Here is a 288,358-nt window from a genome sequence, read left to right as displayed (position 1 = left end):
CCCTGGGAATCCTATCTGCCATTATGGCACAGTGCACAAATAATTATAACTTATTAGCTGTATTAGGAGCTTTAAATGTACTTGCGACTCTTTGCTGAACTATATATTGAAGATTGTGTTAATTTATCCTTTGTGCAAAGTGTATTCCTATGATTAAATTATTTTATTGGAATGTAGATAAAGCTACACTAATCAAGCTATGAAAGATTTCAGTACTGCTGCATTTCAAATATAGACTATAGTGATTAAAAGGATCTCACCAGACATTGGCATAAAGCCAACAATAGTTATTCATTTTTGTGTAAATGTGGAGAATTATCTTCCCTGATTAAATACAGCATTTTTGGGTTAATCTTCTGCCAATCATCTGTATTTCTAACAATGTGACTGGAAAGCCAGAGACTATTGTTCAACTCCATTTTATTATTACTAATATAAAAAGAATAATTGGTATCTCAGAGTTGAGTAACTCCCATTTCCTTCCCTTGGGCAATTCTCTTTATTCTATAACCTAAGTAGTTGGTAAATTTTATTTTTTGCTTTGGTAGTTTTTATTTAGGGGCCAGGTTGCAGAATAGAAGGGAAATAACATATGATTAGATACTTATGACTAATTTAATGCTCAATTGCTAACACTCATCATTGAAGCTGTTTCTTTCAGCATTTTAGTTAGCTATAATATATTTTGTGTATTGAAATTATTTTATAAAGCAATTATTGTCGATCAAATTACCTAATCAGAATTGGAGGGAAATAAAATGAAGTAAGAATAAAGTTGAAACAAAACTTACATTTAAATAATTACATGTTTGGGTGATTTATATTGTGAGGCCACAGTATGACATTGCAGAATCTCAGATTCACAGATCCAGCTACACCTGACAGTCTGCTTATATTCTGAGTAGCACTTTTGTCAATATGTTATTACCCTGAAAGTTGTGCAATAAACAAGCTTATCCAGTAATCACATTCTTCATGGAGTAACCAGTGGTAATCATCAATGTTGTCTGAATCATTCTGGTAGTAACACATTTGCTTAATTCATGGGTTTAAGGAAGTACAAGGGAGAAGAATTTCCTGATCGGTACTGATAGGTATGCAGCATGCAGGCCTGACATTCTGCACATGAGATTTTCTTCTCTTTTTTTTCTCTGGTTAAATTATCCCGCTGTGAAATTGTATCATATTGCAATAAGCCACATAATTCTTCACTATTTATAAAGCTGCAAGGAGAATCTGACAAAGAAATATAACCTTTAATTAATTTGTGAGGCCTCCCTAAAAGTACAGATTTGCTTTTTGTGAATTCATTTTTTTATTTAAGCTGATACAATAGCACTCAATCTAGATGAGAAGTATTACCATGGACTGGCACGAATGGTACAGCAGTGACCCTTCATACTCAGCTGCAGAGTGTTAAGGGGAGTTTCTCATCAAATGACTTCAACTTGTTCTTTGTTTGCATTGTTAATAGTTGAGCATTTCAGCTATAGTTTTCTGGTTGAATCAGCATGTTGGGTTAATCTTCAGCAACTCTATTTCACTCTTACAGGTACTCACTGACCTGCTAACTACTTTCATTGTCAGAGAGAATTATAGCATGATAACAGACCCTTTGGCCCATCGTGTCCATGCCATCAATCACCCATTGACACTAATCCTATATTAATTCACTAAGAATGTTGTACCTATCATTGAAAATGCTACTTATAATTTTAAACTCAAGGGAAACTGTGGGTGCAGTCTGCTTAACAGCTCAGGGCAATCCTCTACCATCCTAGAAATCAATCTGGTTAATCTTCGCTGCATTCTCCCGATAACCAGTATAATCTTCATTAGGTGGGAGAACAGATCTGTACAAAATGAATCAGGCGGGTTCTCACCAGGGCTCAAGAGCTAAAGCTTGTATTATAAGCCATGTTGAATCTAACTTTGTTGCATAGCAGTAACATACATTAGACTAAATCACTTACAGAATCTCTATCTTATTTGGAAAATAATATCAATGGAAATATTTCATTGAAATGTTCAATTAAAATAACATCACAAATTGCTGACCAATTATACATTGTGTATAATTGAACATTGCTGCAAGATCATTCTGTTCTGTGTAACCCAAGACAGTGGTGTGGAAGTAAACCTTGCACTTTTATCCTGTACTGAAATCTTTAAAACTATGTATTTTTATACAAACTTTTACTCACTATACATGTCCCAAAGCAATTTACTGACAATCACATACTTTAGAAATGCAAACAGTGCTGTTATGTGGAAATCCTGGTAGTCAATTTATACACAGCAAGTTTTAACAAATAGCAAAGAGAAAATGGCTAGATAAGATATTGGCTTTTTAAAATTAAATTTATTGCACTTAATTGGAATTTAATTTGTTGACCGTAATTTGTAGTGAATAAAACATAGTTTGTGTTTGGATAGATCTCAAGGTTACCCAGATTCACGATGGACCATTGTGTGAATATGTTGTGTAAATACCCAGCTGCTCTCTTATTCAGTGTTCTGCATTCTGTGGTCAGTTACCCCAGTCCCAAATGCAACCCATTTATTTTGCTTGGAAGCACACACACTGCAATCTAGTGGAATGACAAAGGCAACCTTCTTCTGAATTAAAAGAAAATCATAGGTGATTTCCTCAGGACATTTCAATTTAAACTAATGTGTATTTTTTTAAATCACTTAGAAAAAGTGCAGAATTTGATACCTTCTCACATCTATTTATTCCTGAAGCATTCAGTGGTAATAGCAATAGACATCAAGAATATAAATATAAATAGTACAACTTGTGTGGGAAAAGAATTCTTGTTAACACATTATTTTCAGGAACAAAGAACAGATTCCTGTAATGTGGATCTCCCCTGGAGACAGCAGAAACATACTTTATTGATCTGGCAGCCGAGGATGAATAGCTGTTGAAAGATGAAGTGTTATTGCAAATCACGTCATTAAGAAGATCATTAAACCATGAATAGTTCAATAAGATATGAACAGCATACTCAACAGAAAGTGGACTGACTTACATTCACTACTCTTCTTTGTTATTTTTGAACCATATGTCACAGACCATGTCAAAGTGATATTATCATGCACCTTTGCAATTATGTCTTCTACTGGAGTTGCTTGTGAAGAATTTTAGGGAAAGTGAACAAGAACGTAGCAACTATGGTCATGTTAGTAATGAACATAAGATTGGTGAAGGATCTTAAGATCAGAATGTATTCCTGAGAAAGAGTATCACATGGAATAAATATTAGTCTGAACTTTGAGCAGCTGCTTTCTGATGTTATTTACTTAAGACTATTGCCCTCTAGAGGTGATTTGTGAAATGAAAATGTGTCCTTTTATTCATTCATTTACAATAAGTAGACTTTGCTGGTACAACATTTATTCACTATCCATACTTTTGAAGTGGTAAAGCTGCCTTCTTGAGCTGCTGCTGTGAAGATACTCCCATTGCTTTTGAGGATGGAGTGCTAATCCTATTTACCAGACTTTGGTTCCATTGCCTTATATGCTTTGACGATTCAAGGGCTCAACTAGTTACAAAACCTGACATGCACAGCTCGTGCATACGAGCAAATGTTTGGGAGACCAACGGGATGCATTTGTCAGCTGCTACAGGACCTCTGGAAACTTCTAACAGTTGGGAATGGGGTATTTCCATATGCCTTCTCTCCCTCCCCCTTTCCCTCCCGACCTCCTCCCCTCTGCTCTTCTCATGCCTGCTTGCACAATTGTCATGGTTGTTTTGTGATCCTCTCCCATACATTGCTTTTGACTTACAAACAGTAAGTACTTACACAGCATCTCTGGAGAAAATGGACAGGTTATGTTTTGGATCAGGACTCTCGACCCGAAACATCACCTAAGCATTTTCTCCAGAAATGCTGCTTGACCCGCTGAGTTACTCCAGCATTTTGTGTCTGTCTTTGGTATGAACCAGCGTCTGCAGTTCATTTTTATTACATCTCAGAAATGGAACCGCATCATTACCTGGGGAGGACCTGCATTTCTTAAATATTGAGAGCATCCAAATTCCAACCAGGTGAAGAAAATCATCCTTGTACCACTTCTAAACGTATTACTTCTTACCTTATACCCTCTAGTTATAGATGCCTCTGCTATGGGGAAAGGCTAACTATTGTCGACCATATTTATACTTCGTAATTTTTGTACGCCTCTTTCAGGGCCCGCTTCAGCCTTCTTTGCTCCTAGGAAAACAAGACTCAGCATAACTGCAACGTTCCATCTCATGCTGTGTAATAGTAAATCTCTTCAACGGCAATCATGTCTTTTCTCTACTGTGGTAACCAAAAAGCCAAACAATATTCCAGATGTGGTCTCACCAATGTTTCAGAAAGCTGCAACATACCTTCCTTACTCTTACATTCTGTGCACCGGCTAATCAAGGCTAGCATTCCATATTACTTCATTACCACCCCATCATTCTGTGCTGCCACCTTTAAAAAACTGAATTTATACACCAAGGTCCCTCTGTTCTCCATACTCCCTCGGACCCAACCAATCACGGTAATGATGATGATACTTTATTGTTACTTGTACCTAGCTGGGTACTGTGAAAATCTTTGTTTTTTCATACAAAGTACACAAAAGGATCACCATAAAGGAGCCTAAAAGGTTACAAATAGTACTCATCCCTTCTTCCCCCTCATCAGGTCCCCCTTAGTTTTTGGCAGCTCCCCCACTGGGACCCTTTAATTTTTGGCTGTTCCCCCACTCCGGGTCCCCCTTAGTTCTCAGTGATCCCCCCCACACAGGATTCCCTTTGTTCTCAGCGACGCTGCCCGTCAACTTCAGCCTGACGGCGTCCTCAGCCCGTCACGACTTCGAGGCTCCTGCCCGACCTTGTCCTCGGCCCAACTCGACCTCCGCTCTTCGACCGCCTCGCTCTGCGCTGGCTTCTCCGTAGGCCACGGCGCCCTGTCTGGGCGAGTTAGGTCTGTTTGCCGGGAGTGTCCCGGCCCACTATTTCCATGCCCCACTCACATTTGATGTCCCAACATGTATAACATTGTACTTATCAAGATTAATTTCACCTACAGAGTAGCTTTGTTTTTACTTTATTATACATTTCATTGACATTATTGCTATTGCAATACAGTTGAAAATCTATTATTTTGCCAAAGGTTGACACAAAATGCTGGAGTAACTCAGCGGTTCAGGCAGCATCTCTGGAGAGAAGGAATGGGTGATGTTTCGGGTCGAGACCTATCTGGAGCAATAATAAAAAAGGAAATATTGTATGTTTGCGAGAGAAGATATGCATGCACTTAAATGGACATGGGCTGATTAGGAATAGACAACACAGTTTTGTACGTGGAAGATGATATTTCACAAATTTGATTGAGTTTTATGAAGATGTGACCAAAAAGGATGATGAGGGCAGTATGTATGGATTTCAGCACGACATTTGACAAGGTTTTGCATGGTAGGCTGCTCTGGAAGGTTAGATCACATGGGATCCAAGGAGAGATAGCAAAATGGATACAAAATTGGCTTAATGGAATGAAGCAGAGGGTTAAGGGGGAAGGTTGTTTCTCGGAGTGGAGGCCTATGAATAATGGTGTGCCTCAGGGTTCGGTGCAGGGCCCATTGCTGTTTGTCATCTATGATTTGGATGAGAATGTACAAGGCATGATTAGCAGGTTTGTGGGTGAGATTGAAGTGGGTGGTCTTGTAAATAGTGAAGATGGTTGTCAAAAATTGCAGCAAGGTCTTGGTCAGTTGGGCAGGTAAGCTGAGGACTGGTTGATGGAATTTAATACAGAGAAATGTAAAGTTTTGCATTTTAGGATATCTAACAAGGGCAGGACCTACACGGAATGGTAGGGCTCTGGGGAGTGTTGTAAAGCAGAGAGATCTAGGAGTGTGGGAACATAGTTCCTTGAAAGTGACATCACAGGTGTCAAAGTGACATCACATAGGGTGGTCAAAAAGGCATTTGGCACATTGGCATTCATCAGTCAGAGTATGGAGTATACTGCAGAAATTGGGCAGTCATGTTACAGTTGTATACAGTTGTCACATTGGTGAGGCCACATACAGAGTAATGTGTTCAGTTTTGGTCACCATGTTACAGGAAAGATGTTGTCAAGCTGGAAAGAATGCAGAGAAAATTTATGAAGATGTTGCCAGGACTCAGGACCTGAGCTATAAGGAGAGGTTGAGCAGGCTAGGACTTTATTCCTTGGAGTGCATGATGATGAGGGGTGATCCCATAGGCGAAGCACGGGGAGGTGGGTCTTGTGTAGATGGGGCATGTTGGTCAGCGTGGCCAAGTTGGGCCAAAGGACTTGTTTCCACGCTCTATGATTCCATGACTCACTGAGTAGATATGGAAAAACAATTTTCTCATAGAATCATACAGTTCAGAAACAGCCCCAATCATTGTTTCCTGTGGTATACCACGTTGCAGATTTCCAGTCAAAACATATCCACCCGCCACAACCTGCTGCCTCCTATCATTGCCAATTTTGGGACCAGTTTGCCAATACACCACAGATCCCTTGTTCCTTAACTTTCTGAAATGGCCTACCATATAATGATAATAATAATGGATGGGATTTATATAGCGCCTTTCTAATACTCAAGGCGCTTTACATTGCATTATTAATTCACTCCTCAGTCACACTCGGTGGTGGTAAGCTACTTCTGTTGCCACAGCCGCCCTGGGGCAGACTGACGGAAGCGTGGCTGCCAATCTGCGCCTACGGCCCCTCCAGCCACCACCAATCACTCACACACATTCACACACAGGCAAAGGTGGGTGAAGTGTCTTGCCCAAGGACACAACGACAGTATGCACTCCAAGCAGGATTCGAACCGGCTACCTTCCGGTTGCCAGCCGAACACTTGGCCCATATGGGACCTAGTCACAGCCTACCATATGAGACCTAGTCAGAAGCCAATGGTTCAATGGTGCTTTTATTGTCAAATGTGTAAACGCTTCTTTCACAAATAACGTGAAATTATTTTCTTACGTACAGTCCAGTATTGCCATATCTAAGCCCAATCCCTGATTAGCAAAGTGTACAGAAATAGTCTTCTCAGCCCGCATGCATGAGGCGCCATGCTGCAGGCCTCCAGTCATCGCCTTCCTTGGATGTGACGGCCCTCTCATCGCCCGTCCACTTTTGTGCCCCGAGGTCACCTCTTGCAGATGACCCTGAGGGCATGGTAGGCCAGAGCCCAGTTCCCTCTCCTCATCTTACCGGCCTTGCTCCTCGCATATCGTCATCGTTGATACCGGCTCCATCCTCCCGGTCTTCAGGGGACGAACTAGGGGCCGGCTCGGCAGCCTCCAACATGCAGGCCACAGTCCGCTGGGTCCTCCGAATCGGCAGCTTCCCTGCAGGCCGCAGCATGCTAGGAGCTTATGTCTATGTAAACCTCATCTACCACTCTGCCTTCATCAATTTTCTTTCCACAAATACTCAAACAGATTTGTAAGACATAATCTCCCCTGTATAAAGTCCCCTGACTCCTTCTGCTCAGTCCCTGTCTTTCCAAAATGAACATAAATCCTTTTCCTTAGAATATTTTCCAGCCACTTAACTACAGAAGTAAAGCTGATCAGCCTGTCTTGGATAAGCCAGGCTTATCCCTACTACCCTTTTCGAGTGCGGAATAATTCAGAGAAACGGACATGATCTTAAGCTAGACGAGGGATCATTCAGAAGTCATGTCAGGGAGCATTGCTTTACCCACAGGAGGTCTGGATATCTCTAAATGACTGAAGGTCTATTGACATTTTCCAGAGTGAGATATTAGATATATGTATTGAGGGATAAGAAACAAAGGCTCTAAAATGTTGTTGAGGTTTAGGTCAGTCATGGTGTGATTAAATGAGAGGACTGCTCGGGGAGCTTACTAACAGTATGAACATCAAATTCCCCAACTTTGAGTAAACCACCACACCACCCCTCCCCCCCCCCCCCCCCCCCCCCCCCCCCCCCCCCCTCCTGCTCTTAGGAAGGCAAATGGTTTGTTACAAGAGGGTTGAGTACATGAGCCTGGTTAGAGCCTAGGTGATCTGGAGTTTTGTGTCCACTCGACTTGTTCCTGAGGTGACAGTACTGATGGGAGATTTGGTTGATTAGGTCAGTGTTCACTGAAGTAAAGTGAATATTACACTGTCCAGTATGGTACAGTGAATATAAAGTACTGAAGGGAGTGGATCTCGCAGAAAACTTTAAAATTCTTACAGGGCCAGACACAGACCAAAGGTGAAAGACAGGTGTTGCATTTTCAGTGGTTGAACATGAAAAGTGCCACACAACGGAATGGTACACAGGCACGGAATTTCTTTGGCGGTATATTGCAATGTCGTCTTCTCTACAGTAAAAAGTCCAAATAAGATTGGGTTTCCACTTTTCAGAGCACATCCATTCCAAAGGATGCCATGAGGTTCAGATGAAAGATCAGCAAACAAGTCACATTAACTTTATTTTTCTATTGACAATTTTAATGTCAGGGCCCAAACATTGTAATTCGATGATTTTCCAGATACTGTATAATCCTGAGACGGATTGAATTATGCATCTTTCAGCATGTACTCCTTCACTTCATTCCTTTTTGTATTGCAGTTTCCCTGTGCCCCAGGTTTAATGGAAGCTCTCCTGGAAAAGATGGCAGAGAAAGAGAAACTTGATAAAGAATATGCATTGCTCCCAAAAGAAGACGTCTGACAGTTTTTTTGCCTTATCGTAGACACACAGCAATGTTCTTTGGCTGCTGGGTTACAACAGAATAAAAAAATAGTGTGATGCTAAAATCAGAACAGGCTTTGTTGTTTTCTGCAATGTCTGATCCTGTGATAATACAAAATACATCGAAAAGAATGGAAACATTTTTCATTGGAATATCTATTTTATTCCCCTAAAGTATAGAGATATTAATTTAATAAATCGCTTACTTCCTCATCTCTTGCTAAAAACATTTATTACATTCGATATTAATATTAAATAATTTATATTCAGAGTATTTTTTGATGAACCTTAAACATTAATTGTCTCATATATTTATGCTTTGAATGTGGGGAGAATTCATTTTTTGAACCTCATTAAATGTATTATTTTTTAATTCATAATTTATAGTACTGTTTATTTTGAAATGTAACTAATTTAAGCGTGTGGTTGTCAATATCCTATCATAGATTTCACTACAAATTAATTTGGTATCTTTCTGCCCATTTTACAAGAAATTACTTTATTGCTTGTAAGAAAACATAGCTCAATATGCAGTTGTATTTAATAAATGTTTTAATTAGTTTCTTGCCTCATCCTTTTCACGTTTTAATTTTTTTCAACTTAAAAAAAAAAAATCTTAATCTATTATGTGAAAGTATAAAACTTGTTAATATCTTATTACTGATTTGAACAGTTGTGAAATTGGTGTCTATGTTCCGTCCTTCCGTTGGAGAATGACCAGAAAGAGAAATTCCAAGCTACGAGCAGTTTCATGTTTACATATTTCCCTATTATGGGACAGTGTCAACATGAAACGTGTGGCTCATTATTACCTTAAAAATATTGTAACCTGTTTTCTCCTCCGAAATATGACCATTTGATGAATGATCACCAGAGAATGATCATAGTTAAGGTTCCATTTTTTGGAGAGAGCCTAAGCAAATCAACTCTGGAATTTTCATTCAGGTACAGAGTTTATGGTTTCAGGTCCCACTGCATAGGCATGAGCATAAAATCTAGACTGATGCTCCCAGTACCCCACTTTCAAATGGATAGTGTTGAGGGAGATTTGCGCTACCTGACAGGAAGTACTGAGACCATCCCAAACCGTCAGAGGAGCAGTGCTCGGAGAATACCACAATGTCAGTGAGGCTAAACTCAGGAAACACCACATTGTTGCAAGAGCAGAATAGGGGGATTCCCTATGTCTGAAGATTTGGAGCAAATTTAAAGCACATATAGTTTTCCTTCTTCCGTCGACAGTCAGTAAGTGTTACATGTCAAGATTAAGTTTCTGTGCTTGTTTCCAATTTGTTAGGAATTTTCAATGGAAGTAAAACAGGTTTGTTTTTACTCTATGGTGGGGTTTTTTCCAGAATTGAATTTTATCGCTTGTAAAAGAGACTGTGTTTCAGTAGTTATTTTCTTTACAATCAGTGCAAGTATTTAGACTGTTGAGACCTTAGTTAGTTTTGCGATCTAGAAAAATCTAGGTTCAGGTAGCAAAATTCAAAACTAAAATGTTAATGTGTGTGTTCTATGTCGGTAAATTTGCGTTTCCTTTGAAGCTGAGTTCCATTACCATTTTTAGAAAACCATATGTAAAGGATTTACTTTAAAGGAATAAGATAATTTACAAAACCTACACATTTGTTAAGAATACTATCATCTCCACGATATTAGGCTGCCCTGCAGCAAAAAGAAAATGACACAAACTTTCCCTTAAGCATTTTTATAAAAATTGTGTCATTTTTTTCTTTCTTTTGTCTAATAAAGGATTAGCTGAGATCTCAAGCTCTCGAAGCACGGGGACTAATTTACCCAGGATCTAGCAAGTTTCCCCAGTGGTTAATTAACATTAATTAACATGGTTTCCATCTTTTCCCCAGATCTACATTCTATTATAAATATGCAAGTGCACAAACTCCTCGGTTTTTATTTCCAATCAAAAAATAAGTTTTAAAGTAGGTCAAGGTGCATAAACAGTTTAACAATGCTGTGTTTCCAATGAAAGCAGTGACATATGTTACAGGAGTCATTCAATTATCAGATATTACATTTTGTCACAAAATGAGTCTTCTCAATATGCCTTGCAGGTTTCAGCAAGATGCTGACACAGTACTATTTATGTGACAAGAGGTACTCAAATCTCGTTCTGGTTCCCTGAGGTTTAATTAAACAGTTCCCTTAATGTTGAAGTACTGTGAACAGGTTAAACAGATCTCAAACAAGTACCTGATGGAGCCATGGTGAAAGGAGGCCTAATTGGACACCCTGTGCAACAATGAAAGCTAAATCCAATCTACCTAAAGACCCAAACGTTTAAAATATCACTGCAAATGTACACAGTGTTCGCAAGTGCAAAATTCTTGACTGCAAATAGGCAGTGATTGACTTAAAATGAAAACCTTTTCTAAAATTGTGTTGAACCAAGATTTATTAACATGGCGGAAGTGTTTCAACCTTAATATGAAAGAAGCAATCTCTTCTATTAAAATCTGTTTTTCAAAATTGACAAATATTTGAGGTAATATTCAATTTTGCATAATTTGTATTAAAATATATTTGTTTCATCAAAAAATGTGCTACCATATATAAATTAACATTCAGCTCAAGCTGATTTTAGGCTTGATGTAAATTAATATTTGCTCATTTTAGTTGAGATATGTGCCAATTTTGCACCTATTGAACATGATGATAGACCATATACAATGTAAGTATATTGTATGTTAATCCTTGTGATTTAATGACAACAAGCATCTCCTCTTCCTGTCTGAGCATGGAACTAGTATTATTGCAGAAAAGGAAAATGTGTTCCCAGATGCATGAGAAAGGCATTACTTGAGTTGGCTTCATAATGAATTCTTGTGTGACTGGTAAACTGGAATGTCTTTCAGTGGCATGCAAATAATTTTCACCTGTTATTGAAAAATTGTCAAAGATTATTATCTTAACGTTGATATGTTTTTTTTGCCTTCTTATTAATGGTTTGGTTATTGTCAGTGGAATAGTTTGACAGCATTCCTACAGTTTGGGGTTGAAATAAAATGCCAAAGTCTAACAAACGCTTTTTCAAACTTGTTTTTTCTCTTTGCATATTTTAGTGCCATTTTCTTTCATGGAAACTTTGAGTTATGGACGTCATTGCAGTCGTTTGTTAAAGTGGTCAATATTGTACAGTTATTCGCTTGTCACATGCCCACAATTGTGGCTTCAAGAAATTTACCTTTTTTGTTAGGATGACGTTGATGGAATTTTCCACAAATGCTCCAAAGCCCCTTTTACTGGGGCTGTGAGAAGGGGTTGTTTTGTAGGCTAGAAAATATATATTATAAGGTGAACAAAAAATGGAATTTCACGGGGGAAATGCACGGAACTTAACATGTTCAGACTGAGGACATGGAAACAAGAAATAAGAGATGGCTCAAGAAACGTAAGCCTGTCATTTCATTGAGCAACTTAGCAACTGTAAGGGGAAAACATAGCTACGAATAGAAACTTAATATGGACTTGAAATGTTAACTGTTTCTCTTTCCATACTCGAGCATTTTCGGTTTTATAGTAGCACTCGGCTGAATGATCAGCCACAATCTTACCAACTGATGGAGGGTGTTCCAAGAGCCAAACCCCCTACTTCTCATGTATTTCTTATGATTTCTAATATATACAGGCCGGGGTGTTCTTATGTGAACTAGACTGTTCAGCCTGTGGTGGAAATTCCCTCCTACGATAGAACTGTACTGCTGGGCAGCTCGTGGTCAGAGTAATCTGTATACTTTTAGATTTCCCTGATTAGTTCCAAGTTCGTTTTTACATTGTTTTTTAGCTCTCCCTGTAGATCATATTGGTTTGGATGAGCTGGGATTCTCCTCTCTGCGACACAATGGGTTATTGACATTGTGTGGACAAGCTGAATGCACTAGTTGTTCTAATTCCTGTTCTGTGATTGTTTATTATGTTCAGCATTTCAACGTGAACATGCCTCCATGGCGTATCCATGACAATCAAATACAAGCGGAGACTCTGTGTTTCATGATTTGTGACACTTCCTGAAGCTAGTGTTGCAGGGAAGCAGGATCTTATCCTGCAGACAAGGAACTACAGATGCTGGAAACTTGCGTAGAACACTAAGTGCTGGAGTAACTCAGCGAGTCAGCGAGCAAATCTGGAGAGCATGGGTAAGTGACATTACCAGTCGGGACTCTTTCACACACTGACTGCAATAGGGGGAAGAAAGCTGGAAAAGAGGTGGTCGGACTTCTCCTGGAGCCTGTGTATCTTCTCCCAGGTCATGCACGTGCAGGTGAGAGGTGAGTGACTTTTTTCATGATATTAAACAGATTCAAAACCTCAGTATTTACCAGGCCATTCTAGTCCTTTGCAGAGATGGCCAGAGCAGGATTGAACACTGATGCAAGGATGAAAGGAAAGGTGAGCACAGAACAAGGCCATTCATGTTCCTGTTGTATGAACATACCAAGGTCAATGCTGGTATTTTCCAGACTCCATGGCAGAATGTTTTGCCACATTTTGCTCCAATCCAACAAACAGAAACAAACCTATTCTTAATTTATACAGAATATTTCAACAAATCTGTTGCTATTTATAAAGGTTTCACGACTACTAAAGCCACATTAACCACGTTGCCTAGAGGCTGGAACGTTTAAGGATTGGGGTGAGTGAAGAATACATGGGTGTAATCTTCTGCTTAAAAGCTGACTGTTCGGCTCAGAACTGTTGACTCTCACCAACACAACCTGGCTCAGATTTCTGCTCAGCTGGATTCCCACACTCTGCAGATTGAGGCTTAACCACTGAGTTCCTTGAAAACAGAGTAGAACAAACATCCAGAGATTTCACAACATGGATTAGGAAAGCACCCACGGAACCTGGAGAAACTCATTTGGCATTTTGACGGTGGAGTCGCAGGTAGATTGGGCAGTTAAAAAGGCTTTTGGCAACTGAAGGCTATGGTATTCAGTATAGAAGATAGACACAATAGACAATAGGTGCAGGTGTAGGCCGTTCGGCCCTTCGAGCCAGCACCGCCATTCAATGTGATCATGGCCGATCATCCCCAATCAGTACCCTGTTACTGCCTTCTCCTCATATCCCTTGACTCCGCTATCTTTAAGAGCCCTATCTTATAGAAACATATAAATTATTAAAGGACTGGACAAGCTAGATGCAGGAAAAATGTTCCCAATATTGGGCGAGTCCAGAACCAGGGGGCACAGTCTTAGAATAAAGGGGAGGCCACTTAAGACTGAGGAGAGAAAAAACTTTTTCACCCAGAGAGTTGTGAATTTGTGGAATTCCCTGCCACAGAGGGCAGTGGAGGCCAAATCACTGAATGGATTTAAGAGCGAGTTAGATCGAGGTATCAAGGCTAGTGGAATCAATGGATATGGGGAGAAGGAAGGCACGGGTTATTGATTTGGGCCATGATCACAATGAATGGCGGTGCTGGCTCGAAGGGCCGAATAGCCTCCTCCTGCATCTATTTTCTATGTTTCTATCTAGCTCTCTCTTGAAAGTATCCAGAGAACCAGCCTCCACCTCCCTCTGAGGCAGATAATTCCACACTCACAACTCCCTGTGTGAAATAGTGTTTCCTTGTCTCCATTCTAAATTCCTTACCCCTTATTCGTAAACTGTGGCCCCTGGTTCTGGACTCCCACAAAATCGGGAACATGTTTCCTGCCTCTAGCATGTCCAAACCCTTAATAATCTTATATGTTTCAATATGATCCCCTCTCATACTTCTAAATTCCAGAGTATACAAGCCTAGCCGCTCCATTCTATCATCATATGACAGTCCCGCCATCCCGGGAATTAACCTTGTAAACCTACGCTGCACTCCCTCAATAGCAAGAATGTCCTTCCTCAAATTAGGGGACCAAAACTGCACACAATACTCCAGGTGTGGTCTCACTAGTGCCCTATACAACTACAGAAGGACCTCTTTGCTCCTATACTCAACTCCTCTTGTTATGAAGGCCAACATGCCATTCGCTTTCTTCACTGCCTGCTGTACCTGCATGCTTACTTTCATTGACTGATGAACAAGGACCCCCAGATCCCATTGTACTTCCCCTTTTCCCAACTTGACACCATTTAGATAATAATCAGCCTTCCTGTTTTTGCTGCCAAAGTGGATAACCTCACATTTATCCACGTTAAACTGCATCTGCCATGCAAATGCCCACTCACCCAACCTGTCAGTCAACCTGCATTCTTCATAGCATCCTCCGTACAGTTCACACTGCCACCCAACTTTGTGTCATCTGCAAATTTGTTGATGTTACTTTGAATCCATCTAAATCATTGATGTATATTGTAAATAGCTGCGGTCCCAGCACGGAGCCTTGCGGTACTGCACTAGTCACTGCCTGCCATTCTGAAAGGGACCAGTTAATCCCTACTCTTTGTTTCCTGTCTGCCAACCACTTCTCTATCCATGTCAGCACTCTACCCCCAATACCATGTGCCCTAATTTTGCCCACTAATCTCCTATGTGGGACCTTATCAAATGCTTTCTGAAAGTCCAGGTACACTACATCCACTGGCTCTCCCATATCCAATTTCCTAGTTACATCCTCAAAAAAAATCTAGATGATTAGTCAAGCATGATTTCCCCTTCGTAAATCCATGCTGACTCGGACCGATCCTGTTACTGCTATCCAAATGTGCCGCTATTTCATCTTTTATAATTGACTCCAGCATCTTCCCCACCATCGATGTCAGGCTAACTGGTATATAATTCCCTGTTTCATCTCTCCCGCCTTTCTTAAAAAGTGGGATAACATTAGCCACCCTCCAATCCACAGGAATTGATCCTGACTCTATAGAACATTGGAAAATGATCACCAATGCGTCCACGATTTCTAGAGCCACTTTCTTAAGTACCCTGGGATGCAGACCACCAGGCCCTGGGCATTTATCAGCCTTCAGTCCCATCATTCTACCCAACACCATTTCCTGCCTAATGTGGATTTCCTTCAGTTCCTCCGTCACCCCAGATCCTCTGGCCACTAGTGCTGGAGTAATTCAGCGGGACAGGTGGCATCTTTGGAGAGAAAGAATTGGTGACGTTTCGGGTCGAGACCCTTCTTCAGACTCAAAGTCACGGGAAAGGCACATCGCCCATTTCTTCTCTCCAGAGATGCTGCCTGTCCCGCTGAGTTACTCCAGCATTTTGCGTCTATCTTCAGTTTAAACTAGCATTTGCAGTTCCTTCCTACACATATTCAATGTAGAGGTTGGGAGGTCATGTTGCAGTTGTATAAGACATTGGTGTATTGTGTTCAGTTCTCGGCACCATGTAACAGGAAGGTGTTATCAAACTGGAAAGGGTACAGAGAAGATTTATGAGGATGTTGCCAGGACTAGAGGGACTGAGCTATAGATAGATCTTGAGCAGGCACGTGCCGTCAGGGTAGGTAAGGTAGGCACTATAATCTAATTATAAAATGGTAATTACTAAATTATAATAGTAAAGGCATGGGCGAATAATGCCTATCTAAGAGACCGATCTCTTACGTAGGCATAATTCTCCGTGCTTTTCAACCGCAGCACTTGTAACACGCGATGGTCTGTGCAGCCCACGTGCCATCAACGCTGCTTCCAGCCGTCAATGACAAGCGGGGCTGAAGGCAGCTGAAATTCTTTATTTTTACGGAGAGAACAATCTGCGAATGCTTTTTTTTAAAAAGCCGACTGACTGCCTACCCTGAGTAATCACTCACGGCACATGCCTGATCTTAAGTAGGCTGGGACTCTATTCCTTGGAGCGCAGAAGGATGAGGGGGTGATCTTATAGAGGTGTATAAAATCATGCGAGGAATTGATTGGCTAGATGCACAGAGTCTCTTGCCCAGAGTAGGTGAATCGAGGACCGTAGGTTTAAGGTGAAGGGGAAAAGATTTAATTGGAATCTGAGGGGTAACTTTTTGACACAAAAGGTGGTGGGTGTATGGAACAAGTTGCCAGAGGAGGTAGTTGGGGCTGGGACTATCCCAACATTTAAGAAACAGACAGGGGCACACATGTGTAGGAAGGAACTGCAGATGCTGGTTTAAACCGAAGATAGATGAAAAACGCTGGAGTAACTTAGTGGGGCAGACAGCATCTCTGGAGAGAAGGAATGGGTGACGTTTTGGGTCGAGACCGTTGTTCTGTCTGAAGAAGGGTCTCAACCCGAAACGTCACCATCCCTTCTCTCTAGAGATGTTGCCTGCCCCGCTGAGTTCCTCCAGGTTTTTGTGTCTAGACAGGTACATGGATTGGACAGGTTTGGAGGGATAAGGACTAAACGAGCAGGTGGGACCAGTGTAACTGGGACATGTTGGCCAGTGCAGTCAAGTTGGGCTGAAGGGCCTGTTTCCACATTGTATCACTCTATGACTATCCCAAGAAGAAATTAAAATCACTGACTCAAATTAGAGAAACTAAGTTACCAATGGAGATGTCTTTCATTCTGCATTATGACCAGAAATCCAGAAGATGGCAGTGTGCAGCTTGTTGCTGCATGATTCAAAATGTATCTTTTGATTTATTTTGTGGAGGAAGGAACTGCAGATGCTGGTTTAAACTAAGGATAGACACACAAAGCTGGAGTTGATTTATTTATCTCCATTGAGTAAATGTGCACTTCATAAAAGTCTGTGCTGGGAGAGGAAATCGACAGACCTTGGTGTGATTTCAATATAGAACAGTACAGTGCTGGAGCAGGCCCTTCAGACAACAATCTCTGTGCCAAATATGATGCCAAGTTAAATACATTTCCTGTGCCTGCACTTGATCCACACTCCTCCATTCCCTGCATATCTATGTACCTGTCCAAAGGCCTCTTAAATGCTACTATCCTATCTGTCTTCACTATCACCCTGGAAGCACGTTCCAGGCACCCACCACCCTCTGTGTATAAAACCTGCTCCGCACATCACCCACCACCCTTTGCCCCTCTCACCTTAAAGCAATGTCCTCTAGTTGTTGTCATTTCCACCTGGAAAAAAAGTTTGTACTGTTAACCCTAAAGATGCCTCTCATAATTCTATATACTTCTATCATCCTCCGACATTCAAGTTTGTCCAACCACTCCAAAGCCTCCACATGCTTCCAAGAATGGTGTGAGTACAACTGCACACAATACTCCAAATGCAGCCGAACCAAAGTCTTATAGAGCTGCATCATGACTTCTTGATTCATATATTCAATGATCCTTGTCTTGAAAGCAAGCATACCATACACCTACTTTACCACCCTTTTTTTCTTGTGCTGCCTGCCACCTTCAGTGAGCTGTGAACTTAGACTCTAAAGTCCCTCTGCACATCAATGCTGTTTAGGGTCTTATCATTAACTGTATATTTTTCTCTAGCATTCAACCTTCCAAAGTGCAACACCTCACACTTACTTGGGTTAAACTCCATTTGCTATTTCTCTGCCCATTTTTTTCCAGTGCATCGATATCCGGCTGTATCTTCTGAAAGACTTTCTCACTGTCTGCAGCTCCTCCAGCTTTGATGTTGTCAGAAAACTTACTCACCAACCCATGAATCTGAATCTGAATCTACATTTATGTCCAAGTCATTGATATATATATATATCACAAACAGCTGAGGTTCCAGAGCAGATCCCTGCAGAACTCCACTGGTCACAATCTCCAGCCAGAATATATTCCTTCCAACACAGCTCCCTGTCTTCTATGAGTAAGCCTGTTCTGAACCCATACAGCCAAGTCACCGTGTATCCTGGGCATGTTAATCACAAACACACAGGTCCGAATGTCAGCTGGAAATATTTTTATCTCAGATCTCTGTAACCAAGAGTTACTCAGGCAGATGAGGGATGTAGAAGAAAGATTGTCCAAAAAATAATCCTCTGTCATCAAAAACAAGAATCCTTTTGGGTGTGTTGCCTGTCACCTACTGGGTTCAGGGATACCTCATGCAGCCGGAGAGGAATTTGGAGTGGGGAGGTGTCCTAGCCCACATTCCAAATAATGGAATGAGATAGTGGGAGGAGGTCCTGCTGAAAGAAGAGCAGAAATTAGTTCTAAATATAAAACCAGGAACCCTAGTAATGATAATCTCTGCCACAGAAGCAGACAAATTAAAATAATTAACATGTGGTTACATGTGAAGAGCAAAGCACACGGTCCAAAATAGAGTAACCATACTTTGAATGTATCCAAGGATAGTAGGGATTATTGAGACGTGGCTGCAAAAATATCAGGAATGGGATTTAAATGCTGAAGGATAAAGCATACTGGTAAAAGAGAGAGAGAGGAGGGGGGAGAGGGAAGGTGAGGTGTTTATTAGCAATAACCAATGAAGCAATAAGAAATGTTGTAATGCAGTGGAAACAAGAAATGGAGCTGTTAGGCAGATAAAAACAAAATTCACATGGGTAGAGATAATAGATAATAAATGAATAATTACACTAATAACATGCTCTAATAGTGGAAGAGTGATTCAGAGAGAAATATGCAAACATGAAAAAATGTGTTCAGGGATTGTTTCTACCCTAACATGTGAAAATGGGAGGATTCACTATTTAATGTAATAATGGAGAATGAAGCACAGCAGATAAAACTAGACACAGGGGAAACATTTTGGTAATAAAAACCATAATGTAATGTTTCCTAAGAAAATAATAAAGAAGGACAAAAATATTGTGAGAAACCGGGCTAATAGGTCAGAGAAAGTCCAGTTTTCAGAGGTTGAACATGGAACATGGGTAGAAAAAGGCCAACAACACTGGCAAATAATGAAGTGGAGTAACAATGGTAACCGTTTTAAATAGTGATCAGAGTGCAGGAAATATTTTCCTCTAATAGGAAAGTAACTAAAAATATGTTATTAGCTGGTAAAAAGTTGAACAGAGTGACCCTTAGGTAGTTGGAGCGAATCCCTTACTCAGTTATAGCGAACAATTGGCAATAACACACCATTCCCCCCATAACGTCCATTGTAACGAGCTTTATCTGTATGCCACAATGAGTCCTAACATGAGGTAATGAAGTCCAAACACGAGGTTAAACTAGTGAAGAAAGCCAACATGGGTTTATGGGTGGAGGAGCAGAGAGTGCAGCCTCCACTCACCCCATTGTGGGGAGCTTGAGTTGTGGAATGTTTTGAGTTTTTGGCCAGGTGATCCAGCTTTCATCATTTCTTCATAAAGTTATATTAGCTTTGCTTGGGAATTCACAAGCAATTCTTAACAGCTAGCCAATTGTATTTGGCTGGAAATGCTGCCGTGTAAACAAAGGTGAAGATTAAAATCTTCACACGCTGACCTAAATTCTTTGCTCCATACTTTGAGAACCTGAAACAGACAGGAGCAAACATATAACCATATATAACCATATAACAATTACAGCACGGAAACAGGCCATCTCGACCCCTCTAGTCCGTGCCGAACACATAATCTCCCCTAGTCCCATATACCTGCGCTCAGACCATAACCCTCCATTCCTTTCCCATCCATATAACTATCCAATTTATTTTTAAATGATAAAAACGAACCTGCCTCCACCACCTTCACTGGAAGCTCATTCCACACAGCTACCACTCTCTGAGTAAAGAAGTTCCCCCTCATGTTACCCCTAAACTTCAGTCCCTTAATTCTCAAGTCAGAACAGATTACATGTAAGAAATGCATACTATTGCCGAATAGTTTACTATAATTGCATCCTTTAAATTTTGAGCATAAAGTGAGTTAAAATTCCCTTAGAATTCAGCAATCTGTTTAGATAGGAATAAAATAAAAGAGTGTAAAACTCATCCGTGCTTGGTCTCTGATGCTTTGCTGAGGAGACTTTAATTATGCAGTGTTAACTAATTCATCTGTCTTGTGTTAAACCTGACATACTTTTACCAAGGTCTATGATGGAGTTAAAGGGAAAGGGAAAGGGTTTCTTAAATGTGTGAGCGTAGAGACAGAGGGGTGTAAAATGAGGGTAGAAGCAATAGGTAGCAAGGTGAAAAGTAAAAGTGGCAGGCAGACAAAACCAGGGCAAAAATCAAAAAGGGCCACCTTTCAACAAAATTGTATAAGGGGTAAGAGTGTTGTAAAAACAAGCCTGAAGGCTTTGTGTCTCAATGCAAGGAGCATTCGTAATAAGGTGGATGAGTTGAATGTGCAGATAGCTATTAATGACTATGATATAGTTGGGATCACGGAGACATGGCTCCAGGGTGACCAAGGCTGGGAGCTGAACATCCAGGGATATTCAATATTCAGGAGGGATAGAGAGAAAGTAAAAGGAGGTGGGGTAGCGTTGCTGATTAGAGAGGAGATTAACGCAATGGAAAGGAAGGACATTAGTTTGCAGGATGTGGAATCGGTATGGGTAGAGCTGCGAAACACTAAGGGGCAGAAAACGCTGGTGGGTGTTGTGTACAGGCCACCTAACAGTAGTAGTGAAGTTGGAGATGGTATCAAACAGGAAATTAGAAATGCGTGCGACAAAGGCAAAACCGTTATAATGGGTGACTTCAATCTACATATAGATTGGGTGAATCAAATTGGCAGGGGTGCTGAGGAAGAGGATTTTTTGGAATGTATGCGGGATAGTTATCTAAATCAACATGTAGAGGAACCAACGAGAGAGCAGGCTATTTTAGACTGGGTATTGAGTAATGAGGAAGGGTTAGTTAGCAGTCTTGTTGTACGTGCCCCCTTGGGCAAGAGTGACCATAATATGGTTGAGTTCTTCATTAGGATGGAGAGTGACATTGTTAATTCAGAAACAATGGTTCTGAACTTAAAGAAAGGTAACTTTGAGGGTATGAGACGTGAATTGGCCAAGATTGACTGGCAATTAATTCTAAAAGGGTTGACGGTGGATATACAATGGAAGACATTTAAAGACTGCATGGATGAACTACAAAAATTGTTCATCCCAGTTTGTCAAAAGAATAAATCAGGGAAGGTAGTGCATCCGTGGATAACAAGGGAAATCAGGGATAGTATCAAAGCGAAGGATGATGCGTACAAATTAGCCAGAAAAAGCAGCATACCGGAGGACTGGGAGAAATTCAGAGACCAGCAGAGGAGGACAAAGGGCTTAATTAGGAAAGGAAAAATAGATTATGAAAGAAAACTGGCAGGGAACATAAAAACTGACTGCAAAAGTTTTTATAGATATGTGAAAAGAAAGAGATTAGTTAAAACAAATGTAGGTCCCTTGCAGTCAGAAACGGGTGAGTTGATCATGGGGAACAAGGATATGGCGGACCAATTGAATAACTACTTTGGTTCCGTCTTCACTAAGGAAGACATAAATAATCTGCCGGAAATAGCAGGGGACCGCGGGTCAAAGGAGTTGGAGGAATTGAGTGAAATCCAGGTTAGCCGGGAAGTGGTGTTGGGTAAATTAAATGGATTAAAGGCCGATAAATCCCCAGGGCCAGATAGGCTGCATCCCAGAGTACTTAAGGAAGTAGCTCCAGAAATAGTGGATGCATTAGTAATAATCTTTCAAAACTCTTTAGATTCTGGAGTAGTTCCTGAGGATTGGCGGGTAGCAAACGTAACCCCACTTTTTAAGAAGGGAGGGAGAGAGAAAACGGGGAATTACAGACCAGTTAGTCTAACATCGGTAGTGGGGAAACTGCTAGAGTCAGTTATTAAAGATGGGATAGCAGCACATTTGGAAAGTGGTGAAATCATTGGACAAAGTCAGCATGGATTTACAAAAGGTAAATCATGTCTGACGAATCTTATAGAATTTTTCGAGGATGTAACTAGTAGCGTGGATAGGGGAGAACCAGTGGATGTGGTGTATCTGGACTTCCAGAAGGCTTTCGACAAGGTCCCACATAAGAGATTAGTTTACAAACTTAAAGCACACGGCATTGGGGGTTCAGTATTGATGTGGATAGAGAACTGGCTGGCAAACAGGAAGCAAAGAGTAGGAGTAAACGGGTCCTTTTCACAATGGCAGGCAGTGACTAGTGGGGTACCGCAAGGCTCAGTGCTGGGACCCCAGCTATTTACAATATATATTAATGACCTGGATGAGGGAATGGAAGGCAATATCTCCAAGTTTGCGGATGACACTAAGCTGGGGGGCAGTGTTAGCTGTGAGGAGGATGCTAGGAGACTGCAAGGTGACTTGGATAGGCTGGGTGAGTGGGCAAATGTTTGGCAGATGCAGTATAATGTGGATAAATGTGAGGTTATCCATTTTGGTGGCAAAAACAGGAAAGCAGACTATTATCTAAATGGTGGCCGACTAGGAAAAGGGGAGATGCAGCGAGACCTGGGTGTCATGGTACAGTCATTGAAAGTGGGCATGCAGGTGCAGCAGGCAGTGAAGAAAGCGAATGGTATGTTAGCTTTCATAGCAAAAGGATTTGAGTATAGGAGCAGGGAGGTTCTACTGCAGTTGTTCAGGGTCTTGGTGAGACCACACCTGGAGTATTGCGTACAGTTTTGGTCTCCAAATCTGAGGAAGGACATTATTGCCATAGAGGGAGTGCAGAGAAGGTTCACCAGACTGATTCCTGGGATGTCAGGACTGTCTTATGAAGAAAGACTGGATAGACTTGGTTTATACTCTCTAGAATTTAGGAGATTGAGAGGGGATCTTATAGAAACTTACAAAATTCTTAAGGGGTTGGACAGGCTAGATGCAGGAAGATTGCTCCCGATGTTGGGGAAGTCCAGGACAAGGGGTCACAGCTTAAGGATAAGGGGGAAATCCTTTAAAACCGAGATGAGAAGAACTTTTTTCACACAGAGAGTTGTGAATCTCTGGAACTCCCTGCCACAGAGGGTAGTCGAGGCCACTTCATTGGCTATATTTAAGAGGGAGTTAGATGTGGCCCTTGTGGCTAAGGGGATCAGAGGGTATGGAGAGAAGGCAGGTACGGGATACTGAGTTGGATGATCAGCCATGATCATATTGAATGGCGGTGCAGGCTCGAAGGGACGAATGGCCTACTCCTGCACCTAATTTCTATGTTTCTATGATGGGTGTTATTCCTTCGGTAGAGGTTAAGTGTCCAAAGTTTCATCCCCAATTGATAACACTAAATGATTTCACAGTCAAATTTGCAATTCATACTCTGCCTAAAGTGTTCATTTCACTGAAGTCAAAGGAATGTATTTGAGGGGTGGAGCACAAGTGCTGGAGCAACATTTCAGCCAGTTAGGGATATCTACCAAGGATGGATGTTGAATACTGAATGACTATTTATAAAATAAATTATTTCTCAGGAAGATTTCAAAAATGCCAAGTTCCACAAGGCACCTAATCAAAACTGGGACAAGTGATTTGGAAAATATTCAGGAGTTGTGATCAATTGACTTTGGACATGATGATCCAATGAAAAGCCACAGCCCAGGAAGGTTTATAAATGGAGTATTAACCTTTGATATATTGGTATTCATGCATGATGAAGTCTCAGCTCAAATATTGAAAATAATATTTCCACACTTTTTCTATATGAGTGAGCTAATATATAAGGGATGTGAGGAGGATGCTAGGAGACTGCAAGGTGACTTGGATAGGCTGGATGAGTGGGCAAATGTTTGGCAGATGCAGTATAATGTGGATAAATGTGAGGTTATCCATTTTGGTGGCAAAAACAGGAAAGCAGACTATTATCTAAATGGTGGCCGATTAGGAAAAGGGGAGATGCAGCGCGACCTGGGTGTCATGGTACACCAGTCATTGAAAGTAGGCAGGTACACAAAAATGCTGGAGAAACTCAGCGGGTGCAGCAGCATCTATGGAGCGAAGGAAATAGGCGACGTTTCGGGCTGAAACCCTTAGGAGAACTTCTTCAAAGTAGGCATACCTTGAGGAGATATCGCAGTGGAGTAGACAAAGTGTTCAAGAAGGAACTGCAGATGCTGGAAGCATGCAGGTGCAGCAGGCAGTGAAGAAAGCGAATGGTATGTTAGCTTTCATAGCAAAAGGATTTGAGTATAGGAGCAGGGAGGTTCTACTGCAGTTGTACAGGGTCTTGGTGAGACCACACCTGGAGTATTGTGTACAGTTTTGGTCTCCAAATCTGAGGAAGGACATTATTGCCATAGAGGGAGTGCAGAGAAGGTTCACCAGACTGATTCCTGGGATGTCAGGACTGTCTTATGAAGAAAGACTGGATAGACTTGGTTTATACTCTCTAGAATTTAGGAGGTTGAGAGGGGATCTTATAGAAACTTACAAAATTCTTAAGGGGTTGGACAGACTAGATGCAGGAAGATTGTTCCCGATGTTGGGGAAGTCCAGGACAAGGGGTCACAGCTTAAGGATAAGGGGGAAATCCTTTAAAACAGAGATGAGAAAACCTTTTTTCACACAGAAGAGTGGTGAATCTCTGGAACTCTCTGCCACAGAAGGTAGTTGAGGCCAGTTCATTGGCTATATTTAAGAGGGAGTTAGATGTGGCCCTTGTGGCTAAGGGGATCAGAGGGTATGGAGAGAAGGCAGGTACGGGATACTGAGTTGGATGATCAGCCATGATCATATTGAATGACGGTGCAGGCTCGAAGGGCCGAATGGCCTACTCCTGCACCTAATTTCTATGTTTCTATAAACTTCCCAATGGGGTGAACAACTCTCCAAAGCAAATCTTTCTCCATCCAGAGCTTTCAACACACTCATACATTTCCATGTTGTATCCCTTCCTCGCATGTGGGCTTGCCACCAAACTGAGACCCTTGATCCATGCAGTTAGTTAGTTAGTTTAGTTTATTGTCACATGTACTGAGGTTCAGTGAAAAGCTTTTGTTGCATGCTAACCAGTCAGCAGAAAGAATTCATGATTACAATCGAGCCATTCACAGTTTATAGATACATGATAAAGGGAATTACCCTTTATCATGTATAAAGGGAGCGCCGCGGCAGCAGTGAGTGAGTTGCTGGCATGATCCCCAACCCCCTCCTTCTCAACGCTCCTGCCCTTCCCGCAACTTTACCCCTGGCCAGACTCACCACATGCTGTGAAAGGAACTACCCCCCAATTGGTCCCTTGAACTAGTATTGTAATTCAATAAGATCACAACTGATTCAACTTATCCCGGTGTGCTCCCGTTTTTCCCACCATCTCTCCACCTTCCGTTACCCTCCACCTCCCACCCATTCAGTAATTCAGAATGAAGGAGATTTGGAAGCCTTGGGCAAATTAAATTGTTACTTTCTTTATTTGTATTCTTTATTTTTACAGAGAGGAGAACAATCTGCGCATGAGATTTTTTTTAAAAGCCGACTGACTTGCCTACCCTGAGTAATTACTCACGGCATGTGCCTGTTCTGGAGATGTGCATTTTCACACTTCTATACCTTTTGCCCGATGGGAGGGGAGAAGAGGGAGTGGCCAGGGTGCGACTCGTCTTTGATTATACTGCTGGTCTTGCCGAGGCAGCGTGAGGTATAAATTGAGTCAATAGAAGGGAGGTTGGTTTGTGTGATGGTCTGGGCTGCTTCTCTGCAGATAGACAATGGTTTACAAAACTGAACACAAGATCAAGGAGCAGTTAGCCCAATCACCCACCTATGGAATTTGGAACATGCACACTGTGAATGTATAGCATTCTGGTATATTCACAGTGAATACTATAATAATTGAACAAAGGACATTGTGGATCAAAACATTGCTAATAGATTTCAGCTTTATTGTGCCTCCTTCTGATCATTGTTCAGAAGCTCCAGGTGTTCATGTGACTTGGGTTTACCGCTCCGACCAGTTGTATGCAGCCAAGTGAATCAGATACTTATCACTGCAAATGGTACAGACGATAGAGGATTTTCCAGGATTGGGGGTGAGGTCTTGTTTAGGGCACAATATCCATGCGTTAATCTGCTTCCACCGTCCTCTCAGGCAGTATGTTCCAGATTACTGCAACTTGCTGGGTGAAAGAATTCTCCTTTTTCTCCCCTCCAATTTTTCCTCCAGTCACCTTTATCTGTGTTCCCATGACTGAACCTTGTGCCGCTGAAAACTATTTGTCCTTACTAACTCTTGACGACCTGCTCATAAACCTGGAATGAGATACATAGCTGGCTCGGGGCGAGACTACTCCAAAATGCCACTGAAATGGAAATATTTCACGTAACAGTGCATGGTGACCCTAGGTTATGAATATCATAAATTGGAGGGAATTTCTGTGATAGGATTGTTTGCACACTATTTTAGTCTGCAATTCTTCAAACTATACCTGTAAACCATGCTTCTCTTTCCATCAATGTTGACTGACCTGCTGAGTACATCCAACATCTTCTGTTTAGTGCTATTCAGCCCATTGCCTAATCTGAAAAAGCCCAAGAACAGCATTTTCACACAGAACATTGGGGATATTTTACGGGTGCATTGTTGACAAACAGCTGAGCACAGACCAGAAAAGAAACTGGTCAACTTGCTTCAGTGAGCATGCAATGTTTATCTTCACTCAGCACTGAATGTGTTAATCAAATATGGGAATCAGTGTATCTCAACGCTGAACCTAGTGTAACTGGGTACATATTAGAGTTAAGTACACTACCTTACATTAGGGAGCATTGAGCACATAGAACTACTGATAAATCGCCATGATATTTGATAACACTTCTTCCTTTTATTATGGTTTGGTTCTAGTTTTCTGTGCCTTACTTATCTGATAGCAGGAACACAATGCACTGCCACAGAATCTATTGCCCCATGTGACCAGGTTATGACATTTTCTGAGCTGGAGACATTAAGCATATCCCACTGGTGGTCAATCGATCTTCTCAAGACAAGAGTTGGGTCACTCTCACGGAGGAAGAGAAACAATAGCAGGTATGGAATATTTGACAGAATTGGGGCAGGAATGTGAAAGCATTCACAGGAATCTGACATTCAGAATAATCAAACATGACGGGAAACATTCTTCATGATGTTAAAGCATTACTGATTACAGGACCGTGTCAGGAGAATGAAAATATGGCCTGGCACACTACAGAGCCTGTAGAAGTTGTTGCTGCCAAATGTAATTTAATCTGTGGCCAGGACTAGTAATTACTACATTGGTTATTTATCACAATATAGAATGCTATTTCTTCTAAGTATCTACTTTACCCGTTTTTGTTGAGAACATTACCTCAGACAAGAGCAGTAAAATTCAGGTCTATGCAAAAGTGCTCCTTCATTTTATAATGTGCTTTAAACCTCAGCATCATAAGAATTTTACTCTCAATGGATGAATGTGCCCCAAATATCAATACCAGCGATAGCTCATGTTCAATTCTACTGGTCTACCGAGCTCTTTACATCACAATAAAATCATAAAACACTCAGGTCATTGTGCAAAGTGGAAACAGGAACAGTTGAGGTGACAGCTCTGAAATTGGAGGCCAAGTCAATGAATATTTTTATGGCAGAGATTAATAGATTCTTGATTAGTATGGGTGTCAGGGGTTATGGGGAGAAGGCAGGAGAATGGGTTTAGGAGGGAGAGATAGATCAGCCATGATTGAATGGTGGAGTAGACTTGATGCGCCGAATGGCCTAATTCTGCTCCTATTACTTATGATCTTATGAAACCGTTTAGCTTTTGAAAACTGCAGGTATTGATATTTAGGGTACATTCATCCATTAAGAGTAAAATTCTTATGATGCTGAGGTTTAAAGCACATTATAAAATAAGTGAAACCAAACCAAAACGGGGAAAGACAGAAAACAAGTTAGTTTTCAATAGTGGAGAAAGTAGGGAGGGATAGGTAGAACAAAGGGAATATCTCTGGTACGCTGTGACAGAACATAAAAATCGGAATTGCAGTTAGGATCAGATTATTGCTCTTTGCGTTTGTAACTTGTTGCTAATATCAAGGTTATGGAATTTACCCAGCAGGACAAACTATACAAATAAAAAGAAAAGCGGAGCCAAAATGATGACATGCGGAAGTGCTGATACAGAGAGAAAAAAAGTGCAAGTTACCCAAAGTTGGAGAATTGGTTATTGAATCCTAAAGGCTACAACGTGACCTGTGGGAAGGTGAGATGATGTTCCTCAAGTTTCAATTAGACCCCATCGTAACAGTGCAGGAGGCCACAGACATAAAGGGCAGTGGGGAAGTGGGATGAGAAATTAAAGTGGCAGGCAATTGAAACTTAGGTCACTTTGGCGGATGGAACATATGTTTCCCCAGTGTAGGCAGCCCACACCATGAGCCCAGAATGTAATACACTAATTGGAGAATATGCGTAAATTACTTCTTCTGCTGGAAAAACTCTTTGGTTTTCTGGATAATGGAAAGGAGGGGGGGGGGGGGGGGGGGGGGGAGGGTTGAATGGACATGTGCTGCACCCCGCGATTGCATGGATGTGTACCACTAGGTGAAGAGTGGCAGATGGGGAAGGAAGGAAGACTAATGTGCCTGTCCCACTTAGGCGACTGCAAGAGACGATGCAGTCGCCACATGGTCACCAGATGTTCGCGAGTGGTTGTCGGGGAGTCGCCTTCATGGACGTGAGGAGTTCCTGCATTCTGGGAACTACTCACGGCCTCGTTATGGTAGTCATGTTGAAAAATTAGTGGCGACCAGAATGAAGCTGCCATGGAGAGTAGCGAGAATTCTCGTGCCAAAGGTGGGTCACCAGGAGGTCCTAGTGGGTTGCCTGGATGTCAAAGGTTGTCGTAGGTTCTTGTAGGTTGTAGCCGGTGCTGACCGGTGAATTTCATTGGCTCATTGGGAAAAAAAACGTAAGCAGTAGTTTTCAGAACCAATGATAACCGACCGGTAATGTTAAATGTCCGCCGAGCTTCACAACCGTGTATCTCTGGTTTCTTAAACGTTGTCTCCACTCTTTTAACCCCCCTTCTCCCTCTTTTCCCTCTCTCCCCCCCCCATCTCCCCCCCCCCCCTCTTTTATAGGACTAACCGTACACTGTGCTTTCACTGTCTTAATTACAGCGCCAATCTTCCTGTTCATCATGTGTGTCTGTATCACCTTGGCTTTGCACAGTGTGAATTTCTATCAAACAGCGCTCCCCCTTCTTGCCCTGTCCCCCGCCTGCATAACGGGCTGGTGGAGGAAGCGATGTGTGTGTGTGTGTGTGTGTGTTCCACTCTGACAGTTGCCGGTTCTTCAGGCGACTGCCGGTAACTTGACAGTCGCCTGAAAAATCGCCTAAGTGGGACAGGCCCATTAGGATTTACAAAGGGAGCGATCCCTTCGAAATGCTGAAAGAGATGGGGAGGGGAATATTGTGGTGGAGCGGGCAACTATTGAAAAGGGTAATATGTTGAATGCGGAGAGTAGTGGGGTGAAATGAGAAGAAAGCTGTTCGTGCAAGATCTGCATTCTTCTCCTTTCACCCCATTAGCCTCCGCATTCAACATATAATCTTTGCAATTTGCAGAAGAAGGGATGAGACAGAGATGTAGGATATAGATGAGATGTGGTTAAGGAAGTTGTTTACTATGGTAGACCCACCACATCCCCTCTACCATGCTGAATGTTTACAGCATTTTCTGCTTTTACTTCAGATTTTTAGCATTGGGAGTTTATTGGCTTTTGTTTTCTACAAATTTAATTTGGTTTATTTTTTGGTGTGCTGTTCTGTGGATTCTCCAACAATTACTTGCTGGGGAAACTCCATTGAAGCAGTAGAAATAGACAATTTCAGCCACTTATGATGTTAGGTTGGGACCTCCACCAGTCATTGCTGGAGATTGGGAGAATGCCAACATAATTCAAGGATAGTGATAATTTTAACATTTTAGCAGAACCTATAGAACTGCCCATGAGGATTCCTGCTGCAGTGTCCTGGAGCAGAGATCAATCTCCCCCATTCAAAGGAATCATCTACCTTTGTACTAGCAATGACTCCATCAAGGTGCAGTCTCTTCATCCTCATTAACTTAACTTTTTTCCAAAGCTCCAGAATTGGCTTCAACCCTGACTTGGTGTCAGGATCGTCACTCTTACTGCGGATGTACAATCTACCTCTTGTCCATTTTTGAACCAATGGCAAGATGAGAACAGAACCTGAGAGGCCCCAGTGAAACACAAACTAATGAGCTAGCATTGCTTGATAGAACCGTTAAGCCCTTTATCACTTTTAGTTGAGTTTAGTTTAGAGATACAATGTGGACACAGGCCCTTCGGCCCACCAAGTCCGCGCAGACCAGCGACCGCCACACATTAACACTATCCTACACGTACTAGGGACAATTTACACTAATACCATGTATACGAACCCAAGCCAATTAACCTACCAACCCGTACGTCTTTGGAGTGTAGGAGGAAGCCAAAGGTCTCGGAGGAATCCCACGTGATGACAGGGAGAACGTACAAACAGCACCCGTAGTCAGGATCGAACCTGAGTCTCTGGCGTTGCAAGTGCTGTAAGGCAGCAACTCAACCACTGTGCCAGCATGCCGCCCTTAGCTGAGGAGTGAGAGCAGATTGACGGGAACATTTAGAATGATTCAAGTTGTCTACTTTCTTTGTGGACTGGCAATTTTCCTTGTGTGGTTCCCAATGTTGTTACAGTGTGGACCTACTTTCCCAGCGGTGTTGCCCTTTATGCACTAAAAGGAGCTGCTCCCTGTGTAAAGCAATACTTGACAGGAAAATAGTGGACACCCTTTTCAATCCAGCAAACAAACCATTCAGCTGGATCATTCTTCCTGCTGGGTGAAGGGCACTCAGTTGGAGCAAATGCAGTGATCCAAATGTAGCCTTCCACACAATTATCTTTCTTAATAGTTTATTAAACTCTCTTTGAAGTTGGTCAACATGTGTAACCATGGCTTAGGAAATTCTTATTATAATGATTACTTTTAATTCCATATTCAGTACCTCTAAAATGATTCTGTGCTTTTCCTGTCCTGCATAGATTTCATTGTTAGGTGATGATTTATGATCTTCTTTCATTGTCCAGGGGGTCTTGGGATCAACATAGTAGCAAATAATGATAAATGAACAGTTATAATGTGGAGAGCGTCATTTGATCTCATTGCTACTTTGTATGGTTCACCCAGTTCAGATACTGTACGCTATTCAGGCAGCAAGATTTTTATGAGCTGTTTGAACTCACCCAGCACTCTTATTTCATTGTGAGTGCTATGATTTGATTAAAGAGGCAATGTTTAAAGTGATTTTTAGAGCTTTGATTCATCAGAAAGTGAATAAATGGGTGGTGAATAAACATTGAGCTTTGCTCTGAAGTTTGCTGTTCTGCCATTCATTCTCATATTCCGCCCTTTAAGTAAATGGAAAACACTGTTTAAACTGAATCCCTCTGATCAAGATGACGGGAGAAACAAGTTAGGGATAAGGGGAAAAAGCAAGGAAGTAAGAAAAGCAGCAAAAAGGAAGAACAACGAAACAGCATCAAAATGCGCTCTTGCCCTGTATATACTGTCCATTTTTGATGTTGTTTTGGTTCGCAAAGGTTATCTAAAGGTATAGATCAGATGGAAAGTTAAGTGGAGCATTGGCAGATGGAATTTAATCCTGACAAGTGCAAGGTGATGAATTTTGAGAGGTCAAGTAAGGGTTGGGCAGAGTAAGGCACTAAGGAATATTGATATACAGAGAGACCTTGGGGTTCAACATAGTTTCCTGCGTGTGGCAAAATAGGTAGATTAAATGGTGAAGAAGGCAGATGACATTCTGGTCTTCATTGGTCTTGGGATAGGATGTAAATGTTGGGACACTACATGCAAATTTACAGAACATTGGTCAGGCTGCACTTGGAGCATTGTACACAGTCGATGGAGTTGGTGCACGACACAGGGTGTGTAATTGTGCTGGAAAGAGTGCAGTCGAGATTCACCAGGATGTTACCGGCATTAGGGGACTTTAGTTAGGGAGAGATATTGGATGGATGGGTTGGGTTTTCCTTGGAGAGGAGGAGTCCGAGGGGTGACAAACAAGTGCTTAAAATGATGAGAGGCCCAGATATCAAAAACAGAAAAGCAGGTTTAAAATCAAAGGGTTTTTTTAACCCAGAGAGTGGTTGGTATCTGGAATGTGCTGCTGAATGACGAGGTGGAATCTAGGCAAGGCAGAGAAGCATATGGACAGAGTGCAGGAAAATGGAGTTGGTGTAGGTGGGCAGAAAGGTTGGTATGGTTGTGGTGGACCAGAGGGCCAGTTTCTATGCCGTACAACGATGACTCCATTATATATAGGTGTTGAGATGTTATAGGAAATTCTTTAAAGGTGAGTCAGCCCGTCTTCAGGTCCAGTAGTTGCTTCTCCAGCCACACTATGTTGGTGAAGATGCACACAAAATGCTGGAGTAACTCAGTGGGACAGGCAGCGTCTCTGGAGAGGAGGAATGGGTGACGTTTCGGGTCAACACCCTTCTTCAGACTGAAAGTCACGGGATAAGGGAAACAAGAGAGATATAGATGATGATGTAGAGAGAGATAGAAGAATCAAAAAAGACCACCAGGGGAACCAGGGAGATGGCAGCCCTGCTGGCAGTCTGTTCATTTTTTCTTTCTTTTTGTTATTTTTTTAATGCGTTAAAAAGTTTGGTTTAATGTTCTTCGGTATGTTTTACGTGGGGGAAGGGGGAGGGGATCGGGGGAAACTTTTTTTCAAGTTCCTACCTTCCCGGAGATGTGATCAATTTTTGGATCACATTCTCCGGGCTCTGCGGCCTACCATCGATGGAGCTGGAGGCCTCCTCGAACTGTAGTGAGCCCCACCACAGGGCGCGGACTTAACATCGGAGCTGATCCCTTGCCTGGGAGCGCTCCCAAGGGTTCGCAGTCTCGGGTGAGGCTGAGTCGGGAGCTCCAACGCCGCGGAAGGTTCGACCAGCACCGACGCGAGGTTCGATCGTCCAGCTGACAACCCCACCGATGCAGGAGCTGATCGCCTCGACGCGGAGGGCACGAACGCCACCGGCTACGGGAGTCAAGATCGTCCCTTCAACGGAGGCTCGAGGCCCACGGCCGAGGAAGAACAAAAGGAAGGACTTGAACTTTATTTCGCCTTTCATCACAGTGAGGAATGTGTGGGAATCACTGTGGTAGATGTTCATTTTAAAATATGTTTTTGAGAGCGACTGAATGGGGGAGGGACTGAGAGAGAGAGAGGAAATGCCGGGGCTACTTGAAGTTAGAGAAATCAAGCAAAATATGAAATGCTGCTCCTCCAATTTGTGTTTAGCCTCAATCTGACAATGGAAGAGGCCTGGGACAGAAAGGGCAGCGTGGGAATGGGAAGGAGAATTAAAGTGTTAAGCAAAGGGGAGATCAGGTAGATCCAGGTGGACTGAGTGAAGGTGTTCAGCGAAACGATCGCCCAGTCTACGTTTGGTCTCTCCAATATATAATAGTCCACATCTTGGAACACAGATACAGTAGATGAGGTGGAGGAGGTGCAAGTGAACTTCTGCCGAACCTGAAAGGACTGTCGGGGTCCCTGGACAGAGTCGAGGGAGGAGGTACAGGGACGGGTGTTGCATCTCCTGCGGTTGCAGGGGAAAGTACCTGGGGAGGGGGTGGTTTGGGTGAGAAGGGATGAGTTAACCTGGGAGTTGTAGAGCGAATGGTCTATGTGGAAGGCGGAAAGGGGTGGAGATGGGAAGATGTGACTGGAGGTGGGATCTCGGAGGCGGTGAAAATGTCGGAGGATTATGTGTTGTATGGGACGGCTGATTGGGTGAAAGGTAAGGACGAGGGGGATTCTGTCTCTGTTGCAACTAGGGGGAGGGGGAGCAAGGGCAGAGTTGCGGGGTACCGAGGAGACACGAGTGAGGGCCTCATCTATGATTGGAGAGGGGAACACCTGTTCCCTAAAGAATGAGGACATCTCGGATGTCCTGGTATGGAACACCTCATCAGTGAACTTACGACGTTTAAAGGGAGCATGGGAACTGGTGAATTTAAAGTGAGGGAGGAAAGCCCAGTGAGTCAGGTGGAGCAGTCCGAATTGGGACCCCGGAGAGTCAGAATGGACCATGGGACTGGCGCCCGCAGCAATTTGGAAGGGATCATAGCAAACATTACCAAGTGAGCAAGCTGCCAAATCATCACAATATCTAAAAGATTAGATAATAGATTAAAGGAGTTTCATTGTTTATCAGCCTTTCAGCATATTTAGTCTTTTCATGTCCTCTACAAATCACTACATCTTTGATATTTTATATCAGCTATCAAACCTTCTGTTTGATCAAACTCGCCCACTAAGGAGTAATGTCCATTGTCACCCTGGACAGCATGCTTTAAACCCAACTATAACCCAGCCATGCATAACCCAGTTCCAACCACAAGTAAATGCTGCCAAACATTTGCTCTGCCTGTACACAAACTGCCACAAGCCAACCCAATGTTGAAAATATCCTGACCATAAACCATCTCCGTGGATTGTCACTTTGTCATGGTGGAGAAGCTTGTGTGGTCCTGAGATCCTGAGAGCGATGCCGTCTGGAGCTATGCTCCTGGTAGGGCCACCCATGGTGGTAAGGTCGAGGGGGAGGACTCTGACAAAGAGCAATCCAACCAAGATCTAAACGGCGGAACAGGCGGAGGACGATGGCTGACCTTAGTGGAGCGTCACAACGGCTGGGAAGGCGGATGAAGGCTGCAGAAAAGTGTCTCCAGTCGTCTTGGACTCCATGCCACTGGATCCTGACCCAGATCTGTCAAGGACCTTGTGGTGATTGTTTGTGCACCAGTCTCCCCACGTCAAACAAAGTCATGCACAGGTGTCCTCCAATCCTGGAGCCACCCATGGTCAGCCATAACCGAGGGGGGCCAAAGAAAAAACAATCTTCATCACACATTGGCCCTTATTGTGTAGCCCAAAAGCCTACTCTTTTTTTCTCCCTGTTAACCAGCCCTTAAGCCATTGCTAATAATTGACACAAGTTCCATGTAGTCAAATGTTGTCACTAACATCCTTTATGGGATTTTATCAACTTTGCGAAAACCCAAGTATACAATATCCACGATTTCCCCGTAGCTATTCAACCAGTCATGTCCTAAAGAGCCCCAATAGATTATTCAAATATACTTTCTTTTTTATAAATCCATTCTGACTGTGTGACCCTGTTGTTTTCTGAGTGCCTTGTTGTCACACTCTATTATAAATTGCAACATTTCTGTTCTGCCAAAGATAGGTTAGCAAGTCAACAGTTCCCTGTTTCCTCCCTCTGTCCTTTTAAATGTTGGACACATTCATTCCACAGGAACCATTGAGAATCTACAAAGTTTTGGGAGGTGAGAACTGGTATCAACAATCTTCATTTCCATCTCTTTCAGAATTCTGGGTTCTTGGTCACCAGGCCCTCAGCTTAACAGTTTTTTATTCACTAACCTCAAATATAAATTGATTCTATTTCCTCACTTTCACTAGACCTTTCCTTTTTTTCCCCCAATGTTGTCTACTGAATTCAGTGCACGCAATGTGGTTTCTTCAGCATCAGTGCGTGAGAAACAAGAGCAGGAGTACCTTAGTCATCCCTCAAGCCCCCTCTGCTATTCCAAACCATAGTCGATCCAATCTTTCCCACTCTCTCAACATATCCCTTGAGTCCCTAGCAACTAAATATCTATCGGTCTCTGCCTTCAATGTCTCTGCCTCCATGGTCTCTAGGGAAGAGAATTCCAAAGATTCATAATCTTCAGAGAGAAGAAATTCCTCCTGATCTTTGCCATACACCAATGATACACCACCGCATTGGTCGGTGGGGGCGCTGCGAGACGGCTGCCCTGCCAGCAGCGTGTTCGTTATTTCAACTTTTTTGTTTTTTAGTGTGTCCAAATGTTTGTTTTAGTGTCTCCTGGAGGGTCTTGTGTAGGGGGTGGTGAGCTGGGGAAGGGGGGGGGGGACTGCTTTCAGTCGCCTCCTCGCCAGAGAGGCGACTTTTTCCATGTCGCCTCCCTCGCAGCCTAACAGCATGGATTGGAGCAGCCTTTCCCGGAGTCGGGCCCAGAGTTTCAGCAGCGGGCGCAGCGTGGACTTTTCATGGTTGAGTGGGCGAGCCCTTGCCGGGTGTCACCAGAAGCGAATGCTCCGATCGCTGGCCCACGGCCTATAACATCCTGAAGCCGCGGTCTGCGGAGCTTCTAGCCACGGGTGCGGCGTGGACTTACCATCCGCAGCCTGGGATCCCTCGCCGAGGATACCCGGAGAAGAACTCCAACCGCCGGCCCGCAGCCATTAACATCCTGAGCCGCGGTCTGCGGAGCTTCTATATGCGGGCGCGGCGTGGACTTACCATCCACAGCCTGGGGTCCCTCACCGGGGATAGCCAGAGAAGAACTCCAACAGATGGCCTATGGCCTGCAACATCCTGAAGCCACGGTCTCCGGTACGAAAGTGCCGATTCGGGACTTCCAAGCCATGGAGTGTGTTCGACCGTCCCGACGAGAGGGCTTGTACATCCGGCCATCCGTAACGGCGACTGCGGTGGGTTTTATGGCCCCGACCACGGGTGAACAAGAAGGAGGACTGACTGAACTTTGTTGCCTTCCACCACAGTGAAGAATGCTGTGGTGGATGTTTGTGTTAAATCTTATTGTGTATTATGTGTTCTTCTAATTGTACCGCTGCTGGCAAATTCATTTCACTGCACCTTCGGGTGTATGTGACAAATAAAATTGACTATTGACTACTGGCTATTGAATGGTGGGATCCATTGGAGGAATTGAGGAATGTCCAAAGATCCTTGAAGGTCTCATCAGCGGCAGATAACATGGTTTAGAGGGCATATAGGATGCTGACTTTCATGGGTTGGGGTGTGGAGTTGAAGAGCAGGGAGGTCTGACAAATTTCCAAGACTTTACAAAATATTGTGTAGACATCAGCTGGAGTACTGCACCAGATGATGGAAGTGATGGAGCTGGAGAGGGTGCAGATGAGGTCTGCCACAATGTTGCCTTGGATGGAGCATTTCAGTTAATAGCAGAGACTAGTGGCAAGGTCTGCTTTCACTGGAGAAGATGATGTTCAGAAGGGACATGATTTGGACGTAAAATGATGAGTAGTGTAGATAGGGTAGACTGCATGAAACCTTTCCCCCTATCAGAGATATAGATAAAGGTGAAGGACATAGATTTGTCGGGGGTGGGAGGGGGGGGGGGGGGGGGGGGGGGGTGAGGGGAGATTTGAAGGGGACCTGGGAGGGGACATTTTCACCCAGAGAGTGAGTGATGGGCACCTGGTATTTACTATCTAGGAGAGTTGCTGACAGCAATTAATAATTGACAAATGAGAACTTTAACTTCCTTTGCATAGAAAGCTATGGACCAAGTGCTGGAAGAAATTATTAATATGGAGCAGTCCCATTGGTTGTTGTGAACAGGGTAGGCTGAATGGCCTATTTCCATGTTGCATAAATACATCCTGAGTGTTTCAGTAAAATCACCTTTAATTCCACATACCAATGAGCATAAGCTCAACCTTTCTCCACATTCAAGCTCTTTGTTCCATGAATAAACCAAGTGTATCTTTACCAACCGATCTCCGTGGAAGTACATCCTTCCTCAAAGAAGGTGACCAGAATTACAAATAATACACCATGTAGTCTCACCTATGTCAAATAAAATTACATCAAGGCCAACATGCATAAAGCACACCATATCATTGGACTTCCTACCCTGTGCAAAGCATTTCTTTCGGCCACATTTTGTAGTCTCAGTCCATGAAATAAATTTAGTTCAGTCTCTCAGAGACACAGCATGGAAACAGGCCCTTCGGCCCACCAAGTCCATGTCAACCAACGATCACCCGTACACTAGTTCTAACCTGCGCAATAGGGACAATTTACAGAAGCCAATTAACCTACAAACCTGTACGTCTTTGGAATGTGGAAGGAAATGACCCGAGCCTCTGTCGTTCGAACTCTCCTCCCTGCACCTAACACTGATCTGTCTGTCCTTGGCCTTCTCCATTGTTAGAGAGATCAAACAGAAATTGGAAGGAAATTATCTCATGCTCTGCTTGGATAGCTTACTACCCAAGGGTATGAAATGTATTTTCCAATTTCAGGTAACCCATACCCCTCGCATTCTATATAACCATATAACAATTACAGCACGGAAACAGGCCATCTCGGCCCTACAAGCCCGTGCCGAACAATTATTTTCCCCTAGTCCCATCTACCTGCACTCAGACCATAACCCTCCATTCCTTTCACATCCATATACCTATCCAATTTATTTTTAAATGATAAAATCGAACCTGCCTCCACCACTTCCACTGGAAGCTCATTCCACACAGCTACCACTCTCTGAGTAAAGAAGTTCCCCCTCATGTTACCCCTAAACGTCTGTCCCTTAATTCTGAAGTCGTGTCCTCTTGTTTGAATCTTCCCTACTCTCAATGGGAAAAGCTTGTCCACGTCAACTCTGTCTATCCCTCTCATCATTTTAAAGACCTCTATCAAGTCCCCCCTTAACCTTCTGCGTTCCGGAGAATAAAGACCTAACTTATTCAACCTTTCTCTGTAACTTAGTTGCTGAAACCCAGGCAACATTCTAGTAAATCTCCTCTGTACTCTCTCTATTTTGTTGACATCCTTCCTATAATTGGGCGACCAAAATTGTACACCATACTCCAGAATTGGTCTCACCAATGCCTTGTACAATTTTAACATTACATCCCAACTTCTATACTCAATGCTCTGATTTATAAAGGCTAGTATACCAAAAGCTTTCTTTACCACCCTATCTACATGAGATTCCACCTTCAGGGAACTATGCACAGTTATTCCTAGATCCCTCTGTTCAACTGCATTCCTCAATTCGCTACCATTTACCATGTACGTTCTATTTTGATTTGTCCTGCCAAGATGTAGCACCTCACACTTATCGGCATTAAACTCCATCTGCTATCTTTCAGCCCATTCTTCCAAATGGCCTAAATCTCTCTGTAGACTTTGGAAATCTACTTCATTATCCACAATACCACCTATCTTAGTATCATCTGCATACTTACTAATCCAATTTACCACACCTTCACCCACACTCACACATCCGAAGAAGCTTCCTTCTCCCTTTGTTCACCTTCCCCCACCTGGTTCCAGCCCATTATCCCCTCCCCATCTGGTACCAAATTATCAATTTCCAACCTCTATTCCACAACCTTTTGTACTGATACAGAAGTACTATCTTTCCTCTTCATCTTTATTCCCAATGCAGGCTCTCAACCGGAAACATTAACTTATCCCTTCCGTCTTCATAGATGCAGCTTGACCCGTTGAATTCTTTCAGCGTTCTGTTTGTTCTGCATGTTCCTTGAATTCTTCCTTCCACTGCCACTGACCCACACTCTTTGGGGTCTCCTACACTGTTCCAACAAAGCCTACCTTAAACTGAAGGTAAAATCAACTTTTCAGATAATGCAAGTTACAGCCACGAGATTCAAATAGACTTTGATGATAAGTAGTCTTTTCAGTTTGTATCATCAACCTTCTCATCTTAACTCTATTTTTTTTTCTGCCTTGCCAGCAGAGTGTTTGCAGCTTTCTCTTTAGGTTTCAATTTCCAATATCTGGGATGAACAAGCTTTCACTGCCCCCTCACAGCCCACACCACAAATGCTTGTGTCATTCAAATTTATCTCCATTTCTTCTGTATCGTAGATGCTCTCTGTGTTCTCTCGCCATTCACCTTTTTAGTAAACAGACCAGCCTTCAACTTAAACCAACCTTTTAACTGAAGACCAACTCAATCGACGAGCCTTCATGGGCTGGTCATGTTTGGTTGTACAGTTCATATTTCTCTAAACCTTTTCTATCCATGATCATCCATGGAACTAGCTCTGCCCACTAGCTAAACATACTTCCAAACGAGACCTATCCATCAAATGCAAGAGGAAAATATGCAGTAAATAGCAGGAGCAGCATTGATGTTCAGAGGTATCTTGGGGTGCAGGTCGATAGCCCCCTGAACAAGGCAATCCAAGTGGATCAGGCGGTAAAGCATGTTTGCCTTCAATTATCAGGGTATTGAGCATTGAGAGTGGTAGTTGCCTGGAACGCGCTGCCAGGGTCGGTGGTAGAAGCACCAAGATAATAATGTTTAGGAGGGTTTTGCATGGACAGGTGAATTTTCAAGGAGTGGAGAGGTATGGATCACGTACAGACAGAAGGAAGTATCCTGTTTAGTGCAGACATTGTGGGCCGAAAGGCCTGTGCCTGTGCCTTACTGTTCTATGTTCCAAAAGTTGGTGAGTCGTGGTACTGCAGCCTTCCATTTTAGTTCGACCATATTTGGAGTCTCATGTGCATTTCTGGTCTGTAAATGATAGAAAGGATGTGGAGCCTTTGGAGTGAGTGCAGAAGAGGTTTACTGGGATATTGCCTGGATCGGAGAGTATCAGCGAGGGATGGTGCAGCAGATGTGATGGTCTCCAAATCTGAGGAAGGACATTATTGCCATAGAGGGAGTGCAGAGAAGGTTCACCAGACTGATTCCTGGGATGTCAGGACTGTCTTATGAAGAAAGACTGGATAGACTTGGTTTATACTCTCTAGAATTTAGGAGATTGAGAGGGGATCTTATAGAAATTTACAAAATTCTTAAGGGGTTGGACAGGCTAGATGCAGGAAGATTGTTCCCGATGTTGGGGAAGTCCAGGACTAGGGGTCACAGCTTAAGGATAAGGGGGAAATCCTTTAAAACCGAGATGAGAAAAACTTTTTTCACACTCTGGAACTCTCTGCCACAGAGGGTAGTTGAGGCCAGTTCATTGGCTATATTTAAGAGGGAGTTAGATGTGGCCCTTGTGGCTAAGGGGATCAGAGGGTATGGAGAGAAGGCAGGTACGGGATACTGAGTTGGATGATCAGCCATGATCATATTGAATGGCGGTGCAGGCTCGAGGGGCCGAATGGCCTACTCCTGCACCTAATTTCTATGTTTCTATGTTTCTAAACATATAAGAGGCATTGAGACAAACATATGAATAGGCAGGAAATAGGTGAAGACTATGAGCAGGTAGATGGAGTTAGTTAGACTGGCATCATGGTTGGCACATACATGGTAGGTCTGTTTCTCTCCTGTACTGTTCTATTTTACAAGCTAATCTAAGATATAATATTTTATCCAGAAGGTGGTTGGAATTTGAAACATGCTGCCTAATTGATTCTCACAACATTGACTTCATCTTGTTTGTAAACTAATGCTACTTGCATGAAATAGCTTCTGTCATAAACTAATCTTCCTGTAATCCTGCCCTGCCCTTAAGCAGCACGAAAAAAATTTGCCTGTAATTTAATCCTTCCGGCAATTTTTTCCTGTCCATAAATCATTTGCATCTGAATACTAAACTGACATGTACACTGGTTCTGCCCATACATTAGTCCTACAATAAACAGATCCCAACCATAGCCTGGCCCTGCTTGTTTTTGAATTTCTATAGCTTTGGAGTAAATTATATTAAAACTTGAAAGGATTTCCAGATGTATGCACCCAAATGGCAAGGTGGAATATGTTGATTTGGTTTGGCATCTGCTGGAACTGTTTGTTACTCTTGTTTTCGGTCCAGCAATATGACTGTGGATGGAATCTTGCCCCTCAGTGAATGTGATTACAACTACGTAAATGTTTGCACCATCCTCTGTAACCCACTGACAGCCATCGATCCATGGATTCTCCCACGCTGTCCATGGTACAACCATCCAGAGGTCCTATACCCCAAATTACAAGAACAGGGGCACATTCAGTGATTAGGAGACCTGGATGTCCTTGTACATCAGTCACTGAAAGTAAGCATGCAGGTACAGCTGGCTGTGAAGAAAGCTAATGGCATGTTGACCTTTATAATTAGAGGAGTTGAGTTTAGAAGCAAAGAGGTCCTTCTGCAGTTGTACAGGGCCCTGGTGAGACCACACCTTGAGTATTGTGTGCAGTTTTGTCTCCTAATTTGAGAAAGGGCATTCTTGCTATTGAGGGAGTGCAGCGTAGGTTCACAAGGTTAATTCCCGGGATGGTAGGACTGTCATATGATGAAACAATAGAGTGACTGGGCTTGTATACTCTGGAATATAGAAGGATGAGAGGGTTCTTATAGAAACATATAAAATTATTGAGGGTTTGGACACGCTAGATGCAGGATGCTAGATGCTAGACGCTAGATGCAGGAAACATGTTCCCGATGTTGGGGGAGTCCAGAACCTGGGGTCACAGTTTAAGAGTGAGGGGTAGGTGTGATGTTTGGTGGACTGTGTGGGGTGGGAGGACCCGTTGCTCCTCCCATGCAGCAGGTGGCGCTGTACAGGACAAAGGGTGATGTTTTGTATATAGATTTTTCCTGACTAGATAGTGCGTGTGCAGCCATTTTGAGTTGTCTTGCTGCCTGCTCCGCAATTGTCGAGTGATCATTCCGACGGAACTGCGATCGCAAATTCTGAAATTGTTGCACAAGACGCACATTGGAATTGTGTGAATGAAGGCGCTTGCCCATATGCATGTGTGGTGGCCGAATACTGAGACCGATATAGTCAACCACTGCCAGGACTGCACACCATGTGGCGAAACTGCGCCGAATCCGCCAGAAAAGACCTCCGCATGGCCCGTCCCCGACCAACTATGGCAGCGAATTCACATAGATTTTGCAGGACCGTTCCTGGAGGACATGTGGCTGGTCGTCATGGACGCCCATTCGAAACGGCCACATGTTATCCAAATGAATAAGTATCCGACCACCAAAACAACCACTTCTGTTCTCGATGATTTGTTCGCCATTTGGGGATTGTCCTTAACAATCGTAAGCAACAATGGACCCCAATTTGCCTCGCAAATGTTCGGTGACTGGTGCAAATAACAGTCAATCGTGCATCTGACATCAGCACCTTTTCATCCACCCTCAAATGGTGAGGCAGAGCGGCTCGTCGGCGTTTTCAAGCAGGCCATGAAACGTGCTGTAGGAATTGAAAAGAAATCGAAACGATTGCCATTGCGTGATTTCCTACAGCAATATCGAACCATTCCAAACTGCACTACCGGTCGAACTCCAGCGGAGATGATGCTCGGACGTCAAGTCTGCTCTTCCCTATCAATTTTGAACCTGACCCGTAACTCTTATACAGCTAACTAAGTTGAACAAGTCCAAATTCGCCATTGGCGACTACGTATATCACCGCAATTATACGGCCAAGCAAAGCAGATGGTGTGCTGGCAGGATCATGGCTCACATTGGAACCAAAATGTACACCGTCCAAGGACAAGAAGGACAATGCTGACGGCATGATGACCAATTAAGAAGTCGCGTTCCTCCAGCGAAGATTGCACAGAACCTGACTAGAACCAAGCAGTCGGACAGCCCGGTGCCGAATTGTGTGGATACTGGAGTGCCTGACTTTGACGAAGTTCCGCCAGACGAACTTCCCGCCGATCTGCCTGTGGTCCTTCACCGATCGACACGTTGCAATCGTGGTGTTCCCCCAAGGTGACTCATTCAGGAATAGAGACGTTCAAGCCAAAGATCTTAGCGCGGAGCAAGATGGTCCACTCCTACGAAATCCAGTGTGTAGTACGCACCGGAGCATAACTTCCGCCATTTCAGTAAACCCGACCCGATCCGACTTCAGTTATGCCTCTAGCAGTGTAATGAGTTCTGAGTTCTGCTTTCCCCTGACTCAGTCTTAAGACAGGTCTCGACCCGAAATGGCACCTATTCCTTTTGTCCAGAAATGCCACCTGACCTGCTGCATTTTATCTCTATCCTTTTATTTCTCAGCCTGATATAGCAGAATCTCCTTGAATTAGCTTGCCGCCATGACGGAACCCGGTTACGGAAATGGTGCTGAAGATCACCCATCACCTCCTACGGCTTTTTCGCTGAGTGAACCATCTTGCTCCGCTCTAAGATCTTTGGTTCAAACTGGAATGGGGGAGTGTGATGTTTGGTGGACTGTGTGGGGTGAGAGGACCCATTGCTCCTCCCGTGCAGCAGGTGGGGCTGGAGATGTTTTGTATATAAATTGTTCCTGTCTGGACAGTGAGTGTACAGTTATTTTGAGTTGTCTTGCTGCCAGCATTAAAGACTTCTGTTGCAAATTGAAGACTCTCTGTAGATCTAGAAAAAGAACACAAAAGTAGGGCATTTAGACTTAAGATGAGGAAAACCTTTTTCACCCAGAGAGTTGTGAATTTGCAGAATTCTCTGCCTCAGAAGGCAGTGGAGGCCGATTCACTGGATGCATTCAAAAGAGAGTTAGATAGAGCTCTTGGGGCTAGCGGAATCAAGGGATATGGGGAGAAGGCAGGAACCTGATTGTGGATGATCAGCCATGATCACATTGAATGGCAGTGCTGGCTCGAAGGGCTGATTGGCCTACTCCTGCACCTATTGTCTATGTATAAAACCCACCTGCCCCTTCCCTGTAGGTATGTTGCAAAACTTACCTTCAGCGTCGCTGCAGATCTGTCACTGCCCGTGTGTGCGATTTTTGCGCCTTTGAGAGGGGGGGCGGGTGTAAAATGCGATTTTCTCTCGGCTATTCAAATCGAGGTTGTTCAGCTTACTTAGTTGCTGACGAAAAATCGCTGCGACATTAGTTCGCTGCAGCTATTTTTAAACTAAATTGGTTTATTTAATTGTTATAGTAGGTTAAAAATAATCCTCTAAACCCGCGACCGCCGCCAACGGGACAGATCTCATGTAGGGGACAATGCAAGGTAGGCTGTTTATTTTTACATTAAAAAGCGCTTCTTAGGATCCCTTTATACAAAATTTTATGTTGCGAGTAGCTGATTTGGGGGCCCATTAAACCCCGCAGTATTTTTCTGGTCACGTGGGGTACAAATTTACCGCAATGGGAACGTTCCAAACCATCGCGTTCCACACGATCCCACTTGAAAGCTGATTTAAATGGCCATTAATTTACAGCAAATGAACACTAAATTCCTTCCATTTGGCCTATAAATTAATGTCAATGAGATTTTAAAATCATGTTTTATTGTGAATTCTTGTCTGAATGTTCTTTGGACACTTAGGCTATTTAAAAATGTTAATCTTTCCTTAAGAAATGGATAGATGTTTAGATCTAGTAATTGAATTTTGGAATTAGCTACAATTGGGTAACTAACAAATTATATGCTTTAATTTCAGGTCATCCAAGTAAGATTGGTTAATATTTGTTTCAGATTGCTTCAATCTATAATAACTGAAAATTTCTTTCAGTTCTCTTAATTTTTAATAAAGTTATGGGCTTTAGACTGTCCTCGATCACAGCTTTTGTGTTAAGTCAATGGAAAATCAATAGGGAACAAGATGCTAATTTCCAAGTATGAAAATGGCCATAACTTTTTTAATACTGAAGATATGAAAGTGAGTTAGGTGTCAAATTAAACTTCTTTTTATGCTTTAACTGATGGGGTAAATTGCAGACTTGATTTTTAAAACATTGCTATTCCCTGTGCCCCACCTGGACACACAACCATATCTGCCCTCCCCATCCACCAATATTCCTTCCTCTGGCTTCACAATTCACACTTCTATCCTTAGCTTACACCTTTTGTCTTTTCATCTCTAGCCTTTGTCTAACCATCTGCCTATCAAAAACCCCCTCACCTGTAACCATCAATAGCTCATCCGACTTTGTCCTCCTTTCCCACCACAATGAGTTTGAGGAACGGTCCTGACCTGAAATGTCCTAAGTTCATGTTCACAAGTTATAGGATCAGAATTAGACCATTCGGCCCCTCAAGTCTACTCTGCCATTGAATCATGGCTGATCCATCTTTCCCTCTCAATCCCATTATCCTATATTCCCTCCTGACACCCGTGCTTATCAAGAATTGATTAATCTCTGCCGTAAAAATATCCATTGATGTGGCTTCCACAGCCGCTGTTGCAATAAATTCCACAGATGCATCACCCTCTTACTAAAGAAATTCCTCTTCATCTCCTTTCTAAAGGTACGCCCTTTGATTCTGAGGCTATGGCCTCTGGTCCTAGACTTTCCCACTAGTGGAAACATCCTGCCCACACCCACTCTATCCATGCCTTTCAGTATTCAGAAAGTTTCACCCAGCCATGTTCTCCAGAGATGCTGCTTGACCACTGAGTTACTCAAGTGTTCTTTTTTTCTCTCCATCTTTCCTGTCCCAGTACTGTGGCTCCCCTTCAACAAGCTTCCTGCTAATCTTTATAAATAAAGGTAAACTGGTCAGCCATGGTCAGCTCCACTCCAAAAAAGAAGGTAATTCAATACAAAGCTGTGGATTACAGGCAATACTTCTCTGAGCACATGTTCAGAAGCTGAGTTCCAAGTCAACATCAACTCTGTGAATCAACACAGTCACTCACCAACTGCAAAACAAAGGTCATCTACCAACTCTACCACTGCCATCCAAAAGTGGCCCCTCCGACTAAACACTACAGTGAAGGCACACTTCAGTGAAGACTGTGAGGAAGACTTCTCCTTTCCGTGAAGGTACACATCGAAGATCAAATTCACTATAGCCATTGATGCACCCGCACAGCCTATGGCCACCAGAGATAAACGAGTCCATGCCGACCAGCAATCACCGATGCACTAGTTCTATCCTACACACTAGAGACAATTGACAGTGTGTACGACAGAACTACAGCAGTGGTTCTATCTTTCTTCCCACGTAACTACAGTAGTGACCCTACATTGCAAAGACAAAAACATTGTGACAGTGTAGGTTTTCCCCGGGAGTTCTCCTCCCCACTTCCTCCCTACCACAAAGATGTGTGGGCTTAGAGCACAACTGACCTCCGTGATCTGCATGAACTGCCATCCTCGAGCGTAGAGACCCGGCCCGGACCCCCCACCTCCTCTCCCCACCCCACTTCCTCTCCCCTCACCCCGGTTGCCCCCTGCCTCCTCTCCCCCCACCCTGGGTACCCCAGCACACCAGCTCAACCTCACACACCACAATGTGTAGGATTTAACCAGCACAATGGAGCACCTGAGGCCAGGATTGAACCAGGGCCTCCATGCGCCCGGTGCCACGACGCAGCAGTTCCACCAACGACCACAGAACCCGCACAACCCACAGAAGCCAAACATACCACAATCCACATGACTGCAATGCGGGAGAAACCGGAGCACCTGAAGTCAGGATCGAACTCAGGTTTCTGTCACTCTAAGGTAACAACTCTACCCTGGTGCCACTGTGCCATCCCAAGGTATTGTGTACTTTGTGTCCTTTACTGTTTATTGTGTAGTGTATGTTTACTGGCTTTCCATTAGTACCCTACATATTCTGGGTGGCACGGTGGCGCAGTGTTAGGGTTGCTGCCTTACAACGCTTGCAGTGCCAGACCCGGGTTTGATCTTGAATACGGGTGCTGCCTGTCCAGAGTTTGTACGTTCTCCCTGTGACCGCATTGGTTTCTCCGAGATCTTCGGTCTCCTCTCACACTCCAAAGACGGACAGATTTGTAAGTTAATTAGTTTGGTTTTAGTATAAATTGTTCCTGGTGTGTGTAGGGTGATGTTAATGTGCGTGGATCACTGGTCAGCGTGGACTCGGTGCTTTTTATTTAACCCTCTTATTCGGTTATAGCGGACATTGGTAAAAACAGATGCCATCTCCCCCGGAGTGGTCGTTTATTGCAAAGGTTTACTGTACATTTCATTAACTTCATGCCTGCCTACTAGTTACGAGTGGCCAGTTGTGCTGAAGTTCTGTAACTGCTAGTCCCAAATCAGCCAGCAGAGGTCTGTAAACACCACATTTTGTAGCTGAAGACCTTTATTTTGAAGCCCTTTATTCCAGCAAACAACTCGGTTTTAATTTATTCCATTTGTTAAAATTATTGCCCCATCAATTAAATATTGAACTTCACATTTTGTTTAAATATGCTTAATGCAGAAATGTGGAATGAAGTACATTGGCCTGAAGGTTGTGCAGGAATTATGAGATCTGGGTGCTTTTGCAATTTAGTCACTGAAGGTGGCAGAACATGTTGAGAGAGTGGGTAAATACACAAATAGGCTCCAGGATTTCAGAAAAGGAGGCAATGGGTGTAAAATCAATCATGTTACATTGCCGGGACGCAGATAGTTTGGTACCCATTACCGGTCACCACAATTTATGAAATACCTAGAGAATGTCCTGGATAGGGTGGATGTGGAGAGGATGTTTCCACCAGTGGGAGAGTCTAGGACCAGAGGCCATAGCTTCAGAATAAAAGCATGTACCTTTAGAAAGGAGATGAGAAGGAATTTCTTTAGTCAGAGAGTGGTGAATCTGTGGAATTCAGAAGAATGAGGTTGAGAGGAAAAGATAGATCAGCCACGATGGGCCGAATGGCCTAATTCTGCTAAAACTTGTGATCTTATGTAAAGAATTACAAGGATAGTCTCAGATATGATACACAAGAGAGGCTGGGATTAATCACTAGAGAACAAAGAAAGTTCAAGGCTTCCTTTGATTGATGTGCACTTGATCATCAAGATTCTCATGAAAGTGAATGAAGGGAAAGTATTCCCTTCATTCACTTTCATGAAATATCTGGTTCATCACAAAGAACAGACATGAGTTATGGAAGTGGTAACAGTCTTTAAGGGATTCTGAAGAGAAAACAAGCACCTGCAATAAAGAAATGAATGGACTGAACACTCATTCGTAACACGGGAATACAGAAAATAGGAGTCGACCAATTGGCCTCTCAGGCCTGCTCCACCTTTCAACAGGAGCATGGCTGATCTTCCTCTTTAGTACCTGTTCCAGCTTTCTCTCTGTACATTTTACAGTTAGGATGAAGAGCTATATCTAACTCTTCAACAGATAGTAACATTCTGATAATTTGCTGTTCAATTATACAGAAATACTGATAGTTGTGCATCTGCCCCATCAGTTGATATTTCCCCTGCTCCTTTTAAACAAAAGTTTAGTTTAGTTTATTGTCACGTGTACCAAGGTACAGTGAAAAGCTTTTGTTGCATGCTATCCAGTCAGCAGAAAGACAATGCATGATTACAATCAATCAATTTACAGTGTATAGATACATGATAAAGGAATAACGTTTAGTGCAAGGTAAACCCAGCAAAGTCCAATCAAGGATAGTCCGAGGGTCACCAACTTACCAGATGCTCATTTCCTACATCTTTAAACTCACCAGGGCCCTTTTCCCACACTTCTTTGAGACACTGGGCACCATTTCCCATGACCCCTTCAATCTCAGGACCACTTCAATCTCAGAGCCCATTCCGTGCCTCATTTAAGCTCACTGGGTTCACTAGAACAATATTATACCTCTGTAACATCTAAAAAACAAAGTAAAATTCCTATCTTATCGTCTGCCAGTCCTGCACTACCAAAGTCCTGAGCATGCTGAATTAATGTAGTTTTACAGTATTTGAATATATTTAATATCACATGTAGAAGACAAAGGACAAAGGACATTTATTGTCACATACACCATTCTGGTGTAGTGAAAGTTGAGTTGCCATTTGCAGCACACCAGTAAAGAATTTAACATAAAACATAAAAACATCCTCCCACAATGGTTCCCACTGTGAGGGAAGGCAACAAAGTCCAGTCCTTTTCCTCTTGTTCACCCCGTAGTCGGGGCCTATTTGAGGCCTCCGCAGTCACCACAATGGCGGCCCGATGTTTCAGGCCCTCTCGCCGGACGATGGAGCTCCGGCGTTGGGAGAACACTCTTCAGTGGCTTGGAGTGTCTGGACGGCCGCCTGCCGCCAGCTGCCGAAGTCCACAGCCCGAGCTGGTCGGAGCTCCGACACTGGCGATCTCGGCGAGAGATCCCATGCTCCGCGGTGTTTAAAAGTCAGCACCGCCGCGGCTGGACTTCCGCAGACCCCACAGCTCCGCGATGTAGGAGTCGGTGGTCTCAGCACTCCGGAGCTCACCATAAGGCGACCCGGGTAAGGCATCGCCCGTTCCGCGATGGTGCTTCAGCGCTGCTCCACCGCCGAAGCTGAAGTTCTGGCCAGTCCCGGCAGGAAACGCCGCTCCAGGCCTGTTAGTAGGCCGCGAGGAAGGGGCAAAGATACGGCTTGGAGAAAAGCCGTATCTCCGACCAGGTTGGGACTGAGAAATGCAGTCACCTCCCCCCCCCCCCCCACACACACACACATAAAAAAGATTAGACCTCCAAGACTAAACTTTTTAACATACTAAAAAGTTTTTTAAATGGTGAAAAGACGGACAGCTGCAGGCTGGGCAGCCATACTCGACGGCGCCCCCACGTCCATTTATAAAGCAACATGATTAAATGTAATTAATGCTTTATTCTCCTATACATTATGGCAATCTATGGAGGTACCAATATCCTGGCCATCAGGTTCACTGGTGCTACATGGATGGGTTTAAACTAGATTTGCAGGAAGGTGACATCCAATGCAGGTGAGAGGCTAGAAGTTGGCATGGATAATGATGGTGATGAATGATATATTCCGGACAGCAGAATGAATAACAACTTACATGCAGGCTGCCTGGATCACCAGAGAGATTTATTACCCAACATTCCCTACTTATATACAACACCAACTCATTAGTATATACATGAATATGCATGAATACATTACACTGCTCTCCATTTTATAAGTATTAAATCTAAGTACACAGTTACATTTTTGTTGTTGTGATACTTGATTTAAACCAGTATTAATGAAATTCTAAATGATTAACATAATATATTTATTTTACATATTTACACATTTTCATTTTACTTATACAGTAAATTAGTTAACTTACAAACCTAACCTGACTACTGGTTTAAGGATCCTGACTGATCGTCTAACAGTAACAGGTGTAACAGGTTTAGGTGTTGACTCAACTGTTGGCTTGTTTTGCTCTGTTTTAGTACCCTGACTTTGACCAGAGGAATCATTTGATCAACATGAACACTTTTGATCCTATCTCCAACTTCAACTAAGTATTGTTTTGTTCCACACACTTCCACTATTTTCCCAACATCCCAGTTGTCTCGACTGGACTTGTTGAGAGGACTGAGAACACGAACCTGCTCATCTGGCTTGAAGTATCTCTCTCTCTGTTCGGTGTGGCGGCGCCTTGCGGCAGCGGCTCGACTGCAGTCCATCCATTTTCTCTTTCTTTTTGTCTCGTTAGATGTTTGTTTTTGGTTTTATTTTTTAGCTGTGTATATGTGAGAAGGTGGGGGGGGGGTGGGGGGTTGGGGGAAACGTTTTAATTTCATCCCTGTACAGGGACCCGACCGTTTCCCTGTCGGGTCTCCGTTGTCGTTGGGCCTAACATCATGGAGCCGGCAGCCTCCAACCAGAACCAACCTGAGGGCTCCAGTCATGGAGCCTGCGGACTCACCATCGCGGAGCTGGCTGACTTCGGAGCGTGGAGAGCTGTGGTGGCGCGCGGCTGCGACCCAACTTTGGAGCTTTGGAGACTCCGGCTGCAGGCCCTGTGGACAGTAACATCGGGAGCTTGCAGGTCCCTGGTGGGAGACCGCTTTTCGGAGCTCCCGCAACGGCAACTTCTCCCGCCCGAATCGGGGGTTAAAACGACCCGGAGCGGAGCCTAACATCGCCCCGCGCGGCTTTAACGGCCGCGGGACTTACCATCGCCCGCCGGGGCTCTAACATCAAGTCCTGGAGCAGGGCCTTACATCGCCCCGCGCGGCTTTAACGGCTGCGGGACTTACCATCGCCCACCGGGGGCTTTAACATCAGGAGCCCCGGTCGCCTCGACGCAGCATTTGGACTGCTTGACCGCAGGAGAAGAATAAAGAACAGGGAAGAGACAAGACTTTTGCCTTCCATCACAGTGAGGAGGTGTTTGGAGATTCACTGTGATGGATGTTTATGTAATTTGTGTTAATTGTGTGTCTTGGTTTTTTTTTTTGATGTTATGACTGCAGGAACAAAATTTTGTTCGAACCATGACAATAAATGGCATTCTATTCTATTCTATGCTATTTTTGTGGGAGTCAAAATGGCGTTTTTGTTCAACACCCAAAGCCAAATTCAGTTGAATTGGGTTGAACTAGACTTAGGTTTATACTTAGCCTTCTCTTCATCAACAGCTCTGCAGGTGAGTAACCCGTTGTTGTGTGGTTCTGTACTTCAGCAAGAAACTAGCCAAACGATGTTTCATGCTGAGCTTTGAACTACCCTGCAAAACCTTTCCTGAGAGCATCTTTGACAACTCTAACAGACCTTTACGCTGCCCCATTGGAGGCTGGATGGTATGGGGGAACAAGTGCGTGTTTTACACCATTCCGCTGCATGAACTCTTTGAACTGTTCTGAATGAAACTGAGGCCCGTTATCAGAAACAAGTTCTTCCGGTAAACCATGGCATGCAAAAATGGATCTCAACTCATCTATGGTACGCTCAGAAGTAGTGCTTGACCCCATAAGCTTAACCTCAATCCATTTGGAATGACCATCTACTAGCACCAGAAAATGATCATTACCCTTTTCACAAAAATCTACATGAACTCTCTGAAAATGTCTACTTGGCCATGACCAGGGTTGCAGTGGTGTTTTTGGTGGTGTACTCTGGCAATTTTGGCAGACGCTACATTTGCTCACCAGTGACTCGATGTCACTGTCAATACCAGGCCAATACACAAAACCTCTGGCAATTGACTTCATGCTTACTATGCCAGGATGTTCGGCATGAAGTTCGTTCATAATTTTGTTTTTCAAAGACTCTGGTACAACCACTCTGTAACCCCACTTAATGCATCCCTGCTCACATAATAATTCATGGTGCCGATTGTGGAAAGACTTCAGCTCTGAGTTCAGAACTGAGTTCAATCCACTATCGATTTCAGTCCAACCAGTCAATGTCGGTTCATAGACCCACTTCAGCACATTGTCTTTCATTGTTTCTGCTGCAATTTATGTTGCAGTCACTGGAAAGTCTTCATCTACCACTTGCATTGTGTAGATTGAATTCTCACTTCCCACATCAGAGTTCTCATGGGGCAACCGGGACAACGCATCTGGAACTGCGTTGCACTTGGAGCTTCTGTACTCAACCTTGTAGTCATACTGGGACAGCAGAATTGCCCAGCGCTGCATCCTTGATGCCGCCATGGAAGGTATAGCTGACTTGGGACCAAGTATCACTAGTAGTGGTTTGTGATCAGTCACGAGGGTGAAGGGTCTGCCGAGAAGATGGAATTTTTTGATTCCGAACACGATGCTGAGTGCTTCCTTGTCTATTTGTGCATAATTGTGTTCACATGATGACAGGGTGCGGGATGCAAAAGCAATAGGCTTTTCCTGTCCATCATTCATTATGTGGGAGATCACTGCACCTCCACCATAACTTGAAGCGTCACAAGCAAGTTTCATCTCGCGTGTCGTATCATAGTGAACAAGAAGTTTGGCACTTGTCACGTTTTCCTTGCAGATGTCAAATGCACTTTGCTGTTCCTTTCCCCACATCCATTTCACATCTTTTTGTAGCAGATGATGAAGTGGCTTTAGCACAGTTGCTAAATCTGGAAGGAATTGTGCATAGAACTGCACCTTCCCAAGGAATGATTGTAGCTCTGACACATTGTTGGTTTTGTAGCATTCACTATTGCTTCCACTTTCGCCTTCACAGGGTGAAGTCCATTGGCGTCTACTTTGAGTCCAAGGTAGACCACCTCTGACTGCGCAAATGCACATTTACTTTGGCGCAGTTTAACATTGTGGCAGTTCAGTCATGTGAGAACTAGCTTGAGGATTTCCAGATGTTCTACCATGCCCTCTTGGAATATCAATAGGTCATCCTGGTTGCACACACAGTGCGGAATGTCTTGTAATATTTGGTCCATGACAGACTGAAAATTTTTCGGGGAGGATTTCACACCATAGGGCAGCTTTGTATATGAATACAAGCCCTTATGTGTGTTGATAGTCAAATACTGCTGACTTTCCTTGTCAACATTGAGTTGGGCGTAAGCGTGAGACAAATCCAGTTCAGTGAAGACTCTTGCTCTGCTAAGTTCTGCGTACAGATCTTGCGAGGTTGGTAACGGATATTGTTCGTCATCAACGGCTTGGTTGATTGTGACTTTGTAATCACCACATAGTCGAACAGTTTTGTCAGCCTTGGGTACGGCCACAATTGGCGTTGCACAGTTACACTGGTCTGTCTTCACGAGTACTCCATTCTGTTCTAATCTGTCGAGTTCTACCTCCACTTGTTGCTTTAGTGCATATGGTACAGGTCTTGGTCAACAATACACAGGTTTCACATCTTGCTTAAGTCGAATGTGTGCAGAGTACCCTGTTATTCCCGTGTAACTGTCAGCAAAAATGTTTGCATGTTTGCTTATGACGTTTTCAAGATGTGATTTGGACAAATCAACGCTAAAAATGTTCTTCCAGTCTAATTCTATTCTACTCAGCCAATCCTTTCCAAGGAGGGTTGGTGCATTTCTGTAGCTGGCTACTATGATGGGCAGTGTTACTGACTGACCATTATGCTGAACTTTACAGTTCATTTGTCCACGTGTCTCCAAAACTTCGCCCGAGTAGGTTCTCAGCTTGACCTTACTCTCAAACAATGGTATCTGTGGGAACTTTGTTTCATACAGCTCTTTGCTCATGACGGAACAATCTGCTGCCGTGTCAATGCACATATCGATTAATTGTTCATTAATCAATAGTTTAATTCGAAAGTCCTTGCCTTGGCTGGTTGTAGGCTTATAAATGCACTATAATGTAGGTTGCATAAATGGTGTACAACCCAAGTTCATTTCCATCAGGGTTCATCTCCAAGTTATGAACTCCTTTCTGGTGTTGTCGCTTGTTTCCCGCAGAATGTTGGTTTCCTGTTTTATGCTTGGCCCGACATGCTGAGGCAATATGGCCTTTCTTCTGGCAGTTATAGTACTTGGCCATTTTTAACTGACAAAATTGGGATGAGTGATGACCGTTGCAACGATAACAACTGGCTGAACTCAGCGCCACGCCATACTTCAGTTTTGCACCTCTTGGTTTGGCCATAGGAACTGCCTTGTGACTGTAAACGGCAACTGCAGTCTGTGGTGGGCGAAACTCGCGAGCATTCTTTGATGCTATCTCCATTGTGGTAGCAATCTTGCATGCTTTCTCAAATGTAAGATCTGGAGTGTTTGTGAGTTTGGACTGAATTTATTCATCCACTAGACCACAAACAAATCTGTCACGTAGTGCACATCCGAGAAAGGTTCCAAAGTTACAGTGTAATCTTAAGTTTTTCAAGGCAACAATGTACTCATTGATTGTCTCATTCTGCTTCTGGTTTCCAGTGCCAAATTTATAGCTTTCTGCAATTTCCAAAGGCTTTGGGTTGAAGTGCTCCTCCAACTTCTTTATAATGTCATTGAATGGCACGTCTTTTGCCTTTAAGGGTGCAAGGAGATTCACGAGTGTGCCGTACACTTCAGGACCGGCCTCCGTGACCAGAATCGCTTTCATGCGTTCGCAAACAGCCTTATTTGTTTCAGTCACTATCTTCCCTTCACCACTAATCTCCAATATATTGTTTGCCGTGAAAAAATAGTTTGCTCTCTCCATATGGAAGCTGAACGGCTCTCTACTCTTGTCAAAAGTGCCAAGGTTTCCGATGTAGCCTGTGGACGCTGCCATCATGTCGTTCTCTTTTTTTTTAAAGTCCGTTCAAAAACTCAGAATTCCTGTCTGTTCTGGTGTAACAATTCACCTAAAACTTAGCTGTATAAAGACTATACAGCTTGAAGAACTCGACAAAAAAAACTCAGTCTAAAATTGTATAGAATCCCAAGGACGACATCTTGCCACGTAGACACAACATAGAGATAGCCTGGGTACACAAAATTGCTGGGGAAACTCAGCGGGTGCAGCAGCATCTATGGAGCGAAGGAAATAGGCGACGTTTTGGGCCGAAACCTTTCTTCAGACTGATGGGGGGTGGGGGGAGAAGGAAGGAAAAGGGGAGGAGGAGGAGGAGCCCGAGGGTGGGCGGATGGGAGGGTGGGAGGAGACAGCTAGAGGGTTAAGGGAGGGGAGGAGACAGCAAGGGCTAGCAATAGCAATAGCAAGGGCTAGAGATAGCCTGACAAACTCTTGCCGAGTTGTCAGCTGCTGTTTTAAACTACAGTCCCCTGCATAGAAGGATCTGCGGCCTCTCGTGTCCAGCTCACAAACAACTGCGACACAACTCCGTATTTACTGTTTAAACTGTTAAACAGTACTACGTGTTGCAAAACAGTCCTGCACTGTATTTAAAGGATGAGTTCGCAAACTCTATCCCATCCTCGTCGCCAATTTTGTTATATTCCGGACAGCAGAATGAATAACAACTTACACGCAGGCTGCCTGGATCACGAGAGAGATTTATTACCCAACATTCCCTACTTATATACAACACCAACTCATTAGCACATACTTGAATATGCATGACTACATTACAATGAAGTAAAGTTCAGTGGACAGAATAGGCAGGAGAAAGGCAGGGACGAGGAAGAACTGTCGGTTTGAATTGCATTTATTTTGAAGCGAGAGGTCTGACGGGTAAGGTAGATGAACTCAGGGTGTGGATACATACATGCAACTGGGCCATTGTAGCCATTAACCTGGTAAAGAGAGGGACAAGACTATCAGCTTAATGGGTATAGATGCTTCAGGAAAGAGAGAGAGAGATGGGGAAAAGAGGAGGGGATGTTTCTTCATTGAGTAAGGAGGATGCTGTGGCAGTGGTCAGAGATTACATTACTGATGGTTCATCCAGTGAGGCTGTATGGGTGCTGAGAAATAAGAAAGGGATGATTACCTTGTTGGGAATGTACTAGAGGATCTCAATAGTCAATGGGAATTAGAACAGCAAATATGCCAGGAGATTTCAAACAACAGCTGCAGAACTAATATGGTTGTTGTAGTTGGGGATTTTAACGTTCCCAATATTGACTGGGATTGTCATGGCGCTAAACGTTTAGATGCGGCAGAATTTGTCAGATGTGTTCAGGAAAGTTTCTTCAGGCAATATGTCGAGGGCCCTACATGAGAGAGGAACCAATATCTTGGCCATCAGGTTCACTAGTGCTACATGGATGGGTTTAAACTAAATTTGTACTGGGGTGGCATCCAATGCAAGTGAGAGGCTAGAAGTCGGCATGGATATACAAGAGAAAATATGGCCCCTCCGGAATCAACACAGTCAAGTCTGTTGAGCCCCAGGTGATGGGAAAGGTCCCCAATGAGTATTTCTCCTTTGTTTTTACTGTGCAGAAAGACATGAGGAATGGGGAATTTGGGCCAGTCAATGGAAGTATCTCGAGGGCAGGCAGTATTATGCTCAAAGAGGTGCTGAAGTTAATTAAGCGTATGAAGGTAGACAAATCGCCTGGGCCTAATCGGATATATCCAAGGACATTGTGGGAAACTGGATCGTGAAATACAGGTGAGGTGCCGGAAGTCTGGAGGCTGGTAAATGTTGTCCCTCCATTTAAGAAGGACTGCGAGGAAAAGCCTGGGAATTATAGGCCAGTGAGTCTAACACCTGTAGTCGGAAAGGTGCTAGAGAGTATTCTGAGGGATTAAAAATACTTGCATTTAGATGAACAAGGACTGAACTGGGATAGTCAGCATGGTTTTGTACATGTGAGATCATGTCTCACAAATCTGATTGAGTTTTGTGAAGAATGATCATAAAGGTCGAGGAGGGCAGAGCAGTAGAAGTTGTATATATGGATTTCAGCAAAGTGTTTGACAGGATTCCGCAGGGTAGGCTGCTCTGGAAGGTCAGATCACAGGGGATCCAAGGATAGCTAGCGCAATGGATAGAAAATTGGCTTCATGGAAGGAAGCAAAGTGTGATCGGTGAAGGTTGTTTATCGGACTGGAGGCCTGTGACTAGTGGTGTTCTAGGACCATTGCTGTTTATCAGGTGTGTCAAAGATTTGGATGAGAACGTACAATGCATGATTAGTAAGTTTGAACATTGCATTAAAGTGGGTGCTAATGTGGAAGGCCAATGTGCTGAAAGCCTTCTTCACCATCTTATCTATCTACAGTATGACGCCACTTTCAAGGAACTATGTACCTAATGTACATATCATTTTGAAGGTAAAGTTTCTTGTTCATATCTCCCTCATCTTCCTGTACCATATCTGAATGAGGTTCCTGTTTCTAGTCCCTACCCAAGTCAGTGACAGGTAGTTACTTAAAAGTGGACAAAAGTCTCTACCCAAGAATTTCTAATTCTCTCACACCAGTGTGGCATGGATCAGGAAGAATTTTTAAAATCTGATATTGCTTTGACCTTTGGTGAGACTTGCACAACTATTGGCCAGGTACTTGGCATGATTGCACCAAGTGCAGCAGTTTCCTCAGCAACGCTCATCGTTTGGGATGCACAATTGTTTAATTTGCTGGTAATGGTCGAAGAAACAAGAGAACGAGTAGAATTTGTTGGCTGTTTGCTGGACTGTAATCGATTTAGTGAACTATATTTAATGGTGGGGTTAGTATTTTGTCAGAGCTTACACAAAAAGGGCAGACTATTGTTAGTTTTGCCTGGTTGGGCTTGTGAATGCCTGGTTTTCTCACTGGCTGTTGTGAAGGCATATTTTAACTGTGGGATAGATGCTGCACAGAGATCAGTGGCAGATTGAAGTCCAGCATTACTATGGTTACAGATGGTGCTCACTGATGCTCAGACAGAATAGATCGCTGTTGTTTTCTGGTCCAAAGTTGGTTCATCAGCAGGAAGTTCTGGTAAGGTTCCAAAGTGGAGAGAAGAAAAATGGAGCGATTTAAAAAAAAATTCTCATAATTTTTATTCATCTACTATAAAAATATTGGTCTTTGAGGAAGAATAGATGCATGACCGACAGTTGACAAACATATATCCAGTACGAAGGACCTGCGTTCTTTGCAAATCGTACAGAGAATGTGAAGCAGCACAAGGGAAGCAATCAGCTGGCTGAAGGTGGGATTGTTGATAAGGCTCTAAGAGGATACATCTGGCCGGCTACCCATAATCTGTGTGTGGGAGTGAAGGCCCACAAAGGTACAACGTGCAAACATTAACAAGACAATTTGGTTTTGAAATGAAACGGAAAATGCTGGCAATATGCAGCAAGTCAAGCAGTGTTTATGCAAAGAGCTCACGGGTAGTTAGATTGTGCTCAGCACAACTCGCCCTCACTCAATCCCTCTACAACACCAACAGCCACTCAGATCTTTTATGGCCCTACAAGTCTAATGAAACTTAAGGCTTGGATGAGTGAAGCCACCTCTGAGTGATGACTTGGCCTTAGGCATATCGAACATGGAACGGAACAGCACAGGAACAGGCCCTTCAGCCCCACAATATTTTGCTGAGCTTGATGTCAAATTAAACTAATCTCAGCTGCCTGCACATGATCCATATTCCTTTAAACCTGCAGATCTAAATGCCTGTCTCAGTCTCTTAAACCCTAATATCATATTTGCTTCCTCCACCACTCCTGGCAGTGTGTTCCGGGCACCCACCACTCCTTGTTTAAAAAAGATTAAGGGCCTGTCCCACTTTCACGACCTAATTCAGGACCTTTTTTACTCGTGGACATTTTTCATCATGCTAGAAAAAATGCCCCGACCTACTTGATGCCACGAGTACCTATGACTAGCATCACGGCCTGCTACAAACTACCTACGACCTAGTGACGACCATGCTGCGAGTATGAGTCAAGGACAAACTCGGCAGAGGTCGTGAAAGTGGGACAGGCCCGACCCACATCTCCTTTAAACTTTGCCCCTCTCAACTTAAAGCTATGCCCTCTGGCCTTTGCATTTCTGGGGAAAGTGTTCTGACTGTCCACCCTATCTATACCTCTCTAACTGTATGTACTTCTGTCAGGTCTCCCCTCAACTTCCGGCATTCCAGAGTAAACAATCCACGACTGTCCAATTTGTAGCTAATACACTCTAATGCAGGCAGCATTTTGGTAAACCTCTTCTGCATCCTCTCCGAGGCCTCCACATCCTTCCTATAATGAGGCGGCCAGAGCTGCACGCAATACATACACCAAATGCAGCCTTATCAAAGTCTATAGATCTGCATCATAACTTCCTGATTCTTATATTCAAGATTTAGAAAACGCACTGCAGAAATCCCTGGCCTTCACAAAGCCTGTGCTGTTAATGGCCTTTTCAACTGTTCTAAACATCTCTGCTATTTTAAAACATCAGAAACATTTAAAAACAGCTGGCATAGTTTGAAACGATTAAAAATGTCAATACAAAAATTGAAACAAAATTTAAGATACCAATATCATTAACTAAAATTGTTCATATTAACTAAATGAACTAACAAAACCTTCACTTTGCTTATTTGTTCAGGTTGGTAAGCATATCTGAGGTAGCTGTGAAAAATATCCAGCTCCTTGACTCTGCCTTTGGTTCAGTGCTGAGGCCAGGGAGGAAGCAGGAGCTGAGATACATCAGCATCCACGACAACATGCAGGAACGCAGATCAGGAATGCAGATCAGCACAATGATGTCAGCCAGCGATTCTCTCTAGAACTGTGAGCTATACTGTGGACCCTTCTTTATACCAAACAAACCAACACCAATGACCAGCGATCCTCACACTATCCTACACACACTAGGGATAGTTTACAATTTTTACCGAAGCCAATTAACATACAAGCCTGTACGTCTTTGGACAGTGGGGAAAAAAACAGAGCACCCGGAGAAAACCCTTGCGGGTCATGGGGAGAACGTATAAACTTCGTACAGACAGCACCAGTGGTCAGGATCGAACCTGGGTCTCTGGCGCTGTAAGGCAGCGGCTCTAGCATTGCGACACCGTGCCACCCCATATTAGGATGTGGGGTGAGATTTATTGATCATCCCTTGTTGTCCTCGAGAATGTGGTGATGAGCTGCCTTGATGAGTCATAGTCATACAATAAAGGGCATGTCCCACGAGCATGCAACTGCATGCGACAAGCGCGACCAAACCGGAAGCGGGGGCCGCGCGGAGGTCGATTGATCCCCGTTCAGGGCATGTCCCACCAGCATGCGGCAAGCGCGACCAAACCGGAAGCGGGGGCCGCGCGGAGGTCGAGTGATCCCGTACGAGTTGATGTGAAGTTCGAGCGAAGACGCTGCGTACGGAGTCAAAACGTTGCGTACGGCGTCGAGACGCTGCGCACGCCCGTCGAGGCGGTGCGTACAGCCTCAATGTGGCTGCGGGCCGGCAGGCCGTTGCCGCGCGGAATTTTTGGACAGTGTCAGTTTTTCAGAGCCCAGCGCGATGTCGGGACCAGCTCCGCACAACTCCATACGGCTCCGGCGATCTAAGTGGGACCGGCCCCGCGAGGCCGTACGGCTTAAGCGACAACGTTAGGTCGCGCTTGCCGCATGCAGTCGCATGCTCGTGGGACAGGCCCTTAAGGAAAATGACCCTTCAGCCCAACCCGTTCATGACAATTAAACTGCCACTTCAGCTAGTCCCATTTGCCAGTTCATATTCCTCTTAACCTTTCCTCTCCAAGTATGTCCATATGTCATTTAAATGCTGTAATTGTACCACCCTATACAACTTGCCTTTCCACATATTCACCACCTATGTGAAAATAAAATGCCTCTCGGCTCTCTTTTAAATACTTCCACTCTTACCTTAAACTCATGTCCTCCAATTTTAAACTCCCCACCCAGGAATAAGACTGACCATAGAAACATAGAAAATAGGTGCAGGAGTAGGCCATTCGGCCCTTCGAGCCTGCACCGCCATTCAATATGATCATGGCTGATCATCCAACTCAGTATCCTGTACCTGCCTTCTCCCCATACCCCCTAATCCCTTTAGCCACAAGGGCCACATCTAACTCCCTCTTAAATATAGCCAATGAACTGGCCTCAACTACTTTCTGTGGCAGAGAATTCCAGAGATTCACCACTCTCTGTGTGCAAAATGTTTTTCTCATCTCGGTCCTAAAAGATTTCCCCCTTATCCTTAAACTGTGACCCCTTGTTCTGGACGTCCCCAACATCCGGAACAATCTTCCTGCATCTAGCCTGTCCAACCCCTTAAGAATTTTGTAAGTTTCTATAAGATCCCCCCTCAATCTTCTATAAGATCCCCCCTCAAAATTCTAACGAGTACAAGCCGAGTCTATCCAGTCTTTCTTCATATGAAAGTCCTGACATCCCAGGAATCAGTCTGGTGACCCTTCTCAGTACTCCTTCTATGGCAAGAATGTCTTTCCTCAGATTAGCAGACCATCAGGTTGGATCATAGCTTGTTTTTTCCTCTGCCCACGACTGTAAGAAATTGTAGATATTTGTGGATGTCCATCACACAGACCGGACTCCCCACCATTGACTCCATCTATACTTCACATTGCCTCAGAAAAGCAGCAAACATAATCAAATTCTTTTCCCACCACAGTCATATCTTCTTCTCCCTGCTCCAATTGGGCAGAAAATACAGAAGCTTGAATGCACACACCACCACTCAGAATCAACTTCTGAACAGTCCTTCCATAAGCGAGGGTACAGTCCAGTGACTTTGCCACCACGAATGTTGGGTTCACTGACCAAGTAAATTTCTTGTTTGTCCTCAGCCTTTTGGCTAAGATCAAGTGTGGGTTGATCGTTGTGGACGCACATGCGTGAGAGGAGGCCAAGAAGGAAGACAGCAATGGCTGTCAAAAATTGCAGATTTTGATCGGTTGGCCAAGTGGGCTGAAGAATGGCTGATGGAATTTAATACAGAGAAATGTGAGGTGTTGCATTTTGCAAAGTCTAACATGGGCAGGGCCTCCACAGTGAATGTTAGGGCTCTGGGTGTGTTGCAGAGCGGAAGGATCTAGAAGTGCAGGTGCATAGTTCCTTGAAAGCGTCACAGGGGTGATCAAAAAGGCTTTTGGCACATTGGCCTTCATCAGTCAAGGTACTGAATATGGACGTTGGGAGGTCATGTTGCAGTTATATAAACGTTGGTGAGGTCACATTTAGAGTATTCTGTTCAGTTCTGGGCACCAGGTTATAAGAAAGATGTTTTTAAGTTTGAAAGGGTGCAAAGAACATTTACAAGGATGTTGCCAGGACTCGAGGGTTTGAATTATAGGGAGAGGTTGTGCAGGCTGGGACTCTGTTCCCTGGAGCACAGGAGGATGAGGGGTGATCTTATAGAGGTTTAGAAAATCATGAGAGGAATAGATCAGGTGAACGCACAGTTTCTTGCCCAGAGTGGGGGAATCAAGAACCAGAGGGCATAAGTTTTGAGGTGAAGGTTGAAAAATGTTATAGGAATCTGAGGGGTGACTTTTTCATGCAGAGGGTGGTGGGTGTATGGAACGAGCTGTCAGAGGAGGTAATTGAGGCAGGGACTAACGCGTTGTTTTGTAAAGCATTTGGACAGATACACGAGAGGACAGGTCTAGAGGGATATGGGCCAAACGCAGGCAGGTGGGCCTAGAGTAGATGGGACATGTTGATCGGTGTGGGCAAGTTGGGCCGAGGAGCCTGTTTCCATGCTGACTGACTCTATGACCCTAAGGGCTCTTTGTGAGCAAGTGGCTGCATGATGAGACATTAACCTGCTAACTTTAATGTGGATTCAGGCTGAATGGGGAAACAATCTAATACTTATTTTTAGCAGCCTCTTAATGTGGTCAGTCAGCAGCTTCACCTGCACCATTTCCCACAGATTATAGTCACCAGAGATTGTGGATGTTTCCCTGATCTCCCACATTCTGCAGGACTGCCGTGACTGCCATCTTTAAAACACCAAGACTATAATTTGTAAGCGTGGTATTTATATGGTTGGTCCCGTTTAGTTTCTGGTCAATGTTAACCCCCAAGATGCGGTAAATATGGGGATGCATTAACAATAATGTGGTACAGTGGGTGAATTTAAAGATGATGTTGGAGCTGTGTCTGACTATACAGTCATGGGTATCGAGAGAGTAGAGTAGGGGACTGAGAACACAACCTTCAGATGCTCATGTGCTGATAGTTATCATGGAGGAAGCGTTGTTGCAAGCTCTTACTGATTGTGGTCTGCCAATGATAAGTTTAGAGGGGATGGTTATGTTAAACGCCGAGCTGTAGCCGATGAACAACAGCAAGATGATGTGGTCCAAGTAGTCCAGTGCACAGTAGAGAACCAGTGAGATTGCATTCCCTGGTGATCTGTTGAGGCGGGTGAATAGTAATGGGTCCAGGTTCTGACGAAGGCAGGAGTTGACATGTGTCAGAACCACCCTCTCAAAGACTTCATCACCATGGACATTAGTGCCAAGGGTCAGTAGTAATGATGCATTTCATCTTACTCTGCTTAGTATTATTTATGTTCTTTTAACACATGTTCTTGGGAACCTCAGACCAAAGTAATTATAGGTTGAAGATGTCCACAAAGACTCCAGTCAGTTTGTCCACTCAGGTTTGAAGAACATGGGCTGTTGCACCATTGGGGCTGAATACTTTTCAAGGGTTCACCCTCATCAAGGATCTTTGACATCAGCTTGTGATTGAGATAATAGTGTTGCCAGGCATTAAGAGGTCCTGAGAAGGTATATCAATGGTCTCCTTATCGAAGTAAGTGTAGAAAGCATTGACCCGGGAGTGATGCCTTGCTGTCACCTTGGTTTTGCCTTGTGGAAAGTGATGACGTGCAAGGCCTGCCACATCTGACAAAATCCACCTCACCCTTCAGCTTAAACCACAAAGGTCTTTTTGCTTTTCCGATTGCCTTATTGAGGTTCCACCTCGACTTCCTATATAACCCAGAATCGCCAGATTTGAATGCCCAAGATTCGTTCAGAACTGCTGTAGATTTGGGAGCAACAACAGCAGCAGGAGTTTAGCAAGAGATACGACTGATTGGCTCTAGCCCAAGTGGGAGGAGAGAAGTGAAAACAGTTAAAGTACAGGTCAAGGACAGGCAGACTTGACTCAGAACTGCTGTAGTTTTGGGAGCAACAACAGCAGCAGGAGTTTAGCAAGAGATACGACTGATTGGCTCTAGCCCAAGTGGGAGGAGAGAAGTGAGTCAGTGCTGGGAAAACAGTTGAAAACTGAGGAATTTGGTTTGCAAATTGGTAAATCAGGCAATTTATCAGTCAATTTAAGCAAGACTGCTCTTAGCGAGTGGCAGTGAGTGAGCGGCCTTGTGAGGGAAGTGCCCTGTGAGAAAAGTGTGAGTCTTTGGCTCGAGAATCTTCGGAGACGAAAGAAGGAAATGTCAGGCAAGCTGATTCAGTGCGATGCTTGCAGTATGTGGGAGGTCAAGGACACCGCCGGTGCCTCTGGTTGCTACAAATGCGAGAAGTGCATCCAGGTAGAGCTCCTGAAGGGCCGTGTTGGGGAACTTGAGAAGCAAGTGGATGACCTCCGGTTCGTCCGAGAAATGGAGTCGTTCCTCGACAAGTCCTACAGTATGATTGTTACACCTAAGGTACTGGAAGAGAGAAGGTGGGAGACAGTGAGAACAGGAGGGAAGCATGGAATGCCAACGTCCCCGGGTGTTGTACCTCTTGTGAACAGGTTCACCCACATAGAAGCTGTCGGGACAGAAGAGGTGTTTACACTGGGCGGCGGACTGGCTTGTGATGCGAATAGGGCTGTTGAGCCAAAACCAAAAAGGCCTAAGGCAGGCAACGCCATTGTAGTGGGAGACTCCATTGTGAGAGGTACGGACAGGGGTTTCTGCGGCAACAGACGGGATGCGAGGATGGTGTGCTGCCTTCCTGGTGCCAGGATCCAGGATGTCACGGACAGAGTGCAGAAAATCCTCAAGGGCGAAGGTGAACATCCGGAAGTGGTAGTGCATGTCGGCACAAACGATGTCGGAAAGAAGGGGATGAATATTCTGCAGCGTGACTTTAGAGAGCTCGGAAAAATGCTGAAAAGCAGGACCTCCAGGGTTGTTATCTCCGGTTTGCTTCCCGTTCCTCGTGCTGGCGAGAGCAGGAACAGGGAGATACGGGACCTGAACGTGTGGCTGAGGAACTGGTGCACGGGGCAGGGATTTAGATTCTTAGATCACTGGGATCTGTTTTGGGGTAAGGGGGAACTGTACAAAAGGGATGGATTGCATCTTAACAGGTGTGGGACCAGCATTCTGGCAGGCAGGTTTGCCACTGCTACACGGGTGGTTTTAAACTGAATAAGGGGGGTGGGGTGTCGAATGGGCTAGTGGAGGATGGAGTTAAAGGGAAAGGGTTTCTTAAATGTGTGAGTGTAGAGACAGAGGGGTGTAAAATGAGGGTAGAAGCAATAGGTAGCAAGGTGAAAAGTAAAAGTGGCAGGCCGGAAAATCCAGGGCAAAAATCAAAAAGGGCCACTTTTCAACAAAATTGTATAAGGGGTAAGAGTGTTGTAAAAACAAGCCTGAAGGCTTTGTGTCTCAATGCAAGGAGCATTCGTAATAAGGTGGATGAGTTGAATGTGCAGATAGCTATTAATGACTATGATATAGTTGGGATCACGGAGATATGGCTCCAGGGTGACCAAGGCTGGGAGCTGAACATCCAGGGATATTCAATATTCAGGAGGGATAGAGAGAAAGGAAAAGGAGGTGGGGTAGCGTTGCTGATTAGAGAGGAGATTAACGCAATGGAAAGGAAGGACATTAGTTTGCAGGATGTGGAATCGGTATGGGTAGAGCTGCGAAACACTAAGGGGCAGAAAACGCTGGTGGGTGTTGTGTACAGGCCACCTAACAGTAGTAGTGAAGTTGGAGATGGTATCAAACAGGAAATTAGAAATGCGTGCGACAAAGGCAAAACCGTTATAATGGGTGACTTCAATCTACATATAGATTGGGTGAATCAAATTGGCAGGGGTGCTGAGGAAGAGGATTTTTTGGAATGTATGCGGGATAGTTATCTAAATCAACATGTAGAGGAACCAACGAGAGAGCAGGCTATTTTAGACTGGGTATTGAGTAATGAGGAAGGGTTAGTTAGCAGTCTTGTTGTACGTGCCCCCTTGGGCAAGAGTGACCATAATATGGTTGAGTTCTTCATTAGGATGGAGGGTGACATTGTTAATTCAGAAACAATTGTTCTGAACTTAAAGAAAGGTAACTTTGAGGGTATGAGACGTGAATTGGCCAAGATTGACTGGTAATTAATTCTAAAAGGGTTGACGGTGGATATGCAATGGAAGACATTTAAAGACTGCATGGATGAACTACAAAAATTGTTCATCCCAGTTTGGAAAAAGAATAAATCAGGGAAGGTAGTGCATCCGTGGATAACAAGGGAAATCAGGGATAGTATCAAAGCGAAGGATGATGCGTACAAATTAGCCAGAAAAAGCAGCATACAGGACTGGGAGAAATTCAGAGACCAGCAGAGGAGGACAAAGGGCTTAATTAGGAAAGGAAAAATAGATTATGAAAGAAAACTGGCAGGGAACATAAAAACTGACTGCAAAAGTTTTTATAGATATGTGAAAAGAAAGAGATTAGTTAAAACAAATGTAGTTCCCTTGCAGTCAGAAACAGGTTAGTTGATCATGGGGAACAAGGATATGGCGGACCAATTGAATAACTACTTTGGTTCCGTCTTCACTAAGGAAGACATAAATAATCTGCCGGAAATAGCAGGGGACCGCGGGTCAAAGGAGTTGGAGGAATTGAGTGAAATCCAGGTTAGCCGGGAAGTGGTGTTGGGTAAATTAAATGGATTAAAGGCCGATAAATCCCCAGGGCCAGATAGGCTGCATCCCAGAGTACTTAAGGAAGTAGCTCCAGAAATAGTGGATGCATTAGTAATAATCTTTCAAAACTCTTTAGATTCTGGAGTAGTTCCTGAGGATTGGCGGGTAGCAAACGTAACCCCACTTTTTAAGAAGGGAGGGAGAGAGAAAACGGGGAATTACAGACCAGTTAGTCTAACATCGGTAGTGGGGAAACTGCTAGAGTCAGTTATTAAAGATGGGATAGCAGCACATTTGGAAAGTGGTGAAATCATTGGACAAAGTCAGCATGGATTTACAAAAGGTAAATCATGTCTGACGAATCTTATAGAATTTTTCGAGGATGTAACTAGTAGCGTGGATAGGGGAGAACCAGTGGATGTGGTGTATCTGGACTTCCAGAATGCTTTCGACAAGGTCCCACATAAGAGATTAGTTTACAAACTTAAAGCACATGGCATTGGGGGTTCAGTATTGATGTGGATAGAGAACTGGCTGGCAAACAGGAAGCAAAGACAAGGGAAACAAGTAGAGTAGCTATGGAAACTATGAGGATCAAAGAAGAGGAAGTACTGACACTTTTGAGAAATATAAAAGTGGATAAGTCTCCAGGTCCGGACAGGATATTCCCTAGGACATTGAGGGAAGTTAGTGTAGAAATAGCAGGGGCTATGGCAGAAATATTTCAAATGTCATTAGAAACGGGAATAGTGCCGGAGGATTGGCGTACTGCGCATGTTGTTCCATTGTTTAAAAAGGGGTCTAAGAGTAAACCTAGCAATTATAGACCTATTAGTTTGACGTCAGTGGTGGGCAAATTAATGGAAAGAATACTTAGAGATAATATATATAAGCATCTGGATAAACAGGGTCTGATTAGGAACAGTCAACATGGATTTGTGCCTGGAAGGTCATGTTTAACTAATCTTCTTGAATTTTTTGAAGATGTTACTCGGGAAATTGATGAGGGTAAAGCAGTGGATGTTGTGTATATGGACTTCAGTAAGGCCTTTGACAAGGTTCCTCATGGAAGGTTGGTTAAGAAGGTTCAATGGTTGGGTATTAATGGTGGAGTAGCAAGATGGATTCAACAGTGGCTGAATGGGAGATGCCAGAGAGTAATGGTGGATGGTTGTTTGTCAGGTTGGAGGCCAGTGACGAGTGGGGTGCCACAGGGATCTGTGTTGGGTCCACTGTTGTTTGTCATGTACATCAATGATCTGGACGATGGTGTGGTAAATTGGATTAGTAAGTATGCAGATGATACTAAGATAGGTGGGGTTGCGGGTAATGAAGAAGAGTTTCAAAGTCTACAGAGAGATTTATGCCAGTTGGAAGAGTGGGCTGAAAGATGGCAGATGGAGTTTAATGCTGATAAGTGTGAGGTGCTACATCTTGGCAGGACAAATCAAAATAGGACGTACATGGTAAATGGTAGGGAATTGAAGAATGTAGGTGAACAGAGGGATCTGGGAATAACTGTGCACAGTTCCATGAAAGTGGAATCTCATGTAGATAGGGTGGTAAAGAAAGCTTTTGGTGTGCTGGCCTTTATAAATCAGAGCATTGAGTATAGAAGTTGGGATGTAATGTTAAAATTGTACAAGGCATTGGTGAGGCCAATTCTGGAGTATGGTGTACAATTTTGGTCGCCTAATTATAGGAAGGATGTCAACAAAATAGAGAGAGTACAGAGGAGATTTACTAGAATGTTGCCTGGGTTTCAGCAACTAAGTTACAGAGAAAGGTTGAACAAGTTAGGGCTTTATTCTTTGGAGCGCAGAAGGTTAAGGGGGGACTTGATAGAGGTTTTTAAAATGATGAGAGGGATAGACAGAGTTGACGTGGAAAAGCTTTTCCCACTGAGAGTAGGGAAGATTCAAACAAGGGGACATGACTTGAGAATTAAGGGACTGAAGTTTAGGGGTAACATGAGGGGGAACTTCTTTACGCAGAGAGTGGTAGCTGTGTGGAATGAGCTTCCAGTGAAGGTGGTGGAGGCAGGTTCGTTTTTATCATTTAAAAATAAATTGGATAGTTATATGGATGGGAAAGGAATGGAGGGTTATGGTCTGAGCGCAGGTATATGGGACTAGGGGAGACTATGTGTTCGGCACGGACTAGAGGGGTCGAGATGGCCTGTTTCCGTGCTGTAATTGTTATATGTTATATGTTATATGTTATAAAGAGTAGGAGTAAACGGGTCCTTTTCACAATGGCAGGCAGTGACTAGTGGGGTACCGCAAGGCTCAGTGCTGGGACCCCAGCTATTTACAATATATATTAATGATCTGGATGAGGGAATTGAAGGCAATATCTCCAAGTTTGCGGATGACACTAAGCTGGGGGGCAGTGTTAGCTGTGAGGAGGATGCTAGGAGACTGCAAGGTGACTTGGATAGGCTGGGTGAGTGGGCAAATGTTTGGCAGATGCAGTATAATGTGGATAAATGTGAGGTTCTCCATTTTGGTGGCAAAAACAGGAAAGCAGACTATTATCTAAATGGTGGCCGACTAGGAAAAGGGGAGATGCAGCGAGACCTGGGTGTCATGGTACACCAGTCATTGAAAGTGGGCATGCAGGTGCAGCAGGCAGTGAAGAAAGCAAATGGTATGTTAGCTTTCATAGCAAAAGGATTTGAGTATAGGAGCAGGGAGGTTCTACTGCAGTTGTACAGGGTCTTGGTGAGACCACACCTGGAGTATTGCGTACAGTTTTGGTCTCCAAATCTGAGGAAGGACATTATTGCCATAGAGGGAGTGCAGAGAAGGTTCACCAGACTGATTCCTGGGATGTCAGGACTGTCTTATGAAGAAAGACTGGATAGACTTGGTTTATACTCTCTAGAATTTAGGAGATTGAGAGGGGATCTTATAGAAACTTACAAAATTCTTAAGGGGTTGGACAGGCTAGATGCAGGAAGATTGCTCCCGATGTTGGGGAAGTCCAGGACAAGGGGTCACAGCTTAAGGATAAGGGGGAAATCCTTTAAAACGAGATGAGAAGAACTTTTTTCACACAGAGAGTGGTGAATCTCTGGAACTCCCTGCCACAGAGGGTAGTCGAGGCCAGTTAATTGGCTATATTTAAGAGGGAGTTAGATGTGGCCCTTGTGGCTAAGGGGATCAGAGGGTATGGAGAGAAGGCAGGTACGGGATACTGAGTTGGATGATCAGCCATGATCATATTGAATGGCGGTGCAGGCTCGAAGGGCCGAATGGCCTACTCCTGCACCTAATTTCTATGTTTCTATGTTCATCAGTAGATTGTGAACCTCCTGGTTCAACCAGGGCTTCTGGTTAGGAAACAACCGGATGGTGTTGGTGGGAATGCACTGCTTCACACTTTTTCTTAGTCTGCAACAAGTGTGGTTCAGGTCCATTACTGGGTCCTTGAACATTGCCCAGCATACCTTACCCCAAGCAGTCATGAAGTCATTCCTATACAGCCCTTGACCAGTTTTCTGCAATTGTTATTAGTGGAGCTATGCTCTTCAGTCACTGCCTGACGGCATCTTTGATGGTGGAGTAGTAATGATTGAGAGTATTTGCTCCTCTAAGAGTATTTGCTCCTCCAGTGTGAACTAAATGTTTTGGGGGATATGGAGATGAGCCATTCACTGCACAGCCTTGGACTTACTTTTGTCACCACAGTATTTATGTGTCTGGTCCAGTTTAATAGTAAGATTAAACGAGAACTTACCAGTTTGAAGTTTGATCTGTATTTTATGAGGAGTTACGATGAGGGATTACGTGAAGAAGCCCGCCAGGACGCATGCGTGTCATTCTTCAAAGCAGCGGTGTGAAATCACAGATAACTGTAATGACTAAACATAGTAAGATTAGAGAAGAGATACCAGTTAAGTATATGATCAAGGGTGGGAGCGGAGGGCACGTAATCCCTCATCGTAACTCCTCATAAAATACAGATCAAACTTCAAACTGGTAAGTTCTCGTTTAATCTTACTATTTTACTTCGGAGTCACGTGAGTGACTACGTGAAGATTTTAAAGCTCTGTGATTTCATGCCGTGGAAACGAGTCCATACATCACGTCTGCCTTGATGACTGTAGGAGGAATTGTGTTAACATAATTTGGACATGAATTCGACATTGAAATCATAAAATTTGTTAACACAAAATTATAACCCCTTTTTATGGGTTTAAATTAATTTACAGAACTTAAAATTGTTTCTGCAAACGTTCCAGGTTTCATTACTGGTTTGTTTTAAAATAATTGGAATGTTTTTTCCCCAGACCATCCTGCTGCCTAGAGGATTTGGTCCACTGGTACATCCAACTGTATCGCTGCCGATGTAGCTGCAGCCCTGGTGGAATGAGATTTTAAAATATTAGTATCCACCCCAGCCTGTGTTAGCACCTGTTTCAGCCATCTTGAGATGGTCTGGACCGTCACTCTTTTGTGTGGTTGCTTGTGGCTGACCAAAAGTGCCTTCTCATTGCCTCTTAGGATTTTCGTTGTCTCCATGTATAACGACAGATGTCTTACTATACAGAGACGGTCATCTGTTGGGTATGACCTAAATTGTATATTGAGGCCTGCTGATCCCTGTCTGTTCTGCTTTACTAACTCATAGATATGAAACGTAATATTTTCTGTTGAGGAAGTCATGTTGTCCAGTCTTAGTTTATGCAGTGACTGTACCCTCTGTGCCGTGACCAATGCCATTAGCATGACTGTTTTTAATGTCAGTCTGTGTAGGGTCAGAGCTGTTGCTGGAGACCAATTCCTGAGCATCTTCAGGACAATACTTACATCCCATGTTTGGAAGTACCTGGTTCTTGGGGGATTAGTATTAAAAATTCCCCTCATAAGTTTTGTTACCAGTGGGTGAGTCCCAACAGAGTAACGCTCTGTCCCCTGCCATAGGTAAGTCGATAGGGCACTTCTGGTGCAGTTGATGGCACTGTAACTGAGCCCCTCATCATAGTGGAGGCCTGCCAGATTTTCCAGAATAGACGGGATGTTCATGTCTCTGTAGGTTATGTTGTTTTTATGGCAGTACATCTCCCACTTCCTGATATAGACCAGATACTGTTTTTTGGTTGACTGTCTTTGGGCCGCCGAGATCATGTTCACTGTTCGGTCCGTCAGTCCCAGTTGTAGTAGAGGTGTTTTTAAACTCTACAAATTAATAAGTTCAAATGTTTATGGCATGGGTGGCTATCCCTTGTTACGGGATGTAGCAATAAATCTGGTCTATGTGGGATGGTGATACATGGTTCTAATACCATGTTTAATACCACTGGGAACCATGGTTGAGTAGGCCAATCGGGTACTACCAAAATACCAGACGCAGAGTCTTGTTGTATTTTCCTTAATACCCGACTGATGAGGCAGAAAGGAGGGAATGCGTAAATAAACAATTTCCCCCCAATGCAGCGAAAATGCATCTGCCGCCGCTGCCCCATGAAACATAATTTGATAACTGGTGGTTAAGTCTGGATGCGAATAGATCGATATCTGGTGTTCCATATTTTGCTGTAATATCAGCAAATACTTTTTTATTCAACATCCATTCGGTGTTTTCATTAAATTTGCGTGACCTGGTGTCTGCCACTAAATTTAGTCTTCCTGGTAGGTAAGTGGCTGATATCCAAATATCTCTCTGGATATACCATTGCCAAGTTGTATTAGCCAGATTGTCACATGATGTCGATTTGTTTCCACCCATGTGGTTAATGTATGCTACCACGGTGGTATTGTCTATCTGTAGTCTAACATGCTGGTGATATGACCCAGTACAATATGACTTTAGGCCATGGAATGCACCCAACATTTCCAGGTAGTTTATGCCCAGTGTGAGTAATAATGATGCCTCCTGAGCAGTCCATCTACCTCCACAACTGGTGATGGTATTGGTGGCTCCCCACCCAAGTGCACTGGCATCAGTTTGTAGTACCATGGAAGGGTTACTGACAATGATTGGATTGGAACAAAGCCAGATCTATCCACCATTTTAGTTCCATTTTAGCTTTGATTGGTAGTTTCATAGGTCTGTCAAAGTGACCTGCATTAATTTTGAGTGCTTGTATTTTTGCTCTCTGTAAGTTTTGGTAATGTAGAGGTCCAAATTGTGTGGCTGGAAAGGCAGCCACCATTTTGCCAATTACGTTTGCTACCAATCTGATGGATGGTTTGCTGATGTCAATGAGGTTATTGCAAGCCTCTATTAAATCTCTAGCCTTTCCCTTAGGCAGAGTCACCGACATGTGAACTGAGTCAATGGTGAACCCCAAATAGTCCATAGTAGTGGAAGGCGTTAGTTTAGATTTAACTGGATGGATAATAAATCCCAGTTTTTCAAATAACTGTTTTGTGGCTGTTAGTTTGTTTGGCCAATTCCAAAGTTTTGCCCACAATGAGTATGTCATCTAAATATGCCATGACCATGTGTTTACGTTTCCGTAGAAACGCTAGGGCTGGTTTCAAAATTTTTGTGAACAGCCTGGGGGCTGATGATAACCCATTTGGCAGTGCTTTATACTGCCAGAGTTGTCCCATCCTGTTGAATTTTAAGTAACATCTGTGGTCACCTCGTATAGGCACTGAATAGTAAGCATCTTTTAAATCGATGCTGGCCATGAAGTAATCTTTGGAAATTAATTGTTTAGCAGTAACAAAGGTTTCCATTTTGAAGTGAATATATTGTACAAATGTATTCAATTTTGTCAGATCTATGATGATGCGACAACCACCATCTTTTTTGTTTTTGGTAAATATATTGGACACGAATTCTAATGGTTCGTGTTGAGTTTTCTCAATTACACCTTTTACGTAAAGCCGCTCCAGTTCAGCTTGCGCTTTTGATTTTTCTTTATCAGAAAGCACGAACATTGGGTTCGGTATATGTTGAACTGGAGGGCTGTACGTGTATAAACTCTATTGTATATCCCTGGATACTGCTTAAGATGTAAGTATCGGTTGTTAACATGCTCCATGCATTCAGAAAAGAGTGTAATCTCCCCCCAACCTCCATGCTCCCTGTATTTTGTAGGGAACCAGACCCACCTACCTCCATAGTTACCAGTGGCAGGTTTACTTCTTTTTTGTAGGTTCTTCGCTGCTGTTGTTGCGCTGGTGTCTGGATTTTCGGTTTGGTTGGCGTTGGAGGTCCCCGCATCTTCCAAGAAGGCCGGCCTGGGCCATGGCCTAAAAAGACTCATGTTTTGAGTACCGGGCCTTCGAGCTTTCACCAGTTCTGCTGGTGGGTGCGTAGGGGTGCTGTCTTTGGCTGTAGTGGGTTTTTGTTGGGGTCCCTTTTATTAGTCCAAGGGTTTTTGCTTCCTCATCGAGCTCCTTGACCTGCTTCGATAGGTTGCCTCCAAACAATAGTATTGGTGGTTTTATGGTCCCAGGTTTGCACAGTCCCTGCACCCCTTGCACACTTGTCTTTCCTTCTGCGGACCCCTCTTCCAGGTCAGCCCAGAACTGACCCGCAATGCTCCCCTCTGATGAGGTAGAAGCACTGTGCAGCCCTTCAAGACGTACTGCTGTGGGTTTATCATAGGGCCCACAGTGACCCGACTACATCTCCCGGAGTCTGTCACATTGGAGCAAATGCTCCACACACCGCTCCATCCGGCTCCAGCGCTCTCGGTCGCTGGCCGCCCGCGGTTGTTCAAAGTCGGACTCCTCTGAGTCCACGATCTTGTTTGTTTTGTGTCTAGTCTTACCGCCCGGCCGCGTGGATCTGGCCGGTGCGGAGGCGACATCGGGCACAGCTGATCCCATTATCGGTGATCCGAGTGCCGCTGGCTGCTGCTGGCTGCCCGCTGCTCCGCGGTCCTCCCTCACCAGCTTTGTCGCAGCCCGTTGGTTTCTCCACCTGTAATCAGCATGGGAAAACACAAAAAGACCGCAGCTCTTACCTGCAGGTCCTGGTTTAAATTGTCGCTACGGGGGAACGTCGTTCCACCCCGCCTCCTGCCGTTTTCGACTTGTCAAAAGTCGACGGCCCCATTCTGAATAGTCTCCCGCCCGGCCGTGGTGTTCTGGCCGGCGCGGGACAAATATTCGGCACAGCTGATCCCTTACGGGGCTTGTGCCTTCAGCTGCTGCTGGCTCCCGCAACTTCGCGGTCCTCCCCAGCCAGCTTTACTCGCAGCACTTGTGGACACTATTTTGTCCAGCTTCCCCCCCCCCCTGTGTAAAAACAGCGCGGGGACAAAAACTACCACAGAGTAAATCACTTACCTGCAGGTCGCGGTCCCTTACTGCTGTGGGGGAACGTTCCACCCTGCCTGTCGTTTTGCAAGCATGAAAGCGATATGACACGCATGCGTCCTGGCGGGCTTCTTCACGTAGTCACTCACGTGACTCCGAAGTAAAATTTCTGGTCCACATTGACCTCAAAGATGTTGATACTGGGTATCTAATAGCAATGTCAAAGGTGGTTGGAAATGATCATTGAATGGCACTTGAATGGAATTAAACATTTGCACATTTGGACAGTACAGTGGTGCAACAGGAAGAACTACTGCGTCACAATTGCTGAAACGCAGGTTCAATCCTGACCTTGGGTACAATTTATGTGGAGTTTTCTACACTCTCCTTGCGACTGCAGTGTTTTCCTGTCAATGCCCCGGTTTCTTCCGGCTTCGCAAAAGTATGTGAGTTACCAGGTTCACAAAATTGCTGGGGAAACTCAGCGGGTGCAGCAGCATCTATGGAGCGAAGGAAATAGGCGACGTTTCGGGCCGAAACCCTTCTTCAGACTGATGGGGGGTGGGGGAAAGAAAGAAGGGAAAGGGGAGGAGGAGGAGGAGCCCGAGGGCGGGCGGATGGGAGGGTGGGAGGAGACAGCAAGGGCTAGCCAAATTGGGAGAATTCTATGTTAATGCCATAAGGACGCAAGGTCCCCAGACGGAATATGAGGTGCTGTTCCTCCAATTTCCGCTGTTGCTCACTCTGGCAATGGAGGAGACCCAGGACAGAGAGGTCGGATTGGGAATGGGAGGGGGAGTTGAAGTGCTGAGCCACCGGGAGGTCAGGTAGGTTATTGCGGACTGAGCGGAGGTGTTCGGCGAAACGATCGCCCAACCTACGCTTGGTCTCACCGATGTAAATCAGCTGACATCTAGAGCAGCGGATGCAGTAGATGAGGTTGGAGGAGATACAGGTGAACCTTTGTCGCACCTGGAACGACTGCTATCTGAGTTACCAGGTTAATTGACTGGAAAATTACTGGTGATGTATGGTAGAATCTGGAGGCGGGGGTTGGTGACAGAGGAGGGGAAGATGATGAGAATATGGGCGGCTCAACAGCATCAGAGACACGGGTTCGATCCTCGGTACGGGGTGCCTTTTGTACGGAGCTTGTACGTCCTCCCTGTGACCGGCATGGGTTTTCTCCGGGAACTTTAGTTTCCTCCCACACTCCAAAGATGTAGGTTAATTGGCTTCGTAAAATTCTAAATTTTCCTTAGTGTGTGTAGGGTAGTGTTAGCATGTGGGGATCGCTCATTGGCGTTGACTCGATGGGCTGAAGGGCCTGTTTCCGTGCTTTATTTCTAAACTAAATTTGTTTTAAATGGGATTAACAGGGTTAATGTCTGGTTGATGGTCATCTTAGACTTGGTGGGATGAAGGGGCTGTTTCCATGCTGTATATCTCCAGATGGGCACAAAATGCTGGAGTAACTTAGTGGGACAGGCGGCATGTTGTCAGGACTTACCTCCTTATCATTGATAGTCATACCTAAGAATTAATGAAACTGGTTTACGGATATTTCAGTCTTGCTGAGAGTTTTAGTCCTCTTTTAAAGTCATAAAATAATCATTTTGTAATTCCTTAAGCAGGAACTTCAATGAAATTCAGGGATGGCAGGACTTTCATATGAAGAAAAACTGGATAGACTCGGCTTGTACACGCTAGAATTCAGAAGATTGAGGGGGGATCTTATAGAAACTTACAAAATTCTTAAGGGGTTGGACAGGCTAGATGCAGGAAGATTATTCCCGATGTTGGGGAAGTCCAGAACTAGGGGTCACATTTCAAGGATAAGAGGGAAGTCTTTTAGGACCGAGATGAGAAAATCATTTTTTACACAGAGCTCTCCACGCATCTGAAGGTAGAAGTACAGGAGAAATGCTATGATCTGAAGAAAAGATATGGGGTTGAAAGAGCTTTGGAGGCCTTGCAACTGATTGACAGTCTGACATGCACAGAATAGATTCTTCAACATTCAACTCCGATAGCCCAAACACCCAAGGCTGCAATCCAAGGTCAACATATCACTCAGACACGAAACACCCAACACTAAGTTCTGAAAGCTAATTTTCACCTCAGATCCTGGAAAACATGGACCATTTGTATTTCTTCCAAGATGCCTCTCACTGAAGTTGGGTGTTGATGACGAGTTTCAACATTGTCAATGCACCTGCACTCTTGCTATCTGAGGAAAAGAGAGATCACAAAGCTCCTTATCTATCAGGCAGAAGTAATCTCTGCCCTTCTGCTCACCCCTGGAACCTGGAGAAAGTAAAACATGAGGATCTACTTCGACATTTTAACTGGATACACACGCATACATCTACGGATCTTGTGGCGTGTGTATCCATTTATGCCTATGAATAAAATAACGCATGTATTAATGTGTAACCCGTGTCTGTATAATATAACACGTTGGTAAAGTATATGATGCGTCTGGGTGGAATGTATGTACATACAGTGTGGAGTGCGGGCAACACGGATTAAGGGCATAGTTGGAAGGGGTACATAGAGGTGGAGTGTGGACAACACGGACTGGGCTGCCACTGGCCCGGCATCTGTCTCTCTCTCTGTCTCTGTCTCTCCACAGACTGTGTCTTTAAGAGGCTGACGTCAGGTTGTCCGGATATCCTGGCTTTGTGGAGAGCCATTCAGTGGGGAGGGAGATGAGCTGCGGTTGATCGTTGGTTGAGTTCGGGCGCCGCTGCAGCTGCTGTGGGACCATGTCTGTGGCAGGGTTTAAGAAGCAGTTCCACAAAGCCACACAGGTAAAAGGGAGAGGCTGTCTTCTCGGCGCTGCCAGTAGGTCCTGCTCCCCGTTCCCGCTCCTCCCCAGGTCTCCGCTCACCCCGCCGGGATTTGCCGCTCCACCGAGGCGCACTGCGCTTCCCCGGAGATGCAATGGGGTTTGAGAGCTCGGTGCCCGCATCCGACCGTGTGAAAGCATCGACAGAGCAGCGAGTACCCGCGCCCCCAGTCCCGGCGGCTGCACTGTCTGCACAGCCGCTTTCCCTGTATGTGTTGGACGTGGTTGCAGATATTGTGCACGGAGCGGTGGTGATCTCCAGCTCTGGGTACACGGAGCGCTGTTAACGTCCAGTGTGCATTGTTGGTGTGTATTTCCCACATACGCTGCGCGGTGTCGATGTGTGGTCCAGGATGCATTGTGGTGTCGATGTGTGGTGTTCCTGGCTACACGGGGAACGGTGGATGTGTGTTTCCATGCTAAGTGGTGCATCACCCGAGTCTGCTGTAATGACGTTGTACAGTGCCCTGGAATTCAGATTGAATAAGGAACACATTGTTGGTGAAACATTGAAAATCATTCAAAACAGGGGTTGAATGTTGATTAGTAATGACAAATGTTGTGGCTAAGTACATATGAATAGTTTGATCAAATTGATGTATCCAATGAATCACTTGCCAGTCTGGCTCTGAATGCATTGTCTGCAGGTGATCACTAATACTGCCTGAATTTTGACATTCTGGCATTACTCTGTGTGAGGGCTGGATGAATCCAAGACCCTTTCAAGTCGGGCATTCTCACCGTTGTTATCAGATGTTTCAGCCTTAATGCTACAATATTGATAGCGTGAGTGTGTTATCGACCACATGATTTGCTGTCTATTTAGCGTGCACGTGGGTTTACGGATAGTTAGTATCCTCATGAGGGGAGGGAAATGATTTATAGTGGGGGGCAACGGGTATGAGTTATGTTGGCTGGAGAGGGGGCGCTGAGCTACAGTACATGAGCTGGAGGTGGTGGGAATGGACTGGAAGTTGCAAATGTCAGAGGAAACGCAAGCTTCCAACTGGGAGATGTGAGAAGTGAGTCAACAGATAATTATGGACTCCTGAAAATGAAGCAGCAGGCACATCACAAGTTCTTTCGAACATCTGGATAAAAATATTTATGGACTATGACAGTCCCAATGGTTTGTTACTGACTTAGCCGATACAACAAAATAATAATGTCAACACTTGAGCTGAAATCCTACCAGCCATTGTGCTCCAAATCTTCTTTGGCTGTAAAGCAATTATAAAAAGGATGCGTATGGTGCTTTTGTTATTTTTTTCAGTTGAGAGATACAGCCTTTGGCCCATCATTGCTTACCTCTTGAAATGCTTTAGCCCATGTGTTGTATGTACTCCAGGAGTGCAGATAGGGGGGTAGATCCAAGCTTTGAATCTGACATCAATGAAGGCTCAGTGATACATTTTCTTTCATTCTTTATTCATTCACAAGGTGTGCACATCATGGGTATTTATGGTCCACCTCTAATCACCCATGGAACGAGAAGACAGTTAAGAGTCAACCACATTGGTGATTCTGAAGCCATAGAGGCCAGATTGAATAAATATGTCAGATTCCCTTGCCTGAAAGACATCAGTGTACCAGATGGATTTTTACAACATTTATTATTTCATCATTACAGTTACTCCAACACAATTTTGCTTTTGAATGCCACATTCATTTAATTACTTGAATTTAAATCCAAATGTTGTGTGACTTGGACGAGAACCTGCAAATGGTGGTAGACACAAAATGCTGGAGTAACTCAGCGGGACAGGCAGCATCTCTGGAGAGAAGGAATGGGTGACGTTTCGGGTTGAGACCCTTCTTCATTCCTTCTGTCCAGAGATGCTGCCCCGCTGAGTTACTCCAGCATTCTGTGTCTAACTTTGGTTTAAACCAGCATCTGCAGTTCCTTCCTACACATTCCGCCTGCAAGTGGTGGTCTTCTCTGAACCTGCTGCTTTTGCTCTTACTGATGAAGGTTGTGGGTTTGGGGGTGCTGTTGGAATAGCCTGTGTGCACAACTGCAGCGCCTTATGGAGTTAGTACCCACTGCAGCTATAGGGGTGGAGGGAATGAATGATTGAATAAATGAAAGATCATCTCTAGGATAATTTGAATTTTTTAAAATCTTTGCAAAACCTTCTACTTAATAAAAATGTTTTCTTTACCATTTTAAGCAATAGTGTAAACATGAGTGATTATTTCAGCAGCGATTGTTTATGCCAATTCTATCTGCATCTTCACAAGTCTGTAGTGAGCAAATCATTGCAAGAGATCTCTGCAAAGTCATCTCAAAGATGCCTGGTATAACCATATAACCATATAACAATTACAGCACGGAAACAGGCCATCTCGACCCTTCTAGTCCGTGCCGAACACGTATTCTCCCCTAGTCCCATATACTTGCGCTCAGACCATAACCCTCCATTCCTTTCCCGTCCATATAACTATCCAATTTATTTTTAAATGATAAAAACGAACCTGCCTCCACCACCTTCACTGGAAGCTCATTCCACACAGCCACCACTCTCTGAGTAAAGAAGTTCCCCCTCATGTTACCCCTAAACTTCTGTCCCTTAATTCTCAAGTCATGTCCCCTTGTTTGAATCTTCCCTACTCTCAGTGGGAAAAGCTTATCCACGTCAACTCTGTCTATCCCTCTCATCATTTTAAAGACCTCTATCAAGTCCCCCCTTAACCTTCTGCGCTCCAAAGAATAAAGCCCTAACTTGTTCAACCTTTCTCTGTAACTTAGTTGCTGAAACCCAGGCAACATTCTAGTAAATCTCCTCTGTACTCTCTCTATTTTGTTGACATCCTTCCTATAATTAGGCGACCAAAATTGTACACCATACTCCAGAATTGGCCTCACCAATGCCTTGTACAATTTTAACATTACATCCCAACTTCTTTTTTTTTTTTTTTTTTTTTTAATTTTATTAGAAGTTAATACAATACAAAACAATACAGTGGCACCTAATTTTAGGTGCCAACTATGTCATACTGTAATCCATTCTATGTACAACCTCTAGTTTTATGTTATGAGTAGGCAAGACAAGAAAAAGAAAACAATAGAAAGGGGAAAGAGTGGAAAATAGATGGTAGAGAGTAGAAAAATGTGAAGTGTGGATATAAAAAATAAAAATAAAAAAATAAAATAAAAAAGAAAAGGTGGAAAGTAGAAATAGAAGAAAAGGCCCCTTAAAAGAGAATTTTTCAAATCTATATTCGGAGATGTAGATCTATCCACGTCATGAACTGAAATCAGCAATCCTTATGGTACCGCTGCATCACATGATTCCAAAAAGTCGATGAAAGGAGACCAACTCCTTAAGAATTGGTCATATTTATCTATTAGTCGGAGTCTCATTTCTTCAAGGCGTGCTATGTCCATCATATTCCTAATCCACATTTTAACAGTTGGTATGGTTGTATTTTTCCAAAATTTAAGTATCAATTTCTTTCCAATTATTAACCCATAATTAAAAAAAACATTTTGGTCTTTATTTAAATTGGTATCTTCTCCTATTATTCCAAATATAATCCATTCCATTTTGGGTTCTATTCTTGACTTGAAGAGCTTTGTAAATATATCAAATATATCACTCCAAAATTTATTCAACTTTGTACATCCTACAAATGAATGTGTTAAATTAGCGTTTTGAAACAAACATTTATCGCATCTGGGAGAGACGTTTGGATAAAATTTATTCAACCTCGTTTTTGAATAATATAGTCTATGTAATAATTTGAATTGAATTAAATTATGTCTTGTATTAATAGAACAGTTATGTGTATTCATCAAATACTTTTCCCATCTATCCTTCGAGATCTTTATCATTAGCTCATGTTCCCAATCTTCCCTTAGTGCTTCTGTTGAGGGTGATTCTCTATCTAATATATTATTATAAAAGTATGAAATTAATTTTTGTGAATCAGCCTTAATATTCATTGCTTCTTCTAAAGGGTCTAAAAATATAGTTTGAAATCTATGTATATATTTCTTCATAAAGTCACATACCTGTATATATTTAAAATATTGATTATCCTTCAATTTAAATTTTAATTTTAATTGTTGAAATGATAACAGTTTGCCCAATTCATACATATCCCCTACTTTCCTAATCCCCAGTCTATCCCATTGTTGATATGTGTTGTCGATGAGAGAAGGTTTGAATGCGGGGTTGTTCAATAGTGGGGTTAGTACTGATAAATTATTTAATTTCAAGGATACATCCCAACTTCTATACTCAATGATCTGATTTATAAAGGCCAGCACACCAAAAGCTTTCTTTACCACCCTATCTACATGAGATTCCACTTTCAGGGAACTGTGCACAGTTATTCCCAGATCCCTCTGTTCACCTGCATTCTTCAATTCCCTACCATTTACCATGTACGTCCTATTTTGATTTGTCCTGCCAAGATGTAGCACCTCACACTTATCAGCATTAAACTCCATCTGCCATCTTTCAGCCCACTCTTCCAACTGGCATAAATCTCTCTGTAGACTTTGAAAATCTACTTCATTATCCACAACCCCACCTATCTTAGTATCATCTGCATACTTACTAATCCAATTTACCACACCATCATCCAGATCATTGATGTACATGACAAACAACAGTGGACCCAACACAGATCCCTGTGGCACCCTACTAGTCACTGGCCTCCAACCTGACAATCACTGGCCTCCAACCTGACAACCTGGTATGCAGGTGTTTCTATTACAGACAGGTTGGGGCAATTTGTATGCTGCAGAATCATGTTACACTTGGAAGGAGCAGCTAAGCGAGGCTTGTTTAAACACTGAGACAGTTGTGTTGGCAGTGGCATCAGCAGAGAACTCTATCGCTTCCTTTGGTGTTGATGTCCTCACTGAAATCTGAAGCACTTAGAAGGAATGAATTTCATTAAGAGATAATTGAGCAGTCGCAAATTACGAATATACGCTGCCAGAGCAGGTGTAGTGTATTTCGGCTGTAGCAATAATTTACTGACTTGTAACTTACTGGACAATACCCCAGGCAGGCAGAGAAAACGATCTTAAAATAGTTTTTGCATCTGAATATTAACTGGGACAGTATGATGAGTATGAAATCGTGGCTGCTCTTGCATAATGTCTTTTATTACAAAAATTCTTTGAACTTGAGTTGCTTGATTCTGCCTTAAATAAACAATTACAAATGTTTGGGTAGTTTCTAGACATGGTGCTAGATCTCTGTGTCTGTCAAATGCTCGGAGCTGAAAGGGCTGTCTTAAGTATTAACCATTTCCTTTTCCACAGATGCTGCCTGACCTGCTGGGTCTGCTTTTATTTCAGATTTCCGGCATCAGTGTTTTCTTTTATTGTTAGATTTTCATTATTATCTTAATTTTAACATTTGAAGAAAATGCTGCATCAATGTATTGTTTTGTTTTGATACCTTTAGTATCTGAGCTATTCCCAGTGTTATCTACCTATGTGTGCTATTCTTGGCCTAGCTGACACCAGATTATCTTTGCAGATACCAGTAAAAAGGAGTTAAGATGGTTTATGGAACAATTATTTTAACAATTGTTGTTCAAAGATATGAAATTCTTGAAGGACACTGAATATAAGCCTCTGTTCAGTAACCAAATAGCAACAGCTCAACACCACTTATCAATGCTATGTGCGTTTCGTCCTTGTCTAATTTAGATTTTTTGCCAAATATTGATTTCAAATGCAGAAACATTACTGTCAATAATTTTTTTTTGATATATAACTGTTTTGGGTTTTTATTGGATATTAGCTCCATGATTAAGTGATAAATTATTTTTAAAAAGTCATTATAGTTAATCGGCGTGAATTGTAATAACATAAGATTGGTTAATCAATAAACCCTACGAAGAACATCAATGGAAGACCAAAATTAATTCCTGTAATTCATTTGTGCATCAAATTACAATTTCCATTCATCAAATTGGAATTAAAATGCATTTCCAAGCTTTGTAAGATGCCTAAAATTTAGCTTAACCTTTATCTAGCCCTTAACTGTCGAGAATCGTCAAATATGGATCAAAATAAAAATGCTATAAATCAATTTGTTTCATTGACAAATTTAGGTTCATAATAATTTATTTGGACGTTTATTTCTGGCCTTGAATATTTGATTGCTTCATTAATGTGTGGTCAACTGCTTGCCCTTAAATACTGCTCTTCCTAAATACCTCAACTTTGTTATTAAACATTAAATGCTTCTTAAAGTCTTAGTGTATTTGACTTCTTTTGGTCACCCAATAGCATCTCTTTATGTCACTCTGATGTTTAACACTATTCCTATGAAGCAGTTTTTGTTGTTTATTATGCCAAAGTTGTTGTTGCTTATCCAGAGCTTGCATTTAAAGGTCAGAATATGAGGATGGTGAAGCCCAAAAACATTTAAATATATTTTGTCATAGTTGTGGAGGTACATTACAGAAATAAGCCCTTTAGCCCATATGTATGTGCTGACCATCTAATATTCATTTGCGTTTACACTACATTAATTCCTTTTTTCCATATTGATTTATTGTTTTTGCCAATTTTATCTGCATCTTCACATCCATATTTTCAATAATTCCTCCCAGATTCTGCCACTTACCTAAGCAATAAATTAATCAAAAGTGCATTGATTCCCTGCTCTTTGTTGAAATCGCACCATGGGATCTTTATTATCTGCTTGTGAGAGCGAATGCAATGCCGGAGACCCGGGTTCGATCCTGACTACGGGTGCTGTCTGTATGGAGTTTGTACGTTCTCCCCGTGATCTGCGCGGGTTTTCTCCGAGATCTTCGGTTTCCTCCCGCATTCCAAAGACGTACAGGTTTGTAGGTTAATTGGCTTGGTAAATGTAAAATTGTCCATAGTGGGTGTAGGATAGTGTTAATGTGCGGGGATAACTGGTTGGCGCGGACCCGGTGGGCCGAAGGGCCTGTTTCCGCGCTATATCTGTAAAACTAAAACTAAAACTCTCTCACCTGCACCTTGTACTCAAGTGTTTGGAATGAGACATGATCCTCATTATCCCACGGCATTGCGTGGTACTTCATATTTCCAAGGACCAGGATGTGCGTGACAATGTACAATGGCACCACGATTCATGTGGCAGCGGGGAAATAATCTGGGTGGATCCGATTGGAGATCACATTGCATTGAACACACATTATTATCTCCCTGAACTCCAGCATCTCAAGAAACCATTCATTGGCATGTGTGGAATTGATCATGGTATCTGTCTCAGCACAACGTTTGAATGTCTTTTACAATTTCAGGGACATTCACAATCTTTTGCAATCTTTAGTGGCTGATTAACCTAGACAGCATAGGTTAGTCGTCTGTTCGAATTTACCGTGTTGTTTTGCCAGCAGGGCCTATTCTGCCTCCTTACAAAGCCATTGCTTTTGAAGCGACTTGTCATTCAGGGTCGGAACAGAAGATGCCAGCGATTTGCCACTGCAAGTTTCGGCTCTCAGTGATAGAGGAAATATTGAGGGTTTTAAAATAATTTTCAGAATGGAAGCAAAGGAGCAAATTGTGGAAACTTTGACCATTTGTTTTGAAGGAAGGTCATCCACTTCAAACTTCAACTCTGTTTCTTGCTCCAAAGTTGCAGCGTAAAATTGCTGACTATTTCTAGCACTTTTTTTGTTTCAGATTTTCAGCATCTGCATTTTTTCAATTATTTTCTTATCCTCCTTGTGATATGTGTGGTGCTGAATGATTGGAAGAAGCTGAAGTGGTATTGTTCACAAAGAAAGAAAAGGCGACTCGGTAAAGATGCTGAAAATCTGAAATAAAAGCAGAAAATGCTGGAAACACTGCAGACCAGACAGCCCAACTAATATCTGTTGTAGATAAATTAGGCCGACTAGGGCTGTATAAGATGGCCATCTATGATATGTTCAACATCCCGCATTAGTGTCGGTTAATTGTATTCTGTAAATTGTCGCTAGTGTAGGATACGAAAGGGGGATAGCATAGTACTAGTGAACAGCTGATCGATGGTTGGTGTGGACTCGTTGCGCTGAAGAGCCTGTTTCCATGCTATTTCTCTAAACTATAAGCTTGATGTTTATTTTTTTGGAAGTAGGTGACATACCCAGCATGATTTTCTAGGCGTCTTTCTTTTTCTGAAATTTGCAGCTCCAACATTCTTTGTCTGTCCCATCATCTATCCTCTCACTCTCAAATTCATTGACAGATATGGTCACCTTTGGGTTTATCTTATCAGAGACATCCCACCCCTATCTCGCTCTTCAATGAATGAATTAATGAATGCTTTATTGTCACATGTGATATGTCACAGTGAAATTCTTTGCTTGCATACCCAAGGTATGCAATTAGTCACCAAATAAAGGGCGCTGACATAAATTACAAAGTAACTTGCTTCAGCTTTTGGTGTCTTTCTCAGTTCGGAGAGTTTTTGTCCTGAAATGTTAACTCTGCTCCTCGTCACACAGACACAGCCCAACCTGTTAAGTATTTAGAGTCGTAGAACAATACAAAATGAAACCAGGCCCTTCAGTCCAACTTGTCCAAGCCAACAATGTTAGCATTCTGGGCTAGTCCCATTTAGCCTAAATCCTTCCTCTCCATATATCTGTGCAAATGTATTTTTTTATGCCAGTTATGGATTGCCCCCGGGGTTAAAACTTTCTCCAGAGAGCTCTCTTAAATCTCCGCTCTTCCACTTTCAGCCTATGCCCTCCAGCTTTATAATTCTCTACCGTTGTAAAAGACTGAGTGTTCACTTTATCCATGCCCCTCATCAGCCTCCTATGCTCCAAAGAAATAAATCCCAGCCTACCCACTCTCTCCCCATAACTGAAGCCCACAAGTCCAGGTAAATCTCTTCTGCACCTTTCCAAATTAATGACACCCTTCCTATGGCAGGCCAACCAGAACTGCACACCAAGTGTGGCCTCGCCAACAACTTGTAGAGCTACATCATGATGTTTGGTTCTTTCTGATTTATTGTTATTGTTGCATGTACTGAGATACAGTTGGAACTTTGTTTGCATGCTATCGAAGCAAATCATACCATATATGATTACAAATAAGATATCAACAAGTAAAACAGGTAGTGCAAAGTGAAAAATACTTGAATATAAGGTGCGGCAAGGTAGTAGAGTTGTTGCCTTACAGTGCCAGAGACAGAGACCCGGGTTTGATCCAGACTATAGGTGCAGTCTGTACTAAGTTTGTACGTTCTCCATGTGACCTGCATGTGTTTTCTCCCACACTCCAAAGACATAAATGTTTGTGGGCTAATAGGCTTGGTAAATTGAAATTTGACCCCAGTGTGTGTCGGATTGTGTTTGTGTGCGGGGATGGCTGGTCAATGTGAACTCAGTGGGCTGAAGGGCCTATTCCCATGCTGTATCCCTAAACTAAACTAAACTAAATAGCATTACAGTTATGGAGAAAGAGCAGATAACAAAAAAGTTCCAGAACCACAATGAGGTCGGTTAGGAGATCAGAACTGCACCCGTAGTTTTTCAGTGGATCATTCAATAGCCTGGTAACAGCCGGAAAGAACCGTTCCTGAATCTGGTGATACATGTTTTAAAGCTTTTGTATCTTCTGCCCAACAAGTGAAGGGAGAAGAAAGAATGATAGGACTGTAAATGGTCCTTGATTTGGAAAAATGGATAACTCAGTGGGTCAGGCAGCAGAGGCACCCTTTTTGGGTCAGGACCCTACTTCTAATTTTGAAGAATGTCCATGACCTGAAATAACGCCTATCTATATTCTCCAAAGATGCTGCCTAACCCCATGAGTAACTCCAGCACTTTCTCTCCTTTTTGGGAAAACCAGCATCTGCAGTTACTTGTGTCTACTGGTCCTTGATTGTGTCGGCTGCTTGCCAGAGCATGAGGTGTAAATGGATTTGATAGGTCGGAGGCTGGTTTGTGTAATAGACTGGGCTACTTCCACAACTCTCTGCAATTTATTGTGGTCTTGGGCAGAGCTGTTGCCAAACCAAGCTCTCTTGCGTCCCGAAATGGAGCTTTCTACAGTGCATCTTTAGAAGTTGATGAGTTGCTGGAGGCAGGCCAAACTTCCTTAGTCTTCTGAGGAGCTCGAGGTATTGGTGAACATTCTTGGCTGCACATCAATGTGGTTGGTCTAGGACAGATTGTTGATAATATTTATGCCTCATAGCTTGAAACTCTCAACTATCACAACTTTGGAACCATTGATGTATTATGCGGTGTATTTACCACCTCGCTTCCTAGTCAATACCCTTGGCAATGAAAGTATGTGAGCCAAGCGCCTTCTTAACCACCTGACTCACCACAAATAGTGAACCATGTACTCCTAGGTCTCACTTCATTGTCAACTGCATTGCCTTTCAAATCGTTAATGTATAAAACAAACGGTAGTGGACCCAACACCTATGGCACACCACTGGTTACAAGCCTCCAATCAGAAAAACAACTCTTCACAACGACTGAAGATAGACATAAAAAGCTGGAATAAATCAGCGGAACAGGCAGCATCTCTGGAGTGAGGGAATGGGTGATGTTTTGGGCCGAGACCCTTATTCAGACTGGTTAGGGATAAAGGAAATGAGAGATACAGACGGTGATGTGGAGAGATAAAGAACAATGAATGAACGATGTGCAAGAAAGGAAACAGGCCATTGTTAGCTGTTTGTAGGGTGAAAATGAGAAGCTAGTGCGACTTGGGTGGGGGAAGGATAGAGAGAGAGAGAGAGAGAGAGAGAGAGAGAGGGAATGCCGGGGCTACCTGAAGTTAGAGAAATCAATATTCATACCACTGGGCTGTAAGCTGCCCAAGCGAAATATGAGATTCTGTTCCTCCAATTTGTGTTTAGCCTCACTCTGACAAGTGAACCTCTGTTTAACTTGAAAGGACTGTTGGGGTGCCTGGCCAGAGTCGAGGGAGGAGGTAAAGCGACAGGTGTTGCATCTTCTGCGGTTGCAGGGGAAGGTACCTGGGGAGGGGGTGGTTTGGGTGGGAAGGGATGAGTTAACCAGGGAGTTGCGGAGGGAACAGTCTCTGCGGTCTCTAGGTGTTGTATGCAACGGCTTCTAGGGTGGAAGGTAAGGACTAGGGGGACTGTCTCCGTTGCGATGAAGGGGAGCAAAGGCGGAGCTGTGGGGTACCGAGGAGACACGAGTGAGGATCTCATTTATGATGGGAGAGAGGAACTCCATTTCGCTATAGAATGAGGACATCTCGGATGTTCTAGTATGGAACACCTCATCTTGTGCGCAGACGCGGCGTAGACGGAGGAATTGGTAGTAGGGGATAGAGTCTTTGCAGGAAGCAGGGTGGGAGGAAGTGCAGTCAAGCTAGTTGTGGGAGTCAGTGGGTTTGTAATAGGTCAGTCAATAGTCTATTTCTTGTAATGGAGACTGAAATCAAGAAAGGGGAGGGAGGTGTCGGAGATGGTCCAAGTACATTTGAGTGCAGGATGAAAATTGGTGGTGAAGTTGATGAAGTCCATGAGTTCTGCACACGTGCAGGAGGTAGCACCTATGCAGTTATCAATGTAACGGAGATGGAGGTTGGGGATAGGGCCAGTGTAAAGTGTTTCTCCCACAGCTCTACAAAACGGCCATTTGACTCCCTCCTCCAAGCCAATTTTGAATCCAATTGAATAACCCGATTTGGATTCCATGTGATCTCACTTTCCAGACGAGCCTAGCATGCTGGATCTAATCAAAAGTTTTGCTGGAGTTGATATAGATCTCTGCCGTTCCCTCATCAATCGTTCTTTAAGGTTCATGAGACACTATTTCCTGTGCACAAAGCTGAGCTGACTATAATCAGTCCTTGCCAATCCAAATGTAGATCCTGTCCCTCAGAATCCCCTCCAACAATTTTCCCACCAATGTTGACCTGACTAATCCTTGTTCCCATTCTTACATAACGTACAACATTAGCTACCCTGCAGTCTTCTGGAACTTTGCCTATATGCTGTGTCACCTGGCAGATGATGCAGGAGCTTAAATGGTGACCAGCAGGTTCAAGAACAGTTTCTTCCCAGCAACTGTCAGGCTCTTGAACATTTTGCCACACTAACCCCCGTAACTATCGTCTTCTATGAACTGTCTTTGGTGCAAAATGGCCTTCAGTGTAGCACTTTATGGTTACCTAGTGTTATTGTTATTAACTTCTTGTATCATTGATTATTGTATATTTATTTATGTAGCCTTGCATTAATGGGACTGTTAAGCTGCAGCAAGTAAGAATGTTATTGTTCCAAAGCTGGTACATATGACCATTAAACTTTTGTGATTCTTGCCAGATCCATTTTGGGCCCTCGTTTTGCCCCCCTGATTGCCTTCTTAAGTGTTCACCTACATTTCTTAGACACATTTGCTTGATCCCATCTGCCTAAATCTAACATATGCCTTCTTTACCCTGGCCAGAACCTTAACATCTCTCGTTAACCAGAATTCTTGTGCCCTTCACCCTTGCAGGAACATGCTGTCTCTGCACTCTGGTCAACTTACTTTTGAAAATCTCCTGCCTGCTAGACATCCCCTTATTTGCAAACAGACTCGGCCAATCCACCTCTGCAAGTTCCTGCCTAATGCCTCCAAAATTTGCCTTGCCCCAATTTAAAACCTTAACTTGTGGACCAGTCCAACCCTTCTCCTTAACTACTTTAAAATTAATAGAATGAATCCCTAAGGGCTCCCCCACTGACACTTGAGTCACTTGCCTTGTTCCCTGAGAGGAGGTCAGGAGTTGCATCGTCCTTAATTGAGCCATCTGCATATTCCATCTAGTCCAAGACTCTTAAACTATGGAAGCCTCAGTCAACATTAGTGAAATTGAAATCTCCCACTAGTACTACCAAATTATTTTTTCCAGCTATCTGCTCCTCTAACTTCTGCTAATTATTGGGGGACCAATAATAGGGTCCCATCAATGTGATCATTATCCTCCTGTTTCTTGCATTCTATCCATATGGCTTCACTGAACAATTCTCCAAAGAATATCCACTCGGAGTGTAGTTATATCTTCTCTGATTAAAAAGGGAACCTCCTTCATCTCTATAAGGCCCATAGGATCTGTGTCTTGGAATATCGAGCTGCCAGTCTTGCCCTTCTCTCAGCCATGTTTGTGTTACGGTTATTAACATAGCCAAGCCAACCCATAGTCTGCCATCATCCTCTCTCTCCAAATGTTGATTTATGCTGTCCCTCATACATTGTTTTCCAAAATCTTGTCCATTTCCAGTGTTGCAGTCAAAGCATAAAATCTGAGATAAAAAGATAACATGCTGGAAAGGTTCAGGTCAGGTGGCATCTGTTAAGAGAGGAACCAGGCTAAATTTTCAGGTCCTTTTCTTTTCAGACAGAATGTTGTTCAACTGAAAAGTTAACTCACTTTCACGAGTGACAGGCTGCTGGGTCTCTGGTTACTTTGTCTGCCTCCTACTCCTTTTCTAAACAAGGGTACCACATCAGTAACCTTTCTGTTCCTGGGCAATGGACCTGTAGCCAAAGATCACTGCAAAATGATGGTCAGAGCCGGTGCTGTTTTTTCCTTGCTTCTTTTTTTACATCCTGGGATACATCTTTCTGGGATCGGTGATTTTCCATTTTAAAGATGTCAGATTTCTTTAAATGCCCTCTCATTTTTATCATTTCCAATATTTCCACATCATTCATTAATGGCACTGCATACACCATTCTATCTTCAGTGCAAACAGGCTATTCAGTCCAAAATGTCTGTTCTGAACATGATGTCAAATTAAACTAATTCCTTCTGCCTGCCCTTGATCCTTATCATTCCATTCCCTGCATATTCTTGTATCTATCTAAAAGCCTGTAAAATGCCTTTATCTGCTTCCAACACCAACCCTAGCAGTGCATTCTAGGCACCTACCACTCTCTGTGTAAAAACAAAACTTGGCTCAACTTTCATCCTCTGATCTTATAACCATATAACCACATAACAATTACAGCACGGAAACAGGCCATCTCGGCCTTTCAAGTCGGTGCCGAACCAGGAAAACTTTAGCTAAATTTAAGCTTAAAGCTAAGTATTTGACATTTCCGCCCTGTGAGAAAAGTTCTGACTGTCAACGCTATCTATGCTCTCATAATTTTATAAACGTTTTCCCCGTCTCCCCTCGACCTCCAGAAAAAAATATCCAAGTTTGTCATCCAAGTTTTCATTCACTTTCTCATTCAGACTGCTGTTCTGATCACTAATAGGTCCCACTCTCGCCCTTTCTTTTTCCTATCATGAACTTGTAGAAAATCTCAGGCATTAAATATATGATACTTAATTATTATCACCAATATTCTTTCCACACTTCCTTTTTAGCTTCCAAATGTCACCTCTGCACCTTCTTGTCCACCCGGCTCTCCGTATCTGTCGCGAGTTTCTTCATTTTTACTATTTTCTACCTGGTGAGTTTCTGGATATCCAAGAGAATTAGAAGTGGAAGGTCCACCCCTCCTTGGCCCACGAATCGCCCATTGCTTTGGCTTACCCCTGCTCATCTCCTCTTTACACTGGCTCTCTCTCCCACTTCTCACTCATTGATGCGGGGTTTTGACATGAAGCATCGACCATTCCTATCCACCAGCAGATGCTGCTAAACCCGCACAGTTCCTCCAGCAGATTATTATTGTTCTAGATTCTCGCATATCTCCAGAATTTAAAGCTTCCTTTTTTTACTTCTGTTGTAGACATACAGACATATTTATTGTGAACAAATCTATTGAGGGATTTCCAGATTTAGACCCAGAGACGATGAAGGCTTGGTGATATTTCCAAGTCGGGTGATGTTTCACTTGGTGGGGCACATGCAGGTGGTGGTGCACCTGTTGTCCTTTTCCTTCATGGTGGTAGATGTTGTTGGTCTTGGTAGGTGCTTTTGGAGTAGTCTGGATGAGTAAGCGGGTGGATATTCTCCCAAATGATTGTTGACAATCAACCGGGCTTTTTGTCCTGCTTGAACTTATTGAGAATTATTGGCATTGCATTCTGCAAGTGGAGAGTGCTGCATCATGCTCTTGATGGTGGAAAGTTCCTAGATGTCAGGAGACATGTCTTTACTGTTGAATATTACACATGCTTTGTTGTAACATCCCATCATCAAATGCATTGTGTTAATGCATGTGAATATATCCATGTAACAAATGCTGAAAATAACAAAACATTTTAAAACATAGAAAAATTAAAATGAGTTTCGTGCCAGCTGGAATAAAGCCCCTGTCCCACTTTCACAACCTAATTGGCGACTTCTGCCGAGTTTGCCATTGAAATGCAAACATGACATCATGTGAACATTTTCCACTCGTAGCTAGTCGTAGTTGGTCTTAGGTGTGGAAGACCGAGTCGTAGGAGGTCTTAGGCATAGTCGTAGGGGGTCATAGGAGGTCTTTTACTTTGGTGAGTCCACACGACCGTGACATTTTTTTCAACTCGTCTAGGGCTTTCTAAACTCGTGGATTATGTCGTCCAAGTGGGACAGGCCCTTAATATGTTCCACGGAAAAGCAAAAGTGAAATAAATAATGACAGAACACTGGATAACTTCAGCAAGTCTGGCAGCAACGATGGAGGGAGAGACAGAGTTAATATTCAGATCAGTAGATCCTTCAAGGGAATGGACATAAAGCTGAAATGGCAATGTGATTCCATTCTCCACAGATGTTGCCTAATCTGCTGAATTATGTTTTATTATGAGACTTAAGCTGGAATCTGATGCCAGCGTTAACGGTGTCAACATTTTACAGGGACAGCCTTTGGGTTTGTACGGTTCCCCCTTCAGTCAGCAGTGAAACCCGAGGCTTGTCTTTTTTGTCCTTGACGTGTTCGGATTAATCTGACGTATCCGCATGATGGAAAGGAGTGTGCTGTGTTTGAGCATAAATCCCTTGGCTTGAATGAAACTGCACCCTGGGCATCTGCAATGCAGTCTCACCGATCTGGATTCAGCACCGTTTTATGCAAGCAAGCTGCGTTAACATTCTCATCCAAGCGACATGAAAAATCACCGCACCAGAAGGGCAGCCTTTTATTTTATTTCTGTCCCTTTGGTCAGATGGCCATTGCTTGCAGTTTAATGTAAGTCCCTCTCCTTTCTTTTAAGGCTTTTAAATGCCCCTCTTCCTAGAGTTAATTTTAACCTAACATACCGAGTCGGAATCTGTCATGCAGGGAATGAGATTACAGCTTTACTCCCACATTACATTTCCCTCCAGGAGGCGATGGTCATTGAATCTTTATCAGTTGCCATCAAGCAGATTAGGATAAATTGAGCCCTTCAATCTGTCTTTCTCTTCCTTCCTCTCTTCAAGTGCATTATTTGATGGAAATTCTTAAAGAATAATGGGCCATAGTAAAAGGTACATCTATGGAGCGAAGGAATAGGTGATGTTTCGGGTCGAGAAGAAGGGTCTCGACCCGAAACGTCACCTATTCCTTCACTTTCTCCACCATTTTTATCTACCTTTGATTTCTCCAGCTTCTGCAGTTCCTTCTTAAACATGGGGCATAGTAAAAGTGCATTTACTCTGCCCTGGCCCCTCCGAGGACCATTTGCCAGAAAAAAGTTCCTTTGATTGTCTTCCTGCTCCTGCCATCCCACTTTCCTCTCAACGTGGTTCCCAAAAGATAAGCAGAAAGGCACTGTGGTATGGTTGGTGGATGATATGGAGATGGCTAAGGAGAAGCTCAGTATGCAGCAGGGCAGAGAGAATTCAGAGATTTGCGGAGAGTTAGATGATGAGTAGGAGGAGGAGTGGACCGAAAAACTTGCTTGGGACACTTGGTCTGTTTCTGCAATGTACCTCCTGCTAACTTTTAAAATAGTGAAGATTCGCTGAGTTTAGATGCTTTGGTGGAACAGGAATGGAGATCGGTTAAACTAGTGGTACAGTGAGAGTAACTGTAGTTGGAAGAATGGTGGCTATTGTTTTTTAGCCACATACTGACAAACGTCAGTGGAAAGACAATACATGATTACAATCGAGCAATCCACATTGATATCTACAACCAATCCATGATTAAGGGAATAATGTGAATAACTTTTAGTGCAAAATAAAATCCAGTAAAATCCGATTAAAGATAGTCTGAGTGTCTCCAATGAGGTATATAGTAGCTCAAGACTGCTCACTAATTGTTGGCAAGATGGTTCAGTTGCCTGATAGCAGCTGGGAAGAATCTGTCCCCGAATCTGGACGTGAGCGTTTTCACTTTTCTATACCTTTTGACTGATGGGAGAGGGGAGCTTGTTGACGTCGTGAGATGTAGGACTGGACTAATTTTGTTGTGAATTTGCAGAGGCTTGAGTGGAACTGGAGACGTGAGAAACTGCAGATGCAGGAATCTTGAGCAAAACGCAAAGTGCTGGAGTAACTCCAGTGGGTGAGGCAGCAACTGGGAGGGAATGGACAGGCAGCGTTTGGGACCCTTCAGTGATTGTAGTAGGGGGGAGAAAGCTGGAAAAGAGGTAGGCAGAAGAATGCCTGGCAAGTGATAGGTGGATATGTGTGAGGGGGTGGGGGGATTATTGCAGATGGGTGGAATAATTGACAAAGGCTAGAGATGAAAAAGACAAAAGGGCGTCAGAGAGGAGTGAAATGTAAAGCTAGAGGGAGGGATATGAGTGGAGGGACGGCGGGGGGGAGATAGTGGGCAAAATAGGTGTGCACCGATGGAGAGTATGGGTGGGGTACGGCGCATGAAACACAGAGAGAGAGAGAGAGAGAGGGAGGGGAGGCGATTGTTACTTAAAATTGGCCAACTCAATATTTATGCTGTTCGTTTGTAAGTTACTGGAATGTGAGGTGCTGTTTCTTCAGTTTGCATGTTCCATCTGGCATTGGAGGAGGGCCAAGGCACAAGAATTGTTATGGGAAGGAGAGTTACATTCACGGGATATGGGGAGAAAGCAGGAACTAGGGTACTGGGGTTGGATGATCAGCCGTGATCATATTGAATGGCAGTGCTGGCTTGAAGGGCCGAATGGTCTACTCCTGCCTCTATTTTCTGTGTTTCTATGTTTCTAAAATGGTTAGCTACCAAGAGACCAACAGGCTTAGGTGGACCGAGCACAAGTGTTCGGCGAAACAGTTGCCTGGTCTGCACTTAGTCTCGCCGATGTAAAGGAGGCAGCAATGGGAGTACCAAATGCAGTAAACTGAATTTAACCAAGTGGGTGCAATCCTCAGTGACTCCCCTTCCCATTCCCAGACTGAGAGCAATGTTATTAGATTGGAAAGGGTACAGAAAAGATTTGCCAGGATATTGCTTGTAATTATGGGCTGGAGTAATTTGGAAAGGCTGGAAAGACTGGGTCTTTTTTCTTTGAAGTGCAGGAGGCTGCGGGGTGAACTGATTGAGGTGTAATATGAACGCTCACAGCTATTTTCCCCAACTTGAAGATTCTAAAGCTAGAGGGCATAGGCTTAAGGAGAAAGATTTAAAAGGGATATCAGGAGCAACTTTTTTGTTCAGAGGGTAATCCTTGCCTGGAATATGCAGCCACGTGACCTGTTGTGCTTTTCTGTTCTCTACAGCTCTGACTTGAGTTTTACATGTCTGCATATCTGGAACAGCATAATGGCTGCTGGATCATAATAAGGTTGATTTTTATTCCACTGATGCATTTTTGTTCCTCGCCCATGGTGTTAAATTGGTCAGAGTGTAACATCCTTTCCTCTATTAGTGAGAAATAGTGTAACACGCAACAATGACAGCGGATTAACGAATGAAGAGTGGCAGATCCTTGCTGATGTTACCCAATGTCATTTGTTGTCGGCTCTTTGTTGTATCAAAGGGCTGGGAGCCAGGATAGGGAAATATTCCAAGTTGGGCACCATCCCCTTCTTGAGCAGGTAGATAGCATGCGCCACAAGAGGATGTTTAAACTGCTTTCATAATTTCCTTTTCATACACACAGGTTGGTGCAAGTTGGAAGTAGCTCTGCATATTTGTCTTTGGAACCTTGCAGCAAAATAAAGGTCATTTGGCATATTGGGTCAGTGCAGCCTCTTGCTCTTTTCTCCATTTCATACTTCAGAAAGCTTCACTACTTTGTTAACTGTGGGATTGTGTCTGTGACGAAATGTGTTTTGCGCAATTTTGGTTTACTGCTTCCTCCATTTCCCAATCCTCATCTATATTTCGTGCTTTCCATTGTTCATTTGTTTGCACTGAAGCAAACTATGCTCCTTCCCTTTGCCGATCACCCTGCAACTGCTTTCCAATTCCTGTTTTGGGCTTTTTGTTTTCTGCAATTAAAGTTTAAAAAAAAAAAAAAACCCCAATATCAAGTGAAAGAAAGGGTGGCACAGTGCGCAGCTTGTGAAGCCGCTGACTCAATGCTCACCTCTGGTGCTGCCCATGTGGAGTTTGTATGTTCTTCCTGTGTCTGCGTGGGATTCCCCTGACGATCTGGTCCCTTCACCCATCCCAAAGACACGCGGATTGATAGATTACTTGACCACTGTAAATTGCGCCTGTTGTGTTGGTGAGCGCCAGAATCCGAGGCAAATTGATTAGGATGTAAGAAGATTTTTTTTAAATGGGTTGAATGTAGTATCAGTGCAAATAACTACTGCTATGCTGTACATCTCTATGAATATTGATTTATAAAATCAATCAATGTTTGAGCTATTTGTCCAAACACATTAATTGTTAACACATCCTATGCAATTTGTTGTGATGTGAAAGCAGTTTTGAAAGATCGCTTAATAGAGAGAGAAAAAAGAGAGAAATGCTTATCTGTTTGGGTTATTTCACTGAGTTAAACATAAAGAGATAGTCATTGTCATTTCAGTTATCAAGATCCTTCATGGTCTGATTGAGGCCTGGGGTTAAACCCAGAATTAAGGCGTTTGGCCCATCGAGTCTACTCTGCTGTTCAATCATGGCTGGTCTATTTTTCCCCCTCAACCCCAATCTCATGCCTTCTCCCTATAACATTTGAACCCCTCATTAATCAAGAACCTATCAATCTCAGCTTTAAAAATACCCAATATCTTGGCCTCCATAGCAGGCCTGTGCCAATGAATGCCACAGATTCCCCACCCCCTGGCTAAAGAAATTCCTCCTCATCTCCATTGTAAAGGTATGTTCTTTTATGCTAAGGCTGCGCCCTCTCCCATTACTGGAACTATCCTTTCCACATTTGCTCTATCTAGGCCTTTCATTATCCTGTAATTGTCAATGAGATCAGCCCCCATCCTTCTAAACTCAGCAAGTACAGGCCCGGAGCTATCAAACACTCCACATGCATTAACCCAATCATTCCCAGAATCATTCACGTAAACCTCCTCTGGACCCTCTCCAACACCAGCACATCCTATGGACGATGGTTCAATCCTAACAGTGGGTGCTGCACTGTGTGGAGTCTGCACGTTCTCCTCATAACAATGTCTGTTTTCCCAGGAGGATCCAGATTTTCCCAGGTCGCAAACCATTCATCTGTAAATGAATTGCCATCTGTAAATTACACCATGTGTAAAGCAGCAAAATAATCAATGGGGAGTTAATGAGCATGTAGGAAATCTTAAAATCTACAGTATTACAACAAATAAAAGAGGAGGAATTGGAATACTGTGATTGCTTTGCTGAGAGCTGGCATGGGCATAGTGGGCTGAATGGCTTCCTTCTGTGTTGCATTAAGTAAGGGTAAAGAGTGCAGGAGCAGAGACCACAACATGGCATAACCAGAATCGTCTGCTGTTCCATAATGGTGTGTCAGCCAAGACTCAACTAGTCACATTCTCGCATCCGAGGCCAAGGGTTATGGGGTTCAAATCCTATGTCAGAGCATGGAGGGGACGTGCCTCACTTCAGGGCAGCAATGTAAGAACATTGCAAGGTTTGGAAGGACCATCTTTCAGAGGAGATGTTAAGCCAATGCACCTGTCAGTTCTCTGAGGTGGATGTGAGATACTATGACTGTACTTGGAACATATAATAACTTGCTGCTGATATTTGTTACTCAGTCCCCAATGAATTAGATTATATGGTTCCTGCACGCTTAATGATATGCCGTATTTCCTGCATGTCAATAGTGATGACCAGTTAGAAGTATTGTCCATGTAAATACCAATTTTCCCAATTTGTTTCTACATTAGCAATGTATAGCATTGTAGAAAGTTGCTGAATCCCCAGTGGTTTTGTACTTATCCTGTCTTTCAGAGTGGAGCCCAGCTCATGCTACACAACAGTCGGTGGAGTAGGCGGTGGGATTTGGTGGGGGGGAATGGTGCAGGGAGAGAGAAAGGTGCAGTGGTCAGTTTAATCTCCTAATCCTTATCGTTTGTTCCCACTCATCTTAGAATATTTGGTTCTGGGTGGTGTTGCTAGAAGTCTGCATTCGAGTTGGTTTTTGCAATTGGAAAATAAATTGTATCTAAGTTGTACCTCAGCTGACATACAGTAATGTGTGAATCCACAGATGCAAAAAAAAACATTCTCTCTCCCTTTGGTGTGAACCTCGGATGAATCAGGACATTAACAGACGGATGGTGTCATGTAAAAAGCACTATTTTTGTATTTTCAATACTTTTTTCTCACCAAATGACTGGTGCTGAGAAGAATTCATAGGGAAAGGAATTGGTGCAGAGCTGGTATCTCCTTAAATTATGCAAGAAATGGAGTGGCTTTCTGCTTAAGGTAAACATTTCCACTGCTGTTTAATTGAAATTATGTCTATGGAAAACGCGTACTGTGAACATCAAGAAAATAGTTCTTCGTATTACATTGACCATTGAAATTTCTTACTATTCACATGAGTACAGCAGACAAAATGTGTCGGATAGAACTACAGATGCTGTTTTAAATCGAAGATGGACACAAAATGCTGAAGTAACTCAGCGGGACAGTCAGCATCTCTGGGGAGAAGGAATGGGTGACGTTTCGGGTCGAAACCCTTCTTCAGACTGATGTCCGGGGAGTGGGCGGTACAGAGATACAGAGACTGGTAGAGAACAGGAAAGAGGGAGGGGATAGAGAGAAAGGAGAGGGAGGAGCTATTTGCAGTTAGAGAAGGCAATGGTCATGCCACTGGGGTGTAAACTACTCAAGTGAAATATGAGGTGCTGTTCCTCCAATTTGTACAGCATCTCCTCCTGCTCTTACCATTGCTATTGAGGGAGTGCAGCGTAGGTTTACAAGGTTAATTCCCGGGATGGCGGGACTGTCATATGCTGTGAGAATGGAGCGGCTGGGCTTGTATACTCTGGAATTTAGAAGGATGAGAGGGTATCTTATTGAAACATATAAGATTACTAGACCAAGTGCAGACCCGTTGGGTCTGTTCCCCCAACGTGCGGTTGTGGGGGGGGAGGCGGCATGCGGAATCACACACTAACTACCCCCTCCCTCCCGCACTCACGCTAATAGAGGGGAGGAGGGGGGAGAGAGAGAGAGGGGGGGGGGGAGGAGAGAGGGGGGGAGGAGAGGGGGGGAGGAGAGGAGAGGAGAGAGGGGGAGGAGAGAGGAGAGGGGGGGAGGAGAGAGGAGAGGGGGGAGGAGAGAGGAGGGGGGGAGGAGAGAGGAGAGGGGGGAGGAGAGAGGAGAGGGGGGGAGGAGAGAGGAGAGGGGGGAGAGAGAGGGGGGAGAGAGAGGGGGAGTGCTGAGGGGGGTGAGATGAGGGGCGGGGGAGAGGTGGGGAGCAGGGAGGGGGTAGGGGTGTGTGGAGGGGAGGGGGGTTTAGGGGAGCGACGGTGGGGGAGGGGGGAGGAGAGGGGGGAGGAGGAGGAGAGGGGGGCGGGAGGAGGAGAGGGGGGGGGGAGGAGGAGGAGAGGGGGGGAGGAGGGAGGGGAGGGGACGGGAGGAGAGGGGGGGGAGGAGGAGAGGGGGGGGGGGAGGAGAGGGGGGGGGGGGGAGGGGAGAGGAGAGGGGGGGGAGAGAGAGTGCCTTTTTACTTCAACCCAAACAACCATTTGCAGGCAGTGCTTTTTTACCTCTAACCATATTTTCATTTTCAAACCAAATTAAGGGTACTCACAGTGCTGTAGACAGTTATCAGTGTCATTCAAAGCTCTGATTGAGGCACACCACTTGCAGAGACTGATTGAGGCACACCACTTGCAGAGACTGATTGAGGCACACCACTTCCTGGTTTTATATTCCCTCCCTCTCCCTCCAGCGGGGGCAGCAGAGCGAATGGGGAATGTTGTAAAAACATTAATATCTCTGTCAATTTTCATCGACAGGAAAAATCTTTGGCACACATGTGGCACGGGGGGGGGGGGGGCTCTGAGCGAGGTGGCCAAAAATGACGGCCGTAGGTGGCGGCGTACTCTCGGAAACCGCAGCACAGATTGCCAAAACCGGTCAAGAACAGAGTTTTAGTAATATAGATAGATAGATAAAGGGTTTGGATACGCTAGAGGCAGGAAATGTGTTCCTGATGTTGGGAGTCCAGAACCAGGGGCCACAGTTTAAGAATAAGGGGTAAGCCAGTTAGAACGGAGATGAGGAAACACTTTTTCTCACAGAGAGTTGTGAGTGTGGAATTCTCTGCCTCAGAGGGCGGTGGAGGCCGGTTCTCTGGATACTTTCAAGAGAGAGCTAGATAGGGCTCTTAAAGATAGCGGAGTCAGGGGATATGGGGAGAAGGCGGGAATGGGGTACTGATTGGAGATGATCAGCCATGATCACATTGAATGGCGGTGCTGGCTCGAAGGGCCAAATGGACTACTCCTACACCTATTGTCTATTGTCTGACGAGTTCTGCTTTGATGTTTGGTCACTGGGTAACTGATTTTGCTTGGACTGGAGGTAAAGAGAATGAACTATGCTCAATGACTGTTTGCAGAGCCTCCAAAGATAATGCAAGGGCAGCGTCGGTTTGATCCTAGTTCTCCAAAGCAGAATCCTGCCTTGCTCTATAGAAGTCAATAGAAAGTTACAGATTTGACAAGTAGGTAAGAAGGCGTATGGTATATTGGCCTCTGTTGCAACAGGGCTTTAGTGAGACCACACCTTGGGGTACAGTGTGCCTATTTGCTCCTTGCCAAAAAAATAATACATACTGGTCAGTGAATGTCCAGCTGTGTGGATTCTAGGAGGATATATCAGGGGAGATTGAGTCATCTACTCCTGAGATGCTGAGAAAAATGAGAGGGAAGGTAATTTAAAAGTACAAATGCCGATAAGAGTTATTTGGGCTTAATGTGGAGAGAATACTCTCCTGACTGAGGTTTTTATTTAAAATTGTGATTTCTTCACTGGAGAGTGAAGAGCCTGTGGAATCCTCTAGCACATGACAGAGGAAGCCAAGGAATTAAATATATTTAAAAATACAGTAGATGGATTTCTTGACACAAAGCATCAAGGGATATGCCGTGGTGGGTATAAAATCAGCCCTGATTCCTAATGAATGGTGGAGCAGGCATGAAGGATTGAATGGTGCATTTTGGAGGAATGGGTGGCACTAGTCCAGTGGTCCACATACCATTTAAGTGTGTGTGTGGGGGGGTGGAGATTGTCCAAGGATATGGTGCTGGAGAACGTGATGTGGAGAATGAGCTAGGGTTCCAGCTTCAACTTGTTTCCGTCATATGTCCTTCACTGGTTAGAAAACTAGGGGCACGAAAAATGTCTTGATGATATAGCTGATACGAGGAAATGATCACCAGCAGTGGGTCTGGTGTGGACATATCAGAGAAAAGGGCATGTTTCTGATATATCAGGGGCTAAGAGGATCAGAAGCTGGACTGAACATAGTTATTAACTCTGGAGTTATGTGTACATTTTAATATATTGTATAGTATATAATTGTTGAAGACTAGAATTGATTTGATTATTGTGATGCAATGATATCTCTTGTTCATATGAAGCTCACAGAGAAAAGAGTATACATGATAATGGAAGATTTAACAATAAATGCAACCAAACAGTAGAATGGTACAAAGATTGTAGTGCAACCTGAAGTTGTGTTAAAATGCAATACCTGAATATCAAAATGAACTGGAGTTAAGAGTAAGAATATATGGTAGCAATTCTCAGAAGAGAATGTGGAAGAGGTGATTAGTCAGGAACCTGACAGCAGTACAGAAGAACCTGTTCTTAAGTATGATCCTGTACCTTCACCCAGAAGATAGAAAGAGAAACGTGAGTGGCTAGACTGGCAAGCATAGAGTCAAAGAGTCATACAGCACGGAAACAGTCCCGTCAGCCCAACTTGCCCATGCCAACCAACATGTCCCATCTACGCTAGTCCCACCTGCTCATATTTGGCCCATATCCCTCCAAACCTTTCCTGTCCATGTAGTTGTCCAAATGTCTTATAAATGTCACTATAGTACCTGCCTCAACTACCTCCTCTGTCACCTCGTTCCATATACTCACCACCCTCGATGTGGAAAAAGCTGCCCCTTAGTTCCTATTAAATCCTCCACTCCCACGTTAAGCCAGGTTCTTGATTCCTACTCTGGGGTAAAAAGACTCTGTGCATTCACCCTATCCAGGGCTCTCACTTAACTTTTTTCTCTGATGCCAGCCGGGCAACCTAGGCAGCTTTTAGATTGCCAAATGACAGTTTAGGTGATCATTTAAATCGGCTTGCATGATGCGTGCGATAATGTGCTCGGACGAAGTGCGTAGTTACCAATCGGAATTATGCTCAATGAAGCATTCGCATATTATTACTGCTTCAAATAACGTCATAAACTAAACATATTCACCAATCAAGACATGATATATACCACAATGACATGCAGCAAAATTATAATACAGTATCTCAACTCTTTTTACACGATGCAATGAATGCAATTTCTATTATTTCTTTCCACTTCCAAACAAAAATGTGGTTGGATTATTCAGCGAATGATCAACCTCGGTGAGACCAAGCGCAGGCTTGGCGATTGCTTCGAACAACCCCCCCCCCCCGCCGACATCAATCTGAAGAAGGGTCTCGATCCGAAACGTCGCCTATTTCTTCGTTCCACAGATGCTGCCTCACCCGCTGATTTTCTCCAGCTTATTTGTCTACAACCCATTCACACAAGTTCTGTTATCCCACTTTCCTCACCCACTCCCTACACATTAGGGGCAATTTTACAGAGGCAATGCGTCTTGCAGGGAGAATGTGCAAATTCAACACAGTGTGTCCGAGGACAGGATCGAACACAGATATCTTGCATGTGAGGCAGCAAGTCTACCAGCTATGCCACTATATTTTGTTTTCCAACACGCAAAAAATTATACGTTGATAACTTTGGTTACTAAAAAAAAAGAAACTATCAATTTTCAGTCTTAAATCTCTAAGTGACGCTATGTCCCCCTTTGCAGCTACCGTATGTTTTAATTCAGTTCAAGGCTATGGGGCAGTACATTGGTCATAAAGTTGCTGCCTAAAAGTGCCAGAGACCCGAAATTGATCCTGAATATGGGTGCTGTCTATATGGAGTTTGCTCCTTTTCCCTTTGATCGCATGGGTTTTCTCCAGGTGCTCTTGTTTCCTTCCACATTCCATGTGTGCAGAAACTTTTTTCAGAACCAACCCCAAACGTAATATTTTCCTTTCGTCCAGAGATTCTGTCTGACCTGTTGAGTTACTCCAGCTTTTTGTGTCTATCTTTGGTGTTTAAACCAGCACCTGCAGTTCCTTCCTACACTCACACGATACTATACGATAGAACTTTATTAATCCCTAGGAGGGAAATTGTGTGTGTGTGGGTATATATTATACACACACACACACACACACACACAGCGTTATACATTCATATATAAATATACACTTTTGTTTTCTCGTGTATAACATTGTTTACAAAGTACTATGTTTAAATATTCTGTTGTGCTGCTGCAAGGAAAGGTAGTCGGCGTGGACTCGGTGGGCCGAAGGGCCTGTTTCCGCACTGTATCTTTAAATTAAACTAAAAACACTAAAACCAGAGGGAGTCTAAAGAAGGGTCTCTACCCAAAACGTCACCCAATTTCTTCTATCCAGAGATGCTGGCTGCTCCATGGAGTTCCTCCGCACAATTAAAGCATGGAATAGTCTTCACCCTACCTTAGTTACCCAGCAGACGCAACTAAATTTAAGGTAGCCAGAATGCTTCTTTGCTTAAGTCCACGCTCCACCATCTCCAGTTTAAATTCCATTTGGAATATTTTTGGAGGACCAGGAAACCAAGTAGCAAGAGTTACCCCAGAAAATTACTCCAGCTCCAGTGAGTGACTCTGCGTTGGGTTTCATCGATCCCGGCGAGGTGGTGACCGGACACCAATGGCGGCCAGATCTCCCACAATACAAAGGGAGGGAGAAAGTGCCTGGTGCCGACCAGTGGCCATGGCAGTGCGCATGTGCAGGGCGGCCGATGATGTGCTGGCCGTGGCAGTGCGCATGTGCAGGGGGAGGATGTGCAGGCTGTGGCGGTGCGCATGTGCAGGGGGAGGATGTGCAGGGGGAGGATGTGCAGGGGGAGGATGTGGTGGCAGTGTGCATGTGCAGGGCATCCGTGGATGTGTTGGCCGTGGCAGTGCGCATGTGCAAGGCGGCCGGCCGTGCCAGCGGATGAGGAGCAGCCGGAGAGCGGAGACACGGATGGCGGGCGGAGACAGAGAGTGTTAGAGAGAGGGATAGAGAGGGGGGGGGCAAGCCGGGCAAAATGACACTCCTTTTATGTTGCCCGGTGGGACTTTAGGTGGCCATTGGCAACCGGGCAACGTTAATTTTCAGCCCTGCCGCTATCCTATTCTTGATGATACTAACTACCTTCCTGTTGCAAAACACTATTGCCACACCAGGCAGGATATTTTCTACAATGCATCTGTTGGTTTAAGAAAATCCTCTTGAAGATGCTGAATCTTTTCCATTGACTAAGAAAATAAAGTAAATACGTTACTGCACTTTCTTGATAACCGCATACCACATCAGTGTGAAGAGAGAAGGTTAGGTTGCTGGTGACATAGAGTCTGGGAACTTGAAGCTGTTGCCCATCTCTACAGCAGTTCAGTGTGGGAAAGAACTACAGATGCTGGTTTAAATCGAAGATAGACACAAAATGCTGGAATAACTCAGCGGGTCAGGCAGCATCTCTGGAGAGAAGGAATAGGTGACGTTTCAGGTCGAGACAGTTCTGAAGAAAGGTCTCAACCTGAAAAGTCACCTATTCCTTCATGCTGCCTGTCTTGTTGAGTTACTCCAGCATTTTGTGTCTATCTACAGCAGTTCTGTTGATAAGGAGAGGGATGACTTCAACCACTCCTCCCTGCCCCCCTCCCTCCCAGCCAAGCTTCCTTGGGGTCAGGGTTGCATGGACGTCAATGTCACAGTAACTTTATTTATTTATTTATTTAATTCTTTATTTCGAACAGAATAAAAGAATAAAAAGCAAGTGTGAAACAGCATACAAAAAACAAAACAAGAATATTTATAAAGTGTCATAAACAATATCTATAAATAAATGAAATTGTATGTGTCCGAAACACTCCGAGGATTTCTTTAGTCCCTCCACTGTTACTCATCCATTCTCTGGTTTATTTTAGACCTTCAGTGCATGAAATACTGTTTGGTTCTTATATTCTACAAATAAAGTTGGGGCTTATGGTTTCACTTAGAATTCACAGTCCTGAAGTAAGTAAGCATCACTGGAGGACGTGAATAGGTGACCCAAGATTTCAGCATCTCTAGTTCCTTATGTCTATGGTTTCACTTTCAGATTAATGTTGTAGCTTAGAGATACAGCACAGAAATAGGCTCTTGGCCCCATTGAGTCCGCATCGACCAGCAATTGCCCTGTACAATAGCACTTTCGTACACACTAGGGACAATTTACAATTTTTAGGGAACCCAATTAACCTACAAACTTGCATGTCTTTGGAGTGCGAGGTAAACTGGAGCACCCGGAGAAAACCCATGCGGTTACGGAGAGAACGTACAAACTCCGTGCACACAGCACCTGTAGTCAGGATTGAACCTGGGTCTCTGGCGCTGTAAGGCAGCAACTCTACCACTGCACCACTGTGCCGCCGTAATCCTCAGCTAATGTTCAGTGTTATGAGCCCTGTGCAGGAGTGAGACACTGTTGATGCGGTGCCTGTAACTGCTTTGCTGCCTCCAGCTATAACACGGCAGTAAAGTTATTGAGATTAGTGAGGAAAGGGTAGGAACAATGATAAGAAGAACAAAAGAGCTGTTGTAACACTGGAGCTTCCGTGAATGCAGAGTAATAACGACATCTGACCACACACATTACCGTCCCAGATATCATCATCTCACTGGAGGAAGGGGGGAGGGAACTAAACTCTGAATCTGCCCCCCACAATGCATGGATGACAAGTGTAATGGAGGAATTGGAGTTCTTTTATTTGGAAGTGTCTAGGAGTGAGTGGATGGTAGCTGAAGGGAGAGAGGACACGGATATGGACATGAGAAATCGGATCAGGGAATAGTGAGGGAGTGAAAAGGGCGAGGGTTGGAGATAGGAGGAGGAATTGAAATGGTGGGTTTAGAGGGACGGGAGTGGGGGAGCAGAGTGAGTTTGGGGCGAGGAGGGGTTACAGAGAGCAGCAGAACGGAAGAGAGCAGTGGATGGTTTGAAGAATGAGGGAGAGCAAGGGAGTGAAATGGAAGAACAGGGCAAGGCTGGGTCAAGAGTGGGTTTTGGTAAAGGGAAGGGAGAGAGAAAACACAGATTGAATTTAACAGATTGAAAAAGGGACGCAAATATGCTCAGAGGAAATGTATGCAGGATTGAGGTAAGAACTCGGGGTGGTGGGGCCTAGTGGATTGCTTCCTCTGGAAAGCCACCACAGTCCCGAAGGGCAGTCTGTGATCCTGGAATATTGTCAAATGGCTCAAGCGACTGATTTGTCCTGATCCTTTTCCCATGTGGCATGAGGAACAGAGAGAAATCTTGTATACCATCTTCATCTTGTTGCAGAAGGATCCAGCTGTGGTAATTTGATGTGTTTTAATCCTCTCAATGAAGGAATAACAGTACAGAGATTGAGGTCTTCAATGATGTTCCACAATGATGCTCCTGTGTGGAGCAATGCATTCCTGCTGTGGACCTTGCACATCACAGGACAGATTGTGTGGGCAGGCAAGAATGCTCATGAGATGAGCTGCAGCATGTATTCTGTGTGTTGTGTGTGTGTCTCATTTGTTGTCTTTATTGATGTTCAACTGAATTCTCTTCTGCATTTCATGTTGGCTGGTTTGCAGTCTATTAAGCTCAAGTCTGCTGCTGGGTAATGTCATTAGTTTTGGTCTTCAGGGAGGATTGGATAAAGTCTTGAACATATGAGTATTACCTCCATCAATTTCTTGCAGCAACACTTTTCCATAGAGGGCCTTAATTAACAGAGGACACGGATGAAGCCATTATTTCTCAAATACTGTATCAATTCCCTTCAGCATAACTTAATTGAAGCCCACTGTTTTACACAGTAATACACCAATGTATTTGAAAGTACTCAACCATTTTCAGAAGCTGTGTTGACCTCTGTTTACATTTATTCTTCTGGTCAGCTACTACCATTGTGCCAGGTATCTGGGTCCTCACTCGGGCAGAACAAGCCCCCTCAGCACAGTGTAAGTCAGTATCTTCACCGTGCTGTGAATTTTCTGCAGATTTCCCATAAGGCTGCATGCTGATTATTTGTTCCATCTTGCATTGAGCAAGATAATATGCTCCTGTAAATCAGAAGAATGGGAGCAAGGTAAAAGGTCAAGTCTCACAGCTGGTGGTCTCAGTTGTCAGAACTTCCCTTTGAGAACGGGAGCGATGTGAAAAGGCATGTCCCACAGGCCGGCTAGTTGCCAATAAAAGGAAAGTAAGCTGAAGTGGTGGCCATAGTAAGAGCGGCCATTGTGGGAGTGGACAGAGTAGGGGCGGGGCATTAAGGCTTGAGAGGGGGCTGTCAGTGTGAGGGGCTTTGGCTAGGGCAGGATAAGGTTTGGTCTATCGCTTTCTGTTTGTTTCAAAGTGCAACTTGGTGCTGGTAAAGTGGGATGGAAGCTCGTGCTGTGTCGTGCTCAACTTGTGGGAAGTGGAAACTCAGCCGGACGTCCTGTGTCACTGAGGACTACATCTGCAGGAGGTGTGTCCAGGTGCAGCTCCTTAAAGGCCCAGTTAGGGAACTGGAGCTGCAGCTCGACGGCCTCAGGCTCATCCGGGAGAATGTGGAAGTCAGAGAAATTAGCTCTCGAGAGATGGTCGCACCAAAGATACAGACAGGGAATAGATGGGTGACCACCAGGAAAGGGAATAGGAAAAGAGCACGGGAATTCCCAGTGACCATTTCCATGCCAATAAAACCCCTCAACCTGCATCCACCCACCACTTGCCAGGCTTTGTCCCCTCCCCTTCCCACCCAATACAATCTGAAGAATGGGCCCAACCTGAAACATCACATATCTATTCTTTCCACAGATGCTGCCTGACCCGCTGAGTAAAGCCCTTGTCCCACTTTCACGACCTAATTGGCGACCTCTGCCGAGTTTGCCCTTGACTCATACTCGCAGCATGGTCGCCACAAGGTCGTAGGAGGTCTTCGTAACTCTTCCTCATGCTCGTGAGTGGTCTCCGCGTACTCGTGGCCTCAAGAAGGTCGCGGCGTTTTTTTCAAGCCTGATAAAAAATGTCCACGAGTAAAAAAAGGTCGGCATGGAAAAAATTGATACTTATTACTCATAGGTAGGTCGTAGGTAGGTCTCAGTAGGTCGTGATGGTAGTCGTAGGTCGGTAACTGGCCCGAGAAAAAAAAATGCAAACATGACATAATTTTATCATGTGATAATTTTCCACTCGTAGCTAGAAACATAGAAACATAGAAACATAGAAATTAGGTGCAGGAGTAGGCCATTCGGCCCTTCGAGCCTGCACCGCCATTCAATATGATCATGGCTGATCATCCAACTCAGTATCCCGTACCTGCCTTCTCTCCATACCCTCTGATCCCCTTAGCCACAAGGGCCACATCTAACTCCCTCTTAAATATAGCCAATGAACTGGCCTCGACTACCCTCTGTGGCAGAGAGTTCCAGAGAGTCGTAGTTGGTCTTAGGTGTGGAAGACTGAGGTCGAGGGGGGTCGTTGGAGGTCGTAGACATGGTCGTAGGAGGCCGTAGGCATGGTTGTAGGAGGTCTTTTACTTTGGCGAGTCAACACGACCTTGACATTGTTTTCAACTCATCTAGGGTCTTTTAAACTCGTGGATTAGGTCGTCCAAGTGGGACGGGCCCTTTACAACCAGCACTTTGTGTGTTACATTAGGGGACTTAGCTGTATGGCACAATTATAGTCAACAGCTTGAACTGATTTTTGCAATGTACTTTATTTCCCTGGAAATCAGTAGTAGATGCCCAGAAGTGGATGCCCATCCCTGTGTTTGTAAGTTCCATAAGCTTTGTAATTCCTTGTGGATCATTGGATCCATGTGTTCAGATAGTCACCCATTCAATTTTTCCATTGTGTTTGGGAAGCAATATTTTATAACCAGGGAGCTACTCCTAGTTGCCAGTGGAGTCAATGCTGGATTCAGGATTCAAGGGCATTTTAAGGGTAGAATGGACTTAAACTCGCATTAAACTTAAATTGGATTTAAGTGTTGAATGTTCCAGCTGCATAGTTATGGTGGTGAGAAGGCAGTGAGATAAAGCTCTCTGTTGGGACCTACACAGCTCCCCTATACAATCTGTTCTCTTTGTTTTGCAATCCGGAGAATAATTACTATATTTTTATTACATCCCCGCACGTTAACACTATCCTACACCCACTAGGGACAATTTTTACATTTACCAAGCCAATTAAGAGGTTATGGGGAGAAGGCAGGACAATGGGGTTAAGAGGGAGAGATAGATCAGCCATGATTGAATGGAGGAGTAGACTTGATGGGCCGAATGGCCTAATTCTCCTCCTATCACTTATGATCTTATGACATGATCTTTGTGCCCTTCCATATATCTCTAGTTTCCCTCTCCCCTGACTCCCAGTCTGAAGAAGGATCTTGACCCGAAACGTCGCCCATTCCTTCTCACCAGAGATGCTGCCTGTCCCGCTGAGTTACTCCAGCGTTTTGTGTTTATCTTATCGTATTGTTGGATGCAGGCATCCCAGTCTCTGGTGCCATTCCCAAAAGGGGAAGCTTGTTGGGCATCTCAGTGGGTGGTAGAGTCTGGTCATTGCTGTGAATCTGGCACATCCTAGGTCAGATAGAGTAATGATTCCCTTCATTCAGCAGAAAGTAGATCGATGTGACTAACTAGCAGTGTGATGGCTACCATTGCTGATGCAAGCTTTTAATTCCAGATTCATTTTAACTATTATGTTCCTCAGCTGCTGCAGTAGCATCTGTGCATATTAGTTGCTTCAGGTTTTACCCTCACCATGTGGATATTGCTGGCAAGCTTGCAAGAAACAAGAATGCAGTAATTATATGCTTACTATTGCAGAGACCAACGTTAATTCCAGATTTATTTAAATTACTTGAATGCAAATTGCTCAGGTGCTATGGTGGGTTTTGAACATCCCTCGGATCAGTGATCTGGAAGTCTGGCCTCTGGTTTGTTTTCTTAACCAGTGCAGCACAGTACCCAACAAGTGAATACATTATAAAGGCCAGGTAGGGCTGAGTTACTTCATGAACAGCTGCTATCTGTGTCATAAGGAATAGGAGTCGAATTAGGCCATTCAGCCTATCAAGTCTACTCCGCCATTCAATTTGGCTGATCTATCTCTCCCTGATAACCCCATTATCTTGCCTTCTCCCCATAACCTCTGGCACCTGTGTGGTGCATGCGGTGCTACAGTGTTGTCGGGTAGGTGAGTTTGAGGTGATCTGCTGGGACATCCTGGAGCAAGATATGAGGTTACTCTAACTATATTGGTGTCGGTCTCCAGTCACATGCAGTCGAGGCAGTGAAAGATGGATTATTTCTGAGGTTTTCTAGGATAATACGAAAGTATCCTGCTCATTTATGGTGATAATATTTCTTTTGGCCTTTCTGTACATTTTGCTATTTTGCACATTACACTAACATACGTTGGGGCAGTAGTTTCTGGACTTTGGGGAATCACTTTAAACTGTGCAAAACACCTGCAAGGTTTGCTGGGGCAAGCTGCAGGGGACAGCACTCCCCAACAAGGGAAACTTGAACAAAGTTCAGTCTTAGATTAAAAGGTGAGCCACTTGGGTAGAAGTGAGAGAAAACCTCTTCAGCAAAATCAGGGTCATGCAGAGAGGAAACAATGCCCTTCGGCCCAACTTATCCACGTCGACCAAGATGCCCCATCTATGCTTGTCCTTTCTGCCTGCATTTGGCTCGTATCCCTCCAAACATTTTCTATACATGTACCTGTCCAAATGTCTTTCAAATGTTATTGTCCCCTGCCTCAACTACCTCCTTTGACAACTTGTTCCATACACCCACCACCCTCTTTGTGTGTTCCAAAGAATTAAGTCCCAGCCGGCTTGACTTCATACGTTTGTAACTCAGGAGCAGCAGTGGGCCATTCGGCCCATCGAGTCTCCTCGGCCATTCAATCATTCAAAAGGCAACACCTCTCTCTTACCTGCAGAAAACTCCATTAACCAATCCTCAGCTCTCTTGCCCAGCAGATCAAGAGCCTGCTGTAATTTTTGATAACCGTCTTCACAATCTACTACACCACCCACTTTAATGTCATCTACAAACTTGCTAATCACGCCTATGTCCATCTATGACCTGACATGCTTTGGCCTGCCACTCCTCTCTTCCAGCTTTCTTTATGCCACCCCTCTACAATTGGTCTGAAGAAGTGTCCCAAGCTGAATTGACACCTTTCCACACTCCTTATTCTCCAGAGCCAGAATTGCATGACCCACTAAGTTACTCCAGCACTTGGTGTCATTTTCCCTATCTAGAGGGGCAGTTCTCCTTGGATCTGATGTGATCTAACCTTCCAGAGCAGCCTTCCATGCAAAACCTTATCAAATGCCTTGCTGATGACCAGATAGACACCGTCAATGGCTTTGCCTCGTTAACTGCGTAACCTTCAGTTACCTTCTTTCTCTTAATGTGCTTTCATTTAGTCTCTTTAATTTTCCTTACTATTATCTGCCAGAGCTAACTTCTTCACCCTTTTGAGGGTGATGAATGTTTGAGATTCTCTAACCAAGAGGTCTGAAGAATAGCTCAGTATATTCAAGGCAGAGTTGCATTTTGTGAGAATAAGAGAATGAGGGCAGCCAAAAATGCTGGAGAAACTCAGCAGGTGAGGCAGCATCTATGGAGAAAAGGCGACGTTTTGGGTGGAAACCCTTCTTCAGACTGATGTCGAGGGGGGGGGGGGAGAGAAAGGAAGAGGCGGAGACAGTAGGCTATGTGGGAGAGCTGGTAAGGGGAAGGGAAAGGAGGGAAAAAGCAAGGACTTCCTGAAATTAGAGGTCAATGTTCATACCGCTGGGGTGTAAACTACCCAAGAGCAGGGGCGGAAAACCCGGGGGGGGGCCAGAGGGGACACGTCCCCCCCATGTTTTGAGAAGTGGGCGACATCCCCGCCAGGTTAACCTGCCTGGGCTTGCAGGAAATATGGCCAGCGCGGAGAAGCAGCACTGGTGTTCCATCAGTCCAGACATGGCTGTAGTTAACCCGGTGAGACAGGCAGTTGAGCTGCATTTAGCGCTGGATTGAGCCTCCGAAGCCTCGCGCGCGCGTGTGTGAGTGTGCGCATGCGCGCGCGGCTGCCAAAAAATTGTGTCCCCCGTCCCCTCCATGTTTTGATAGTGAGTTCCGTTCTTGCCGAAGAGAATGAGGGGTCAGTGCATGAAAGTAACACTGAGTTGATAGATCAGCTGTGAAGAGCCGAATATGTAAGAGGAGCTGAATGGCCTATTGCTTCTATTACTTATATTTTTAGATACACCTTGCTGCATAATGCTGGATGGTTCAGCGGCATGTATCCAATATTTTAATTATATTGCCATTTGATTAACCTTGTTTCCCAAATTCCCCAAGAATTAAGGGGGTTTATTTTCCAAATTCTACAAAATGCCAATCCAATTAAAACATTGGCTTTGCTGTCAGTTGGTGATTGTAGTGAATCGGTTAATTTACATTCACAGGAACATAAATATCTAAGAAGGTTTGGTGCTGAAGCAGAGAGAATGGCCCTCCATTGAAAGGCCTTCTGCAATCTGCTAGTGTTGCAGTGAATTTTTTTTTTTAGGTCAAACTATTCATGTAACAAAAATTATATCAGCTGGCAGCACAGTTTAGCTGACAGTGCAGTAATTTTGTTGTAGGTCATATTGAGGACATAAGAGACTGCAGATGCTGGAATGATGAGCAAAGAACAAATTGCTGGAGGTAGACACAAAATACTGGAGCATCTCAGCGGGACAGGCAGCATCTCTGGAGTTTCGGGTCAAGGCCATTTTTCGGACTATCTTCAGTGTAAACCAGCATCTGCAGTTCCTTCGTAAACAAATTGCTGGAGGTGCTCAACGGGACAGGCAGTGGAGATAAATGGAAGGGTTGAGATCCTCCTTTGAGACTGGTGTAGCAGGGAAAGCTGAGAAAGAGGTAAGGGAAAGGGCAAGAGGTGGAAAATGATATGTGGATGTTGGTAAGGAGGGGGCCTCAACAGCCCTTCCTGGTGAGACAGTGGTTCACATGCAGTTCCTCGAACCTCATCGACTGCATTTGGTGCTCTCGATGTGGCCTCCTTCTTCCAGAGTAAGGCAAGGCACAAACAGGAAGAACAGCATCTCACATTCCACTTGGGCAGAATGTGATGAACATTGAATTCTCCAATTTCTGGGAAAACAACCCATTTACCACCTTCTCATTATACTGCCAAAAAGCATCTTAGATTCTCAGAATTGATTTTAGTTTTGTAGAGCCTCAAATCGTTAAATTTAAAATGTTTCTGTGGTGCCTTAACCAGCAGAGGCGCTGTACGATTGGCAGCCCCACCAATAATCTGTTTGTTTTTTCGTCTTTTAAATTTTTTTTACTGTATGTTAAAAGTTTGTGTAAATGTTTTCCAGTTTGTTTTATGTGGAGGGGAGGGGTCGGGTCGGGGTCGGGGAAACTTGTTTCAGTTTCTTACCTTGCCGGAGATGCGATTAATTTTCAGATCGTATTCTCCAGTCGCTCTGCAGCCTACCATCGATGGAGCTGGATGCCTCCTCGGACTGACCTTGGGACCCCACCGCGGGGCATGGACTTGCATTGGAGTCGATCCCTTGCCTGGGATCACTCCAACTGCGGCCTGCGGTCTTTACATCGGGAACTCGCAATCTTGGGAGAGGCCGTGGATGATGGGAGCTCCAATGTCGCGGAAAGTCCGACCAACCTCTACGCGAGGTTCAAACGTCCAGCGCGGGGGAGCCGATCCCAATGCAGGAGCTGATCGCCTCGACGCAGAGGGCCAGCCGCTGGCTCCGGGAATCAAGATCATCCCGTCAACGGAGGGCTCGAGGCTCCCGACCGCGGGAGAGCAAAGGGAAGAGATTGAACCCTTTTTTCGCCTTCCATCACTGAGAGGAATGTGGAGGAGTCTCTGTGGTGGATGTTTATGTTAAAATGTATTTTGTGCATTCGGTTGCTTTTTATTTGTCTAACTAACTGGACAAATGAAATTCCTCGAATGTTGCAAAACATACTTGGCTAATAAAGTATTATTGTGATTGATTGGGTGATTAAATCTGATCTTTTGATCTTTTTCATCATTGTTTTTCACGCTGTCCCCAATCTCATTTTTTAATCATTTATTTTACTTTGATTTCTGTAAATGAAATGAGCTTGTAGTTGTTGTATTAGACTCTGCGTCTTTATGCAGATACTTCAGTTTGTTGAAGGACCTTGTTGTGCTTAGCAGGCTCGCATACACCATGGATCCTTGTCAACATCCCTCTGCCGTGTCAGGTTGCTGAGGCCAGCAGATTGTCGCAAATGTCCCTAACTGGTTGTCAATCTTTTGCAAAGGGAAATAAAATGTATTGCTGCTAATGTTGGTTAGGAACAGGAGGGAAATAAAACTGGGACCACTTGAAGACAGAATTTCTTTTTATTCTGGGAAAGATTTACTTCAATTTTGTCTTCAAATGCAGAAATTATTAAAGTGGAAAAGAAGGAAAAAAAAAGCTTATTCATATTTCAGGGTCTGGTTATGGGCAAGGCTAGTGTTTATTGCTCATCCATAATTGCCCTTGAGATGTTTTTAATCGATGGTTACCCAAGGATGTTGATGGTGGAGGATGGTAATGCATTGAGTGTTGGCCAGAGTCATATCAATGAACATCAACGTAAGTGATTGGACTCTTTCTTCTTGGATATGGTCATTGGCTGGCACCTTTGCATCAAGAGTGTTGGTTGGTGCTTATCAGCCAATACCTGAATGTTATCTATGTGGCTGCATGCAAACATGAGCTGCATCATTTACTAAGGAGTTGTGAATGAATTTAAAAATTATGCACTGTCAATATTACCACGTCCGACGTTAAGATGGAAGGAAGGTCCTTGATGAAGCAACATAAGACAGGCCAGCAACCTTGCATTGATGTCCTCCAACAACCACAAGTAGTTTTCATTGTGCAAGGCATATCTCCAACCATTGGTTCATTATTCCCTTTGGCTTTACCAGCGTTCCTTGATGCCATACTTGATCAAATGCAGGCTTGACATCAAGGTCAGTCATTTGGACCTCACCTGATATTTAGGTCTTTGATCCATGTTTAGACCACTGCTGTGATGAGGACTGGAGCAGAGTGGCCCTGCTGAAACACAAATTGGGATTGACGAGTTGGTTATTAGTGAGTATTTGTATACAATTAAAACACAGGCTGTTGGTGCTGCTGACAATTTAACACCAATAGTTACTCAGAAATTTTGTTCTAAGGGGATGACAAATCACTTCACATTCTCTGGCTCTGCCAAAATTCATTGACCTTACCTCTGTTGTCCAGATTGCAATGTAAAGCTCCCAATAGTGCTGCCTCTCTCAGAGTAAATCCAGTTTAAATGTTCAATAAAAAGCTTCAGTGAAGCCCATCACGATTGGATTAATTTACCCTGATCATAAAATTAAGGCTGTAACCTCTAATTTATCCGTTCCACAGCACACGCACACACACACACACACACACACACACACACACACACACACACACACACACACACACACACACACACAGAAAGGCACACGCACAGAAAGATAGGGGGAGAGAGAGATGCACGCAGCGACACATCTGTGTAGTTCGGTGCTTATTTGGAGTATGTAGTGTTTAATGGCTGTAGAGTGGAAGGTGTTCCTGAACCTGGACATTACAGTTTTCAGGCTCCTATATCATCTTCCCAATGGCAGGAATGAAAAGAGTATGTGTTCAGTAGGAGCCTGAAGACTGCAACAACCAGGTCCAGGAATAGCTACTTCCCCACAGCCATCAGGCTATTAAACTTGGCTCGGACAAAACTCTGATTATTAATAACCAATTATCTGTTATTTGCACTTTATCAGTTTATTTATTCATGAGTGTATATATTTATATTACGGTATATGGACACACTGATCTGTTTTGTAGTAAATGCCTACTATGTTCTGTGTGCTGAAGCAAAGCAAGAATTTCATTGTCCTATCAGGGACACATGACAATAAACTCACTTGAACTTGAACTTGGCCAGGGTGGTGTGGGTATCTGATCATGTTGGCTGTCGTTTTGAGGCAGCGACTCGTGTAAATCCCTTCGTTGGTGGGGGAGGTCAGGACCCAGGATGGGCTGGGCAATGAGCACCGCATTTTGTAGTCTTATTAGCTCCTGGGTGTTCATGTTGCCGAACCAGGCCGTGATGCAACCAGTCAATATGCTCTCTACTGTACACCTGTGGAAGTTCAAAAGAGTCCTGTGTAGGAAGGAACTGCAGATGCTGGTTTAAACCGAAGATAGACACAAAAAGCTGGAATAACTCAGCGGGACAGGCAGCATCTCTGGAGAGAAGAAATGGGTGATGTTTAGGGTCGAGACCCTTCTTCAGAGTCCTCTCTGACATACTGGGTGATTCAAGTCGGAATACTGCCTGCATATTTGTTCTGCCTTCTGTGCTCTCTGCCAGATATCAGTAACTCTTGTCCCCAGTTTAGTCAGTAATCAGAACCCTTCACTGTCGGCATTATCCTGGTGAATCACCCCAGCACCTTCTCCAGTGCAATCCAGCCCCTCTTGCAGTGAATCAACCAGAATTCTGAACAGTACTCTAGCCGTGGTCTGGCCGATGTTTTATGTAGTTCTTCAGGCCCTGAGGATTCATCCACTCATAACACTTAATTAATACCTCCTCTGGTTTTAATAAAACATGTTCCAGAATTTCATTGTGGTCTCCCTGAATTTGCCAAATACGATCTTCTTCTCAGTGAACACAAATATGTCCTCTGACTCAATGCACCTTTTGTCCCTTAATGTGCCCTGCTCTTTCCCAGGTTATTCCATTGCTCGTAATATGGTTGTGACTGTGAATGGGCCACATTGGAACCAGAGCTGTACATGTCCAAGATACTTTGTTCAGCACAAGCAGACATTCTGAAGGAGATCAAATGGAAGACCTTGGGAGATTCTTTCAATAGGATTTCACTAAACTCAAAGCACACAGAGTTTCTAAACACTTTGGAACAAAGATAACACCAGCTGATGGAATACAATTTCAATAGTTATAGTTACATAATGACAAATGAAACAGCATATGCTGCAATCTGGAACCTTAAAACAGATTGCTGGAAGAACGCAATGCGTGAAGCAGCATCTGTGCAGATAAAAGATGCAAGAGGATGTTTTGCGTGAGGATTGATGCAGGGTCTCAATCAAAACCGTTGTCTTGCATCTTTTGCCTGCACAGTTGATGCCTGACCTGCTGACATGGCTGTTGCCAAGAAAAGTAAAGTGACCTGCCTCTAACTGCTGCCCAGTATCTCTAATATCAATCATAATGAAGTGCTTTGAAAGGTTGCTAATGGCCACATCTGCGCAGGTCTTCTGGACAATGTACGCTCCTTCCAATTTGCATACAGGAATAATGGGTCAACAGATGATATCACCTCTCTTGCATTACATTGAGCCCTGGACTACTTTGACAATAAGAACATCGGATGCACATGGACTACAGGTCCGCCTTCAACACCATAATACTGAATAAGCTCATCTCTAAAGCTCTGCACCTTTGGTACTTTAACAATGTTTAAAAGACATTTGCGGGGGTACGTGGATAGGAGAAGTTCAGAGGGATATGGCCAAATATGAGGGCCTTCAAGCGCTGCTTTTGCGGGCATTTGGGCTCAGCAGCTGGAACCATGCGGCGCGGCACCTATGGACAGCCTCGGCGATCGCAAGCCGCCAGAGCTGATGAGCGAGATGCTCACCCTAATGGATGGCCTGCTCTTTGAGCACACCTTCCTGGAGCAGATGCCAGACGACATCCGCCTGCTGCTCGCCGGTGAGGATTTTGCAGACTCGCTGCTGCTAGCAGAGCGAGCCGACAAACTGTGGCAAGCCAAGCAGCTCCATCGATCGATCGGCCTTGGAGTGCCTAGAAATCAGGCCCTGCGCCCACCGGGAGTCCAGCTGCGCCAACTGCACCGAACGACCCGGGTGAGGGGAAACAGCGCGGGGGTCCCGCAGCCCGTCAGTGCCGCCCGCCCTGCTCGTATCCGGGAAACGCCAGGGCCGGCCGGCAGTAGTCACTGCTGCAGTTGGCCTAAAACATCGCCTCTACGCGTGGGATCGGCTCTCAGGACAACGGTTCCTGGTCGACACGGGTGCGGAGGTTAGCGTTTTACCCCCCGTCGGGGATGGACACTCGTTCCGGCAAGCGGGGGCCTTCTCTCACTGCAGTCAACGGCAGCTCCATATGGACGTATATAGTTTGCACGATTTCGCTCATCTTTGGCCCCTGCCATTTCACCTGGACGGTAGCTGACGTCTCCCAGCTATTGCTGGGCGCAGATTTCCTCTGGGCCCAATCCCTGTTGGTGGATGTGCTGGGGCAATGCCTCGTTCATGCTGCCACAATGGAGCCGATCTCCTTATGCCTCGCAGCATCCGCTACGCCACGCGGCGACCCAGTGTCTTCTGTGGACAATGTCTATGCGCAGATATTGGCGGAGTTCCCGGACATTTTGACCCCTCAATTCCATTCAACCAGCCCCAAACACGGTGTAGAGCACCACATTCTTACATCAGGCCCCCCCCCACTGCACTCACGGGCCGGCCGACTTCCTCCTGACAAGCTCTGTATTGCTAAGGAGGGGTTCTGCCAAATGGAGGTCTGGGGGATTCGGACAGTCCGTGGGCTTCCCTCCTCAACATGGTTCCTAAGGTGGTTGGCGACCTTGTGGGGATTATCGCCGCCTCAATAATGACGCGATCGCTGACCGATCCCGCATATCCAGGATTTCTCCGCCCATCTAGCTGGGGCCCATTTATTTTCCAAAGTGGACCTGATGCGGGGCTACCACCAGATCCCAGTACGCCCTGAGGACGTGCCCAAGACGGCTATCATTACTACCTTCGGGCCTTTTCTATCCCTGCAAATGTCTTTCGGCGTGAAGAATGCCGCGCAGGCTTTTCAGCGCCTGATGGACATAGTGAATCGCGGCTTGGACTTGCTATTTATTTACCTGGACGATATTCTCGTTGCTAGTCGCATTGACCAGGAACAGTATGCGCACCTCCGCCTTCTTTGCCAGCGGCTCAGCGAGCATGGCCTGGCCATCAACCTGGATAAATGCTGGTTCCATCGACCTCCTGGGCCATCGGGTTACCCAGCCTGGTGCAATTCCGCTGCCAGACAAGGTGGAGGCCATTCGCTGGTTCCCGCGGCCTTCCACGGTGTGGGGACTACAGGCGTTCATGGGTATGGTCACCCTTTGCCACCGCTTTGTACCTGCGATGGCTCGGATTATGCGGCCGTTGTTTCCGTTTCTGGCCAGTAAGCAGCGGGACATTACGTGGAACGCCGAGACCGTGGCCACGTTTGACAAGGCCAAGGGGGCGCTCGCTCGCGCCACCATGCTGGTCCATCCTCGAGCTGCTGCTCGGACCGCTTTGACTGTCGACACCTCGGACCCGCAGTGGGGGGCGTGTTGGAGCAGTTCCATGATGGGCGCCGGCGGCTTCTGGCCTGTTTCAGTCGGCAGCTCAAGCCTGTAGAGCACAAATACAGCGATACATTCGATCGAGAGCTCCTGGCGTTGTACTTGGCGGTGAGGCATTTAGTTATTTTCTCAAGTGCCATTCTTTTACTGCCTTTACGGACCACAAGCATCTCACTTTCCCGTTTGCGAAGGTGTCGGATCCCTGGTCTGCTCAGCAGCAGAGACACTTGGCGTACATCTCCGAGTTTACCACTGACATCCGCCACGTCGAAGGAAAGGACAACCGAGTTGCTGACACATGTCTCGGCCTGCCATTGGTTCTGGATGTCGCCCAGGGATTGATTTTTCCTCCTTTGGGTAGCTCAACTGGAGGATGCCGAGATGCCCGCCTATGCACTGCCATCTCCGGGCTGGTATTGGAGGATGTCCCGTTTGGCCCAGCACAGATGCCCCCCCCCCCCCCCCCCCCCCCCCCCCCCCCCCCCCTATATTAGGGCACTATAATGTTTGGGACTCAGCAATGTCATGCAAATGAAAGTAGTCATGTTTAGTATTTTGTTGCACATCCTATGCATGCAATGACTGCTTGAAGTCTGCGATTCATGGACATCACCAGTTGCTGGGTGTCTTCTATGGTGATGCTCCGCCTGGCCTGTATTGCAGCCATCATTAGCTTATGCTTGTTTTGCTGGCTAATCCCCTTCGGTTTTCTCTTCAGCATATAAAAGGCATGCTCAATTGGGTTCAGGTCGGGTGATTGACTTGGCCACACAAGAATTTACCATTTTTTTAGCTTTGAAAAACTCCTTTGTTGCTTCAGCGCTATGTTTGAGATCATTGTCTTGTTGTAGAATGAACTGCCGGCCAATGAGATTTGAGGCATCTGTTTGAATTTGAGCAGATATGATGTGTCTATACACCAGAATTCATTATGCTATGACCATGAGCAGGTGCATCATCAATGAAGATAAGTGAGTCAGTACCTTCAGCATCATACATGCCCAGGCCATAACACCCCCACCACCGTGTTTCACAAATGATGTGGTATGCTTTGGATCTTGGGCAGTTCCTTCTCTCCTCCATACTTTGCTCTTGCCATCACTCTGATATAAGTTAATCTTTGTTTCAACTGTCCACAAGACCTTTTTTCCAGTACTGGGGTTGCTCTTTTAAGTACTTCTTGGCAAACTCTAACCTGGCCATCCTATTTTTGCGGCTAACCAGTGGTTTGCATCTTGCAGTGTAGCCTCTGTATTTCTGTTCATGAAGTCTTCTGCAGACATAGGTCATTGACAAATCCACACCTGACTCCTGAAGAGTGTTTCTGATCTGTCAGACAGGTGTTTGGGGATTTTTCTTTATTATAGAGCAAATTCTGACATCAGCTGTGGATGTCTTCTTTGGCCTGCCAGTCCCTTTGCAAGTATTAAGCTCACCAGTGCTCTCTTTCTTCTTAATGATGTTCCAAACAGTTGATTTTGGTAAGCTTAAGGTTTGGCTGATGTAATTAATAGTTTTATTCTTGTTTTTCAGTCTGATAATGGCTTATTTGACTTTCATTGGCACAACTTTCGTTCTCATGTTGGTAAACAGCAATAAAAGTTTCCAAAGGTGATGGAAAGACTGAAGGAAATACGAGGTGCTGAGAGCTCTCTTATACTTGCATTAAGGACGCATTTAAACACACTTGAGCAATTACAAACACCTGTGAAGCCATGTGTCTCAGACATTATGGTGCCCTGAAATGGGGGGGACTATGTATAAACACAGCTGTAATTTCTACATGGTGAAACCAAAATGTGTAAAAAATACCCTTTAATAAAATCTGACAATGTGCACTTTAACCACATGGAATTTTTTCTATTATAAATCTCAAATTATGGAGTACAGAGGCAAATAAATAAATGATGGGTCTTTGTCCCAAACATTATGGAGGGCACTGTAGCTATGACGTGTAGTGTAATCCTTTGTGGTTCAATCTGGACATCCGCATATATTTCTGGTAACCAGCGATTGTCACATTTAATTAAACAGGATTTTGAGGATTAAAAATCATTGCAAAGTCACTGAAGGACATCATTTCTGTGATTCACTAAGAGTTCTCACATGGATGGCAATGTGCTGCTGCCGCACTCAGATCATGTGCTGTCAGAAATCATTGCTATTAACCAGAATTACATACTCTCCCAGCACTGGTAGGTTCCATAAACTCTTGATGGAATTATTGAAGTGTTGAAATAAGTTCCTTATGGTGTTCAGACGTATTGCTTCAACTTTGTCTAAATCTTTTCTCAGCCCTGGGGACAAACAAAGGGGGATTCATTTTTACAGGATTGTCAGAAGTCATCACTATTAACCAGAATTATATACTCTCCATGACCTGGTAGATTCCAAAAACTCCATCTTAGTGTGCACCAGCTCTGCTACTCTGTACGGGGAGGTGGCCAGGATAGTAGTGTATCGCTATTGTGGATGATAATTTTCTCCCTACTTCTGTCAAATCAGATGGCATAGTGTTAGTTTGGGGAACAGTTGTAGAAACCAGGGACATGAGAGTGCAAATAATGGAACCTTAAACAAAAAGCAATCTGCTGGAGGTAGTATATTGTAGAGGGAAATGGGCAGACAAAGTTTCAGTTCAGGACACTTTTTCAGTCTAATCTTTTTAAGACAGAACATTAGTCCGAAGAAGTGTCTGGACCTGAAATGCTGTCTGCCGATTTCCCTCCATGGTTGCTGCTTGACCTGCTGAATTCCCTCAGCAATTTATTTTTGGCTCCGTTGCAGAAAATCATGTTGACACAGGTAACACAAGATCTGGTCCTGACACTCTGCCCTCACAGTCATGTTGATGTTAACAGTTACTGAAAATCAAAGAACTGCCATGCTGGGAATTGAACTAAAATCAGAAAGCGCTAGAAACATTCAGCAGGACTGGCGGCATCTGTAGAAAGAGAAAAAGAGTTCTGAAGAGAGGTAAAGACCTGAAAAGTTGACTGTTTCACTCTTCACCGATGCTGCCTGACCTGCCGCATGTCTCTGTTTTCATCCCGATGCTTGTTGACTTCATTGCATCTTTTAAGAAGAATTTGTGAACTTTTCTACAGAAACCTTTGTCATCATTTCGATGATTTATGCATTCGCTATATCGTTACTGTAGGCATTCCCACACTGATTTTTTTTAGTGGCACATAACAATTTATGCACATAATAATTTACGGTAATTTGAATTTCAAATAAAAGACCTTTCATTGATTTCGTAGCCAATATGGTTGAAGCAAAGATATATTGGTCCTTTATCAACTTCATGGGATGGGAGATTGCAACCTTCACGTGGTCCGCCCTGTTTCGATGAATGCAATCAACCTGGCGTGCACAATCAAATAAGATCAAATAGAACAAGTTGTCCTACAATGTTAGGCCATGTACGCCATACGCAAGAAGAAGATCAACTTCATTCAAGTTTGCTCTGCCTGGAGCTTACTGTTCTATCTATGTACCAAATAAGTAACACACATGAATAACTGAAGCCACGTATCCTTCAGTGAAAATTCCATGCTTGTGATGAAAACCCAGATGATAATAAATAGGGGTCTTTCAACCACATTTGCCATCCATTCAACAAGATCATTTAACTAAGCGTCACTTTCGTGCACTAGCCTTCATATCCCTCCCCCCCCCCCCCACAATAAATAAAAAATCTATCTCAGTGGAGGAAAGAACTGCAGATGCTGGTTTAAATGTGTCGGATAGAACTACAGATGCCGTTTTAAATCGAAGGTAGACACAAAATGCTGGAGTACCTCAGCGGGGCAAGCAGCATCTCTGGAGAGAAGGAATGCGTGATGTTTCGGGTCACCCATTCCTTCTCTCCAGAGATGCTGCCTGTCCCGCTGAGTTACTCCAGCATTTTACTTCTAAAATCTATCTCTCTTTGCCTTGTCAGTGATTAAGGCTCCGCTGTCCACTTGAATAGAAAATTCCAAAGATTTGCTGTCTCTGTAAAAGGAAATTTCGCCTTGGCTCTGCCTTCAGTGGCTTACCCCTAATGTTGAAGCATTGTCTGTTTGTTCTAAGGGCACCAACTAAGAGAAACAGCATCCCTGCATCTACTTTCATTCAGATGTGAGAGTTAACTAAAGGACCTGGGAAAATGCGCAGAGTTGGGGCGAGAAAGTGCAAACTGCACTCTAATTTACTACACTTTTAATCTGCTTTTCAATTTTACTCCAATGGTATTTAATCTATATCCGTGAAGAAGGAGATCGACTCGAAATGTTGCCCATTCCTTCTCTCCAGAGATGCTGCCCGAGTTGCTCCAGCATTTTGTGTCTATCTCCTATTTGATATTGCCTTTTTGTACTTTTCACTTGTTTCTTTCAGTCCATATACACATGTGTCAGAGTATTTGGAAGGGAATTTTGTGTTTCATGAATGTCTTCACAGCCTCAAGATATTCCAAATGCAGCAGAAACAATGAACTCTTGTTGACATTTAGTCATATTGTTGTATCGAGGTATGATCATTGGTTGATGTGCAGGGCAAGCTTCTGTAAATAGCAAAGTTAAATGGTGAGTTAATCTACTTTGATGGTGTAATGGGCCATTTCCACTTAGGCAACTGCAGGAGACATGCAGTCGCCACATGTTCGCGAGTGGTTGTCGGGGAGTCGCCTTCATGGCCGTGAGGAGTTCCCGCATTCTGTGAACTAGTCGTGGCCTCATTATGGTGGCCGTGAATTTTTCAACATATTAAAAAATTAGCGGCGACTACAATGAAGCCGCCATGAAGAGTAGCGAGATTTCTCGTACGGTAGATGGGGCGCCAGGAGGTCGAACTTTCTCAAAGGTTCTTGTAGGTTGTAGCCGGTGCTGAGCGGTGAATTTCATTGGCTCATTGGGGAAAGAAAAAAACGTAAGCTAGTAGTTTTCATAACCAAGGATAATCGACCGGTAATGTTAAATGTCCGCCGAGCTTCACAGCCGTGTATCTCTGGCTTCTTAAAACATGAAATAACCAATCTAGAGTTGTCTTCACTCCTCCCCCCTTCTCCCCCATCTCCCTCCCCTCTCCCCCCCTCTTTTAAAGGACTTACCATACACTGTGCTTTAGCCGTCTTAATTACAGCGCCAACCTTCTTGTTCATCGCGGTGTGTGTCTGTATCACATTGGCTTTGCACCTTGTGAATTTCACTCAGGCAGCGCTCCCCCCACTTGCCCTGTCCTCCGCCTGCATAACGGGCTGGGGGTGAAGGAAGCGATGTGTGTGTGTGTGTGTTTTCCACACTGACAGTCACCATTCCAGTTGCCGGTTTTTCAGGCGACTGCTGGCAACTTGACAGTCGCCTGAAAAATCACCTAAGTGGGACAGGCCCATTATGATTAGAAGAGCAGAAAGAAAGTTCTGCCCAATGTGATGACCAATAATTACCCCCTTGGAAAACATCACTAAAAGTTAATTATCTGCACTACATCGCAGGGCTTTGCTGGGTGCTTATTGGTGGCACATAGACCACTGCATTTCGTACTTTATGGTTATACCACAGGATGCATTTCACAGGCTATGGCGTGCTGAGGCTGTGAGTGGCTTTGTAACAAAGCACGTCTTTGTATTTTTTATCTTGTACTTTTAATAGTTAGTGATTGAATTTACAATTTGTCAGGTCTATAAATCCCTCTTAATGTTTCAGTCCTGCAATACTTGAGTCATTAGGTGAGTGTAGTAGATAGTTGATGTGGTAACTCAGGGGCCGGCACAGCGGTGGAGCAGCAAGGTTGAATCCTAACTACAGGTGTTGTCTGTATGGAGTTTGTACGTTCTCCTGTGACTGGGTGGGTTTTCACCGGGTGCTCCGGTTTCCTCCCACACTCCAAAGACGTGCAGGTTTGTAGATTAATTGGCTTAGGTAAAAATTGTAAATTGCCTGTAGTGTGTATGATGCTGCTACTGTACGGGGTGATTGCTGGTCGGCGCGGACTCGAAGGGCCTGTTTCCACCTCATATCTCTAAACCCATTTTGGACTAAGACTGGAGCTAAGATTCCACCACAATAGGTTGAGAACTTGAATGAAGTTGAAATTCTGGAAACAAAAAGCTGGTTTCAGTTTTAAAAAGTTGGCCTCAAAGGTGTAGATGGTGATAAATCCAAAGGGATTCCTTAATGCCCTTTGCAGGTTAGGGAATCTGCCATCATTATTGTTCCATCCAATGTGCGACTCCAGTCCCACACCACTACCATGGCGCCTAACCCAGCACACCACACAATGGGCAATAAGTGCCAAGTAAACCAATTCCAGGAATGGAATAAGATGAAAATAAAGAAGCATATTTGTGATCCAAATTATCCTGTCCATTTGTCCTGGACGAGCTCACCAGATTCCTGATCTGGATTGTCCTTTCCCTTTAACCAGGGCGAGCTGACCAGAATCCTGATTGGATTGTCCTTGGGGAGTGCAGTGCAGTAAGCCTGCAGTCCCTCAGCTTCTGCACTGCACCAGACGTGTGAAGGGCCACGTTATCATGGAGAAGCCCTCTGCAATGTGTACAGACCTTGAAGGACACTGGAATGTAACAGACTGAATCCTTTCCACACTTGTGCTGAAGGAACGCATTCTATGCATCTCTCTTTGAACACTGGTCTCTTTGCTGCGACAGGAAATATTCCCATGGGTTGCTAGGCTTCACATCCCTGCCCTAATTCTGAAAGCCTAAGCTGGCTATGCAATTTAAAAGAGAACGTGTATTCATTCTCTCCATTTTCTTTGCTGCACTGTTTCGGCACTGAACCTTATTTCATTTCATTGCTTCTTTAAACTTCCAGATTTACTTGTATTGGTATGGATAATATGGTACTGATTAGAGGCAGATTATTCTGCTTACATGGCAGCAGGATGACCTTGCAGTGCCGCCACAGACACGCAAGGCCTGGATCCCTGTAGTATAATCTGCTTTTGCTCATCCTATTCCACACTGCTTTCACTGTTTAGTTTTGCAGAATGTGATTTCTATATGCTGTCTTACAACTTAGGTATATATCCTTACATTTCGCATGGACAGTTTACAACCCAGCTGTATGAACATTGATTTCTCTAATTTCAAATAACCCTTGCTTTCCATTTCTCTCCGTTCCTCCCCCACCCTATTTCTCCGGCGTTTCACTGTCCTGATTAATGTTACTGTTTGTATGGCTCGTTCTCATCTACCCCATAGCCAACAATCAACCGTTCTACATTTTTGTTGAACATCGTCTGCTTTGATCTGTCATTTTCACACCTGACCCTTCCATATATTTTGTTTCCCTCTCCTCTGACTCTCAGTCTGAAGAAGGGTCTCGACCTGAAACGCCACACATTCCTCCTCTCCAGAGATGCTGCCTGTCCCGCAGTTACTCCAGGATTTTGTGTCTATCTACACTTTAGAACCTAAATAGTTTAATAACATTCAGCCTAATTAATGGATAATGTGGTTCTCACGTGTGCATTTTGATGGGATTATTGAAGTGTTGAAATGTGTCCTTTTAGTGTTCAGACATATTGCTACAACTTTGTCTAGCTCTTTCATAAAGGTCATGTTCAAGTGATTGGAGCAGACTTAGGCTATTTGGCCCATCAAGTCTAATCCCCCATTCAATCATGGCTGATCTATCTCTCCCTCCTAACCCCATTCTCCTGCCTTCTCCCCATAACCCCTGACACCCATACTAATCAGGAATATATGCCATAGAAATGCACATTGATGTCCTCCACAGCCTCCTGTGGCAATGAATTCCACAGATTCACCACCCTCTGACAAAAGATATTCTTCCTCATCTCCTTCCTCAAGGAACGTCCTTTAATTCTGAGGCCATGCCCTCTGATCCTAGATTCTCCCACAAGTGGGAACATCCTCTCCACATCCACTCTATCCAGGCCTTTCACTATTTGATCTTTGGTCAGTGACCTGGAGACCAAGTGGCTAAATGAATTGCATGTGGACACTTTGGAATTTAGAAGAATGAGTGGTTACCTTATCGAAACATCGAAGATTCTTAGGATAGGGTAGATGTTGTGACGTTTTCACCGGTTGGTGAAACTTGAATGAGGGGATATGAATGCAAGATTAGGAAGCAGTCATTGAACATTTTCTGCCCATGTAGCTGTCCAAATGTATTTTAAACATTGTAATCATACCCATCCCGACAGCTTCCTTTGATAGCTTGTTTCATATACACACCAGTCACTGTGTGAAAGAGTTGCCCCTCAGGTCAATTTGAAATCTTTCCCACCTCATTTTAAACCTATGCTCTCTAGTGTTAAACTTCCCAACCCTGGAAAAAGATCAACTACCTTATCTACACCCACCATGGTTTTAATACCTCAATAAATTCCCCCACCAGTCTCCTTTGCTCCAGGGAAAAATGTCTCGGTCTATCCACTCTCCTTATAATTCAAGCGCTCCAGTCTCTTGGCCTTGTGACTGTCCAATTCCTTGCCTAGACTGCATAGCTGCTGACCCACCATCAAGCTGCATTGATGTTGTTTCATCCCCACTACTAGCTATTGATTTGCACAAAAATAACCCCCTGATTTCTTTACTGAGTTTTGCACCAGTGTGGACATACATAGGTCTACTCACCAGGTGGAGCATGGAGAAAGCCCTGCTTCCTGGCTTGCCTCAGGCCTCCATGGTGCTCTCTGGTGGCTCTCCCTAGTGACAGGCCCAGAGATGTTTGATACCATTGATTTGAGTTTATTGTCGTATGCACAAGTAGACTGAGATACCGGTGCAATGTATAATCTTGCTTGTGGCAACATCACAGGAACATAAACTCAGACAAGCAGGTGATACATAAATTATACAACATTCGAAAAGAAAGGAGACTGTGCAAAAACAAGGTATCTGTGCAAAAATAAAATTAGAAAAAAATAGCCACACATTCTTCTGCTCTGGTAGTTTACAATCTAATGGTGTGAACATTCAATTCTCCAATTTTAAGTAACCCTTAACCAATCCCCCTCCCCCTTCTCCCCCTTACCCCACTAGTTCTATTCCGCATACTGGGACAATTTACAGAAATAGCACGCAAATAGAGATAGCGCTCAACAAAAACATGTTTTCACTATACGTGACAATAATAACCTAAACTAAACAATTAACCTACAATGCCTTTGGAATGTGGGAGGATATCCGAGCACCCGGAGAAAACCCAAACGGCCACAGGGAGAATGGCAGCAACTCTACCACTAGGCAACTATGCCGCATCTGTGTTTTATTTTATCTCTGGCCCTTGTCCAACCATCTGCCTAGTATACGTCTTCCTCTCCTGTGTTCGCCTATTACCTGCCGTGCTTGTCTTGCTCCTTCTCTGTACATCGTCATTTCCCTCCCTACGTCCCTTCAGCAGTATTCAAAATGCTATCCTTGTTTAGGAGGGGAATGGCCGTAAGGGACTCCTGCACTCTGTGGCTACTCCCTTTCCCAGTGGTCATCCATCTACTTTCTGCTTGTATCTTGGGTGTGACCACCTCCCTGTAACTCCTATCTATGATGCTCTCTGAGGCAGTCTTTGATTCTCGCTACAACTAACCACTTGAAATGCTCTGGGACAGATGATTTTTGTTGATTCATCCACCTGAAGGTGGGAATGACCATGAAAAATTAAAAACTGTGCATGTGTCTTTTCAACTTCAGATCAGTGTGGGAGAAGTCTGAGTGTATAATATGACAAACAGAATTTCTAGTTCACACAATACAAATCTTCACCGACTGTGTGTAAATGCAGGTAGATGTGTCATTTGAACATTTTCCATGTGGCAACAGATGGCTCGATCACTACTGCTCTGCCCTTCTCTATTCCCCACTAGGCAGCTTCTGTCTTTCTGTTTCTCACTCCAGTGCAGTCATCATGAAATTGTTTGACATAGTCATTTAATATAATTAATCCATTAATATTTGGGTCTTAAGTATGCGAGGAAAATCTGGGAGGTCGATTCAATTTGCACACATGCTATAATGGTAATGCATGTGCACTTCTTTAGCCTGCTATAGTTCTCAAATATCTTTTCCCTCCAAAAATAAATATCCTTATCTGCAGATAGACGAAATGCTGGTGTAACTCAGTGGGTCAGGCAGCATCTCTGGGGGAAAAGGAATAGCTGACGCTTCAGGTCGAGACCTTTCCACTGAGTTAAGGCCGGGCTGCCAACATTGCGTGAGAGTTGAGAGTGAGAAATTGCGAGGGAGCATAGCGACCAAGCCCAAGGAAACGTAGCGCCCGAGGGGGTCAGGGTGTGGGAGAGCGGTGTCCCCCTCCTCCCACCGTAGGGTGCTTTTGCATTTTTCAGCTTGAAATTGTGCAATCTGGTGTATATTGTAGCGAGTCTTTTAACTTTCACTTGAATGTAACATTTATGATTTAAATTGGATTAGGTATGAATAAGGTTAGGCTAAATTACATTCCGCAGTAGAGCTAGGCTCTGATCAACAGGTGCAGCACATGAATGACCTTAGTATATTCATGTATGGAAATCAGATCATAATTCATGCTGTTATGCATATTTATAGCGAAAAAAATACATAATAAACAAGGCAAGAGGAGTCAGACTTCCATCACTGTCCTGCACAAATAAATTCATCAACCTTATGGGGCTTTTTCACGGGGCGACTTGACGCAAGAGTTAACCAGAGTTTAACATCGTGGGAACCTCGTGCGATAACCGTACGGCATTCGTGGACCACCGTGGACCTCCGTGGCGCTAACGGCAGGTAATCGTGTAACTTGGTGACTCGGGAGAAAATTCAAGCAAGTTTGAATTTCTCCAAGAGTGACTTGTACACTTGTGGTTGAGCATTGCAACATTATATGAACGTAGTGGCCAGTGCGATATCCGTGCGATATCCGTAATAGCTCTTGCGGTTACCGCGGGAACTCCTGCGAACGGTGAACCCGGAAGCTGGACAGAGGGGACAGAAGGTGAGTAAAAATTGTCTTCTGTGGGATTGAATTTAAAAAATAAAGATTTGCATCCGCATATGGACATCAACTTATTCATGAGTTATGTTAATGAGATTCAAGAAAATAACTATAATCTTTAAAAGGGACTTTAAAAGGGACTTTACTGAAAGGTCCCGCATTTTTATGGTCCGTGAGAAATTTTTCACATGTACTTCTTTGAGAGATACAGCTCGGAGTCCTCGCCGACTAGCGATCGATGCCTTTCCGAAGCAGGGTCCGGAACGCTACCAATCAATGTTCTCCAGAGACCCGTGTAAGGAGTGAACTGCACATGCTGGTTTAAACCGAAGACAGACACAAAAAGCTGGAGTAACTCAGCGACTCAAGCAGCATCTCTGGAGAAAAATAGCTGATGTTTCGGGACGAGACACATCTTCAGACTCAATTCCGATTAGGATGTCTGAAGAAGGGTTCCGATTCGAATCGCCACCTATTCTTTTTCTCCAGAGATGCTGCCTGACCCGCTGACTTACTCCAGCTTGTTATGTTTTTCTTCCCAGATCTGACTTACCTGCTGAGTTACACCAACATTTTGTGTCCTTTTGTGCGTATTAACCAGCATCTGCAGTTCCTTTAGACATGATATAACTTCAGATTTTAGAGATATAGCGCGGAAACAGGCCCTTCGGCCCACCGAGTCCGCGCCGACCACCTATTCTTATCCGGCTTCAGAACGGTTCTTCCTTCCATTCGTTTGGGCACTGACCCGACCTACCAACCTACCTCAATGCGGACATTGGACTTTTCCCCCCTGGAAACATATATTCTGAACTCTGGTATTTTCCTCTTCGCTCTACCTGGTGTTCTTGTGCATGTGTCGGAAGGAACAGCAGATGCCGGTTTAAAGATAATGCTGGAGTAACTCGACGGTTCAAAATGCTGGAGTAACTCAACGGGACATGCAGCATCTCTAAAGAGAAGGAACGGGTGACGTTTCGGGTCTAGGCCCTTCTTCAGACTGTACGTGGCTTGGTTATATTCATGTATAGCATTATCTGATATGATTGTATAGCACGCAAACAAAAGTTTATTCCCTGCATATAATCATACAGCGTAGAAACAGGCCCTTCGACCCAACTTGCCCACACCGACCAATATGTCCCATCTACACTAGTCCCACTTGCCCGCGTTTGGCCCATAACCATCTAAACCTATCCTATCCATGCTTCAGTCTAATGCGTCTTAAACATTGCGACAGTACCTGCCTCAACTACCTTAACGGATAGCTCATTCCATACACCCACCACCCTTTGCGTAAAATAGTTACCCCTTAGGCTCTCATTAAATCATTCCCCCCGAACCTAAACCTGTATCTGCTGGTTCTCGATATGAGACAATAATAACAAACCAAAGCGAGTTAGGACATCAACGGGGAGATCCTGGATAAGCCCAAGGTAGACACAAAATGGAGGAACTCAGCGCAACAGGCAGCATCTCTGGGGAGAAGGAATGGGTGACATTTCGGGTCGAGACCCTTCTGATATGCTGCCTGTCCCGCTGAGCTACAGGTTGTGTCTATCTTCGTTTTAATCTAGCATCTGCAGTTCCTTCCTGACCGAACCCGATTGAAAGATGAGAGGCTGGGCGATAGGGCACTGGGTGTGACAAGTATCAGGCTTCAGTAAGCAAAGTAAAGAGAGGTGGCAACGTTATGGAAATGAAGCGGGTAATCCGAGTGATGGCGAGACGGTATCCTCTAATGTGTCGGAAAGAACTGTAGATGTTGGTTTGCGCCGATGATAGACACAGTAATACTGGAGACAGACATAAAATACTGGACGGGCAGCATCTGGATAAAAGGAATGGGTGACGTTTCGGGACGAGACTCTGAAGAAGGGTCTCGAACCGAAACGTCACACATTCCTTCTCTCCAGAGATGCTGCCCGTCCCGCTGTGTTACTCCAGCATTTCGTGTCTATCTTCCGTATGCTCTGTGATGGTCATCTCGGAGTCAAGTGGCAACTCTGGTCTGTAGACACGAGGAACTGCAGATGCAGGAATCACGAGCAAAACACAGAGTGTTGGACGAGCCTGACCCTTTGAGTTCCTCCATCACTTTGTGTTGAAGTCAGGTCTGGACATTGCTTGGCTCAGTCTCAGGCGTCAGCTAACTAGGAAGGTCGAGTCAAAGTCCAGCACTAACACTCAAGAAATAACGTTTGCGGCCTGATGTTCCCAATATTTAATTGAAATCATTAATAAAGTAAATAAATAGATACCGGTCTAATCAGTATCTACGGGATTGGACAGGCTAGATGCAGGAAGAATGTTCCCGATGTTGGGGGAGTCCAGATCCAGGGTCCCAGTTTTACAGTCTACCGTGGGAACTCTTTAACTCAGTAAAGTAAAGTAAAGTAAAGTAAAGTAGCCTTTATTGTCATATCAGCGCACAGGCAGCAGTTGATTGTTGGTCTATTCAGTTTCCCAGGGGGTCGGGACGGGACTGGAGTTGGGAGGGAAAAGTGGGGAAGTCGAGGGAGAGGAGGGGGAGACAGATGGGGGTGTCTTCATTTACTGGCGGCGGGTGTCTGTCACTGAAACAGGCAGGTGAGATTTCGCATCCACCTTGTGTGTGCCTCTCTCTCTCCCTCCCTCCCTCCCTCTTACACAGGCTGAGAGACTCTGCCTCTGTGAGTGTACGTCTCTTTCTCCCCCTCCCCCACACACAGTAAGACCGAGGTACTGTGCTCAGTCCATCTGTGTCTCCCACATACACAGTAAAACATGTCTCCAAATGAGCCAATTCAACCAAGGGAGGATATCTATAGTGTGTGAAAAAAAAGTGACATCATTTGTGCCACGTGATGATTTAACAACGCTTCACAATGTTCATTCAAGATTTAACGGGAAAGCTCGGGAGACGGACAAGTCACTCGCACAAATAATAGAAATGCCGAGTACGTGGGAACTCTTTATCTACCCCCCGTTATATCGTGTGATATCGTGCTAGACCACGACCACTTCACTCTGGTTACATCTTGCGTCAAGTCGCCCCGTGAAAAAGCCGCAGTATATACCCTTTGACTATAGAAACAAGACAAAAATAATGCCACATATTCAACCGTACATGGTTCAATGAAATTAAGATATATATGTAAAACATATATATGGAAACAGGACCTTCGGCCCACCAAGTCCACACTGACCAGCAATCTACCATACACCAGTTCTATCCTACATGCCATGGACATTTTACAGAAGTCAATTAACCTACAAACCTGCACTTCTTTCGGTTGTGGGAGAAACCGGAATATCCGGTGAAAATCCATGTGGTCATAGGGAGAATGTACAAATTCTGTACAGACAGCACCCGTAGTCAGGATCAAATCTGGGTCTGTGGTGCTGTCAACTCTAACGTTGCACCACCGTGCCACCCCATTAAATTATTTTTTCTGTAATATATTTATTATGGTGTCACGTCAATAAACATGAATACATGATTCTGATTTCTGCCCTTAGTTGGATAACACAAATCTCCAGTCATTGTGTTTTACATTTATATGGCTGGGTTTCAACCTCTTCAGTCTGAAAGTCTCGACCCGCAACATCACCCATTTGTTCTCTCCAGAGATGCTGCCTATCCCACTGAGTTATTCCAGCTTTTTGTGTTTATCTTCAGCTTAAACCAGCACATGCCGTTCCTTCCTACACTCTTTGTTAAGCGAAACAGGTTCTATTCTCATAATATTATTCACAACTAAGTATTTTCTTCACCTCCGTTGCTGCAGAGAATACAATCCCAGTTATCAAATATTTCTTCAAAGTGAAAAAATATTCCATCCCTGCCAACATCTTCATAAATTGCCCCGGGATCCTTTCCAGAGCAATTGCACTCTTTCTACAATATGTCATAGTCTTACAGCATGGAAACAGGCCCTTCATCCCAATTTGTCCATGCAGATTAAGATGCCCCATCTAAACTAGTCCAATTTATCCACATTTGGCCCAGGTGCTCTGTGTCCAGCTGGGGTCAGGGAGAGGTGAGGGTCAGTGACCCGGGGTCGGGCATCGGAGCGGAGCCTTAGCCCGAGATTCATCCCCGCGGCTCCGGAGGCGGCACCAATGCCCCCACTTTCCTGGTCCGCTCCTGGCTCTGGGCCGGGGTTAAACTCCAAGGGATGTGGACAGAGTGGCCGACGGACACAGAGTCGCCAGAGGTGAGGGTGGGAGGTGTGAGCGGTGCCTCAGGGGTCGGTACTGGGACCACCACCGTGTCTCACCTATCACACCATCTGCATGGGAATGTGTAGTTTACTACTTTTTTCACCCCCAAATCATCCCGCGGGCCGGATTGGACCCCTTCGCGGGCCGGTAGTTTGACACCCCTGCTTTAAACCAATGCCCTCTAGTTCTTGAATCACATATCCCGGGAAAATATTCCCCTCGTGGTTTTTACTCACCTCTAAAACAATTTTTGCTTTATTTTGAATTTCCAGCACCTGCAGATTTTGGTTCCATGAATGTCAAATGGAAAGATTAGTACTGCATTTACATTGCCATTTTAAATAGTGTGCGATGGGCTTAGGACAAGCAAATTGCTCGTTCTTTATGGGAAACCCGCTGACAGAAAACTATTCTCATTGGTGAGTGTAGAGGAGATCTGGAAGCCTTGGGCGAATTGAATTGTCCATGACTTTCTTTCTTTCTTTATTTTAAAAAAAAAAATATATATTTTTGAGCGTGAGAAATTCTGTGATTAGCGTAAGAGCGTGAAAATGTCATGAAATGCGTGAATCTCACGCTCAATGCTTGAGAGTTAGCAGCTTTGGTTAAGGGCCTGCCCCACTGGTGATTTTTTTGGCGACTACAGACGACTAGGCTGTCGCCACATGGTTGCGGGGTGACGCCTGTATGGTCATGAGTTGTCTCCTCAAATCGCCTAAAGTGTCGTAACTTTTTTCTTGTCGCTGCTGGATTTTGAAATAGTCAAAACCTTTTTGCGACTGTGGGCTTGACGTAGCTTGTCTTCTCCTGTCGTAGGTTGTCGCCAGGATGACGCAGGTTGTCGCCAGGTGACGTAGGTTGTTGCCGGGTGCTGACCGGTGAATTCCATTGGTGACGACCTAAGTCAACCGGCGACAGGTACCGGCAACTGAATTGCCTTCAGTTGTCACCGACAGGGTCGTAGCTTATCCTGGGTCGCCGTAGGTAGACTTTGATATTCGTAGATTGTAGCCTGTGTGGTCGTAGGTGGACGGCCTAATGGGTCGCCGGTTGTTGGTAGATTTCCGTAGTGTGATGTCGACTAGGTGGTAGGTTGTTGTAGACATTATCATAGGGGAGATCCAGTTGCTGCTTTTTCAGCGACCTGCGAGGACTGTGACTGTCGCCGACAGTCGCCAAAAAAATCGCCTATCTGGGACAGGCCCTTTACTCTAGCTTTTTGTATCCCCGCTGAGTTACTCCTGTTTTTAGTGTCTATCTTCAGGTTAAACCAGCATCTGCAGTTCCTTCCTACACTAACCTTATCTGTTGGAACCATAATGCATGTTTATTGGAATAGTTGTTTATTTATCTTATTATAGCAATCAGTTAGTGTACTGAACTTTGCTTCCAAAATTGCTTTTGATGTGCTGCCTGTAACACTGAGATTACCTTAGTAATTGCTCTGCATGCAGGCAGAGACTGAGATGATCACATTTGCTATCCCTTCATTAATTTGGGATTAACTGGCTTGTTTATAAATGGATTTTGCAGGCTGTTGCTTTGTTGCAAAGTCCATGTTTCACGGGCAAAAGCAACACATTTTACAGGATAAAAGAAAGTCATTGTGCCTGCCATCCTGGCCATTCACATTTTCCTCTTCTACCTCCTCGAAGAAGGTACAGGGGCTTGAAGAGTCAGTCGTTCAGACTTAAGAGCAGCCTCTTCCTCACTGCTAACAGACTCTAGACCCAATCACCTCTTCCACACCCCTTCCAGGATGTACTGCCATGTATTCTTACTTTTACCTCTACCTCATTTAATTATTCCGTTATTATACTTGAATATTTTCTTTGCACTATTTCAGATTGCATTCCAATCTTGCAACATTTTGTGTTGTATTGTTGTATTTATCATTATTGCATGTACCGGTATATTATTACTCTGTGAGTTTCGTTTCGTTTAGAGATACAAGCCCTTCGGCGAGTCCGCGCCGACCAGTGATCCCCGCACATTAACCCTATAACATACTAGGGACATACTTATACCAAATGTACACACCCAAGCCAATTAACCTACAAACCTGTATAGGAGAACGAAGATCTTGGAGAAAGCCCACGCGGTCATGGGGAGAACACACAAACTCCGTCCAGACGGCACCCGTAGTCGGGATCGAACCCGCTTCTCTGGCACTGCAAGCGCTGTAAGGCAACAACTCTACCATTGCGCCACCATGAGTTTCAGTGGACAAGGAGTTTAATTGTTCCCTGGTGTACATGAGAATAAACTAATCTGAATCTGTGCTGTTTGGATGAGCTGCATGGTGAATGAGAAACAGCAGCATTGACTGAAGCATGCAAGGCTGTTGACTGAGCTTGTCATCAGTTGATATAAAGGGATACAAGTACTAATGACCTAAAGGTTGAATGCTGAAGATGCTCAGCAGGTCGCGCAGCATCTGTGGAGAAGAAAATCATGTTAATGTTTCAGGATGACTTTGCATCAGAATTGATCAGAAACTGTTAAACTGAGTTATTTTGTCAATCTAAATTCAAGATAACTTGACTCAAACACTTGTTGCTGTCAAAATCGATTCTTTATTGCAGCGCTGCGATAATTCTCGGAACCTTCCAACACAGAGCTGACAGCCCCGAGGCAGGTCCAAGGAATTAGTAACTCTGGTACAAACTCAAGGCATTATATAGGTATTAGATATTTGTGATACAGAGGATATGGCGAACTAGTAACCAATCATCTGAGTCCTTTCGGTGATTTACAACAGTAGTCACATGACCCCTCTTCTCTGGCCTCATTTTACAACCCTCGTTTACCTTTGGTTTAACTTTGTTCAGAATCATTTTATTTCAACAATGTGAAACCACGGTAGGCTCAATTATCAGTGACCACTCCTCAAAATATAAGATACACATATAATACAATAAACACGCGTCATACAAACAAAACACATTTTCCATACCAAGAAGAGATCTAAACAAGGTCTAATGTTTACAATCCTATTTGGACACAATACATTTCACAAATGGTTTCACTACAATTTACACAGTTTAAAATACTATTACCTACGTATTACAAACATTAAATATATAAGTTCGCCTTATTCTTACGAATTATACAGATTTGTAAGTTTAATTCCAAACGCACACCTCCCAACTTCAAGCAAACATTGGTCTTATAACTGTCAAACTTAATTGGTAATAAGTGTTTCGTGCCAGGATACACCTTCATTCTAACTTAAAGCCTCCCCTTCTCCTGCTATCTCTGGGAAATGGAATTCCAATCTCATCTGCAGGGCTTCTTTACAAACATTATAGAACAAAGGGAAAATTACAGCTTCAGACCACTAACTCAAATAGCATAATATCAGTCCCTTTTCTGTGCTGCTTTCTGGTAATTGCGCCACCATAGTTTGCATTTTGGTAGTGTAATCTGTGATCGGGTCTCCTCCCCAGTCCTCAGTTATTTTCTTTTGCATCAAAATGTTCAGTAATTTGACAATTTGGATTTGAATCTCCAGTTTTAGGATTGGGATTAAGTTTAGAAAGCACTCACTTAACAATTAAAATCCAACCTTCTACCAGATGTGACCTAATGGGTAAATCTTTGTTTACCGTGTGGTACAGCATTGTGTTTAGGGTTTTCTGATCACTGTAATGACCTCTCTGTAGACTCAGTGCCAGGTAACTCCACTTCCTGTTATCACCATCTATTCATTAGCATCCACATCTCCCAATCCACTTCTCATCACACTCTTCTGAAGTCACTGGTATAAACTCTTTCCCAAAGTCTGAGTAATGGGCCTGTCCCACTTAGGGACTTTTTGGGCAACTACAGGCGACTAGTTTGCCGCCACATGTTCGCCGGTGGTCACCAGGAGTAGTCCCCTCAGTCGCGCAACAAGTCGTAGCGTCTTTCTGGTCACCGCTAAATTTTCACCATGTTGAAAAATTTTCGCCGACAGTGGGTTTGATGCCAATGAGCGTAAATTAACTTCTCCCGACGTAGGTGCTGTCGTAGATTGTCGCCAGGATGACGTAGGTTGTCGCCGTTTTTTTGGCGAACTGCTACGATTATGACAGTCGCCGGCAGTTCCCTAAAAAATCGCCAAGTGGGACAGGCCCATTATGCTTTCCCAGCCATTTAGTCGTTTTGGTCTTTCACACACAGTGGTATTTCTACATCCGCTGATCTTCATCTTCTGTTGTCTTTGTCAAATCCTGATTTTCCTCAGATTAGCTTCTCAACCCTCAAAGAATGTGAAGACACATACTGTATATGATTCATGGTTGCTTTAGTGCTCCATCATTTAGTGGGCTGTCTGGAGGAAACCAAGCATTATATCATATTCACACACTGCACAACATTGCAGGCAGCAATACATTAAATATTTATAACCAATCTATCATTGACGGATTTTCACTAGCTAGCAGCTTGGATCAAAAACTGATTAGACATTTGTATTAAAAGTTTCAAATATACTGACTGCATGTTCTGATCTTGTTTCATTGTGGACATTCTGTTTGTATTATGAAGTTTGAAATGGACACTGTTCTCTGTTTATCCTACCTTATTTGAAAGTTGGAGACCTTAGATCCTGGGGTGGACTCCAGCGATTTGTTCTCTATAGGTTGCAGTTGAATCCATTTGAGGGGCAATGTGAAAGAATAATTTTTCTTTTTGATAATTCATATTTTTATTTTCTCATTTTGATTGGATTGAGTGCATTGCTGGTGTAACTTTAATTGGTGAAAACTAGGGTTCCTTTTTGTGCTGTTAGTTGGCTCAAAGGGGGAGGTGAGATATGTGTATCTCAGCCGAATAATTGGGAATATTCTGTTTAGGAAATCATTGACCCATTCAGGCCATATACCCCCCCCCCCCCCCCCCCCCCCCCCCCCACCCCCTCCTCTACCCACCCCTCTCCTCCCCCCCCATCATCCCAGCTTTCTTTGAGTAATTTATTATCAAGCTTTTCAATTTACATCAAGTAGTATTCAGAGGTATATCTAGATCTAAATATATGATAAATAAATAGGAATAAACACGTCCTTTTTAGGCTGGCAGGTTGCGACTAGTGGGGCACTATGAAGAATTGGTGATTTGGCCCAACTGATCACAATCTACTTCAGTAGCTTGGCTAAGGGGATCAAATATAACTTGTCCAGTGAATGGTGATAAAGATGTAAAGAGGCTTTGAGAGGAAGTAAACAAGCTGAGTGTTAGATGGAATATAATGTAGGAAAATTAATGTAATCTACTTTGGTTTCATAACAGAAAAGCAGAGTATTTGTTGAAATAGCAAGAGATTGGGAAACATTGTTCAAAGGGATTTTGGTGTTTACACAAGACACTGAAAGCAAACACATGCAATTAGAAAAGCAAATGGTATGTTGGTCTTAATTGCAATCGGAGTAAGACACCCTTGTTTTTATGCTGTCATTGAGCACAAGAATAAGGATGTCTTGCTGTGATTAAACATGGCCTGTAAGAACACACCTGGAGTATTATGTATCATTCTAGTCTTTCCTTGCCACGAGGAAAAGCAGTGAAAATTCATCCCGTTGCTTCCTGAGATGGCGGGTTTGCCATGTGAGGAGAAATCGAGTATGTGGGGTCTTTTTTCTTTAATGTTTAGAATAAGGTGATCTTATTAACACAGAGAGAATTATCCAGGACTACTCAGCTTCTATTCCTCATATATTTATACAGCAAACATTTCAAGCATTCTGACTTAACAGCATCCATCGACTTAATTTAAATTTCAAATGTTAATAAACCTTTTATTGCGTTAACCTTAAGCAGCGTAAGATTAGTCAGAGAGATGTTTATCTTTGAATTACTTGAATTCTCTACCCAAACATTGGAAAAGAAGAAAAAGGTTATGTTGAAAATGATCTTTTTTTTTATTGCTGAAAGATTTGATTTGAAAGGACGATTTAAAAAATAGGCAAAGAAAAAATGCTTTGATTTTGAATATAGCTGAATCAATGTTTCTGCGAAACTCACCAATTATCCAAAAGTAAATGACATTTATTGTTAGATACAAATTGTTCCAAAGTTTGGTCATAGTTTAGTAATGTGTCTTTTTTCAGCAGAGTCTGGTGCAGGGAATCACTGAATTTCAGCTAATCTCAAAATTCTGCTTGGGTCAGAATGCAGCTTCAGGTTTTCAATGACAGATGTGAAAGTTTCATAACCTGAGATTATACAATGGAAAGGAGATGAAGAACTCTGAGTCTCTGTTTTACAAAAGTAATTCAAATTAATCTTGCATCTGTGCAACAATTTTTTATTAGGTTTTGGAATTTTCTAGAAATTATATGAAATACAGTCACTGCAGGGAGTTGCGGTGATGGTTCAGGATTTCAAGGAATAATTTGTTGAGGAAATCGCAGCCAAATTAAGCATGACAATCATGTACCATTGAACCAATATTCTGTTTCATATGTTATAGAGTAATAGTGGGGTTATCAATAATCTTTTTTAATATTCCAAACTAAACAGTCGGACAAAATCAGAAGGTGCAGAGTTCCACCCAGAATAACTGCAAGGGTCTTTTGGAAACATTGTCGGAAGCTGACCACAGAAGCTGTCCAGAGAAGGAGCTATATTGGCAACAGCCCTTATTGTGTCATTGCTTGGGTGCGGAGTTTTTTGAGAATGGAAACATTCATACTAATCAAGACCATGGTTTCTATTTTGGGTTTCTCTCTGTCAAGTGCCAGGTACTTGTGTACTCTGACTATTTCCCTCTGCAAAGTCTTTGTTTTATTCATTATGATTCGCAACATAAGAAATAGGAGCAGGTCGGCCTTTCAGCCTCATAAACATGTGCCATCATTCAGTATAATCATGGCTGAACCAATCTTGGTCTGCATACACCAAGATGCCTTCATAACTCTTGATGCCCTTACAGTTTAACTGTTAATCTCCATATTTGATGTATTTAACAAACTTCACTTCTCCAATTGATTCCTGTGGCACCCTATTAATTACTGATTGTCAGCCCAAAAAGGCCCCAGTTATTCCAACTCTCTATCTTTTGATAGTTAGCTATTCCCTTATCCATGCTGGAATAAACTATAACCCTATGCATCTCATTTTAGGCAGTGACCTTTAATATGCCGAATGCCTTCTGGAAATCTAAATATTCCACATCTACTGGGTCCTGTTTATTGCTGTATTTGTGACATCCTCGAAGAACTCCAGCAAACTTGTCAATTATTTCCATTCCATATAATATTGTATCTCTTGGTCACACTTTGTTGATGTGAACCAAGCCGACTCTTTACTAGAGCCTGGCTCATCCTCTGAGACATGTTGAGACATGTATACCGGCATTGGGAAGCAACCCAGCCCGTCACACAAACTGACCTCCCTTCTATTGACTCCATTTATACTTCACTCTGCCTCTGCAAGGCCAGAAGCATAATCAAGGACATGTCGCACCCTGGCCACTCCCTCTTCTACCCTCTCCCATCAGGCAAAAGGTATAGAAGTGTGAAAACACACATCTCCAGAATCAGGTACAGTTTCTTCGCAGCTGTTACCAGGCAATTGAACCATCCTACCACAAGCAGAGAGCAGTGCTGAATTACTATCTACCTCTTTGTTGAGCCTTGGACTATCCTTGATCAGGTTTTGCTGGCTTTACGTTGCACCAAACGTTATTCCCTTATCATGTATCTATACACTGTAAATGTATCGATTGTAATCATGTATTGTCTTTCTGATGACTGGTTAGCATGCAACAAAAGCTTTTCACTGTACCTTGTGACAATAAACTAATCTAGATTTTGGTTGGTTGTGAGTAAAGAGATGCACTTGGATTTGGGTTGGGTTGTGTTAAACTGCGTGATGCTGCCCACTCTGTCATTGTGCAGGGCAGTCAGAGGGAAGGATTGTTCGCAGAGCAGATAAATCCAGACAGGTGCCAGGAAAGGAGGCTGACGGGAGCAGAGATAGGCAAGATGTTTCTGTGGTGCAGGAGGGCTCTGGGATGGAGAGCCAATGTTTGTTTGGAACAGGAACATCGTTTTGGCTTATGTGTGAGGAGAAAGTTTTAAAATTTAGACACGTGGGAGCCGTACATGACTCAGCTGAACCGGTGTGAGCTGAGTGCCTGGAGCAGGATTTGGGATAATGCATGGTTTGGGCCATTATTGTGATTGCCAGAGTGGGTTTGAAAAATATTTAATTCCTGGGGCTAGGGTTGGATTTGGAGTGACTGACATTTGACTGAGCTGGGATTGGGTTCATATTGGTTGGGTTCAGGCTGGCCTCAGTTGGATGCAAATTGGCTGCGATTGAGTTTGGATTGGTTCACATTGGCTGAGGTGGGATGCCTACGTTTGCTACAGATTGGCTGAGGTCGGACTCGCCTGAGTTTGCTACAGATTGGCTGAGGTCGTCGCCTGAGTTTGATGCAGATTGGCTGAGGTCGTCGCCTGAGTTTGATGCCAATTGGCTGAGGTCAGACTTGCCTGAGTTTGCTACAGATTGGCTGAGGTCAGACTCGCCTGAGTTTGATACAGATTGGCTGAGGTCGTCGCCTGAGTTTGATGCAGATTGGCTGAGGTCGGACGCCTGAGTTTGCTACAGATTGGCTGAGGTCGTCGCCTGAGTTTGATGCAGATTGGCTGAGGTCAGACTCACCTGAGTTTGATGCAGATTGGCTGAGGTCAGACTCGCCTGAGTTTGATACAGATTGGCTGAGGTTTTGTTGGCCTTGGGCTGGGTTCAGATTTGCCAAATCAGGCTCTCCAGGTTGGGTTTGGATTGGCTGAGATCAAACCAGCCTGAGATTGGCCTTGGATTAGCCAATGTTACATCTGCTTTTGGTTAAGTTTTAGTTTTATAAAAGTGGATCATTAGTCCCGTGCAATGGCAGGAGATGGCAATATTCGTACTCTTGGGGTAAATCGAGGACGATGTTGGACATATAATTCCTTTGATCTCACTGGATACGCTCCTGTGGAGGCCAAGCTGAGAGTGCTGGATGGTGACATCCATAACAGTGTGAAACCAAATGAATGGAGCAAACAAATTTAATAGCAAAACCAGAACTAGAACGGGTGATGGAAAGTTTGGTTCAGAAATATGTGCACTGCACGGCAAGATTTCTACATAGAAGTTGTCCGTAGCCTGGAACATACTGCCAAGGATGGTGGTAGAAGCAGATATGATAGCAGTATTAAAAAAAAGCATTGAGACAGACACATTAACCGGCAGGGAATTGAGGGATACAGACCATGTGCAGGTAAATGGGGTTAGTTTAATGTGGCATGGGCAAGTTGGACGGCAGGGCATGTTTCTGGGCTGTGTGGTATCAAATAATGTGACACAGGGTAACTGGGGCAAAAATTCAACAGGATGCAAATGTTAGACATGGGAGAGATGGTGGATTAACAAACAGTCGGCTGGAGGAATTTGTAGGTGTAGGAAGGAACTGCAGATGCTGGTTTAAACTGAAGATAGACACAAAATGCTGGAGTAACTCAGCAGGAGAAGACTCGGAAGAAGGGTCTCGACCCGAGACGTCACCCATTCCTTCTCTCCAGAGATGCTGCGTGTCCCGCTGAGTTACTCCAGCATTTTGTGCCTATCGTCGGCTGGAGGAACAGCGGATGGGGCGCCATCTGTTGGAGAGGGTATTGGGGACAGAATTGTTGGCATTTTTGATTGAAACCCTGCATTCTCATAGGTGCTGGATTGATGTTTTCTGTGTAAAACTTCGCAGAGGTGTCTGCAGTAATGTGAAGTTAAACGATAAGCAAAGGTAGACAAAAATGCTGGAGAAAATCAGCGGGTGAGGCAGCGAAGGAATAGGTGATGTTTCGGGTCGAGACCTAGTCTGAAGAAGGGTCACCTATTCCTCCGCTTCATAGATGCTGCTTCACCAGATGAGTTTCTCCAGCATTTTTGTCTACCTTCGATTTATCCAGAATCTGCAGTTCTTTCCTAAACAATAAGCAGATCACAGTAATTACAGTGCTGTTATCAGGTTTGAAAGCCCAATAAGCCCTTGTCTTTAAATCTCTGTCAATCTAACTGAGTTTCATGATATAGTTCAGGTCATTTTTTTAAACTGTGCCTGATCAAACCACAAAAGATTATATTGGATTAGCATTGAAAAGCAATCGTTAATAGATTGGTAATTTCAATGTGTGATTTTTCTCCTTTGTTAATTTTCAGGGTCAAACATTTAGTCCCTCTCTTCTAATACATTTGTTATATGACTTAGTACAGAGGTTTAGTTTAGTTTAGTTTTTTTAGTTTAGAGATACAGCGCGGAAACAGGCCCTTCGGCCCACCGAGTCCACGCCGACCAGCAATCCCCGCACATTAACACTCTCCTGCACACACTAGGGACAATTTACAATTATTCCAATCCAATTAACCTACATACCTGTACATCACACTTTAGAGTGTGGGAGGAAACCGAAGCGCTCGGCGAAAACCCACATGGTCACGGGGGTAAATGGTCAAACTCCGTACAGACTGCACCCATAGTCGGGATCGAACCTGAGTCTCCGACGCTGTAAGCACTGTGAGGCAGCAACTCTACCACTGTGCCACCTTGCTGCCCCTAATGAAACAGGGAACTGTAGATGCTGATTTACAAAAAAAGACACAAAGTGCTGGAGTAATTCAGCAGGTCAGGCAGCATCCTGGAGAAATGGATAGGTGACTTTTCAGATCAGGACTCCACTTCAACTGATTCAGAAACCACTTCAGTCTGAAGAAGGGTCCAGACCCGGGACATCATCTATCCATGTTCTCCAGGGATGTTGCCTGACTAGGTGAGTTACTCCAGCACTTTATGTCTATTTTTTAAGGTAAATAGGTGTCCTTGTGGTAACCACCTCCTAGGGCACCTCCTCCAGCAACATGAGCTCAAAGTAATGCCACTTCCTTCCTTTGGCCCTCTGTGTCAGGTTGCCCACCTATCCGGCTTCTTGATCAACTCCAGGGCTCACATGAGACTTAATGCAGAAAAAACCTAAGAAACTGGAGCATGAGTTAACCATTCAGTTGCTTCAGCTGCTATGTCTTCTGCAAGATCATTCTATTTCAGTTCCACCTTCCCACTTGATCCTAATATCCCAGCCAGGAAGATTCATTCTCTCAGCGGTTCGATGGTTCAATGGTGCTTTAATTGTCACATATGCAACTGCACAGTGAAATTAATTTTGCATATATTTCACATGCCGGTGCCGCCATGCTTTGGCGCCATTTCAAAAGTCTAAAGTCCGGTCGGCTGTCGCACTCGGTGTCCTGGAGCCATTCCAGCGAACCAACGTCCCTCTCCTTGTCCGGCCATCTTTGTGTCCCGGGTGCGCCTCCCGCAGTCGACCATGAAGGCGCTGGAGGCATTACCCTGGTTCACCCTCATCACGGCTCTTGCTCCTCGCGTCCATCTCCCGCTCCCTCCCAGTTCCACCATCAGCCGAGCCTTCGGGCTCGCTAGGGAAGAAATTACCAAAGATTCACAATTTCTTCACTTAATTAATTCCACCTTATCTCCGGTTTAAATAGACATCTTATTCTCGTGACCCTAGGTCCCAAGGTTCCCGATCTAGATTAGGGAGTTTAAAGGGCCTGTCCCACTTTGGCGTTATTTGGGCGTCATGTACGCAACATCATTTATGCGTCACGACGCACAACGCGCGCATGGCGTGCATGGCGGGTGGTGAGACATGGTGACGTAGGCAGTGACACGCGGTAGCTCGCGGCACCCCAAGATTTTGGGATTCTCAAAATCCTCGCGCGTTACCTGCGTGACGCGCAAATGACGCCCAAGTGAGACAGGCCATGTGTATGTGCTAGCTCCAGTTTCTGTTCCGTGAGATCAAGTCTAATATTTCACTCCCCTAATTGCAACATATTTATAATTTCTTTTTCGAAATCTGCATTTTTCTGTTCCTGTATGAGTTCGTTGCATGTATTTCTCTGAGATCTTCAGTTTCCTCCCACACTCCAAAGACGTACAGGTTTGTAGGTTATTTGGGTTGGGTTTATATACTTGGTGTAATTGTCTCTAGTGTATGTCCCGGGTAGTGTAAATGTGCGGGGATCGCAGGTCGGTGCAGACAGATGGTCCGAAGAGCCTGTTTCCACGCTGTATCTTTAAACTAAACTAAACTAAACATTAATAACTTTAAAGAAATACTTCCATCTACTGTATTTCAAACTCTGTTCTTTCCTGAGGTCCTTGACTGAATTATATGTTCAAATCAGAGTTTATTAGTGGGAGTGCATAATCACAAGTTTTCAATATCAGAAGCTACTCCTTACTCCAGAATTGATAAACTAATTCGAGTATTAAATGACACAAGAACATTCATGCAGCATTGCAAAATAAGAATAAATAACTCATTTTAAATGGAAACCCAATAACAGCCAAAACATGACAGTTCTTCAAAGATAATTGTAAGATAATTTCAGTAATATAAATCAATGTTGTCATATCATCTTCATTTCTTGTTTATGTTCTCAAATTACACTTTTTCCTCAAGATATAAATCATTCTTCGAGCAGCGCTTTTCCACTGCTCTTGCTGATAACGTGATTACAGATTATATCAATGAAATGTAACGTTCGTGTAGGATTGCCTGCTCTATAACAGACATTGCATCCCAACAGTTGCCAATGCTTGACGTAATGCACCCCTGGCAAGCAGGGACCAAAGAAATCCCCTCTGTTTTCACATAATTTTATTCTAATGTCCCTTAATATCTTTGGCACAAGCCTTCATGTTGAATGAGTAAATTTCTATGAGTTTCACCTTTCTCTCTGCAATATCCTTGCTGGCAGTGTATTCTATAACAAAAAAAAACATTCCGTTCCAATAACTCAGTGGGCCAGGGAGAATCTGTGGAAGGAATGGACAGATGGTTGGAGAAACATGTATGCACTGGGGTAGGGGGGGACTTGGGAAAGAGAAAGATGTAAAGGAGGTGTTACTTGAAATTTCAGAATTCGAAGTTGATCAGTGATTGCATTGGGGCTGCCTTCTTCACCTAAGCAGGACTTATTAGTTACATCAACCTTACACCAACATCCATCCTGCTCTCAAATTGATTTGGACTATCTCTGACACCTCTCACCTCTTTCATGATCTCACTGATTCCATCACAGGGGGCAGGCTATCTATTGACGTCTACTACAAATCCACCCACTCCCACAGCTAACTTGATCGCATCTCCTCCCACCCTGCCTCTTGCAAGGATGTCATCCCTACTCTCCCCCACATTCTGCTCACAAGATGAGACTCTACATTCCAGGACATCCGAGATGTCCTCTTTCTTCAGTATATATGGAACCCTCACCCATGTTTCCTCTGTGACCCACGGTTCTGCTCTCACTCGCCTTCCTCCCAGACATAATAAGGATAACATTCCCCTGATCCTCATCTTTCATCCGGGAAGCCTCTGCATCAAATAAATAATTCTCCCACATTTCCACCACCTTCGACGTGATCCCACCACCAGTCGCATATTCCTATCGCTACCCATTTCTGCTTAACGTAGGGACCACTCTGTCTGCAACTTCTTGGTTTGCTCACCATCTCCCACAACCCCAGTCACCCTGCTCATTTCCCCTCCTTCATATGCTCATCTCCCATCCCCTTTTCCCTTTTAACCCCATTCTTTCGCCTTCTCATGTCCTCTTTCACCCATATCCCACCCTCCAACTTTACATTTTATTCCTCCTCTTCTTACTTTACATATATGACACCCTTAATTTGCCTTTACTGAGTTTCTCTTTGTCACTTACTCCACCCATCTGCCAATGACCCCTCGTCCCCCTCCCTCACCTGTATCCACCTATCACTTGCCAGGTTTTGCACCCCCCCCATCACTCTTTTCCAGCTTTCTCATCCCGGCTCAGACTGAAGACCCCCAACCTGAATCGTCGCAGTCTATTCCCTCTGCAGAGGTTGGTGACCCGCTGAGTTCTTCCAACACTTGCTTTTGCTCAAGATATTCCCACATCTGCTGTTTCCTTTGTCTATAGTGCATTCCACAGCTTGTCTGAACTATTGGAAATAACATATTGATGTTTCTTTCTACCCTGGCCTTGACTTCCCACACCTTCCATGCAATGCTTTCACTTTTAATTCCTCTCCATATGCTGCTCAATATCCAGACTGCAAGTAGCTTTTCCTCACACCGTTATATTCCTTGTAGTCATGGGCAACGTTAATTATCTATCTTGCAGCCTTTTGTGGGAGATAGGAAATGGAATGTGCTGTGAAAACATGCTGATTCCATGTGGTTTGTCAGTGAGATAATATTGCTCTTTGACAATGGTTCAGGAATTGGCTCAGGAATTTGTTGTGTTAAAATAATATTACCTGGTTGACTCCTCTCTGCTGAAATCCATGTATCCTGATCTTTGAACCCCACTCCCTAACTTCTTCCCCCATAGTCTTCCTTTGCAAACTGGAACTAAATTATTTCTTGTTTATTGAGAATCCAATAACATTTATTAACTGCTTTTGAACGTTCTCCTTTAAGCAGTAAAATCGAAACTAAAAATAATAATTCCTAAATCTCTTTATTGTTTTACAATGGCTTGCCTTTAATGTCTTTATTCAAGTACCAGATTGATACATTGACATATTAGCACATTTTCCACTTAATATTTAAGAATTTGTTAAATTCTCACATTGTGACTTGCTATGTTGGCACTTTGGCTAATGTACTTACATTAACAATTGCCATTTCCTACGTTTCCCATTCCATGTTCAATGTGACCGTTGATAAAGATCCAGTTTCAAAGATGAGCTGTCTCTTATTTTGTTTCAGGCGGATTCTCCAGCTGAGTTGATCGATTATAGTTTGGCCCATCTGAAGACAGATGCTTGACTGATTGTTGCGCTTGTTATCGGCTTGTGTCACATTTGTAGGCATCAGTCACTGTAGTGCACTGATTTTGGCTTGCTCGGTAGTGGCACTTGTCGCATTTAATGAATCTGTGTCACTTACAATTTTGGAGGATGCTTACATTTGTTTAATTGCAATGCAAATTCCTGCTCACTTTTTATCATGGCATTTTTTGAAATTTGTCTTGTTCATTCCAGAATATAGTTATAACATACAGCTGCACTTCCTGCCTTTTTTCAAGTTTGCACAAAAAGCTTGCTAGGAATTCTGCTTAAAACAAATTAAATTATTTATTTTGGTTCAGTCTTGAAGGTGCTGGTCCAGAACAAGTTTATTGCTCAGGCAGCAATACAACATTAATTAGGGCATTTCGCAAAGAGGTCACAGCTTGGTCTCCTACATCTCCAAGGTGATCAAGCTGGGCATCTGCAGGTGGGTGGGGAGAGGGGTTGAACTTTGTATTTCTTTCAATAATGGAAGCCATTTCAATCCATCAAGTCTATGGCATCTCTCAGAGCAACCATTCCCCAATAGTTTTCCCTGTAACCTATTCTGTCCACGTTCCCATCTTCCATCCATGTGTGAGCTTCTGACGAAACATTATTTATCGCTCCCATGAAGTCCATACTTTCTATTTGATGTTGATTCCTATCAGATGATGTTGAGCACATGGACTGAAATAAGCTTCCTTTCAATTTAATCTCCAGGATTTGATACGATTGACATTTTCCAGTTACTCATCTCAGATCATTTCAATTACTTATCCATCAGTTATCTGCAACCCCGACCACGGTTCCAGTCAGCATGCCGTGCACATGTTCCCATCTATTATTATCTCTCAAGGTGTAAATGATACAACCAACAACATGTTCATCAGAGGGATAAGCAGAGCAGCATCTGCTGAATCACACCGTTGTCTGAGACACAGAGCACAAGGCAATGCATTTCACTTACTTTATGCCTTCCTAATCATTGTCCCCCTAAACATTGAAGGCAACAGAAATGCAGCCAACAGAAACAGCAGTACTGACCTTAAAAGAAAGTCTTACTCAGTGTTTTACAGACAACCTGATGTTCCTCTGTAGCCAGATCTGTGGCGTGTCCACGGTGTATGGCTGCCCTGTAGTCCACCAGCTGTGAAGAAATTCTACTTCTCTGCCAGAAAACACTAGGACAGCTTTGATGAGGTTAACCAGAAGATAACTAGTTGATTAAAAAATGGGAGATATTCTTGGATTAGAAATATCATATCTGAAGTGAAAGAAAACACCACCTGAAGGCCAAAATCCAATAAAAGACTTGACCTAAAAACAGACGGTGCAATATTGAAACATTTACAACAGCTTCAGGTACCCATATATATATATACTGGCAACACAGGGTTTTACAACACCATGAAAACCATCCTCTACCTGAACATTTGAGGGTCCACTCTACTGAGAGCCAAAAGCAGAGGTGAACTCATCAAGGACAGAGGTAGTCGCGCCTACTGGATTTGACCTTCTTTGACGACTTTGACCTTCTCCAATAGATAATAGACAATAGGTGTAGGAGTAGGCCATTCGGCTCTTCAAGCCAGCACCCGCCATTCAATGTGATCATGGCTGATCATCCCCAATCGGTACCCCATTCCTGCCTTCTCCCCATATTCCCTGACTTAGCTATCGTTAAGAGCCTTATCTAGCTCTCTCTTGAAAGTATCCAGAGAACCGGCCTCCACTGCCCTCTGAGAAAAAGAAAAATCTTATATGTTTCAATAAGATACCCTCTCATCCTTCTAAACAAGCGTAGCAACCAGAGTATACAAGCCCAGCCGCTCCAATCTCTCAGCATATGACAGTCCCGCCATCCCGGGAATTAACCTTGTAAACCTACGCTGCACTCCCTCAATAGCAAGAATGTCCTTCTTCAATTAGGGGACCAAAACTGCACACAATACTCCAGGTGTGGTCTCGCTGGGGCCCTGTACAACTGCAGAAGGACCTCTTTGCTCCTATACTCAACTCTTGTTATGAAGGCCAACATGCCATTCGCAAGGACCCCCAGATCCCGTTGTACTTCCCCTTTTCCCAACTTGACACCATTTAGATAATAATCTGTCTTCCTGTTTTTGCTACCAAAGTGGATAACCTCACATTTATCCTCATTAAACTGCATCTGCCTTGCATCACCCAACCTGTCCAAGTCACCCTGCATTCTCATAGCATCCTCCTCACAGTTCACACTGCCACCCAGCTTTGTATCATCTGCAAATTTGCTAATGTTACTTTGAATCCCTTCATCGAAATCATTGATGTATATTGTAAATAGCTGCGGTCCCAGCACTGAGCCTTGCGATAACCCACTAGTCACTGCCTACCATTCTGAAAGGGACCCGTTAATCCCTACTCTTAGTTTCCTGTCCTCCTTCAATTTTCTATCCATGTCAGCACTCTACCCCCAATACCATGTGCCCTAATTTTGCCCACTAATCTCCTATGTGGGACCTTATCAAATGCTTTCTGAAAGTCCAGGTACACTACATCCACTGGCTCTCCCTTGTCCAATTTCTAGTTACATCATCAAAAAAATTAGAAGATTAGTCAAGCATGATTTTCCCCTCCAACAACATGAGATTTTCAAAGAGCTCACAGGGCACCTGTTGCAGTGTGGGGGACTCAGACTAAGATGCAATCCAGCAGTTGTCATTGTGCTCAAAGACTTTGGGCGTTTTCTGTGTGGAGTTGGCACATTCCCCTTGTCATGCGCTGATATCCGCCAAGTGCTCCAGATTCTGCCCTCGTGTTAATTAGCCTCTGAAAATTGTCCTTAGTGTGAAAGTGAATGATAGAATCTGCGGGTAGTGAGTGAGAATCGTGGGAAGAATAAAAAGAAAAGTAGGATTAATGTAGGATTAGTGCAAATGATGTCTGACGTTTGACACAGACTCCCAGGTAGGCAGCTGTGATTAATCAAATCCCATGTGTCAGGCCACAGGAGGAAATGAATACATTACCTGTAATTACTGAGGAGAAGGTCTGGGAGACAAAGGAATCGAGGGAATTGAGTAGTGATGTGGTGTGGACCATATCTGAATCACACAAGAGGTGGCACTGGCAGTCTTAAAGAATATTAAAGTGCATAAATGCCCAGGGCCCGACCAGGACTGCCTTCAGACATCATGGGAAGCAATGGAAGAAATTACTGGGGCCTTGCCAGAGATATATCATCTTTTGCCAGAGGGGGCTTACTGGAACACAAGAGGGTGGCAAATTTGCCTTTATTTAAGAGGATTGCAAGACAGGCCATAGAACTGTAGGCCAGTGAGCCTGATATCAGTGGTGGATAAGTTACTGGAGGCCCAGGATGTATCAGCAATTGGACAGATTAGGAATGATCAGCATGGCTTTACATGTGAGAAATCATGTCTCTCAAATGTAATTGTGTTTTGAAGAGGTCACCTAGAGGATTGATGAGGACAAGGCAGTGAACGGTGTGGAGAACAGCACAGGGCTCGAAATTAACGGTTGCCCGGGTGCCATTGACCACTCAAAGCGCCGCCGGGCAACTAAACACAGAGTCATTTTGCCCGGCTTGGCAACCAGATACTGATTGTTACCGAAGATAGACACAAACAACTGGAGTAACTCCGCGGGTCAGGCAGCATCTATGGAGAAAAGGAACGCGACGTTTTGTGTCGGCGGTGACGGCTGTATTGCGTGAGTAAGATACTAGGTGCGTGGTGACTAAGTGTCGGAGCGAATGACGGGCCCCGAACAGCAGCAGCGGCCGCATAGGCCGCGACAGCGGCTCCATCTCCTCCTCCGCCCACCCCCCGCCCGACCTGATAGCGGCCGCTGCTTGCAAATCCGCTAACCGCGCTTTAAAAAAAACCTCCCGCTCCATCTCCATCCTCTTCCCTGATAGCGGCCGCTGCTTCCAAATCTGCTAACGGCGATAACCGCTTTCAAAACAAACCCTCCCGCACGCCGAGGCCTCCCCCTCCCCCTCCCCCTCCCTCCCTCCTCCCAGCCTCGGCGTGCGGGAGGGTTTGTTTTGGAAGCGGTTATCGCCGTTAGCAGATTTGGAAGCAGCAGCCGCTATCAGGGAGGAGGAGGAGATGGAGCCGCTATCGCGGCCGCTGCTGCTGCTGTGCGGGACCCGTCATTCACTCCGACACTTCTGAAGCAGCTGCACCAAAGATACTATAGCTATAGGATCTTTGAGCTGCACCGCTCGGCCCCGTTGGCTGGCGGAGGAGGGAGGCGGTGGCGAGGAATTTTACCTAATCCAACCAACACGTACTAATTCACCTGCCTAAATCCATCCATTCTGCACCGACTGCCTTCTAACCACCCCCCCCCCCCCCCCACCCGCGCCATCTATCCACCCCGCACTGATTCACACACACCCCCTTCCCTGACCCTATTGTCCTGGAAATGTCTTCAGAGAGAATATTGACAATGTTTGATAACGGAATGCAATCAAATGTGTTTTGATTCCCAATGTTATTATTTGTTTTAATCCATAAAGATGGATTAATTAAATTGTGAACATGTGAAACATTAAAACCGCAGTGTTCGATTGTCACTGCTACCATTGACATGTTATTACAGAATTCATTTTAACGGCAAATCAATACTCTTAATATGGAGTATCAGTACTGTAGTTATTTAATGAGCAACATTCGCAACTATACGTACACATATATGTTACCATGGTCCAGGATTTATTGACATGGGTTGATCATACGCTGAATAATCCAACCACATTTTTGTTTGGAAGTGGAAAGAACTAATAGAAATTGCATTAATTGCAATGTGTAAAAAGAGTTGAGATACTGTCTTATAATTTTGCTGCATGTCATTGTGGGATATATCATGTCTTGATTGGTGAATGTTTAGTTTGTGACTTTATTTGAAGCAGAAATAATATGAGAATGCTTTATTGAGTATAATTCCGACTAGTAACTACGCGCTTCGTCCGAGCACATTATCGCACGCGTCATGCAAGCCATCTTAAATGACCACCTAAACTGTCATTTGGCAACCTAAAAAGCTGCCACGGTTGCCCGGCTGGCAACAGGGGAAAAAAGTTAAGCGAGAGCCCTGCAGCAAGGCCTTTGATAAGGTCCTGCATGGTAGGCTAGTTCGGAAGGTGAGATCGCAGGGATACACGGTGAGCTCAGCAACTGGATTCCAAATAGTTTCAGTAAAGGTGTCAGAGGGTGGTGGTGGAAGGTTATTTTTCAGAATAGAGGCCTGCAATCTGTGGTGTGCCATAGTGACTGGATTGAGTTCACTGTTGTTTATTATCTTTGTTAATGATTTGGATGTACTTTGGTTCTGTCTTCACTAAGGAAGACACAAACAATCTCCCAAAAATACTAGGGGACCGAGGATCTAGTGGGAGGGAGAAACTGACGGGGATCCACATTAGTAAGGAAATGGAACTGTTTGGACTGAAGGCAGATAAATCCCCAGGGCCTGGTGGTTTGCATCCCAGAGTACTCAAGAAGGTGGCCCGAGAAAACCTGGATGCATTGGTGCTCATTTTCCAAAGTTCATTCAATTCTAGATCAGTTCCTGTAGCCATTTTTAAGAAAGGAGGGAGCGAGAAAACGGAATTATAGACGAGTTAGCCTTACATCGGTAGTGGGGAAGATGCTTGAGGCGATTATTAAAGATGTTATAGCAGCGCAATTGGAAAGCAGTGACAGGATCGGTCAAAGTCAGCATGGATTTATGAAGGGGAAATCATGCTTGAGTAATATTCTGGAATTTTTTGAGGATGTAACAAGTAGAATGGATAAGGGAGAGCCAGTGGATGTGGAGTATCTGGACTTTCAAAAAGCCTTTGACAAGGTCCCACACAAGAGATTAGTGTGCAAAATTATAGCACATGGTATTGGGGGTAGGGTATTTATTTATTTTACATTCCACAATGGATAGAGAACTGGTTGGCAGACAGGAAGCAAAGAGTAGGAATTAACGGGTCCTTTTCAGAATGGCAGGCACTGACTAGTGGGACCCTGGTTATTTACAATATATATTACCACTTTAGACAAAGGAATTAAATGTAACATCTCCAAGTTTGCGGATGACACAAAGCTGGGTGGCAGTGTGAGCTGCGAGGGGGATGTTATGAGAATGCAGGGAGACTTGGATAGGTTGGGTGAGTGAACAGAAGCATGGCAGATGCAGTATAATGTGAATATATGTGAGGTTATTCACTTTGGTGGCAAGTACATGAAGGCAGGTTGTTATCTGAATGGTGTCAGATTAGGAGAAGAGGGTAGGCCATTAAGGACTGAGATGAGGAAAAACATTTTCACCCAGAGAGTGGGTGAATTTGTGGAATTCTCTGCCACAGAAGGCAATGGAGACCAATTCACTGGATGTTTTCAAGAGACACAGATTAGGCTCTTAGGGCTAAAGGAATTAAGGGTTATGGGGAAAAAGCAGGAATGGGGTACTGATTTTAGATGATCAGCCATGGTCATATTAAATGGCAGTGCTGTCTCGAAGGTTCTTGGTTCTTGGTTACTTGGTCCTCCAAAATATTCCAACTGGAATTTAAACTGGAGGTGGTGAAGGGAGGGATTAAGCCAGAAAGGGTTATTGGGAAGAAAGTGCTACTTTAAATTTAGTTGCCGAAGGGCTGAATGTCCTACTCCTGCACCTATTTTCTAAGTTTCCATGACATTGATAGTACATCTGTGGGTGACATCAAAATTGTTGGGATAGTTGATAGTGAGGTAGGTTTACGAAAGGATCTGGATCAATTAGGGTCGTGGGCCAAGGACTCTGAAATGTGGAAGGTGATGCTTTTTTGATTAAAGGACAAGGACAAAGGACATTTATTGTCACATACACCAATTAGTGCAGTGAAATTTGAGTTACCATGCAGCACACAAATAAGATAAACACAACACTTTAGAATTTAACATAAAACATAAAAAAACATCCCCCCCACAGCAGAATCAACATTTCCCACTGTGAGGGAAGGCAACAAAGTTCAGTCCTCTTCCTCTGATCACCCGTGGTCGGCGCAACGGCGACCGCATCCGCAGTCGCCGCAACGGCGGCCCGATGTTTCAGGCCCTTGAACGGAAGAACACTCTCAGCGGCCCAGAGCCTCCAAATCGGCCGCTGGACAAGAGTTGCACAGTAAGTAGTATGGCCCTGGAGACTGTAATCGAGCAGAGAGACCCAGGGGTACAGGTACACAGTTACCTGAATGTATTGAAAAGGCAGAAAAGGCATTTAGCACACTTGCCTTCATTGGCAAAGATATTAAGTACCAGATTGGTATGTCGTACTACAGCTGTACAAGATATTGATGAGACCACATTTAGAGTATTGTGTGCCTTGTGGCCTTGTCTTCCTGGTATAGGAAGGATCCCATTTAGCTGGAAAGGGTGCAGAATAGATTTACCTGGAAGTTACCATGACTCAGTGGCATGAATGATAAGTAGAGGCTAGATACGCTGGGACATTTTTCAATGGCGCACCGAAGGTTGAAGAGAGAACCATTGGAAGTATACAAAATCATGAGAGGCGTGGATAATCCAGATGATCACAGGGTAGAGAGACAGATACATGGATAGGAAACCATGGATAGGAAAAGTTTCGAGGGTTATGGGCCAAACACAGGCAAATGGGATTTGCACAGTGATTGGCATTAATGAGTTTGGCCCGAGGGCCTGTTTCTATTCTGTATGACTTCATGACCCCGCTTGATGTGCAACATGATGGATCAAAGCTGGATAGCTCCATGATTACAAAGCAGAAGGATGCCATTGCCCTTCACATCTGTGCTGTTTCTCCAACAAAGCAATTCAATAATTGCATTCCGCAGCCCCTTCTCTAACTTTGAAATGTTCCTTTCACACTGTATAAATATCCATTTCCTTCTTGGAACCTTAGTGCGTCTGTAGGCAGTGCACTCCAGATTTGTGTAAAGGTTCTTCTTCATTTTCTTCTGCTTTAGATTATATCTGTCCAGACCCTCCTCATTATTTTATACACTTCTTTCTAATCTCCACTCAGCCTTCTCTTCAACAAAAAGCTGCCACGGCTTATTGGGGTGGTGTGGCGGCGCCTATCGGCAGCGGCTCGACTACAGTCCTTCTGTCCTTTTTTTATTTTTGTCTCGTTAAATGTATGTCTTGACTATAGTTTTTTTTTTTTTTTTAGCTGTGTATATGTGGGGGGTGGGTGGGGGGGGTGGGGGAAACTGTTAATCTCTTCCCTGTACCTGACTTTTTCCCTGTCGGGTCTCCGGTGTCGTTGGGCCTAACATTGTGGAGCCGGCGGCGGCCTCTGGCCGCGACCAACCTGAGGGCTCCAGTCGCGGAGCTGGCCGACTTCGGAGCGGGGAGAGCTGTGGTGGGGCACATCTGCGACCTGACTTCAGAGCTTCAGAGGCTCCGGCCGCAGGCCCGGTGGACAGGAACATCGGGAGCTCACAGGTCCCTGGTGGGAGACCGGTTTTCGGAGCTCCCGCAATGGCAATTTCTCCCGTTAGAATCGCGGGGTTTAAAGGACACGGAGCGGGGCCTAACATCGCCTGGCGCGGCTTAAATGGCCACAGGACTTACCATCGCCCGCCGGGGGCTTAACATCGGGAGCCCCAGTTCGCCTCGACGCTGCAGTTGGACTGCTGGACCGCGGGGGAAGAACAAAGGGAAGAGATAAGATTTTGCTTTCCATCACAGTGAGGAGATGTTGGAGATTCACTGTGATGGATGCTTATGTAAACTGTGTTAAGTGTGGGTCTTGGGTTTTTTTGTAATGTAAGACTGTAGAAAATGCAGTTTCGTTCAAACCAAGCTGTTTGAATGACAATAAATGGCATTCTATTCTATTCTATTCTATTCTACTAATCGTACCCTGTAACTGTTGTCCCTCATCCTATGGACAGTTCTCCTAAATTCCCTTTGCATCCTCTCCAATGCTTCTGTATCTTTGCTATTTCAAGGTGACCAGAAACAAACAATACGATAGAACTTTATTCATCCCCGGAGGGAGATTCGTCTGCCAACAGTCATAACACACAAGATACACGAAAACTTGAAATTCATATTAAATTAAAAGTGACGAATAAAAGAAAAAGACAAGCAACTGTTGGCTAGCAGCTGTGTGCACAGCGCCTTCATCGGAATGAACGAACAAACAAACAAACAAATGCAGGTTTATCCCCTGGGCAGAGGATTCTAAATTGTCTCACCGAAGATAGACACAAAATACTGGAGTAACTCAGCAAGACAGGCAGCATCTCTGGAAGGAAGGAATGGGTGACGTTTCAGGTCGAGACCCTCCTTCAGACAGGTCTGAAGAAAGGTCTCAACCCGAAACATCACCCATTCCTTCTATCCAGAGATGCTGCCTGTCTTGCTGAGTTACTCCAGTATTTTGTGTCTATCTTCGGTTTAAACCAGCATCTGCAGTTCCTTCCTACACATAATGATTGTCTCACTATTGACAGAGTATGTAACTCCCACATTGGCCTCATTAACCATCTCGGAAACCACAATGTCAGAGTGAAAGCAAGTAATTCTCAATCCCAAGGGATTATTTAGAAAGAGAGGCTTTAATGAGAGATTACACGCTGGGAATGTTTTGATGTGGTCAGGTCTAGGCTGACTGCATGAAAACATTCTCAGTATGTTAAAGTCTCAGTGTGTTAGGACAGACATAGTTATTTGAAATGCAATGTTGTACAAGACATTGGTGTGGCCACACTTGGAGTATTGTATTCCGTTTTGGTCCCCCTGCTATCGGAAAGATGTTGTTAAGCTGGAACGGGTCAGAGAAGATTTGCGAGGATGTTGCCAGAATTGAGCTACAAGGAGAGGTTGGGCAGGCGAGGACTTTATTCTTTGGTATGTCGGAGGCTGAGAGATTATCTTATTGAGGTTTTTTTAATAATGATAGGGTGAAGGCACAGAGTCTTCTTCCCAGGGTAGTGGAACCAAGAACTGCAGGACATGGGAAAAGTTTAATAGGGGCAACCTTTTCACATTGAGGGTGATGGGTATCTGGAATGTGCTGCCAGGGAAAACAGTTGAAGCAGATACAATAACAGCATTTAAACGGCAATTGGACAGATACATGGACAGGGATATGGGAAAACATGGGTAAATGGGACTAGCTTGGATGGGGCATTTTAATCGGCATGGACGTTTTGGGCTAAAGGGCCTGTTTCCATGCTATGTAAAGGGCCTGTCCCACTTAGGTTATTTTTTCAGCGACAGCCGTAATATAGGCTGTCACCACATGGTTGCGGGGTCACGCTTGTATTGTCGTGCGTTGTCTCTTCAAGTGACGTAACTTGTTTCTTGTTGCGGCTGGATTTTGAAATGTTCAAGACCTTTCGGCGACAGTGGGCTTGACGTTGCCTGTCTTCTCCTGTCATAGGTTGTCGCCAGGTGATGTTGGTTTTTGCTGGGTGCTGACTTCGGTGAATTCCATTGGCGACTACCTACATCAACCTACGTCAACCGGCGACAGGTACCGGCGACTGAATTGTCTTCAGTTGTCTTCAGTTGTCGCCGACAGGGTCGTAGCTTGCCGTATCTTGTCGTGGGTGTACGTAAGTCGACTTCAGTTGTCGTAGGTTGTCGCCTGTGTGGTCGAAGGTTGTCGTAGGTGGACGTCCCAAATCGCGAGGAATTGTGTCGCCGGTTGACGTAGCTTGTCGTAACTTGACGTCGACTAGGTGGTAGCTTGTCGTAGACATTGTTATAGGGTGGGTCCAGAGAAGCTAGTTTTTCGGCGTCCCGCTACGACTGTGACTGTCGTCGGCAGTCGCCTAAAAATCGCCTAAGTGGGACAGGCCCTTAACTAATGTCGGAATGCACCTAAATGATACTATGCTTTTAGCATAATTTAGATTGTTGTTGTCACATGTATTGAGGTACAGAATAAAGCTTTTTTGTTCCGTGTTATCAAGTCAACGAAAATAATATAGATGATTACAATTGAGCTGTTCACTGTGTACAGACACAGAAAAAGGGGTTTGGCATTTAGTGCAAGGTAAAATCTAGTAAAGTCTGACTAAAGATAGTTCAAAGGTCTTCAATGAGGTAGATGGGAAGTCCAGACTGCTCTTTAGTTTGTGAGAGGACAGTTCATTTGCCTGTTAAAAGCTGGGAAGAAACAGTCAGAGGTACTCGTTTCCAAAGTATCCTTTCATTGAGGAGTATTTTCGGTCACCTCTCATCCTTTGTTCATTATGGAATTTTAGGTTTATATGTTCCTACATGGCTATTGGGAAGCACATTCTCTTATCTCAATCTACGTCAGGGGTCGGCAACTTTGTTCTGCATAGGGGCCAGGATGCATGTTTATGAGCGGATGGCGGGCCACATCTATCACGTGTACACATGGATCCCGCCCCTTCGAGGATGCCACTCATACTCACTCGTCCCCGGCCTATTGACAAGCCCAATCCCGACCAAAGATACTAGAGCGGATCTTTGATCCTGACAGTGAAGTCCAGACACAGAAGGTGCGCGGCCGTGCTGGCAGCTTTGCGCAGGATGCAGTACAGCCAGAGCTCAGCGCTCGTCGGCTCCGCCATTGTGTCCACCAGCACAGGCCTCCTTGCATCCTTGCGTCGCCACGCCTGGTACCGTAGATGATGGAAGTCGGCAGGCCGGATAATTACGGGAAAAAAATACGTCTGCGGGCTGAATGATTTTAGGTTACAGGCCGCATTCGGCCCGGGGGCCGTAGGTTGCCGACCCCTGATCTACATGATCAGTTACTTGGGTGCTGCACCAGGATAGAGTGATGAAAATAGCCTTTTGGTCATTCTGCTTCTCACTGCATGAACAGGACTAGAGTGTGAGTGAGAATGCAGTGCAGCTCCTGTGGTTTTTGTATAATGTGCAGAATCCCATTGAGATCACAGCACGGGAATCTGCCGAGGTTGAATAATATCCTCGGGGGAAACGTGATGGATGGTGTTGCCCGGAGATGCTAATTGTTGCACAGCTAAACTGCAGAGAGTTACAAGCCATGCTTGGTTGATTGTGAATCATATTTCTGACTTGGTGCACTTCACAAAATAACCAGAAGCCACTACTTTCAAACCTCAAGCAACTCAGTGTTGTCAGCTGGGTGGGTGGGTGGGTGGGGGAGGGGGGTTAGTACTAAGAGCAACAGGTTGCTTGTCTTCAGCAGTATCAGAAATCAGAGCCCCATTTTAAGATTCAGGGTGCATTCGGTGGAGTTCCCCATTACAGTACATCCCGTGTGCCACACATTGAATGATACAACTTCATCTTTTCATTGTTTACAGGACTGGTTGTTGCTTTACTGCTGGATGATGCATGAATGTCCAGATGTGGAAATAATAAGCTGTAGATGGTTGAGCCCACAGAGCCCTCTGTGTCTGATCCATACTCAATTAGACCGTGACTGAAAACCTTAACATTCCTTTCACCTCAGATCCATTTTCCAACACTAACCCCATATTATTTAATATATATGTGTCATAAAAAAATATTATTCACGATTGGGCCATTTTGAGATAAAGGGAAAAGAGGGGCTCAAAACAGTGGTGTCTCTCGGGGTTCGGTGCTGGACCCATTGCTGTTTGTCATCAATATCAATAATTTGAATGAAAACATACAAGGCATATTTTGCAAGTTTCGCAGATGATACAAAAGTGGGTAGTATTGTAGATAATAAAAATGGTTGTCAAAATTTGCAGCAGGTTCTTGATCATGTGGTCTGGGGATGGTTGATGGAACTTAGCACAGAAAAATGAGTAGTGTTGCATTTTGGGAAGTCTAGCAAAAGCAGGGCCTACACAGTGAATGGTCGGGTTCTGGGGAGTGTTGTGGAGCAGTGATCTAGGACTGCAGGTACATAGTTCTTGAAAGTTCTTGGGGGAACCAGTAGGTCATTTAGGACTGAAACGAGAAAAAAACTTTTCACCCACGGAGTTGTGAATCTGTGGAATTCTCTGCCACAGAAGACAGTGGAGGCCAATTCACTGGATGTTTTCAAGAGAGAGTTAGATATAGCTCTTAGGGCTAACGGAATCAAGGGATATGGGGAAAAAGCAGGAATGGGGTACTGATTTTGGATTATTGAATGGCGGTGCTGGCTTGAAGGGCTGGATGGCCTACTCCTGCACCTATTTTATATGTTTCTATGAAAGTGGCATCACAGGTAGATAGGATGATCAAAAAAGCTTTTCGGCACATTGGCCTTCATCAGTCAGAGTATTGAGTGTAGATGTTGGGAAGTTATGTTTCAGTTATATAAGACATTGGTAAGATCACATTGAGAGTATTGTGTTCAGTTTTGGTTACCCTGTGATAGGAAAGATGTTGTCAAGCTGGAAAGGGTGCAGAGGAGATTTACAAGGATGTTGTTAGGACTTGGGGGAGAGGTTGAACAAGCTAGGACTTCTTTCCTTGGACGCAGGAGATGAAGTAGTAATCTTATAGAGGTGTACAAAGTCATGAGAGGACTAGATCGGGTAAATTTTGCCCTGAGTAAGGGAACTGAGGACATAAGTTTAAGGTGAGGGGGAAAAGATTTACTAGGAATCTGAGGAGTAACTTTTTTACACAGTGGGTGTTTGGTGTATGCAATGAGCAGCTGGATTAGGAAGATGAGGCACGTACCATAACAACGTTTAAAAAATGTTTAGACAGGTACATGGATAGAATAAGTTTAGAAGGATGTAGGGCACATGCAGGCAGGTGGGATTAGTTTAGATGGGGCACGTTGGTTGAAGGGCCTGTTTTCATGCTGTATGACTCAATGACTATGTATGAGGGGCCTAAATGTCTTTATGCTGCATCTGTTTGCATTTTGAATAATACTGTTTGAATAATACTCCTTTTGAATAATAGCGTTTTTCATTCTTCCTTCGCAACAGAATCACATGTTTCCCACATTATGCCCACTCATTTAATCTACCATGTATTGTTCTGTTTATACTCTCACGGTGCATATGCTGGTAGCACCACCGTTTGATTACCCTGCGGCAATTTTCATCTTTGTGCAATTTGTTTACTAATGAAAAGGAAACTGAACTACATTCATAATGTTGTTGCATAGCTGGTTCTTTGAGTTCCCCTTGAGTGTGTTCGTAGAACTCACCTTGGTATGTGTTCTTGTTTTTACAGCGTGTCAGTGAAAAAGTTGGTGGCGCAGAGGGCACCAAACTTGACGATGACTTCAAAGAAATGGAAAAGGTAAATGTTGCACAAATCTATTTCCAAAGTTGCTTCATTGCGATTTTCCTGTGAGCAGAAAAGTATGACTTCAAAATCAGTTCGGAAAAGTTTATGGACTTGGTGATTTAACTATGTAAAAATAAACAAGGAGAGTCAGAAAAAAGTAGAGAGTTAATATCTAGGAGATGTTAGCAGCTGAGGCGATATTGAAGGCAAATAGAAACAAGAGAAATGTAAAATCATTATGTCTAAAAGCACAGAGCCCTGTGAAAATAAAGGCGAACAGAAACTATAAATATGAGACATAGAGGCCGGGTGAATGAGTAAGTAAGTAAATTTTATTTATATAGCACGTTTAAATCAACTCGCTTGAAACCAAAGTGCTTTACATAGAAGAAATAATTAAGTTTCCGTACATCCATAGAAAAATAAAAAATAAATAAAAATGACACAACACATTAGAGTTCAACATGAACGTCCCCCCACAGCAGAATCAAAATGTTCCACTGTGGGGATAGGTATCAGAATGTTCAGTCCTCTTCCTCTGTGATCACCCGAGGTCAGTGCCTATTGTGGCCTCCGCAGCCAGCCCGATGTTTTCAGGCCCTCTTGCCGGGAAGATGGAACTCCAGCGTCGGGTGAACACTCCTCAGCGGCTTGGAAATGTCTGGAGCGGCCGCTTCCTCCCCGGAGACCGCGGCTGGTTGGAGCTCCGACTCTGGCTATCTCGGATCCCAGGCACCGCGCCTGTTTTAAATCCAGCGCCACCGCGGCTGGACGCCCGCAGCCACAGCTCCTCTGATGTTGGAGTCGGCGCTCACAGCACTCCGGGGCTTACAGCACGGCGACCCGGTAAGGCATCGCCCACTCCATGATGGTGTCCCAGCGCTGTGCCGCCGCTGAAGCCATAGTCCTGGCTGGTCCCGGCAGGAAACGCCGCTCCAGTCCAATGGTAGGCCGCGAGGAAGGGGCGAAGAAGCAGCTCGGAAGGAAGCCGCCTCTCCGACCAGGTAGGGACAAGGAAATAAAGTTTCCCCCTTCCCCTCCCCCAACCCACCACATAAAAGAAGACCTCCAACAAACATTTTGTTTTTGTTTTTTTGGAAAAAAAAACATTTTGTTTTTAACAGGACTAAAAATAAAATTAAAAAAGGGTGAAAGGACAGAAATGAGGTTGGATATTCTGGGATACCAAACATCGAGAAGAGATAATGGATAAGAAGGGTGTAAGATCATGGTGCTGTAGCCCTGATGATAAAGGATAGAATAACACTCTCTGTGTGAAATATTTTCACACAGAGAGTGGTGAATCTCTGGAACTCTCTGCCACAGAGGGTAGTCGAGGCCAGTTCATTGGCTATATTTAAGAGGGAGTTAGATGTGGCCCTTGTGGCTAAGGGGATCAGAGGGTATGGAGAGAAGGCTGGTACGGGATACTGAGTTGGATGATCAGCCATGATCATATTGAATGGCGGTGCAGGCTCGAAGGGCCGAATGGCCTACTCCTGCACCTAATTTCTATGTTTCTATGTTTCTATAAAGACAAGTGCAGCATCCCCTGGTTCTCCCGCCTGCTCCTGCAAGATCTGAAGTCTGTACTGGTCTGCCTTCCAGATAATAACATAACTGAGCAAATGGTTTAGGAAATCTGGGGGAGATTTGGTGAATCACCATAGCTGATAGATGATCAGCCATCATCATAACTGATTGTTACATGGTGAAGCAACAATCATTCCTTTGTTACTTTACCATGAGCCGTTGCTGGCATGGTTGTGGCCTGATCCTCACTGCCATCTGCCCATTATGGTAGAGTGATCATTAGCCCACTAGCAACTGAGCATATGCCTTACATTTAAGCCTTGTCATTCTAGCACGTGAATCACTTCATAGTAACAAGGTTCCTAATTATAGACTCTGAAGAACACCAAGCTAAAATTGGAAGCATAAATGGAAAGGAATTGAGCTGTTCGTGAAACTAAAGATTTGAGGAGAAAATGAGATGTACATTTGCATGTTAGAGGAGATATAGAACAAAATGTGATTCAACTGTAGTAATTGAAAATTGGAGTGTTATCTGAAAGACCAAAGTTGTCAGCAATGGAACAGATGGTCTTGGATAAAGTCCGCAGCCAAATTGTAAGCTTCAGGGAATGGAGTTAATGAGGAAATATTAATCAGAGGGGAGAACCCGTTTTCACTCGAATAACGGGTTGTTGCAAGTGTAGGTGGTTTGATTACACACAATATTTTGAATTTAATTACTTCCTGAATTTCTATTTCGCCTCTTCATCTGCTGCTTTGGATGTTAAAAAAAACATATGAACCAACATTAGGAAAAGTCTTTTATTTGCTGGCGTGATATTTCTCTGAAAAATCTTGGGTAATTAAGTGCTTACCATCACAAAATCTATAATATTGCTTTAGGGTCATAGCGCATGGAACTAGGTCTGTTGGCCCATGAAATCTGTGCTGATCAATAAGCACCCATTAACACTAATCCAACAGTAATTCCATTTTTATTCCCTCCACATTTCCTTAAACTCGCTATAGATTCCACAACTCATAAGGGATAAGCAGGAGAATTAGGCCATTCGGCCCATCATGTCTACGCCATTCAATAATGGCTGATCTATCTCTCCCTCCTAACCCCATTCTCCTGCCTCCTCCCCATAACTTCTGACAGATGTTCTAATCAAGAATCTATCCCTGCCTTAAAAAATATCCACCGACTTGGCCTCAACAGCCTTCTGTGGCATAAATTCCATGGTTTCACCACTCTCTGACTAAAGACATTTCTCCTTATCGCCTAACTAAAAGAACATCCTTTAATTCTGAGGCTATGTCCTAGACTCTTCCACTAGTGGAAGCATCCTCACCACATCCACTCTATCCAAGCCTTTCACTATTCTATATGTTTCAGAGGTCCCCCATCATTCTTCTAAACTCCAGCGAATACAGGCCCAGTGTCGACAAACGCTCATCATAGGTTAACCTATCCATTCCTGGGATCATTCTTGTAAACCTCCTCTAGACCCTCTGAAGAGCCAGCACATCCTCCCTCAGACATGGATCCAAAAATTGCTCACAATATTCCAAATGCGGCCTTACCTGCGCCTTCTAGAGCCTCATCAACCTGATGTTTTCAAGAGAGAGTTAGATTTAGCTCTGAGGGTTAAGGGAATCAAGGGATATGAGGAAAAAGCCGGAATGGGGTACTGATTTTGGATGATCGGCCATGATCATATTGAATGGCGGTGCTGCCTCGAAGGGCCGAATGGCCTACACCTGTAACTATTTTCTATGTTTCTACGTGAGGGGCAATTTACAGTGTTCATTTAACAAATCAACCTGCATCTCTTTGGAAGGCAGAAGAAATTTAGCAGAAGCCCATGAAGTCACCAGGAGAATGTGCAACCCCCACACAGACTGCACTGAAGGTCAAGTTTGTACTTTGGTTACTGGGACAATGAAACAGCAACTCTACCAGCTCTGCCATTGTGGCACCTTGTGCATGTGAAGCTAAAATGTGAGGTGCTAGTCATTTGTAGTGAAGCTCTCTGATGTCCTCACACCCCTTCTGCAACTGGCACCCATTATTGTATAGTCCGTGGTTGACACAAGCCACTCATGCAAGAGCAGCCCTGGTACGTTGCGATTGAAAGGCAATATTCCTGAGCAGGACAAAGCACAGAGAACCAGATGAGTTTAAAATCCTGTGACAGACACAATAGGCTGGAGAAACTCAGCTGGTCAGGCAGCATCTCTGGAGAAAAGGAATGGGTGACGATTCGGGTCAAGACTCTTCTTCAGACTGAGAGTCAGGGGAAAGGGGAACGAGAGATGGTACTTAGGAGAAATGATTGGAAGATGTGTAAAATGCGAAGACAATCAAGTGGGGCATACAAAAGGCCATTGTTGACTGTGGGATTAGTTTAGTTTAGTTTAAAGATACAGCGCGGAAACAGGCCCTTCGGCCCACCGGGTCTGCGCCAACCAGCGATCCCCGCACATCAACACTATCCTAGACCCACTAGGGACAAATTTTACATTTACCAAGCCAATTAACATACAAAACCTGTATGTCTTTGGAGTGTGTGAGGAAACCGAAGATCTCAGAGAAAACCCACGCAGGTCACGGTGAGAACGTACAAACTCCGTACAGACAGCACCCGTAATCTGGATTAAACCCGGGTTTCCGGCGCTGCATTTGTTGTAAGGCAACAACTCTACCGCTGTGCCACCATGACCGCCCCCAATAGGTGACAATGAGTATATAGACAGAAGAACTCAACAGGACGACAGTAAAACTAATACGAAGACTAGGGTGCGGGGGGAATGGAGAGAGAGGGGATGCAAGGGTGCAAATGGGGCTCGCTCGAGTGAACACCCATATAATATAAACCATATAACAATTACAGCACGGAAACAGGCCATCTCGACCCTTCTAGTCCGTGCCGAACACGTATTCTCCCCTAGTCCCATATACCTGCACTCAGACCATAACCCTCCATTCCTTTCCCGTCCATATAACTATCCAATTTATTTTTAAATGATAAAAACGAACCTGCCTCCACCACCTTCACTGGAAGCTCATTCCACACAGTCACCACTCTCTGAATAAAGAAGTTCCCCCTCATGTTACCCCTAAACTTCTGTCCCTTAATTCTCAAGTCATGTCCCCTTGTTTGAATCTTCCCTACTCTCAGTGGGAAAAGCTTATCCACGTCAACTCTGTCTATCCCTCTCATCATTTTAAAGACCTCTATCAAGTCCCCCCTTAACCTTCTGCGCTCCAAAGAATAAAGCCCTAACTTGTTCAACCTTTCTCTGTAACTTAGTTGCTGAAACCCAGGCAACATTCTAGTAAATCTCCTCTGTACTCTCTCTATTTTGTTGACATCCTTCCTATAATTAGGCGACGAAAATTGTACACCATACTCCAGAATTGGCCTCACCAATGCCTTGTACAATTTTAACATTACATCCCAACTTCTATACTCAATGCTCTGATTTATAAAGGCCAGCACACCAAAAGCTTTCTTTACCACCCTATCTACATGAGATTCCACTTCCAGGGAACTGTGCACAGCTATTCCAAGATCCCTCTGTTCACCTGCATTCTTCAATTCCCTACCATTTACCATGTACGTCCTATTTTGATTTGTCCTGCCAAGATGTAGCACCTCACACTTATCAGCATTAAACTCCATCTGCCATCTTTCAGCCCATCTTCCAACTGGCATAAATCTCTCTGTAGACTGTGAAAATCTACTTCATTATCCACAACCCCACCTATCTTAGTATCATCTGCATACTTACTAATCCAATTTACCACACCATCATCCAGATCATTGATGTACATGACAAACAACAGTGAACCCAACACAGATGCCTGTGGCACCCCACTAGTCACTGGCCTCCAACCTGACAAACAACCATCTGGCATCTCCCATTCAGCCACTGTTAAATCCATCTTGCTACTCCACCATTAATACCCAACCATTGAACCTTCTTAACCAACCTTCCGTGAGGAACCTTGTCAAAGGCCTTACTGAAGTCCATATATACAACATCCATTGCTTTACCCTCATCAATTTCCCGAGTAACCTCTTCAATAAATTCAAGAAGATTAGTCAAACATGACCTTCCAGGCACAAATCCATGTTGACTGTTCCTAATCAGACCCTGTTTATCCAGATGCTTATATATATTATCTCTAAGTATCCTTTCCATTAATTTGCCCACCACTGACGTCAAACTAACAGGTCTATAATTGCTAGGTTTACTCTTAGACCCCTTTTTAAACAATGAAACAACATGCGCAGTACGCCAATCCTCCGGTACTATTCCCGTTTCTAATGACATTTGAAATATTTCTGTCATAGCCCCTGCTATTTCTACACTAACTTCCCTCAATGTCCTAAGGAATATCCTGTCCGGACCTGGAGACTTATCCACTTTTATTTTTCTCAAAAGTGTCAGTACTCCCTCTTCTTTGAATCTCATAGTTTCCATAGCTACTCTACTTGTTTCCCTTACCTCACATAATTCAATATCCTTCTCCTTGGTGAATACCGAAGAAAAGAAATTGTTCAATATCTCCCCCATCTCTTTTGGCTCTGCAGATAGCTGTCCACTCTGACTCTCTAATGGACCAATTTTATCCCTCGTTATCCTTTTGCTATTAATATAGCTGTAGAAACCCTTTGGATTTACTTTCACCTTACTTGCCAAAGCAACCTCATATCTTCTTTTAGCTTTTCTAATTTCTTTCTTAAGATTCTTTTTACATTCTTTATACTCCTCAAGCACCTCATTTACTCCATGCTGCCTATAATTATTGTAGATCTCTCTCTTTTTCCGAACCGTGTCCAATTTCCCTTGAAAACCATGGCTCTTTCCAATTTTTACTATTTCCTTTCAATCGAACAGGGACATAAAATTTCTGTACTCTTAAAATGTCACCTTTAAATGTCCTCCATTTCTCTTCCACATCTTTCCCATAAAACAAACTGTCCCAATTTACTCCTTTTAAATCCTTTCGCATCTCCTCAAAGTTAGCCTTTCTCCAATCAAAAATCTCAACCCTAGGTCCAGTTCTGACCCTCTCCATAATTATATTGAAACTAATGGTATTGTGATCACTGGTCCCGAACTGTTCCCCAACGCATACCTCTGCCACCTGACCCGTCTCATTTCCTAACAGGAGGTTCAGCACCGCCCCTTCTCTAGTAGGTACTTCTATGTATTGCTGCAAAAAACTATCCTGCACACATTTTACAAACTCCAACCCATCCAGCCCATTTACAGAATGTGTTTCCCAGTCTATGTGTGGAAAATTGAAATCTCCCACAATCACTACCTTGTGCTTACTACTAATATCTGCAATCTCCTTACATATTTGCTGTTCCAATTCTCGCTCCCCATTTGGCGGTCTATAATACACCCCTATAAGTGTTGCTACCCCTTTCCCATTTCTCAGTTCCACCCAAATAGCCTCCCTAGACAAGCCCTCTAATCTATCCTGCCAAAGCACTGCTGTAATATCTTCCCTGATAAGCAATGCAACACCTCCACCTCTTGCCCCTCCAATTCTATTAAACCTGAAGCAACGAAATCCTGGAATATTTAGTTTCCAATCACAGCCCTCCTGCAACCATGTTTCACTAATCGCCACAACATCATACTTCCAGGTGTCAATCCAGGCTCTAAGTTCATCCACCTTTCTTACAGTGCTCCTAGCATTAAAATATACACATTTAAGAAACCCACCCTCTCTTATTCTCTGTTTATTGTCTTTTTCTTCTCTCTCCCCTACATTTTGGGTCAGAGTGCTACCATTCTCTGCCTCCTGCCTCACACACTGACTGCTAGCTTTCCCAATTTGAGTCCCTCCCCCCAACCATACTAGTTTAAAGTCTCCCCAGTAGCCTTTGCAAATCTCCCCGCCAGGATATTGGTCCCCCTCGAGTTCAAGTGCAACCCGTCCTTTCTGTAAAGGTCGCACCTTCCCCAAAAGAGGTCCCAATGATCCAGAAACTTGAATCCATACCCACTGCACCAGTCCCTCATCCACTCATTTATCCTCCACCTCGCTCCATTCCTACTCTCACTGTTGCGTGGCACAGGCAGTAATCCTGAGATTGTTACCTTTGCAGTCCTTCTTCTTAACTCTCTACCTAACTCCCTAAATTCTTCTTTCAGGACCTCTTCTCTTTTTTTACCTATGTCATTGGTACCTATATGCACCACAACCTCAGGCTCCTCTCCCTCCCATTTCAGGAATTCTTGGACACGTTCTGACACATCCCTGATCCTGGCACCAGGGAGGCAAACTACTATCCGGGTCTCCTGTCTGCGTCCACAGAATTGCCGATCCGACCCCCTGACTATAGAGTCCCCTATTACAATTCCCCTCCTCTTCTTTTCCTTACCCTTCTGAGCAACAGGACCGGTCTTTGTGCCAGAGGCCCGGCCGCTGTCGCTGCCCCCAGGTAGGCTGTCTCCCCCACCATTACTCAAACATGAGTACTTATTTTCAAGGTGTACAGCCACCGGGGTACTCACCAGTCCCTGCCTCTGCCCATTGCCCTTCCTAACTGTGACCCAGTTTTCTGTCTCCCGTGGTCTTGGAGTGACCACCTCCCTGTAACTCCTTTCTATGACCTCCTCGCTCTCCCTGAGCAGACAGAGGTCATCGAGTTGCTGCTCCAGGTTCCTAACATGGTCCCTTAGGAGCCCCATCTCGACGCACCTGGCGCAGATGTGGATGTCTGGAGGGCACTCAGACTCCATGACCTCCCACATCTGACATCCAGAACAGTAAACTGCCCTGGCCCTCATTCTCCCCCTTATCCGAATACAATAAAGCCTTACCCGGGATACAAGCCAATCAGCTGCTTCCTCTAGTCCTTTCGACCAATCAGAGGCTTCCACCAGACTCCTTCTCTGGAAGTGAGATGGAACGTTGCAGATTTGGGTTTCTCACAGCTCCAGGTAACTCCTCCTCGCACCAACGGCTCCCCGGGCCTCTGTAGAAGTAAGCCCCGCACTGTTTTTATACTCACAGCTCCAGGTAACTCCTCCTCGCACCAACGGCTCCCCGGGCCTCTGTAGAAGCAAGCCCCGCGTTGTTTTTATACTCACAGCTCCAGGTAACTCCTCCTCGCACCAACGGCTCCCCGGGCCTCTGTAGAAGCAAGTCCCGCGCTGTTTTTATACTCACAGCTCCAGGTAACTCCTCCTCGCACCAAAGGCTCCCCGGGCCTCTGTAGAAGCAAGCCCCGCACTGTTTTTATACTCACAGCTCGAGGTAACTCCTCCTCACACCAACGTCTCCCCGGGCCTCTGTAGAAGCAAGCCCCGCGCTGTTTTTATACTCACAGCTCCAGGTAACTCCGCCTCGCACCAACGGCTCCCCGGGCCTCTGTAGAAGCCATGTATACAGAGAAACCTCTGTAGAACCCTGGTCAGCATGCATAAGGTGGGCCAAAGGACTTCTTTCAATGCCCTATAACTCTATGCAATGGGTGAATGCAATTTGCATTAGCTGTCAGAATGAAGAGAGCCATAGATTGCGATGACTATCAAGGTTTTGATGTGGCAGTGATTGTACCGTTAATATTGTTTGCTAGTATTCGTGTGCTAATGGTTAAGCTACTTTAGGAAAAGAGAGAAAATGGGGTGTGAGTGGTCCTCAATTACATTCGCTGCTTTCCTGGTGCAGCATGAGCTATGGATGGAGTTGATGGGGAGGGGGTGGAGGGGGGATGGAGACTGGTTTGTGTGATAGACTGGGCTGCATCCACAACCCTGCAATCCTGAATAGATGTTTTCAAGGAAGAAAGCGGTAAGGATCATTGAATCCATGCCAATTTTTGCCTACTCAGGATATTCATAAATTCTAGGTGCAGAATTAGGTCTTTAGGCCCAAGTCTGTTTCACCATTCAATCATGGCTGCTCTATCTTTCCCTCTCAACCCCATTCACCTGCCTTCTCCCCATAACCCCTCACACCAGTACTAATCAAGATTCTAACTATCTCTGCCTTAAAAATATCCATTGACTTAGATTTCACAGTCTTCGGTGGCAACGAATTCCACAGATTTACCACCCTCTGACTAAAGAAATTCTTCCTCATCTCATTTCTAAAGATATGTCTTTTTATTCTGAACGTATGGCCTCTGGTCATAGACTCTCCCACTAGTGGAAACATTCTCTTCACAGCCACTCAATCCAGTGAGTACAGGACCAGTGCTGTCAAATGCTCATCATATGTTAACCCAATCATTCCTGCAATCATTCTCGTAAATCTTCTCTGGATCCTCTCCAATGCCAGCACATCCTTCCTCAGATATGCTGGCCCAAAACTGCTCACAATACTCTAAATGCGGTCTGACCAGTGCCCTTTAAGCCTCATCACTACAACTGTCCTCGGAATAAATGCTAGCATTGCATTTGCCTTCCTTATTACCAATTCAACATAAATTCACTTTTTGGGAAGATGGCTGCCCTGCCGGCAGTCTGTTCGTTTTTCCATTATTTTGTTATTTTTTAGTTTGTTGAAAGTTTGTTTGAATGTTCTTTGGTTTGTTTTATGTGGGGGAAGGGGGAGGGGATCGGGGGAAACTTTTTTTTCAAGTTCCTACTTTGCTGGAGATGTGATTATTTTTCGGACCACATTCTTCGGCTCGCTCTGCGGCCTTCCATCGCTGGAGCTGGAGGCCTCCTCGGACTGTCGTGAGCCCCACCGCAGTGCGCGGACTTAACATCGGAACTTGCCTGGGATCGCTCCCACCGCGACCACCGCGGACTTTACCATCAAGAGCTCGCAGTCTTCGGGAGAGGCTAGCCGGGAAGCTCCAACGTCGCAGAGGTTCGACCAGCCCCGACGCAAGGTTCGATCGTCCAGCGCGGGGGAACTGACATCCCCCCGATGCGGCAGCGGATCGGCTCGACGCGGAGGGCCCGAAATGCCGCCGGCTACGGGAGTCAAGATCGTCCCATCAACGGGGGCTCGAGGCCCACGACCGAGGAAGAACTAAGGGAAGGGACTTGAACTTTATTTCACCTTCCATCACAGTGAGGAATGTGTAGGGGTCACTGTGGTGGATGTTCATGCTAAAATGTGTTTTTGAGTGATCTGTTGCTTTTAATTGTATGACTGACCTGGCCAATGAAATTCCTCATATGTTGCAAAACATACTTGGCGAATAAAGTGTGATTCTGATTCTGATTTGGAAAATACTCTACACCTTTATTCCTACAACCAAAATGCATGACTCCACACATTACTACGCCCTATTCCATTTCTGCCACTTTTTTGCCCAGCCTCCCAACCTGTCCAAGCCCTTCTGCAGAGTCCCTGCTTTCTCTATACTACCTGACCCTCCACCTATCTTCGTATCATCTAAATACTTTAGTAACATTAGCAAATTTGCAGATGACACAAAGCTGGGTGGCAGTATGAACTGTGAGGAGGATGCTATGAGGATGCAGGGTGATTTGGACAGGTTGGGTGAGTGGGCGGATGCATGGCAGATGCAGTTTAATGTGGATAAATGTGAGGTTAAAAGGCAGATTATTATCTGAATGGTGTCAAGTTGGGAAAGGGGAAGGACAAAGAGATCTGGGGGTCCTTGTTCAGCACTCACTAAAAGTAAGCACGCAGGTACAGCAGGCAGTGAAGAAAGCTAATGGCATGTTGGCCTTCATAACAAGAGGAGTTGAGTATAGGAGCAAAGAGGTCCTTCTGCAGTTGCACAGGGCCCTAATGAGACCACACCTGGAGTATAGTGTGCAGTTTTGGTCTCCAAATTTGAGGAAGGACATTCTTGCTTTTGAGGGAGTTCACGAGGTTAATTCCCGGAATGGCGGGATTGAAATATGTTGATAGAATGGAGTGACTGGGCTTGTATACTCTGGAATTTAGAAGGATGAGAGGGTATCTCATTGAAACATACAAAATTATTAAGGGATTGGAAATGCTAGAGGCAGGAAACATGTTCCCGATGTTGGAGGAGTCCAGAACCAGGGGTCACAGTTTAAGAATAAGGGGTAGGTCCTTTAGAATGGAGATGAGTAAAAACCTTTTCACCCAGAGAGTTGTGAATCTGTGGAATTCTCTGCCTCAGAAGGCAGTGGAGGCCAATTCTCTGGATGCTTTCAAGAGAGAGCTAGATAGAGCTCTTAAAGATAGCGGAGTCAGGGGATATGGTGAGAAGGCAGGAACGGGGTACTAAGTGTGGATGGTCAGCCATGATCACAGCGAATGGCGGTGCTAGCTTGAAAGGCGAATGGCCTATCCTGCACCTGTTGTCTATTGTCTACTTAGCCACAAAACCTTCAATTCCCTCATCCAAATAATTGATATACAATGCAATGAACAGCGGTCCCTGCACTGACACCTGTGGAACCAACCAACCAATCAAGTTGGCAACCAACCAGGGAAAGGCCCCTTTATTGGCACTCTTTGCCTTCTGCCATTCAGCCAACCTGCTATCCATGCTAGTATCTTCTATACTGTACCATGGGCTTTCATCTTCTTTAGCAGTCTCACATGCGGCACCTTATTAAAGACCTTCTGAAAATTCAGGTAAACCACATCCACTGATTCTCTTTTGCTTATCCTGCCATTTACTTCCTCAAGGAATTCTAACAGGCTCGTCAGGTAAGATCTCCCCACAAAACTATGCTGATTTTGAATTTTCCAATCGTCTGGAACTATTCCTGACTAGTGATTATTGAAAGATCACAACCAATGCCTCAACAATCTCTAAAGCCACCTCTTTCAGAATCCTGGGGTGTAGTCCATCTGGTCCAGGTGACTTATCCACCTTCACACCTTTCTGCTTCACAAGCACCTTCTCCCTAGAAATAGCCACTCCACTAACTTCCAACCCTGACTCTCTTGAATTTCAGGCAGGTTGCCGGTGTCTTTTACTATGAAGACTGATGCAAAAAAACGGATTCAATGAATCTGCCATTTATATTGAAAGTATATTACAAACCTACCGATTCCCACAGTTATCTAGACTACTCTTATGCCCACCCTGCCGCTTGCAAAGATGCTAGTCCCAACTTTCAATTCCTCTATTTCCACCACCTCTGCTCCCTTACTAAGACATCTAAGATGTCCTCATTCTTTGGGGGGCATGGGTTTCACCCTTCTGTAATAATGGGCCCTCACAAGTGTCTCCTCAATGTCCCATAATTCTGCTCTCGCTCCCCCTTCCCCAAACGCAATGAGGACAGAGTTCCCCCTGGTCCTCACCTTTCACTCCACTAGTCTCCGCATTTGACTAGTCTCCAATATTTTCGTCACCTCCCACCACTAATCACATCTTCCCATCTCCACCCCTTTCTACCTTCCACAGAGACCACTCCCTCCGCAACTCCTTGGTTCACTCCTCCTGTCCCACCCAAACTCCCGCCTCCCCAGATACTTTTCCCTGCAACTGCAGGAGATGCAACACCTGTCCTTATAGCTCCTCCTCCGACTACTTCGAGGGGCCCTGACAGTCCTGTGTTGGAAAGAACTGCACATGGAGTAACTCAGCGGGACAGGAAGCATCTCTGGAGAGAAGGAATGGGTGGCGTTTCAGGTCGAGACCCTTCTTCAGAAGACTCGACCCGAAACGTCACCCATTCCTTCTCTCCAGAGATGCAGCCTGCCCTGACAGTCCTTTCAGGTGAGACAGAGGTTCTCATGTAACACTGCATCTAGTGTTCCCGATGTGTACATCGGCAAGATCAAATGAAGACTTGGCGACCGTTTCACTGAACACCCATGCTCTGTCCACCGTGGCCAATGGGATCTCCCATTGACAACCATTTTAACTCACTTTTCCATTCCCATACTGACCTTTCTGTCCTGGGCATCCTCCATTGCCAGAGTGATGCCACACATAAATTGGGGGAACAGCACCTCTTATTTTGCTTGGGGAGCTTACAACCCAGCGTTATGAACATTCAATTCGCTATTTTTAAGTAACGTTTACCTAGTTTTACCTAGTTTTAAGTAACATTTTCCTCCTAGTCATTTAACCAGTTCCACATTTCACCACATTATATCCGTCTTGAGATCACACCTTCCTTGGCCAACAATGATTAGGGCAATATCAGGGCACCACCCTGTCTAAGCTCATTTGTTGCTGGCCCTGATTGTCTTGGTCTTTCCTCACCTCTCGCTCTTCACCCTCACCTTCTAATTTCAGTCTGAAGAAGGGTCCCGACCTGAAATGTCACCCATCCTTTTCCCCCAGAGTTTCTGCCTGGCCCGCTGAGTTATTCCAGCTCTTTGTGAATATCTTTTGTAACTTTTCTAAGTTTATCAGTGGCATGGTAAATCCTGGAAGGGATTGGGAAAAGGATACACAGTTGCTTTAAGCAAGTTGAATGAGTGGCCAAATACATTGAGGGTGCAAGGCGGACTGAGCGAAAGTGTTCAGCGAAACGATTATCGAGTCTGTGCTTGGCCTCGCCGATATAGGAATCCCCACCTGGAAAAGCGGATATGGTAGATGATGTTGGAGGAGGTGCAAGTGAAACTCTGCCTCACCCGAAAGGACTTTCAGGGACACTGGATGGGGTCGAGGGATAGGGACAGGTGTTGCATCTCCTGTGGTTGCAGGGGAAAGTACCTGGGGAGGGGGTGGTTTGGGTGGGAAGGGATGAGTGAACCAGGAAGTTGCAGAGGGAAGGGTCTCTGCAGGGTTGGAGATGTGAAGATGTGACTAATGGTAGGATCCTGTAGGAGGTGGCAAAAATGTCGGATGATAATGTGTTTTATGCGATGGCTGATGGGGTGAAAGGTGAGGACTACGGGTACTTTAGTCCAGATGGCCATGGGAGTTGGTATGTTTGTAATAAATGTTGGTTGATAGTCTATCTCCTGTGATGGCAACGTTGAGATTAAGAAAGAGGAGGGAGGTTTCAGAGATAGTCCAGGTGAATTTGACTGCAGGTGAAAGTTAGTGGAGAAGTTAATAACGTCCATGAATTCTGCATGCGTGCACGAGGTAGTTTAGATGTAGTGGAGATAGAGTTTGGGGATCGGGCCAGTGCACGTCTGGAACAGGGATTGTTCCATGTACTCTACAAAAAGGCAGGTATACTGTAGCTGGGGCCAATATAAGTGCCCATGGCTACACCTTTGATTTAGAGGTAGTGGGAAGAGTTGAAGGAGAAGTTGTTGTGAGTGAGGACCACTCCGCTAGGCAGAGGAGAGTACTTTGAGTGTGAGATTGGCTGGGTCTGCAGATGAGGAAGTTTGTTTCGCCCTCTTTTTTAAGCAATGTGTTACATTTATCGCTCTTCAATATGCAGGAACTGTTTTGTTAGCTAAAGAATCGTGGAAGATGACAATCAATGTATCCAGTATTACCATGGTTACTGTTTTATTATTCTTTAATGGATGTTCAAGGACATAGAAGGACATTTCCAGCGCTATTTTTTCGAAGTGCATTATTCCTATTATTCCTTCTTTCCTCCTTTTCACTAGACTCTTGGAAAGTAATTAGGTTCTCATCTGTGAGGACAAAACCAAGTATTTATTTGTTTCCCATTCTAAATTCTTATATTTAAAATTAAAATTGCTGAAGAAGTTTTATCTCCCTCTCCCACCCCCCTCTCCCACCCCTCCCCCTTTCCCTGACACACGTACATATACATTATGCATGTACTGAATTTGCACAGACACATACACTCCACACAATCACATCGAACACAAGCATAAATCTTTGCATATGTTCATGGAACAATGTCGTTGTGACAGGAAAATCAGTGACGCATAATCCAGAGTTGATAATTAAAATAATAAAACTGAACAATATTATTGTTCTGTCAGAAACGTCTATTATCCTATAAATCATCTGAACATTTCTGCCAGTGTCACGTTTTTTTGAAGCTAATCTACGTAAGATTGATTTGAGTTTTGAAATAAAGTCTGATTTTACAATGGAATTGTACCTTGCCCTGCTCCCCGATCAATGCCGAGACCCCAATTGATAATTGATGGCGGCCTCAGTGTAATGGACTGTGCTGGAATTAACTCTGACATTCAGCTTGTATAATTAAAACACAGCTGGTGTGAATTCATGTCTGACTAATCTGTCTGTGGGCAGAGCACCCTAACCCAGCAGTCTGGTTCTGGACAGTTTATTTGTTATTAGATATATTTATTTAGAAATGGTATAATCGGTAACTAAGATTGCTAGAATGATGAAAGTTATTGGAAGCTGACCTGGCATGGCTAAATGCGATAAATAGAAACGCAGCAAATCTTTCATGAGAGTCTGAGCTTCAAACTATCAAATTTATCTGAAACTGAATCCAAGTTGATTTCAGTGTTATTAATGGGAAAAATAGACACAAAGTGGTGGAGTAACTCAGCGGTTCAGCAGCATCTCTGGAGAACATAAATACATGACGTTTCACGTTGCGACCTTTCCTCAGACCCAGTATTGACGAGAGTCCTGATCTGAAACATTGCCTATGCATGTTCTCCCAAGGTGCTGCCTGATCGGCTGAGTTACTCCAGCACTTTATGTCCTTTTTTGGAAAAAACAGCATCTGCGGTTCCTTGCATCTACCATGCTTTGCTGTTATGCACTCCGTGGAGCGGTAAGTGAGAAATATACTGAAGAGCACCGACATAAAATGCTGGAGTAACTCAGTGGGACAGGCACCATCTCCAGATAGAAGGAATGGGTAACGTTTGGGGTCAACACCCTCCTTAACCTCCCGAAACATCATCCATTCCTTTATCCAGAGATACTGCCTGTCCCGTTGAGTTACTCCAGCATTTTGTGTCTTGTGTTCGGTGTAAACCAGCATCTGCAGTTCCTTCCTATACAGAAGAGCTCAGGGTTGATTCCATCTGAAAGAGACCTTGCCATCAGCAGCAGAGGCATGAAAATAAAGAGAACATGCAACTCCACCTAAATGTAATGGTCTGGAAACTAGAACCCTAAACATGATCTTTTAATCAGGAGTACGTTGGGTTAGGTTGCTGGCGCCTGTGTGCAGGGCCATGTGCCATGACTGCTCAGTATTGCCATCTAGTGTAACGTAATTACAGTACAGTGTTTGACAAATTTAATGTTTGAATACAGAAGATTGTAGGATAATAAAAAGTTACATCTTACTCCACTGCCTTGGTCAATGGTGTAAGCCCACCATATTCTGGAAAAGGAGCAGATCATAAAATTGAATCTAACTGAACTTTTTATTTTATTTCTTATTCTCAGAAGGTGGATGTCACCAGTCGAGCAGTGTTGGAAATAATGACGAAGACAACAGAATATCTGCAGCCCAATCCAGGTACATAAGAAACAGGAGCAGAAGTTGTCTGTACTGCTGCTGTGAGTCTGTTCTGCTGTTCAGTAATGTTAAGGTGGATCTGAGGAATGACCTCATCACCTGATCTATCCACCTCTTTCTGCCTTGAATATTATTAATAATTTAGCTTCCTCTGCTCACTGGGGTAGAGAATTGTATGATTCGCAACCCTCTGGACTTCCTCCTGACCTCAACCTTAAGTGAAATAAAAAGTGGATGCTCCTTTGCCTGAGACTTTGCCCCTCATGTCCCCGACTCCTCTACCAGGCTAATATCCACACAGTATCTGCCCTGTCAGCTTTCCTCCGAATCTTTTATGTTTCAGTGAGATCAGCAAGAAGATCATGTAATATGAATCTTGTGCACTTCCCGATGGCAATGGTCTGACAACATATTTGGTCTGCTACACAAGTTCTGTGAGATTTTCCAGTCTCACCTGCAGATTGTTGGCTGGGGATAAACCCACAGAATATCCAAGATGTGCTTTTTTTTCCTCTAGGGTTATAAATCAATGAATATGACAATGCAATATTTAGTAATTTATTTGCATCACTTATTAAGATGAGGATGCTGAGAATAATATCTACTTATGTTCAGCTGCTTGAGTCATTGCTCCAAAAATAGATTGGTTTTAATAATTCATCTTCTTCTTGTCTCAGTTTCTGTCTCCCATGACTTACTGGCATTCCATTTTTAACGAGATGTTGGCCTGATGAGGAGAGAGCAATAATTTTTTTTGGTGATACACTTTAAGGGGGACAACTTTGACATGGGTAGATGGCAAAATGCATAGATTGATGGATGACAAGAACACATAGGCTGGAGAATGGGGAGCTTGTCACCCATAAATGTGGGGTTTACAACATTCTTTGTGTGTGTGTGTGTGTGTGTGTTGCTTGTGTTGATCCCACCCGCAGACCTGATAATTCGAGGTTGGGCCTTATGGATTGAAATCTCCAGGAGCCCTTTAATATCAGATGTGGAGCTGTCTATTACTTCACTTATACACTTCCTAGCACAGCTCTGAACAGCCAGTATTCAATTGAAAGATAAGGTACAATATACAAATGACTATGGTACTGTTGGATGGCCTACTCCTGCATCTATTGTCTATTGTCTATTGTCACTCTATCCACCACAAACCCAGCCCCTTAATACTGCTCCTTAATGGGAGCAAAACAGGAAGTAGAAGCCCTTTATTTTAACACTTGCCACCTCTAATTTATGAAGAGAGAATCAAAATTCACAAAGTATCTTGAACGATATTTCTGTCTTAAGGTAAAGAATATATTTCCTTTGGTTTGAGAAATCACATTCTTGTCGCACAAAACTCAGCATGCATATGTAAGACACTTAGAAAGGTTTCAGTATGTATGCTATACAGCCTGGGTCGTAATGCCTTTTTTAAAGATTAAATTATTAATTCACTGGCACATTGTTACAGGACATTATGTTATGCAAATCAGTTTTTGTTTATGCTATATTTTGTTGATGTTTTATTGAATGTCTCTTTTTATTCTGTACCTTGATCCAAAGAGTAATTATGTTTCTCAGTTTAAAACACAATTTAATGATTGCATTTGTCCTCTGAGTAGTTGCACAGAATGCAGTGGCCGTTCATTTTGACTGCTGTGTAGGTTTTTAAACGAATTGCATAATATTTAAAAATGACAGTGATAACAGGCATTAAAGTCTTCCTACAACATCGTCAACATGTTGGACGACGACAGAAGCCAACAGCGAGCTACATCGTCTGACACACGAGCGAACGGACGTCTTCCTGAGCTTCAGTCATTCCTAAATATGTAAATATGTAGAAAGGATTAACAGGACTCACTCCAGTCTCTCTGAGATCCCACATTTGACTTTCATTGTTCAGTCTGAAGAAGGGCCTCGATCTGAAACGTCACCCATTTCTTCTCTCTAGAGATGCTGCCTGTCCCGCTGATTTACTCCAGCATTTTGTGTCTATCTTCAGCATGTCTCCAGGATGAGATGGGAAACCAGAGCATCCACCAGAAACCATGCAGTCACAGGATGAACATGTAGTGTCCAAGCAGACAGCACCAGAGGTCAGAATCCAATCCAGGTCACTGAAGCAACGAGTCAGTAACACTAATTGCTATGTCATAGTGCCAGCCATTCTGCAGATTACATATTTAAGATTAAAAAAGGAGGAATTGTTGGATGATTGCCTCTGCTCTCTCCTGTCTGCCCTTTGGAAACTCAAATCAAATCCCTCTTAAACATCTAAAATTCAGAAAATGCAACTGTGGTATGTGCTCCTCTGTTCCATCATCTTTTGGTATTATTGTGGTGAATCTGCATTGCAGTCCTTCTACAGCCACCCTTTACCCAATGCCCTGCTCTAACTTCGTCAATTTAAGCATAATGATTGGGTTTCAGATAAGAGCCATTTGCTAAACCAGTACACAGACACTTCATCGTTGTGCAGAAAACAAAGTGTTGGAGGAACTCAGTGGATCAGGCAGCGTCTGTGGAGGGAATGGACAGGTGATGTTTTGGCAACAGGCGACTCAGACCATTCTCGTTGCACTTTAGTGTCTAAAGCTGCATATGTTTCTCCGGGTAAGCAGATTGCAACAAGCTTTGTGTGCTGTCTCTGGCCAACATCTGCACCACAAGGCAGTCCTGGAGCAGGGCTTTGTCCACTTCCCACTGCACCATCATGCACACTTTGGTTCTATTTGTGCAGATCAGCCAAACACCAGAGCTCACTGGAGCAGCCACTGAGTATCAGCCCTGCTGGAAGCACAGTGCAGCCAATGACTTGAGAAGTCTGGCATTGGGAAAATGCTCACTAGCTATACGATGCAGGTGTACGTAGACCAAAAGTTACAATTTCACTTGAATGGGGAGCCAATTGTCAGTCAATAAGAAACTGGGTTGGTTATGGTTTGTGTCACTACTTTTCTCTGTGTTCAGCCTCCAGGGCAAAACTGACAATGATCAACACTATGTCGAAGATCCGAGGACAAGAGAAAGGACCTGGCTATCCGCAGGCAGAGGGGCTGTTGGGCGAAAGCATGATCAAATTTGGCAAGGAGCTTGGTGAAGAATCTAATTTTGGTGAGTCTTTAGCACACAGTCTCACACAGTTCCTCACCAGCACATGCCTATCCCAATGCAAACATGCACTTACATGCCACAGATGCTGCATGCACGTTTAGTTTAGTTTGGAGATACAGTGTGGAAACAGGCCCTTTGGCCCACGAAGTCTGTGCCGACCAGCGATCCCCGCATATTAACACTGTCCTACACACACTAGGGCCAGTTTACGATTTTACTGAAGTCAATTCACCTACAAACCTGTACGTCTTTGGAGTGTGGGAGTAAACCGAAGATCTTGGAGAAAACCCACGCAGGTCACTGGGAGAACGTACAAACTCCGTACAGACAGCACCTGTAGTCGGGATCGAACGAGGGTGCAATGGCAAACTTCTATCCTTTCCAGTGTCCTCTTTTACCAGGTAAGTAGGAGTGATCTTGCTCAGACCTAATAGATCAGTTCTTTCAGTCATTATTTCCAGTTTAATTGGTTGTTTATTGAAGTAGTTGTATAAACAAAGAGATGAACGTTCCAGGCTTTCGTTATTCTGTATACAAGTTGTAGCTGGCTGCTCTTTCCCTGGTCTGGTGAGAGCTGTATGTTCTCCCTCCTTGTGCCTGCCACTTCCTGTCCCCTCTGCTCTTATATATATACCACCCTGTGCATTTAATGACCGCCCCCAAGTGTCCAAAATAATACTGCAAGATATATCTAGACAAAATAATATGATATGCCAACATAAACATAAATGGCTCCGACACCGGGTCTACTGGTGCTGTGCGCACTGTAAGGCAGCAAATCTATCGCTGTGCCACCATTCATTTAACACACCACACACACACACCCCAAACGTTCCCACTCTCCATCAAATTCACATCCCTCTGTGCTCACTTAGGCAGAATAAACTTGCATGCTCAAATATGCGCACGCATTTTCTTTATTGTACTGAGCGGTGCTGAAAACAATATTCTGCTTATTTGAATCAGGTATTTTGTCAAATGTTCAATGAACTGGGAGAATGGCAGCATGGATAGACTTAACACAAATTAACTAATCATATTTGGTAATGCTGAAATACATTGTCGATATGGAAGGTAATCTCCCCACTATCCTTTTGCTCTTCTGCAGTGTTATGGTGATTTGTCTCTGTTTCTGGGCTTCTGGACTGGGCCTCAGGTTTGACTGTTACAGTTCAGTTTAGTTTATTGTCACGTGTACCGAGGTACGGAGGAAAACGTTTGTTGCGTGCTAAACAGTCGAGCCATCCACAGTGTGTAGATACATGATGAGGGAATAACGTTTAGTCCAAGGTAAAGCCAGCAAAGTCCAATCAAGTAGGGAATGTTGCTGTAGTAGAGATGTAAGCGTGTAGAGCAATTGTAATATGTGATTGGAGATCTGCTTCTGTGGCTAGCATGCAAATAGTCTCCTGGGTTCGTCGCCGTCATTGGAAGCATTTACAAGATACCCATCTGGTAAATGCATTTTGGTTGAGGGCAGAATTGTACTTGTAATAAAGTGGATGTACATTTCACTGTCCCTCACTGGCCTGGCTGATCGAAAGAAGAATTAATGTCTGTGGGATTGAGCACATAAGGAGATGGCACCTTTCATGGGGGAAATGGGTAAAGAGATTTTACAAGTAGATTAAGGGAAAGTGGGTGACTAGAGAGGGAATAGGACCCCTTAGAAACAAAAGCGATCATCTCTGTGTGGAGCTGAAGGGGATGGGCAAGACCCTGAATGAGAATTTCTCTTCTGTCTTCACTGTGGAGGAAGATGTGTAGACTGGGCAACTTGTACAGTTAATGGAAGTGTCGTGAGGACAGTCAATATTACAGTTGTGTAGGTGCTGAACATCTTAAGGTATATGAAGATGGATACATTTCCCAGGCCTGATCAGATATATCTAAGGACACTGAGGGAAGCTAGAGAATAAATAGCAGGTGTCCTAGCTGAGATATATGAAGCATCATTAGATATGGGTGAGGTGCTGGAGACTGGAGGGTGCCTATTGTCATGCCTCTAATTAGGAAAGGCTGCAAAGAAAGGTTTGGAAACTATAGCCTAATGTCTGTGGTAGGCAAGTTATTGATAGATAGATAGATAGATATAATTTATTGCCACACAACCAGGGTTGGTGGAAATTTGGGTTGTCAGCAGCAGTACAATAATAAAGAACACACAATAAAACTGTAACACAAACATCCACCACAGCATTCATCACTGTGGTGGAAGACACAAAAATTTGGCCAGTCCTCCTCCATTTCCCCCCCGTGTACAGGACCAGAGTCCAGTCAGTCCAGGATCGGCTCTTCCTCACCAGAGACCGCGGCTTTAGATTGTTGTAGGCCGCAGGCCGGCGGTCGAGATTTAAAGTCCCCGCCGCAGCCAGAAGCACCGTAGACTGCAGGGCCGGCGGTCGAAGCTCCCCTCCAGGGGTGATGGTAAGTCCATGCCGCACCCGCGGTAGAAGTTGGCCGCGGGCCGGCAGTGATGGCTTCCTCTTCCCCCGGGTCCCCCACGAGGGATCCCGGGCTGTAGACGCCGCACCAGCTGGAGCTCTGCAGACCGCGGCTTCAGGCTGCGACTTCAGGCTGCCGGCTGCCCCGGGCCAGCGAAACGGAGCGCTCCCCTCCAGCGAGCCCCAGCGAGGGTCGCCCGCTCCGCGCCGAGAGTCCACGCTGCGCCCGCCGCTGAAGCCCCGGGCGTGTCTCCGGGAAAGGCCGCGTTGATCCTTGATGTTAGGCCACGGGGGAGGCGACCTGGAAAAAGTCGCCTCTCCATGGAGTAGGCGACCGAAGCGGTTTCCCCCTTACCCCCTTACCCCCCCACACAAAACACACGAAGAAACACAAAATACACACTTTAAAACATACTAAAAAATTAAAAAAAAGCTGGAAAAACTGACGCGCTGCTGACATGGCTGCACACAGAGGAGCGCCCCCTACAGACTATTGGAAAGTATTCTGAGGACAGGATATATATGCATTTGGATAGACACGACTAAATTAGGGAAAGTCAGCACGTGGGATATCGTTTCTCATGAATCTGTTTGAATTTTTTGAAGTAACTAAAAAGGTTGATGAGGGCAAAGCCATAGACGTTGTCTACATAGACTTCAGCAAGGCATTAGATGTTCTGCATGTTAGGCTGTTCTGGAAGGTTAGATTGCATGGGATTCAGGGAGAGCTCACCGACTGGATAGAGAATTGACCATGAAACAGAGGTTGATGGTGGAAGGCTGTTTTTTGAACTGGAGGCCTGTGACTAGTAGAATAGAACAGAATAGAATGCATTTATTGTCATTCAAACCTAGGTTTGAACGAAATATCATTTCTACAGTTTTTTACATTACAAAACAATCCAAGACCCACACTTAACACAGTTTACATAAACATCCATCACAGTGAGTCTCCAACATCTCCTCACTGTGATGGAAGGCAAAGTCTTTATCTCTTCCCTTTGTTCCTTCTCCCGTGGTCCAGCAGTCCAACTGCAGTGTCGAGGTGAACTGGGGCTCCGATGTTAAAGCCCCCGGCGGGCGATGGTAAGTCCTGAGGCCGTTTAAGCCACGCCGGGCGATGTTAGGCCCCGGCTCCATGTCCTTAAACCCGCGATTCCAGTGGGAGAAGTCGCCGTTGCAGAGCTCGGAAAAGCGGTCTCCCACCAGGGACTTGGAGCTCCCGATGTTCCCGTCCACCGGGTCTGCGGCCGGTGCCTCCGAACTTCAAAGTCGGGTCGCAGACGCACGCCACCACAGCTCTTCCCGCTCCGAAGTTGGCCAGCTCCGCGATGTCAGTTCCGCAGGCTCTGCAACTGGAGCCCCCAGGTTAGTCCCGGCCGGAGGTCTTCGCCGGCTCCACGATGTTAGGCCCAACGACATCCGAGACCCGACAGGGAATAGTCGGGTCCCCGCACAGGGAAGAGATGTAAACGGTTTCCCCCACAGCCCCCCCACCACCCCCCACATATACACAGCTAAAAATAATAATAAAAACTAACTCAAGACATACATTTAACAAGACAAAAATAAAAAAAGACAGAAGACTGTAGTGCTGTGCACCAGTGGAGGTTGTTGAGGTAGGTATTATCACTACATTTAAAAGACATTTGGACAGATGCAGGGATAGGAAAGGTTTGGAAGGATATAGGCCAAACATGGGCGGGTGGGACTGGAGTAGATGGGACATCTGGGTGGGCGTAAGTAAGTTGGGCCAAAGGGCCTGTTTCCATCCTGATGTCTCTATGACGCTACTGTAACAACCTGGAATTAGACTGCATTAAGAGTATGATTCGGAGTATGGTACACCTATACCTATAAAAACAAACAATAACAGTGCAACGAGAAAATCAATGCCACCCAGGTCTATGTAGTTCGGATCTTATTTGGAGGGTGTAGTGCTCAATGGTCTGATGGTTGTTGGGAAGAAGCTGCTCTGAACCTGGACATTACAGTTTTCAGGCTCCCTCCCGATGGCAAGCGAAACGAGAGTGTGTCCAGGGTGGTGTGTGTGTCTCTGGTGATGCTGGCTGCTTTTTTGAGGCAGCGACTCCTGTAGATCCCATCGATGGTGGGGAGGTCAGTACCTGTGATGGACTGGACTGTGTTCACCACTTTTTACCATCTTCTTCATTCCCAGGTGTTCGAGTTGCCAAACCAAGCCATGATACAACCAGTCAATATGCTCTCTACTGTCTACCAATAGAGGTTCACAAGAGTATTTGTCGATATAACAAATCTCCTTAGTCTTCTAAGGAAGTAAAGGCATTGATGAGCTTTCTTCATGATTGCATCAGTGCTGGGTGAAAAACAGATCTTCAGAGCACTCCCAGGAATTTGAGGGTTGCCATTTTTCAGTCCACTGACAGTGTTATTCTGAAAGATAGTACAAGTGAATTCATAGCATTTCCCTGCTATGAATCCACCTCGGAGAATTTGGGATGAAGTAGAGGGCAGATGTTGCAATCTCCTCAAGTTGTGCAGGATGGTGAAGAGAGAGGGTGAGTGGGTACTCTCTCTTACCAGAGCATCCCATTCCGGCCCCTCTTGAACACTGCAAAGGGAGAGGAAGAGGAAGATGTGTTTACCTGTGACATTTTGTTAAAGGTGTGAATAAACTACCGTATATGGAATGTGGAGGGCAGTTAACTTTCTAAATCAAATGAATAAATTCAATGTTGAAAGACGCAAGCATCAACAATGAATGCTACACAGCTCGCAGATTTCACTTTAAGCATAGAACATTGAACAGTACAGCACAGGGACACAATATTTGTGCCAAACATGAAGCCAACTGATCTCATCTGCCTGTACATGATCCATATCCCTTTATTCCCTGCACTTTCCTTGTGCCTATCTGGAAGCCACTTGAACCCATTATCGTATCTGCCTCCACAACTACCCCCAGCAACGTGTTCCACACCTCCACGACTCTGTGTAAAATGAACTTGCCTCACATATCTCCATTAAACCTTTTCCCTCTCACCTTATGACTATGTACTCTAGTGTTGAACATGAGGAAAAAAGGTTCCGACTGTCCACCCTATCTATGCCTCTCATAATTTTATATTAGAAGATCAGTGTCTTTATAATAACTTCACCAAGCACAAAATAATTTTGATATGCCTTTGCATTGTAGCTCTGTTTTTAAGAGCAACGTAGGCCTCGTCATGCCGACTTAATATGAGGTTGGTGGGGTGTGAAGGAGGCACATGTGAGCAGAATGTTTCAGACTTGCAGTTTATGCATTTATTGAAAGAGTTATGGATGTATTCATCATGTCAGGTATGGCCACTCAGAACTGCGACTGAATTTAGTGGATGTATTCTTCAGCATGCTAAGTCTTAAAATTTGTTATACATTTTGGAAGATCTCCCATCTAAATTAAACCTACTGTTAGTCCAACAGTGATTGATCAACTCAAAAGCTCAAATGTAAAATAGGCCAGTAATGTCGTTAAAAACTCATCTGCACTGTTCCAGGGTTGGTTTAAAGAGCAGGTTTTGACAGCAGTGTTGGTGCCACATAATTAACTATCCAATTCACCATTCTTTGCATTTTCTGCCCTGGCGCTCAGTGCATTTTAACGTTGGCACCTGTTCAGCACTCGGGTAAGGTCGGGAAATGAAACATAGTTGGCAATCAGAAAAAAAAAGAAGAATGTATCCAAAGCTGTTTATGCAAATATTATTCTCAGTGAAAATTAATGAATGTCAGTTTTGGTGATTTTTAAAATGCTGTCAGATCTGACTCACAGACAAGCGGTGCTGGACATATAAACCTCCAGATCGCTAAGTGTTATGGAGTGTTTGAAGCTTTTCATAACTCTTATGGTTTTCACAATGACAACAAAGGAATCTTTCACTAATGTCATATATTGAGCACTGTGTTGTGTACTGACAATCTGCCATAGAAATAGAGAACTTCAAAGTTTTTAAATGACTCCTTTGTTGGCCGAGAATTTCCAATTTTTCTTTGTTGCAGTGGAATGAAAACAGAGAGTCGTGGAAAAGTGGGAATAGCTGAGTGATCAAAGTTAGGAAAAAATGCTGTAGAACCTGGTATAAAGAATTTAACCTCAAGGAATGGTGTTTAATCAGAGCTTCTTTGGATTAATTTACTGCTCATGAACATCACTGGCAGCACCACCATTTATTGTCCATCCCGATTTACACTTGAGAACATGATGACCTCAGTCTGAAGAAGGGTCTTGACCCAGAACGTCACCCATTCCATCTCTCCAGAAATGCTGCCTGTCCCGCTGAGTTACTCCAGCTTTTTGTATCTATCTTTGGTGTAAACCAGCATCTGCAGTTCTTTCCTACACATTTCATGCTGCTGACCTGCCTCGTTGAACCGCTGCAGCCCCTCTGGTGAAGGTTCTTCCACGGTGTTGTTACGAAGACAGTTTCATGATTTAGATCGAGTGACATCGGAGGAACTGCAATATCTTTCCGAGTCAGCGTGATCGGTAATCTGCAGGGGAGTCTGTTCTGGTAGAATAGAGGCCGAAGGGGCTGTTGCTGTTCTATGTCTGTTCTGGTAGAATAGAGGGTAAAAGTAATAGATGGGATCTAGACACAAGGAACTGCAGGTGCCAGTACACAAAAAAGACTCAAAGTGATTAGTAACTCAGTGGGTCAGGCAACATGTCTGGAAGACATAGATACGTTACGCTTCATGTAGGACCCTTCTTCAGACTAATGGTTGATGGTTGTCAGTATCGTTGAGTTGCAGAATGTTGCTGGGGTGTAGAAGTACGGTTAAAAGAGAAGAACGTCCAGACTATTTTCGATGAAACAAAGGAGACAGATGGAATATTTAATTAAGATATTTGAAATTTGGTGAGGGTGAAACAAAACTGAGCAGAAACAGTTTCTTTATTAATAGATTAATTGTGGGCAGCACGGTGGTGCAGAGGTTGAGTTGCTACCTTACTGTGCCAGAGACCTGGGTTCGATCCTGACTATGGGTGCTGTCTGTACGGAATTTGTACGTTCTCCCCGTGACCTGCATGAGCTTTCTCCAAGAGTTCCGGTTTCCTCCCACACTCCAAAGACAAACAGGTTTGTAGGCTAATTGGCTTGGTAAAATTGTAAATTGTCCCTGGTGTGTGTAGGATAGTGTAAGCGCGGACTCGCTGGGTCGAAGGGCCTGCTTCCGTACTGTATCTCTAAACTAAACTTAGGAATAGGAATTTTAACTTAATGCTGATAATGATTTCAAGGGATGTGTGAAAAATGATTTTACTCAACATATATTGTTGAGTAAACCCCCATCTATATTAACGGGATGGAGGTGGAATGTGTCTCCAGCTTCAGGTTTCTGGGGGTCAACATCTCCGATGACCTCTCTTGGACCCACAATACCTCAACACTGGTCAAGAAGGCTCACCAGCATCTCTTCTTCCTGAGGAGACTAAAGAAGGTCCATCTGTTTCCTCAGATTCTGGTGAACTTCTACCGCTCCACCATCGAGAGCATCCTTACCAACTGTATCACAATATGGTATGGCAACTGCTCTGTCTCCGACCGGAAAGCACTGCAGAGGGTGGTGAAAACTGCCCAACGCATCACCGGTTCCTCACTCCCCTCCAGTGAGTCTGTCCAGAGCAAGCGATGTCTGCGAAGGGCGCGCAGCATCGTCAAGGACTGCTCTCACCCCAGCCACAGTCTGTTTACCCTCCTCCCATCTGGGAGGCGCTACAGGTCTCTCCGTTGCCGGACCAGCAGGCCCAGGAACAGCTTCTTCCCTGCGGCTGTTACATTACTTAACTCTGCACCTTGGTGATTGCCAGTCACCCCCCCCCCCCCCCGGACACTCCTTTCCCCAGAAAAATTGCACTACTACGACTATGTGCGTATATATATTTATTACTCATTATTCTATGTTCGCTCTTCTGGGGAGATGCTAACTGCATTTTGTTGTCTCTGTACTGTACATTGCACAATGACAATAAAGTTTGAATCTGAATCTGTGGGGTCTAGAATTACAGCCAGTTTGGAGGCAGTAATTCCCAACTTATTTTGGTTGAGCATTTGAACAACTGATGCCAACCAGTTCAGGAAATAAATTCATCTCTTATAGATAAATTCATGATCCTTCTGTGTCTATAATGCAAGTTATTATTGCTAACGCTTCTATTTCTATGCTTTTAAACCGCTTGATTTTTTTCGAATTTGGATTTATCTATGGTTGAGGTTTAGTTTAGTTTACTTATAGTTGCAGCGTAGAAACAGGCCCTTCAGCCCACCGAGGCCATGCCGAGCAAAGATGACCTGTATACTAATTCCATCCTGCACATTGGGGACAATTTACAGAAGCCAATTAACTTACAAACCTGCACATCTTTGAAATGTGTGAAGAAACCGGAGCACCGGGAAAAATCCCACGCGGTCACTGGGAGAACGTACAAACTGCATACAGACAGCACCTGTAGTCAGGATTGAACCCAGGTCTCTGGTGTTGTACGGCAGAAACTCTACCTCTGAGGCACTGTGATAAAGAAATTATTAACATTTACTTGGATATTCGAGTTTGGAGATACAGTGCAGAAAGAGGCCCTTTGGCCCACCGAGTCCGGGCCGACCAGCGATTCCCGTGCACTAGCACTATCCTACACCAGGGACAATTTACAGTTTTTAGTGAAGCCACTTAACCTACAATCCTGTACGTATTTGGAGCATGGGAGGAAATTGGAGCACCCAGAGAAAACCCACCCGGTCACGGGGAGAATGTACAAATTATGTACAGACAGTACCCGTAGTTAGGATAGAGCCCAAATCTCTGGCACTGTAAGGCAGCAACTCTTCCATGCTGCCCTTACTACAGGAAACAGAGAGCATCTTCAGGAATTTTGTGCATTCTTACTTTAACACAGATCCTGATGTGGCTGCCAGTAATATTTGCAGGCTGGCTTAGTAAATTGTCTGTTCAAAACCAAATGTAAGCACGTAAACTGATATACAATTTTCTTTGATGTTTCAGTTCCCTCCTTCAATCATGTGTGGTTCAATCTTTGCGGTCTATAAAATATTCAAAGTATTATTTTAAACCTTTACTTCCTAGTTTTGTGGTCTGTGAGGATTATTTTAACTGATAGGCTGCTCAGCCAGCCTGGTGACACCATTTGTTGATTCCAAAGTTCAATGTGAACTGGTCATTCTGCTGTTGACACTGAGGAAGGGGATGCTCATATTCCACATACGCGTGGGTATTTATTCAAGAGAACTGGTATCAATATGGGTATTAAAAAAGATCAAGTTTAGTAATGTACATCAATGGAGATTACAATTCTAAACTATAACACAAGAAATAGAAGCAGATGGAGGCCATTCAGCCCCATTTACCTGCTTTGATATCCAATGTGAGACCAATGCAGACATTACTCTGCGTTACTTTCCTCTACTCTCTGCATAGCTATTGATTCCCTTGGTACCTAAAATTCTATTGAACCCTGGATATTTGATTGTGTGAGGATATTAAGGCACTGGGGAAGGGTCATGAGAGAATGACACAAAGTCTGTTGAATCTCTGTTAGTGAGCTTTCAAGTCGAGAGTGATTTATTGTTAAATGTCCCAGATAGAACAATGAAATTCTTACTCTCAGCAGCGCAATATGATATGTAAACGTAGTACACTATAAACAATGTAATAAATGGAAAAAGTTCAGTGTGTCACTTTTACACACACACACGTGTATATATATATATACACACACACGCACACATCAGCTCTGATATCAAGCAAATGTACAAGTGTAAATGAACTTTCAGTATTCGACAAATGGATGTGAATGCTGTGATGTAAGGCAGGTGATTGTGTTACCTGGTTCACCAATTCAGTGGCAGTGTTAGAGGAAGGAGAAGGAAGAAGGAATCTGACAGACGTGGCCATGTTTGCTGTTGTCATTTGCCGTTCTCCATAAATTTGCATTGTCCTTTGCTGGTAACATGTTTGGCAATTATAGTAATTATATCAGCATTGATAATTTGTGATATTGCCACCATGGTAGAAATTTGTTCTTTTTTAGTAATGTTATATAGCTTGGATAATAAGGTGATATTTCATTCCGAAAATCTCTTGAAAGTTTACAATTTATTTATGGAAACTCAACTTTGGACAGAGTTGTTGTTGCTGTCGCCAAAACTAACCTTTGATGTTTTGTAACTGTGTTCCAGGGCAGGCTCTGCTGGATGCTGGGGAAACGATGAAACAGCTGGCTGAGGTGAAAGATGCCCTAGACATGGAAGTAAAGCAGAACTTCATTGACCCACTGCAGAATCTCCATGACAAAGACCTGAAAGAAATACAGGTATTGATAGAATTAAGTCTAGGATAGCTGCCATTGTTCTGGAGCATTTATTCACCAAGGAGGAAGAGTTAGAAATAGGCTTCACATGCAGCATGCTCACCCTGCCCATTTACCTCCCCTCATTCCCTTGTTATTTGCACCAATCTTTGCAAGTCCCCAGCCATATTTCCCACCACTCAGCCCCACCTCTCTCTTTACCTGAACCTCTTCCACACCTCTTCCCAACCCTTCTCCTCATGACCCTTTTCTCCCCATTTCATTTCCCCAATCCTCCCCACCTCATCCAGACTCTTTCTACTTCCATTCCTCTCTCCATCCCAACACAGGTAGTTCCGCGAAAATCTGATAGAGGTGCCCCTAGCAACCTTGAGTCATAGAATATCGCATTATATAAACAATTGTGCCAATGGTAGAAAATGGGATTAGGAGCTAGAGAATATCGCTCTCGCAATAACAATGTTTTTTCCCCAACAGGATTTTCAAAAATAAAGGCCTTTTTAGTAACTGTAAGTTTATTTTTGTTACTGCGAGCTAAAAATACTAAAGGCTGTATGTTCATTGTTTAACAGAGTAACATTCTCATATCAATAGAAGTGATCGCTTGTAAGTCTCAAGGGTCTCCTGTATTGAAAATAGCAACTGTGTTCTCAAGTGACAATGACGTCTGATTACTGCGTGAATGCTGCAAGGAAACATTTTATTTCAAAGACAAATTTTTCTCTTCTTGCCAATTTCCAAAATAACGTTTAATTGGCTGTCTAGTGATCTGGATCAAAATCGTGTTATAACCACTTTGGCCCCTGTTCATACAAATGGATGGAGAAATGGAGCGTTATATCTAATTTGCTTTGTGGAAGCACGAGTAGTAGCTGAATTACTTGCACTCTCCTCATGCCTCCCGCTATGTGGTGTTTGTCCCTTCTCCCTGTGACTGATTAGGGTTTCCCCAGTTGATCTGGTTTCTTTCTCATTCCAAAGATATGCTAATCGGTAGGTTACTGGCCCCTTAAATCACCCCAAGTGTAGGTAGGTAGTAGGGAGATTCAGGGGAGTTAGGCATATGAGATAAATAAACAAGATGGAAAAAAGTGGTGGAATAGAATTGATAAGATTGCTCTTCGAATCAGCATAGACTTAGTGGGTCGAATGGCCTCATTGTCCATCATAAGTGGGAATGTGGGAAACCTTTTGAGAATCTCTCTCATTTCTAAAGCCATTGGTGTGCATTCCCAGTGATAGGAGTAAAGCAGGTAATATTGGATAGAACTCGTCCCTCCCCCTTAATCCGCTGTATTCCAGGCTGTATCGGGTAAAACAATGGTTCGTGGGTTTGACGCATGATTTGAAGTCGGAATGACTCACCAAGGATAAGCGGGATTCACTTTGATATCACATTTTATCCAAGACAGATCATCTAATAACTCCTCAAATAATAAAACCCCAGTACTTTCAACATCTTCTTGACAATGGTACTTAATCCTAATTTTGATGATAAAGCTGTGCTCAAAATTAGTTTTTAATTTCACTTTGTTTTATTTACATATAAATATTATTCAAATGGTACTTGACGGTCATATTTACATTCCATGTTGATGAACCTTGAAAATTTATTTTGAAATACTCCCAAACCACATCATTACAGCACAGAGGACGAGGGGAAAATAAAAATACTTTGCAATTAAAATGCTTTAATTATTATGACTAGTTCTTAATAAGCTGACAGTGCACTGACTTCTGGAGGACATGCATTGGATTCATTTCTACAATAAATACATTTTACTTCAATTAATGTTCAGACATGGAGGAACATACTTCAGATATCTTAACGGTCACTGATCATCTCTGCTGATTGAAGTTGCAACCTTGGAATGTTAAGACCAATTTAAGACAATATAGTTTATTTTATAGCTCTTACACTGGCCCCCAAGATACTGATTAGTCATTAGCTAGATAAGTAATTCCTAAATATATTTAAATCTGATGTAGACACAGATATTTTAGAAACATTTTAGGACTAATGCTGTGGTAAAGAAAAGAGTGTTTTCCATCCAATTTCAAAATTTACATTTCACGTGGTCAGGAGCTGGGTAGAAGATCGCTTGAAGGTGTAGTGTAGAAATTGCAGTGTACTAACAAAGGCCATTGAATGGTTGTGGTGTAACATTGAGCAAATCATGTTCAAATTGAACCATTAATGTGCTACACTAGTTTTTTTAAACTTGGCTGCATATGTAGATAATGCATCAACCAGCTAGAGACGATGTAACTGGGTACATTTCACTATCAATAAAGTTCAATGATGATGTTGCTGTAAGAAACAGAGACTAATGCTGCTGTTTGGTGCTGGTTTACAACCTCCATCTTTAAACAGAATTTACTCATCAAACAGAGTCGAAGAGAATCCAGCCTCACTAACGCACTGACCTGGTTCTGAGGGTTCATCCAATAATTGTGGTTCTTTTAATAAGGGTTTCAGAAATTAAACTGGAACTGGCAGTTGCAGCGATATTGATAGAAATATTTTTAAGGACTTACCATGAATCTCAAATAGTACACCTCTGCATAACTAGTAATTTTGTCTGCATCACTTTTAAATGATTATATTGTTTAAAAGTGAGTCAATGTGGAAACAGGCCCTTCGGCACAACTTACCCACACCGGCCAACGTGTCTCAGTTGCATTAGTCCCACCTGCCCGGGTTTAGTCCATATCCCTCCAAACCTGTCTAACTGTTAAGTTATGATGGGATGGTCCCTGACTCAACTACCTCCTCTGGCAGCTTGTTCCATACAGCCACCTCACTTTGTGTGAAAGGTTGGCTAATTGATACTGCAATTCTGTTTTCCACAGCATGAAGCAAGTTACTCTGCTCTTACCACTGGGTAATTTCTGTCATTAATTTTCAGAATCTGAGTGTCTTTTGCAAGGCCAGAATTTGTTGTTGAGCCTTTATTGCCCAAGAGAATGTAGTGGTGAGCTGCTTTCTTAATCATTGCATTCTTGTTAAAAGCCTCCTAGTGCTGTTGGGGATGGACTTCTAGGATTTAGACATAGCATAAAAAAGAACCGTCAATGTATTTTGAAATTAGGATGACATGTGACTTGGAGGAAAACCATTTGATAGTAATGTTCCCATGCACCTGCTACCCTTGTCCTCTTTAGTAGTAGAGATTTGGCAGGTGTGATTGGCGTGTGCTTGGTGTGTAATTGCAGTGTATCATGTGAAAGGAAATCACCGCAGCTTCTATACACCATTGATTGTAGTTTAGTTGATGTTTGTAGTGTTCATGAGTCTGATCATTGTTGGGAAGAAGCTGTTCCTGAACATGGAGGTTACAGTTTTCAGACTTCTATACCTTCTTCCCGATGGTAGGAATGAAATAAGAACGTGGCCAGATGATGCCACTGCCTTGTTGAGGTCGCACCTCCTATAGATGAACCTTTTCAAAATAGGCACAATTTTCTGGAACTAGAAAAGGAATAATGTTTAAGAAGGAACTGCAGATGCTGGAAAATCAAAGGTAGACAAAAATGCTGAAGAAACGGTCTCGACCCGAAACGTTGCCTATTTCCTTCACTCCATAGATGCTGCCTCACCCGCTGGGTTTCTCCAGCATTTTTGTCTACCCAGGAATAACCATGTGTGCCTAAAGCAGAAACTCCAGCCAATGTCTCAGATTTGATCTGTCAACTATTTGTTTCTCTACAGCTGCTGCTTTGACATTGGATATTTAAGCATTCTAGTGTGTTTGTGGTGTGTTTTATATTAATTATTTTGGTGTATAAACCCACCACTGCTGTGAGTTGCTCCACCACCTCTGAAGTGGTAGCATCAGGGACAGTATGTCACATGGCAACTATTCAAGGAACTGCCAAGATGTATCTGTACAATGGTCCATGAAATATTTGGAGACAAGTCAGGAAAAGCCATCTGTTATTCTTGCAGCTTTTTTATTCATATATCATCAGTCCGCATTATATCATAAACGTTACCTTACTGAGACCAGAGAGACAATGGTAATCTTTCATTGACCAGTGTGCTGTATGTATCCTGCAGAGATCGAGAGTTTGACACCGGTCAGGATATATCTGGTTTTATGCGTGCCTTCCCTTTAATATGATTGTCAGTCTCACTGAGATACATTTATTTATTCACTGGCAGCACCATCTAAAGAAACTGGAGGGACGGCGACTGGATTTTGACTACAAGAAGAAAAGACAAGGGAAGGTCCCAGATGACGAGATTCGACAGGCACTGGAGAAATTTGATGAATCGAAAGAAATTGCAGAATCGAGCATGTTTAACCTACTGGAGAGTGATGTAAGGACCTGTTTTTTGTGCTCTTGGAATCAGCTTAGCCTTCAATTGTTCAGTACCCGGCCAGAATATGTTATTGTTTTTCACCAAGGTGTGTGCTATTTCATCTTCATGTCCCCTCCATCTTGCATCTGCTGACGCTCCAGGCATTATCTCATGCTGGGAGAGGTAGCAGATGTACCTGCTCACACAGTGCTGGTTTCAGCAGATTCCTTTCAACCGCCTGAAAAGGACTTGCTGAGATAATAATAATAATAATAAATACTTTATTGATCCCCTCAGGGAAATTCAGATGTCCAGAAGCCCCCAACCAACAAACCCACAGATTCAAAACGAACGCAGACAGAACATACATAGAATACAATGTGGACACTACCTGAGAGCAATAAATACTTAAAAAGACCAATAATTAACAGTTAAAAATTAAAAATTGCATTTCTGGCCACTCTCCCATTGACTTCTGGGACTGTGGCCTGCAACTGCAGCATGTCACTAGCTGGGCCTGTTGTAAAAGCAATTATTAAAGACTGCTTATGCACTGTTCAGATTTAACATTTCTGTGACATTCCTATTATACCTCTACTGAAACTAAATGCCTGGTATATAAATGGTTTGTTTGATGGCTAAGTGTGTTAATTAGCTCCATCTCTGTCTTAATCTACAATTTCTTCCGCACTCAGTAAAAGTTTCAGTGAAAACGCTTATTAAATGTATCAGTCTCCCAAATTTAACCAGTCTGAAGAAGGGTCTCGACCTGAAACGTCACCCATTCCTTCTCTCCAGAGATGCTGCCTGTCCCACTGAGTGACTCCAGCTTTTTGTGTCTATCTTCAAAATAAATCCTGACCTTGGTTTGCTGTTTAGGACCATGACAGTAATTGAATATTTCTGTTCCCTGCAGTCGTATCTGACCAGATTGGGTTTCCTCATCCTTATGCGGAGAGATATTGGTGTCTGATGAATATGCAATTAGTGAATGGATTATGCTGTTCTCTCTGCAGTGAAACACTAAGTGATGGAGTAACACAGTGGGTCAGGCAGCATCTGTGGAGGGAATGAATAGGCAATGTTTCGGGTCGGAAATATTCATTAAGTTTAGTTTAGAGATACAGCATGGAACCAGGCCCTTCGGCCCACCGAGTCTGTGCCGGTGTGCTGCCTGCAGATTAACATGACACCATCTTGAACCAGGTTTTCAACTCAGGACTCCAACATTAATAACCCAAATAGCATCATTAGATTTACATCTATCCCAATTGTAATTTAAGCGGAACAGGTGAAGAGTGGGGGAAAGAGATGAGCAGCTGAAATAATTCCAAACTCAGTTTGCGCAAATTACAATGGATGCCCCTGTCTCGAGTCATAGAGTGATACAGCGTGGAAACAGGCCCTTTGGCCCAACCTGCCCACAATGGCCAACATGTCCCATCAACACTAGTTCCACTTGCCTGAATTTGGCCCATAAATCTATCTAAATCTAACCTATCCATGTACCTGTCCAAATGTTTCTTAAACGTTGGGATTAGTACCTGCCTCAACTACCTCCTCAGGCAGCTTGTTCCATATACTTACCACCCTTTGTGTGAAAACGTTACTTCTTGGATTCCTATTAAATCTTTCCCCCTCACCTTAAACCTATGAACTATCTACTTCACCAACTTTGTGTCAGTGTCAGCTGATAATGTGCCACCAACAGAAAACTGCCCCAACTCAACATGAGGAAGACTCCTTGCTTTCTGAAGTATCTGTCATTCCTGCTTTTTCCTGTAGTGTTCCTTTTTCCAACACTACTATCCTGTTCAGTCCTGAGCCAAATTTATAATCCCTTTATCTACCCAGTGCTTTGACCACTGAATTTCCTCTTTCCCCACGCCCTGTGGCCCATTCCCAGTCTTCCTGGATCTCCTGTTAGTGCTGGTGTTCCTGATTTGACTTCACTGCCAGCCTCTAGATGCCCTCAATGCAATGTGCCAATTGCCCAGATCCCTGAAAACATCCCCAGCCTGTCAATTGGGCTTCCTCCTACTTACCTTGCTATACCCTGGGTTTGTGTAGGAAGGAACTGCAGATGCTGGTTTATACCGAAGATAGACACAAAAAGCTGGAGTAACTCCGCGGGACAGGCAGCATCGCTGGAGAGAAAGAAAGGTTGATTCTTAACATCACCCATCCCTTCTCTCCAGAGATGCTGCCTGTCCCGCGGAGTTACTCCAGCTTTTTGTGCCTACCCGAGGTTTGTGTTCAGCAAGGCGACGGTGACATTGGGACATCCTTGCTTTAATAGATTATCGTTGAGGTTTCTTCCCTGTAGGATGCATGGAAGCTTGATCTTCCTGACTTAGCGGGCAGCTGGAGCACCACCTGTACGCTGAGTCATTGGAAGTGAGTCAGTTCATGCAGAGCTCTCTCAGAAAATGTGGGCTGCAGGGAGCAGGAGCTGGGGTAATGATACACGATTTTTAGACTGAGCCATCAGACATCATTCCATGATAGGACGGAGGGAGGAGGGGTGGAGGGGGGGGGGGGGTGGAGGGGGGGGGGGGGGTGGGTGGGGTTATGCAGATCCCTCAGACTATGACAGTGAAGCAGGCAGAGACTCTTTCACTGGGAACTATCAGTGTAGAAGTGTTTTATTCTGTGCTCAGGAGGCTGGCACTGGGATTTCTGATGCATCATGTGTAAAAATAATTTTGCAGCAAGGTCACTGGAATCACTAAGCTGCACTACTTTCAAGATGATGTACTTTGAGTTTTAATCAGGATTATAACTAAAGATTGTAAGTTGTGCCATTTTGATGAGGTGCAGTTGGTAAGTCATTAATGCAGAAGTGGGTGAATTTCTCACATGCAGGAGGTATGAAGGGGAAATTATACTCCCAATTGTTTAAAATGTGAGGGGAAAGTGCTGAGTACAAGTCTATCGGTGGGATTCCTATCCAATAGCCACAAGTGGATGAAATCATTTTTTTTGCCAAAAATTGAAATAAGATGGTGGGTATATGGAACAAGCTGCCAGAGAAGTAGTTGAGGCAGGTACTAGAATTACATTTAAAAGGCATTTGGAAGGGTACATGGATCGGAAAAGTTTAGAGGGACATGGGCCAAAGGTGGTTAAAGTGGGAAGAGTGTAAATGGGGCATCTTGGTTGGCACGGGCAAATTAGGCCAAAGGGCCAAAGGCTTTATGCCTTTAGATGCATTGGATTATTTTTCTACTCCAACAGGTTGTCTCTCATCATTGACCTCCAGCTTCAGTTCCTGTGATGGTTGACACCCAATTTAAAATTTTCTTTTGACATTTTCCAAGATTTATGCAACTCCCCTACACATTTCCCTGCTCCATTTTGCCTCCCGACCCTGCATCTAACTATCCCCATGCCATATATGCAAGCATTACTTCTCCCCCCCCCTTTCCTTCTGCTTGCCGCACTCTGGCTCAATGCCCACATTCACTCCATTTCGCCCTGGTTCCAACCTTGCTACTCCACTCCTGTATCCGCTCCAGATTGAGGTCTTCTTCACCTGGGTGTGGGTTGTGCTTGTGTTAAACGTTCAGTGACACGAACAGCTCTTGCTGAGAATGAAATAGAAACATAGAAATTGAAAAAAAAACATGAGCACATTAACATTATTAAAATAAATAAAAATTAAAATACTAACAAAGGAAATACATTTAAACTAACTGGATTAAATCAATTAAAAATGGCTGCATTGGCTTCTGGTTGTCATAGAAACATAGAAACATGGACAATAGGTGCAGGAGTAGGCCATTTGGCCCTTCGAGCCAGCACCGCCATTCAATATGATCATGGCTGATCATCTAAAATCAGTACCCCATTCCTGCTTTTTCCCCATATCCCTTGGTTCCTTTAGCCCTAAAAGCTAGATCTAACTCTCTCTTGAAAACATCCAGTGAATTGGCCTCCACTGCCTTCTGTGGCAGAGAATTCCACAGATTTACAACTCTCTGGGTGAACAAGTTTTTCCTCATCTGTCCTAAATGGCCTACCCCTTATTCTTAAACTGTGACCCCTGGTTCTGGACTCCCCCAACATCGGGAATATTTTTCCAGCATCTAGCCTGTCCAATCCTTTAAGAATTGTATATGTTTCTATAAGATTCCCTCTAATCCTTCTAAATTCCAGTGAATACAAGCCCAGTCGACCCATTCTTTCGTCATATGTCAGTCCCACCATCCCAGGGAATTAACCTGGTGAACCTATGCTGCACTCCCTCAATAGCAATAATGTCCTTCCTCAAATTAGGAGACCAAAATTGCGCACAATATTCCAGGTGCAGTCTCACCAGGGCCCTGTACAACTGCAGTAGGACCTCCTTGTTCTTAAACTCAAATCCTCTTGCATTGAAGGCCAACATGCCATTAGCTTTCGTCACTGCCTGCTGTACCTGCACGCTTACTTTCAGTGACTGATGTACAAGCACACCCAGGTCTCATTGCACCTCCCCTTTTCATAAACAGATACCATTCAGATTATTATCTGCCTTCCTGTTCTTGCCATCAAAGTGGATAACCTCACACTGCATCTGCCATGCATCTGCCCACTCACCCAACCTATCCAAGTCACCCTCCAGCCTCATAGCATCCTCATCACAGCTCACATTGCCATCCAGCTTTGTGTCATCTGCAAACTTGGAAATGTCACATTAATTCCCTCGTCTAAATTGTTAATATATATTGTAAATAACTGGGGTCCCAGCACCGAGCCGTGCGGCACCCTACTAGTCACTGCCTGCAATTCTGAAAATTACCTATTTTACTTCGGAGTCACGTGAGTGACTACGTGAAGAACCCCGCCAGGACGCATGCGTGTCATATCGCTACACGCATTGCGAAACAGTCAGGCGGGGTGGAACGACGTTCCCCCGCAGCGGCAGTTTAAAAGCCGGAACCTGCAGGTAAGAGTACTCTGCGGTCTTTTTGTGTTTTCCCATACTGATTACAGGTGGGGAGCATGGACAAGTCAAAGAAAGCAACGAGGGCTGCGACAAAGCTGGTGGGGGAGGACCACGGAGTAGCGGGCAGCCAGCAGCGGCCAACGGCACTTGAATCACCTATAATGGGATCAGCTGTGCTCGATGTCGCCTCCGCACCGGCCAGATCCACTCCGCGGCCGGGCAGTAAGGCAAAACAAAAAACCAACAAAGTCGTGGACTCAGATGAGTCCGACTTTGAGCAGCCGCGGGCGGCCAGCGACCGTGAGCGCTGGAGCCGGATGGAGCGGTGTGTGGAGCATTTGCTCCAACGTGACAGGCTCCGGCAGATGGAGTCGAGTCACTGTGGGCTCTATGTAAAACCCACAGCAGCACCTCTTGTAGGGCTGCACAGTGCTTCTCCCTCGTCAGAGGGGAGTACTGGGGGTCAGTACTGGGCTGATCCTGAAGAGGGGTTTGCAGAAGAGAAATCAAGTGTGCAGGGGGTGCAGGAACGTGAAAATCTACTGGACATGGTGTCCAACTTCATACAGCCAGACCAGACTGGCCAAAACCTGGAGCAAAAACTAGCTGCCAGTATAGATTATATGTCCTTTAACCAGCTACAAGAACAGGCTGTATTGGACACCACGTCAAGACACCTGGCACCGGGTAACTGTATATCGCTGAATGTTCCTGTAGTAAATACTTGTATATGGAAACATATTGGAATAGGAGTTAGAGGCATGGATATCAAACTCCAAAAGGTATTAAAACTCCTAACAGCGGGGATAACAGCTTTCACCCGCACAGTGGATGAGAAGGACATGTCGCAGGACCAACAGGATGCACTGACACTGCTTTGCAACACACAATATGAAATAAACAGCATCAGGAAGAGTGCCATCCGACCTACTTTAAACCCGAAATTCGCAGGTCTGTGCATACCTGGAATCGTAAAACCACCAATTCTACTATTTGGAGGTAACCTATCGAAGCAAGTCAAGGAGCTCGATGAGGAAGCAAAAACCCTGGGACTCATAAAAGGGACCATCAAAAACCCACTACGGCCATAGACAGCACCCTTACGCACCCACCAGTAGAACAAGACTGACTGGTGAAAGCTCGAAGGTCTGGTACACCGAACATGAGTCTTTTTTAGGCCATGGCCCAGGTCGGCCTTCTTGGAAGATACGCAAACCTCCAACATCAACCAAACCACAAACCCAGACACTGACGCCTCAACATCAACGAAGGATTTACAAAAAGAAGTAAACCTGCCACTGGTAACTATGGAGGTAGGTGTGTCTGGTTCCCTACAAATTGCAGGGATCATGGAGGTTGGGGGGAGATTACACTCCTTTCTGGATGCATGGAGTATGCTAACTACCGACACTTATATTTTAAGCAGTATCCAGGGATATACCATAGAATTTATACACAAGTACAGCCCTCCAGTTCAACATATACCGAGCCGAATGTTCGTACTTTCCGGTAAAGAAAAATCAGAAGCGCATGCTGAACTGGAGCGGCTTTACGCAAAAGGGGTATTTGAAAAATCCCAACACGAACCGCTAGAATTCGTGTCCAATATCTTTACCAAAAACAAAAAAGGTGGTGGTTGTCGCATCATCATAGATCTGACTAAATTGAATACATTTGTACAATATATTCATTTTAAAATGGAAACCTTTGTTACTGCAAAACAATTGATTTCCAAAGGTTACTTCATGGCTAGTATCAATTACAAAATGGTTACTATTCAGTGCCTATACAAGGTGACCACAGATGTTACTTAAAATTCAACTGGGACAGTTTTGGCAGTATAGAGCGCTGCCAAATGTATAACATCAGCCCCAAGGCAGTTCACAAAAATTTTGAAACCAGCCCTAGCGTTTATACGGAAACGAAAACACATGGTCATGGCATATCTAGATGACATACTTATTGTGGGCAAAACTTTGGAATTGGCCAAACAAACTGTAACAGCCACAAAACAGTTATTGAAAAACTGGGGTTTATCATCCATCCAGTTAAATCTAAATTAACGCCTTCCACTACTATGGAATATTTGGGGTTCACCATTGACTCAGTTCACATGTCGGTGACTTTGCCAAAGGGAACGGCTATAGACTTAATAGAGGCTTGCAATAACCTAATTGACATCAGTAAACTGTCTATCAGATTGGTAGCAAAAGTAATTGGCAAAATGGTGGCTGCTTTTCCAGCCACACAATTTGGACCTTTACATTACCAAAATTTACAGAGAGCAAAAATACAAGCACTCAAAATTAATGCTGGTCATTTTGACAGACCAATGAAGCTACCAATCAAAGCTATAATGGAACTAAAATGGTGGATAGATAACATTCGGCTTTGTTTCAATCCAATCATTATCAGCAACCCTTCTATGGTGCTATAAACTGATGCCAATGCACTTGGGTGGGGAGCCACCAATTCCATCTCCAGCTGTGGAGGTAGATGGACTGCTCAGGAGGCATCATTATTACTAACACTGGGCATAAACTACCTGGAAATGTTGGGTGCATTCTATGGCCTAAAGTCATATTGTACTGGGTCATATCACCAGCATGTTAGACTACAGATTGACAATACCACCGTGGTAGCATATATCAACCACATGGGTGGAAACAAATCGACATCATGTGACAATCTGGCTAATACAATTTGGCAATGGTGTATCCAGAGAGATATTTGGATATCAGCTACTTACCTACCAGGTAAACTAAATTTAGTGGCAGACACCAGGTCACGCAAATTTAATGAAAACACCGAATGGATGTTGAATAAAAAAGTATTTGCTGATATTACAGCACGGTATGGAACACCAGATATCGATCTATTCGCATCCAGGCTTAATCACCTGTTATCAACTATGTTTCGTGGGAACCAGACCCCGGGGCAGCGGCTACAGATGCATTTTCGCTGCATTGGGGGAAATTGTTTATTTATGCATTCCCTCCTTTCTGCCTCATCAGTCGGGTATTAAGGAAAATACAGCAAGACTCTGCGTCTGGTATTTTGGTAGTACCCGATTGGCCTACTCAACCATGGTTCCCAGTGATACTGAACATGGTACTAGAACCATGTATCACCATCCCGAATAGACCAGACTTATTGGTTCATCCCGTAACGAGGGATAGCCACCCATGCCATAACTATTTGGATTTATTAATTTGTAGAGTCTAAAAATACCACTACTACAGCTGGGACTGACGGACCGAACAGTGAACATGATCTCGGCGGCCCACAGACAGTCCACCAAAAAACAGTATCTGGTCTATATCAAGAAGTGGGAGATGTATTGTCACAAAAACAGCATCATCTACAGAGAAATGAACATCCCGTCTGTTCTGGAATACCTGGCAGGCCTCCATTATGATGAGGGGCTCAGTTATAGTGCCATCAACTGCGCCAGAAGTGCCCTATCAACTTATCTATGGCAAGGAACAGAGCGTCACTCTGTTGGGACTCACCCACTGGTAACAAAACTTATGAGGGGAATTTTTAATACCAATCCCCCAAGAACCAGGTACTCCTAAATATGGGATGTGAGTATTGACCTGAAGATGCTCAGGAATTGGTCTCCAGCAACAGCTCTGTCCCTACATAGACTGACATTAAAAACAGTCATGCTAATGGCTTTGGTCACGGCACAAAGGGTACAATCATTACATAAATTAAGACTGGACAACATGACTTCTTCATCTGAAAATATTACGTTTCATATTTATGAATTAGTTAAGCAGAACAGACAGGGATCAGCAGGCCTCAATATAGAATTTAGGTCTTACCCAACAGATGATCGTCTCTGTATAGTAAGACATTTGTCGTTATACATGGAGAACACGAAAATCATCAGAGGCAATGAGAAGGCACTTTTTGGTCAGCCACTAGCAACCACACAAAAGAGTGACGGTCCAGACCATCTCAAGATGGCTGAAACAGGTTCTAATACAGGCTGGGGTGGATACTAATATTTTTAAATCTCATTCCACCAGGGCTGCAGCTACATCGGCAGCTATGCAGTTGGATGTACCAATGGACCAAATCCTCAAGACAGCAGGATGGTCAGGGGAAAAAACATTCCAACTATTTTATCATAAACCAGTCATTAAACCTGGAACGTTTGCAGAAACAATTTTAAGTTCTGTAATTTAACTTACCCCATAAATAGAGGCTATAATATTATGTTAATAAATTTCATGGATTTCAATGTCGGATTCATGTCTAAATTATGTTGACACAATTCCTCCTACAGTCATTAAGGCAGATGTGATGCATGGACTCGTTTCCACGGCATGAAATCACAGAGCTTTGAAATCTTCACGTAGTCACTCACGTGACTCCGAAGTAAAATAGTAAGATTAAACGAGAACTTACCAGTTCGAAGTTTGATCGTTATTTTATGAGGAGTACGTTGAGGGAATACGTGCGCTCCGCTCCCACCCATGATCATATACTCAACTGGTATTTCTTCTCTAATCTTACTATGTTTAAGTCATTACAGTTATCTGTGATTTCACACCGCTGCTTTGAAGAATGACACGCATGCGTCCTGGTGGGGTTCTTCACGTATTCCCTCAACGTACTCCTCATAAAATAACGATCAAACTTCGAACTGGTAAGTTCTCGTTTAATCTTACTATTAATTCCTACTCTTTGCTTCCTGCCTGTCAACCAGTTCTCTATCCACTGGTTCTCCCTCATCCATTCTACTTGTTACATCCTCAAAAAATTCCAGAAGATTAGACAAGCATGATTTCCCCTTCATAAATCCATGCTGACTTTGACCGATCCTGACACTGCTTTCCAAATGCGCTGCTATAACACCTTTAACAATCTACTCAAGCATCTTTCCCACTACCGATTTAAGGCTAACTGATCTATAATTCCCCGTTTTCTCTCTCCCTCCTTTCTTAAAAAGTGGGGTTACATTGGCTACCCTCCAGTCCACAGGAACTGCTCCAGAGTCGCGAGAACATTGGAAAATGATCACCAATGCACCCACAATTTCAAGGGCCACCTCCTTGAGTACTCTGGGATGCAGACCATCAGGCTGAGGGGATTTATCTGCCTACAGTCCCAACAGTTTACCTAACATCATTTCCTGACTAATGTGGATTCCCTTCAGTTCCTCCCTCCCACTAGATCCTCGGTCCCCTCGTATTTCTGGGAGATTGTTTGTGTCTTCCTTGGTGAAGATAGAAACAAAGTACTCATTTAACTGTTCTGACATTTCTTTGTTTCACAATATAAATTCACCTGTCTGACTGTAAGGGACCTATATTTGTCTTCAGTAAACTTTTCCTTTTTACATATCTCAAGAAGCTTTTAGTCAGTTGAAGCTTTTATATTCCCCAAAAGCTTTCTTTCATGCTCTTTCCCCCCCTCTTAATTAACTCCTTTGTCCTCCTCTGAGTTCTAAATTTCTCCCAGTCCTCTGGTTTGCTGCTTCCCCTGGCCAATTTATATGACTCTTCCTTGGATTTAACGAGCCTTGATTTCCCTCGTTAGTCACGGTTGAGCCGCAGTCCCTGTTTTATTTTTTTGCCAGACAGGGATGGACAATTTTTGGAGTTCATCCATGCGGTCTTTAAGGGCCTGTCCCACTGTACGAGGTAATTCAAGAGCTCTACCGAGTTTAAAAAAAAATCAAACTCGTGGTAAGTACATAGAATATACGTAGCGGTTACGTCGGAGCTCATGGATGTCTCGTAGCGGCTCGTAATGCTAACGGCAGGTACTCGGGAACCGCGGAAACTCGTGAAGTTTTTTCAGCACTGTGAAAAATGTCCACGAGAGCACCGAGTACCTACAACCGGCTATTACCTTAATTCTCCGAGTTCGAATTAGGGGAAACTTGGGAGAACTCTTGAATTACCTCGTACAGTGGGACAGGCCCTTTAAATCTTTGCCATTGCATCTCCACCGTCAACCCTTTAAGTATAATTTGCCCCTCTATCCTAGCCAATTCCCATCTCATACCTTCAAAGTCTCCTTTCTTTAACTTCAGGACCCAAGTCTCTGAATTAGCCGTGTCACTTTCCATCCTAATGCAGAATTCCACCATATTATGGTAACTGTTGCCCAAGGGGCTTTGCACAACCCTCATTACATAATACCCAGTCTAGGATGGCCTGTCCTCAAGTCGGGTCTTCTACATATTGGTTGAAAAAACCATCCCGTATACATTCCAGGAAATCCTCCTCCTCAGCGCTGCTATCAATTTGGTTGGCCCAATCTATATGTAGATTAAAGTCACCCGTGATAAATGCAAAACTGAAAGCATAAATGGAAGGTGCGTTTTATCCTTTTCATGTTACAAAATGCTTTGCAGCCGAAGCATTTTTTCAAGGCAAGAGACAGCAGCACATGTATTCTCATCAACAGAATTGTGCTAATGCCCTAATTGGGTTTATTGGTATTATTTGAGAAAAAGCATTTGCCCGTCAAATTCTGCCCTTCTCTCAAGAGTGGTTAGGGTACCTTGGCACAGAATGCCATTTATCACTATGTCTAGGGTCATTTTGGGACTGGGGGGAATGAAGCAAGAGTTGAGATATTCTGGCACGGAGAGATGGGCAGAATCATGAGAGGCATCAGCACATTAAAGACTTAAGAGTGGACTATATTAAATTAAATGAGACATAGATGAGATAGACAACCTTTTTCCCAGGGTGGAAATGTCAAAGGTGAGAAGGACAAAATGGTGATGTGATGGGCAAGTTTTTTTACACAGAGTGATGTTTGCCTGGAACACGCTCCCAAGGGCAGATATGATTGGGGCATTTAAGAGACTTTTAGATAGGCACAAAGATATGCAGGGATATGGAGCATGTGCAGACAGAGGAGATCAATTTAACCAGGCATCATGTTTGGCATAGACATTGTGGGCCAAAGGGCCTGCCTGGTCCAGTAATGTACTGTTCTGTATTCTATGTTAAACAGAAAAATTGGAACTGGTGCATATGTTTGTTGGACAGACTATTATGGGATTAGATGGCAATGGTTCTAACAGTTCCGTAAGGTGGGAGAACCACTTACAATTTAGCTAGCTATGGGTCAGGAAAGCAAATTTGATAGCTTGCATACCAGTGGGCTTAGGTGAAACAAGTCATAGTTTTATCTGGTGCTTAAACTATAGGAGAGAATCTCAAATCATTTGTTTGTAGGATTAGAGAAAGTCTTTATCTATTCATAACTTGTCGTCTGTGTCTTTAGTATTCCAGTCAGGACACTGCGCTCTTTGGCATTTTCCAGGTGCTCCAGCTTCCTCACATTTCCCAAAGGTTTACTGTGGTTGGTTAATTGATGGCTGTAAAACATCCAATTCTCGAGTATTGACGAAATAATAAAAGCTGACGGGCATGTGTGAGGGAGAATGTTGAAGATGTGCAGGGAAATAAAAGGATGCGGAAAGGGACTTTGGGGGATTGCAGTGTAGTGTATAAAAACATAGAAAATAGGTGCAGGAGTAGGCCATTCGGCCCTTAGAGCCAGCACTGCCATCCATTATGATCATGGCTGATCATCCAGAATCAGTACCCATTATCAGTATACCATTATCAGTAGATAATGGTCACTGTAACTTCAAGAACTGAGTACTAGAATGGTGTGATTTGTGTCATTTGATATATTCTTTATCTTGTCAGGCTCGTGAATATGTGTGAGTGTACCTTTGTAAAATAAAGAAGACCCATACTGGCAATGGCATGTACTGAAAACTTCTGCTTTGTTTCTATCTACATCATGCTCCTGCCATAATATCTTGCAGAAGCCTCCCGTGTCATCGTTAGCTATAAGGAAAAGGATACAAGGCCATTGACCTGAACCATTCACTCTCCTTTCCCCACAGAAGCTGTGATCTGCATGTTTCCCAGCATTTTCCAGTTTTATTTTAGATCTCCAGTAACTGCAGTTTTGTTTTTAATTTTCGTTCACCAGACTTGCTGCATGAGAGTAAAATCCAGCAATGTGACTAAAGGGATTGTTTGTCTTTGTGAACGTTTTTAGATTGAGCAAGTGAACCAGCTTACAGCATTGGTACAAGCGCAGCTTGAGTATCACAGACAGGCGGCACAGATTTACCAGGAGCTCTCAGTACAGCTGGAGCAGAGGTAAGCACATAATTGCTGCCCACACTGTTTGCATCAAAAAATAAAGAGAATGAATCAGACTTCAACCAATCACTCTGCCTGCCTCAGTTTAGTTAAAAGTCCAATCCCTAAATCTCAATTATTTTTAGCAAATGGTGCAATTCAGAAATGTATTTGTGATGTGTAGATGGTTTTCAATATTTTATTGTAACGTCACAACATTGAAGCAATTTGCCTTTAATTATCTTTATTGCTTTTCTGCAGTTGTTTCCACTCCAGCAAATTGCTCATAATCAGGATAATCTTGCTCTCTGAATGCGGTTGTTTGAAAGCTAAATAATTTCACATCAATTCAGTGCTCGTAGACATGCAGTCATTGAATCAAACAGCACAGAAACTGGTCCACCATGACCAAGCTGGCCATCTTGTACCCCTCTACAATAATACAAACCAGAGCAGGATTCCAGTAAAAAAAATAGCTGGGAAGAGTGGGTTGGTTGGTGGAGTGAGAGAACGAAGTTAATGAATGGCCTCCAGTTACTTCAGGAATTCTGCAAAACTATGTTTAAAAACAAAGTTAATGTTGCTGCACTGTTCAATGAAAGAGCGTGGATCAGAAAAGCAAATCTAGTTTATAGCTAGTTTTAAAGGGCCTGTCCCACTTTCACAACCTAATTGACAACCTTTTTTATTCGTGGACATTTTTCATCAGACTAGAAAAACGCCCCGACCTACTTGATGCCACGAGTACCTACGACGACAATCACGACCTACCTACGACCTACCTACGACCTCCTACCACCTTGTGACGACCTTGCTGCGATTATGAGTCAAGGGCAAAATCGGCAGAGGTCGTGAATTAGGTCGTGAAAGTGGGACAGGCCCTTAAGTCTTTCCTGTTTAATAGGAATACACTTACTTTATGACAGTATCATTAGTACGGGACAATACTCACTGAGCAGAAAGTGGTAATGAAACCTTGAATTAACAAGCCACAGTGATCAACATGGATTAACTAAGTTTAGGATTGATATTCAAGATAAATGTTTGTTTTTTTCTGAATTAAGGTACTCTGGAAATTGTGCGGCAATGCTTAACTGAATTATGTTGTAAAATGCATCAGAATCCAAATGGTGCAAGTTGGTTAAATCTTTTCAATACACTCTAAAGATTTCTCTCCACTGTGGAAGATTTGCAGTTGTGCCTGTGATGGGCATAGCAATGCATTCCTTTATAAAAACAAACTTTCCGCTGACTGGTTAGCACCCAATAGCTTTTCACTATATCTTGATACACGTGACAATAAACTAAACTAAATTAAAACAAAAGCTCATTTTTTTAAAGTCTAAGAGTCATATCTGTTTATGGCTGAAGCATCAAAAACTGTACAGGGATTTAAGTTCAAGGGTGAATGAATGAGAAGAAATAAGTTGGTGAAATGAGGGAGCTAATGTTCTGAAAACAAGTAAATAAAGTAGTCTGATTTGGCCCAGCCGTCCATTACACAGGCGGTCAATACTGGACAGTGTTCTAATTGAACTCCCAGTGCACCGTTCTCTAACTGACCTCATGGGAGGTGGTCTTGGAGGGGAGGATGCTCCTCAAACTGTGGAGCATCCTGGACAATACGGCTGAGGAGTACCTTCAGCAACAGACTGGTTCCACCAAGATGCAGGACTGAATGCCACAGAAGATCCTTCTTCCCTGTAACTATCAAACTGTACAATTCTTCCCCCTTCTGTCGTGGGGTAGACTGAGACTGAGACTGATTCCCCCCCTCTCCACCCCCCCATCTTTGCACATCCTCAATTCTTTCCACTCGTCACTTTAATTCCATGTTTCATGGTGGCAGATCAATTTCCCTCCAGGGATAAATAAAGTTCTATATCATCGTATCGTAGAGCTTTCTGGATCTGATCACGATGGTCAGCCTCGTGTTCCCCTCTCATGGGAAGTGCCAGTGGTCACATGTGGCTGCCACCACTGCCACGGCCATTGAGGGGGAAGTGGGAGACATTCTCAGGCCACTCTCCTTTCCCCCTGGGCCTTCGCATTATTTGTCATCAAAACCTCTAAATATCTCCCATGATCACGAGCTTTCAGAAACAGTTGAAGACATTTATATAATCTAGTTTATGTAAGAATGTAAGGCACATCAATATATGTAAATTAGTAATATGATAACAGGAAAACAAACAAACCTTGTTGCTTTGTTTAGTATTATTATGTAGGTTTGGGAACAATTTAAATGAATTAGGCTTGCAGACGGTGTTAACTGTGGCTGACACAAAGCTGAGAGGTTTGGTACAGAGTGGGTCTGGCCTCTCGGTTGAGGATGTGATTGAATTCTGCTGACTCAGTACTGACTCCAAAGGTGGAGCAAAGATCAGGTGCACCATCATCAAAACCCCAGCGGGTTCTTCCCATCCACCCTGCTACGCACAGGCACTGAGGTCCAGGTCACACTGTGGGTACAGCAGGCAGTGAAGAAAGCTCATGGCCTGTTCGCCTTCATAGCGAGGGGATTTGAGTATAGGAGCAAGGAAGTCCTACTGCAGTTTACAGGGCCCTGGTGAGACCACACCTGGAGTATTGTGTGCAATTTTGGTCTCCAAATTTGAGGAAGGACATTATTGTGATCGAGGGAGTGCAGCGTAGGTTCACCAGGTTAATTCCCGGGATAGCGGGACTGGCATATGATGAAAGAATGGGTCGACTGGGCTTCACTGGAATTTAGAAGGATGAGAGGGATTCTTATAGAAACATATACAATTCTTAAAAGATTGGACAGGCTGGATGCAGGAAAAAATGTTCCTGATTTTGGGGGAGTCCAGAACCAAGGGTCATAGTTTAAGAATAAGGGGTAGGCCATTTAGAAACATAGAAATTAGGTGCAGGAGTAGGCCATTCGGCCCTTCGAGCCTGCACCGCCATTCAATATGATCATGGCTGATCATCCAACTCAGTATCCCGTACCTGCCTTCTCTCCATACCCTCTGATCCCCTTAGCCACAAGGGCCACATCTAACTCCCTCTTAAATATAGCCAATGAACTGGCCTCGACTACCCTCTGTGGCAGGGAGTTCCAGAGATTCACCACTCTCTGTGTGAAAAAAGTTCTTCTCATCTCGGTTTTAAAGGATTTCCCCCTTATCCTTAAGCTGTGACCCCTTGTCCTGAACTTCCCCCAACATCGGGAGCAATCTTCCTGCATCTAGCCTGTCCAACCCCTTAAGAATTTTATAAGTTTCTATAAGATCCCCTCTCAATCTCCTAAATTCTAGAGAGTATAAACCAAGTCTATCCAGTCTTTCTTCATAAGACAGTCCTGACATCCCAGGAATCAGTCTGAGATGAGGAAAAACGTCTTCACCCAGAGAGTTGTGAATCTGTGTAATTCTCTGCCTCAGAAGGCAGTGGAGGCCAATTCACTGGACGTTTTCAAGAGAGAGTTAGGTCTAGCTCTTAGAGCTAAAGGAATCAAGAGATATTGGGAGAAAGCAGGAATGGGATACTGATTCTGGATGATCAACCATGATTATATTGAATAGGGGTGCTGGCTTGAAGGACTGAATGGCCTACTCATGCACCTATTTTCTATGTTTCTGTGGTCACTGTAGATAGCCAACTGTTCTTTGTCAGTGATTTGGCATGATAGCTGTCCGTAATGGACTGAGAAATCGCCAGTAACATATATGATATTCATTTGATGTCATCCTTTTTGCAGAATGAGGGAGGCGACAGCATGCCCTCGAAGGGAATATAAACCAAAACCTCGCACGACTTACGATTTTGCAGAGGAAGCCCAGCCGAACGGTGGAGTGACTCTCAGTGGTCCAAAGACACCAGGTAACTGGAGCTGCAGAAACAAGCTGAAAGTGCTGGTTTACAAAAAAAGACACAAAGTACTGGAGCAACTCAGCGGGTCAGGCAGCATCTGTGCAGAACATGGATAGGTGACGTTTTGGGTTGGGACTGATTGGGGGGGGTTGGGGGGCGAAGGAATAGGTCAAAGCCTGGCAAGTGATGTTGGTACAGGTGGGTGTTTTTTTTATAGGCAGGTGGTTAGACAAAGGCCAGAGGTGAATAGATAAAAGGTGTGAGATAAGGAGAAGAAGAGTTGCGAATTGTGAAGCCAGATGAAGAAATGTAGCTGGAAGGAGAGGAGAGGGGAGAAATGGAAATCCAGGTGGAGCCCAGGAAAGAGAAGGGGGGAAGGGGAGGTAAGAAGAAAAAGGGGAGGGGGGGGTTCGGTTAGTTACCTAAAGTTGGAGAATTTAATGTTCATATCGTTGGGTTGTAAGCTACCCAAGCAGAATATGAGGTGTTGTTCCTCTAGTTTGCATGTGGCCTCATCCTTGTAATGGAGGAGGCCCAGGACTGTAGGATCAGTATGGGATTGGGGAGAGGAGTTCAAATAGTTAGCAAATGGGAGATCTAGTGGGCTTGGCAGACTGAGCGCAAGTGTTCGGCGAAACGGTTGCCAAGTCTCGCTTGGTCTTGTCAATGGAAATGAGGCCGTATCAGGACCACGATGTTAGATAAGGTACACATGAACCTCTATTTCACCTGGAAGGACTGCTGGGGTCCCTGTATGGATGTGAAAGGGTAAGGAAAAGGGACAGGTGTTACATCTCCTGCAGTTGCAGAGAAAAGTACCTGGGGAGGGAGTGGCTTGGGTGGAAACTGATGAGTGAACCAAGGAGTTGAGGAGGGTGCGGTCTCAGTGGAAGGCGGAAAGGGGTGGGAATGGGAAGATGCGACCGGTGGTGGGATCACTTTGGAGGTGGCGCAAATTATGTATTGAATGCGGAGGCTGGTGGAGTGAAAGGTGCCGAGCAAGGAATCTTTACATTTATTCCATCTGGGAGGAGGAGCAGCGAGAGTAGAACCACTGGAGAACAGACACAGTGGAGACACGGGCGAGGGATCCATCTATGACAGCAAGGGGAACCGTGTTTACTAAAGAAAGAGGACATCTCAGTGGTCCGAGAATAGAAATGCAGCAGAGATGTCAAAATTGAGGGTAGTGTATAGCGTCTTTGCAAGAGGCAGGGTGAGAGGAGATGTAGTTCAGATAACTGTGGGAGTCAGTGGATTTGTCAGTGGACAACAGTTGTAATTCTGTCCCCTGTGATGGAAACGGAGAGATCAAGAAAGAGGGGAGAGGTGTGGTTGATCCGCTGATTTTCCTATCAACTGACTCCCCTTCTATTGTCATCCTGTTGGTGAACTTTGACTGAAGTCAGTGCTGTATTTCTGGGGGAACAACAATGTGATCTATTTTACAGCAATTGACTGTTCAGGGTAACTGCAGCTGGTCAACCTGTGTATTGTTGCATCCCTGGTGAACAGCCGTTCACTCTTGAATGGGCAATTGCCGGAAAATAGACCAATCATTGTCATTTTTCCCCAACATACAGCACTGACTCCAGTCAACATTCACCATGAGGATAGGAACAGAGGGGTAATCAGATGATGAGAAAATCAATTTCCTTTGCTCCTCATGTGGTCTTTGTGGCATTTTTCTGGCTAAGCAGAGCATTCTGACATTTCCTGGCAGAAGCCAGTGTTGTGGGGTGCCAGAAGGCCCTCATTTTCAAGCCCTCCATGAATGCAGGAACAGGCCATGTGAAGCAAGAGTGCCGTGCTATTCAGAGATTAGCCTCATATAATTCATTTAGTCTTTCATATTTGGGATTTCTCAGATCTGGTTTCCTGCTGTTTATTTTTCCACTGCATGAGGTTTGAACGCCTGAGATTGAGAGATATTGTAACTTGGTGTCAGAGAGTTTTGGGCATTGGTGCCCATTTGGCCTATTGCACCAACTTCTTTCCTCTTGCTTTGCACTGCGTCACCGCTTATGATGATTGGGTGCAACAACAGCAATCAATTTCCAATTAATTTTTCTCAGAGTACATATTAAGACAGCGGTAAATATTGCTGATCAATAAATAATGGGTATAAAAGTTGTGGCTTTCTAAACCACAGGTACGCCGTTAGACCAACCCTGTTGCAGGGCCTCATATGACTTTGATCCGGAAAATGAAGGAGAGCTGGGCTTCAAAGAAGGTGACGTCATCACTCTCACCAACCAAATCGATGACAACTGGTACGAAGGGATGCTCCATGGACAGTCTGGATTTTTCCCAATCAACTATGTTCAAGTATTAGTTCCTTTACCTCACTAGGATAACTATTGTAACCCGACCTGCCATTATGTTTGTGCCACTTGCTAAACCGATAGAGGTGGTGCAGTTTGTGACATTGTCTGATGCTGTGACACTGGTTATCAATGAGCTCCCTTGGTGTAAAGTCTTTGGTTTACATGTATCATAATCCTAATTGTTGCACTCAGTTCCATCTGTAGTGAATATAGGCACAAGTGTTGCTGATCATTACTGTTTTGGATATGTTTAGTTCATTCTGCCCTCAGTGAGGACTGCAACACAACCATCTTGCTTAGCAAAGCACAATCGAGTTGTGGACGTTACCAGTGAATGCTTCACCATTCTGATCTTTTGTTTCCACATGTGAGTCCCCGGCATCTTGCTTATCTTATTTTTGTAACAGTGGTAAAGCTGTACAGTTTGGTTCCTGAGAATATATTTATCTAAACTAAAAATAAGAAAGAATATATGTGCTATATGAATTGTTTTATTCTATTTGTGCTGACTGAAAATACAGTGATTGAAAATTTGTTGCTTAATGTGTGAAATTCCATCTATTAAAATGGTCAGTAAACTCTGTCGCTTTCTATCTCTGGGTTATTTTTCCAAAGTACTGGTATCTCATATTTCAGCATCAAATTTCTAAATTTCCATGTAATGGATATATGCTCTAAGGATTACAATGCTTTTGGCTCGGCAGATTACTTGCTCTGTGCTCTCAGTCCACCACCATTCCTTGCTACTCAACCTTCAAGATACTGATAGCTTTATAGCTTTATTTCATAGAACAGCTTCTTGACTTTGACAAGCAGAACGTATCTCAGTGCCATCAGAGGAGCTGCATTGTCTTAGAGGTACCATTGAGGGATTGCCACACTGCCAGTGGAGCAGTGCTAAAAGAGCACTGAAGTCAAAAGAGCAGTATTGAGGTAATGCTGTGACAGGCTGGGGCCGTGTTAAGGGAATGCTGCACTATAGGAGGGGCGATACTGAGGGAATGCCATAGTCAGAGAAGCAGAACTGATGGAGTGCTGCACTGTCACAGGACAGTTCTGTGGGAGGAACAGTAAATAGGGGCTATTGTATGGTAAGGACAATACTGAGTGAGTTCCATGCTGTCAAAGGGGTGGTTCTGAGGGAGTACTATGTTGTAATGGGACCAGCACTGTGGTAGAGGCAGTATCAAAGGGCCAATTCAGAGGAGGCACTATAGTGCAGGGTGGTGGGGGGGCAGTAATGAGGGAGTGCTGTGTTGTTGGGCAGGTAGAACTGAAGGGGACAGTACTGAGACAGCATCTCTGGCAGAGAGAATAACATTCACAGATCATTCGTGTTAAGAAATGGGCCCTTTCAGCCCATGTGGTCCACACCAACCATGATGCCGATTAATGCTAATCACATTTGCTTGTATTAGACCTATATCCCTCATTGTCTTTCCTATCCAATTACTTGTCCAAATGCCTTTTAAACATTGTAATTGTATCTTCCACCACCACATTCCCAGCAGCTCCTTCCAGACATTCACCATTCTCTAAAAACCTTACTCCCCAAATCTGTTGCTTTCCTCAAATTTCCATAAATTTTCTTGCCTTAAATCTGTACCGTCTAGTTCTAGACTCCCCTGTCCTAAGAAAAAGATTCTGACTATCTATTCCATCTACGCCGCTCTAACTTATAAACTTCTACAGAATAATCCCTCAGCCCACTGTGGCCCAGTGAGGATAAACCCAATTTACCCAAAGTCTCCTTATAACCACAGTCTTAAATTCCAGGCAACATCCTGGTGAATCATTTCTGCACTCTTTTGCTACCACATTCTACCTGTAATGTGGCAACTAGAACTGTACTCTAAGTGAACAATACTCTAAGTGAGGTCCAACCAATGTTTTATACAAGTGCAACATGATGTGACAACTTTTCTAAGCAATGCTTTAGTTTATGAAGGCAACCATATCAAATCCCTTTCCACTGCCTACTTTGCTATTGTGTCACTACTCTCATGGGCAAGCTATGGGCATGCACCCCAAGGTCTCACTGTACATAAACAGTTCCCTGTCATGTCTTATATTTGTCAGATATATTGCTTTTTGGCACACTAGGAAACTGTGAGAGCTAGATAGGGCTCTTAAAGATAGCAGAGTCAGGGGATATGGGGAGAAGGCAGGAACAGGGTACTGATTGGGGATGATCAGCCATGACCACATTGAATGGTGGTGCTGGCTCGAAGAATCAAATGGCCTACTGCACCTATTGTCTATTGAAACCACCACTCTCTCAAGATAGGACTATTTTTAAGTGTTGCGGTTCTCCTTGTCATATTGGCTCATGAACACTTATGGTAAATGCTATAGAAATGCAAATCCCTTTTAATTGTAAAATTTATAACCATTTCAATTAGTGGGTCGGAGGGTTTGCCTGCGTCTTCAACTTATCTACCAGCTTTAAACCAAAGAGGTGAAGACAAAGAGGTAAACCAAAGAGGTAAAGATGCACAAATGCAGTCACATTAACATGAATCAGTCTCGCCTGCAGGCATTCACTCTGGTTCTGCTGCCAGTGGAAAACATACAAAGTGAGGGTTAGTTACTGTTAGTTCAATCCTGGACTAATGATGCCCTATACTGCTGGTAAAAGGTATAGATTGGAACTCAGAACATGATCCACTTTTACTGAAATCAGACTGAAATCTCGGATAACTAGTTCAAGAACACAGACATATAACTATTTAAAAGCATTTCTAAAAACTGACGTAAAGATCTAAATATTGACCTCGCTGGGAATTTTATACATTGGGGAAGGAGCTAGCTAAGAACTTGGTGATTGCCATGAAATGGTAAATGTAATAAACATAGAAATGAAGTCATTGATGCTGTGGAGCTGGGGGACCAGATGTGACCCATCCCTACCCCTTCTCCAACAGTTCTCACCTATCCCCACCTCCCAGTCCCAAGATCTATCTTGGAATTGTTACTGGTGAGGCCGTTCCAGGGAGTGGGTATGATGGGAGGAGGCACCATGCAGACCTGGCACTTGAACTTGTCTTGGGTTTCCCAGTCCATGCATTGGAGCTTTCTCATGCTGTTCACCGCGAACATCAGGCAGCAAAACCTAATATTTTATTATCTGTGTCCAAGGCGTCTTATTATGTCTGAGTTATTATTTTCTGCTTTAACTGTGTATTTTGGTCTATGCATAATCAGACAGTAAGTGAATGCTTGAGGGAGCATTTATGTCCTGCTGTCAGGACACATAAAACTGAACCTTGTATGCTGTCATTCTGAACTGTAGCTCTCATACAGAAATGAAGGATAAAGCTTTGGAGCCAACACAATACCACCAAGTTCTTTCCCAGCACCTAACTAATCCTTTAATATTGTCTACAGTCATGTAACCAGAACCACTTGCCCTGAGGCCATTTCAACAATTTTCATTCAATATTGTTCTTCTTTCCCTCTCCCTGATTTCCAGTCGATTGATTTTTAAGAGCCTTGTTCTAAGTGGATCAAACCTCTAGATGGCACACCACTCCATGATAACTGAGCAAACTAATGCAGATATAAACTGCATCAGGCATATGTGGTGACTGAAGAAACGCACAAAACAAAGTGTGCCATTTCAGGTTGGGGGCCCTTCTTTAAACTGATTGTTGTGGGGGTGGGTGGGTGAAAGAAAGATGGAAGAGAGGAGGAGCAGGGCAAACCCTGGTAACAAATAGGTGGATACAATTATGTATCACTTGCCAGGCTTTGTCCTGACCCTTCTCTCTTCCAGCTTCATTACGACATCACTCACACGATCTGAAGAAAGTCCTGGCCCAAATCGTCACCTTTCCGTCTTCTCCGGAGATACCAGGTGGCGCAGTGGCCGTGCTATGGCCTTACAGCGCCAGAGACCGAGTTTCAATCCTGACTACAGCTACTGTCTGTAAGGAGTTTGGACGTTCTCCCTGTGATCACGTGGGCTCTCTTTGGGTGATCTGATTTCCTCCCTCATTCCAAAGACATCCAGGTTTGTAGGTTAATTTGCTTCTGTAAATTGCACCTAGTAGGATTCTAAAGGGGGATAGCATCGAACTAGTGTATGGGTCTGCGTGGACTCGGAAGGTCGAAGTGCCTGTTTCTCCGCTGTATCTCTAAGTTTAGAGGCCCCTTTAGTTTGGATCCGTTTTCCTCACTGCTAAAGACCCGGATTCAATCCTAAACTTGGGTGCTGTCTGCACATTCTCCCAGTGACCATGTGGATATCCTCTGGGTGCATCCGGTTTCTACCCACATTCCAAAGACGTACAGGTTTGTAGGTTAATTGGCCTCTTTAAATTGCCTCTCCTGTTGGGAGTGGATGTGAAAGTGAGACAACAAAGAGCAAGTGTGATTGAGTGATCAATGGTCGACGTGAACTGCCGAAGGGCCTGTTTTCATGCTGTACCTCTAAACTAAATTAGATATGTGAGCAGATGTTATGTTGTAACTGTACAAAGGCTTGGAGCACTGTGTGTGGTTCTGGGAACTACAATTTGTGAAGAATATTAGTTTTAGAGAATGTCCAGTGTTGGTTTACCAGGAATATACTTGGATCTCAAGGGTTAATAATGACAAGAGTATTCACAAAGTAGAGTTTTATTTGCTGCAGGTGGTTAAAGGGTGACTTAAATTAAGTGATCAAGAAATTAGGGAGAACTGATTGGGCAGGTGTTTCTATTGGTTTGCAGAGTAAGTGTTCTCAGGAGTGAAATTAGGAAACTCCTCCATGGACAGGTTCGGAGGTTTGGAATTCATTTTCACAAGCAACAGCCGAGGTTGGATCAGATGTTTAAACTTTCTATCCAAGGTATGTTTTTGTTCAATAAATGATAGGAGGAAAAGGCTGGTATCTGGCTGTGGGTCACAGGTCAGCTGTTGCATATTAAATGTAAAGACTTGCGAGGATAAATGGCCCCTTAATGTTCCTATGGTTGGAGCTTGATGGGATTGTATAGAAACAAGGTTTGCATTACTCTGCATATGATAATGCCAATTAATAGTGAGAAGCTAATGATTCGGAAGGTAAATTTACTGCTGGGTGGATCTACATTGAGACTGGAAAATGGGACAACTAGTTGACATAGCTGTGTATGAAGGAACTGCAGATGCTGGTGCAGAAGATAGACACTAAAAGCTGGAGTAACTCAGCGGGTCTGAAGAAGGGTCCCGACCTGAAACATCACCTATTCCTTTTCTCTAGAGATGTTTTCAAGAGAGAGCTAGATAGGGCTCTTAAAAATAGTGGAGTGAGGAGATATGGGGAGAAGGCAGGAACGGGGTACTGATTTGGGATGATCAGCCATGATCACATTGAATGGCGGTGCTGGCTGGAAGGGCCAAATGGCCTACTCCTGCAGCTATTGTCTATTGTCTGTCGGGCTACTGAGGTCTCCAGCTTTTTGTCTATTTCTCGTTGACATAGCTAACCTGAACACTGAAGGATGAGGGAAATAATTATATTGGTTACCATTCCAAATGTCAGGTCTATAATACTTGCTAGAAAAGGAGAGTGTGTGCAGATATTGATAAGAAGGTAAAACCATGTTCTGCTGGGAGAAATTTGTGTTCTTAGTGAATAATTCACAAGACCAGAAGCTTTCTCGTCTGAACTATGTAGCCCATTGAGTCCTTATTGACTCCATCTAAGAACAATGTAGCTATTCCCTTAAAGTCCTGGAAATTCTTTTGGGTACTTATCCTGTTCCCTTCTGAATGGTATGATTATATCAGCCTTCATTGCTAGTTCTGCGGTGCATTCCAGACTGTAACCACTTGCTGTGTGAATAGAAAGGTTCTTCATGTCAAGTTTTGGTCTTTTGTCAACGACTTTCACTCTGTTACTGCTGGTGGAAGGGTCAAGAACCACGGGGCACAGTTTCTCTCAATCTACTCTGTCTATACTCGTAATGATTTTTAAGAACCTCCAACAGATCTCCTCAGTTTCCCCTGTTCTGAGATTAACCACAGATTCCATAAACCTATCCACACAAATAAAACTCAATTAAAGGAGAGCTAGCAACCTTGAAGCATTATTGTAGCAAATTAAAATAGTAACTATTCATTGCTTACATGCAATAATTTTTCTATTAGTCTCGTCAAATATAATCAATCAATATACTGTTGTTCTCAAAAATTAATTGGATTATGGTACATCATGGAGTTATACAGTACAAAAACAGTCTTTTCAGTCTAATTCGTCTATGCTAATCAAGGTACCTTCATGAGCTAGTCCTATTTACCTGCATTAAGTACATATCCCTCTCAACCTTTCCTCATCATGTACCTGTCCAAATATCTTTTAACCATTGTAATTATGCCTGCTTTTGTCACTTCTCTTTCCATCTGTGCATCTTTTAGAGATAAATTAAGTTACTTCGTTACAATATTCTCCAAAGACTTCACAAACATCTTATTCACCTCAATGATGACTAATAATTCAAAACTGTGGAGCAACACTTTCTTTAAGTGTATTGTCCTCTGGCATGCTATTATTAACATGAATTTTTAATGTGTGCTGCATTTTATTTGGAAAATGTGAAGGTTGAAGTATGAAACATGCAGACTGACTTGCAGCATTTCCACTCCTGTAGCCTCTTTAAAACAATCTAAATGCTGGAAAGTACAATCATTGAGCCGAGTCTTTTCCGATAGACTGTGGCAAAACTTTGTCCAAGGACCAGACTGAAACCTACAAGGCAAAATGACAGTGGAAATAATGTAAGAGCGCAAGAAGCAAAAGAAGAGTAGCAGTAAAAGCAGGACCATCCTCAACAGGCATCCGAGCTTCAAGTTGTATATCATTTTAAACTCTTCACACTCCCACACCAATCTGTCGGTCCTCTGCCTTCTCTATTGTTATGGAGAGGACGCACTCAAATTGGAAGAACAACATCTCATATTCTGCTTGGATATCTTGCACTCCAATATTAGGGACATTGCATATTACAATTGCAGGTAACCCTCACCCCCAGAGTTCTCCTACACAGACTCTGCTATCCATCCAGTTTGTTCACCTTATCATCTCCTCTCCCTGTCCCCCACCTGGTTCCATATGGTAATCATTCACTCTCCACCTTGTTCCATTTATCACCTACTGGATTCTGTGTGTCAACCCCTCTTTCACACTGCTTTACACTGGCAATTGTTCCTCTCTCCTCTCAGTCTCTCAAGGTCTAAACAGAAACTTATACCTTTTGCCTCCACAGATGCTGTTTGGCCTGCTGACTACAAACAATATCCAGTTTTTGGTCCAGATTTCAGCATCGGGGGTGGGGGGGGGGGAGAAAGTAGCACTTGAGTGGGCTCAGACTGTCAACTATTGTAATTTGTCTTCTCTCTTACCACTTTAGCATCTTCATATTCCCGTTTCACTGGATTCTAAAATCTATTAATCATAACCTTGCATTTATTTAATATTGAACAAACACGGCTCTCTGAGAGACAATTTCATAAATACACATTCCTCCATAGAAAATCCCTCTTTATCTCTAGTGAGAAATTGAAGCACTGGTTAGGGAAAATAAAAGGAAGCATGGGTTGGGTAGAGGCAATTTGGAATCGTGGGTAACCCTAGAGGCGTTCAGGAGATTGAAGAGCCTTCTTAAGAAGGAATCAGGAGAACAGAAAGGAGGCATGGGATCATTCTGACAGATTAGAAAAAGGAAAATCCAAAGAGATGTTCTGCTGGAGAGAGAATACAGTGCCTCAGAAACCAAAATGGTCATCTGTGTGTTGATCAGTTGTGCAAGTGTGCTGAAGAATGACTAATGGAGTTCAGTTAAGTGTAAGGTGTTGGCTTTTGGGGAATCAAACCGCAGCATGACCTTCACAGTGAACAATGGGGCCCTGGGGAATATTGTAGAGGGGGATCTTTTCCAATGAGCTGACCTTGCAAAATGATTTGTTCCTGAATAGAAATGGTTAATAAAACTACCACTTGCATCTCTCAAAGCAGTAGAATTCTTTTTTTTTTAAAACATTGTAAAATTACAATGGAAGTGATTTGAAAATGGATCGGAAAATTACTGTAATAATCACTTGTTTTATGTGCAGTCTTTTGGGCATAGAATGATATCACCTCAAAGTGAATTAACAGTGAATAATGAAAAATCTGCAAGTACAATGAGTTGGGTGGGAGAGACCATGCACCTGCAGGTTTTGAAATGTCAAGCTGGCATCTCTTGTTCTGTAAAAATAAGTATCAGCAACTGTTACAAGAAGCTAATGACTCGGGTGACTCAAACCACTTCTGTAGGTAACATGATCAATGAGAAAAGGAAAAGGAATCTGGTCCGTATCTGGTAACTCCTCCAGCAGGTGTGTGCAACAAGGATTGTTGAATGACTCGTATACTACCTGTGTACCCTAATGGATCATCTGATGCCGACTGTGCTAAATACTGAGAGGTGTTAATAGCAGAGTGATAATAGTTTATTAAAAGATTCAGCATTCAGATGTACTGCTTGAATTACACCAAACAAGTAGAATTGAGACTGGACAGCTTCTGTGCTAATAAATATTTTCACATCTCTCAGTTAAATAAATCTGAGCATCCAAATTAAATTAAACTCATATAGAAGTCATTATTTTTCATCTATTCAGTGGAAGTTCAAACCATTGACCCAATAAAATGTTTTCTTTTAAGTAATTTTTCACAGCAGTCATGTTAAATATTCCACAGAACTTACCAACAAGGTCTTCCAATGATACTCCGAAAACTGTGGATCGATATGAATATTTATTTTTTAATGTTGATTATTTGCTGTTGAGTCTTCAGCTAACCATTACCTCTGATGTATTAAATGGCAGAAGCTGTCTATCGTGAGAATATCGAGCTGTTTTACATGCTGAATGTGTTCTCTCGTATTCTATTGTTAGTCTGCACGGGGCACATTGTTGTCCGAGTCAGTGAATAGCTGTAGACATTTTATAACAAATTGTTGTATGAGAGAATAAATATCTGGGAGCGACCACAAAGCAACAAACATGTCAAGGGAGTCAAGGACATAATGGGCCCAGATTGAAATACAAGACATTAATGACTTAAAGTTTGCTTGTTGTCCTGAAATGAATCCAGAATCCCTTGTTGTTTTCTATAGGGTTTATTGCATTGACATGGTTTAGAATCAAGAGATTAATTTCTGCTCTCTGCAATGGCTGCCTATCCTCATCCAACCTGTAGCATTGTATAAAACAAATGGTTTATCCAAGTTCTGCAATATTGAAGTTCCCCAACCAGTGGGGGAGGGAAGTGTTTCTTGAGTAAAGCTATTGTTTAAATGTATTAAGTTAGGAAAAATTGTGATCAGGACCTTGGTGCATCCATTTTGATGGTCGCTTTCATTAGTTTTGTTTGGCATAGAGATACAGTGTGGAAACAGGCCATACAGCCCACCAAATCCATGCTAATCGGTGATCCTTGTATACTTGTTCTATTCTACACACTGGGGACAATTTACAGAAGCCAATTAACCTACAAACCTGCACATCTTTGGAATGTGAGAGGAAACCAAAGCACCCAGGGAAAGCCCACGGAGTCACAGGGAAAATGTACAAACTCCATAATAACAGCACCCATAGTCAGAATCAAACCTGAATCAAATCTGGTGCTGCAAGGCCAATAATTGATTAAGCCAATTAATTAACACCTGGATACTGAGCATGTACCTGGATTGGTCAAAGAATCATTAATCGGTGTGACATATGTAAAAATAAATATGTAATAGTCTTTCCCTGCCACCAAATTGGATTTCTTGAAACTATTTGCAAAAATAAAGTGAAGTATTTATTCAGAAAGGAGAGAGCACCTAAACTGGAAGACGTGAATTTAATTGAACATAATGACAATTGTAAAATTTATCAAATGTTAATATCTTGAGTTTCTGAATACACAGGAGTATGATATTCTAATATACTTTCAGGTTTTAAGGTACCACAGATATAAGAGTGTCCAGTGACAAAACCAGGTAACAGGTGCCTTCCAAAGTAGTTAAGCATCTAATAAGTAGATAGAATCACCCAACAACACTGCAAGTTATTCTACCCTGAAAGAGAGACTTGCCATGTTAATTTTCTATTACAGAAGAGGATCTGAATGCTGGAAACTTGTCAGTCTTGTACACATTTGTACTTACAAATTAACTTCAAATTTTGTCTTGCCGCCTTCTATCTTAGATATCAAATTTTTGGCAAAAACCTTGGAAATTACGATTGTAAAAATATCAACCTATTTTCCATTAGTTAAAAATATCTACCCATATATGGACCTGAATATTTAATCTTGTGTATAAGAGGAGATGTTGTATGGATAACACAACCTCGAATCTCACTTCATCTGCATCAAATCTGGCAAATAGGAATTAATTCAGAGTAGAAACAAGAAACGAGTTTTGCAAAAAAATAGCACAAAGTGCTGGAGTAACACGGGGCCAGAAAACATCTCTGGAGAACATGGATAGGGCAGCATCTCTAGAACCTGAAGAAGGCCCAACATGAAACGCCACCTATCCATGTTCTCCAGAGATGCTGCCTGACCTGCTGAATTACTCCAAAATTTGTGCCTGTGGTTAGAATTATTTATAGTTCGTAATGTGTTTTATTCTGATTCTGGAAAAGTGATATAATGCGGAATAGAGCTGAAGTCATTTTACAAACTGTCCCTGTGTGCAGCCATTATAAAGGAAGGATAGACAGATGTGCTTGTCCCTCCCTGACCAAATTTAATTATCTGTTGGAAATTTGGAGTCTGAGGCATTCTTTAGTTCATTGGAAAGCATTCCTTAAATTTTCCCTCACTTCTTCCTAGGGGTCAACACTCTACTGCTGCGCCACTGTGCCGCCCCTGTGGATACTGGTTTATATCAAAGATAGACGGAAACTGCTGTAGTAACTCAGCGGGTCAGGCAGCATCTCTGGAGAAAATGGATGTGACGTATTTCAGAGACTGAGGATGGGTCCTGACCCGAAATGCCACCTACCTGTATTTTCCCCAGAGATGCTGCCTGCCGGGAAGTTTCTCATGATACCTGTACCCCACAGTACTAGCGTACATGGCAATTACATGACTGTACCTGACTTGAACTAGGGTGCAAGTACATAATTCCATGAAGGTGGCAAAGGTTTGCGAGGCTGTTTCTGGTTCTAGAAAGGTTGAGATGTAAGGAGAGATTGAATAGACTAGGTCTTTTTAACTGAAATGTAGAGGCTAAGGGGTGACGGGAAATAGTTGCCTAAAATCATGAGGTGAATAGATAAAGTAAATGGTCAGAATCTTTAAAAGGGAGACAACATTTTTCATGCTGAGGTTGGTGATGTGAAGAGTTGCCAGAGGAATCATAGAATCATAGAATCATAGAAAGTAGGTGCGAGAGTAGACCATCAGGTCCATCGAGCCCGCACCGCCATTCACTCATGGCTGAACACTAAACAGACACACTTACCCACAAACAGTAGACACAAGACACAGAACACAAGACACTACCCTCCCCTCTATACCGCTATCACCCCTCTCCACCCCAAGAACCGCGTGATCTCCTGGGGGAGGCAAAAAACCGGATAAAAACCCAGGTCCAATTCGGGAAAAAAATCCGGGAAATTCCTCTCCGACCCCAATCCAGGCGATCGACACTTGTCCAGGAGATCACTCAGGTCTACTATACTAACCATACCTAGGTCCATATCCCTGCCCTCTCCCCGTAGCCCCTTATCCCCTTGGCAGCTAAAAAACCATCTATTTTTGACTTAAATAAATTTAACGTTTCTGCTTCCACTGCTCCCTGGGGCAGTGAATTCCACAAACTAACCACCCTCTGGGTGAAGAAGTTCTTCCTCATCTCAGTTTTAAAAGAGCCCCCCCTCACTCTGCAACTATGTCCCCTAGTTCTAGCCTCCCCGATCATTGGGAACATCCTCGGTGCATCCACCCGATCAAGGCCCCTCACGATCTTATACGTTTCAATGAGATCGCCTCTCATTCTTCTAAACTCCAAAGAGTAGAGTCCCAGCTTACTTAACCTTTCCTCATATGTCAATCCCCTCATTGCAGGAATTAATCTTGTAAACCTTCGCTGCACTGCCTCCAGGGCTAGTACATCCTTTCTTAAGTATGGACCCCAGAACTGTACACAGTATTCCAAATGTGGTCTCACTAATACCGTGTACAGCGCATTTAGATAAAGCACTTTCAGATGATTTTTACTACCCTTCCTTCCGTTTTTGCCCCTTTTACATCTAGAGCTTTATCTTCACACATTCTGGATCCTCCTGTCACATTTTGATTTTCCGCTTCCCTAGCCTCCCTTAGCTCACTGTACCCTTACTAAATCACTGTACCCTTAACCAAAAAGCAGAAATGCTAACCTGAGGTTGCACCCAATCAGCTGCTTCCTCTAGTCTGCTCCCACCAATCAGCGGCTTCCCCAGAAACCCTCCCTATGGAGTGTGGAACGTCACGGGATTTGGTAAGCTCTGACCCTCCACCGCTGTCTCCAACGGTCCTGGGTGGAGGCAAATACAATGATTACATTTTTAAGACATTTAGACAAGTTAGAGAGAAGGGCAAGGCAGGTGGGAGTAAGGAAGCCTGGATGACGAGGGAAATTGAGGCTCTGGTCAGGAAAAAGGAGGCATGGGACAGATATAGGCAGCTGGCACCAAGTGCATCCTTGGAGGAGTTTTGGAAAATGAGGTGCAAACTTAAGAAGGAAATCAGGAGGGCAAAAAGAGGGCAGGAGACTTCTCTGGTAGACAATGTTAAGAAGAATGCAATAGAATTTTATAAATAGCTGAAGGGAAAGGGAGTAACTAGAGAGAGAGAATAGGGTCTCCCAGAAACCAAAATAGTAATTTCTGTGTGGAGCCACAGGAGATGGGCTAGATCCTCAATGAGTATTTCTCGGTTTTCACTGAAAGCAGAAGAACTTGGGACGGTTAATTGAGCTGTCTTCAGGACAGTCCATACTACAGCCAAAGAGGTGCGGAATGTCCTAAAGGTGTATGACGGTAGATAGATCTCCTGGGCCTGATCAAAACAATATTTAAAGACATTTGGATGGGTAAATAGATAAAAAGGTTTAGAGGATATGGACCAAATATGTGCAGGTGGAACTAGCATAGATGGGGCATCTTGGTTAGCATGGACAAATTGAGCTTGTTTACATCCTGTATGACTCTGAAAACAAACTGCTGGAGGAACTCAGTAGTTCCGGCAGCATCCATGGCAGGAAATGCACTGAAACCTTTCAGGTTCAGACCCTTCTTCAGAGTAGAGGGTAGATAGCTGGTAGCAAGAGGTGAGCGGAAGAGATGGGATAAGAACTAGCAATTGATGGGTGTGTTCAGGTGAGGATGGGTTGATTAGCAAATGACTCGGTTGAGGGGGAGATGGGTGGAGATAGTAACCAAAGATGAAGATGCAGTGAAGAAGACACCTCCAGTTATTTCTTCTCTACTCCATCAGTCTGAAGTAGGATCCTGACCTGAAACATATTTCCATTTCCTGCTACAGATGCTGCCTGACCTGCTGAATTCCTCTTGCAATTTGCTTTTTGCTCAAGTTTCCAGCATCTGCAGTTGCTTCTGCCTCCATCCCCAAAACAGGTGCCTTGTATGAGTTCCATGATAAATATAATGAAATGTATGAGCTCTTCTAACTGATTATTGATGGTAACAATGGAAATGGTATTATAAATTAGAGGATCACTTTTCCATGGGAACAATGATTGTGGAGATGATTAGGGGAACCTTTTTGTTCTTAGCTAATTCCTAGTTGTCTGACTAGACTATGCATCTATATTCTGCTAGGCTTAGAGATGGAGCTGCTGATATTGAATAGACATACCCATCTCAACCTTGATCATCCCCCTGCTCTTTTTTCTTTTGCCTGATTTAGTGTCTGCTGTTTGGTCTTCAAGATGTCTCTCCTGGCTGCCTTTCTTCTGGCAACGACTGATATCTCCTGTTTCTGAGATTCTGCAGCAAACAACATGTGCCCTGGGGTCCTTGATTCTAACTGAGTGGTCAGGCAATCTTGCCCCACAGTCCACAATTGTGAATTTGCTGTCAGTACTATCATGACTGGGGCAGCCACTGAAACCTCAAGCTGAATGCTGCAATAAACCTTCAAATGTCCGTCCCTCCCCCACTTCTCACTCTCACTCTCTGAACCCTGGGAGGTGATCCTGGCATCAGCACTGGAGCTGACCACCTGACTCCTAATGCTGGTCAGGTCTTCCTTTAAATGGGAGCAATGCAGGAATGTAGTGAATACTCCTCGTTCTCCTTAGACTGTTCGACCATGATTGTCATCTGGGGCTTTGAACTCCAATTTATGTCATAAGGGTTTGGAATGTGCATGCATGATGATTGATGTTGTTATAAGGATTGCAACTTGAAGTGCCCAATCCAGTTTTGCAATTGGCTCAATTTCAGCTGGAAATCATCACTAGTCCAATTTACTCCAGGAATTTTGTTTATATCACATTGCATTCCAGGCAACATTTTCACTGTTTTTGCAGGGAGCAGAGTTGATAGTTAAACAGAGTTAATGTGTTTTTTTGTTTTTAAATTATGGATTGTGTTGATTGGATGTGCAAAAATTCACCCTGTGCAGGAGGAGTAGGGTATCGCAGAAAGCAACCAGAGGATTTTTACCTTTTGGGTTCCTCCAGGTGGATTCCAGAACTTTTGGTATTATTACGGCCTCCAAATTTGGGGATGTAAACAGAAATGAACTAAGGGACCGGTGAATCTCTCTTTGCAACAATAATACATGGAGACAACATGATGTAAAACTGCTCACCTGTGATCCCGCTAAGAATAATAAGAGCAAAATGAATATCTGTTCACATTGAAGTCCAGCTTGCTTTGTGACTCACACCTTCAAAATTGCTTGCTAGCCTGTGAAGTCTTGTAATGAGTAAGAACAATGAAAGTGGATTTTTAAGCATCAGGAATGGAAAGTCCTGGGATGGCAGGACTTTCATATGAAGAAAGACTGGATAGACTCGGCTTGTACTCGCTAGAATTTAGAAGATTGAGGGAGCATCTTGTAGAAACTTACAAAATTCTTAAGGGGTTGGACAGGCTAGATGCAGGAAGATTATTCCCGATGTTGGTCCAGAACAAGGGGTCACAGTTTAAGGATAAGATAAGTCTTTTAGGACCGAGATGAGAAAATCATTTTTTACAGAGTGGTGAATCTGTGGAATTCTCTGCCATAGAAGGTAGTTGAGGCCAGTTCATTGGCTATATTTAAGAAGGAGTTAGATGTGGCCCTTGTGGCAAAAGGGATCAGGGGGTATGGAAAGAAGGCAGGTATGGGATATTGATTTGGATGATCAGCCATGATCATATTGAATGGCAGTGCAGGCTCGAAGGGCCAAATGGCCTACCCCTGCACCTATTTACTATGTTTCTATGAAAGTACAAAAATACCCTTTTGATAACATTTGTTTTATTCAGAAATGTAAATTTGAGCGAAAGAAAATATGATGAATACATTTTACAAATTTTAATGTGTTTTTCTTAATTGTTTGATAAAGCTCTTCTGTGGAGCAGTGCACCTGGATTCCTAGCATACTTTACAATTATAAGCCTTTATTATGTCCCTTGTGTTGCTACTGCTGTTGAAGGCACTTTCCCATGTTGTAGCAGCCCTTGCATGTTTTCCATTAAATATCACTGCAGACAACATTAGCCACAAGATCCCCTGCACAATGAACAAGGAACGCTAAAGAGAAAAGAGTGGAGTCTGGTAGAGGAATTAGCAGAAAACAAAGCTCTCCCACGCAAGGCATCCATTGTCTTTCAAGCTCAGCATGCATTTTCCATAGGCACTGTGCCAGGGGGTTGTGACAATGAAATAGATACCTGTACATGCTATGGTTGGTTGCATTGTGCACAGCTCTTACTCGCATTAGTATTTCAACCTGTTCATTAGGCTGGTGAGAAAGGCCAAACCTTGTTTCAACCGATTATTTTCTTTCTTTGAGTAATTTTAAAATCCTCATTCTTCTTTTCATACTCTTCCATGATCTCACGCCTCTGTAATCTCCTCTGGCTCTCTAACTCTGATATCCATGCATCTCCAATACTGTTCTCTTAAATATCACTTTAATTTGGCTGTTTCACCATTCAATCTTTTGAGCCTAGTCAGAAATTCCCTTTGCCTTTCTGTTCCCCTTTGAGGCACTCATTAAAAACCTTTGACTACGGTTTTGGTTATGGGTTATGATATTTGCCTCAGCATTACATTTTGTTTGATAATGATTCTCTGAAACCTGGGACATTCTACTGAAATATAGATGCTTGTAAATACAAGCTTTTTAGTTATTGGAAAATGCAATCTACCTATTCAGAATCCATTATCACCTTTTAATATGAATGTGTTTATCATTTTACTCCACATGAGGTTTGTGTTATGTGATGGTAAATAATTTTAAAATGAAAAAAAAAAAAATATATGTACTTGAGGCTAAAACACCCAGTTTGATTCCATTATGTAACCAACTCCGATCAAATAATTTTACTGCTTATAAAGCAAGGATTTCTTATAGTTGCCCCCTTGAGGACTTGGCTTTGACTCCCACCACAGCAGCTGGTGATAAATACACATTTGAATTCTGGAATTAAAAACTCTAATAATGACTGTGAAATCTCCAGTTGATCCAGTTCACTAATGTCCTGTTGGAACATACTTGCAAGATCAGGCTTGAACATGACTCCACACCCTCATGACTCCACAGCCTGGTAAGCCATCCATTGGAAATAAACCACCAACAAGCCACAAAGAAATGAAGCTGTGCGGATCACGCAGAACCAACTGAAAATTTGCCCTGTCCACCCTGTAACTTCATCCATACCCACATCTGGAGGCTTCTGCCAAAATCGGGGGAGCTTTATTACAGGTGAGATAAGTGACAGCCTGACAGTTATATTCATGGAATTGCACCTTACAGCCAAAATCTGAGTCCGGACCCTCTCCTTCCCTGGGTATGTTCTGTTCTACTGACAGCACAGCAGAGGTGACGGTACGGTGGTATAAGTTGGGAAGGAACTTCCCCGGGAATCCTCAGCATTGACTTTGCATCCCATGAAATCTCATGGCATCAGGTTAAATATGGGCAAGGAAACCTTTGGCTCTTTAGCACCTACTGTTCCCAATCATTGTATCAATATTGCCCCGTGCAGAACCTTGTTGAGAACAAGATGAGTTCATTAACTTTACCACTAACTTCAAAATCACTTGGGACTATCTCTGAAACCTCTTCCCATCCCCCAACCCCTCCTTTCTTACATCGGGGACCTGGGGTGGAGAGTATTGCACAAAGCCGTGGCCTGTAATAGGTATTTGAGCCGGTTCACGGACTCTTCCCCTGCTTGTCATTTCTGCGGTGAGAAAGAGACCGTGTTCCATGTGTACATAGAGTGTGAGAGGTTGCAGCCACTGTTCGAATATCTGAAAGGGCTGCTCAAGTTTTGGCTACATTTTAGTCCAACACTATTAATTAATTTATGGGCGCCCGGTGCAGAGGGGGGAAGGATGGGAGGGAGGAGTGGGTCTCCCTGTCGGTCTGCTCCTGGGCCTGGCCAAGATGGCCATTCGCGGGTCCAGGCAGCGGGCAGTCGATGGCCGCACACCGGTTGCCTGCCTGCCCCTTTTCCGGGGTTACGTCCGAGCTCGCGTGTCCCTAGAAAAGGAACACGCGATGTCCATGGGGACTGTGGAGGCCTTCTGTGCACGCTGGTCACCACAGGAGGTTGAATACATTATCGATAAGAATGTTAATATTTTAATTTGATAATTTTGTTTAAGTGTTAAGAGGGAACACGTGGTGTCCATGGGGACTTTGGAGGCTTTCCATGAATACTGGTCGCAGTTGAAGGTCGAGTGTTTTGTTGATAAACGGAACACTCGACCTTCAACGGCCATTTCGTGGATCCAGTTGACGTTGACGTTATTAATTTGACGATCATTTGTTTGTAAACTGTCAGCATAGGCAGTCTTTGATTGTGTTAATACTCTATGTTTTATTTTTTGAATAAAAGTAGTTTCATAATAAAAAAATAAAAATAAAAAAAACCCCTCCTTTCTTGATCTCTGTCTACATCACAGGAGACAGTGTATTCACTGATGTCTACTACAAAGCCATCGACTCCTACAGTTAAATAAATTATACTATTTCCCACCCTGCCTCTTGCATATATCATATCCCCTACTTTCAATTTCTCCATCTCCACCGCATCTGCTCCCAAGATGAGGTTTTCCATTCTATGACATCTCATCTCAGGACATTGCAGTCCATTTCATGGGCACCCCATCCACAAGCATTCACTGACTCCACCATACATGCACAGGATGTTTAGATCTATTATTGTACCATACTGAGGTAGAGTGAAAAGCTTTGTTTTACATCTTATCCAAGAAGATTAAACATGCCATATATAGATACAATCAGTTCAAACTCAATTACAATAGATACTTGAGTGTATTGTATTCATTGCTGGTAGCAGCAATTTGTGCCATCTGCAGGATTCACTGCAGTAAGTCCCCGCAATTCCTTGTGATGCGATCAACCATGATCACATTGAATGCCGGTGCTGGCTCAAAGGGCCGAATGGCCTACTCCTGCACCTATCGTCTATTGCCTGACATGGTACCATCCAAACCTAAAACCTCTACGAGGACAAGGTCAGCAAAAATTGGGAACACTGTCACCTGGCAGTTGCCCTCCAAGCCATACACTATCCTGACTTGAAGATGAATCGCCATTCACTCACAGTTACTGGGTCAAAATCCTGAAGTTTGTCCCTAAAGGGCCTGTCCCACTTGCCGATTTTTTTTCGGCGACTGCCGGTGTCATATCAGTGTCGCCAAAAGATTTTGAAGATTTCAAAATCCAGCGGTCACAAAAAAAATGTTGCGTGTCATAAGTCATCACGCCGGGTCACGGGCGCATCACGCCGGGTCATGGGCACATCACGCCGCAAAATTTTTGGTGACCTGATATATCAGTCAATGATGCCGGCAGTCGCCGAAAAAATCGGCAAGTGGGACAGGCCCTTAACTACATTGCGGGTATACCCACAGCTCAAGGGCTGTAACAGTTCAAGAAGCAGCTCACAATTTTCTCCTCAAGGGCATTTTGGGAGGAACAGTGATGCCTACACCCCTTGAATGAATAAACATTACATTAATGTGTAGAGTGTACAATGCAGACTATGGTTTCTAGAGCAAAGGACAAAACCTGGTGGCTGAGGAAATGCAGTGGAATGGGGGAATCCTGCTGCTTGATATTAACGCTAAGATCTTTGGATGTCGAGCAGTTTAGCCTTGAGACAGTTTAGCCTTGAGACAGCAAGTTCTAGGAGATGGCCTCCTGTAGCTTAAACATTTGTATGGTGAGGGAATGAGTGGACACCAGAAAAGCCAGGCAGGGAGCATGGAATCCACTGAGTATGATGCGATACGATATATGATATGATAAGATGCATTCAAACTTTATTTATCCCAGGAGGTAAATTGACTCTTTTCTATAAGGTAGAGGGAGCATGAAAAGGAAAAGTATTACAACAACTAGGGTTTAAATAATTAGAGGGGCAGAGAGGCATTTCTGACATCCTCCCACCTGGTTACATTAATCAGAAGTGATTGCTTGTTCAGGATAACATGAAACTATAGTGATCACATCCAATTGCTTGTTGGACTTCATCGGTTTTACTTAATTGAGTTTCTCAATTAATCCAATGGTTTAGAATGAATGGAACTGAAGGTGAAGTGAGGGATTTCTCATTGCTGAATGAATATGGTCTTCATAGACTTGAAGTGTTGGCGTTTCAGTGCATCTCCAAGCCCATTGAATGATTGAGCTGCAACAGTGACGAGCTGCCATTGATGCAGGCCAAAATACTTATCCTCTTCAAGATTGAAATTCTTCAAGTAAAGTGCCATTCATCAGGAAATGAGGAATTGCTGTTACAAGTTAATTAAGTAATTGGCTTAAGGAATCATTCCCTGATGTGTTACAATTAGTGCAGGTAGATTTGCAAGCCAACATGTGAAGGAATATCAAGTGACATCTGGCCCTCCTAATTGATTAATCATGTACCGTTGTGGTAACAATAGGAGTGTGATGAGGCTCACTTGGTTTGCAAAGGGACCAATAAGTATACAGGCTGTTTAGGAGAAGCTTCTCTTTACAGAGAATCTCTTATGGTTCCTCTGGACAAAGGTTCATTCCTTTACTCAAAGGTTCAAAGGTCCTTTATTAGTCACATACACCAATTGGTGTAGTGAAATGTGTATTGCCATTGCAGCACATAAAAAATAAAACAACATAACAATAATAAAGACATTTAACATAAAAAACATCCCCCCACAATGGTTCCCATTATGAGGGAAGGTACAAAGTCCAGTCCCCATCCCCATGTCCACCCATAGTTGGGCCTATTGAGGCCTCCGCAGTCGCCTTTACGGAGGCCCGATGTTCCAGGCCCGATGTTCCAGGCCGTTCTCGCCGGATGATGGTGCTCCTGCCAAAGCCTACTGGATCTCTTGGTTGCTAACCATTTTAAGTCCCCTTCCATTCTCATACGGCCTTTATGGCCTGGACCACCTTCATTGCCAGAGTTAAGCCACACACAAACTGAAGGAACAGCACATCATATTCCGCTTGGATATTAGCTTGCAACCATATGGTTGTATTTGATCATTGAATTAAATTCTCTTTCCTGAACACTCTGATCTTTCGGTCTGTGGCCTCCCCACACTGTTATAATGAGGCCCTGTTCAAGCTTGAGGAACACATCATCTTCCAGCTGGGCATTTTGCTGTCATCTGGAGTCAATACCAAATTCTACAATTTAAGATATGTATCCGTCCAGCAGCTTTAATATTTGCTCAGCTTTTTATCCTTTTTTTTCTTAATTTCCCTCTGAAAGTGGAGGATATGCCCATCCTAATCTGTTCGGTGTGACTTCCTGCTCTGCATTTTGTAATCCCTGCATTCTTTTGTCCATGTTCTCACTCTCTGATTACTCCCATGCACTCATTGATCAGGTAACCATGTCTATACCTTGTCCTCATGGTCACCTTGACCTTACCCTGACAGAGACACCCCCTTATCCACTCTTCCTGCTGCTTAACACATTTCTTTTTTTCTCCTTCCCAGATCCGACACAAGGTCTTTGACCTGAATCGTGGAGGGCATGTTTCTCTCACCGCATGTCAGACCTATTAAGACATTGGTGATTTGTCAACAATGACCAGCCATCTACCCCTTCACTCTTCTTGCTTCCTTTTCCCCACCTCTACGATCTGTCTGAAGCTGGGTCGCGAGCTGACCTGAAATGTCACCTATCCATGTTCTTCAGGGATGCTGCCTGACCCACTGAGTTTCTCCAGCATTTTGTGTCTTTCCTTGATCAATCAAGTTGAGTTGATTATCCTTTGCACAAGTACGGTGAGGTACAGATATCACAATCTTGCTTACAACGGCATCGCAGGCACATAGATGCAGACAAACACGAAAAACATACATTATATATAAATTACAACAAATTTTGCAAGACTGTAATGAAAGTTAACTTTGCAAAAAAAAAACAAGAAATTAGTGAAAAAAACACTTACGGTTCAATGGTGCTTTATTGTCACATGTATGAAGTGCAAACGCACAGTGGAATTATATTCTAATGTCCAGTAGAGTATTGCCATACCTAAGCACATCCCTGATTAGCAATTGTACAGAAATAATCTACTCAACCCGCATGCAAGAGGCGCCATGTTTTGGCACCATTTTCCTAGTCCAGTCCACTCTCCAGTTGTGATGAGCGATGCACAATTCAGGCAAGCCCCAGGCTGCTGCAGGCATCCACGCCTTCCCTTGGGCGTGTGGGGCAACCAGCAACCAGCAGGTCAGGTAGGAAGGTACACAAAATTGCGAGGAAACTCAGCGGGTGCAGCAGCATCTATGGAGCGAAGGAAATAGGCGACGTTTCGGGCCGAAACCCTTCTTCAGACTGTCAGGTAGGAATGTGATGTGGTGACTCTGAAGACATCCTGAATGGATGGAGAGTGGTTCAGGTGGATGCAGCTCCTGCCCTGATCTCCTTGACTAGCTCTGGTTGGCTAACCTGCAGTAACGGAGAGCTGCCAGAGGTGTCAGCACTGATGTAGCCACTGTACGTGTATCTCAGCAGCTGAGTGCTACAATAAGCTGCCCTGGTGGTGTGAGCTCCCTCTCTTGGCCCAGGGAGGTTACAGAGTAGCCTGCAGTGCAACTGAGCCGTGAGGCTGCCCATGTCAGCTGCGACTCCCTGAGACAGTACTACCGCAGTCATTGTCTGCAACTTTGAGCTCCAGTTTATGTTGGTACAGTTGATACTAGTGTCTAATGCTGGAGATGTCTAGATGCTTTCACATGACATCTACCCTGTTAGGCGCATTCACTTGGACTGTGTAATGCCCCATGTTCAAGAGCACAGGAAAGTAGGAGCTGGAGAGACTTCCTGGCACCTCAAGACTTTGCTGCCATTCAATATGACCAAAACTGATCAATCTTAGGTACCTGATTCCTGGTGCCCTTAATTAATTGATTTTTATTTAAAAAAATGTATCTCCCTCCCCTTTAAATATTTATAATGGTCAATCCTTCACAATTCTCTGGGATGGAGAGTTCCAGAGGTTCACTATCTTCTGTGAGATTAAGTTTCTTCATACATGTCGTCTATAGTTCATCAATGCCTGATTTATGTGTAGCCTGTACAAACTGTACGAAGGAATGTTTGGGAGACAAGCGGAATGGATTTGCTGGCTACTGTGGGCCTGCAGGCATCTTCTGCCATGCGGGAACTCTGTTTACAGCTGCATTTGTGACTTGTGAGCTCTTTAGATTACGAACAGTTCTTGGGAACAGAACCTTGCCATAATCTGGGGAGAAGTAATCCCTCAATTTTAAATGATTGGCCCCTTTTTTTAGGTTAGTTAATTGTTGTCACATGTGCCAAAGCACAATGAAACGCTTTTGTTTCCGTGCTATACAGTCAGAGAAAAGACTATACGTGAATATAATCAAGTGGTCCACAGTGCACAGATAAAGGATAAGGGGAACTATAGTCAGTGCAAGATATAACACTGAAATCCCATAAAGTCCAATTAAAGATTGTTCAAAGGTCTCCAATGAGGTAGATGAGAGGTCAGGACCACACTCTAGCTGACGGGAGGACCATTCAGTTGCCTGATTACAGCTGGGAAGAAACTGTCCCTGAATCTGGAGGTATGCGATTTCAAACTTCTGTACCTCTTACCTAATGGGAGAGGGGAGAAGAAGGAGTGACCAGGGTGAGACTGGTCCTTGATTATGCTGGTGGTCTTGCCGAGGCAGCATGAAGTGTAGATGGAGTCAATGGAAGGAAGGCTGCTTTGTGTGATGGTCTGGGTTACGTCCACAACTCTACAATTTCTTGAGGTCCAATGTCCTCTCACAATCCAGAGATGAGGAGGTTGGTAGGTTAGTTGCGTGCTGTAAACTGCTCCTAGAGTGTAGTTTAAGTGGTAGAAGTGGCAGTTTACTGGAGAATAAAATGGTTTTGGTGCAGGATTAGTGTCAGTTTGTTGATTGTCAGCGTCGACTTAGTGGACCAAAGGGCTGTTTGGCTGCATTACACAGCAACCCGTTAACTGTAAAGGTCAATATGTAATGTTCCCTGCTATCTACTTGCTGCACCTGCCTGCTAACTTTCTGTGATTCATGCACAAGAAGACCTAGACCCTTCTGTGCCTCATTCATTTGCAAACTCTTTCCATTTGAATAACATTCTGTCTTCTGATTATTCTTACTGAAGCGCGTGATTGCCAATTTTTCACATTGGATCACGCACTGCGATATTGCACCTGTTGTAGTTGCACCTGGGCATGTTTAATAATGTTATTACTCCAGCAAAATCACTCTTGTGTAGCTAGGCACCCAAAAAAATGTAAAGCATTAGTGGCCCTTCTAAGCTTGAGTGACCTCTCCAATTTCCTTTTCAGTTGGAGCAAATTAGGAGAGTAATTGCTTGGCATGTCCAACCTTGGGAATTAAGCAGACTTGGGTGTGGTTAATACTTGGAATGGAGGCCATCTCACTGTAGTCAGATTTACTTGAAATGGGTGCCACTCCTCACTGCCTGAGATTTGCCTATGTTGCCAAGGAGGTTGCTTCGAGAATTGTGGAAGCTTTTGACTTTGATGAATGCTCTTCAGTACACAGAGCAGAGACTGATTGTTTACTGAGAAAGAGAATATTCATTCATTACTCTATGTAATTCAGGACACATGATATTTAATCTTTACACACCCTGTATCCTAGCCGTCTGTTTGACCTCAGTTATCTGAGCACAATTCGACATACCATTTTTATAATTCCCCGTTTTATGTAGTGCTATAGTGACCAATTATGAATTATTGCTGTTAACAGTGGCCTGTCACTGATGCAGAAATAAAATGGGCTAACATCGGATATAAAAGTAATTCACCATTAAACAAGATGCTAGGAATGTGAATGATGATGAGAGGCTTAGATAAGGTAGTACTGAAGGTTAGATATTATTTAGTGCTAGCATACACTGCCTTAGCACAGTATCAGCTGAAAGATTAACCATTGATTGCAGTCCATACTTGAGGATTCAGGCACACACATGCATACTTCCTAGGCCAACCAACCACCCATAGCAATTTTTAATTTGCTGTCTTGCTGCAATGTGAAACTTGACGGTTGGCCAAACAAAGCTACTCGACCAAAGATCTGCTTCTCATGCAATGCTGAAGCAGTGAAGACATAACAGGCAGCATTTCACCCTCTCAGGATAAGCGGTCAGTGCTACAGCAAACTCACCCGCTGCACTCAAATTCACTGATGGACCTTATCAGCCTTAGAATAAATGTACAAATCTTCAGATTTGCTGTCATGGAAATTGTGATAATCTGTCTGGCAATATTAACTTCTTTTAGTTTGAAATAGACACCCAGGTCACATTCTTGAACATGAGTAAAGCTTTTCAGTATAACACAAGAAGGAAAAAGAACTAAAGGAATGTAGACTTTGTTCCTGAACTGAAGCGTTCCTTCCTACCTGTGCGTAAACGATCTCTCTGTGCTTAGGCAAATGTGTGGCCAGGTTCATCCGCAATCTGGAGAACAATATCAGATCTCATCAGGATGAGCCTCTGGCACAATCTTGTAAGAAGTATTTATTTTCATTACATTGTTCCCACATCCTGATGAATCTCTTTTCAGGGAACAAGGATTGAAAATATCCCAACCTTCGCTGCTGATGAATTTTGCACCAATACATACAAAACGAGAAAAGGGTGTCATATGGATGGGCTCCTTGAAATGAATGCAATTTGTAATGTGGGAGTCTTTACATTCTCCCTTTTATTCTTTGTTTCCTGGGCACATATGAGAAATGATTGAACGTGACATTGAGTAGGAGCAGGCAGTCAGTTTTTTTTAATGATATGCTAAGTGCTAGGAGCACTGATGGTTCAGGCAGTTAACAGCAGGTTGTTTCTGCAGCACCTTCATGATATTACTGTAAATCATCCCAAGGCAGTGCAAGGATTGCTTATGCACAAACTGATTATTCAAGCTTTATTAGGAAACATCACAAAATGTCTTGAGGAGATTTCTGTGGCGATGTCCAAGAATTTGCTGAGAAAGATTTCAAGGAGTGTCTTTAAAGAAAGCGGAGAGATGGAAAGGCATATCGAGGCAATTCCAGGATTTAGAGCCCAAAGCAAGGACAAGGAGATCAATGACACATGATGCTGGACACTCGGCCTGTTGTAGGGTTGGAGGAAATGTTGAAAATAGAGAGAGGTGAGACACTGGAGGGAATTCAACAAGAATGACAATTTTAAACTGAGGCATTGCTGGGTTAATTATCGGATAGCCCAGCCAGTAAGTTGCAAGGGTGTGGCAGAGTTCACCAGGATGCTAACTGGACTTTCAGGCTTGGGGTATAGGGAGAGCTTGGTTAGGGGACTGAGATTTTTTTTCTTTGGAGTGCAAGAGGCTGAGGTGACTTTATTGAGGTGTACAAATCTAGAGGCTTTTCTGTGCTGTATGTCTCTGTGTCTCAATAGTGACCTGGTGTGCGGAGCCCATGGATTCTATATTGAGATGTGGTAGGTCCTTGGATTTGATATCTGGTTGTTGATAGTCACTGGAATTAATTTCTGGGTGTGAGAGGTGACTGGATTTAATCTCAGAATTGAGGTGCTACATTATGTCACTGGAGTTTCTGGGGGTTCTCAGCATTCTGCATTTGGTCTTTGGTTGTGTGATGTCACTGGATTTGCTCTCTGAAGGTAACAATTCATTGAATTTGACCCCAGCATATGTTGAGTCACGGGGTGCGACACGTCACTTGATTTGATTTCTAGGTTTGAGGTGTACCTGGATTTGTTTGCAGGGTATCAGGGAGAACGGGAGGTTCTGTCTTAAGTTTGGTTGTGTTTTTTGAGGAAGAACCAAAGATGATTGATGAGGGTAGGAGAATTAATGTTGTCGGCGTGAAATCACTTGATAAGGTCCCTAATGGTAAATTGCCCTAGAAGATAAAGTCACAAGCAATCCATTGTGAATTGGCAAATTGGATCCAAAATTGGCATGGTTATAAAATAGAGGAGGTAGTTGTGGAGGGGTGTTTCTCTGACTAGAGATATTTAGGGCGGTTGTGGTGGCGAAACAGTAGAGTTGCTGCCTTGCAGCGAATGCAGCACTGCAGACCCGGGTTCGATCCCGACTACGGGTGCTGTCTGTACGGAGTTTGTATGTTCTCCCCGTGACCTGCGTGGGTTTTCTCCGAGATTTTCGGTTTCCTCCCACACTCCAAAGACGTACAGGTATGTAGGTTAATTGGCTTGGAAAATGTAAAAACTGTCCCTAGTGGGTCTTGAGGGGATCACTGGTTGGTGCGGACCCGTTGGGCTGAAGGGCCTGTTTCCGCGCTATATCTCTAAACTAAATATGTGGCCAGTCTGTTTTGACACAGTCAGTCTGTGCACAGATCAGTGCTATATCATCCTGATCATACAGTGCATTCAGAAAGTATTCAGACCCCTTCACCTTTTCCACATTTTGTTACATTACGGCCATATTTTAAAATGGATTTTAAAAAATGTTATCATTAATCCACACACAATACCCCAGAATGAAGAAGTGACAAAAGGTGTTTAGAAATGTTTGCAAAGTAATTAAAACGAAATTACTCAAAATTGAGCTTAGGTTCATCCTGTTTCCATTGATTATCCTTGAGATGTTTCTACAGCTTGATTGGAGTCCACCAGTGGTAAATTTAATTGATTGGACATGATTTAGAAAGGCACACACCTGACTATATATAAGGTCCCACTGTTGACAGGGCATGTCAGAGCAAAAACCAAGCCATGAAGACGAAAGAATTGTCCGTAGACCTCCGAGACAGGATTGTGTTGAGAAACAGATCTGGACTAGATCTTCTAGCATTATACCCAAGAAGACTTGAGGCTGTAATCGCTGCCAATGGTGCCAACAAAGTGCTGAGTAAAGGGTCTGAATACTTATGTAAATGTGATATTTCAGTTATTTCTTTTTAATTACTTGCAAAAAATGTTAAACACCTTTTGTCGCTTCTTCATTCTGGGGTATGTAGTTTGATGATCTAAAAATATGTAATCCAATAAAAATGAGTTTAATCCATTTTAGAATAAGGCTGTAATGTAACAAAATGTGGAAAAAGAGTAGGGGTCTGAATACTTCTGAATGCACTGATATATATGAATGATCTATATTTAAGAGGGAGTTAGATGTGGCCCTTGTGGCTAAAGGGATCAGGAGGTATGGAGAGAAGGCAGGTACAGGATACCGAGTTGAATGATCAGCCATGATCATATTGAATGGCGGTGCAGACTCGAAGGGCCGAATGGCCTCCTCCTGCACCTATTTTCTATGTTTCTATCTGTGTGAAAAAAATGGGTGATCTGATGAGTACGTTTGCAGACAGCAAAGACATTGGTGGAGCTGTAGAGATTGAGGACATTTTTCAAAGAATGCAACAGAATATATATCAGTTCGAAATATGGGCATGGAATGGCAGATGGAGTTTAATACGGGCAAGTGTGAGGCATTGAATTTTGAGAGGTCAAATGCAAGAAAATGTACAGTAAATGTTGGATTGATGTACAGAAATCTTTGAATCCAAGTTCATAGCTTCCTGAATGGAGCAGCACAGTGACAAGGGTGTTAAAGAAGGTGTATGGCATGCTTGCCTTCATCAGTTGGGCTTTGCGTAAAAGTAGGAAAGTCGTGTGGCAGCTATATAAAACTTTAGTTTAGCCACATTTGGAGAATTGTGTACAATTTGGGTTGCCACACTACAAGAATGATGTGGAGGTTTTGGAAAAGGTGCATCACATACCCAGATAACAAATTAAAGGAAGTTCACACCCTTATACCAAACCCAGCAACACTTCATACCCAGATAAGATATCCAGGGTATTGGATATAATTAATATGCAGATATAATTAATTTTCCCCCAGTTTATTACTTTCACTCTGGGACCAATCTTATCCATAATTATCTTAATAACTATGAAATTATCATTGCAGTTCCCAAAATGATTATCTCCCCACCCCCCCCCCCCCATTGAAACTTTGATCACCTAGCCAGGCTAATTTCCTAATTCAAATTCCCCCTCTTAGATCCTCCGTGCCATTCCCCAACCTCTTGGGCACCCCGTGCGAACCCCTTCTTCTGTCTCCAACATTTCCCCTTCTCTTGGACCCTCGTGCATCAACAAAGGTTTTACCCTTGCACCCCTTCCTTCCCACCTCTACGCGTTTGCCCCCACCTCAACGGGCTCTTCCATCGCCTCCACATCAGCACCTTTTTCTATGCAAAGGAGTGGTCACCTCTCAGTCGCCTTGGATTATGTTTCTAGTTAAGCAATGTATCTGGATGCCTGCTTTGGGTACGTGTTTCTGTTGGTGTCCCTGATAGGCTAGCAGCATGTTCAAGGACCAGTCTCATCCTGATCATTCCCTTTTCTCCCTTCTCCCGTCGGGCAATAGGTAGGGGTGGAAGATTGCAACCTTCACGTGGTCCGCCCTGTTTCAACTAATGCAATCAACCTGGTGTGCACAATCAAATAAGATCAAGTAGAACAAGTCATCCTACAACTTTAGGCTGTGCACGCCATACGCAAGAAGAAGAAGGCAATGGGTACAGAAGATTGAAAACGCATACCACCAGATTCAGAGAACGTCTCTTCCCAGTTGTTATCAGGCAATTGTACCGTCCACTCACCAACCAGATAGTGGTTCTGACCTCCCATCTACCTCATTGGAGACCTTTGAACTATCTTTAATCGGAGCTCACTTGACTTTATCTTGCACTGAACATTATACATTTTATCCTGTATCTGTACACTGTGGACGGCTTGATTGCAATCATGTATAATCATTTTGCTGACTGAATAGCACGCAACAAAAAGATTCTCACTGTTCCTCAGTACTTGTGACAATAATACACTAAACTAAATATGCTTGGATTTGATATCATGTCCTTCACAGATTTGATATCTACATGTGAGGGCCAACTGGATTTTATATCTGGTTGAGAGGGTCCCTGAAATTGATGTGTGGGGTGAGGGATCACTGGATGCATTTGTTCTCTGCATGACGGGGATTACTGTGAAGAGTCTTAGATTCAATGCCCAAGTTTAACGAATACTTTTACTTGAGATCTGGAAGTAAGCTAAACCTAGACTTGATTTCTGGTCTCGCTCAATTTCCTATCTGGAATTGAGGAGTCCCTTGATATGTGGGTGTGCACTGTCTATTTGTTTGGATGGATCTCTGAGTGTGTTGTATTACTGGATTTGTGATCTAGGATGTAGTGTTACTAGTAGAAATAAAGAACTGCAGATGCTGGTTTATACCAAAGATAGACACAAACTGGTGGTGGAGTAACTCAGCAGGTCAGGCAGCATCTCTGGAGAAAAAGGATGTGCCGTTTTGGGTCGGGACTAGATTTGGTGTTTTAGTGTGTGATATTACTCATTTTGATTTCTGGTTATGTTGTGCCGTTCGATCTAGTGATGTGAGAGGTTCCTAGACTTTATATCTGAGCAGGAGGGCTCTCTGGATTTCAGAATGTCTGTTGATTTAATATTTGGGCATACATTTTTCTCTGGATGTAATATTTGGATGTAAAGCTTCATTGAATTTCCTATCTGTGTGTGAAGTATCTCAGGATTTAACATCTGGGTTAGAGGCAGCTCTGGAATTAAGATGTAGGCATGAGGTATCCCTGCAATGGATCTTTGGGTGAGAGGTGTAGCTGGATTTGATACATGAGGGTTCCTGAATATGATATCTGAATGCAATATATCTCTGGATTGGTATGTGGGCATGAGTTGTCTCAGGATTTAATTTTTTGGTGAGCCATATTTTGCTTTGATATTTAGGCAAGAGATATTTCTGGATTGATAACTAGGCTTGAGCCATCTCTGGGTTTGATGTCTGGGTGAGAACAATAGACAATATGTGCAGGAGTAGGCCATTCGGCCCTTTGAACCAGCACCGCCATTCAATGTGATCATGGCTGATCATCCACAATCAGTACCCCGTTCCTGCCTTCTCTCCATATCCCTTAATTCCGCCACCCCTAAGAGCTCTATCGGTGCCTCTAGATGTGATATCTGCATGTTAGAGATCTCATTATTTATCACTTGGGTGTGATGCATCACTGGATTTAATATCTGGGCACCAAACCTCTCCAAATGTGATATCTGAGCTCATGAAGTGACCTTGGGTTTGATATTGGCATGAAACGTGTCTGGATTGATATCTAGCCCTGGGACATATAGATGTCAAGATTTAGGTGTAAACCTGCTTGCTATTCATATTTGGGTGTGAGACACACCTGGATTATCAAATGCAGATTTATCCTAGATAATCCAGGGGAATTGCAACTGGAGTTAATATCTGGCTTTTTTGAGTCTCCAGATTTGATAATTAAATGTGAGGCATATCTGGATTTGATATCTGAGGGAGAGGCGTCTCGGATAATTAAAAAATATATATATCTGGATTATTTTATATATCTGGATTTGATAGTTAAATGTGAATTCTCCTCGGTTTGATATCTGGGTGTGACGTTTCACAGGAGTGAATGTCTGAAAGTGAGCCACCTCTGTATTTGATATCCGGATGAGAAGCGCCTCTGGATTTAATCTCTGGTTGTAAAATGGCGCAGGATCTGACATTTGGGCGTGAATGTGAATTGACTGTAATCCGATTCTCTGTGTAAACCCGTGGGTGAGATTGATCACGGCGTTTGCTCCGCAGGGATGGAATGATGTATTGGGTTCTGGCCGGGAGAGTTCAATGGATATGCTCTCCCTCTGCTTGCATTTACAGTCTGGGTGTGAGGGTTCACCAGATTTGACCTTTGGCAGTGAAGCTCACGGAGACACAAGGCATGGAGCCTTTCGGCCCATCGTGTTCGTGCCGATCACCAGACATTCGTTTTACTCTATTTGTTCCCTAATCCTATTTATTCTCCACACATTAACATCAACCCCGGCCCCCCCCCTATCCCACAATACACCCAGATGGCAACACTCATCGACAACCGAGATGAGTCGCAAATCTACAAGTCGTTGATAGACCCAAAATGCTGGAGTAACTCAGCGGGACAGGCAGCATCTCTGGAGAGAAGGAATGGAGTGGCGTTTCGGGTCCATACCCTTCTTCAGATGTTTCGTCAGTCTCAACTTGAAACGTCACCCATTCCTTCTATCCAGAGATGCTGCCTGTCCCGCTGAGTTCCTCCAACATTTTGTGTCTATCTTCGGTTTAAACCAGCATCTGCCATTCCTTCCTGCACACGACACTTTGTTTATACTTGAATGAAACCCGGAGCAGGCGGGGTAAATCCATACAGTAACAGAAGAGTGTGGAGTTACTATTTCGACGTTGGGATGCCTTGGATTTGGTCTCTGAGTTTCTGGAGTACTTGGGTTGTGTCCCGGGTTGGCGGGTCAGTGTTTGGGTGAGAGGGTTCCGCTGGGATGGTGTCCTTCATTTATCTCTTTAACCAAACTTGCAATTGGGACGGACGTTTCCCGCCTCGTAAATAAGTTGAACTAGACGTGTCAACTGAAAATTGAACTCTTCGTGAGCGACGAATGCTGCGCGCCTTGCGAATGGGAGAGGTTCGAGCAGAGATATTGGGTTGGGATAAGCAGAGTTGAGTGTCTGCCCGGTGTGGTGGAGGTGAGGGAGGGAGAGAGGGAGGGACAGGGGACGGGCGCCGGTCTGTGCCCGCCCGGGCATGTGAGCGGCAGGTTGCCCAGTCCAACCTGCCGGCTGGGGAACGCCGGAGGCTGAGCATCGGCTCCTGCTGTAGAGGTTTCTGTGCGAAGGTAATCACAGTGGCAAGTGTTTAGCTGCACTGGCCGGAGGACTCTGGCTGCCGGCCGCCTGCGACTCCCGGGGTCTGGAGCGGCAGGTCGGCGGTGGAGGTCGGGGATGCTCGCTGCCAGTGTCCGCACACCCGCCCGAGTGGAGCAGCAGCACCTGGCCGGCGGCCGCTGATTCTCGCTGACATTCGCCGGTTCATCTTGCCGTTTATCCCGGGTACTGTCAGAGGGTGAGGGGGCGAGGGAGTCCCAGTGGGGAGGATTCCCACCACCACCGCCTCTCTATCCTGACGGCTCCCCAGCACCGACCCGCGGCGTCTCACCGACTGACCGCGGGCGGAGGTGTCACCGGGAGGGAGGGAGGGCGTCACTGAGGCTTGAGCAGGTGGGGACTGTGGATATTAGCGAAAACACCTTGCCCCGATCACTGGCCTCCCCCAGCATGAGCTTCGGCTCCCGGGACGGCCGTGTCGGGTGGGAGAGGAACTTCAGCGAGTGTTTCCATTGACCGCACCCCCGGCATATGCCGACTGCTCCTTAACACCCCCCCTCCGCCAGCCCAGACTCAGCTGACTCTCCCCAATTCTGTCCCCGCCAGGACTGCTGGACTCGCCGTCCCACGACCTACCCGACCGCCGGGACAGCTCGCCATCGCCGCCGAGATGCGCGTCTCCCCGGCCCGTAGGACCGCCGCCGCCCTCCTGCTGCTGCTGCTCTGTTCGGCCGTCAAGGTAGGAGTTTGTCAACTTAACCCCCCCCCCCCCCCCCGGGGCCACCGCACGGCACAACCCTGCGCCGTTTCAGAAACTTGCTCCTGTTTGTTTGCACTGTTTCAAAGCAAAACGCAAAGTGCTGGAGTGGGTCAGGCAGAACCTGCATGGATAAAGCGCTGGTCCCAGGGCAAAGTGCAAAGCGATGTCGCGGTTCAGATCGCCCCAGATCAGGAGAGGGACAGCGCCTGACCACGGTATCCCCATGAAATGGAAGAGTCTGTGTACAATCTGTGCGATCGTGTGTTATTTAGTGCGGTTGCTCCTTGGGAGACGCCAGTTATCGATCATCTAACGTTACCGACGCCGCCCGTTGAAGGAGCACCTGCCCGCATCCCCACCAGTATGGGCTCACCCCCCCCCCAGAGTGTAGCTTCTGCTTTCCAGCAATGTCCCGCTGTGGGATGTAAATGTTGCACCCGTCCGTCCGTCCGTCCCTCCATTAGCAATGATCTAGCATTTCTCACTTCCACGCAGGGCGATGCCTGGCGGAGGGTGCGATGTCTCCCATCACATTCAGGGAATTGCACCTGTCTCCTCAGCGCGAAATCGCCCCAACCCTATTAATCCGAGGCAACCTTTAATGGTAATGGTACCTTTAGTTTCCCTTATCCCTAACCAGTCTGAAGAAGGGTCTCGACCCGAAACGTCACTCATTCCTTCTCTCCAGAGATGCTGCCTGTCCCGCTGAGTTACTCCAGCATTTTGTGTCTATCTTCGGTTTGTTCGTATTGTCACGTGTACCGAGATGCAATGGAAAGTTTTTGTGCATGCTAACCGGGCAAAACCTATCATTCTATAAAATAGACAATAGGTGCAGGAGGCCATTCGGCCCTTCGAGCCAGCACCGCCATTCACTGTGATCATGGCTGATCATCCCCAATCAGTACCCCGACACTGCCTTCTCCCCATATCCCCTGACTCCGCTATTTTTAAGAACCCTATCTAGCTCTCTCTTGAACGCATCCAGAGAATCCGCCTACACCACTGAGGCAGAGAACTGAACTGAACGTGAGCTGAATCAAGCCATATACAGGTTGAGCAAAGACAAAAATACCAGAGTCCAGAATATAGTTTTAACCCCATTGTAGGATAACAATTATGGAAAAAAAGCCCAGCATCTGCAATGAAGGTTGTTTGCAAGATTGGGACTGCTCTCTAATTAATGGGAGGGCTGTTCAGTAGTTTGATAATAGAGAGGAAGAACTGAGGACAAGGCTGAGGCCAGCGACTCTAAATCTCCCTGGCCACCTGCAGGCTGAGCCACTGACTGCACCGGTCCTCACCACGTCCCCGGCCATCAACTCAAAGGGATTCGGTGGTATCCCCAGTTACAGGCTGGGGGTGTCACCACTGCCAGTTCCCAGTGCTTCCTCGTGAGTGACTTCCTTGGCTCCCTCTGTTCTCCTGGTTATCTCCAAACCAGGAATCTCAATACCGACACCTCCTGGTCCTGCTGTCCTTCTCCTTATGGTAACCATGCCACTTCTATTAACCCCCCCACTCCACACACCCTCCTCCCCCCCTAAGCCTCCATCCTCCCTCTAAAGTGTGTCTCCTGGGCCCCCTCCACCCTCTGCCCTCCTCAGAGCCTGGATCTAACATCAGTCCCAACCCCTATTAGGTTTCACCCCCCTCGCCCTCCTCCCCACCGATCTTCCCCTCTGCAATGCTGAATGGTCAGTCCTCATCAGAAGCCCCCCTGCTCCAGCATCTTTACAAATTCCAAGCCCATCATTGATATTGAGATCTGCTTCAGTTCCGAGGCCTCCAAGCCTATACACCTGGCAAGGAGTCATCAACACCCTGGGACGATCCGTTCTCCTGTCTCCTCTTGCACTCCCCTTGCCAACCTTCTACCCTCTCTGGACCCCTTTTCCCACTGCCAGCTTGACATCAGCCATCATGCCTCCTCCACTCCACTTAATGTTTCCCCAAGCCTATACTGCCCAATTCTATATCTTTCCCAAAATCCACAAGTAGGACCACCTGGCACACCCATTGATTCTGCCTGCTCCTGCCGCATCAAACTCCTCCACAAATTCCTCAATAACTGTCCCCCACCCCATATGTCATGGTCCCTCTGACCGACTTCCAAAATAATTCACGCATTCTTCAACACTTGAATAACTTTCAATTCCTCAGCCACCAGGAAGGTTTAAGGGCCCTCCAGTTCTTTCTTGAACAGAGACCCAATCAGTTCCCCTCTACCAACATTCTTCCACCTGACAGAAATTGTCCTCACTCTCAACAATTTCTCTTTTGACTCCTCACTTTTTTCAAGTCGAAGGTTTTACCCAGCTTTGCCTGCTGTTTTGTTAGTAATGTTGAACAGGCCTTGTTCCAAACACGCACTGCCACCATCTTCCAACACTTTCTCCACTATACCAACGACTGCAACGGGGCTGCCTCCTGCAGCTGTGCAGAACTTGTTGATTTCATCAACGTCACCACTAACGTTCACCCTGCCCTGTAATTCACATGGTCGATTTTTGACACCTCTCTCTCCTTTCTCGATCTCTCTCCATCACAGGATACAGGCTATCAACTGATGTCTACTATAAACCCACTGACTCCCACATTTATCTTGATTACATCTCCTCCCACCCTGCCTCTTGTAAGGATGCCATCGCCCACTCTCAATACCTCTGTCTTCACCGCATCTGCTCCCAAGATGAGGCTTTACATTTTAGGGCATCCAACCTGTCCTCTTTCTTGAGTAAACATGGTTCCCCTTGCAGGTGAGGATGAATCTCTCACCTGTGCTCTGCAATTCTGCTCTCGCTCCCCCTCCCCCCAAAAGAAACAAGGAAGAGTTCCCTTGGTCCTCAGATTTCACCCCACCAGCCTATGCATTCCATCAATCATTCTCTCACATTTCTGCCACTTCCAATGTGATCCCATCACCAGTCACTGTCCAATCCCCACCTTTTTTCTGCTTCCCTTCCCTCTGCACCTCCTTGGTTCACTCATCCCTTTCCACCCAGGCAGCCGCCTCCCCAGATACTTACCCCACCAAGCGCATGAGTTGTGGCACGTATGGCCACATCTCATCCTGCACCTCCAACCAGGGCTACCAGCAACGCTTCCAGGTGAGATAAAGTTTCTCCACAACCTCTTCTAACCTCACCTACTGCATTCAGTGCTGCCAATATGGCTTCTTTTACATCAGTGAGACCAAGCGTAAATTAGGCGACTGTTTCACTGAACACTTGGGCTTGGATCTCCAATGCCTGCTGGATCTCCTGGTTGCCAACCATTTTAACTCCCATTCCCAGAATGACCTTTCTTTCGAGGATAGACACAAAATGCTGGAGTAACTATACAGGATAGGGAGCATTTCTGGAGAGAAGGAATGGGTGACGTTTCGGGTCAAGACCCTTCTTCAGACCTTTCTTTCCTTTGGTTCATCCATTAGCACACACTTGGGTAGCTTATAACACAATGGTATGATAATTGAATTCACCAATTTTTCATTCCCTTTTTTACCTCCCCTCTCTGTTTCCCACCCCCCCCACCCCCCCCCCCCCCCCCCCATTCCGGTGCACATTCATTCTTACTATCCCACCTCTCTTTCCCCCTCATCCCCTTCCATCTATATGCCTCCCTCTGGCTTTACAGTTCACTCCTCATCTCTCTTTATCTGACATGCTTTTGTCTACATTTAATCTTTAGCCTTTGTCCATCCATTTGCCAATCAAGCAACTTCATATGTATTCACCGACCACTTGCCAGGCTTTGTCCTGCCCCCAACATTTTTCCAGCTCTACCCCCCCCCCCCCCCCCCCTACGACAATCAGTTTGAAGAAGGGTCCCAACCCGAAACGTCGCCTGTCCATTTCCTCCAGGGATGCTGCCTGACCCACTGGTCGCCCAGAGAAGCAACTGTTTCTGAGTGTTGTGGTACATGCATTCAGGCTTGTGCATATAGGTGAGTGAATAACTGGGATGAAAAATATCCTTGACCATGTTGGCTGCTTTCCTGAGGCAACATGTAGTGGCAGCCGGTGGTGGGGAAGTTAATTTGTGTGATGGACTAGGTTCTATCCACAACTCTCTGCAATTTCTTGCCGTCTTATGCAGAGCTGTTCCCAAACCAGGCTATGATGCAAACCTGAAAGTACGAATTTCTGTAGTTTCTTATTTCTCCAGTATGCTTTTTACTTACAGTGCATCTGTAGACAAGAGTCATTGGAGACATCCAAACTTCCTTAGTCTCCTGAGGAAGTAGAGGCATCGCTGTGCTTTTTTGGCTGTAGCTTCAATATGGTTGGCCCAAGATTGGCTTCAGAAGGATTGAATATCCTCTAGATTTCTTTTCTATGGATGATTGGCTAATTTAGCTCAGTCGGAACATCAGGATAGAAGGTCCTCATTGGTTCTGCCATCTGTCAAAATGTTGAAGAATTTATGTGGTAACTCCATTCACCGTACTGTGCTGTAGCCTTTGCTAGGCACCTTTTGGTATCAGATTTTAACCATTGTGCTACCATCTCCTGCTTTTTGTAGGTGAGTGATTCATACATTTTCCATGCTTTGTATAATAATTTGTTTCTCAAATTGTATTTTGAAATGGGGACCCAAGCTTCATGCTTTGTTTGAATTAAAAGCTTATTCTACCACTTATTCTGCATTCCCCACACCAGAAAAGATCCCTTCTGTCTATCCTTTGAAAATCCTAAAGCCTCTACTAAATCTTCTGCATCGAGGAATACAAGGTTGGCTTTGGAAAATACCTCCTTTTAATTTAATCCTTGGGATGCAGAGAGCACTTTGGAGATCAGGCATTGTGTTGTTCATTCATGATAATGCCAATGTCACAGAGGTGAGCCTGGGGGAGATTTTGCCCACATCCTACATTACACTTCTTTTGGGTCAAGATGTGGTCCTAAAAAGGCACAATTTTATTAATGATTCTGCTAGGTGAAGGAAGCTAGGATAACAACCTTGAAAACGTGGGTTTTTTTTAACCCTTATGTTTTCTGTGAATTTTCATTAAATTAAGTCTTCAATTTAGAAGACCATTCAAGCCATTGCATCATGCTGGAAACGTTGATATACAAGAGACTTGTTAAAACACTTGAAATGTATTCTCACTGAATATATTTAAATAACTCAACCATATGTGCTGTTCGATGTTTTTAATATCTTGAGTGACCCATTGCAGGTGCATCAGTTAACACAAATTGAGGACTTTCTGAATGCTCTCATCACACACATTATTAGTCAGATTGAACGGATGCAGCACATGCTGAGATTGAGATTCACTGTTGTTGGTCATGATCCAGCACATTAATAATCGGGTAAACTATACCCACAGACAATGTTTGAACCAGTGCCCCCAATGTTTGCCTCCATTGTTTTGTGACACTTGGTTCTTAGTAAACGCGACTGCCATGCAGATTTCATGGTTTAAAATAACCTTGTGCCCTTTGTAGTCTGGCTCATTAATCACACATTAACGGTCCATAGGTGCATAACAAAAGCTTCTGAGTGTGTTTAATAGTCTATTCAGAATAGGTGAGAATGAGCTGATTAGCCAGTGGTCTTGCTTTAATAGTAGATACGGCTGCACGATTCCCCAAATGTGGCTACTGTCAGCTGCCTTTGACAGCAGATTTCGGGAATGTCCCTGCAGAACTACGAGGGTCACCAGTACAAGGGCTTAGATTGGCAACTTGTCACATCTGTTCCTGAACTTTCAAGATCATTTTGATATTTGAAGTTAGGTTTTTAAAAGTGAATGGAATAAAACATTCAGTTTAGTGCACAGTCAGAATATTTACATTATTACATATCATATGGTAAAGTGTTTTCCAATGACATGAAAACTTTTTTTTACATGCATTTTGTATAGAACGTAAAGGGCCTGTCCCACTTAGGCGACTTTTTAGGCGAGTGCAGGAGACTCTGCGCTTGCCTCATGATCGCCACATGGTCGCCACATGTTCGCTGGTGGTCTCTGGTGAGTCTCCTTCATGGTCGCGAGGAATTCCCGCATTCTGGGAACTAGTCGCGGCCACAGTATGGTCACCGTGAATGTTTCAACGTTGCAAATTTTGGTCGCCATGGAGAAAATCGATAATCCTGTAGTTGCGGGTGCGGTTGTAGTGGGATCGCCATGTAGTTATGGGTGGTCGAGGTAGTCGTAGGTAGTTTTAATTAATCGCCTTTACTGACCGGGCATTTTCATTGGGGGAAAAAAACATAAGCACGAGTTTTCAAAACCAAGGATAACTGACCGATAATGTTAAATGCCCGCCAAACTTCACAGCTGTGTATTTCTGGCTTATTAATAGTTGTCAGGCTTCTTAAAAGTGTCTCCACTCCTCCCCCCCCCCCCCCCCCCCCCCACACTTCTCCCCCATTCTCCCCTCCCCCCCTTTTGAAGGACTTACCGTACACTGTGCTAGCCGTCTTAACTATCCTGTTCATAGCGGTGTGTGTCTGTATCACCTTGACTTTGCACCGTGTGGATTTCAGACATCGCTCCCCTGCTTTCCCTGGCCCCCGCCTTTGCGATGTGGTTGTGTGTGTGTGTGTGTGTTCCACTCTGACACTCGCCGTTCCCAGTTTTTCAGCGAGTGTCGCAAACTTGACAGTCGCCGGCAGTCCGCTGAAAAAGCGCCCACGTGGGACAGGCCCTTAAGTAGCAGGAGGAGAACCTTCAGCCTGTCATGTAGATTTAATTCAGCTGCTCTTCTCTGCACTTGCCTCGCCCTCTATACCACCTACCTGTCTGAAGAAGGGTCTCGACCTGAGACGTCGCCGATTCCTTCTCTCCAGAGATGCTGCCTGCCGAGTGACTCCAGCTTTTTGTGCCTATCTTTGGTTCAAACCAGCATCTGCAGTTCCTTCCCAAACAAACCTCCCTTCCTCCCTCTCTCTTTGATGCATTTCCAGTTTCCTGCTCTCATGTTCCCATGTGGATCAGTGTCAAATTTAAACGGATAATTGGAAAAGTTTAGCACATTAAAGGTGCAGTATAAATGCAGGTTTATCATGTTGCTTAGTTGAGTATGAATTTTAATGGAATGACAGTCGATAACATTTTGCCAACGGCTAAGATTTGTTGACAAATGCAGAATGTCAATTGTGTTGGTCATTGCCAAGAATGTGCAGACAGGTCACACAGACAAATGAAAATATACACCAAAAATGCTTTCTGACACTAAATAACAGGCACACCATTATTTCCACTTGGTTTAGTGACTTTAACATTGATATATTTTATCTTTTGATCTTTACTTAATAAAGTGGCATTCATATGATTTTATGTCCACTCATTTTGCTTCCAATTTCAGCCTTGATTTATTGTTTTCCTCCCATCAAAATAACATTGTGAATGTGGGTTCACATTTTCACATTTATTTTAATTTAGTTTATAGATACAGCATGGAAACAGGCCATTCTATTCACGCTAGCTCTATGTTATCCCCATGTAAGAGTACAATAATGCATAACTTGTTTATTGTGTATTTGTAATTTGTAATTTATTGTGTATTATATGTCATAGCTGCTTTCTTGCATCTCTCTGTCTTTCTATCTCTCTCTGTTGGCTGCAGCCATCATCTGCTTTGGTGAGGGAAGCAGGTCGATGTTTGGTCACAATGCCCTCGGAGACTGTGTCTGATTGGCCGCCGAGTGACCAGTGCATTGTGTGATTGGACACAATGCCCTTGGAGACAGCGGCTGATTGGACGGGAGGAAACCAATTTGTTGATTGGACGGGAATTTAAAGGGAAGCTGTTCGGTGATTGGATGCAACCCCCTTTGAGACAGCGGTTGATTGGCAACCAATTAATCGGGCACAAAAAATTGACAAATAGGCAAACAATAAAATCAGAATTTCCGATTTAAATCGGAAGAATATCATGCCTGATCTGCAGCAAAGATACTAGTATCCGCTCCAGTATCTTTGATCTGCAGTTCCTTCCTATTGAAGAAGAACCCTGGCCTGAAACAACTCCTAATCCATTCCCCCCACAGATGCTGCCTAGCCCGCTGAGTTCCACCAGCGCACTTTTTTTATTTAACTCTGAAATTGAAGATAGACATAAAGCTGGAGTAACTCAGCAGGACAGGCAGCGACTCTGGAGAGATGACCCTTCTTCAGACTGAACTGAACTCTCGTCGGTGAAAGTACTTGTGAATGTCTGCAGAAGGGTCTCGACCAGAAACTCAACCCACTCCCTAGAGCCGCCGCCCATCCCGCTGAGCCACCCAACAGGAAGGAGCCGCAGATGCAGTCGTCCCCGCAAAACGTCAAATGATTCCAGGAATGTCTAGGCGAGAGGGTGAGAGAGAGGGAGTGAAAGAGCGAGAGAGACGAGATGGGTAGCGGGCGAGAGAGCCCGTGCAAGAGAGGGAGGAATAGAGTGAAAGACAGAGGAACACAGCGAGAGAGGGAGAGAGAACGTGGTATGGAGGGTGAGAGAGAGAGCGAGAGAATAATAAAATAACGTGGGTGAATTACATTACCTGCACACCAGGAAGAAGCCCGTGCTCGCAGTCCGGAGCCCTCAATGAAAGTGAGTTTTAAGAAATTCTCCGGTGAATTTTATTCAAAGGAACGCGGCGTCATAAATACTTGGTCAAAACACTATTACATTTACTGAGGAATGTGGATCGATGTATTGATGACAAATTGTATAACTACCTGTTAACTACTGGTTGTTAACAAGTGCTAACAGTGGTAGTTAACAAATTGTTTTCGTCTCATGGCCGGTGCAGCGGTGACTCGTAAGGATTATCCATGGTCGTTTTAAAAAAAATCTGTATTTAACAACTCTGACTCCCTTCTAGTACAGAAATTGGATACAAACTGGAAACTGAAAAGTAGGGGAACGCCATCTCCCTGCGTACCCCACCCATTTCCATCACAGGTTATCCCACACTCACATCCACTCCCTACACACTAAGGGAAATTTACAGAGGCCAACTAACCTACAAACTCGCACATCATTGGGATGTTGGTGGAAACCAGAGCACCCAGACTAAACCCAAGCGGTAACTGGGAGAACATGCAAACTCCACACAGACAGTACCAGCAATCATAATCGAACCCGTGTCTCTGGCACTGTGAGGCAGCAACTTTGCCAGCTGTGCCACTGTGCTGCCATGTGGTCATATGTGGCTAAATGCCTTGCTTATTTTCCCCTTGAAACCAAGGCAACCTCTTCCTAAAACTGTTTGTTCATCGTGTTTGCCATTTCATTCTGTTTAAGTTTAGGTGAGCCTACGGCTAAGGTGAGAATTGCTTTATTATCCATGTAGATAAAAGTTAGGAGACTGCAGTTTAGCAGACCTTCATCACATAAGGACTGAGGTAGATTTCTGAGGGGTGGATCAGGGTGCATGAGATCACAGCCTGTCGAAAACTGGCTTTGGGTTGACATCCACAAATCATTTGTTTTTCAGAGTTGGAAATATGGCAAATTTCCTTCCTTCCTTCCAGCCGAGCCCAGTTGATGGGACAAGGTTATCTACTTGTTTAAATAAGGCAGTGTGAAATTTTGGGCATTGAATTCTACCTATGTTGATGGAATCATGTGCTGTCATTCCCATCAGCAGCATGGAAACTATGCTGACCTAGATGTGTTACTCGGCTAGAACAATCTGCCTGCATTTGCCCTACATCCCTCTGAACCTTTGTTATGCACATAGCTGCCTAAACATCTTTTTAAATAAACATTGTAATTGTACCTGCCTCTACCACTTGCTCTGGCAGCCTGCTCCATATATCCACCACCCTCAGTGTGGAAACACTTTATCTCACAATCCTTTTATATATTTTCCCTCTCACCGTAATATTATGCCCTCTAGTTTTAGACTCCCCTATCCTGGGAAAAAGACTGAATATTCACATTGTCACATTGTCTATACCCATCATCTTTGTAAGGTCACCCCTCAACCTCCTAAGCTTTATGGATAAAAGTACCAATACATTCTATCTTCTGGAAGCCTTTACAACTAAATTAAATCATTAAAGACCCACACCACCCTGACCACTCTGATTTCACACCTACCATAGGGAAGAAGGTATAGGAGACTGAAAATCGTGACCACCAGGTTTAAGCATAACTTCTTCCCAACAGCTATCACTTCAAACTAACCACAACTGTGAAGTATGGACTGGACAGTCTTTGGTTGTATCAAGGACCTTTTGGCTTTTTTCACTAGTATTAGGGTTAGTAAATTATTGATCGGAAATGGCGGCGCTGCCTTAGCAGCTGCGGCTCGCCTGAAGTCCGTCTGTTCTTTCTTTTTTTGTTGTTTTCTTGTCCTGGTTTAGTTAGTTAATTTGAGTTATTAGTTTGTGTATGTGTGGGGGGGGGGGGGTGGGAGAAACTTTTTTTAGTCTCTTCCTTCGGGGGGGGGGGGGCGACTCTTCTTGTCGTATCCCCCCGTCTCCGTCTGCGCTGAGGCCTAATGGCGGAGCTGATGGCCTCCAACTGGGACCGACCTCGAGGCTCCGGAGGAAGAACCAGCCAGGACTCACCTGCATGAGGCTGGCCGACTTCGGGGCTGAGGCGGCGTACCGATTCGGGGCTGAGGCGGTGGCGGTCTGACTCGGAGCTGAGGCGGCATTCCAGATTTTGGCGGCGGCCCGACTCGGAGTTGAGGTTGCGTTCCAGCTTTCGGCGGCGACCCGACTTCGGAGGTTCGGCCGCGGGCCAGTGGACGACATCGTCGGGAGCTCACAGGTCACAGGTTGGTGACCTGTTTTTCAGGAGCTCCTGCAACAACAGCTTCGTCCGCTGGACTGGAGGGCGGCAGCTTCGGCAGCTTCGTCCACCCTGGGCGTTTGAACCGGCCCGTTGAACCGGCCCGTATTCAGAGTTTGAACCGGCCCGTTCGCGGAGCGCGGTTGAGCCGCAGGACTTACTTACCATCACCCGGTGGGGTCATAACATCGGAGGCCTGGATCACCTCAGTGCAGAGGGAGAGCAAGGAGGGAAGAGACAAAGACTTTAAGACTTTTGCCTTCCATCACAGTGAGGAGGTGTCTGGTGAACTCACTGTGGTGGATGTTAAATTTGTGTTTATTGTGTGTTTTGTTATTTTATAATATGTATGACTGCAAGGCAACAACATTTCGTTCAGACCGATACTTTGGCTTTGAATTATTGTTTATTATATATTATTTATGTGCATATTGTTTAAAGGCCTGTTATGTTGTTGCAGGTAAGAATATCATTGTTCTCTTGTCAGTACGTATGACAATTAAACTCTTGACTCTTAAAGTATGTAAGACATGATTGAATTTCTAGACCATGGAGTCACAGAAGGAGGCCATTCTGTACGTTGTGCATGTCCTGGTTCTTTGGTAGACTTCTATAATAGGTTCCACTCATTTACTATTTTCTGATGGTCGTGCATTTTTTCATACAGTTATTTTGAATGTTTTTATTGAATCTGAATATTCATTAGCATAGTTGCCTTGTAATTCATAACTAAATAGATTTGAAAGTTAAACTTTCACTTTCATCTTAAATGTCAGCTGATCTTTCTTACGTGTGGGGCCAAATGTCTGAAAATTATTAAATAGACTGAATGGTAGGTACTAAGTGTAGCTCAGCCTCTCCCTCCTCCCCCGCTCCTCCTCCCTTCCCTTCCCTCCCCCCCCCCCCCCCCAGACTGTTTTTGAATGGTCTGACCAATGTTGAAATCTGTTAAGTATCAAACTCTTTGCTGCCCCCTTACATGTTGATTCCTCTTCTGCATACTCCAGTTATGAAGCTTTTGAGGCTTTCCTTCAGCTTCAATAAATAAATACCCTAGGGTTCCATTTGATTGTAATAACTAAGTTTCATTGTATGATAGAAAAATTATGGATTATGAATTGGCAACTCGTATGCAGTTATACCCCATTGATATGCTGTTTCTGAATTATTTTATTTCTTAAATTATAATGCAGTAAAGGACAATCATTAATTGCATGGCGTTTACACAAACAATGCATTTTGCTCAGTCCCAGTTAGATGGCAGTAAGGCCTGACCAATTCTCTTTTCTTGACTGATAGCATTAGGAACTTCAATCCTGTCATATAGCTGATTGCATTTGAAATGTGGATGAAGAGAACATTTTGCACAGCTTAAATGAGCTGATGAAGGGAGCAAGGAAAGGCATTCGGTCCCTCAACTCTTGTCTCATTCTGATGACAAAATGTACCCTAACTGGGTTCACTGTCTTCCATAAGTTTCCTGAGAGCTTAGCGGTGGGGCAGTCTGTGGATTTGTCATTAAAATGTTGATGAATTAGGTATGCCAACTTCTTGGCCAGAGGAGGTGGGGCAGATATTTTATAATATGAAACTCTATAATCCGGAGTAAGTGGGGAGGGGGGGGGGGGGGGGGGGGCATAGTCTCCAGGTGATGTGGTGGCCATGGAGATGCAAGATAATGCATATGCTGGAATCTTGAGCAAAACGCAAAGTGCAGGGGGAAAACATAGAAACATAGAAACATAGAAAGTAGGTGCGAGAGTAGACCACCAGGTCCGTCGAGCCCGCACCGCCATTCGCTCATGGCTGAACACTAAACAGACACACTTACCCACAAACAGTAGACACAAGACACAGAACACAAGACACTACCCTCCCCTTCATACCGCTATCACCCCTCTCCACCCGAAGAACCGCGTGATCTCCTGGGGGAGGCAAAAAAACGGATAAAAACCCAGGTCCAATTCGGGAAAAAAAATCCGGGAAATTCCTCTCCGACCCCAATCCAGGCGATCGACACTTGTCCAGGAGATCACTCAGGTCTTACTATACTAACCATACCTAGGTCCATATCCCTGCCCTCTCCCCGTAGCCCCTTATCCCCTCGGCAGCTAAAAAACCATCTATTCTAGACTTAAATATATTTAACGTTTCTGCTTCCACTGCTCCCTGGGGCAGTGAATTCCATAAATTAACCACCCTCTTGGTGAAGAAGTTCTTCCTCATCTCAGTTTTAAAAGAGCCCCCCCTTATTCTGCAACTATGTCCCCTAGTTCTAGTTTCCCCGATCATTGGGAACATCCTCGGTGCATCCACCCGATCAAGGCCCCTCACGATCTTATATGTTTCAATGAGATCGCCTCTCATTCTCCTAAACTCCAAAGAGTAGAGCTCCAGCTTACTTAACCTTTCCTCATATGTCAATCCCCTCATTGCAGGAATTAATCTTGTAAACCTTCGCTGCACTGCCTCCAGGGCTAGTACATCCTTCCTTAAGTATGGACCCCAGAACTGTACACAGTATTCCAAATGTGGTCTCACTAATACTGTGTACAGCTGCAGCAAGACCTCCGTGTTTTTATACTCAATCCCCCTAGCAATAAAGGCCAAAACTCCATTGGCCTTCCTGATTGCTTGCTGCACCTGCATACTGACCTTTAGTGATTCATGTACTAATACCCCTAGATCCCTTTGCGTTGCATTACAACGCAGCTCCTCCTCATTTAGAAAATAACTTGCCCTATCATTTTTTTTCCCAAAGTGAATGACTTCACATTTATTAGTATTAAATTTCATCTGCCAAGTTGTTGCCCACTCACCTAGCTTATCTATATCCATTTGCAGACTCTTCCTATCCTCCTCATCCCCAACTTTTCCTCCCATTTTTGTATCGTCCGCAAATTTTGATATATTACACTTGGTTCCCTCCTCCAAATCATTTATATAAATTGTGAACAACTGGGGTCCCAGCACCGACCCTTGCGGAACCCCGCTAGTTACCGGTTGCCATCCCGAGTATGAACCATTTATCCCCACTCTCTGCTTCCTATTTGTCAGCCAATCCTCTACCCATGCTAATATATTACCCCCAATCCCATAACTTTTTATTTTTAGCAATAGTCTCTTATGTGGCACCTTGTCAAAAGCCTTTTGGAAGTCCAAGTATACCACATCCACCGGTTCCCCTTTATCCACCCGGGTTGTTACTTCCTCAAAGAATTCGAGCAGATTCGTTAAACAGGATTTCCCCTTCACAAAACCATGCTGGTTCTGTCCGATGAAGTCATGTTTATCCAAGTGCCCCGTTAGTGTTTCTTTAATAATTGTCTCTAACATTTTACCCACCACCGATGTTAGACTAACCGGTCTATAGTTACCCGCCTTCTGTCTACTTCCTTTTTTAAATATAGGTGTTACATTGGCCATTTTCCAATCCACTGGGACCGTTCCTGCCTCCAGGGAGTTTTGGAAAATTATCACCAATGCATCCACAATCCCCACCGCTATCTCCCTCAAGACCCTTGGATGTAATCCATCAGGCCCAGGGGATTTATCCTCCTTCAGTCTCATTAATTTCCCTAATACCACCTCCTTGGTGATCTTAATAGTATTTAGCTCCTCCATTCCTACCGCCCCCTGTTTATCCAGCGTTGGAATATTTTTTGTGTCTTCTATGGTGAAGACTGATACAAAATACTCGTTTAATGCCTTTGCCATTTCCATGTTCCCCACCAACAACTCTGCAGTCTCACCCTCCAATGGACCAACGTTCACCTTAGCCACCCTTTTTCTTTTTATATAGCTATAAAAACTCTTACTATTAGTTTTTATGTTGTTCGCTAAATTCCTTTCATAGTCTATTTTCCCCGTCTTAATTAATCTCTTAGTTATTCTTTGCTGACCTTTAAATGCTTCCCAATCCTCTACCCTCCCACTATCTCTGGCTACCTTATATGCCCTTGCCTTCAGCCGAATACTATCCTTTATAGTTTTACTGAGCCATGGCTGACTGTTCTTACCCTTACCCCTTTTTTTTTTCATAGGAATAAATTTTTCTTGAAGGTTATACAGTAGATCCTTAAACGTACACCACTGCTCATGTACCGTCTTATTCTTGAGTCTGCTATCCCAGTCAACTTTGATCAGCTCAGTCCTCATACCTTCATAATCCCCCTTATTTAGACTAAGCACCCTAGCCTGAGTTTCAACCTGCTCCCCTTCTATTTGAATATGGAATTCGACCATATTGTGGTCACTTGTTCCCAACGAGTCCCTAACTATGACATTTTTAATCAATCCTGCTTCATTACACAGGACCAGATCCAAGATTGCCTCCCCCCTTGTCGGTTCTGTGACATACTGTTCTAGGAACCCGTCTCTAATACATTCTATAAACTCTTCCTCTAGTCTACCCTGCCCAGTTTGGTTTGCCCAATTAATATCAAAATTGAAGTCCCCCATGATTACAGCAGTTCCCTTTTTACATGCGTCAACTATTTGCAGATTTATGTTCTGACTAACAGCGTCACAGCTATTTGGAGGTCTATAAATTACACCCACTAGTGTTTTTTTCCCCTTGTTATTCTCTATCTGTACCCAAGCTGTTTCACTATCCTGATCCTTCAACGCAATATCCTTCCTCTCTATTGCCGTTATTCCCTCCCTTATTAAAAGGGCCACCCCTCCTCCCTTTCTTTCCTGTCTATCTTTTCTAATTGTCGAGTACCCCTCTATATTTAACTCCCAGTCCTGATCCCCTTGCAGCCATGTCTCCGTAATGGCCACGATATCATAACCATATATACTTAATTGCACCGTTAATTCATCTATCTTATTTCGAATACTCCGTGCATTTAGATAAAGCACTTTCAGATGATTTTTACTACCCTTCCTTTCCGTTTTTGCCCCTTTTACATCTAGAGCTTTATCTTCACACATTCTGGATCCTCCTGTCACATTTTGATTTTCCGCTTCCCTAGCCTCCCTAGATGAGCCCTCCAATCTATCCTTCCAAAGCACTGCTGTAATATCTTCCCTGACTAGCAATGCAACACCACCACCTCTTGCCCCTCCAATTCTATCACACCTGAAGCAACGAAATCCTGGAATATTTAGTTTCCAATCACAGCCCTCCTGCAACCATGTTTCACTGATCGCCACAACATCATACTTCCATGTGTCTATCCAGACTCTAAGCCCATCCACCTTTCTTACAATGCACCTAGCATTAAAATATGCACATTTAAGAAACCCCCCGTCTCTTCTTCTCTGTTTATTTCCTTTTTTTTCTTTCTCCTCTTGTGTCCGAGTGCTTCCCTTTTCTGCTTCCTGCCTCCCATTCGGTCTACTAGCTTTCTCTATTTGAGTCCCTCGCCCCAACCATTCTAGTTTAAAGTCCCCCCAGTGACCTTTGCAAATTTCCCCGCCAGGATGTTGGTCCCCCTCGGGTTCAAGTGCAACCCATCCTCTCTGTACAGGTCCCACCTTCCCCAAAAGAAGTCCCAATGATCCAGAAACTTGAATCCCTGCCCTCTGCACCAGTCTTTCAGCCACGCATTTATCCTCCACCTCGCTCCATTCTTACTCTCACTGTCGCGTGGTACAGGCAGTAATCCTGAGATTGCTACCTTTTTGGTCCTTTTCCTTAACTCTCCTCCCAACACCCTAAATCCTCCCTTCAAGACCTCTTCACTTTTTTTACCCATGTCATTTGTACCAATATGTACCACGACCTCAGGCTCCTCTCCCTCTGATTTCAGGATATCTTGGATGCGTTGAGACACGTCCGAGACCTTGGCACCAGGGAGGCAGACCACCATCCTGGTCTCCCGACTGCGTCCACAGAAACGCCTATCCGACCCCCTAACAATAGAGTCCCCAATTACTATTGCCCTCTTCTTTTTTTCCCTACCTTTCGGAGCAACAGGGCCGGTCTCTGTGCTGGAGGCCCGTCCGCTGTTGCTACTCCCGGGCAGGCTGTCATCCTCATCCGTACTCAAACAGGAGTACTTATTTGCAAGGTGTACCGACATTGGAGTACTCCCTCGTTCCTGCCTCTGCCCCTTGCCCTTCCTTAGCGTGACCCATATGTCTCTCTCCTGTGGTTTTGGAGTGACCACCTCCCTATAACTCCCCTCTATGACCTCGTCACTCTCCCTGACAAGACGGAGGTCATCGAGCTGCTGCTCCAGGAACCTAATACGGTCCCTTAGGAGCCCCATCTCTCTGCACCTGGTGCAGATGTGGACATCTGGAGGGCCATCCGACACCATGACCTCCCACATCTGACATCCAGAACAGTACACTGCTCTGACTGTCATTCTCTCACCTTACCCTGGATCCGATACCAGTACAATATGATAGAAACTGCTGGGAGAAATCAGCAGGTATCTGACTCACAACAACTGCTCCCTCTTGCCCTTTAAACTGTACCTTTATTATATAAACAAAAAGCACTGTACCTTTAGCCCACTGTACCCTTAGCTCACTGTACCCTTAGCCCACTTTACCTTTACTAAAGCACTGAACCTTTAACCATAAAGCATAAATGCTAACCTGAGGGCGCACCCAATCAGCTGCTTCCTCTAGTCTGCTTCCACCAATCAGCGGCTTCCCCAGAAACCCTCCCTATGGAGTGTGGAACGTTACGGGATTTGGTAAGCCCTGACCCTCCTCCACTGTCTCCAATGGTCCCGGGCCTCTGTGAAAACAAGCCCCGTGCCCGATTTAAGTACTCACCGCCCTGACCCTCCTCCGCTGTCTCCAACGGTCCCGGGCCTCTGTGAAAACAAGCCCCGTGCCCGATTTAAGTACTCACCGCCCTGACCCTCCTCCACTGTCTCCAACGGTCCCGGGCCTCTGTGAAAACAAGCCCCGTCCCCGGGAACTCAGCAGGTCAGGCAACTTCTGGGGAGGAAATGGATGGGTGACGATTTGGTTTGGAACCTTTAATCAGTCTGAAGAAGCATCCCAGCTCAAAATATCACATGTCCATCCCCGCACCAAATGTTGCCTTGCCCGTTGAGTTTACTTTAAAACTTTTGCTCAAGATGTTGACCATTTATAGCTCTGAAATGGGGAGAAATCGCTAAATGCTGAGGATAATCAATTTTTGAAATGTTCTATCCTGGATGGCTGTGGTTGCAGTTATTATGTACTTTGCAAGCTGAAAATTATAGCTTTTCTGAGACAGAGAATCAATAAGTATATGCATCAATTAGTAAAATGGACAAGGTGGAAGATTGGTTTGGTTCGTATGGAATGGTGGAAAAGACTGGCATCGTTACTCCTGCTTCAGTTTCTTGAGCTTCTCTGCGATTTTCCCCTTTGTAATCAAGTTTGTGTGAATGGTACTGCTATTATTAATGCTTCTTTGTTCATGACTCCTCAATGGAGGATATTCTTTTGTGTCACCCTATTAACTCCATCAATTATAATTATCAGATTACATACCCATCAAATGTCTAGTTTCAAAGGAATACAAGGGAACTTTATGTAACCAGCCTTCTTAATTTAACCCATGGGTTAAATTATCATTCTTGTGCATTAGAGCTTGCTCGTTCCAAGGCCAGGCTCCCTTTCCTGAGATGTGATACCTGGGAACATACTCCTCCTCCTATTCCATTCCTTTCAACATTCCATGAAGTTTTTTGATTAGATTTAATTTCATCACCTTGCAGCAATTACTGCACAGGCACCAGCTTCGCATTTTCATACATCTGAGATTTTCATAAATATACATTATAATTTGTCTCAGATCTGTAGTTGATGAATTTATCTCAATTTAAGTCATTTGCTATATCCCTGCTCATCGATATTTCTTTGTGCTACTTTTCAGTCTCCTGCTGCCATCTACACATTTTTTGTGCTCCCTTACTGTGTGATCTTGTATCTTGAACAAGTTACTCTCTCTTCCTTCATTCAGCGGACAGGCTTACACAGAGATCAACTTCAAACCTGTTCCTGCATTTGATAAATCACAGGGATGTTACTTCCATGGAACCGAGTTCCACTAAGAGGCAGCAACTTGCGCAGCTGTGAGGGATGGGGATGGTGGTGACAAGATTAGGAATTATTTTTATTTTTTTAAAGGAACAGAGGAAGAACATACATCACGGTGTGCTGAAGCTGCTCATCATCTCCTCTTTGTACTTGCCATACAATCTGCAATTTATGTTTCTATATCGGAGGCAGAAAATCATAGATAATATTATATGGAGAGTCTGAACTGAAACTACCTAAGTCCATATAATCTATCACTATAGATCCACTGGCTACATAATATCACCGTAAGCAAGTTCCCTTAAATAGCAGGTAGACATAAAATGCTGGAGTAACTCAGCGGGTCAGGCAGCATCTTTGGAGAGAAGGAATGGGTGACGTTTCGGGTCGAGACCCTTCTTCAGACTGGATTCAGACTCGGTCTGAAGAAGGATTTTGACCCGAAACGTCACCCATTCCTTCTCTCCAAAGAAGCTGCCTCACCCGCTGAGTTACACCAGCATTTTGTGTCTACCTTCGATTTTAACCAGCATCTGCAGTTCTTTCTTACACATCTCTTAAATAGCAACCTGATTCTGTTGGTATTGGCAAACTCTTTATAATCACTATACTTTCTGCACAATATAAATTGCTCACAGTTTAACACACTAGATCAAAAACATGCTGAAAATATCACGAGGAAATCAGTTTGTACAATAATGCCACTGATAAGAAATGGTCATACAGTTCATGTCACATCAGTAATTGTAAAGCAAATAAAAACAGATGCTGGAAATATGACAGAAAATGCTTGACAATTCTGGCCACACAGATGCTATTTGACCTGCTGAACATTTACCATTTTTACTTCATGCTACATCATCCATGGCATGACTCTAGCCTACTGGGAAGCTATTGCATCTTCCAGGTGAACAAAATTATTCATGTTTAAGGAAAACCAGAATGGCATAATTGAATATTTTGCCATTAAGGTGTATCTGCTGGGGACAGAGTTCCACAGCAAAAGCATTAACATATCACCATAGACTGGATTCATGTTCTATTCAACACCAGGTCATTGCGAAGCAAGAGGGGAGGTTGCTGGGGCCTTGGCAGAAATCTTTGTATCTTCTTTTTCCTCAGGTGAGTTCCCAGTGGGTTGGAGAATAGCCAATATTGGTTCATTGTTAAAACAGCAATAGGGAAAAAACAGGAAATCATAAGCTGATGAGCCTTATGTCGATGGTAAGGAAATTAATGGAGAAGATTCATAGGGATAACAATTACTTACATATGGAAAGGCATAGACTTATTAGGGACAGTTTGGCTTTTTGTATGTCAGGTCATGCCTTACAAACTTGGTTGAGTTTTATGAGGATGTGATGAAGATGATTCATGAAGGTAGAATTATTCTTGTTGTCCACATGGACTTTATTAAATCATTCAACTAGGTAAGATAATATGGTAAGGTAATCCAAAAGATGAAGGCACATGGGATCCATGGTGGTTTGGTAGATTCAATTCAGAAATGGCTTAACCACAGTGAGTCGTGGTGCAGAAGTGTTACTCTGACTGGAGGTCTGTGTCCAGTGATATACCACAGGGATCATTACAGGAACGACTGCCTTGCACAAAATATTAGGTGAGCTGATTAGTAAGTTTGCAGAGGAAAAAAATAAATCGGTAGAGTTGTGGATAGTGAAGAAGATTGAAGACAAGAAATACAGCAACATTTTAATCAGTTTGAAATGTGTGCGAAGAAGTGGCAGATGGAATTTAATTTGCACAAGTATGAGGTGTTGCACTTTGGGAGTTCAAATATAAGAGGAAAGTATGCAGTAAATGGCTGGAACACGGAAACATTGACGTACAGAGGAATCTTGGGGTGTATGACCATAGCTCTCTGAAAGTGGCAACATAAGTAGATAAGGTGATAAAGCCGTATGGTATACTTGCCTTTGCCAGTTTGGGTATTGAATATCAAAGTTTTAGAAATAATGTTTTTTTTTTTTAGTTTTGTTTAGAGATACAGCGCGGAAACAGGCCCTTCGGCCCACCGGGTCCGTGCCGACCAGTGATCCCCGCACATTAACACTATCCTACACCCATTAGGGACAATTTTTACATTTACTAAGCCAATTAACCTACAAACCTGTACGTCTTTGGAGGAAACCGAAGTTCTCGGAGAAAACCCACCCAGTCACGGGAGAACGTACAAACTCCGTACAGACAGCATGCTTAGTCAGGATCGAACCCGGAACTCTGGCGCTGCATTCACTGTCAAGCAGCAACTCTACTGCTGCACCACCATGACCTCAGCTGTATAACATTTTGTTTAAGCCATATTTGGAGTGTTGTGTGCAGTTCTGGTCAACAAATTAGAGGAAGAATGTGGAGGCTTTAGAGAAAGTGCAAAAGTGGTTAACTAGAATGTTGCCTGAATTAGAAAGAATGGGTAAATTTGCATTCTTTTCTCTGGGCAATCTGATATAAGTACATAATATTATGAGAGCACGGATAGGGTAGATAATCAGAAGCTTTTTCCCAGGGTGGAAAGTCAAATACTAGAGCGCATAGATTTAAAGTGAATGGGGAAAATGTAAGATTTGCGAGGCAATTTATTTTAAATAGAGGTACCTGGAATGTGCTGCCTCGGAAGTGCTGAAAGTAGATATGATAACAGCATTTCAGAGGAATTTAGATAGGCACATGGACAGGGATAGAAGGATATAGTCCATGTGGAGTCCGATGGGATTAATTTAAATTTGCATTAATGTTAGCATAGACATCATGGACTAACGGGCCTGTCAAATTCATGACCTTGGATGTATCTCAACTAATCTGGCTGGGGTCAGTCATGGAGTCATAGAATTATAGGTACAGACCAATTCCGCCCACCACATGCCAACCTTTTACCCATCTGTACTCAATCCATTTGCCCACATAAGGTCCGTATCCTCCTACATCATGCCTTTGTAAGTGCCTGCCTAAATGTATGTTAAAAGTAATGATCGTGGTTATAATTATAATACGATTATAATATGATTTGTTGACTATCTTGCAGGCATTCCATTTTGTTTGTGTAAAACTAATATGAAATCCTTGCTTAGAAAGCAGTAATTTCTGTAAATTTGTCAATTTTGTCAAAGAAAAATGAATTGTATGCAAGGCTTAAGAAGATGAAATCAAGCAGGGTCCCTGAGGATATTCACTTTTAGTTTGATCAGAAACTTTGTGGGCTACCATTAATACACCATGGCTAACTTTCCTCAACATGGGATGATGTTACTGTTCTAAATATTTAAAAAATTGAGGGGAGCAACCTAATGAAACTCTAGCCCCTCTTTTGCTGATTTTCTATAATTCTGGAAGACTTTGTTATTAATAAGTTAAATTAATGTTAAATTAAAAAAATATTCCATAAATACTGTTATTGTTCTGCTGTAGAAAGTATGTGTGGATCTACCGACTTTTAGTCATTCGTGGACATGTGCATCCTGGACTTGCTAGCAGCTATACTGTGGTGCTCTGAGCCCACATAGAATTCGATGATGGTGTTTGCATTACCTTGTTAGTGCAGTGGTACAGCTAATAGAGGTTTGCCTCACAACTAGTGACCCAGGTTCAATCTTGACCAATGGCATTTGCACATTCTCCCTCTGACTGAGGCTGAACATATCCAGTTTGATTTAATCCATAATGCTCTATTGAATACGCTAGAAAGTCAATACACACTTTTGATTTCATGCAATTTGTTCATATTGTGTCATGGTGTGTAGGAAACATGGGATTCACCTGGTCTTGAAAATCTATCCTATTGTGCACACTTTTGGACACTTGCATTTCAATGGAATAAAATAGTAAGATTAAACGAGAATTTACCAGTTTGAAGTTTGATCTGTATTTTATGAGGAGTTACGATGAGGGATTACGTGAAGAACCCGCTCAGCACGCATGCGCGGCACACTTCAAAGCAGTGGTGTGGAATCACAGATAGACACAGTTATTGAAGTAAACATAGTAAAGACAAGGAGACATCAGTTTGTGAATTTGACCCATATTATTGAGGGTGGGAGCGGAGGGCACGTAATCCCTCATCGCAACTCCTCATAAAATACAGATCAAACTTCAAACTGGTAAGTTCTCGTTTAATCTTACTATTTTACTTCGGAGTCACGTGAGTGATTCCGTGAAGATTTCAAAGCTCTGTGATTTCAAACCGTGTAACAGTTATTACTACATCACTGCCGAAGTCTTTGAGGGAGGAAGTGTGTTATCGTAATCAACCAATGAATCTGTTTTATGAAAAACAAAAATGGTATTTATTAACAATAACAACAAAAAGAAAATTGCTCCCCCGGGCTTAAATTAAATATTTGCAGACTGTAAAATTGTTTCTGCATATAACACAGGTTTTGCCAACGGCTTGTGATAAAAAGTCCTGAACGTGGTTTCCCTTGCCCATCCCGCTGTAGCCAGGATGTGGTCCATCGGCACGTTCATTCTTTCCGCCGTTGACGTGGATGCTGCCCTGGTGGAGTGAGATTTATACAAGTTAGTGTCAATCCCGGTAGCTTTTAGCACCTGCTTGAGCCATCTCGAAATGGTTTGGCTCGTCACCCGACCATGAGGTTTTTTATGACTGACCCACAAGGCGTTTTCACTCCCTCGAATATTGTTAGTTGTGTCTATATAAGATAGTAGGTGGGTCATGACACATAACCGTGGTTCTGGTGGGTAAACCCGGAATATCACGATTGGACTAGGCGTTCCTGGCCTGCTCTGTTTGATCAGTCCCTGGATCATAAACGAGATCTGGTCTGGAGCTGTAATCATGTGGTCCAGTTGTAACCGATGTAGAGACTGGATCCTCTGTGCGGATACAAGTGCCATTAACATGAGCGTTTTTAGTGTCAATTGTTCCAGGCTGAGGGATCTGGCTGGAGGCCATCCCCTGAGGTAAGTCAGGACCTCACTGACATCCCATATATGGGTGTACCTTGGTCTAGGGGGGTTGGTATTGTAAATGCCTTTCATTAATTTTATCACCAGCGGGTGAGATCCCATGGCCTGTTGTCCTGGTGCTAGTGTTAAGTAGGCAGACAGGGCACTTCTCGCTGTGTTGATGGCACTGTAGCCGAGTCCTTCTTCGTAGTGAAGTTTGGCCAGGAATTCCAGTACGTTGGTGACTGATGCAGTTGTGTAGGTGGTCCCTGTATCCAGGCAGTACTTTTCCCATTTTTTGATATTGGTCAAGTACTGTTTTTTGGTGGATGTTCGGAGGGATGCTGACATGGTGTCGACAGTTTGTTCTGATAATCCCGTTCCCAGCAATGGTCTGTTCAGAATCTGCAACCCAGGAGTTTGATTTTTTCATGGCATGGGTGGCTTATGCCAGACACTGGTTGTTGTAATAATTCTGGGTCACTGGGAAATGTCATCGGAGTTCCAACAACCATGTCATGGAGTATCGGGAACCATGGCTGCGTAGGCCAGTCGGGTACTATCAAAATACCTGAAGCAGAGTCCATTTGTATTTTGCGTAGTACCCGACTAATGAGGCAGAAGGGAGGAAATGCATAGAAGAAGAAATTTCCCCAATCCAGCGCGAACGCATCTACCGCTGCTGCCTCAGGGTCTGGCTCCCAGGCGACATACATAGGTACCTGGTGATTTAGCCTTGATGCGAATAAATCGATATCTGGCGTGCCATATTGCTTGACAATTTTTGCAAATATTTTGGGGTTTAACATCCATTCGATGTTGTCATTAAATTTACGTGACCTGGTGTCTGCCACTGTATTTAGCTTACCTGGTAGGTAAGTTGCTGATAGCCAAATATGTCTTTCGACACACCATTGCCAAATTGTGTTAACCAACTTGTCGCATGATAATGATTTTATGCCGCCCATATGGTTAATGTAGGCCACCACCGTAGTATTATCTATTTGTAACCGAATATGCAAGTGATGCATATTTGATGCATATGCTTTTAAACCATAGAAGGCACCCAACATCTCTAGATAATTTATGCCCAGTGTAAGTAGTAATGATGACTCGGGGTTAGTCCATCTACCACCTGTGCTGGATATGGCGTTAGTTGCTCCCCAGCCTTGAGCACTGGCATCTGTTTGGATAACTAGCATAGGTTTAGTGATGATAATAGGGCTGAAACTATGCCAAACGTTTTCTGCCCACCACTGTAGTTCTGATATTGCTTCAGTGGGTAATTTCATGACACGATCATAATGACCTGCATGTCGTTTTAGTGCCTGTACCTTTGCTCTTTGTAAGTTTTGGTAGTGCAAAGGTCCGAATTGCGTAGCCGGAATTGCTGCTACAATTTTCCCAATTACTCTTGCTACTTGTCGAATAGTTGGTCGTTTGTTGACCATTAGATTGTTGCATGATTGTGCCAATGCAACTGTTTTGGCTCTTGGCAAAGTTACAGTCATATGGACTGAATTAATTGTGAAGCCCAAGTAGTCCATAGTTGTGGATGGCTTCAACTTAGATTTATCTGGATGTAAGACAAATCCCAAGGTTTCGAACAACTGTTTGGTAGCTAATACAGCTGACATAGTCAATTCCATGGTTTTGCCTACTATTAAGATATCATCAAGATATGCCATGACAATATGTTTTTGTCTTCTTAATATTGCCAAGGCTGGTTTTAGTATCTTGGTGAATAATCTTGGGGCTGATGTTAACTCATTGGGTAACGTTTTAAACTGCCATATTGCCCCATCCAGGTAAACTTCAGGTATCTGCGATGATCCTTGTGAATAGGTACTGAATAGTAAGCATCTTTAAGATCAATGCTTGCCATGTAGTATCCTTTGGAAATTAATTGTTTGGCAGTAACAAACGTTTCCATTTTGAAATTTATATACTTAACATACATATTTAGTGATGTTAAGTCAATGATGATGCGACATCCACCATCTTTTTTGGTTTTAGTGAATATATTTGATACAAATTCCAAGGATTCATGTTTTGTTTTTTCAATGATACCCTTTGTAATTAGTCTCATCAGTTCAACTTGTTCCTCTTGTTTTTCTTTCACTGAGAGGGAAAATACCCTTTGGGGTAAATGTTGAACTGGTGGCAATTTACCTGTTATGAATTGTATTTTGTATCCACTAATGCTATTGAGTATATACTGATCACTCGTGATAGACTCCCATGCTGCTTTAAACTGGTGTAATCTCCCTCCCTTTAGTATTAAGCCCCTTCTTTCTATATGCTGGTAGGAACCAGACCCACCTACCTCCATAGTTACGGGTATTTCCTCTGGTTCCCGCCGGTCCCACGAGGCTTGCGTGTTGTCTGATGTGGCGTTGACGTTGGGGGGTGGCGCATTTCCCATGGGGTCCGCTCTGGGCCCTGGTCTAAAAAAGACTTACGGTGATAAAATGCGGACCCCGAGCTTTCACCAGTCCTATATGGTGGACGTCGACTGGTGGACGCGACGGGGTGCTGCCACTTGGTGTTTAGTGCTCTAGGTTTGCTCGTCCCGTGCCCTGCCTTCATGAGACCATGAGTTTTTGAGGCCTCGGCCATATCCTTCATTCGCTTAGGGAGGTCATTGCCAAAGAGCAGTATGTCTGGCTCAGAGGCTGGGGTTTTGCACAGCCCCGCAAATTTAGGATTGATGGCAGGTTTTATTATTTCTTTACGCAGGTTGTTGATCTCAAATTGCATATTGCACAACAGCGCGAGAGTATCCTGTTGAGTGGTGGTCATCTCGGTGTTGTCCACGGAACGAGCAAATACAGGTAATGGCCGAAGTGATGGCCGACGTCAGGAGCCTGAGGATCCGCTGCAGTTTTAGCTCGTGGTGTTGGATGTTTGGCCCAACGTGCCCCCAGATTTGGCTGTTTACAGTTGGCACTTTGAGGGACTCACAGTTCTCCGGTGCTGTATAAGTTTTTCCAAAGCATCATTGACCACCTGCTCCTGTAGAGCCCTGTTGGAGAGGTGGTTGATGCTGGCCGCTAGTTTGGCTTCTAACGGTCTTCCTGCACGTGGGGTTGCCACGTAGCGGTCCACTACACCAAGCAGCTCTTCCTGTTCCTGTACCCCTTGCATACTCCCGAGATCTTCAGCCATCGTCCCCTCTTCTTGACCAGCCCAGTCCTGGTCACCAAAGCTATCCTCTGGAAAAGAGGAAGCAATGGACAGTGCACAAGGCACTGTGGAGGGAGTGCCTGACCTCCCTCTGCGAGAGCGCCCCTCCTGGGGCGCACCTCGCTGGAGCACCTGCTTCAAGAGCCGCTCCAAGCGGCTCATGCGGCTGTCTCTCCCCCGCCCTGGTGGAGAGACGTCCCCGTCCGACGTGTCGGAAACCACCGGCCGGACGCTCTTCCTGGTAGCTTTACATCCAGCCCGCTGCTCAGGCGCTAGCGGGGCTGGGCTCAGCACGGTGTCGGGGATAGCGGAGCGCTCGGTTAGCGTTCCTACCGCCTGTTGCTGCCCCCCCCTGATAGAACGCTCCTCTGGTGGAGTCGAACGGGGGATAGATTTCTTTGAGAGTCTTGTCTTTGGTGTACTCATTCTGAAAGAGAAATCAGACGGCTCTTCTTTGGTAAGTAAAGCCGACCTCAGTTCACTTACCTGACGGTCCGTCTTTTAAATTGCAGCGGGAGCGCCTGACTCCCGCTGTAGCCGCTTGTTGCACTGCTGGCGTAATGCCACGCATGCGTGCTGAGCGGGTTCTTCACGGAATCACTCACGTGACTCCGAAGTAAAATATATATTTAAATTATGGAAACGTGGAGATACATAAGAAATAGTGTGGTGAATCAGTAGAATGGTACTAACCTTATATCCCTGGGATCTGAGTTCTGATCTATTTCAGATGAAGACACTGAAACCTATTTACAAAATCTTCAGAGTTTAGAGCAGAAAATGTAGAAAATGTAGAAAATTGTTAAAAATGTCGTCACTGTTCCAACATAATAGTGCAGTTTCTTCAGAGCGGCATTATGGTTGGTACAATGTAAAAGGGCCAGTGCCTGTGTGCCACTTGACCTCAGCCACTGGGCAGGCTTGTGCCCTACTTGACCTCAGTGTGTCAGGCATTAACACAGTATAGCGGTTGACAAGTGTTTGTTTCCTTCAGAGGCACCAATCTCCTACTGACAACAAATAGATACATCACATAATCAAAATCACATATTTATTTGTGATTTTAGAATCCAAGTAGAAAGGAGTTTTCTCAGTCTTTTACCAACATTGATTGGCCACAATGGAGAATAACATTTAAAATTAGAAGGATTAGAGGGACGATGAAGATTATTTTCAGCCAGAATGTGATAGACCTGGAACTGGAACTTTTACAATTGTGTGGGCAATCTGGGCATGACTGGTCAGAGGTGTACTTGCTCTCCATTCACAATTGCTCTTGAGATGATGCTGGTGATCTGTCCTGAACCACTGCAGTTCTTCTTGTGTTTCCGGAGCACTGTGGGCAGGAATTTCCAGGATTTAGACCCAGTAGCATTGAAGGAATGACATTGTATTTCCAAGCCACACGTGTCACTTCGAAGGAAACGTGTAGGCAATGCTGCTCCCAAGCATCTCCTTCCCTTGTCCTTCCTGATGGGAAGAAGTTGCAGGTATAAACAATAGACAATAGGTGCATTAGATGGTCTTGGAATAGACCATCTGCAGTCTTGGAATAGACCATCTGCAGTGCATTACAATCTTGTGCATCAGCGGTGTAGGAAATGCATGTTTAGAGGGGTGGATGGGTCACCAATCAAGCAATTTACTTCACCGTGGACGTTGTTCAGCTTTTTGAGCATTATTTGAGCTGTAGCCATCTAAGCCAATGGAGATGATTCCATCATGTTTCCGATGAAGCTGCTGAATATGATTAGGCTTAAAACTCTGGAGTGAAGAACTCTTGCTGTGTTGTCCTGGCGATGAGACGGTTGACCTTTAACACCCACTACTACTAATTTTCTTTGTGTGATTTATAACTCCACATTGGAATGTTCTTCCATGGATGCCCGCTCACTTCAGTTTATGCATGAACATTGAAATTAGGAGCAGGAGTAGGCAATGTGACTCCTCATATTTGCTCCATCAGTTAACAGGACCATGGCTGACCTGGTTGTAATTTCAACACATTACTATCTGCACTAACCTTTTTGACTTTTGTTTATCAAATATCCATCCACTTCTGCCTTAAAAACATTGAAGGATTTTAATTTCATTTTGTTCCATCTCTGTCTTAATTTTTTAATTATTAGGACTAGTGACTCCAGTTTTCAACATCTACGTCAAGCTCTTCAAACAAATCTCTACTCACTCCAATTTACAAGAGGTGCAAGGCTAGTGTGTGTAACCTTTCCTCATAAAACCATATGCCATTTCCAGATATTGGTCCAGAACATTTTTTCTGCCTCCAACACATTTAAATCCTTCCTTCAGAAGACCAAATGTGTACACTATTTTCAGGATGTGATCTCATCAATGTTCTTTATAACTGAAGCATAACCTCCCTACTTTTATATTCGATTCCCCCAGTAATAAACATTCCACTAGGTTTTCTGATTATGTGTAGTGCATACATATTAGCCTTTGTGAATCATACACAGCGAGGCTCCTATACCTCCGCATCTTAGGGCTCTGTATTCTCTCACCATTTAGATAACTGCTTCTTTTAAAATGTTCTCACACTGAACAATTTCATTTTTTTTCCCACATAACAGATAGTTTAAAGAGTAAACCGGATCCCTCATCCCTTCCATAATCTACCTATATCCCTTCATAATCGTTTTATTTGCTCTTGAAGCTTATTTTCCATTTACCTTCATCTTGAGAGCCCAATTAGCAGCCGTACAATGAGTTCATTCCCAGTCATTTATATATGTTGTGGAAGATTGAAACTGCAGCCCTGATTTCTTTAGTACACCACTCATTACATTCTGCCAACCAGCAAAACCCCCATTAATGCAAGGTTTCTTATTTTTGGTGGCCATTAAATTTTCAGTCCGTGCCAATATATGACTGCATACATCATGAGAATATATTTCTAATCGCCTTTCCCTTATTTTCACAAGTTATAGAGGTAAGCCATTTGACCTTTAAGTCTATTAACTCCCAGATCAATCCTATTGCTCCTCTGATTTCCCTATAACATATTCCTTTTCACATGCCATTCATATCCCCTGGTTCCCTCACCACCAATTTATAGTGGCCAGTTTAACCTATCTGCCTGTCTTTGGGATGTGAGAGGGAATTGGTGTGGATGGGTAAAACCAAGTTATGGCCCTGTCCCATGGTACGAGTTCATTCCAAGAGCTCTCCTGAGCTTAAAAATTCAAACTCGTGGTAAGCACGGAGAATGAACGTAGCGTGTATGTTGGAGCTCGGGGACGTCTCTTAACGGCTTGTAACGCTAACGGCAGGTACATGGGAAGACTCGCTAATGGCAGGTAAGTTCGGGAAGACTCGTGAAGATTTTTCAACATGTTGAAAAATGCCCACGAGAGCTCCGAGTACCGACGAGCAGCCATTACCGTAAATCTCCGAGTTCGAATCCGGGCAAACTCGGGAGAGCTCTTGGAATGAACTCGTACCGTGGGACAGGGCCATAACAACACGACATACAGTAAACCATTAAGAATAAAACATTAAAACATTATAGTTTAAACATGCGAATGAATTAAAATACCAGAGCAAAAGGAGGCTACAGCCTTTTGGTTATTGAGCAGAGCTACTACTCGTGGAAAAAAACTTTTTATGGCTGGCTGTGGCAGCTTTGACAGTCCGGAGTCGCCTTCCAGAGGGAAATACTCGCTTCCTGGCCCTTGCGGTGTACTGTTCGTCAATGGGGGAAGTTTGCAGCCAAGAGGCTGTACCTCTTGCCTGATGGGAGAGAGGAGAAGAGGGAGTGTATGGAGTGAGACTCATCCTTGATTATGCTGGTGGCCTTACTGAGGCAGAGTGAAGTGTAGATGGAGTCAATGGAAGGGTGGTTGGTTTGCGGGATGGTCTGGACTGTATCCATAATTCTCTTCAAGTTTTTGCAGCCTTGGATGGACCTGTGATGCATCCTGATAAAATGCTTTATACAGAGCATCTGTGGAAGTTGGTGAAAGTTGTTGGGGAATGCTTTGATATGTTGGTCCAGGATAAGTTGCTGGTGATATTTACTCCTAAGAACTTGAAGCTTTAACTACAGTATCTCTACTTTGCTGCTGTCAATATATACCGGCATAAGTGTAATGCTACACTTCCTGAAGTCGATCACAATCTTCTTTGTCTTGCTGACATTGTGCGAAACGTTATTGTCTTAGCAGCAGGTTACAAGATTCTCAAACTCCTTCCTGTTCTCTGTCTCATCATTATTTGATATCCGGCCCACAATTGTGATGTTGTCTGCGAATTTGTAAATGAGTTGGATTTTTCATTTGGCTGCACAGTATTAGGAGTAAAGATGGGGATTGAGAATGCTTCCTTGCAGAGCACAATTATCGTAGAGGATGATTTGTCATCCATCCTCATTGATTATGGTCTGTTGGTCAGGATTCAGTTGCGGAAATGAGTGCTGACTCCAAGTTCCACAAGTTTGGAGATGAGCTTGGATGGATGGGATATATTTGAAGAAAGAGGAGTGTGATCATCTATTAGTAGATGATTGAATATAAAGTGTTGCCTGATTTATAGCGTTAACTTTGTCTGGAAATAAAATATTTATATTCACGCTGAAAGCACGATGAAAGCCATGTGGAATGGACCACCATGTTGTCAGTCAAGAAGCTGCTTGGCACTTGTGAATAATTTCAGCACAAAATGGAGGGTGCACAGCAGCCAAAATACTGATAATTGTTAACCCTGAGATAAATGACTTAATGTTTCAGTGTTTAAAAAAAAAAAAAATTGATCTGACCAGGATACCCATTTACGGATCAATATTTCATAAAAAAACTTTAATTGGATGCCTTTAATCGGACACACCACAGAAAGACTGCGTAAATGAGCATGCTATAAAAGTCATGTGCTCCCACACTAGCTGCAGAATAGTCCGTCTCCACTGACAGCCAACTGTTGTTAAATTAGTTAACCTGTCAATTTCCAAACTTCCATTAGAAGGATATTAAAAGCAGCTGCTTACAGGCACGCAATGTTGGAGTGTTACTTGACCGTGGTTACTTCAGAAAAGTGTAACAACTGATTGCAATGATGGTGGGCATTTTGACTGTTCTTGTTTATGCACGACCTGATTGGGAAGAGGAGCATTTATTGCTCATGTTGAATTGTTGTTGAGAAGACAACGATGAGTCTCTGCGTTCTGGACGTGTTAAGGTTTTCCCACTGAGCTGTTGGGAAGAGCTCCAGGATTTAAACCCAGCGACGACAGAGGAACGCAGATACATTTCCAAGTCAGGATAGTGTGTGACTTGGAAGGGAATTATATTTTCACCATAACAGTACCGCAGATCCAAACAATTGTGGATAGAATGTTCTGCTCTGTCTGACTCCGCGAATGAAACTCTCCTGCTCTGAGGAACAGCAGAACTATCATTACCTCTGTTCTGGTCACTTTGCTATTTGTTTCGTGTGTTGCCTGGAATCATGAAAGTTTCATGATTAGAATGTTTTTGATCCACTTCTGGTTTCGTCACCCAACAACAATTTGCATTTATCTAGCACATTTGACATGGTAACATGCCACGGCACTTTACGGGAGCAAGATAAAAATTGGCATTGGGCTGTATAAAGAATTATTGAGAATGATGACGGAAAGCTTGAACAGAGAGGTTGTTTTCAAGGAGAATTTCAAAGGGGAAAAAGACAGAGGGAGTGAGTTCTGGAATTTAGGATTTGAGAAACTGAAGATATGGCCGCAAGTGGTGATGGAAATGAAACAGGGCCGGCAGCACCTGCCTTACCTCTACCTTTCTCGCCACCCTGGAGCCGAACAGTCTTTCTATGTGAAGCAGCAACTTACTTGCATTTCATTCAATTTGATGCAATTAATTTTATGTTCATGATGTGGTCTCCTGTGAACTGCAGACTGGATAACTGCTTTTCAGTTGCAAAGATAGTCCTAAGACTCCACTTGCCCATCACTTTAATTCTCTGTCCCATTCTTACACTCACCACTCTGTCTGTGGTCTTTCACACTCTACAGGGGTGAAACATTTTAGTGACCAATCTTTCAAGTAGGTGGAAAAGCTGTGTAGGAAGGAACTGCAGATGGTGGTTTACACATAATGCTGGAGTAACTCAGCTAATCAGGCAGCATCTCTGGAGAAAAGGAATAGATGACTTTTCAGGTTGAGACCTTTCGTCAAACTGGTACGTTAGCCAATTGAAACGTTAAATCAGTTTTTCTTCGTCTACAGACGCTGTCTGACCTGCTGAATATTTCCAATGTTTTATTTTATTCCTGATTTTCATCTGTATCCATATTTAGTACTTCACAGTTCCAGTGTGTATTTTGTTTTTTTCCCCTCTCTCCTCTGTTCTCATTCTATTTACACCTCTTTCACATGGATTAGCTGCCACTGTCATTCTCCTTACTTTCTTCGCTGTGACCAAACTGGGACCGCCATTTTCTCTCGGTCTCCACCCAATCATGTGCATTGCATCTGTCTTCGGCGACACCTCTTCTCACCCCAGCCTCTCCTGCAGCAGCAGTAAATGAAAAAATTGCAGGATTTTCAATCTAATCTCTGTCTTTGAAATATGTAAGGGGTCTTTCTCAATGACCCTTTGTGCAAGAGATTCCCAAAACACATGGTCCTCTGAGGCAAAGTGCTTTGCCTCATCTCTGATCAAATGGGCTACTTATTTTTAAACATTACCTCCCTCCATCCTAGGTTACCTCACATGAAGAAATCTCCTCACATCCCATTCATAAAGACTCCTCAAGATCCTTTTCCAGGATGTGCATACAATTCTCCCACCATCTCCTCAACTCCATTCACCCTGCACCTTTCCCCTTCTCTATACACTCACCTCTGTCCCATAGTTCCCTTTTATCCCCACTATTCCCTCCTCCCTGCCCCTTCCACCCATATCCTTCCCTACAGCTTTATATTTTACTCCTCTTCTTTCCTTGTCTCATACCCTATTGTTACCTTTTCACTTCTCCCTTTTGTACTTAATCTATCCTTCTACCAATCTCACCCCTCACCTATCCACATCACTTTCCAGGCTTTCTCATCCACCCCTATCTTTACCCGCTTTCTCCCCACCACAATCGGTCTGAAGGGTCCCCACGAGAAATGCCATCTCTCTGTCCCTCCACAAACGTTACCTAACTCGCTGAGTTTTCTCCAGCATTTTGTGTTTTGCTCAAGATCCCAGTGTATGCAGTTTCTTGTGTCTCTGATGAAAGGTCATCTCCATTCAGTACAAGTTGGTGAAATGAGGTAAATGACTGTATTCATGAGAAATGCAAGTTACATTTTACTCCTTTGATTTTCGGCGGCTAGTGTGTTCTATATCTCACAATTTCAGTATTTTTTGTTTCTCCCTCTTTGGTTCTCTCTCTATTAGTACCTCTTCCAGACAGATGCCAGTAACAAGACTTGACCAGCTTCTCTCGGCTTATATCAATTTGTCATCCCGTCCCTCTTGGTCTTCCAGCTACCTCAGACATTTGCATTGTCTTC

At 44.0% G+C, this 288,358-nt stretch overlaps 2 protein-coding genes across 7 annotated transcripts in view; both read left to right on the top strand.

Moving 5' to 3' along the window:
• cntln (centlein) overlaps positions 1 to 10,464 on the top strand; it is a 392,762-nt gene extending 382,298 nt beyond the window's left edge. For 5 of the 6 annotated variants that reach the window (XM_033018258.1, XM_033018259.1, XM_033018260.1 and 2 more), the window contains exon 27: positions 8,622 to 10,464. In XM_033018258.1, coding sequence (XP_032874149.1) covers positions 8,622 to 8,723 — 102 coding nt within the window. In that variant the 3' untranslated portion in view covers positions 8,724 to 10,464. The remainder of the gene's footprint in view (positions 1 to 8,621) is intronic. The other variant, XM_033018255.1, reaches the window with a different exon arrangement.
• A 68,597-nt stretch (positions 10,465 to 79,061) lies between these two features.
• Positions 79,062 to 221,357, top strand: sh3gl2 (SH3 domain containing GRB2 like 2, endophilin A1). The gene is made up of 9 exons (XM_033018254.1): positions 79,062 to 79,201; positions 166,463 to 166,531; positions 183,262 to 183,334; positions 186,299 to 186,442; positions 197,106 to 197,239; positions 201,402 to 201,560; positions 214,525 to 214,628; positions 218,335 to 218,456; positions 220,600 to 221,357. Exons 1-9 carry the CDS (start codon positions 79,157 to 79,159, stop codon positions 220,797 to 220,799), a joined length of 1,050 nt encoding a protein of 349 aa, XP_032874145.1. The 5' UTR covers positions 79,062 to 79,156; the 3' UTR covers positions 220,800 to 221,357.
• Positions 221,358 to 288,358: the final 67,001 nt, after the last annotated feature.

The sequence above is a fragment of the Amblyraja radiata genome, chromosome 3, assembly GCF_010909765.2.
Source record: "Amblyraja radiata isolate CabotCenter1 chromosome 3, sAmbRad1.1.pri, whole genome shotgun sequence".
Lineage (NCBI taxonomy): Eukaryota > Metazoa > Chordata > Chondrichthyes > Rajiformes > Rajidae > Amblyraja > Amblyraja radiata.
The sequence above is the reverse complement of the archived record's forward strand: the minus strand, read 5'-3'. Positions and strand labels throughout refer to the sequence as shown.

Bases quoted from the DNA above. Each gene is read 5' to 3' on its own strand.
- sh3gl2 (XM_033018254.1), top strand. From the start codon at position 79,157: ATGTCTGTGGCAGGGTTTAAGAAGCAGTTCCACAAAGCCACACAG. The intron at 79,202-166,462 runs GTAAAAGGGAGA...TTGTTTTTACAG, and splicing joins AGTTCCACAAAGCCACACAG to CGTGTCAGTGAAAAAGTTGG. The intron at 197,240-201,401 runs GTATTGATAGAA...ATTCACTGGCAG, and splicing joins AAGACCTGAAAGAAATACAG to CACCATCTAAAGAAACTGGA.